Source organism: Ranitomeya variabilis, chromosome 1 (assembly GCF_051348905.1).
Source record: "Ranitomeya variabilis isolate aRanVar5 chromosome 1, aRanVar5.hap1, whole genome shotgun sequence".
Taxonomy (NCBI): Eukaryota; Metazoa; Chordata; class Amphibia; order Anura; family Dendrobatidae; genus Ranitomeya; species Ranitomeya variabilis.
In genome coordinates, this window is record NC_135232.1 from 7248423 (window position 1) to 7536780 (window position 288358).

The following is a 288358-nucleotide window of genomic DNA, read 5'->3' on the forward strand; positions in this document are numbered from 1 at the left end:
ATATGTCCCTTCTCCAAAGCCTCCTTTATATAACTCCGCATCGCGGCATGCTCTGGCATAGACAAATTAAAAAGTCGTCCCTTAGGGAATTTACTACCAGGAATTAAATTTATAGCACAGTCACAATCCCTATGAGGGGGCAGGGCACTGGACCTGGGCTCATCAAATACATCCTGGTAGTCAGACAAAAACTCAGGGACCTCAGAAGGAATGGAAGAAGCAATAGACACCAACGGAGTATCGCCATGAATTCCCTGACAACCCCAACTTGACACAGGCATAGCTTTCCAATCTAAAACTGGATTATGAGCCTGCAGCCATGGCAGACCCAAAACGACAACATCCTGCAAATTATGCAGAAGAAGAAAGCGAATCACCTCCTGATGTACGGGAGTCATGCACATGGTCATTTGCGTCCAATAGTGAGGCTTATTCTCAGCCAATGGAGTAGCATCAATTCCCCTCAGAGGAATAGGAAATTCCAAAGGCTCCAGGACAAAACCACAGCGCCTGGCAAACGACAAATCCATCAGATTCAGGGCAGCACCCGAATCCACAAAGGCCATAACCGAGTAGGACGACAAAGAACAAATCAAAGTAACAGACAAAATAAATTTAGGCTGTACAGTACCAATGGTGACAGGTTTAGCGACCTTTTTTAAGCGTTTAGAGCATGCTGAGATAACATGAGCAGAATCACCACAGTAAAAGCACAACCCATTTTGACGTCTATGACTTTGTCGCTCAATTCTGGTCAGAGTTCGATCACATTGCATAGACTCAGGTCTCTGTTCAGAAAATACCGCCAAAGGATGAGCAGATTTGCGCTCCCGCAAACGCCGATCAACCTGAATGGCTAAAGCCATAGAATCACTCAGACTTGTAGGGGTGGGAAACCCCACCATAACATTCTTAATGGCTTCAGAAAGACCTTCTCTGAAATTTGCAGCCAGGGCACACTCATTCCATTGAGTAAGCACTGACCATTTCTGAAATTTTTGACAATACACCTCTGCTTCATCCTGACCTTGAAAGAGGACCAGCAACGCCTTTTCTGCCTGATTCTCAAGATTAGGCTCCTCATAAATCAGTCCAAGAGCCAGAAAAAATGGATCTACATTAAGCAATGCAGGATCTCCTGGCGCCAGAGAGAAATCCCAATCCTGAGGGTCGCCACGCAACAAGGAGATAACAATTTTAACTTGCTGAGCGGAATCACCAGAGGAACGAGGTCTCAGAGATAGAAATAACTTACAATTATTCTTAAAATTTAGAAACCTAGATCTATCTCCAGAAAACAACTGAGGAATGGGTATCTTTGGTTCTGACATAGGGCTATGAATAACAAAATCCTGAATACTTTGCACCCGTGCAGTAAGATGATCCACACTAGAAGTCAGAGTCTGAATATCCATGTCTGCAGCTGAGCTCAAAACCACCCAGAGTTCAAGGGGATGAAAGAAGCTAAACAGACTGCAGCAAAGGAAAAGCGGGAGGAGAAAAAAAAAAAAAAAGTACTCAGGTCTTCTTTTAATCCCACTTCTGCGATGCATAAAACACTTCTAGGCCTGCTCTACTGTTATGATCCTTAGTGGTTGAGGATCACAAATTGCTCCAGCAAGGTGACTAAACATAGGACAAGCTCTAGGGAGGTGGTAAACTGGACTGACCGCAAATCTGAACCTATCCAACCACACTAGAGGTAGCCGGTGAACGTGCCTAAAATTCCTAGACGTCTCGAGCCAGCCTGAGGAACTAACTACACCTAGAGAGAAAGAAAGACCTCTCTTGCCCCCAGAGAAATAATCCCCAAAGATATAGAAGCCCACAACAGATAATAACGGTTAGGTAAGAGGAAGGCACATACACAGGGGTGAAAGCAGATTCAGCAAATGAGGCCCACTAATACTAGATAGCAGAAAATAGAAAAGGGATCTTTGCGGTCAGTAAAAAACCCTTACAAAATATCCACACTGAGATTTCAAGAACCCCCGCACCAACTAACGGTGAGGGGGGAGAAACTCAGTCCCCTAGAGCAACCAGCAAGCGAGAAATCACATTTTAGCAAGCTGGACAAAAAAACATGATGAACGCTGATAATCAGAAAATGAACAAACAAGAACTTAGCTTGTCTTGGAGAGACTGGGAGCAAGGTAGTCACAAGGAATCTGAAGAGCACTGAATACATTGATAGCAGGCAAGGAACTGAGTATCCAGGTGAGTTAAATAGGAAACCAACCAAGGATAACGAACCAGCTGATGCAGCCAACCTGCAGAAAGACAACACTACACAGTACCGCTTGTGACCACTAGAGGGAGCCTAAAAATAGAGTTCACAACACCTGCCCATTGCCCAGCCAGTGCTAGATGAGTCTTGTGGTACATTGACCCAGACCACTACATTCCCCTTGCACTCTACACAGCCACAATCTGACCGTGCTGAAAGTCAGGTTCCCCTTCCCGCATACTATACCACCTTACACAGGGACAAAGAGGAAGGTGCAGATGAAAGTGCAGGTTCCTTCATCAGGTGGGGGGGCATACTCATTGGCGACGTCACAGGCACAGGGCCCCTCAGAGTAAGCAGAAGTGTCGCTGCCGGTGGGAGGCGCCCCCGCCGTGCATACACACCACCGTACTTTAAGGGGCCCTGTGCCAGTGCCAATGCGAACGAGTGGGCCCCCCCTGCTTGCTCAGGATCACAGCACTTGCAAAGTGGAAATACTTACCTCTTCCTGCTCCACCACCGTGATGTAGTCCACGTTTCCTGGGCCCACTAAAAACTTGAACCAGCCCTACCCCCCACAACTTTAGCCAAATGACCCCCAATTTCCAATGCCTAACTATTATTATAAAGTTAATTAAGATTGACAAGCTTCAGAAACAAGAATGGATGTTTTTGCCATTAAAATGGGCACTGTAGGTGTTTTCCTGTCCTCCACTCACTGCCGACTATGCTTCCCCATTGACTTGAATTGGGTTTCGTGTTTCGGTCGATCCCCCACTTTTCGCGATAATCGGCTGATTGCACTCGACTCGACTTTTGAGATAGTCGGGTTTCGCAAAACCCGACTCGACTCCAAAAAAGTAAAAGTCGCTCAACCCTAGTGGTCTCTATAGATAACACTGGTCCAGTATATCCACTGTACACCAGTAGGACTATCATACAGCAGTCACACATGGTGGGGGCAGCAGCCATCTTTAGGACCAAGTGGTCATTACTGAGGGACCATGATGTACATTGGACACATGTGTCACTTACTCGATGCTCTCATCGTCCCATTTTCCCGTCCATTCTCCATTGTGGTTAGTGCCACGACTTATTAGCCCAATCCAGAATTCCTGTTTTGTGGTCTTCACCAGCTTCTGTATAATACAATAGTGAGGAGACCGGTGTTATATAGGGCTATACTTATATAGTGCACACATAGTCTGCAGCGCTGCACAATAAGACCCAGCATACACTGATGGCTACAACCAGATACAATCTTAACTAGATATCGTATTTTAGTGGCACCACCTATATCAGTGGGGGATCAACTGCTGCACATCAATTATAGCATAAGGACAGAAAAGAAAAAAAGAGACATGTAGACAACATATTATATAAATATATATACTGTATATATATACTCTTCCTGCCCCTGATGAAGCCGCATTGTTGGCGGCGATACGAGTGGGGGAATATTCCTATGTGGCATTTCTCATGGCTTTCTAATATGATATCTTTTTGAAAAATACATTGGTCATGCCGGTCTAGTATATTTATCTGGAAATTACCGTACATGAAATGAGTATAGTTCTTTTTAATGAATAACATACAGATGCTTCTCACAAAATTAGAATGTCATCAAAAAGTGAATTTATTTCAGTTCTTCAATACAAAAAGTGAATCTCCATTATTATAGAGTCATTACACACAGAGTGATCTATTCCAAGTGTTTATTTCTGTTAATGTTGATGATTATGGCTTACAGCCAATGAAAACCCAAAAGTCATTATCTCAGTAAATTAGAATACTTTATAACACCAGCTTGAGAAATGATTGTAAAATCTGAAATGTTGTCCTACTGAAATGTCTGTTCAGTAAATGCACTCAATACTTGGTCGGGATCCTTGGGCATCAATTACTGCACCAATGCGGCGTGGCATGGAGGCGATCAGCCTGTGGCACTGCTGAGGGGTTATGGAAGCCCAGGTTGCTTTGATAGCAGCCTTCAGCTCGTCTGCATTGTTGGGTCTGGTGTCTCATCTTCCTCTTGACAATATTCCATAGATTCTCTATGGGGTTAAGGTCAGGCGAGTTTGCTGCCAATCAAGCTCAGTTATACTGTTGTTTTTACACCAGGTATTGGTACTTTTGGCAGTGTGGACAGGGGCCAAGTCCTGCTGGAGAATGACATTTCCATCTCCAAAAATCTTGTCGGCAGAAGAAAAGCATGAAGTGCTCTAAAATGTCCTGGTAGACGGCTGCGCTGACTTTGGTCTTGATAAAACACAGTGGACCTACACCAGCAGATGACATGGCTCCCCAAACCATCACTGATTGTGGAGACTTCACACTAGACCTCCAGCAGCTTGGATTGTGGCCTCTCCACTCTTCCTCCAGACTCTGGGACTTTGATTTCCACAATAAATGCAAAATTTACTTTCATCTGAAAACAACACCTTGGACCACTGACAACAGTCCAGTTCTTCTTCTCCTTGGCCCAGGTAAGACACTTCTGTCGTTGTCTATTGGTCATTAGTGGCCGGACACAAGGAATGTGACACTTGTAGCCCATGTCCTGGAGACGTCTGTGTGTGGAGGCTCTTGGAACAATGACTCCAGCAGCAGTCCACTTCTTGTCAATCTCCCCCATATTATTGAATGATTTTTTCTTAACAATCCTTTCAAGGCTGCGGTTATCCCGGTTGCTTGTGCACCTTTTTCTACAACACTTTTTCCTTCCACTCCTCTTTTCATTAATGTTCTTGGATACAGCACTGTGCGAACAGCCAGCTTCTTTACCAATGACCTTTTGTGGCTTCCCATCCTTGTGGAGTGTGTCAATGACGCCTTCTGAACATCTGTCAGGTCAGCAGTCTTCCCCATGATTGTGGAGCTACTGAAACAGACTGATGGACCTTTATAAACACTTAGGAAGCTTTTACAGGTGATTATTGTTAATTATTCTAATTTACTGAGATAATGACTTTTGGTTTTCATTGACTGCAAGCCATAATCATCAACATTAACAGAAATAAACACATGAAATAGATCACTCTGTTTGTAATGACTCTATACTTCAAATTTTTGTCATTTTTTAAAGCTTTTAGCATGCAATCATACAAAGTGTTTATAGCAATAATGTCACTAGTAGTCTAAGCTAGATTAGAACATCTCTACTTAGAAAAAAATGTTACACCCCCCCCCCCCCCCCGAGAAAGCATTTACAGTGAAACGCGCGTCGGGGCTTCTCTCCTACACCTGGTTCCTAGGTCAGTATTATGGCTATGATTTAATTATTGTCCTCCATATTCCATTCCATTCTTATGCACATATGATTTAGTGCTGTTGTTTTTTTAGCTAGGGATAATGGTCTTTGTACAGGATTTGGCTCAAACTGGCTTACATTATATCATACTGATTTGATAATTTCTTTTTGCACTGGCATTTCTGTATGTGCCACGTTTCTGCCTTTTAAACCTCATTATTATTATTGTTAGCCCTGCTATTTGCATCTATATACTTGATTTACATTGGATGGGCATTCTCTGCTCATCTATACTTGTATTCTAACCTTACTAAGCGTGGCACTTAGGTGTCACTACCCTTGTTATTACTATTCATTGTATGTATTTTAAGGATCATCTATATCTATATATATAATTGTCTAAGGGTTTTTCCGTCTGTCTGTCTGTCTGTCTGTCTGTCTTTCTGTCTGTCTTTCTGTCTGTCTGTCCTGGAAATCCTGGCCTGGCGGCCTCGACCAATCAGAGACGGGCACAGCATGGCGACGATGATGTCATAATGGAAATCCCACGTCTCTGATTGGTCGAGGCCGCCAGGCCTCGACCAATCAGCGACGAGCACAGTATCGACGTAGATGTCATAATGGTTGCCATGGCAACGATGATGTCATAAAGGTTGCCTCGACCAATCAGCGACGGGCACAGTCTGTCGCAAATTATGGAATCATCATTGTCCATATACTACGGGGACATGCATATTCTAGAATACCCGATGCGTTAGAATCGGGCCGCAGTCTAGTATATATATAATTGTCTAAGGGGTACTTCCGTCTTTCTGTCCTCAACTTCTGTCACAGAAATCCTGCGTCGCTGCCTGTCATGGCTGCCACAACCAATCAGCGATGGGCACAGTCTGACTAGCCCCTCCCCTGCAGTCAGTGCCCGGCACCCGCTCCATACTCCCCTCCAGTCACCGCTCACACAGGGTTAATGGCAGCGGTAACAGGCCGCGGTGTAACGCACTCCGTTACCGCTGCTATTAACCCTGTGTGTCCCCAACTATTTACTATTGTTGCTGCCTATGCGGCATCAATAGTAAAAATATGTCATATTAAAAATAATAAAAAAACAAAAAACCTGCTATACTCACCATCCGCCGCCTTTCACGCTCCTCACGACGCTCCGGTGACCGCTCTATGCAAGCTGCAGGTTCCGGTGGCAAGGATGATATGCGAGAAGGACCTGCCATGACGTCACGGTCATGTGACCGCGACATCATCACAGGTCCTGCGCTCATACCAACCCTGGGACCGGAAGCTGCCGTGTGCACTGCACACAGGGACAGGACTTCAATGGGCCTTCGGAAGGTGAGTATATATTTATTTTTTATTTTAAGTCTGTATACTACGTGGCTCTGTGCTGTATACTCCGTCGCTGTGCAATATACTACGTGACTGGGCAATATACTACGTGACTAGGCAATATACTACGTGGCTGGGCAATAAACTACGTGGCTGGGCAATATACTACGTGACTGGGCAATATACTACGTGACTGGGCAATATACTCCGTCACTGTGCAATATACTGCGTGGCTGCATCTTTTTAAAGAGAATATAGTAAAAGTTATGTTTTAACTAGTTTATTATTTCCAAAAACTCGCTGACACTCGTACTACATGGCTGGGCAATATACTACGTGACTGGGCAATATACTACGTGGCTGGCCAATATACTACGTGGCTGGCCAATATACTACGTGACTGGGCAATATACTACGTGGCTGGGCAATATACTACGTGGCTGGGCAATATACTACGTGGCTGGCCAATATACTACGTGGCTGGGCAATATACTACATGACTGGGCAATATACTATGTGGCTGGGCAATATACTACGTGGCTGACCAATATACTACGTGGCTGGGCAATATACTACGTGGCTGGCCAATATACTACGTGGCTGGGCAATATACTACATGACTGGGCAATATACTACGTGGCTGGCCAATATACTACGTGGCTGGGCAATATACTACATGACTGGGCAATATACTACGTGGCTGGGCAATGTACTATGTGGCTGGGCAATGTACTACGTGGCTGGGCAATATACTACATGGCTGGGCAATATACTACATGGCTGGACAATGTACTACGTGGCTGGGAAATGTACTACGTGGCTGTGCAATATAATACGTGGGCTGTGCAATATAATATGTGGGCTGTGCAATATACAATGTGGGCTGTGCAATATACAATGTGGGCTGTGCAATATACTACGTGGGCTGTGCAATGTACTGCGTGGGCTGTGCAATATACTACGTGGGCTGTTCAATATACTACGTGGGCTGTGCAATGTACTATGTGGGCTGTGCAATATACTACGTGGCTGGGCAATATACTACGTGGGCTGTGCAATATATTATGTGGCTGTGCAATATAGTACATGGGCTGTGCAATATACTACGTGGGCTGTGCAATATAATACGTGGGCTGTGCAATATACCGGTACTACGTGGGCTGCTATATACTACGTGGGCTGTGCAATATACTGCGTGGCTGTGCAATGTACTACGTGGGCTGTGCAATATAATACGTGGGCTGTGCAATATAATACGTGGGCTGTGCAATATACTATGTGGGCTGCTATATACTACGTGGGCTGTGCAATATACTACGTGGGCTGAGCAATGTACTGCGTGGGCTGAGCAATATACTACGTGGGCTGTGCAATGTACTACGTGGGCTGTGCAATGTGCTACGTGGGCTGTGCAATATACTACGTGGGCTGTGCAATATACCACGTGGGCTGTGCAATGTACTACGTGGGCTGTGCAATATACTATGTGGGCTGTGCAATATACTACGTGGGCTGTGCAATATTCTACGTGGCCTGTGTTATACACTACGTGGCCTGTGTTATACAGTACGTGGGCTGTGTTATACACTATGTGAGCTGTGTTATATACTGTGTGCGTGGACTGTTATATACTACGTGAGCTGTGTTATATGCTACGTGGTCTGTTATAAACTACGTGTCTGTGTTATATGCTATGTGGGCTGTTATACACTCTGTGGGCTGCGTGGCTGAGCTATATACTCCGTGGGCTGTGTTATATACTACGTGGCTGTGCTATATACTCCATGGGCTGTGCTATATACTATGTGGCTGTGCTATATACTACGTGGCTGGGCAATATACTACGTGACTGGGCAATATACTACGTGGCTGGGCAATATACTACGTGGCTGGCCAATATACTACGTGACTGGGCAATATACTATGTGGCTGGGCAATGTACTGCGTGGCTGGGCAATATACTACGTGGCTGGGCAAAATACTACGTGGCTGGGCAATGTACTACGTGGCTGGGCAATATACTACGTGGCTGGGCAATGTACTACGTGGCTGGGCAATATACTACGTGGCTGGGCAATATAATACGTGGGCTGTGCAATATACTACATGGGCTGCTATATGCTACGTGGGCTGTGCAATATACTGCGTGGTTGTGCAATGTACTACGTGGGTTGTGCAATATAATACGTGGGCTGTTGTTGTGAACTCTGTTCTCGGGCTCCCTCTTGTGGTCACAAGTGGTACTGTGTGAGTTGTATCTTTGGGCTCCCTCTGGTGGCTCTTTTGTCATTCTGCGGGTCTGTGGCTGGGATCAGCTGCCTCGTCACCTGCTAGTTAGGTTTCCTATTTAACTCACCTGGACCTTCATTTGTTGCCTGCTGTCGATGTATTCAGTGCTGTTCTGATCTCTTCTGACTACATTCATTATCAGTCTCTCCAAGAGAAGCTAAGTTTCTGTTTGTTCATTTTTTGCTCATCAGTGTTCAATATGTTTCTTAGTATATGATGAGTTCTGTCCAGCTTGCTAATATGTGATTTCCTCGCTTGCTGGTAGCTCTGGGGTCCAGAGTTTCTACCCTCACATCGTTAGTTGGTGTGGGGGTTCTTGCATTCTCTGCGTGGATATTTTTGTATAGGGTTTTGTACTGACCGCACAGCTTCCTCGCTATCTTCTGCTATCTAGTGTTAGCGGGCCTCATTTTGCTAAACCTGTTTCATTTCTACGTTTGTATTTTCCCCTTACCTCACCGTTATTATTTGTGGGGGGCTTTCTATATCTTTGGGGTTATTTCTCTGAGGCAAGTGAGGTCTTTGCTTTCTCTCTAGGGGTAGATAGTTTCTCAGGCTGTGATGAGACATCTAGGATTTTTCTAGGCACGTTCCACGGCTACCTTTAGTGTGTGTTGGATAGGATCAGGATTGCGGTCAGTCCAGTTACCACATCCCCAGAGCTCGTCCTATGTTCGTCCACTTAGCTGGTCAGATTTGTGATCCTAAGCCACTAAGGATCATAACAGTACAGCACGCCCTAAAGTGTTAAATGCATCGCAGAAGCGGGATAAGAGAAGTCCTGAGTGTTTTTTTTTTCCTCTGCTGCAGTTTGTCTAGCTTCTCTCCTCCCCTTGATCTCAGGGTGGCTCAGAATTCAGCTGCAGACATGGATATTCAGAGTTTGACTTCTAGTGTGGATCAGCTTACTGCAAGAGTGCAAAGCATTCAGGATTATGTTATTCACAGTCCTATGTCAGAGCCTAAATTACCTATTCCTGAGATGTTTTCTGGAGATAGATCTAGGTTTTTGAATTTTAAGAATAATTGCAAGTTATTCCTTTCTTTGAGACCTCGTTCCTCTGGTAATCCTGCTATGCAAGTTAAAATTATTATTTCTTTGTTACGTGTTGACCCTCAGGATTGGGCATTCTCCCTGGCGCCAGGAGATCCTGCATTGCTGAATGTGGATGCATTTTTTCTGGTGCTTGGATTGCTTTATGAGGAACCTAATCTTGAGGACCAGGCAGAAAAGGCTTTGCTGACCCTTTCTCAGGGTCAGGATGAAGCAGAGGTTTATTGTCAGAAATTTAGGAAATGGTCAGTGCTTACTCAATGGAATGAGTGTGCCCTGGCAGCAATTTTCAGAAAGGGTCTTTCCGAAGCCCTTAAGAATGTTATGGTGGGGTTCCCCACGCCTGCGGGTCTGAATGAGTCAATGGCTTTGGCCATTCAAATTGATCGGCGTTTGCGGGAGCGAAAACCTGCGCACCATCTGGCGGTGTTTTCTGAACAGAAACCTGAGTCTATGCAATGTGACAGGATTCTGACCAGAATTGAACGGCAAAACCATAGACGTCAGAATGGGTTGTGCTTTTACTGTGGTGATTCTGCTCATGTTATCTCAGCATGCTCTAAGCGCACAAAAAAGATCGCTAAATCTGTCACCATTGGTACTGTACAGCCTAAATTCATTTTGTCTGTTACTTTGATTTGCTCTCTGTCATCCTACTCTGTTATGGCTTTTGTAGACTCAGGTGCCGCCCTGAATCTGATGGATGTATCATTTGCCAGGCGCTGTGGTTTTGTTTTAGAGCCTTTGCAGTTCCCTATTCCATTGAAGGGAATTGACACTACACCATTGGCTAAAAATAAACCTCAATACTGGACTCCGGTGACCATGTGTATGACTCCTGCACATCAGGAGGTGATTCGCTTTCTTGTGCTACATAATTTACATGATGTGGTCGTGTTGGGTCTGCCATGGCTGCAGGCTCATAATCCAGTCCTGGATTGGAAAGCAATGTCTGTGTCAAGTTGGGGTTGCCAGGGAAGTCATGGCGATGCTCCTTTGGTATCAATTGCTTCCTCTACGCCCTCTGAAGTCCCTGAGTTTTTGTCGGACTACCAGGATGTATTTGATGAGCCCAGGTCCAGTGCCCTACCTCCTGATAGGGATTGTGTTTGTGCTATAAATTTGATTCCTGGTAGTAAGTTCCCTAAGGGACGACTGTTTAACTTGTCTGTGCCAGAACATGCTGCTATGCGGAGTTATGTAAAGGAGTCTTTGGAGAAGGGACATATTCGCCCGTCCTTGTCCCCTCTTGGTGCGGGGTTCTTTTTTGTGGCCAAGAAGGATGGTTCTTTGAGACCCTGTATAGATTATCGCCTTCTAAATAAAATCACGGTCAAATTTCAGTACCCTTTGCCATTGTTGTCTGATCTGTTTGCTCGGATTAGGGGGTCTAGTTGGTTCACCAAGATAGATCTTCGTGGTGCGTATAATCTTGTGCGTATAAAGCAGGGCGATGAATGGAAAACAGCATTTAATACGCCCGAAGGCCATTTTGAGTACTTGGTGATGCCTTTTGGACTTTCTAACGCTCCTTCTGTCTTTCAGTCCTTTATGCACAACATCTTCCGAGAATATCTGGATAAATTTATGATTGTGTATCTGGATGATATTTTGGTCTTTTCTGATGATTGGCAGTCCCATGTAAAACAGGTTAGGATGGTATTTCAAGTACTGCGTGCCAATGCCTTATTTGTGAAGGGTTCTAAATGTCTCTTCGGAGTCCTGAAGGTTTCCTTTTTCGGCTTTATTTTTTCTCCTTCTAATATTGAGATGGACCCAGTCAAGGTCCAGGCTATTCATGATTGATAACCTACATCGGTTAAGAGTCTTCAGAAGTTCTTGGGTTTTGCTAATTTTTATCGTCGCTTCATCGCTAATTTTTCTGGTGTGGTTAAGCCTTTGACGGATTTTACCAAAAAGGGTTCTGATGTGACTAACTGGTCTCCTGCGGCCGTGGAGGCCTTTCAGGAGCTGAAGCGCCGGTTTTCTTCGGCTCCAGTCTTGCGTCAGCCAGATGTCTCTCTTCCCTTCCAGGTCGAGGTTGATGCTTCTGAGATTGGAGCAGGGGCTGTTTTGTCACAGAGAAGCTCGGATGGCTCTGTGATGAAGCCATGTGCTTTCTTTTCAAGAAAATTTTCGCCTGCCGAGCGGAATTATGATGTTGGTAATCGGGAGTTGTTGGCTATGAAGTGGGCATTTGAGGAGTGGCGACATTGGCTAGAGGGAGCTAAGCATCGTGTGGTGGTCTTGACTGATCACAAAAATTTGATTTATCTCGAGTCGGCCAAACGGTTGAATCCTAGACAGGCTCGTTGGTCGTTGTTTTTCTCCCGTTTCGATTTCGTGGTCTCGTACCTTCCTGGTTCGAAGAACGTGAAGGCTGATGCTCTTTCTAGGAGTTTTGTGCCTGACTCTCCGGGAGTTTCAGAGCCGGCTGGTGTCCTTAGAGAGGGGGTGATTTTGTCTGCCATTTCCCCAGATTTGCGATGGGTGTTACAGGAATTTCAGGTGGATAGACCTGACCGTTGTCCACCAGAGAGACTGTTTGTCCCAGATAGATGGACCAGCAGAGTTATTTCCAAGGTTCATTCTTCGGTGTTGGCGGGTCATCCTGGGATTTTTGGCACCAGAGATTTGGTGGCTAGGTCCTTCTGGTGGCCTTCCTTGTCGCGGGATGTGCGTTCCTTTGTGCAGTCCTGTGGGATTTGTGCTCGGGCTAAGCCTTGCTGTTCTCGTGCCAGTGGATTGCTTTTGCCTTTGCCAGTTCCGAAGAGGCCTTGGACGCATATTTCCATGGATTTTATTTCGGATCTTCCAGTCTCTCAGAGAATGTCTGTCATCTGGGTGGTGTGTGATCGTTTTTCTAAGATGGTCCATTTGGTGCCCTTGCCTAAGTTGCCTTCCTACTCCGTTTTGGTTCCGCTCTTTTTTCAGAATGTGGTTCGTTTGCACGGCATCTCTGAAAACATTGTGTCTGACAGAGGATCCCAGTTTGTGTCCAGATTTTGGCGGTCCTTTTGTGCTAAGAAGGGCATTGATTTGTCTTTTTCGTCAGCCTTCCATCCTCAGACGAATGGCCAAACCGAGCGAACTAATCAGACTTTGGAAACTTATTTAAGATGTTTTGTTTCTGCTGATCAGGATGACTGGGTGACTTTTTTACCATTGGCCGAGTTTGCCCTTAATAATCGGGCTAGTTCTGCTACTTTGGTTTCGCCTTTTTTTTGTAATTCTGGTTTTCATCCTCATTTTTCCTCGGGTCAGGTGGAGCCTCCTGACTGTCCTGGGGTGGATTCTGTGGTGGATAGGTTGCAGCAGATTTGGAACCATGTGGTGGACAATTTGAAGTTGTCACAAGAGAAGGCTCAGCGCTTTGCCAACCACCGTCGCTGTGTGGGTCCCCGACTCTGTGTTGGGGATTTGGTATGGTTGTCTTCTCGTTATGTTCCTATGAAGGTCTCCTCTCCTAAGTTCAAGCCTCGTTTCATCGGTCCTTATAAGATTTTGGAAATCCTCAACCCTGTGTCATTTCGTTTGGACCTCCCAGCATCGTTTGTCATTCATAATGTGTTCCATCGGTCATTGTTGCGGAGGTATGTGGTGCCTGTGGTTCCTTCTGTGGATCCTCCTGCTCCGGTGTTGGTTGACGGAGAATTGGAGTACGTGGTGGAGAAGATCTTGGATTCTCGTATTTCAAGACGGAGGCTTCAGTACTTGGTTAAGTGGAAGGGCTATGGTCAGGAGGACAATTCCTGGGTTGTCGCCTCCGATGTCCATGCGGCCGATTTGGTTCGTGCCTTCCATGTGGCTCGTCCTGACCGCCCTGGGGGCTCTGATGAGGGTTCGGTGACCCCTCCTCAAGGGGGGGGGTACTGTTGTGAACTCTGTTCTCCGGCTCCCTCTTGTGGTCACAAGTGGTACTGTGTGAGTTGTATCTTTGGGCTCCCTCTGGTGGCTCTTTTGTCTTTCTGCGGGTCTGTGGCTGGGATCAGCTGCCTCGTCACCTGCTAGTTAGGTTTCCTATTTAACTCACCTGGACCTTCATTTGTTGCCTGCTGTCGATGTACTCAGTGCTGTTCTGATCTCTTCTGACTACATTCGTTATCAGTCTCTCCAAGAGAAGCTAAGTTTCTGTTTGTTCATTTTTTGCTCATCAGTGTTCAATATGTTTCTTAGTATATGATGAGTTCTGTCCAGCTTGCTAATATGTGATTTCCTTGCTTGCTGGTAGCTCTGGGGTCCAGAGTTTCTACCCTCACATCGTTAGTTGGTGTGGGGGTTCTTGCATTCTCTGCGTGGATATTTTTGTATAGGGTTTTGTACTGACCGCACAGCTTCCTCGCTATCTTCTGCTATCTAGTGTTAGCGGGCCTCATTTTGCTAAACCTGTTTCATTTCTACGTTTGTATTTTCCCCTTACCTCACGGTTATTATTTGTGGGGGGCTTTCTATATCTTTGGGGTTATTTCTCTGAGGCAAGTGAGGTCTTTGCTTTCTCTCTAGGGGTAGATAGTTTCTCAGGCTGTGAAGAGACGTCTAGGATTTTTCTAGGCACGTTCCACGGCTACCTTTAGTGTGTGTTGGATAGGATCAGGATTGCGGTCAGTCCAGTTACCACATCCCCAGAGCTCGTCCTATGTTCATCTACTTAGCTGGTCAGATTTGTGATCCTAAGCCACTTAGGATCATAACAGGCTGTGCAATATAATATGTGGGCTGTGCAATATACTGTGTGGGCTGCTATATGCTATGTGGGCTGTGCAATATACTACGTGGGCTGTGCAATGTACTGCATGGGCTGTGCAATATACTACGTGGGCTGTGCAATGTACTACGTGGGCTGTGCAATGTACTACGTGGTCTGTGCAATATACTACGTGGCCTGTGTTATACACTATGTGGCCTATGTTATACACTACGTGGCCTGGGTTATACACTACGTGGGCTGTGTTATATACTGCGTGCGTGGGCTGTTATATACTATGTGAGCTGTGTTATATGCTACGTGGGCTGTGCTATATACTACGTGGCTGTGCTGTATACTCCGTGGGCTGTGTTATATATTCCGTGAGCTGTGCTATATACTATGTGGCTGTGCTATATACTACGTGGCCTGTTATCATACTGCATGGCCGGCCGCGAACAATCAGCGATTGGTGCAGTCCAGCCACGAATTGGCACGGGATTTGAACCACGCTTCGCTAATTGGTGGCGGCCGGCCGAATCCGCTGTATTCAATGCATTATTCTAAAATCTTCTTAAATAAACTACATACATATTCTAGAATACCGATGAGTTCGAATCGGGCTACCATCTAGTGTTATTTAAAATATTTATTATTAAAGTTATCATATTTGATGAAATTTTTGCTCAGTGATTCACGCTGTTCGTTTTGGGGTAAAATTGTATTGATGTTGTGATAGAGCAGTATACTTTTTTTGGCCGCTTTTTTGGTTAAACATAATTCAAAATATCTCATTACTTCTATAAGAACAGTGGAATGGCTGAAATTTCTAATCTGTTAATTTCCTGCTATCCCTATGTGTTCTTTCTTTAGTAGTGTGTCGGGTATCCTTTAGCATCGATAACCACTTTGCACCTGCTTGACATTTATTCAACAAGACTTCTCAGGATCTCTGTGGTTATAACCTGGCACCAGGAACTGATAACAGCTGCAATCACTGCCTGTTTGTTGCTCGGTCGGTTAGTAGAAACCAATCGCTTTAATTTTGACCACAGATGTTCGATAGGGTTCAGATCAGGACTGTTTCCTGGCCATGAGAGCCCAGAAATTTGTTAGCTTTCAAACCATTTTAGACTTTGCCTTGCAGTGTGACATGGTGCTCCATCCTGTTGAAAAATAATTTCGGCTTGTTCCTCACCAAGGTCACAAATTGATTGGATGAGCTTTGGTTCAAGGACATCATGAATGTAGTTTGGAGCATTTACAGTTCCCTCAAGTACCTGCATTCTCCCAATTCCCTGCCAGAACATACAGCCCCATATCATAACAATCTCAGGATGTTCCCTTGCCGCCGTCATACACTCTGGAAGACATTTCAAAAAACTGACCATCACATCCAAACATAGACTAAGTGTGAACAGGTGCTGAACCTAGAGTCACCAACTCATACACAGTCAAGTAAATAAGGCAGCACACTGCAGCGCTGAAACATGCAAACATGAAACATGAAAACTGAACTGCATTACTGCACTAAAAATATGAAAAATGAGAGCGTTTAGCGCATAAAAATGGCCAATTTTATGTGTCCCTGGTAGCCACTTTACGGCATCTCTCGTTTACCAGGTCCTACGCTTTCCTTTCCTCGCTGAGAATAAACGTCTCCATGTGAATGGGTACCTGTGAAACCTCTTCTTAGACTAACATTCTCTCTCTCTGTGGAGGGGTAATGGACCTGTTGCGATTAAAACACCTGTGACTAGGAGGCGGAGTGCTCAGTCAGAAGGCTAAAGAATACATTTCAAAAAACTGACCATCACATCCAAACATAGACTAAGTGTGAACAGGTGCTGAACCTAGAGTCACCAACTCATACACAGTCAAGTAAATAAGGCAGCACACTGCAGCGCTGAAACATGCAAACATGAAACATGAAAACTGAACTGTATTACTGCACTAGAAATATGAAAAATTAGAGCGTTTAGCGCATAAAAATGGCCAATTTTATGGGTTCCTGGTAGCCACTTTACGGCATCTGTCGTATACCAGGTCCTACGCTTTCCTCGCTGAGAATAAACGTCTCCATGTGAATGGGTACCTGTGAAACCTCTTCTTAGACTAACATTCTGTCACGATCCAATTTTGGATTTGTGGCAGATCTGGTTTGCCTCAGTTTAAAACCTTTTTTCCTTTCTGGTCATCGAGGGTTAATGCAGTTTTCTCCCCCGGTGGCCGCTGGTGTTATTGCATTGCTGCTGGGTCAGCTGATACTTGTGGTGACCACTCCCTCCATCCTTTAAATAGTCACCTGGTTCATCAGCTGACTGTCGGTGTTAGTTCATTCTAAAGCGACCAAGCTGGGAGAAGGAGCTTGCTGGGAACTGTTGCTCTACTGCTGTGTCCAGTGAATCTGGTGTTTCTTCCTGCTGTGCTGTGCCTTGCAGCATTAGGCTAAGTGTTGTTTACCTTTACCTTGTCTGTATTTCCTTACCCCGTGTTGTATTAGTGCAGCGGTGGGACCAGTGCTCTCATCTGCCAGTTCCCTACTTAGGGATAGGTGCAGGGCAAGTGAGGGACTAGGTATCCTGGTCGGCGATGGGTTGAAAGAACCCATATAGGGACGGTAGCAAGATCAGGGCACATCTGCAGGCCAGTGCAGGAGGTGCCCATTCCCCCAGTCCCTACCGTCAGGGCCCACCGTTGTAATTGTGTACCTGGTGTTCCCTTGTGTGTTGTGCTGTTGGTGACAGACCTACTGTTGGGTCGTGTTATACCGGGTTAGTCACTTCGTAACACATTCTCTCTCTCTGTTGAGGGGTAATGGACCTGTTGCGATTAAAACACCTGTGGCTAAGAGGCGGAGTGCTCAGTCAGAAGGCTAAAGAATACATTTAAAAAAACTGACCGTCACATCCAAACATAGACTAAGTGTGAACAGGTGCTGAACCTAGAGTCACCAACTTATACACAGTCAAGTAAATAAGGCAGCACACTGCAGAGCTGAAACATGCAAACATGAAACATGGAAACTGAACTGCATTACTGCATTACTGCACTAGAAATATGAGAAATGAGAGCGTTTAGCGCATAAAAATGGCCAATTTTATGTGTCCCTGGTAGCCACTTTACGGCATCTCTCGTATACCAGGTCCTACGCTTTCCTTTCCTCGCTGAGAATAAACGTCTCCATGTGAATGGGTACCTGTGAAACCTCTTCTTAGACTAAGATTCTCTCTCTCTGTGGAGGGGTACTGGACCTGCTGCAATTAAAACACCTGTGGCTAAGAGGCGGAGTGCTCAGTCAGAAGGATAAAGAATACTTTTCAAAAAACTGACCATCACATCCAAACATAGACTAAGTGTGAACAGGTGCTGAACCTAGAGTCACCAACTCATACACAGTCAAGTAAATAAGGCAGCACACTGCAGCGCTGAAACATGCAAACATGAAACATGAAAACTGAACTGCATTACTGCACTAGAAATATGAAAAATGAGAGCGTTTAGCGCATAAAAATGGCCAATTTTATGTGTACCTGGTAGCCACTTTACGGCATCTCTCGTATACCAGGTCCTACGCTTTCCTTTCCTCGTTGAGAATAAACGTCTCCATGTGAATGGGTACCTGTGAAACCTCTTCTTAGACTAACATTCTCTCTCTCTGTGCCCTACCGGCACACTTTGCAGCTGCTAGACACACGGTAGCGCAACTAAAGTTCCAAGTAATAGAACAGGTACCCAGACCGCGACGGGGGGGTGACCACATCAAACTACTCCGATCCAGAGAGACATACTGGATTTACACGCTCGACACGCTAGCACCTAAGGGCCTAAATAGGGAAATTGACTGGTTGCCATAATGATGATACTGATATGTCTTCTTTTCTCTTTCTATAGACCCGCTGACCGTTGTCGTTTGTCTATTCACAATTGGTATGACTACCCTCTTTCCCCCTAAGGAAGCTATTTTCCTCATTCCTAACCTCTTGTCTTTACTTTTTCTTTCATTTTTTATACCGTATTCTCTTATTTTTATTCCTTATTTTTACTTTTATTTTTTCATTTTTCCATTTATTGTTTACTTTTTATTTTAGTTTTGACTCTTTTTCCCTATGGGTGTATATTTTATTCCTATCGTGGTGTTCTATTTTTGTTCCATTTTATTTATTGCTCACTCATTTTTTATGTCATTTTTTTATGTTATTTATTTCATTCATAATTTATTTCAATTTCAATTTTTTCCCCTTTTTCTTTTTTCTTTTTTCTCTTTTCCGTTCTCTTAATTGTTTCTATTTTATTTTTATCTTTATTTTTATTTTTATTATTTTTTCTCATATACCATTATTGATTGCCATTTTTCCATATCTATAGTAATTCTCCCTAGCTTTGGACCTGCCTTTAGTCTATTCCCCTTCCATTTATCTAAATGTTCTAATCCAAACCAAGTCACCATACATTTAGAGGGAACAGTCCCTTGTAGCTGCACCAATTATCCAGGACCGCACTTGTAGTTTGTTTGGGCACTTCACTAATACTTTATTCTGCTGGCCTTTTAGCAGCGCAGGCGCAGGCGCAGCGGCTAAATACACACTGCTAGATCCCCTTAACAACGCCCGCGCATGCGCACATGACCGCTACTACCAGACGGCGGGACTTCCGGTGCCGGATGACGCACTTCCGGTACCGCGGGTCCCGCCGCTCTTAAATACAGGGACAGAGACGTCACACGGCACCGGCCGTCACAGCAAGGCGCAGGAGCGCCGCTTACAACACAGCACCTCAAGGTAATGCCCTGACCCACCAATGCAAGGACAGCCCTCGGTTCCATGTCACACATGACCGGGGCATTCTATATCATGTATATTACTGGCTCACATAATGCATTTCCCCTTAGAGGTCTCCTACCCACGGTTCTTTTTGCCGTCTATGCAATTACCGCATACAGCCAGTGTGGAACCTCACCTATGCAGGTATTATTTTCTAACGCCTCTTTCGAAGCACTAGTGCTTTATACATATTTCACCTGACCCATACCTTTATGCCTGCACAGGTCCCCTGTTTCCACTTTTGTGTAGCTGCTGTCACCCACCTACTGATATAACCAGTGGAATTCCATAAACAGCCTTATACCACCAGCGGTTCTAGGTAATATCCCACATGGCCGTTCTCTGTCCAACACTTCTTTATTATTCGTATACATTCTAACCTGGTACATATATGACAGGCAATACCAACGATACGTTGGACCTACCTGCGATCCATACACCACACGAGGCTAAGTTTCTCATAGAGCCTACCAGGTAATACTATATAGTACTGTTTATCACACTTGCTACAAGCTATGGTCACTCATATATATCCTAATTATGTACATCCTGTACAGGACTTGCTTCATGGCACAACAGATATACTGCATTTCTTGAGCTACAAACGTACTTCTCACCAACTTTATAAGGTAAAAACGAGTTGTAGGTTACCATCACTCTAATATGCCCTCCCATGTGTCTGGCTCCACTACACATTCCTATTTCATGTATCCCTAACAGACTACACCTGCGGTACCAATAGGAAAGGCCACCTGCCTATTATTTATATCATTTTGTAAGGTAAAATCCTCTCTATATTCTAGAACAGTTCTGCTTCTCATGTACGGTCCTTACTAACACCTTTTATCCTTTATAGATATTCTTTATACCACGAGGATACTAGTTTTGCTATACTACTATTCACCTTGCTAAGGTAAACGTCACTTCGGTCTCTTCTCGAACTCTCCGTCCTCTGAACTATATGAAATCACTTCCAAACCACGCAGATTGACACCCTCACCTCTAGGATGGGGATCTTTCTTACCGAAGACAGGATTAAATACCTGTGTTATGCTATGTCTTATGTGTATATTTGTATATATTGTTCTCCCTTTTCTCTCTTCTGGGTTGTTATGTGCTATTATTATGTATGCAAAATATGTATATATTTTATGTATGGTTACTTACACTGGTTCTGTTCTTTCCAGCGACCTTTTTGATAAAGACTCGGGACGAGTCGAAACGTTGTCAGTTTGACTTCTGGTCGCATTTCGCATTGTTGAATGATATGTCTATAGCACCTCAATAAATCTCAAATTTTTCACAAGTTAAATACTTAGAGTGTGCGGTGTATTATATTTAGTCGTCGTGTTTTGAGACCGGCATCAAGTAATCAGAGGCGTACTCTTCTCTCCGACACCAAAACTCCTCCATCGTGCAAGAACTGGTTGAGTTCCTTGGCTGATGCTCTTCTGTTTTGCAAGGCTAACCTAACAATTCTTATGTCTGGTTTTGGACTTGTTGCCTTTTTCCTTCCTCTTCCACTCTTCGTTTTGATACTGATACTATCAGCAAATCGTGAACACAGCTTTTGCCCTCCAGAAGCAGTGACTCCACCACCCATCTTTCCAGCAATTTCTCTGAAAGTGTATCCTTCCTTCCTCAAAACAATAGCCATAGCTCTCTTTTTAGGAGACCAATCAAACCTCTTTGTGGCTGGCATGAATAAAATCTTAAAAAACCCACAATTATTCAGGAGTTCGTGAGCTCAAAATAGACATTTATAATAATTCAGTTAAAAAAAATTAATTTAAATATTAATAAAATACAAGAGATAAAAATTCTCAATAGTTTGTAAAGAAATTAAAGCCTGTAGGACCTATACTGAACGGATCAAGTGATGACTGGAGCTTTAAAAAACTATTTTTAATTTAATGCGGACATAAAGAAAAGTTCACATATAACTAAACATTTATGAATTTTACTCACAGAGAACGAAGTCCAGTATTTCTTGTCAAAATGATAAAAATGTCCGACAAAATATCAAAACCAAGTCTCCCGATATCTTTAGTAACAGATTGTGTGCTTTGGCTGTAAATATAATTACATAATCAAGCAAGTAAGATGGCCGAAAGTTCCAGAAGCCTTGAAAATTATTAAACACGTCAAGTGTATCCACTATTTTGGCCACTAGTGTATATAATGTAGGAGTTTTACTTTTTGTATTGAAGAACTGAAATTCACTTTTTGATGATATTCTAATTTTGTGAGAAGCTCCTGTATGTGTGATGATACTCGTACACTACACTTTATGGTGAAATGATGGCATTTTCCAGTACTATTGATGGCGCGTTCTGTGCAGATGGGTCTGTCCCACGTATATATAACATATGTTCTACCAGAGAAGGTCATGTACTGGGATCACTGTATACTGTATGGGGAGATAACTGCACTATGCCCTTTGTATAATATCTACTGCGCTTCTGGCGTTGTAATTTACCGTTATATCATGGATGTATACTACAGCATTGCCAGTTGGGAATCACAGGATGGGTACACCAGGTCTTTACATAGACCAGGCTGGTTGTTGTATTATAGCCAATATTATGCTTCTTAAATGTTATTAATCTCCTTTTGTGGCAAGTTATTGTTTTTGTTTAAATAAACAAAAATCATGTGAGGTGATGACTGCTGTCTACATATCTCTTTTATCTTTTTTGCACTGAATCAGATACAATGTTAAAATATAAACAGGAGGACAGAAAAAGCTTGAGAACAAGGCAGATCCTTCCAAAAAGGAAACGCAGCACAGAAGGCTCAGAGGTGGTCACCACAGATGAGGATAAGGAGGAAGAGCAGCACAAGAGAAGGACCAGAGGTGGTCACCACAGATTGAGGACAAAGAAAAGGAGCAGCACAAGAGAAGGACCAGAGGTGGTCACCACAGATGAGGACAAGGAGGAAGAGCAGCACAAGAGAAGGACCAGAGGTGGTCACCACAGATGAGGATAAGGAGGAAGAGCAGCACAAGAGAAGGACCAGAGGTGGTCACCACAGATGAGGATAAGGAGGAAGAGCAGCACAAGAGAAGGACCAGAGGTGGTCACCACAGATGAGGATAAGGAGGAAGAGCAGCACAAGAGAAGGCCCAGAGGTGGTCACCACAGATGAGGATAAGGAGGAAGAGCAGCACAAGAGAAGGACCAGAGGTGGTCACCACAGATGAGGATAAGGAGGAAGAGCAGCACAAGAGAAGGACCAGAGGTGGTCACCACAGATGAGGATAAGGAGGAAGAGCAGCACAAGAGAAGGACCAGAGGTGGTCACCACAGATGAGGATAAGGAGGAAGAGCAGTGCAGGAGAAGACCCAGAGGTAGTCACCACAGATGAGGATAAGGAGGAAGAGCAGCACAAGAGAAGGACCAGAGGTGGTCACCACAGATGAGGATAAGGAGGAAGAGCAGCACAAGAGAAGGACCAGAGGTGGTCAGCACAGATGAGGATAAGGAGGAAGAGCAGCACAAGAGAAGGACCAGAGGTGGTCACCACAGATGAGGATAAGGAGGAAGAGCAGCACAAGAGAAGGACCAGAGGTGGTCACCACAGATGAGGATAAGGAGGAAGAGCAGCACAAGGGAAGGACCAGAGGTGGTCACCACATATGAGGATAAGGAGGAAGAGCAGCACAAGAGAAGGACCAGAGGTGGTCACCACAGATGAGGATAAGGAGGAAGAGCAGCACAAGAGAAGGACCAGAGGTGGTCACCCCAGATGAGGATAAGGAGGAAGAGCAGCACAAGAGAAGGACCAGAGGTGGTCACCACAGATGAGGATAAGGAGGAAGAGCAGCACAAGAGAAGGCCCAGAGGTGGTCACCACAGATGAGGATAAGGAGGAAGAGCAGCACAAGAGAAGGACCAGAGGTGGTCACCACAGATGAGGATAAGGAGGAAGAGCAGCACAAGAGAAGGACCAGAGGTGGTCACCACAGATGAGGACAAGGAGGAAGAGCAGCACAAGAGAAGGACCAGAGGTGGTCACCACAGATGAGGATAAGGAGGAAGAGCAGCACAAGAGAAGGACCAGAGGTGGTCACCACAGATGAGGATAAGGAGGAAGAGCAGCACAAGAGAAGGACCAGAGGTGGTCACCACAGATGAGGATAAGGAGGAAGAGCAGCACAAGAGAAGGACCAGAGGTGGTCACCACAGATGAGGATAAGGAGGAAGAGCAGCACAAGAGAAGGACCAGAGGTGGTCACCACAGATGAGGATAAGGAGGAAGAGCAGCACAAGAGAAGGACCAGAGGTGGTCACCACAGATGAGGATAAGGAGGAAGAGCAGCACAAGAGAAGGACCAGAGGTGGTCACCACAGATGAGGATAAGGAGGAAGAGCAGTGCAGGAGAAGACCCAGAGGTAGTCACCACAGATGAGGATAAGGAGGAAGAGCAGCACAAGAGAAGGACCAGAGGTGGTCACCACAGATGAGGATAAGGAGGAAGAGCAGCACAAGAGAAGGACCAGAGGTGGTCAGCACAGATGAGGATAAGGAGGAAGAGCAGCACAAGAGAAGGACCAGAGGTGGTCACCACAGATGAGGATAAGGAGGAAGAGCAGCACAAGAGAAGGACCAGAGGTGGTCACCACAGATGAGGATAAGGAGGAAGAGCAGCACAAGGGAAGGACCAGAGGTGGTCACCACATATGAGGATAAGGAGGAAGAGCAGCACAAGAGAAGGACCAGAGGTGGTCACCACAGATGAGGATAAGGAGGAAGAGCAGCACAAGAGAAGGACCAGAGGTGGTCACCCCAGATGAGGATAAGGAGGAAGAGCAGCACAAGAGAAGGACCAGAGGTGGTCACCACAGATGAGGATAAGGAGGAAGAGCAGCACAAGAGAAGGCCCAGAGGTGGTCACCACAGATGAGGATAAGGAGGAAGAGCAGCACAAGAGAAGGACCAGAGGTGGTCACCACAGATGAGGATAAGGAGGAAGAGCAGCACAAGAGAAGGACCAGAGGTGGTCACCACAGATGAGGACAAGGAGGAAGAGCAGCACAAGAGAAGGACCAGAGGTGGTCACCACAGATGAGGATAAGGAGGAAGAGCAGCACAAGAGAAGGACCAGAGGTGGTCACCACAGATGAGGATAAGAAGGAAGAGCAGCACAAGAGAAGGACCAGAGGTGGTCACCACAGATGAGGATAAGGAGGAAGAGCAGCACAAGAGAAGGACCAGAGGTGGTCACCACAGATGAGGATAAGGAGGAAGAGCAGCACAAGAGAAGGACCAGAGGTGGTCACCACAGATGAGGATAAGGAGGAAGAGCAGCACAAGAGAAGGACCAGAGGTGGTCACCACAGATGAGGATAAGGAGGAAGAGCAGCACAAGAGAAGGACCAGAGGTGGTCACCACAGATGAGGATAAGGAGGAAGAGCAGCGCAAGAGAAGGACCAGAGGTGGTCACCACAGATGAGGATAAGGAGGAAGAGCAGTGCAGGAGAAGACCCAGAGGTAGTCACCACAGATGAGGATAAGGAGGAAGAGCAGCACAAGAGAAGGCCCAGAGGTGGTCACCACAGATTAGGATCAGGAGGAAGAGCAGCACAAGAGAAGGACCAGAGGTGGTCACCACAGATGAGGATAAGGAGGAAGAGCAGCACAAGAGAAGGACCAGAGGTGGTCACCACAGAAGAGGATAAGGAGGAAGAGCAGCACAAGAGAAGGACCAGAGGTGGTCACCACAGATGAGGATAAGGAGGAAGAGGAGTGCAGGAGAAGGACCAGAGGTGGTCACCACAGATTGAGGACAAAGTAAAGGAACAGCACAAGAGAAGTGTTATGACCCCAATGGCGAGGGTCTCAGAGAAACAAGTAAGTCTGCGACGTACAAAAATCCAGCTCATAGGGCAGTGGTAACTGGGTTGACCATATATCTACTCCTAACGCCAACACTAGCAGTAGCCGGGGAACATGCCTACGTTGGTCGCTAGATGTCTCGCGCCAGCCGGAGGACTAACTACCCCTAGAAGAGGAAAACAAAGACCTCTCTTGCCTCCAGAGAATAGACCCCAAAAGTAGGATAGTAGCCCCCCACAAATAATAACGGTGAGGTAAGAGGAAATGACAAACACAGAGATGAACTAGATTTTAGCAAAGAGAGGCCCACTTTACTAATAGCAGAATGTAGTAAGATAACTTATATGGTCAACAAAAACCCTATCAAAATCCACGCTGGAGATTCAAGAACCCCCGAACCGTCTAACGGCCCGGGGGAAGAACACCAGCCACCCTAGAGCTTCCAGCAAGGTCAGGAAACAGATAATATGCAAGCTGGACAAAAATGCAAACAAAAACAAATAGCAAAAAGCAAGAAAGCAGACTTAGCTTAATCAAGCAGGAACCAGGATCAGTAGACAAGAGCACTACAGATTAGCTCTGATATCAACGTTGCCAGGCATTGAACTGAAGGTCCAGGGAGCTTATATAGCAACACCCCTGACCTAACGACCCAGGTGAGCATACAAGGGATGAATGACATACCCAGAGTCAAATCACTAGTAGCCACTAGAGGGAGCCAAAAGGTAAATTCACAACAGTACCCCCCCCTTAGTGAGGGGTCACCGAACCCTCACCAAGACCACCAGGGCGATCAGGATGAGCGGCGTGAAAGGCACGAACTAAATAGGCCGCATGCACATCAGAGGCGACCACCCAGGAATTATCCTCCTGACCATATCCCTTCCACTTGACCAGGTACTGAAGCCTCCGCCTGGAGAGACGAGAATCTAAGATCTTCTCCACCACGTACTCCAACTCGCCCTCAACCAACACCGGAGCAGGAGGCTCAGCAGAAGGAACCACAGGCACAACGTACCGCCGCAACAAGGACCTATGAAATACGTTGTGGATGGCAAACGACACCGGAAGATCCAAGCGAAAGGATACAGGATTAATGATTTCCAATATCTTGTAAGGACCAATGAAGCGAGGCTTAAATTTGGGAGAGGAGACCTTCATAGGAACAAATCGAGAAGACAGCCATACCAAATCCCCAACGCGAAGTCGGGGACCCACACCACGGCGGCGGTTGGCAAAACGCTGAGCCTTCTCCTGTGACAACTTCAAGTTGTCCACCACATGCCCCCAGATCCGCTGCAACCTATCCACCACGGAATCCACCCCAGGACAGTCAGAAGGCTCCACATGTCCCGAGGAAAAACGAGGATGGAAACCAGAGTTGCAGAAAAATGGCGAAACCAAGGTGGCGGAACTAGCCCGATTATTAAGGGCAAATTCAGCCAACGGCAAGAAGGTCACCCAATCATCCTGATCAGAAGAGACAAAACACCTCAAATAAGCCTCCAGAGTCTGATTAGTTTGCTCCGTTTGTCCGTTAGTCTGGGGATGGAAAGCGGATGAAAACGACAACTCAATGCCCATCCTACCACAAAAGGATCACCAGAACCTGGAAACAAACTGGGATCCTCTGTCCGACACAATATTCTCAGGAATGCCGTGCAAACGAACCACGTTCTGGAAGAACACAGGAACCAGATCAGAAGAAGAGGGCAGCTTAGGCAAAGGAACCAAATGGACCATCTTGGAGAAACGATCACATATCACCCAGATGACAGACATGCCCTGAGACACCGGAAGATCAGAAATGAAATCCATAGAGATGTGTGTCCAAGGTCTCTTCGGGACAGGCAAGGGCAAGAGCAACCCGCTGGCACGAGAGCAGCAAGGCTTAGCTCCAGCACAAGTACCACAGGACTGTACAAATAACCGCACATCCCTTGACAAGGAAGGCCACCAAAAGGACCTGGCCACCAGATCTCTGGTGCCAAAAATTCCCGGGTGCCCTGCCAACACCGAGGAATGAACCTCGGAAATGACTCTGCTGGTCCATCTAGCAGGCACAAACAATCTGTCAGGTGGACAAGAGTCAGGCCTACCAGCCTGAAATCTCTGCAACACACGTCGCAGATCTGGAGAAATAGCAGACACGATAACTCCTTCCTTAAGAATACCCACAGGTTCAGCGACTCCAGGAGCATCAGGCACAAAGCTCCTAGACAGAGCGTCGGCCTTCACATTCTTAGACCCTGGCAAATACGAGACCACAAAGTCAAAACGGGAGAAAAACAATGACCAGCGGGCCTGTCTAGGATTCAGGCGTTTAGCAGACTCGAGATACATCAGATTTTTGTGATCAGTCAAGACCACCACACGATGCTTAGCACCCTCGAGCCAATGACGCCACTCCTCAAATGCCCACTTCATGGCCAACAACTCCCGATTGCCCACATCATAATTTCGCTCTGCCGGCGAAAACTTCCTAGAGAAAAAGGCACAAGGTCTCATAGTAGAACAACCAGGGCCTCTCTGTGACAAAACGGCCCCTGCCCCAATCTCCGAAGCATCCACCTCAACCTGAAAAGGAAGTGAGATGTCAGGCTGGCACAAAACAGGCGCCGAAGTAAACCGGCGTTTTAACTCCTGGAAAGCCTCCATGGCAGCAGGAGCCCAGTTAGCTACATCAGAGCCTTTCTTGGTCATATCCGTCAGCGGTTTAACAACGCTAGAGAAATTTGCGATAAAACGACGGTAGAAGTTAGCAAAACCCAAGAACTTCTGAAGACTCTTAACTGACAAGGGTTGAGTCCAATCATGAATAGCTCGGACCTTGACTGGATCCATCTCCACAGCAGAAGGGGAAAAAATGAACCCCAAAAAGGGAACCTTCTGTACACCAAAGAGACAATTTGAGCCTTTTACAAACAAAGAATTTTCACGCAGAATCTCAAAAACCATCCTGACCTGCTCCACATGCGAGTCCCAATCATCAGAAAAAACCAGAATATCATCCAGATAAACAATCAAAAATGTATCCAGATACTTCCGGAAAATGTCATGCATGAAGGACTGAAAAACTGAAGGTGCATTAGAGAGACCGAATGGCATCACCAAGTACTCAAAATGACCTTCGGGCGTATTGAATGCGGTTTTCCATTCATCGCCCTGCCTAATGCGCACAAGGTTGTACGCACCACGAAGGTCTATCTTGGTGAACCACTTGGCACCTTTAATCCGGGCAAACAAATCTGACAACAGCGGCAAAGGATACTGAAATTTGACAGTGATCTTATTTAAAAGCCGATAGTCAATACAAGGCCTCAAAGATCCGTCCTTTTTGGCCACAAAAAAGAATCCCGCACCAAGAGGGGAAGAAGAAGGACGGATATGCCCCTTCTCAAGAGACTCCTTGATATATGAACGCATCGCGGTATGTTCAGGTACCGACAGATTAAACAGTCTTCCCTTAGGAAACTTACTGCCTGGAATCAAATCTATAGCACAGTCACATTCCCTATGAGGAGGTAATGCACTGGACCTGGACTCGCTAAAGACATCCTGATAATCAGACAAATACGCCGGAACTTCCGAAGGCGTAGAAGAAGCAATAGACACAGGCAGGGAATCCTCATGAATTCCCTGACAGCCCCAACTAGACACTGACATAGCCTTCCAGTCAAGGACTGGATTATGGGTCTGTAACCATGGCAGCCCCAAAACAACCAAATCATGCATTTTATGTAGAACGAGAAAACGTATCACCTCGCGGTGTTCAGGAGTCATGCACATGGTAACCTGTGTCCAATACTGCGGCTTATTTTTTGCCAATGGCGTATAATAATAATAATAATAATAATTTTATTTATATAGCGCCAACATATTCCGCAGCGCTTTACAACTTATAGAGGGGACTTATACAGACAACAGACATTACAGCATAACAGAAATCACAGTTCAAAACAGATACCAGGAGGAATGAGGGCCCTGCTCGCAAGCTTACAAACTATGAGGAAAAGGGGAGACACGAGAGGTGGATGGTAACAATTGCTTTAGTTATTTGGACCAGCCATAGTGTAAGGCTCGGGTGTTCATGTAAAGCTGCATGAACCAGTTAACTGCCTAAGTATGTAACAGTACAGACACAGAGGCTATTAACTGCATAAAGTGTATGAGAACATGATGGAGGAACGTGATTATGTTGTTGTTTTTTATTAATAGGCCACACAGGGATAATTAGGTTAATGCGTTGAGGCGGTAGGCCAATCTGAACAAATGAGTTTTTAGTGCACGCTTAAAACTGTGGGGATTGGGGATTAATTGTATTAACCTAGGTAGTGCGTAGAATCAATACCCCTAAGAGGGATAGGATTTTCTAATGGCTCAAGAACAAAACCGCAGCGCTTGGCAAATGACAGATCCATAAGGCTCAGGGCAGCACCCGAGTCCACAAACGCCATGACAGGATACGATGACAGTGAGCAAATCAAAGTTACAGATACAATAAATTTAGGTTGCAAATTACCAATGGCGACCGGACTAACAACCTTAGTAAGACGTTTAGAGCATGCTGAGATAACATGTGTAGAATCACCACAGTAGTAACACAAGCCATTCTGGCGTCTATGAATTTTCCGCTCATTTCTAGTCAGGATTCTATCACATTGCATTAAATCAGGTGTCTGTTCAGACAACACCATGAGGGAATTAGCGGTTTTGCGCTCCCGCAACCGCCGGTCGATTTGAATAGCCAGGGCCATAGAATCATTCAGACCTGTGGGAATGGGAAAACCCACCATCACATTCTTAATGGCTTCAGAAAGGCCATTTCTAAAATTAGCAGCCAATGCACACTCGTTCCACTGGGTCAGCACGGACCATTTCCGAAATTTTTGGCAATACACTTCAGCCTCGTCCTGGCCCTGAGACATAGCCAGCAAGGCCTGCCTGAATCTCAAGATTAGGTTCCTCATAAAGCAAACCGAGCGCCAGAAAAAAACGCATCAATGTCAGCCAATGCCGGATCTCCTGGCGCCAGCGAGAAGGCCCAATCCTGAGGGTCGCCCCGTAAAAAAGAAATAACAATTTTTACTTGCTGAGCGGAGTCTCCAGATGAACAGGGTTTCAGGGACAAAAACAATTTACAATTATTCCTGAAATTTCTAAATTTAAATCGGTCTCCGGAAAACGGTTCAGGAATCGGTATCTTAGGTTCTGACATAGGATTTCTGGTAACATAATCTTGTATGCCCTGCACACGAGTAGCCAGCTGGTCCACACTTGTAATCAAGGTCTGGACATTCATGTCTGCAGCAAACACAAGCCACTCAGAGGTAAAGGGGAAAAGAAAAAAAAAAAAATGAGAGAGAGAAAAAAAAACTCAGAACTTTCTTTCTTATAATCCCGCTTCTGCAATGCATTTAACATTTAATACAGGCCTGGCATACTGTTATGACCCCAATGGCGAGGGTCTCAGAGAAACAAGTAAGTCTGCGACGTACAAAAATCCAGCTCATAGGGCAGTGGTAACTGGGTTGACCATATAGCCACTCCTCACTAATAATAACGGTGAGGTAAGAGGAAATGACAAACACAGAGATGAACTAGGTTTAGCAAAGAGAGGCCCACTTTACTAATAGCAGAATGTAGTAAGATAACTTATATGGTCAACAAAAACCCTATCAAAATCCACGCTGGAGATTCAAGAACCCCCGAATCGTCTAACGGCCCGGGGGGAGAACACCAGCCACCCTAGAGCTTCCAGCAAGGTCAGGAAACAGATAATATGCAAGCTGCACAAAAATGCAAACTGTGATATATGTGATGCAGTGACCCCTGTAACAGGTAGGGGGCGCTGCATGGTCTCCCCGGGATGTGCACGGAGTTGACCTGCAGTGATGTCAGGATCACGTGACCAGCCCATGTGATCCATTACTGTGGGTGTGGTTACAGGTACATAACGTGACCAGGGTGTGGGTCACATGTTCCTGTGTGGTTCCAGTGTTGGACCTGGAGGGTCCAAGGGCAAAATCCCTGAGGGAGTTCCTGAGGGCTCGGTGTGTTCCTGTGTTGGAAGCCTGAGAGGAGGCTTCCTGGAAAGCACCTGCTGGCGTGGGAGGTCCTAGTAGGAGGACCGGATCCCGGAGCAGTGCACAGTGGAACTGGGGAAGCTGGAGTCCTTCGGTGAGGTCTGGACTGACTACTGCGTGCCGGCCAGGCAAGTTGTTGATCCCTGTAAGGCAGCTTACCCGGAGGTGCGGACTGGCAAGGAGTCAGCAGGTGGAGCCGGAGCTCCCGTCAGGTATCGTACAGGCCGGTAGTGCTTGTGAAGTTCTATGAACTGTGTGGTCTCCCTTGGGAACTGGTTAAGGGAGGACCAGCGTGTTAGTGGCCGTGAGGCAAAGCCGTACACTGAAGTGTTAGAAGCTGCAAGTAAATATCACCAGTTGGTGCCTGTTGTGTTTCATGTTATGAACTGTGCGTACCCCGGTTTATGAAGCTTAATAAACCGCATGGACTGCTTTGTTTTATACACCCATGCCCGTGTGCTTGAATATCGCGGCCAAGTGAGTGTCCCCCAACACTCTCAAAACAACCTTACAAAACAAAAACAAATAGCAAAAAGCAAGAAAGCAGACTTAGCTTAATCAAGCAGGAACCAGGATCAGTAGACAAGAGCACTACAGATTAGCTCTGATATCAACGTTGCCAGGCATTGAACTGAAGGTCCAGGGAGCTTATATAGCAACACCCCTGACCTAACGACCCAGGTGAGCATACAAGGGATGAATGACATACCCAGAGTCAAATCACTAGTAGCCACTAGAGGGAGCCAAAAGGTAAATTCACAACAGAGAAGGCTCAGAGGTGGTCACTACAGATGAGGATAAGGAGGAAGAGCAGTGCAGGAGAAGACCCAGAGGTAGTCACCACAGATGAGGATAAGGAGGAAGAGCAGCACAAGAGAAGGACCAGAGGTGGTCACCACAGATTGAGGACAAAGTAAAGGAACAGCACAGGAGAAAGCCCAGAGGTGGTCACCACAGATGAGATTAAGGAGGAAGAGCAGCACAGGAGAAGGCTCAGAGGTGGTCACCACAGATTGAGGACAAAGAAAAGGAGCAGCACAGGAAAAGGCTCAGAGGTGGTCACCACAGATGAGGATAAGGAGGAAGAGCAGTGCAGGAGAAGACCCAGAGGTAGTCACCACAGATGAGGATAAGGAGGAAGAGTAGCACAGGAGAAGGGCCAAAGGTGGTCACCACAGATGTGAATAAGGAGTTAGAGCAGCGCAGGAGAAGGCCCAGAGGTGGTCACCACAGGTGAGGATAAGGAGGAAGATCAGCGTAAGAGAAGGCCCAGAGGTGGTCACCACAGATGAGAATAAGGAGGAAAAGCAGCACAGGAGAAGGCCCAGAGGTGGTCACTACAGGTGAGGATAAGGAGGAAGAGCAGCACAGGAGAAGTCCCAGAGGTGGTCACCACAGATTGAGGACAAAGAAAAAGAGCAGCACAAGAGAAGGACCAGAGGTGGTCACCACAGATGAGGATAAGGAGGAAGAGGAGTGCAGGAGAAGGACCAGAGGTGGTCACCACAGATTGAGGACAAAGTAAAGGAACAGCACAAGAAAAGGCTCAGAGGTGGTCACCACAGATGAGGATAAGGAGGAAGAGCAGTGCAAGAGAAGACCCAGAGGTAGTCACCACAGATGAGGATAAGGAGGAAGAGCAGCACAAGAGAAGGACCAGAGGTGGTCACCACAGATTGAGGACAAAGTAAAGGAACAGCACAGGAGAAAGCCCAGAGGTGGTCACCACAGATGAGATTAAGGAGGAAGAGCAGCACAGGAGAAGGCTCAGAGGTGGTCACCACAGATTGAGGACAAAGAAAAGGAGCAGCACAGGAGAAGGCTCAGAGGTGGTCACCACAGATGAGGATAAGGAGGAAGAGCAGTGCAGGAGAAGACCCAGAGGTAGTCACCACAGATGAGGATAAGGAGGAAGAGTAGCACAGGAGAAGGGCCAAAGGTGGTCACCACAGATGTGAATAAGGAGGAAGATCAGCGTAAGAGAAGGCCCAGAGGTGGTCACCACAGATGAGAATAAGGAGGAAAAGCAGCACAGGAGAAGGCCCAGAGGTGGTCACTACAGGTGAGGATAAGGAGGAAGAGCAGCACAGGAGAAGGACCAGAGGTGGTCACCACAGATTGAGGACAAAGTAAAGGAACAGCACAGGAGAAAGGCCAGAGGTGGTCACCATAGATGAGATTAAGGAGGAAGAGCAGCACAGGAGAAGGCTCAGAGGTGGTCACCACAGATTGAGGACAAAGAAAAGGAGCAGCACAGGAGAAGGCTTGGAGGTGGTCACTACAGATGAGGATAAGGAGGAAGAGCAGTGCAGGAGAAGACCCAGAGGTAGTCACCACAGATGAGGATAAGGAGGAAGAGTAGCACAGGAGAAGGGCCAAAGGTGGTCACCACCGATGAGGATAAGGAGGAAGAGCAGCGCAGGAGAAGGCTCAGAGGTGGTCACCACAGATGAGGACAAAGAAAAAGAGCAGCACAGGAGAAGGCCCAGAGGTGGTCACTACAGGTGAGGATAAGGAGGAAGAGCAGCACAGGAGAAGGCCCAGAGGTGGTCACCACAGATGAGGACAAAGAAAAAGAGCAGCACAGGAGAAGGCCTAGAGGTGGTCACCACAGTTGAGGAGACTTCTTAGTGTAGCAGAGAGTGAGCATGAGGAGATATTTCAGGTTATCAAAAGCTATTCCTCTTAACCCCTTAACATCCAAAGACGTATATATCTGTTTGGTGCGGGTTCCGACGATGACCTTATCTGATCAGCTTTCAGGTGCCCCTAACAGTTGTGGGTGGAATTGCGATTCACCCGCGGCTTTTAATATGTTAACTGCCGCTGTCAAACTCTGACAGCGGCACTTAACAAGCATGCGCAGGAAGCATGTCATTAACCCTGCCCATTGGCGATTGTGTCACATGAGCGCAGGTCAATGATGTGTTGGCATGACAACACAGGGTCTGTAGGAGACCCCTGCGATTGTCATAGCCGGATAGCTATGAGCGCCCCCCAGCGGTCGGCGTTCATAGCAAGTGAGCATTTCTGCTACATAGAGCAGGACTGCAGCCCTAAGTGTAGCAGAGGAGATTGCAGCTTCTAGTCTATTAAAAAATTTTTTTTTATATATATATATAAAAGTTCAAATTCAAATCACCCCCCTTTCACACCATTCAAAATAAAACAATTAAAAAAAACCCTACACATATTTGATATCGCCGCGTTCAGAATCGCCCGATCAATAAATAAAAAGAATTAATCCGTTCGGTAAATGAGAAAAAAATCAATACACCAGAATTACGTATCTGCAGCAAAATGGCATCAATAAAAACATCAGATCGGCATGCAAAAAATATGCCCTCACCCGACACCAGATCCCGAAAAATGGAGACACTACAGGTCTCAGAAAATGGCGACATTTTTTTTTTTTTTTTTTACAAACTTTGGATTTTGTTTTTCACCACTTAAATAAAAAGAACCTAGACGTGTTTGGTGTCTGTGAACTCGTAATTACCTGGAGAATCATACTGGCAGCTCAGTTTTAGCATTTAGTGAACATGGTAAAAAAAATACAAGAAACAATTGAGCAATTGCACTTTTTTTGCAATTTCACCGTACTTCGAATTATTTTCCCCGTTTTACAGTACATGAGTGGTGCCATTCAAATGTATAACTCGTCCTGCAAAAAAAAGTCCTCACTTGGCCATATTGCCGGAAAAATAAAAAAGGATATGGCTCTGGGAAGACCGTGAGCAAAAAATGAAACCGCAAAGAAGGGTTAACTCCCTTATACATATGTACAGTCAACTCAGCTGAGCGTGCATGTTTTTTTTTATGAGGAAAAATTAATACATTACTGACAGACACCTCAGGCAGCAGTTCATCAGGAAAAAATTGTAAAGCCTCTACACACTTTGTATAGTCAGCCAGTCGTAACAAAATTGGAAAGTTTCATCTATCTTTCATACTAAATGTTCTCCATGTTCACTGTCCTCCATGCCTAGTGTCCAACATGTCTAATTTCTCAACAAGTCCTCTGTCCACACTGTCCTCATCGTCTACTCTCCCCCATATTCACTGTCCTCCTCGTCTACTCTCCCCCATATTCACTGTCCTCCTCGTCTACTCTCCCCCATATTCACTGTCCTCCTCGTCTACTCTCCCCCATATTCACTGTCCTCCTCGTCTACTGTCCCCCATATTCACTGTCCTCCTCGTCTACTGTCCCCCATATTCACTGTCCTCCTCGTCTACTCTCCCCCGTATTCACTGTCCTCCTCGTCTACTCTCCTCATATTCACTGTCCTCCTCGTCTACTCTCCCCCATATTCACTGTCCTCCTCGTCTACTCTCCCCCTTATTCACTGTCCTCCTCATCTACTCTCCCCCATATTCACTGTCCATCTCGTCTACTCTCCCCATAATCACTGTCCTCTCTGTCCTCAGTACTCAGCTCATTCTCCACCACTGACCAGTATCGTTCCGTTCTTCACCATTGCCAGTTTGGCCTTCTGCCTCTCGCAGTCGTCCTCGCTGTCTCTCTGGTTCTTCAGATTTTCAGAGAAGAGATAACACTTGTTGGTAATAAGAATCCAGGGATCAAGACATGAAGAGAACGAGTCTGCGAAACAAGAGAATGGCATCATTCATTATTACCATGATATAAAGAAGTATGTGCCCCCTCTGGTGCCTCCCAGTTCTGAATATTTGTTAGTTACTTCAGTAGAATTATATCGGGCTGTGATCGTACAGCCAGTGCCTGGCAAATGCCGCACACGGATCATACCACTGGTGTCTGATACATGCCGCCTGTGGATTGTGCAGCCAGTGGTGGATATAGGCTGCCCATGGATCATACCACCGGTGTCTGATAAAATGCTGCCCATGGATCGTACCACCGATGCCGGATGTGGAGACACAGCATTGTATCTTAATTAACCAGATGTCTCTTTTCAGCAAACCAAGAAGAATAGACTTATCTGTATGTTGGCTTTTGAATGTAAGCATTTATTTCTGGCTGGTCAAGCAAACAGATTTTTGTTTGTGTAAGCCTGTAATATTAACTTGTAAGCTGATATATTATATAACAGTGTGCTCTTATCCTTGATGACTAGTGATGTTTGCTGACATGCTAATTATGCATTGTTCAGGCCAGATAGTTTGTTGATTTTTAAAACAGAGGAGGAAAATCTATGCAAATAGATTACATAATCAGGCAAGGCGACTTAGTCATCACCATTCTTCACCTTATCTGTGATGCTAGACTGAAGGATGCTAGGTAAATCTAAAAATAGGATACATGTCTCTGTACAGAGAGACAGAGAGACTGACCAACACAGAGACAGAGAGAGAGACAGATTCTGCCAAGACATCCAAACATCCTGGGGTTCCTATAGGGTGCTGCCAAATCATCATGGCTCCATCACGAGGGACATGGATCTATCATTCTACAAGAAACAATGTAGGGGTTTTTGGCTCCGATTGCAAGAATACAGATCTGCTACAATTAACCAATGCTGAACCATGGATGCATTTGGAGAAAGCCAGGATAGGGACCCGCCGGCCGCCTGGCTCCATGGAGATGTTTGGAGAAGCCAGGTTGTGACCCTCAGGTCAGCTGGCCTTGTACCTCAAGGGACTTTTTTCTTCCTAAGCTTGTCGCTACCTCCTGTCTGTGTGCGTGGCACAGGTGGGGTAGCTGACCATGAGTGCTGTGAAGTAACAGCTGCCATTATCCTGATGAAGGGTGGGACTCTGTAATGTGCACCATCTCTGGGTACTGTGCTTGGTCTGTTCTATGTGTTATCTGCCTGTTTTGTGGTTCAATAAAGTATTGACACACTGTTTTACCCTCACCCTTTGTTGTCTGAGTATCGTTATGCCCATGTTAAAAGGAGAACAGGTGTTTGGTGGGATGATCCCTGGTCCATGTGGTTCTGGCTAGTGGACCGGGGCACCCACCGACTCCTGTGTTTTCACACTGGATACATGCTGCCCAGTGATCGTGCAGCCAGTGCCTGATACATGCTGCTCACGGATCATACAGCCGGTGCCTGACACATGCCACCCACTGATCGTTCAGCTGGTGTGGAATACATGCCGCCCACAGATTGTGCAGCCAGTGCCCGATATATGTCACCCTCTGATTGTGCAGCCGGTGCCAGATATATGCCGCCTCACGGATCTTGCAGCTGGTGCCTGATACATGCTGTCCAAGGATCGTGCAGCCAGTGCCTGATACATAATGCTCATGGATCATGCAGCCGGTGCCTGACACATGCCGCCCACGGATTGTGCAACTGATGCCTGATTCATGCTGCCTACGGATTATGCAGTTGGTGCCTGATACATGCCGCCCACGGATTGTTCAGCCGGTGCCTGATATATGCCGCCCATGGATTGTCCAGCCAGTGCCTGATACATGCCACCCATGGATCGTGCAGCCGATGCCGGATATATTCCGCCCACGCATCATGCAGCCGGTGCTAGATACATGCCGCCCACTGATCGTGCAGCCAGTGCCGAACATATGCTGCCCACGAATCGGGCACCTGGTACCTGATACATGCCACCCTTGAATCGTGTAGCCGGTGCCGGATACATACTGCCTACGGATCGTGCAGCATTTCAGCTGTCAGGTTCACTTTAACATTTACATTTCAAGTACAGAACTCAAACCAGAAAAAGATGGAAAAATCACGTCCCATGGAATATGCAAATAACGGGAGGGATGATATATCATGGGGACAAAGTAACCGCCCTCATCCAAAGCTCTGGTGCACATTATGCAGTAATGGAGGCCACTGCCTATGATGGGATTTCACTATTCTATGCCTTAGTTTGAACACTTTGGGTGTAGTCTTACATGAATGGAACATATTCAGATATTGGTCTGTCAGGACCATGACTCTTGTTGCATCTCCACCACCATTCATAGACAGACTTATATTTTTCAGTATAACTCGGCTCAGTTTATATGACTGCACGTTCTCTGCTGATGGTCCAACAATAATGTCCAGCTTGCTGTGCAGCAGAGACCCTAACATGAGACTGCTGTACCCTGGTGTCACTGCTGACCCTCCATAAAACATAAATGGCATGGTGGGTCAGTGGTTAGCACTGTTGCTTTGTGGTCCTAGGTTCAAATCCCACCAAGGACAACATCTGCAAGGAGTTTGTATATTCTCCCGCAGATTGCGTGGGTTTCCTCTGGGTTCTCTGTTTTCCTTCCTTTCCTTAATTAACCAGATGTCTATTTTCAGCAAGCTAGGAGGAATAGACTGCTATCAATGTATTGGCTTTTGAATTTATGCGTTGGTCAAGAAAACACAGACTTTTATTCATATAAGCCTGCAATATTGAGTTTTAGGTTGACGTAAAAGAAACAGAGGGCATCAGATTATCTAAAGCTGATAATGCAAGAGATGTCAAAAGTAATAAGAAAGGATTTTGGGGGTATGTCAAAAGCAAAAGAAACGAAAAAGAAGCTATAGGATTTTTACAGGATAAAAATTATGAAGTGGTCAGAAATGTTGTTGAGAAGCCGAACTTTTACATTCCTATTTTGCATCTGTGCTCACTAAGAAAGCGAATGTAACATGAACTGATCTTCGCAGGGCCATCAAAGGAACAAAAGAATCCGCACTATCCATAAACAGAGAGATGGTGAGGGGACACTTAGCTAATTTACATGAATTTATATATCCTGGTCCAGATGAATTATGTACTAGGGTATTGAAAGAGATAGACAAAATTATTGAACCACTCTCCATAATCTTTGAAACTTTTTGGAGAACAGAAGAAGCCTCAGAAGATTGGAGAAGGACAAATATTATCCCTATCTTTAAAAAAGGAATGATGATGGAGCCAGGAAATCACAGGCCCGTGAGCCTTACCTTTATACCAGAAAAGATCTTTGAACAAATTATAAAACATGTATGTAGATACCTGGATGAGAATAAAGTGATTAACCAGAGCCATCATGGGTTTGTAGCAAACAAGTCATGACAGACGAATCTAATTTCCTGCTAAGATGGAATCACTGACTGGATGGATCAGGGAAATGTGGTAGATATAGTGTATCTCAACTTCAGCAAAGGAGTTGATAAAGTATCTCATACTATTCTTATTGAAAAAATTACCAAGTATGGGACTGACAAGGCTACTGTCAGGTGGATTTATAATTGGCTCAGTGATTGTACCCAAAGAGTGGACATAAATGGCTGCACATCCAGTTGGAGGAATGTCTCAAGTGGAGTACCACAGGGCTCTGTCCTGGCGCCAATGTTGTTAAAAATCTTTATAAATGATTTAGACGAAGGAATTGAGGATAAATTTATTAAATTCGCTGATTACACAAAGCTAGGAGGGATAGTTAATACTAGAGAAGACCGAGGGAGGACTCAAAAAGATCTAAACAAACTGGAACTGTGGGAATCAACTAATAGAATGGTTTTCAGAGAAAGAAATGCAAAGTCCTACATCTGGGCAAGAAAAATGAAAAACACATATAAAGAATGGGAGGAATAGGGCTAAGCAACAGCACGTGTGAAAAACACTTGGCTATACTAATAGATCACAGACTGCACAGTGTGATGCAGCAGCAAAAGGCAAACACAGTTCTAGGATGTATTAAGAGAAGCACAGAGTCTAGATCACATTGAATAATTATCCCCCTCTGCTCCTCCTTGGTCAGGCCTCATCTGGATACTGGGTCCAGTCCTGGGCACCACATTATAAAAATGACATTGAAAAACTGGAGCAAGTTCAGAAAAGAGCGACCAGGATGGTGAGTGGACTGCAAACCATGTCCTACAAGGAATGTGTAAAGGATCTGGGAATGTTTAGCTGCAAAAAAGAAGACTAAGAGGAGACTTAATAGCCGTCTACAAATATCTGAAGGGCCGTCACAGTGTAGAGGGATCATCATTATTCTCATTTGCACATGGAAATATGAGAAGCAATGGAATGAAACTGAAAGGGAGAAGATACAGATTAAATCTTAGAAAAAAGTTTTTGACAGTGAGTGATCAATGAGTGGAGCAGGCGGCCACGAGAGGCGGTGAGTTCTCCTTCAATGGAAGTCTTCAAACAGAGGCTGGACAGACATCTGTCTGAGATGGTTTAGTGACTCCTGTAGGAGGTTGGACACTAGGACCCTGGAGGTCCCTTCCGACTCTACCATTCTCTGATTCTAAGTTACATGTGCACATGTTTGGATTAAACTGCGTGGCATATGCCTACCTGAGAGCAAGATTCCCTACAATATTTATAAATGTACTGTAATCTCTTATGTTCTGCAGGACATGGTCATCATATGGCGGTAATATCAGTGTTGGTCTTTGTATAGAGATGTGTTTTCAGTAACACCGTGGTCATCTGCTGAGGTTCCCCTATACCTACTGTTAGGGTCCACCGGCATAGCTCTGTAATCAGGATTACTGGTTAGGGGCCCACTCCGATGTTTTGCTCCCCCTGTGCTGAAGCTTTAGCTACGCCTCTGGCTGTGGAATATGTTGGAGCTATGTAAGTGAGTAAATTACATAAACAAGTCTCATTGTTTGGGGACCGTAACTCCCATCATCCTGGAGTTTTGTCCTCAGCTGAGGCTGGAGAGGCTGCTGCCCCCTCAATGATCTTTTTGGAGGTACTGTCCTCTCTGATTTATTAAGGTAATTTCAGCTTCGGGGCATATTCCTCACAGCTCCGAGAGATCTATGGAGTTATCCAGGAAGGTTGTGAGGCAGACAAGCTGAGGTATTGCATCTTCAGTTCTCCTTCCATGTTCTGTTGTCTTATAATTATGGTGCACATTTATACATTTGGTGGTCTACAACTTGCAATACAAATCAATACACAAGATTGTTGCTTAATTTAAAAAAGACGTAAGCTCCTCTCCAGAAGATGTCTAGGGTGGAGTCCTTGGCTTAGCAAAGTCAGAAAATGCCCCCAGATTCATTACTGGAGTGTGACAACAGTGATTGTGGAAATTACAGCAACAAAGAGTTGGTGTAAGAGAAAGGGTTGTAACAAGACACTCCGGGATCGCCTTTGCTGGGGTCAAAGGTCACGTGGCTTGTGCATTAAACTCTGAGGCGACAGCAGGTTTCCAGGTAGACTGACCTCAGGTCAGGTTTATTAAAGTGAAAGCAAATACAGAAAACAAATCATAAAAATAAATCCTTGCCTGTCCGGCACTTACTAGACAAACACGTTCCTATCTAACAACTGGGGGGGCTACTCCCACCCAGCAAACATAACACAGGTCATGAGCACAACTCTTACTCACATGTGTCTCACACAGACAGACATTCTGTGTGCCCCAGGCTGACGCCTGATTCCTCCAGCTGGTCATCTTTTGAACCTGCACTAATTAACCCATGAGTATGCTGAAGACACAGAGCAGCCTAACACACATAGGACAGGTATCTAGGCGAGATATACCTGCCCCCGACTACCAGACCGACATGACTCTTACATATCCCCCCCTCCTGCTCAGACCACTCTGGTCGAGCAAGGACACTCCCGAAACAGTGCACTCGGGATAGGGCATCGGCGTTTCCCATCTGCGCCCCTGGGCGATGCTCTACTGTGAAAGAGTAGGCCTGCAGGGCAAGGAACCAGCGAGTTACCCTACTATTACGGTCCTTGTGGAGGTGCATCCACTTGAGAGGGGCATGGTCTGTGACCAGCTTAAACTTCCTACCTGCCAGGTAATACTTGAGGGAGTCGAGAGCCCATTTAATGGCTAGGCACTCTTTTTCAACCACGGCATACCTCTGCTCATGTACATTTAATTTCCGGCTGAGGTAGAGGACCGGGTGTTCCACTCCGTCCTTCACCTGGGAAAGTACAGCTCCGATACCAGTATCAGAGGCATCAGTTTGCACCACAAACTCGCTGCTGAAATCGGGAGTCACTAGTACGGGCTGAGAGCACAAAGCCCGTTTCAGGCTGTGGAAGGCCTCTTCGGCCACTGAAGTCCACTTTACCATGACGGAATCCTTCCCTTTGGTAAGATCCGTCAAGGGGGTGGCAATGGCTGCAAAGTTGGGTATGAACCGGCGATAATAGCCGGCAATCCCCAGGAACGCTTGAACTTGTTTTTTGTTCACTGGTTGCGGCCAGCGCTGAATTGCCTGTATTTTGTCGATCTGGGGTTTAACCACTCCTCTGCCAATCACGTAGCCCAAGTATCGGGCTTCTTCAAGGCCGATGTGACATTTCTTGGGATTCGCCGTTAAGCCTGCGTCTCTCAGGTCATCAATCACCGCTTGTACTTTCTGGAGGTGAGTCCCCCAGTCCATGCTGTAAATTACAATGTCATCGAGGTAGGCAGAAGCGTACTGCCTGTGGGGCCTCAAGACTCGATCCATCAGTCTCTGGAACGTTGCTGGGGCTCCGTGAAGTCCAAACGGCATGTAGATATACTGGAACAGCCCTTCCGGTGTAGCAAATGCCGTCTTCTCTCTGGCCGCTTCGGCCAGAGGGATCTGCCAGTACCCCTTTGTTAGATCCAGGGTCGTAATATATCGGGCTTTACCCAGCCGATTGATCAACTCATCGACCCGGGGCATAGGGTAGGCATCAAATTTAGAAACCGCATTCAGTTTCCTAAAATCATTGCAAAATCGTATAGAGCCATCCGGCTTAGGTATCAACACGATTGGACTGGACCAGGCGCTGTGCGATTCTTCAATGACTCCTAAGTCCAACATTGCCTTCACCTCCCGGGAGACGGCTTCACGGCGTGCTTCCGGAATCCGGTATGGCTTCACATGAACTGTGACACCAGGCTCTGTGACAATCTCATGTTTCACTAGCCTAGTCTGGCCAGGTTTTTCCGAGAAAAACTGTTGGTTCTGTAACAAAAACTGCTTAACCTCAGATTTTTGTCGTTCAGAGAGAGTCTCGGCAATCTGCACCTCCGGTATGGTAGGTGAACAAACCGGACGGGGCAGATCCGCTGTTAGGGCAGCGCGGTCTTTCCAGGGTTTTATCAGATTTACATGATAAATCTGTTCTGGTTTTCTCTTACCAGGCTGGTGCACTTTATAGTTCACCTCTCCAACTCGTTCCATGACCTCAAAGGGGCCCTGCCATTTTGCCAGAAATTTACTATCCACCGTAGGGATTAGGATCAACACCCTATCCCCGGGTGCAAACGTACGGACCTTGGCGCCTCTATCATAACTTTGCCTCTGGGCTCCCTGGGCCTGTAACATATGTTCCCTAACAAGGGGCATGACAGCAGCAATACGGTCCTGCATTTGCGTTACATGATCTATCACCGTTTTAAAGGGAGTGACTTGACCTTCCCAGGTTTCTTTTGCGACGTCCAACAGTCCACGGGGACGACGGGCATATAATAGCTCGAAAGGCGAGAATCCTGTGGAAGACTGGGGAACTTCCCTAATGGCAAACAGCAAATAGGGTAACAAGTAATCCCAGTTCTTCCCATCTTTGTCTATCGCCTTCCGGAGCATCTGTTTTAAGGTTTTATTGAACCGCTCAACCAGGCCATCTGTTTGAGGGTGATAGACAGACGTACGCACCTGGTCTATTTGTAAGAGCCTGCAGAGCTCCTTCATCACCCTTGACATAAAGGGAGTCCCCTGGTCGGTGAGTATCTGTTTTGGAATTCCCACCCGACTAAACACTTGTACCAACTCTTTGGCGATCGTTTTGGTAGCAGTGTTACGCAAAGGGATGGCTTCGGGGTAACGAGTGGCATAGTCCATGATGACGAGGATATGTTGATGCCCACGTGCGGACCGGGGAAGGGGCCCAACCAAATCCATCCCAATTCTCTCAAATGGGACCCCAATAATAGGGAGGGGTACCAAAGGGCTACAGAACCGAGGTTTAGGCGCAGAGATTTGGCACTCTGGACAGGACTCACAATAGTTACGCACATCATTGTGTATTCCAGGCCACACAAAACAATGCAATATCCTTTCTGTGGTTTTTTGTACCCCCAGATGCCCCCCCATTATATGTCCGTGGGCCAGGTCCAGTACCTTCCGCCGATAAGGTTTGGGTACCACTAACTGTTGCACAGTGTCTTCCCCCTTTTTCTCTACCTGGTAGAGTAAATCATTCTCAAGAACCATGTACGGGTACGCTAGCCTAGTGTCAGGTTCTACGGGTACGCCATCTATCACTTTTACATTTTTTCTAGCCTGAGTCAGGGTAGGATCTTTCATTTGTTCGCTGTGGAAGTCATCCAACTGAACTCCCAAATCGGGTAGGCAGGGTGCTGGATGACTGTCTGCCTCCGCCTCTCGCTGGGTTTCCTCAGTTTCCCCCGCCATAACTGAGAAGGGGAAATGAAGGTTAGATTCAATAACCTCCCCAGCAACATCTTCCGGTGGGGTCTCGTTTAGGAACTCAGGACCTCCAGATGGCATGGGGGAAGGTTCACAGCTACCGTGAAGGAGCAACTGATTCTCCCATAACTGCCAGAAATGGGGAAAATCCCTACCCAGGATTATATCGTGTAACAACGCGGGAATGAGTCCCACTTTGTGTTGCACAGACCCATATGACGTGGAAATACATATGACCGCTGTAGGATACGAGCAGGTGTCACCATGCACACATGTTACAGAAAACTTGACAGACGGGCCAGACGGGAGTGCTACCAGACTGGCATTCACTAGAGTCACCACACTTCCAGAGTCTAGCAATGCCACAACATTTTTCCCATCAACAGACAATTCACACAGATGTTTCGCTGCATCATTTTGACCCGCATTCACACTCACTAGCCGTGTAACCAAAGACATGCGTTTTTTAGAGTCTGTAACATCGCATTGCATGGGTTCAGCGGTAACAGGACAGTTCGCAGAAACATGGCCCTTCTCATGGCAGCGGAAACACCTAACAGGCCCCCTATTGAGACCATAGTCCGACACTCTCGGTCTCGGAGCGCGAGCAGTCCCGGGTACCTCCCCCACAGTTTTAGGTAATTTTCCTTCACCCGCAGTCCCTGGAACAGTCTTACCGGTTCCACGAGGAGGAGGCACAGACCGGGTGGTGGAGGTATCGTCAGGAAGTCCTTCTGCCACGGAATAACGCTCCACCAATTCCACAAGTTGATCCGCTGTCGCGGGATTTCCTTGGCTCACCCACTTTTTCAGCGCCGGTGGTAATACTCTCAGGTACTTGTCCAGAACGATCCGCTGGATTATCTCTGGAGTTGTCAGTACCTCGGGTTGCAGCCATTTCTTTATCAAGTAGATCAGGTCAAACATCTGCGATCGCGGCGGTTTATCAGGCTGATAGGTCCACTGATGTACCCTCTGTGCACGGACAGCCGTCGTCACACCCAGCCGGGCCAGGACCTCAGCTTTCAGCCTCTCAAAGTCCTGAGCGACTTCCGGGTCCAAGTCATGGTAAGCTTTTTGGGCCTCGCCGGAAAGAAATGGAGCAATTAGATCGGCCCATCGTTCCTTCGGCCACTTCTCTCTCAACGCTGTCCGCTCAAACGTTGTCAGGTACGCCTCGACGTCATCTTCTGCGGTCAGCTTTTGCCAGTACCGACTCACATGGATTCTCCTGGACTCTGCTTCCGGGTTAGCCTCAGGCATGCTCACCAAGCGCTGCGCCACCTGTTGGAGAAGCTGGCGGTCTGCAGTCGTCACGTCCACCAACTCCTTCAGCTGTGCGGCCATCAAGCGGTTAGCTTCCTGCTGTGCGGCAGTGGCCTGCTGCTGTATGGCAGTGGACTGCACTAGTGCTTTCACCACGTCTTCCATACTGTCGCCTGTGCCACGGAGTGCCCGCGTTCTCCACCACAATGTAACAAAACACTCCGGGATCGCCTTTGCTGGGGTCAAAGGTCACGTGGCTTGTGCATTAAACTCTGAGGCGACAGCAGGTTTCCAGGTAGACTGACCTCAGGTCAGGTTTATTAAAGTGAAAGCAAATACAGAAAACAAATCATAAAAATAAATCCTTGCCTGTCCGGCACTTACTAGACAAACACGTTCCTATCTAACAACTGGGGGGGCTTCTCCCTCCCAGCAAACATAACACAGGTCATGAGCACAGCTCTTACTCACATGTGTCTCACACAGACAGACATTCTGTGTGCCCCAGGCTGACGCCTGATTCCTCCAGCTGGTCATCTTTTGAACCTGCACTAATTAACCCATGAGTATGCTGAAGACACAGAGCAGCCTAACACACATAGGACAGGTATCTAGGCGAGATATACCTGCCCCCGACTACCAGACCGACATGACTCTTACAGGGTCCATATTCCAAGAAGATTCCCCAACCTCGCAGCTGCAGCACTGAGTTGCATCTCCTGACGGTGGCACCACGTTTCCACCATCACAAAGCATTAGTAAATGTTATTTACAGTTTGTCCTTTTAGAGAAAAGATATGAAACTTCTACCAACCAATGGATTTATTAAATAAAACTTTTATCCCCGACCAACAATAAAACAGCGAATGCAGAGGGCAAACAATGTGAATTAGCCGCCTGTATTATATCTGGTAGGGGGATAGGCGTTACTCCTCGCGGAGTCTTTGGAATCCATAGGGTGAGGAACATACGAGTGTGGAGGAGAGAAGGAGATCTTGGGTGGACCAGAGGTTGCATGTTGGAAGACATCAGGAGATTAGTTCGGAGTTATATGTAGGAGATGGGTTATGGACTGTTTTGATGACAAACAAGAATCCAGACACTTTATGAATCTAGAGAGCTACATTGTGTCACTGTAACTAAATATTTTTGCGTTCAGAGGATAACCAAAAGTCTTAGGGTGAACCTTAGACCAACCGTCTTTTAGGAGCACTCGGAATACTATAATACTTTCGAACAGATCTTACATACAGTAAGTGCTCCTATGACTTATTAACATTGATCTTATACCTTTTACACAAAGCCATTAACTCTAAACGAGAAACGATAAAGTCTATAGAAACACAACTTCCATCTCCTCATTTACAGAAGAATTTGAAGCCAGAACGCAAGAAACACTTTGGATTCGACACCAAGAGTCAGAGAAGAAGGTAAGACAGAAATTTCTAACCTCTCACCTAGCCAAATCAGTTCTCGTTACCCCTTAAATTTCTAATTGACACTGAGAATTACTTACGAAAAAGTTTATAAATGGCAGGACTGCTCCTTTCAACTATGATCTTTTCGCACACATCAAAGTTCAATAGACTCATCTTTTTCAGACATCAAGGATGGTGGAAGGGAACGATGCAGGTGATGAGATTGGAGTTTAGGCCAACAGCGTTGACCATCAAGAAGAGGAAAACGAGATGCAGGGGCCAATGTTACAGAAACTGGGAGATCCACGAGATCCCAGGAACCCTTGAATCCTTTGTCATTAATATCTCATCTAAATGTCTCACCCCAGTCCAGCTCATATCATTTTGCCCTTCATACAAATTTAATGTTTTCCAATTGTAGATTGACCTACCGACATTCTATCATAATCTCAGATTAAAGGCATTATTTGCCTCCCAGGGAGTAAGAATGGTAGAACCTCCATCTTCCACCACTCCGATCAATTTTCACGACCTAGGTCTTAAAACAAAAAGTTATTTTAAGCCATCTAAAAACAGTCATCCGATTGAGACATTTATTTCTCACCTGGACAAAGATATGGCAGAACTAAGAAGGAACATAGATAGGAATCTTCTCCACTGTCCCTCTAATCTTAAAGAATCAGATAAACAGGCATCGTGGTCCATTACTGATAAACTGGCAGATGAGGGTGGGGCAACAGTGATAATAGGTAGAACCATGTATATTTCAGTATTGACTGCTAACCCTTGTTCTAAAAGAGAACATTTCTGTTTTTCAGGATTCTTAGGGCCCTATGGAGAAACTGGTCTATTCTAAGAAAAAGCTGCCCCCAGACAGTAGAGGTCCAGAAACCATTTATACCCAGCTTTTGTTGACCTCCTAATCTAAAAAAATAAGTTGACTTGGGCGAATATTGGGTCTCAGAACAGAACCATCTCACAATCCTCTTCAGGGACACCCAAAAAGGTCACGTTCCCCTGTCTCACCTGCCTTCAGTGCAGCAATGTACTTAAAGGTGACATGTTCATCACCCGCACACAGGGAAGGGCATTCAGCCTACGGGAGACTTCACGTGTTAATCTACCTATGTGGTATGTGCAATTAAGTGTCCCTGTGGACTATTATATGTAGGTGAGACAACCCAACCGGTGAGGGATAGAACACCTCAACGCAAATCCACCACCCGACGTGAAAGGTTATCCGAAGTCCTTTCCAAAAAATGTCACAACCGACGCAGCAGAGGATTGAGCAGATTCCAACCAGTAGACGAGGTTGGGGACAGGGAACCAAAATGAAAACGTGTCCATTATCTGCAGACTCTGGAACCAGAAGGCTTAAATAGTGAATTTGATGTAAGCGTCTTTTCGTAGGCTTTCCTTGACCACAAAAGATATATTTTTCAAGATATATATATATATACATATTTAATATTCTTTAGGTAAACTAAGGGGTGGGCAGTGAGGGATAAGTGACCTGACAGAAGCCATATTGGTCAGAGCACCACATGGAGACTCCCACAGCCCCGCCCAGGAGCACGAGCATATCATTAACTGAAACTAAAGATTAAACAGCAACCACAAGACAGATGGCTAAGAGTGGTGTCTGGATCTCTGGGGAAACCTGTTAACCATCCTAAAGAGACTCTTCACAGGATGACTTCAATGGGCAGCGATAGTCTCCATCCACAGCAGTGGTTACATACAACTGGGGCTGCGTTCACATGTCCAGTAATCGTCAGGTAGAACGGTTCCAGCAGCGATCAGTGACTTGTGCAGACACAGCGCTTGTGTCCTATTAAAATAAACTAATTTCAACTGGATCCGTTTTTTAGCATTGAAGTTTATGGAGAACGGATCTGTTAAATATCCATCTGTTTTCTGCGATTCAAACTGATCCATGAAGAAAAAATGGATTCTTTACAAATAAAAGAAAAACTGATAACTATTTACCAGATCCGTTTTCCATAGACTTCAGAGTTAAAAACGGTTCCAGTGGAAATCAAGTTATTTTAGTAGGACAAATAAAAGCTGTGTCTGCACAAGTCACTGATCGCTGCTGGATCCGTCCTACCTGACGATTACTGGCCATGTGAACGCAGCCTAAAGTCACGGACCCGCCGACTGTCGCCAAGAGACTGCATGTTCTTTGTTGGTGAGCCCGGTGGGCTATCGTCTTCGGTACCCGGTAACGGCGGACCTTTAGGGGGTGATAAGCCTATCATTCAGTTCTCAGCTCGCTCAGCGTGCGGTTACAGGGAGGACTATTAATGGGAATAGCTGGGGACAGGTGGATTAGTCGGGCAGCAGAGTTTAGAATAGATTGGAGAAGTGCGAGAGTGTTAGAGGGGAGGCCACAGAGCAGGAGGTTGCAGTAGTCAAGGTGGGAGATGATGTGGGCATGGACTAGGGTTTTTGCAGATTCTTGGTTGAGGAATGTGAGAATCCAGGAAATATTTTTGATTTAGGGCCCTCTGAGGCAGCGAGACTATTTGCACGTGAAACGCGCGCCGGAGTTTATGGCTGAGGTCTCAACGGGAATTGGCTACACTTATGGGTAATTATTGCCTTTATTTATCTATATAAATGCAGGGATGATGGGCGTATTGAGTTAAGGATGTTGTGATGGTGTTGTGATTTAAACAGAGTACTTGCAGTTATATTCTGCCACACATTACTGATCGTAAACACCATTATTTGGTTAATGTTGTTGGGCTGATTACAGATCCTCATCGTTCCTTTCTCTTTTTCCCGATCTTTCCCTCGGTCATTATACACACTTTTGGATTCATTCACGTATTTAATGAGATCCATGTAATTAACATTGATTATATGTGTATGTAATTCTAAATAAAAATTGTGTTTAATTTTTTGGTATTTTTGACTCTATGTCCTTATTAAGATGAGAGGAGTAGTTCTGTATGATGAGTAGTTATTGATCGCCTGGGCAGCGTCATCAAAAAAATTCAATCAAGCAATGGAGCAATAATACAGGACATCTAGAGGGGGAGAAAATTGTTTTCCAAATCCCTTGTTACCACCAACGAATATAAGAGGTCTCGTCAGTACACCAGCATCATCAGGAATGCCGCTGACAACCTGTGACCATAACTTCCCTGTACACAACATCTACCTGCTCATCAGGTGTCAGGCAGCTCATGTGGACTGTACCTGATGCAAATGACACCGCTGATCCATTTCCAGGCCGGGTGTTAGATCCTGCACCTAGAAATGAGAGAGAGCACAGCCAGCATCACATAGATGTAAGTGATCTATACACATAGATGTAAGTGATCTATACACATAGATGTAAGTGATCTATACACACAGATGTAAGTGATCTATACACACAGATGTAAGTGATCTATACACATAGATGTAAGTGATCTATACACATAGATGTAAGTGATCTATACACATAGATGTAAGTGATCTATACACATAGATGTAAGTGATCTATACACATAGATGTAAGTGATCTATACACATAGATGTAAGTGCTCTATACACAGAGATGTAAGTGATCTATACACGTAGATGTAAGTGATCTATACACACAGATGTAAGTGATCTATACACATAGATGTAAGTGCTCTATACACATAGATGTAAGTGATCTACACATAGATGTAAGTGATCTATACACATAGATGTAAGTGATCTATACACATAGATGTAAGTGATCTATACACACAGATGTAAGTGATCTATACACACAGATGTAAGTGATCTATACACATAGATGTAAGTGATCTATACACATAGATGTAAGTGATCTATACACATAGATGTAAGTGATCTATACACATAGATGTAAGTGATCTATACACATAGAAGTAAGTGATCTATACACATAGATGTAAGTGATCTATACACATAGGTGTAAGTGATCTATACACATAGATGTAAGTGATCTATACACACAGATGTAAGTGATCTATACACACAGATGTAAGTGATCTATACACACAGATGTAAGTGATCTATACACATAGATGTAAGTGATCTATACACATAGATGTAAGTGATCTATACACACAGATGTAAGTGATCTATACACATAGATGTAAGTGCTCTATACACAGAGATGTAAGTGATCTATACACAGATGTAAGTGATCTATACACATAGATGTAAGTGATCTATACACACAGATGTAAGTGATCTATACACATAGATGTAAGTGCTCTATACACATAGATGTAAGTGATCTACACACATAGATGTAAGTGATCTATACACATAGATGTAAGAGATCTATACACATAGATGTAAGTGCTGTATACACATAGATGTAAGTGATCTATACACATAGATGTAAGTGATCTATACACATAGATGTAAGTGATCTATACACATAGATGTAAGTGATCTATACACACAGATGTAAGTGATCTATACACACAGATGTAAGTGATCTATACACATAGATGTAAGTGATCTATACACATAGATGTAAGTGATCTATACACATAGATGTAAGTGATCTACACATAGATGTAAGTGATCTATACACATAGATGTAAGTGATCTATACACATAGATGTAAGTGATCTATACACATAGATGTAAGTGATCTATACACATAGATGTAAGTGATCTATACACAGAGATGTAAGTGATCTATACACAGAGATGTAAGTGATCTATACACATAGATGTAAGTGATCTATACACAGAGATGTAAGTGATCTATACACATAGATGTAAGTGCTCTATACACATAGATGTAAGTGATCTATACACATAGATGTAAGTGCTCTATACACATAGATGTAAGTGATCTATACACATAGATGTAAGTGCTCTATACACATAGATGTAAGTGATCTATACACATAGATGTAAGTGATCTATACACATAGATGTAAGTGATCTATACACATAGATGTAAGTGATCTACACATAGATGTAAGTGATCTATACACATAGATGTAAGTGATCTATACACATAGATGTAAGTGATCTACACACATAGATGTAAGTGATCTATACACATAGATGTAAGTGATCTATACACATAGATGTAAGTGATCTATACACACAGATGTAAGTGATCTATACACACAGATGTAAGTGATCTATACACATAGATGTAAGTGATCTATACACATAGATGTAAGTGATCTATACACATAGATGTAAGTGATCTACACATAGATGTAAGTGATCTATACACATAGATGTAAGTGATCTATACACATAGATGTAAGTGATCTATACACATAGATGTAAGTGATCTATACACATAGATGTAAGTGATCTATACACATAGATGTAAGTGATCTATACACAGAGATGTAAGTGATCTATACACATAGATGTAAGTGATCTATACACAGAGATGTAAGTGATCTATACACATAGATGTAAGTGCTCTATACACATAGATGTAAGTGATCTATACACATAGATGTAAGTGATCTACACACATAGATGTAAGTGATCTATACACATAGATGTAAGTGATCTATACACATAGATGTAAGTGATCTATACACATAGATGTAAGTGATCTACACACATAGATGTAAGTGATCTACACACATAGATGTAAGTGATCTATACACATAGATGTAAGTGATCAATACACATAGATGTAAGTGATCTATACACATAGATGTAAGTGATCTATACACATAGATGTAAGTGATCTATACACATAGATGTAAGTGATCTATACACATAGATGTAAGTGATCTATACACACAGATGTAAGTGATCTATACACATAGATGTAAGTGATCTATACACATAGATGTAAGTGATCTACACACATAGATGTAAGTGCTCTATACACATAGATGTAAGTGATCTATCTATACACATAGATGTAAGTGATCTACACACATAGATGTAAGTGATCTATACACATAGATGTAAGTGATCTATACACATAGATGTAAGTGCTCTACACACATAGATGTAAGTGATCTATACACATAGATGTAAGTGATCTATACACATAGATGTAAGTGATCTATACACATAGATGTAAGTGCTCTATACACATAGATGTAAGTGATCTATACACATAGATGTAAGTGATCTACACACATAGATGTAAGTGATCTATACACATAGATGTAAGTGATCTATACACATAGATGTAAGTGATCTATACACATAGATGTAAGTGATCTACACACATAGATGTAAGTGCTCTATACACATAGATGTAAGTGATCTATCTATACACATAGATGTAAGTGATCTACACACATAGATGTAAGTGATCTATACACATAGATGTAAGTGATCTATACACATAGATGTAAGTGATCTATACACATAGATGTAAGTGCTCTATACACATAGATGTAAGTGATCTATACACATAGATGTAAGTGATCTATACACATAGATGTAAGTGATCTATACACATAGATGTAAGTGATCTATACACATAGATGTAAGTGCTCTACACACATAGATGTAAGTGATCTATACACATAGATGTAAGTGATCTATACACATAGATGTCAGTGATCTATACACATAGATGTAAGTGATCTATACACATAGATGTAAGTGATCTACACACATAGATGTAAGTGATCTATACACATAGATGTAAGTGATCTACACACATAGATGTAAGTGATCTACACACATAGATGTAAGTGATCTATACACATAGATGTAAGTGATCTATACACATAGATGTAAGTGATCTACACACATAGATGTAAGTGATCTACACACATAGATGTAAGTGATCTACACACATAGATGTAAGTGATCTACACACATAGATGTAAGTGATCTACACACATAGATGTAAGTGATCTACACACATAGATGTAAGTGATGTATACACACAGATGTAAGTGATCTACACACACAGATGTAAGTGATCTACACACACAGATGTAAGTGATCTATACACATAGATGTAAGTGATCTATACACATAGATGTAAGTGATCTATACACATAGATGTAAGTGATCTATACACATAGATGTAAGTGCTCTATACACATAGATGTAAGTGATCTATACACATAGATGTAAGTGATCTATACACATAGATGTAAGTGATCTATACACATAGATGTAAGTGCTGTATACACATAGATGTAAGTGATCTATACACATAGATGTAAGTGATCTATACACATAGATGTAAGTGATCTATACACATAGATGTAAGTGCTCTATACACATAGATGTAAGTGATCTATACACATAGATGTAAGTGATCTATACACATAGATGTAAGTGATCTATACACAGAGATGTAAGTGATCTATACACATAGATGTAAGTGATCTATACACATAGCTGTAAGTGATCTATACACAGAGATGTAAGTGATCTATACACATAGATGTAAGTGATCTATACACATAGATGTAAGTGCTCTATACACACAGATGTAAGTGATCTATACACATAGATGTAAGTGATCTATACACATAGATGTAAGTGATCTATACACACAGATGTAAGTGATCTATACACATAGATGTAAGTGATCTATACACATAGATGTAAGTGATCTATACACATAGATGTAAGTGATCTATACACATAGATGTAAGTGATCTATACACATAGATGTAAGTGATCTATACACATAGATGTAAGTGCTGTATACACATAGATGTAAGTGATCTATACACATAGATGTAAGTGATCTATACACATAGATGTAAGTGATCTATACACATAGATGTAAGTGATCTATACACAGAGATGTAAGTGATCTATACACATAGATGTAAGTGATCTACACACATAGATGTAAGTGATCTATACACACAGATGTCAGTGATCTATACACATAGATGTAAGTGATCTATACACATAGATGTAAGTGATCTACACATAGATGTAAGTGATCTATACACATAGATGTAGAGATCTATACACATAGATGTAAGTGATCTATACACATAGATGTAAGTGATCTATACACATAGATGTAAGTGATCTATACACATAGATGTAAGTGATCTACACACATAGATGTAAGTGATCTACACACATAGATGTAAGTGCTCTATACACATAGATGTAAGTGATCTATACACATAGATGTAAGTGATCTACACACATAGATGTAAGTGATCTATACACATAGATGTAAGTGATCTATACACATAGATGTAAGTGCTCTATACACATAGATGTAAGTGATCTATCTATACACATAGATGTCAGTGATCTACACACATAGATGTAAGTGATCTATACACATAGATGTAAGTGATCTATACACATAGATGTAAGTGATCTACACACATAGATGTAAGTGATCTATACACATAGATGTAAGTGATCTATACACATAGATGTAAGTGATCTATACACATAGATGTAAGTGATCTATACACATAGATGTAAGTGATCTTTACACATAGATGTAAGTGATCTATACACATAGATGTAAGTGCTCTATACACATAGATGTAAGTGATCTATACACATAGATGTAAGTGATCTATCTATACACATAGATGTAAGTGATCTACACACATAGATGTAAGTGATCTATACACATAGATGTAAGTGATCTATACACATAGATGTAAGTGATCTATACACATAGATGTAAGTGATCTACACACATAGATGTAAGTGATCTACACACATAGATGTAAGTGATCTATACACATAGATGTAAGTGATCTATACACATAGATGTAAGTGACCTACACACATAGATGTAAGTGATCTATACACATAGATGTAAGTGATCTATACACATAGATGTAAGTGATCTATACACATAGATGTAAGTGATCTACACACATAGATGTAAGTGATCTATACACATAGATGTAAGTGATCTATACACATAGATGTAAGTGATCTATACACATAGATGTAAGTGCTCTATACACATAGATGTAAGTGATCTATACACATAGATGTAAGTGATCTATACACATAGATGTAAGTGATCTACACACATAGATGTAAGTGATCTATACACATAGATGTAAGTGATCTATACACATAGATGTAAGTGCACTATACACATAGATGTAGAGATCTATACACATAGATGTAAGTGATCTATACACATAGATGTAAGTGATCTACACACATAGATGTAAGTGATCTATACACATAGATGTAAGTGATCTATACACATAGATGTAAGTGATCTATACACATAGATGTAAGTGATCTACACACATAGATGTAAGTGCTCTATACACATAGATGTAAGTGATCTATCTATACACATAGATGTAAGTGATCTACACACATAGATGTAAGTGATCTATACACATAGATGTAAGTGATCTATACACATAGATGTAAGTGCTCTATACACATAGATGTAAGTGATCTATCTATACACATAGATGTAAGTGATCTACACACATAGATGTAAGTGATCTATACACATAGATGTAAGTGATCTATACACATAGATGTAAGCGATCTATACACATAGATGTAAGTGCTCTATACACATAGATGTAAGTGCTCTATACACATAGATGTAAGTGATCTATACACGTAGATGTAAGTGATCTATCTATACACATAGATGTAAGTGATCTACACACATAGATGTAAGTGATCTATACACATAGATGTAAGTGATCTATACATATAGATGTAAGTGATCTATACACATAGATGTAAGTGATCTATACACATAGATGTAAGTGCTCTATACATAGAGATGTAAGTGATCTATACACATAGATGTAAGCGATCTATACACATAGATGTAAGTGATCTATACACATAGATGTAAGTGATCTATACACATAGATGTAAGTGATCTACACACATAGATGTAAGTGATCTATACACATAGATGTAAGTGATCTATACACATAGATGTAAGTGATCTATACACATAGATGTAAGTGATCTATACACATAGATGTAAGTGATCTATACACATAGATGTAAGTGATCTATACACATAGATGTAAGTGATATTTACACATAGATGTAAGTGATCTATACACATAGATGTAAGTGCTCTATACACATAGATGTAAGTGATCTATACACATAGATGTAAGTGATCTATACACATAGATGTAAGTGATCTATACACATAGATGTAAGTGATCTATACACATAGATGTAAGTGATCTATACACATAGATGTAAGTGATCTATACACATAGATGTAAGTGCTCTACACACATAGATGTAAGTGATCTATACACATAGATGTAAGTGATCTATACACATAGATGTCAGTGATCTATACACATAGATGTAAGTGATCTATACACATAGATGTAAGTGATCTACACACATAGATGTAAGTGATCTATACACATAGATGTAAGTGATCTACACACATAGATGTAAGTGATCTACACACATAGATGTAAGTGATCTATACACATAGATGTAAGTGATCTATACACATAGATGTAAGTGATCTACACACATAGATGTAAGTGATCTACACACATAGATGTAAGTGATCTACACACATAGATGTAAGTGATCTATACACATAGATGTAAGTGATCTACACACATAGATGTAAGTGATCTATACACATAGATGTAAGTGATCTATACACACAGATGTAAGTGATCTATACACACAGATGTAAGTGATCTATACACATAGATGTAAGTGATCTATACACATAGCTGTAAGTGATCTATACACATAGATGTAAGTGATCTATACACATAGATGTAAGTGATCTATACACATAGATGTAAGTGCTCTATACACATAGATGTAAGTGATCTATACACATAGATGTAAGTGATCTATACACATAGATGTAAGTGATCTATACACATAGATGTAAGTGATCTATACACATAGATGTAAGTGCTGTATACACATAGATGTAAGTGATCTATACACATAGATGTAAGTGATCTATACACATAGATGTAAGTGATCTATACACATAGATGTAAGTGCTCTATACACATAGATGTAAGTGCTCTATACACATAGATGTAAGTGATCTATACACATAGATGTAAGTGATCTATACACATAGATGTAAGTGATCTACACACATAGATGTAAGTGCTGTATACACATAGATGTAAGTGATCTATACACATAGATGTAAGTGCTCTATACACATAGATGTAAGTGATCTATACACATAGATGTAAGTGATCTATACACATAGATGTAAGTGCTGTATACACATAGATGTAAGTGATCTATACACATAGATGTAAGTGATCTATACACATAGATGTAAGTGATCTATACACATAGATGTAAGTGATCTATACACATAGCTGTAAGTGATCTATACACAGAGATGTAAGTGATCTATACACATAGATGTAAGTGATCTATACACATAGATGTCAGTGATCTATACACATAGATGTAAGTGATCTATACACATAGATGTAAGTGCTCTATACACATAGATGTAAGTGATCTATACACATAGATGTAAGTGATCTACACACATAGATGTAAGTGATCTATACACATAGATGTAAGTGATCTACACACATAGATGTAAGTGATCTATACACATAGATGTAAGTGATCTATACACATAGATGTAAGTGATCTATACACATAGATGTAAGTGATCTATACACATAGATGTAAGTGATCTACACACATAGATGTAAGTGCTCTATACACATAGATGTAAGTGATCTACACACATAGATGTAAGTGATCTATACACATAGATGTAAGTGATCTATACACATAGATGTAAGTGATCTATCTATACACATAGATGTAAGTGATCTACACACATAGATGTGTTGTGAATTTGCTTTTTGCTCCCTCTAGTGGTTACTAGTTTTTTGACTCTGGTTTTTCTGTCATTCCTTTTATCCGCACCTGGGTCGTTAGTTAGGGGTGTTGCTATTTAAGCTCCCTGGACCTTCAGTTCAATGCCTGGCAACGTAGTTATCAGAGCTAGTCTGCTGTGCTCTTGTCTACTGATCCTGGTTCCAGTTATATCAGCTAAGTCTGCCTTTTGCTTTTTGCTATTTGTTTTGGTTTTGTATTTTTGTCCAGCTTGTTCCTAATCTATATCCTGACCTTTGCTGGAAGCTCTAGGGAGCTGGTGTTCTCCCCCCGGACCGTTAGACGGTTCGGGGGTTCTTGAATTTCCAGTGTGGATTTTGATAGGGTTTTTGTTGACCATATAAGTTACCTTTCTTTATTCTGCTATCAGTAAGCGGGCCTCTCTGTGCTAAACCTGGTTAATTTCTGTGTTTGTCATTTCCTCTTACCTCACCGTCATTATTTGTGGGGGGCTTCTATCCAGCTTTGGGGTCCCCTTCTCTGGAGGCAAGAAAGGTCTTTGTTTTCCTCTACTAGGGGTAGCTAGATTCTCCGGCTGGCGCGTGTCATCTAGAATCAACGTAGGAATGATCCCCGGCTACTTCTAGTGTTGGCGTTAGGAGTAGATATATGGTCAACCCAGTTACCACTGCCCTATGAGCTGGATTTTTGTATTCTGCAGACTTCCACGTTCCTCTGAGACCCTCGCCATTGGGGTCATAACAGTTTGCCAGGCCAGTATTAAATGTTTAATGCATTGCAGAAGAGGGATTATAAGAAAGAAGATTCTGAGTTTTTTTTTTCTTCTTCCCCTTTACCTCAGAGTGGCTATGCTTGCTGCAGACATGAATGTCCAGACCTTGATTACAAGTGTGGACCAGCTGGCTACTCGTGTGCAGGGCATACAAGACTATGTTATCAGAAATCCTAGGTCAGAACCTAAAATACCGATTCCTGAACTGTTTTCCGGAGACAGGTTTAAGTTTAGGAATTTCGTGAATAATTGTAAATTGTTTTTGTCCCTGAGACCCTGTTCATCTGGAGATTCTGCTCAGCAAGTAAAAATTGTGATTTCGTTCTTACGGGGCGACCCTCAGGATTGGGCTTTTTTGCTGGCGCCAGGAGATCCGGCATTGGCTGATCTTGATGCGTTTTTTCTGGCGCTCGGTTTACTTTATGAGGAACCCAATCTTGAGATTCAGGCAGAAAAGGCCTTGCTGGCTATGTCTCAGGGGCAGGACGAGGCTGAAGTGTATTGCCAAAAATTTCGGAAATGGTCCGTGCTGACACATTGGAACGAGTGTGCACTGGCCGCTAATTTTAGAAATGGCCTTTCTGAAGCCATTAAGAATGTTATGGTGGGTTTTCCCATTCCCACAGGTCTGAATGACACTATGGCACTGGCTATTCAAATTGACCGGCGGTTGCGGGAGCGCAAAACCGCAAATTCCCTCATGGTGTTGTCTGAACAGACACCTAATTCGGTGCAATGTGATAGAAAAACCGCAAATTCCCTCATGGTGTTGTCTGAACAGACACCTAATTCGGTGCAATGTGATAGAAAAACCGCAAATTCCCTCATGGTGTTGTCTGAACAGACACCTGATTTAATGCAATGTGATAGAATCCTGACTAGAAATGAGCGGAAAATTCATAGACGCCGGAATGGCTTCTGCTACTACTGTGGTGATTCTACACATGTTATCTCAGCATGCTCTAAACGTGTAGCTAAGGTTGTTAGTCCTGTCACCGTTGGTAATTTGCAACCTAAATTTATTCTGTCTGTAACTTTGATTTGCTCACTGTCATCTTATCCTGTCATGGCGTTTGTAGATTCAGGTGCTGCCCTGAGTCTCATGGATCTCTCATTCGCTAAGCGCTGTGGTTTTACTCTTGAACCATTAGAAAATCCTATTCCTCTTAGGGGTATTGATGCTACACCATTGGCAGCAAATAAACCGCAGTATTGGACACAGGTTACCATGTGCATGACTCCTGAACACCGCGAGGTGATACGTTTCCTGGTTTTACATAAAATGCATGATTTGGTTGTTTTAGGGCTGCCATGGTTACAGACCCATAATCCAGTCCTGGACTGGAAGGCTATGTCAGTCTCAAGTTGGGGCTGTCGTGGTATTCATGGGGATTCCCTGCCTGTGTCTATTGCTTCTTCTACGCCTTCGGAAGTTCCGGAGTATTTGTCTGATTATCAGGATGTCTTCAGTGAGTCTGAGTCCAGTGCACTGCCTCCTCATAGGGACTGTGACTGTGCTATAGATTTGATCCCAGGCAGTAAATTTCCTAAGGGAAGACTGTTTAATCTGTCGGTACCTGAACATACCGCTATGCGTTCATATATCAAGGAGTCTCTGGAGAAAGGACATATTCGTCCGTCTTCTTCCCCTCTTGGTGCGGGATTCTTTTTTTGTGGCAAAAAAGGACGGATCTTTGAGACCTTGTATTGATTATCGGCTTTTAAATAAGATCACTGTCAAATTTCAGTATCCTTTACCGCTGTTGTCTGACCTGTTTGCCCGGATTAAGGGTGCCAAGTGGTTCACCAAGATAGACCTTCGTGGTGCGTACAACCTTGTGCGCATTAAGCAAGGTGATGAATGGAAAACCGCATTCAATACGCCCGAAGGTCATTTTGAGTACTTGGTGATGCCTTTTGGGCTCTCCAATGCGCCTTCAGTTTTTCAGTCCTTTATGCATGACATTTTCCGGAAGTATCTGGATAAATTTTTGATTGTTTATCTGGATGATATTTTGGTTTTTTCTGATAATTGGGATTCGCATGTGGAGCAGGTCAGGTTGGTCTTTAAAATTTTGCGTGAAAATTCTTTGTTTGTCAAGGGCTCAAAGTGTCTCTTTGGTGTGCAGAAGGTTCCCTTTTTGGGGTTCATTTTTTCCCCTTCTGCTGTGGAGATGGACCCAGTCAAGGTCCGAGCTATTCTTGATTGGACTCAGCCCTCGTCGGTTAAGAGTCTTCAGAAGTTCTTGGGCTTCGCTAACTTCTACCGTCGTTTTATCGCTAATTTTTCTAGCATTGTGAAACCTTTGACGGATATGACCAAGAAGGGCTCCGATGTAGCTAACTGGGCTCCTGCTGCCGTGGAGGCTTTCCAGGAGTTGAAACGCCGGTTTACTTCGGCGCCTGTTTTGTGCCAGCCTGACATCTCACTTCCCTTTCAGGTTGAGGTGGATGCTTCGGAGATTGGGGCAGGGGCCGTTTTGTCGCAGAGAGGCCCTGGTTGCTCTGTTATGAAACCTTGTGCCTTTTTCTCTAGGAAGTTTTCGCCTGCCGAGCGAAATTATGATGTGGGCAATCGGGAGTTGTTGGCCATGAAATGGGCATTTGAGGAGTGGCGTCATTGGCTCGAGGGTGCTAAGCATCGTGTGGTGGTCTTGACTGATCACAAAAATCTGATGTATCTCGAGTCTGCTAAACGCCTTAATCCGAGACAGGCCCGCTGGTCATTGTTTTTCTCCCGTTTTGATTTTGTTGTCTCGTATTTACCAGGTTCAAAGAATATGAAGGTCTCCTCTCCCAAATTTAAACCTCGTTTTATTGGGCCTTACAAGATATTGGAAATCCTTAATCCTGTATCTTTTCGTCTGGATCTTCCTGTGTCGTTTGCTATTCACAATGTATTTCATAGGTCTTTGTTGCGGCGGTACATTGTGCCTGTAGTTCCTTCTGCTGAGCCTCCTGCTCCTGTGTTGGTTGAGGGCGAGTTGGAATACGTGGTGGAGAAGATCTTGGATTCTCGCCTCTCCAGGCGGAGGCTTCAGTACCTGGTCAAGTGGAAGGGCTATGGTCAGGAGGATAATTCCTGGGTGGTCGCCTCTGATGTTCATGCGGCCGATTTAGTTCGTGCCTTTCATGCCGCTCATCCTGATCGCCCTGGTGGTCGTGGTGAGGGTTCGGTGACCCCTCACTAAGGGGGGGGTACTGTTGTGAATTTGCTTTTTGCTCCCTCTAGTGGTTACTAGTTTTTTGACTCTGGTTTTTCTGTCATTCCTTTTATCCGCACCTGGGTCGTTAGTTAGGGGTGTTGCTATTTAAGCTCCCTGGACCTTCAGTTCAATGCCTGGCAACGTAGTTATCAGAGCTAGTCTGCTGTGCTCTTGTCTACTGATCCTGGTTCCAGTTATATCAGCTAAGTCTGCCTTTTGCTTTTTGCTATTTGTTTTGGTTTTGTATTTTTGTCCAGGTTGTTCCTAATCTATATCCTGACCTTTGCTGGAAGCTCTAGGGAGCTGGTGTTCTCCCCCCGGACCGTTAGACGGTTCGGGGGTTCTTGAATTTCCAGTGTGGATTTTGATAGGGTTTTTGTTGACCATATAAGTTTCCTTTCTTTATTCTGCTATCAGTAAGCGGGCCTCTCTGTGCTAAACCTGGTTAATTTCTGTGTTTGTCATTTCCTCTTACCTCACCGTCATTATTTGTGGGGGGCTTCTATCCAGCTTTGGGGTCCCCTTCTCTGGAGGCAAGAAAGGTCTTTGTTTTCCTCTACTAGGGGTAGCTAGATTCTCCGGCTGGCGCGTGTCATCTAGAATCAACGTAGGAATGATCCCCGGCTACTTCTAGTGTTGGCGTTAGGAGTAGATATATGGTCAACCCAGTTACCACTGCCCTATGAGCTGGATTTTTGTATTCTGCAGACTTCCACGTTCCTCTGAGACCCTCGCCATTGGGGTCATAACATAGATGTAAGTGATCTATACACATAGATGTAAGTGATCTATACACATAGATGTAAGTGATCTACACACATAGATGTAAGTGATCTATACACATAGATGTAAGTGATCTATACACATAGATGTAAGTGATCTATACACATAGATGTAAGTGATCTATACACATAGATGTAAGTGATCTTTACACATAGATGTAAGTGATCTATACACATAGATGTAAGTGCTCTATACACATAGATGTAAGTGATCTATACACATAGATGTAAGTGATCTATACACATAGATGTAAGTGATCTATACACATAGATGTAAGTGATCTATACACATAGATGTAAGTGATCTATACACATAGATGTAAGTGATCTACACACATAGATGTAAATGATCTATACACATAGATGTAAGTGATCTATACACATAGATGTAAGTGATCTATACACATAGATGTAAGTGCTCTATACACATAGATGTAAGTGATCTATACACATAGATGTAAGTGATCTACACACATAGATGTAAGTGCTCTATACACATAGATGTAAGTGATCTATCTATACACATAGATGTAAGTGATCTACACACATAGATGTAAGTGATCTATACACATAGATGTAAGTGATCTATACACATAGATGTAAGTGCTCTATACACATAGATGTAAGTGATCTATACACATAGATGTAAGTGATCTATACACATAGATGTCAGTGATCTATACACATAGATGTAAGTGATCTATACACATAGATGTAAGTGATCTACACACATAGATGTAAGTGATCTATACACATAGATGTAAGTGATCTACACACATAGATGTAAGTGATCTACACACATAGATGTAAGTGATCTATACACATAGATGTAAGTGATCTATACACATAGATGTAAGTGATCTACACACATAGATGTAAGTGATCTACACACATAGATGTAAGTGATCTATACACATAGATGTAAGTGATCTATACACATAGATGTAAGTGATCTACACACATAGATGTAAGTGCTCTATACACATAGATGTAAGTGATCTATCTATACACATAGATGTAAGTGATCTACACACATAGATGTAAGTGATCTACACACATAGATGTAAGTGATCTACACACATAGATGTAAGTGATCTATACACATAGATGTAAGTGATCTATACACATAGATGTAAGTGATCTACACACATAGATGTAAGTGATCTATACACATAGATGTAAGTGATCTATACACACAGATGTAAGTGATCTATACACATAGATGTAAGTGCTCTATACACATAGATGTAAGTGATCTATACACATAGATGTAAGTGATCTATACACATAGATGTAAGTGATCTATACACATAGATGTAAGTGCTGTATACACATAGATGTAAGTGATCTATACACATAGATGTAAGTGATCTATACACATAGATGTAAGTGATCTATACACATAGATGTAAGTGCTCTATACACATAGATGTAAGTGCTCTATACACATAGATGTAAGTGATCTATACACATAGATGTAAGTGATCTATACACATAGATGTAAGTGCTGTATACACATAGATGTAAGTGATCTATACACATAGATGTAAGTGATCTATACACATAGATGTAAGTGATCTATACACATAGATGTAAGTGATCTATACACATAGCTGTAAGTGATCTATACACAGAGATGTAAGTGATCTATACACATAGATGTAAGTGATCTATACACATAGATGTCAGTGATCTATACACATAGATGTAAGTGCTCTATACACATAGATGTAAGTGCTCTATACACATAGATGTAAGTGATCTATACACATAGATGTAAGTGATCTACACACATAGATGTAAGTGATCTATACACATAGATGTAAGTGATCTATACACATAGATGTAAGTGATCTATACACATAGATGTAAGTGCTCTATACACATAGATGTAAGTGATCTATACACATAGATGTAAGTGATCTATACACATAGATGTAAGTGATCTACACACATAGATGTAAGTGATCTATACACATAGATGTCAGTGATCTATACACATAGATGTAAGTGATCTATACACATAGATGTAAGTGATCTATACACATAGATGTAAGTGCTCTATACACATAGATGTAAGTGCTCTATACACATAGATGTAAGTGATCTATACACATAGATGTAAGTGATCTACACACAGATGTAAGTGATCTATACACATAGATGTCAGTGATCTATACACATAGATGTAAGTGATCTATACACATAGATGTAAGTGATCTACACATAGATGTAAGTGATCTATACACATAGATGTAGAGATCTATACACATAGATGTAAGTGATCTATACACATAGATGTAAGTGATCTATACACATAGATGTAAGTGATCTATACACATAGATGTAAGTGATCTATACACATAGATGTAAGTGATCTATACACAGAGATGTAAGTGATCTATACACAGATGTAGGTGATCTATACACATAGATGTAAGTGATCTATACACATAGATGTAAGTGATCTATACACATAGATGTAAGTGATCTATACACATAGATGTAAGTGATCTATACACATAGATGTAAGTGATCTATACACATAGATGTAAGTGATCTATACACAGAGATGTAAGTGATCTACACACATAGATGGAAGTGATCTACACACATAGATGGAAGTGATCTACACACATAGATGTAAGTGCTCTACACACATAGATGTAAGTGATCTACACACATAGATGTAAGTGATCTATACACATAGATGTAAGTGATCTATACACATACATCTAAGTGATCTATACACATAGATGTAAGTGCTCTATACACATAGATGTAAGTGCTCTACACACATAGATGTAAGTGATCTATACACATAGATGTAAGTGATCTATACACACATAGATGTAAGTGATCTATACTCATAGATGTAAGTGATCTATACACATAGATGTAAGTGATCTATACACATAGATGTAAGTGCTCTATACACATAGATGTAAGTGATCTACACACATAGATGTAAGTGATCTATACACATACATCTAAGTGATCTATACACATAGATGTAAGTGATCTATACACATAGATGGAAGTGATCTATACACATAGATGGAAGTGATCTACACACATAGATGTAAGTGATCTATACACAGAGATGTAAGTGATCTATACACATAGATGTAAGTGATCTATACACATAGATGTAAGTGATCTACACACATATATGTAAGTGATCTATACACATAGATGTAAGTGATCTATACACATAGATGTAAGTGATCTATACACACAGATGTAAGTGCTCTATACACATAGATGTAAGTGATCTATACACATAGATGTAGAGATCTATACACATAGATGTAAGTGATCTATACACATAGATGTAAGTGATCTACACACATAAATGTAAGTGATCTATACACATAGATGTAAGTGATCTATACTGTCACGATTCACACCGTGACTGTCAAGATCCCTTAGCCGCTGCTCACAATATGTCACGGATCAGGGTGACTTTAGACCAGCAGACGGCTGTCACATGTGCAGGGGCTTATCCTAGTTATCCCTCCACTGCCACAATGTGATGAAAAAACACACACGAGGCTATTGCCCTCTTGTTTACAGCAGGGGCTTATTTTAGGTATCCCACTGCTCTTCAGTATACCAGGAACTGCAGGGATTTGTGTCTATCCCGCTTACAGTTCCACTTAACACTTGCAGCTCTCTGGCGCCCCCCTTACTCTCAGGTCAGATTAGGTACTGCACCTGGGGTAATTAGTCACCAGAAAGGCTGCCTGCTATGTACTGGCTATTGGGCGCGCTGCAGCGACGCGATAACTACTCCCACGCAGGCAGGAACAATAATTATCAAGCCGCAGTCGCTACAGTGACCCCCCAACAGCTGGCACACGGTAAGCTGCCACCAGCGCCGATTAAACGGGTCCGGCTGCTAACCCAAAACAGTAGCGTAAATTCCCTTCAAAGACAGGGTACGTTTTTAGAGCATGGAGAACGAACTAGTAATAAATATTATACCCCATAAATGATTTTTAGGCAGTGTTTATAAAATATTTTACAAAGATGTTACAAATGAGACAATTGCAAATATGTACAAGGTAATTATGAAAATAAAAGGATTAAAGGAAGAAAAGATAACACTCACATGTTCTTAGATCATTGCATTGCAGGCAACCACACGTCCCAGCTCATTGGGCGTGCTCAGGTCTGTCCAGGAAAAACTCCAAATCTGCCTCCTGAAAGTCTCCCAGCAACTTAAAACCTGCAGGCTGTGACCTCACAGAAAGGGCTGGCTTTTCCAACCCCTCCTACTTCTTCAGTATTACTCACTGGGCATTAAATATATCTGATGCCCGTAACTTCGCTGCAGAACATAAAATAATCGCACCATACCCATCATTCATCTCGTAGTATCGTGGGCATTCCGATGAGATCAAATATGTCCTATTTGTCACGCACACTGACAGAGAAATCCCTACCTCTGTACCAGATGGAGCTAGAAACCTGTGTTTCGAGTGAGGGGTAGATCCATCGAGGAAAAATAAGAATATATATTTTCGTGTCCATAACTTAAACGGTTTGCATAATATCTTCCAAAAACAGAACAAAGAACTCCCATGCGTTCTAGAAGTTTCTCTACCAGTTCCTGCTAACACAAATTTCTCTTGCAGCTATGCCAGTCGTAAATACCTTTCGTCAATAAAACTCCCCCACAAGGCAAGCTCTTCTACACAGTTAGAAACACAGGGAAGGAAAGAGAACCAGAGAGAGGGGGGTTTAGCCCCCGCATGCTAGCAAGAAAACTAACTTATGATATTTCATACCATATCGTGACACCTCCCCCTTTTAGCGTGCGCTACGGCGGCAGAACCTCTCGGTATGCCTCCATGCGCACCTCCGTGGGTTCACCCTGGCGGGAGAGTCCATCTGCATTCCCATGCTCTTTGCCCGCTTTGTGTTTAATGGTGAAGTCAAATTGCTGAAGGGCAAGGCTCCAGCGTAGCAACCTGCCATTGGTTCCACACATGGTGCTTAGCCAGCGCAGAGGGTCGTGGTCGGTCACCACAGTGAAGGTGCGCCCGTACAAGTAGGGCTGCAAGCGCTGCAGGGCCCAGACTATGGCCAGGCACTCCTTCTCAATGGTGGAGTAGGCCACTTCCCTCGGCAAAAGTTTCCGGCTCAGGTACAACACGGGGTGCTCTTGGTCCTCCGAGTCAACCTGGCTGAGCACAGCACCAAGGCCAAACTCGCTGGCGTCGGTCTGTACCAAGAACGGTCGACTGCTGTCGACTGCTTTCAACACAGGGGCGTTGCACAGTGCTGTCTTCAACGCCTGGAAGGCCCCCTCACAGCCATCTGTCCAGTTGACGATGTGGGGTAGCTTCTTCCTGGTGAGGTCCGTCAAAGGTTTTGCCAGGCTACTATAGTGCTGCACGAAGCGCCTATAGTACCCTGCAGTGCCCAGGAAGGACATCACCTGTTTCTTGTTCCTGGGAGTGGGCCAGTTCACGATCACGCCCACTTTGTCAGGCTCTGGCTTTAGGGTGTTACCACCTACCTGGTGCCCCAGGTAGTGAACCTCCCTCATGCCCATCTGGCACTTTCCCGGCTTGATAGTCAGTCCTGCTCGGTGAATTCGCCCGAGCACCTCCTCGAGATGCTGCAGGTGTTCATCCCAGGAAGGACTGAAGATGGCAATGTCATCTAAGTACGCCACGGCGTACTTCTCCAGTCCCTGAAGCCAACTAATAAACACTGAGTTCTTTCTCCAAACCTATTTGCGCAGAGTTCTCGCAAGAACTTTCTGCAAGTTTTTAGTGAGAGGAATGATTGCTCAAACCAAATCACTAATGCTCTAATATCCCACCGCCTTGCCACCACTATGTCACGATTCACACCGTGACTGTCGAGATCCCTTAGCCGCTGCCCACAATATGTCACGGATCGGGGTGACTTTAGACCAGCAGACGGCTGTCACATGTGCAGGGGCTTATCCTAGTTATCCCTCCACTGCCACAATGTGATGAAAAAACACACACGAGGCTATTGCCCTCTTGTTTACAGCAGGGGCTTATTTTAGGTATCCCACTGCTCTTCAGTATACCAGGAACTGCAGGGATTTGTGTCTATCCCGCTTACAGTTCCACTTAACACTTGCAGCTCTCTGGCGCCCCCCTTACTCTCAGGTCAGATTAGGTACTGCACCTGGGGTAATTAGTCACCAGAAAGGCTGCCTGCTATGTACTGGCTATTGGGCGCGCTGCAGCGACGCGATAACTACTCCCACGCAGGCAGGAACAATAATTATCAAGCCGCAGTCGCTACAGTGACCCCCCAACAGCTGGCACACGGTAAGCTGCCACCAGCGCCGATTAAACGGGTCCGGCTGCTAACCCAAAACAGTAGCGTAAATTCCCTTCAAAGACAGGGTACGTTTTTAGAGCATGGAGAACGAACTAGTAATAAATATTATACCCCATAAATTATTTTTAGGCAGTGTTTATAAAATATTTTACAAAGATGTTACAAATGAGACAATTGCAAATATGTACAAGGTAATTATGAAAATAAAAGGATTAAAGGAAGAAAAGATAACACTCACATGTTCTTAGATCATTGCATTGCAGGCAACCACACGTCCCAGCTCATTGGGCGTGCTCAGGTCTGTCCAGGAAAAACTCCAAATCTGCCTCCTGAAAGTCTCCCAGCAACTTAAAACCTGCAGGCTGTGACCTCACAGAAAGGGCTGGCTTTTCCAACCCCTCCTACTTCTTCAGTATTACTCACTGGGCAATAAATATATCTGATGCCCGTAACTTCGCTACAGAACATAAAATAATCGCACCATACCCATCATTCATCTCGTAGTATCGTGGGCATTACGATGAGATCAAATATGTCCTATTTGTCACGCACACTGACAGAGAAATCCCTACCTCTGTACCAGATGGAGCTAGAAACCTGTGTTTCGAGTGAGGGGTAGATCCATCGAGGAAAAAAAAGAATATATATTTTCGTGTCCATAACTTAAACGGTTTGCATAATATCTTCCAAAAACAGAACAAAGAACTCCCATGCGTTCTAGAAGTTTCTCTACCAGTTCCTGCTAACACAAATTTCTCTTGCAGCTATGCCAATCGTAAATACCTTTCGTCAATAAAACTCCCCCACAAGGCAAGCTCTTCTACACAGTTAGAAACACAGGGAAGGAAAGAGAACCAGAGAGAGGGGGGTTTAGCCCCGCATGCTAGCAAGAAAACTAACTTATGATATTTCATACCATATCGTGACATATACACAGAGATGTAGAGATCTATACACATAGATGTAAGTGATCTATACACATAGATGTAAGTGCTCTATACACACAGATGTAAGTGATCTATACACATAGATGTAAGTGATCTGTACACACAGATGTAAGTGCTCTATACACATATATGTAAGTGATCTATACACATAGATGTAGAGATCTATACACATAGATGTAAGTGATCTACACACATAGATGTAAGTGATCTATACACATAGATGTAAGTGATCTATACACATAGATGTCAGTGATCTATACACATAGATGTAAGTGATCTATACACATAGATGTAAGTGCTCTATACACATAGATGTAAGTGATCTACACACATAGATGTGAGTGATCTATACACATAGATGTAAGTGATCTATACACATACATCTAAGTGATCTATACACATAGATGTAAGTGCTCTATGCACACATAGATGTAAGTGATCTACACACATAGATGTAAGTGATCTATACACATAGATGTAAGTGATCTATACACATAGATGGAAGTGATCTATACACATAGATGTAGAGATCTATACACATAGATGTACGTGCTCTATACACATAGATGGAAGTGATCTACACACATAGATGTAAGTGATCTATACACATAGATGTAAGTGCTCTTTACACATAGATGTAAGTGATCTACACACATAGATGTAAGTGATCTATACACATAGATGTAAGTGATCTATACACATAGATGTAAGTGATCTATACACATAGATGTAAGTGATCTATACATATAGATGTAAGTGCTCTATACACATAGATGTAAGTGATCTACACACATAGATGTGAGTGATCTATACACATAGATGTAAGTGATCTATACTCATAGATGTAAGTGATCTATACACATAGATGTAAGTGATCTATACACATAGATGTAAGTGATCTACACACATAGATGTAAGTGATCTACTCACATAGATGTAAGTGCTCTATACACATAGATGTAAGTGATCTACACACATAGATGTGAGTGATCTATACACATAGATGTAAGTGATCTATACACATACATCTAAGTGATCTATACACATAGATGTAAGTGCTCTACACACATAGATGTAAGTGATCTACACACATAGATGTAAGTGATCTATACACATAGATGTAAGTGATCTATACACATATATGGAAGTGATCTACACACATAGATGTAAGTGATCTATACACAGAGATGTAAGTGATCTATACACATAGATGTAAGTGATCTATACACATAGATGTAAGTGATCTATACACAGAGATGTAAGTGATCTATACACATAGATGTAAGTGATCTATACACATAGATGTAAGTGATCTATACACATAGATGTAAGTGATCTACACACATAGATGTAAGTGATCTACACACATAGATGTAAGTGCTCTATACACATAGATGAAAGTGATCTATACACATAGATGTAAGTGATCTATACACATAGATGTAAGTGATCTATACACATAGATGTAAGTGATCTATACACACAGATGTAAGTGCTCTATACACATAGATGTAAGTGATCTATACACATAGATGTAAGTGATCTATACACATAGATGTAAGTGATCTACACACATAGATGTAAGTGATCTACACACATAGATGTAAGTGCTCTATACACATAGATGTAAGTGATCTATACACATAGATGTAGAGATCTATACACATAGATGTAAATGATCTATACACATACATCTAACTGATCTATACACATAGATGTAAGTGCTCTATACACATAGATGTAAGTGATCTACACACATAGATGTGAGTGATCTATACACATAGATGTAAGTGATCTATACACATAGATGTAAGTGATCTATACACATAGATGTAAGTGATCTATACACATAGATGTAGAGATCTATACACATAGATGTAAGTGCTCTATACACATAGATGTAAGTGATCTACACACATAGATGTAAGTGATCTATACACATAGATGTTAAGGCCCCGTCTCACTAAGCGATTTACCAACGATCACGACCAGCGATACGACCTGGCCGTGATCGTTGGTAAGTCGCTGTGTGGTCGCTGGGGAGCTGTCACACAGACCGCTCTCCCCAGCGGCCAACGATCAGGGGAACGACTTCGGCATCGTTGAAACTGTCTTCAACGATGCCGAAGTCCCCCTGCAGCACCCGGGTAACCAGGGTAAACATCGGGTTACTAAGCGCAGGGCCGCGCTTAGTAACCCGATGTTTACCCTGGTTACCAAAAAAAACAAACACTACATACTCGCCTTTCGGTGTCCAGGTCCCTTGCCGTCTGCTTCCTGCTCTGACTGAGATCCGGCCGTACACTGAGAGCAGAGCGCAGCGGTGACGTCACTGCTGTGCTCTCACTTCTCACTGTACGGCCGGCAGTCAGTGAGAGCAGGAAGCAGACGGCAAGGGACCTGACGGACATCAGAAGGCGAGTATGTACTGTTTGTTTTTTTTTACATTTACGCTGGTAACCAGGGTAAACATCGGGTTACTAAGCGCGGCCCTGCGCTTAGTAACCCGATGTTTACCCTGGTTACCAGTGAAGACATCGCTGGATCGGTGTCACACACACCGATTCAGCAATGTCAGCGGGGCCTCAACGACCAAAAAAAGGTCCAGGCCATTCCGACACGACCAGCGATCTCGCAGCAGGGGCCTGATCGCTGGTACGTGTCACACATAGCGAGATCGCTATGGAGGTCGCTGTTGCGTCACAAAACTTGTGACTCAGCAGCGATCTCGCTAGCGATCTCGCTATGTGAGACGGGGCCTTAAGTGATCTACACACATAGATGTAAGTGATCTATACACATAGATGTAAGTGCTCTATACACATACGTGTAAGTGATCTACACACATAGATGTGAGTGATCTATACACATAGATGTAAGTGATCTATACACAGAGATGTAAGTGATCTATACACATAGATGTAAGTGATCTATACACATAGATGTAAGTGATCTATACACAGAGATGTAAGTGATCTATACACATAGATGTAAGTGATCTATACACATAGATGTAAGTGATCTATACACATAGATGTAAGTGATCTACACACATAGATGTAATTGATCTACACACATAGATGTAAGTGCTCTATACACATAGATGAAAGTGATCTATACACATAGATGTAAGTGATCTATACACATAGATGTAAGTGATCTATACACATAGATGTAAGTGATCTATACACACAGATGTAAGTGCTCTATACACATAGATGTAAGTGATCTATACACATAGATGTAAGTGATCTATACACATAGATGTAGAGATCTATACACATAGATGTAAGTGATCTATACACATAGATGTAAGTGATCTACACACATAAATGTAAGTGATCTATACACATAGATGTAAGTGATCTATACACAGAGATGTAGAGATCTATACACATAGATGTAAGTGATCTATACACATAGATGTAAGTGCTCTATACACATAGATGTAAGTGATCTATACACACAGATGTAAGTGATCTATACACATAGATGTAAGTGATCTATACACATAGATGTAAGTGATCTATACACATAGATGTAAGTGATCTACACACATAGATGTAAGTGATCTATACACATAGATGTAAGTGATCTATACACATAGATGTAAGTGATCTATACACATAGATGTAAGTGATCTATACACATAGATGTAAGTGATCTATACACACAGATGTAAGTGATCTATACACTTAGATGTAAGTGATCTATACACATAGATGTCAGTGATCTATACACATAGATGTAAGTGCTCTATACACATAGATGTAAGTGATCTATACACAGAGATGTAAGTGATCTATACACATAGATGTAAGTGATCTATACACATAGATGTAAGTGATCTATACACATAGATGTAAGTGATCTATACACATAGATGTAAGTGATCTATACACATAGATGTAAGTGATCTATACACACAGATGTAAGTGCTCTATACACATAGATGTAAGTGATCTATACACATAGATGTAAGTGATCTATACACACAGATGTAAGTGATCTATACACATAGATGTAAGTGATCTATACACATAGATGTAAGTGATCTATACACATAGATGTAGAGATCTATACACATAGATGTAAGTGCTCTATACACATAGATGTAAGTGATCTACACACATAGATGTAAGTGATCTATACACATAGATGTAAGTGATCTATACACATACATCTAAGTGATCTATACACATAGATGTAAGTGCTCTATACACATAGATGTAAGTGATCTACACACATAGATGTGAGTGATCTATACACATAGATGTAAGTGATCTATACACATACATCTAAGTGATCTATACACATAGATGTAAGTGCTCTACACACATAGATGTAAGTGATCTACACACATAGATGTAAGTGATTTATACACATAGATGTAAGTGATCTATACACATATATGGAAGTGATCTACACACATAGATGTAAGTGATCTATACACAGAGATGTAAGTGATCTATACACATAGATGTAAGTGATCTATACACATAGATGTAAGTGATCTATACACAGAGAGGTAAGTGATCTATACACATAGATGTAAGTGATCTATACACATAGATGTAAGTGATCTATACACATAGATGTAAGTGATCTACACACATAGATGTAAGTGATCTACACACATAGATGTAAGTGCTCTATACACATAGATGAAAGTGATCTATACACATAGATGTAAGTGATCTATACACATAGATGTAAGTGATCTATACACATAGATGTAAGTGATCTATACACACAGATGTAAGTGCTCTATACACACAGATGTAAGTGATCTATACACATAGATGTAAGTGGTCTATACACATAGATGTAGAGATCTATACACATAGATGTAAGTGATCTATACACATAGATGTAAGTGATCTACACACATAAATGTAAGTGATCTATACACATAGATGTAAGTGATCTATACACAGAGATGTAGAGATCTATACACATAGATGTAAGTGATCTATACACATAGATGTAAGTGCTCTATACACATAGATGTAAGTGATCTATACACATAGATGTAAGTGATCTATACACATAGATGTAAGTGATCTATACACATAGATGTAAGTGATCTATACACATAGATGTAAGTGATCTACACACATAGATGTAAGTGATCTATACACATAGATGTAAGTGATCTATACACATAGATGTAAGTGATCTATACACACAGATGTAAGTGATCTATACACATAGATGTAAGTGATCTATACACATAGATGTAAGTGATCTACACACATAGATGGAAGTGATCTATACACAGAGATGTCAGTGATCTATACACATAGATGTAAGTGATCTGTACACATAGATGTAAGTGATCTACACACATCGATGTCAGTGATCTATACACATAGATGTAAGTGATCTATACACATAGATGTAAGTGATCTATACACATAGATGTAAGTGCTCTATACACATAGATGTAAGTGATCTATACACATAGATGTAAGTGATCTATACACATAGATGTAAGTGATCTATACACATAGATGTAAGTGATCTATACACATAGATGTAAGTGATCTATACACATAGATGTAAGTGATCTATACACACAGATGTAAGTGCTCTATACACATAGATGTAAGTGATCTATACACATAGATGTAAGTGATCTATACACACAGATGTAAGTGATCTATACACATAGATGTAAGTGATCTATACACATAGATGTAAGTGATCTATACACATAGATGTAGAGATCTATACACATAGATGTAAGTGCTCTATACACATAGATGTAAGTGATCTACACACATAGATGTAAGTGATCTATACACATAGATGTAAGTGATCTATACACATACATCTAAGTGATCTATACACATAGATGTAAGTGCTCTATACACATAGATGTAAGTGATCTACACACATAGATGTGAGTGATCTATACACATAGATGTAAGTGATCTATACACATACATCTAAGTGATCTATACACATAGATGTAAGTGCTCTACACACATAGATGTAAGTGATCTACACACATAGATGTAAGTGATTTATACACATAGATGTAAGTGATCTATACACATATATGGAAGTGATCTACACACATAGATGTAAGTGATCTATACACAGAGATGTAAGTGATCTATACACATAGATGTAAGTGATCTATACACATAGATGTAAGTGATCTATACACAGAGAGGTAAGTGATCTATACACATAGATGTAAGTGATCTATACACATAGATGTAAGTGATCTATACACATAGATGTAAGTGATCTACACACATAGATGTAAGTGATCTACACACATAGATGTAAGTGCTCTATACACATAGATGAAAGTGATCTATACACATAGATGTAAGTGATCTATACACATAGATGTAAGTGATCTATACACATAGATGTAAGTGATCTATACACACAGATGTAAGTGCTCTATACACACAGATGTAAGTGATCTATACACATAGATGTAAGTGGTCTATACACATAGATGTAGAGATCTATACACATAGATGTAAGTGATCTATACACATAGATGTAAGTGATCTACACACATAAATGTAAGTGATCTATACACATAGATGTAAGTGATCTATACACAGAGATGTAGAGATCTATACACATAGATGTAAGTGATCTATACACATAGATGTAAGTGCTCTATACACATAGATGTAAGTGATCTATACACATAGATGTAAGTGATCTATACACATAGATGTAAGTGATCTATACACATAGATGTAAGTGATCTATACACATAGATGTAAGTGATCTACACACATAGATGTAAGTGATCTATACACATAGATGTAAGTGATCTATACACATAGATGTAAGTGATCTATACACACAGATGTAAGTGATCTATACACATAGATGTAAGTGATCTATACACATAGATGTAAGTGATCTACACACATAGATGGAAGTGATCTATACACAGAGATGTCAGTGATCTATACACATAGATGTAAGTGATCTGTACACATAGATGTAAGTGATCTACACACATCGATGTCAGTGATCTATACACATAGATGTAAGTGATCTATACACATAGATGTAAGTGATCTATACACATAGATGTAAGTGCTCTATACACATAGATGTAAGTGATCTATACACATAGATGTAAGTGATCTATACACATAGATGTAAGTGATCTATACACATAGATGTAAGTGATCTATACACATAGATGTCACGATTCACACCGTGACTGTCAAGATCCCTTAGCCGCTGCCCACAATATGTCACGGATTGGGGTGACTTTAGACCAACAGACGGCTCTCACATGTGCAGGGGGGCTTATCCTAGTTATCCCTCCACTGCCACAATGTGATGAAAAAAAACACACACGAGGCTATTGACCTCTTGTTTCCAGCAGGGGCTTATTTTAGGTATCCCACTGCTCTTCAGTATACCATGAACTGCAGGTATTTGTGTATATCCCGCTTACAGTTCCACTTAAACCTTGCAGCTCTCTGGCGCCCCCCTTACTGTCAGGTCAGATTAGGTACTGCACCTAGGGTAATTATTCGCCAGAAAGGCTGCCTGCTATGTACTGGCTATTGGGCGCGCTGCAGCGACGCGATAACTACTCCCGCTCAGGCAGGAACAATAATTATCAAGCCGCAGTCGCTGCAATGTCACCCAAAGGCCTGCACACGGTAGTGCCACCACCAGCTCAGATTAAACGGGTTCGGAGCTAACCCCAAAACAGTAGCGTAATTCCCTTCAGAGACAGGGTACGGTTTAGGGCAGGAAGAACGAACTAGTATTAAATATTATACCCCATAAATGATTTTTAGGCAGTGTTTATAAAATATTTTACAAAGATGTTACAAATGAGACAATTGCAAATATGTACAAGGTAATTATGAAAATAAAAGGATTAAAGGAAGAAAAGATAACTCACATGTTCTTAGTTCATATCAGTTCAGGCAAACACCATGCTAGGGGGAGGGGCTCCCAAAAATCCCAATGCATGAGGTACAGCTCTTCAGGTCAGACCCACATGTTCTTCCAGCGACAGACTCACTGCTGGAGTCCGGCCAAAACAGTTATAGCTTAGGTCGGTGACATCACCAAAAAGGCTGGCTATCCCAGACCCTCCTCTCTCTACATTCTGACTAAGTATAAGCTAAATCTTTCTAAGACTTGTAATTCCGCTGCTGAACCTATCATAATCGCACCATACCCCTCATTCATCTCGTATCATCGCCGGCATTCCAGTGAGACCAAACATGTCCCACCTGTCACGCACACTGACAGAGAAATCCCTACCTCTGTACCAGATGGAGCTAGAAACCTGTGTTTCGAGGGATGGGTAGATCCTCCGAGTGTGATTATGACGATATATTTTTGTGTTCGTATTTTAAATCGTTTGCCTAATATCTTACAAAAACAGAACAAAGGACTTTCATGATTCTAGAATCTTCTCTAACAGTTAAAGCTGGGCACTTTCTACTACAGGAAATGCAGGTCGTAAATGCCTTTCGCCAATAAAACTCTCTTCCCCCATGCACAGTGGAAAGGCAAGCTCAACTCTGAAGTAAAAGAGAAGGGGGGGTTTCTTAGCCCACATCCTGGGCTGACAAGAGAAACTAAACCTATATGATATTTCATACCATATCGTGACACCTCCCCCTTTTAGCGTGCGCTACGGCGGCAGAACCTCTCGGTATGCCTCCATGCGCACCTCCGTGGGTTCACCCTGGCGGGAGAGTCCATCTGCATTACCATGCTCTTTGCCCGCTTTGTGTTTAATGGTGAAGTCAAATTGCTGAAGGGCAAGGCTCCAGCGTAGTAACCTGCCATTGGTTCCACACATGGTGCTTAGCCAGTGCAGAGGGTCGTGGTCGGTCACCACAGTGAAGGTGCGACCGTACAAGTAGGGCTGCAAGCGCTGCAGGGCCCAGACTATGGCCAGGCACTCCTTCTCAATGGTGGAGTAGGCCACTTCCCTCAGCAAAAGTTTCCGGCTCAGGTACAACACTGGGTGCTCTTGGTCCTCCGAGTCAACCTGGCTGAGCACAGCACCAAGGCCAAACTCGCTGGCGTCGGTCTGTACCAAGAACGGTCGACTGCTGTCGACTGCTTTCAACACAGGGGCGTTGCACAGTGCTGTCTTCAACGCCTGGAAGGCCCCCTCACATCCATCTGTCCAGTTCACGATGTGGGGTAGCTTCTTCCTGGTGAGGTCCGTCAAAGGTTTTGCCAGGCTACTATAGTGCTGTACAAAGCGCCTATAGTACCCTGCAGTGCCCAGGAAGGACATCACCTGTTTCTTGTTCCTGGCAGTGGGCCAGTTCACGATCACGCCCACTTTGTCAGGCTCTGGCTTTAGGGTGTTTCCACCTACCCGGTGCCCCAGGTAGTGAACCTCCCTCATGCCCATCTGGCACTTTCCCGGCTTGATAGTCAGTCCTGCTCGGTGAATTCGCCCGAGCACCTCCTCGAGATGCTGCAGGTGTTCATCCCAGGAGGGACTGAAGATGGCAATATCATCTAAGTACGCCACAGCGTACTTCTCCAGTCCCTGAAGCAGGAGATTGACCATCCGCTGGAAAGTGGCAGGGGCATTCTTCATGCCGAAGGGCATGACCGTGGACTCGTACAGTCCAAAGGGTGTGATAAAGGCGGACTTCTCCTGCGCCTCGGGGCTCAGGGGAATCTGCCAGTATCCGCGACTCAGATCCATTATTGTCAGGTATTTTGCGCCAGCTAACTTCTCAAGCAGCTCCTCGATGCGCGGCATTGGGTGCGCGTCAGAGGCTGTAATGGCGTTGAGCCCCCTGTAGTCCACGCAGAACCGGGTGGTCCGGTCCTTCTTTGGCACAAGAACTACCGGTGAGGCCCACGCGCTCTTTGACCGTCGAATCACCCCCAGCTGTAACATCTCATCGATCTCCTGGCGCATAATCTGCTGCACCTGGTCAGAGATTCAATAGGGTGTTCGCCGTAGTGGGGCGTGATTCCCGGTGTCCACCTCGTGGACGGCTAACTCAGTCCTTCCAGGCCGGTTGGAGAACACGACCCGGAAGGGTTCCAGTGTGGTTTGCAACTGCAACCGCTGTGGTTCATCTAGCGAGGCGCTTACCTCCACGTCCTCAATGGACCCACGGGCCTTGGCTTGGGCCAGCATGTCCAGGAGGGTGTCTTCCTCCCCTTCTTCGGGTGCGCTGCAGACCGGTAGGACGAAAGGTTCACGTTCGTGATGAGCCTTCATCATGTTGACGTGAAAGGCCTTTCGCCTACCCCGAGTGTGGTCAAGCGTGACCACGTAGGTGACCGGGTTGAGCTGTTGGTGGACGACGTACGGGCCCTCCCAGGCTGCCTGAAGCTTATCCGTTGGTACAGGAACCAGCACCCACACCTTTTGACCCACGTGGTAGGTCCGCTCTCGGGCGTTCTGGTCGTACCAGTGCTTCTGATCAGCCTGAGCCTGCGTCATGTTGTCATGCACCAACTGCGTCAAGGTCTGCATCTTGTCACGGAAGCGCATGACATACTCCACTATGGACACTTCAGAAGGGTTCGGCTCCCCTTCCCAGGATTCTCTTACCAACCCAAGGGGTCCCCGGACTCGCCTGCCGTACAGGAGCTCGAAGGGGGAGAACCCCGTCGAGGCCTGCGGAACCTCTCGGTAAGCAAATAACAGGTGTGGGAGGTACCGCTCCCAGTCGCGCCCTTGTGTCTCAACCAGCATGCGTAGCATTTGTTTGAGGGTACCATTGAAGCGTTCACACAAGCCATTGGTCTGTGGGTGATACGCACTCGATACCAGGTGCTTCACCTGCATTTTCTTACAGAGAGCCTCCATTAGGTGAGACATAAATTGGGTCCCTCGATCAGTAAGCATTTCCCTGGGAAATCCTACCCGTGAAAAGATGGCCAACAGGGCATCCGCCACCTTATCTGCCCTAGTTGACGACAGAGCTACTGCCTCTGGGTACCCGGTAGCGTAGTCTACCACAGTAAGAATATATTGCTTTCCAGAGCTGCTGGGGACGGCCAGCGGGCCCACAATGTCCACCGCAATCCTCTGGAAAGGCTCCTCTATCACTGGCAAAGGGATCAGGGGAGCCTTAAGAGCAGGCCCCGCCTTCCCCACTCTTTGACAGGTGACACAGGAGCGGCAGTAGTTTGACACATCTGTCCCCATCTTAGGCCAATAGAAGTGTTGAGACAGCCGGGCCTTAGTTTTGCTGATCCCCAAGTGTCCAGCTAGCGGGATCTCATGGGCAATCCGCAACTCACCCCGGAATTGCTGTGGGACGACCAGCTGTCTTTCCCTCAACCACTCCTTTTGTGATTCTCCGGGTACTGTCTCCCGGTACAACCTTCCTCCTTCCCAGAACACCTTCTCCTTATCAGTCTCGGAGAATGACGTCCTGGCGAGTTGTCTCAAACTCTCTAGGCTCGCATCTGTGTGCAGAGCGGCCTGAAACTCCTGGCTAGGGGAAGCCAGAAGCGATGTCAGGGTCCCTTCCCCACGGGAGCCCTCTGGGACCTGCTCTGGGTCCACCTCTGGTTCAGTCACACTGATGACTGAGGAGGGTCCGGAAGGCAGACAGGCATCTGCGTTCCGGGCACTCTGACTGCGGGTGACAGCAGCTACGTAGGCTGTCTCCCCGGGGATTTCTACAGACCCATCAGCCGACGCTGCTATGGGCTCTACCTCCCCATCCACCCCCATTACCTCAGGAGCATTGCTACTTATGGGCCAGTTACCTTCCTCGGTGGCACTGGTCAATTGCATGGCATCACCTTGCTCACGGTTCCCATGTATCTCCCCATTTCTTGTAGCACCGACACTTGCCCCTGCTAGGGGTTCCTCAGCCGTCTCACTCCGCAGAGCAACGTGGCTGAGCTCTCCTGTACCTATGGACACATCAACTTTCACAGAAACATCATTATCAGATACAGTTGGCACAGGTACAACATTTTCACCATTAATCCTAGGGAACAAATGGTTAGCAGATGCATCACTACAAGATAAAGCATGGTCAGGTAACACATGCGATTTCCCATCATCATCATCATCATCACCAGGGTTAACTTTACCCTCATTAGTAGATTGGGGAGGGGTGTCAATGACGTAGTATGCAAACAACCTCCCCAAATCAGTCCCCAACAAAACATCAGTGGGCAAATTATCAGACAGCCCCACTTCCTTCACCCCGCTCCCGGCACCCCAATCAATAAAAACCCGGGCCATTGGCAAGGGACAGCTGATGCCCCCAATCCCAGTGACAGTTAGGGTTTTCCCCGGAATGATTTCTTCAGGGGCCGCCAGTTCGGGTCGGATGAGGGTTCGTTCAACCCCGGTGTCCTTGAGGCCTGTAGCAACACGACCTCCCACAATGACATGCTGTACGTTATCACACCCCCTCCCAGCCACACCACCCACCAAAAGAACTGCTGCATTAGGCCCTGGGGCCTGGGATGAGGGGTTCTTCTGCTTGGCTGGACATCGGGGACTGATGTGACCAGTCTGCCTGCAGTGGTAACACTGGCGAAGTTCGGTGGCAGGTCTGGTGCTGTTGGCCACGGGGACAGGACCTCTGGTAGGTTGGCTGGCAGGGGTACTGGCGTTGGATGCAGGCTTACCCCCTCTCCAGCTGGAGGTGACTGGCTTCCGCACTTCCGATCTACGGTTGGCCTCATAGGCATCGGCAATCTGCGCTGCTTTTGTCACGTCTTTGGGTTCTCTGTCCATCACGAACTGTCGCACCTCAGTTGGGCAAAGATGGAAGAACTGGTCTTTGATCATCAGGTCTCGCAGCTGTGCAAAGGTGGTCACTGACAGTCCTTGGGTCCACTGGTCAAAGTGGGTCCCCAGTCCATGCACCACATCACTGTAACTGTCGTGTGGACCACGTTGGAGGGTCCGAAACTTTTTACGGTACACCTCGGGTGTAAGTTGGTACTTGGCTATGAGGGCCTGGTTGATGGCCTCATAGTCACCATCTTGTTCTTGAGGGAGTGCAGCAAACGCCTCCAGAGCTTTTCCTCTCAGCCCTGGTGTCAGGTATCGTGCCCATTCTTGTGTAGGCAGCTGGTACTGCCTGCAGGCTTTCTCAAAGGCCCGCAGAAAAGGGTCCAAGTCCCCATCCTTTTCCATAACAGGAAAGTGGTCGGGCCGGGGCTTTGGTGTCTGAGCGCTGCTGGGCTCACGGCTCTGGGTGGTGGAAGGCGTCCCCCCCTGCCGGAGCATCTCCAGTGCATGTTCTCGCTGGGCTTGGCGCTCGGCTCGCTGGGCTCGGGCCTCAGCCTCCTGCCGGTATTGCTGAATCAGCTGTCGACGTCCCTCATGGTCGTCAGTGGGGAATTCTTTCAAGGCCGCCTGCAGGTGGGGGTCCAATTCGCCCGGATTGCTAACGGGGCGGGCATTCAGTGGTTGGACCTCTGCTGCAGCACCATGTTCGCTGGTGCTGGCATCTGCGGCCTCTGGGCTCTGTGAGTGGTCTAGAGCGGCTTCCCATTGCACCAGTTCAGCGACCATTTGAGTCTTGGTCTTGTTCTGGGGGTTCAGGCCATGGTACATGCATATCCCAGCAAGAGTGTCTTTCTTCTGCTGGGTGTACCAGGCTTCTCCTTTCGCAGCCATGGTTGCCAAATAAAAGATAGAATAGAAAAACGAAGAGAAAGGGAAGGGATAATTAACAGTACACAATTGTCTCACAACTAATAAACACTGAGTTCGTTCTCCAAACTTATTTGCACAGAGTCCTCGCAAGAACTTTCTGCAAGTTTTTAGTGAGAGGAGTGATTGCTCAAACCAAATCACTAATGCTCTAATATCCCACCGCCTTGCCACCAATATGTCACCGTGACTGTCAAGATCCCTTAGCCGCTGCCCACAATATGTCACGGATTGGGGTGACTTTAGACCAACAGACGGCTATCACATGTGCAGGGGGCTTATCGTAGTTATCCCTCCACTGCCACAATGTGATGAAAAAAAACACACACGAGGCTATTGACCTCTTGTTTACAGCAGGGGCTTATTTTAGGTATCCCACTGCTCTTCAGTATACCATGAACTGCAGGGATTTGTGTATATCCCGCTTACAGTTCCACTTAAACCTTGCAGCTCTCTGGCGCCCCCCTTACTGTCAGGTCAGATTAGGTACTGCACCTAGGGTAATTATTCGCCAGAAACGCTGCCTGCTATGTACTGGCTATTGGGCGCGCTGCAGCGACGCGATAACTACTCCCGCTCAGGCAGGAACAATAATTATCAAGCCGCAGTCGCTGCAATGTCACCCAAAGGCCTGCACACGGTAGTGCCGCCACCAGCTCCGATTAAACGGGTCCGGAGCTAACCCCAAAACAGTAGCGTAATTCCCTTCAGAGACAGGGTACGGTTTAGGGCAGGAAGAACGAACTAGTATTAAATATTATACCCCATAAATGATTTTTAGGCAGTGTTTATAAAATATTTTACAAAGATGTTACAAATGAGACAATTGCAAATATGTACAAGGTAATTATGAAAATAAAAGGATTAAAGGAAGAAAAGATAACTCACATGTTCTTAGTTCATATCAGTTCAGGCAAACACCATGCTAGGGGGAGGGGCTCCCAAAAATCCCAATGCATGAGGTACAGCTCTTCAGGTCAGACCCACATGTTCTTCCAGCAACAGACTCACTGCTGGAGTCCGGCCAAAACAGTTATAGCTTAGGTCGGTGACATCACCAAAAAGGCTGGCTATCCCAGACCCTCCTCTCTCTACATTCTAAGTATAAGCTAAATCTTTCTAAGACTTGTAATTCCGCTGCTGAACCTATCATAATCGCACTATACCCCTCATTCATCTCATATCATCGCCGGCATTCCAGTGAGACCAAACATGTCCCACCTGTCACGCACACTGACAGAGAAATCCTTACCTCTGTACCAGATGGAGCTAGAAACCTGTGTTTCGAGGGATGGGTAGATCCTCCGAGTGTGATTATGACGATATATTTTTGTGTTCGTATTTTAAATCGTTTGCCTAATATCTTACAAAAACAGAACAAAGGACTTTCATGATTCTAGAATCTTCTCTAACAGTTAAAGCTGAGCACTTTCTACTACAGGAAATGCCGGTCGTAAATGCCTTTCGCCAATAAAACTCTCTTCCCCCATGCACAGTGGAAAGGCAAGCTCAACTCTGAAGTAAAAGAGAAGGGGGGGTTTCTTACCCACAGCATGCTAGCAACAGAACTAAACTTATATGATATTTCATACCATATCGTGACAATAGATGTAAGTGATCTATACACATAGATGTAAGTGCTCTATACACATAGATGTAAGTGATCTACACACGTAGATGTAAGTGATCTATACACATAGATGTAAGTGATCTACACACATAGATGTCAGTGATCTATACACATAGATGTAAGTGATCTATACACATAGATGTAAGTGCTCTATACACATAGATGTAAGTGATCTATACACGTAGATGTAAGTGATCTATACACATAGATGTAAGTGATCTATACACATAGATGTAAGTGATCTATACACATAGATGTAAGTGATCCATACACATAGATGTAAGTGCTCTATACACATAGATGTAAGTGATCTACACACATAGATGTAAGTGATCTACACACATAGATGTAAGTGATCTACACACATAGATGTAAGTGATCTATACACATAGATGTAAGTGATCTATACACATAGATGTAAGTGATCTATACACAGATGTAAGTGATCTATACACACAGATGTAAGTGATCTATACACACAGATGTAAGTGATCTATACACATAGATGTAAGTGATCTATACACATAGATGTAAGTGATCTATACACAGAGATGTAAGTGATCTATACACACAGATGTAAGTGATCTATACACATAGATGTAAGTGATCTATACACAGAGATGTAAGTGATCTATACACACAGATGTAAGTGATCTATACACATAGATGTAAGTGATCTATACACAGAGATGTAAGTGATCTATACACATATTGGCCTACCGCCTCAACGCATTAACCTAATTATCCCTGTGTGGCCTATTAATAAAAAACAACAACATAATCACGTTCCTCCATCATGTTCTCATACACTTTATGCAGTTAATAGCCTCTGTGTCTGTACTGTTACATACTTAGGCAGTTAACTGGTTCATGCAGCTTTACATGAACACCCGAGCCTTACACTATGGCTGGTCCAAATAACTAAAGCAATTGTCACCATCCACCTCTCGTGTCTCCCCTTTTCCTCATAGGTTGTAAGCTTGCGAGCAGCAAGGCCCTCATTCCTCCTGGTATCTGTTTTGAACTGTGATTTCTGTTATGCTGTAATGTCTGTTGTCTGTACAAGTCCCCTCTATAAGTTGTAAAGCACTGCGGAATATGTTGGCGCTATATAAATAAAATTATTATTATTATTATTAAGTGATCTATACACATAGATGTAAGTGATCTATACACATAGATGTAAGTGATCTATACACATAGATGTAAGTGCTCTATACACATAGATGTAAGTGATCTATACACATAGGTGTAAGTGATCTATACACATAGATGTAAGTGATCTATACACACAGATGTAAGTGATCTATACACATAGATGTAAGTGATCTACACATAGATGTAAGTGATCTATACACATAGATGTAAGTGCTCTATACACATAGATGTAAGTGATCTATACACATAGATGTAAGTGATCTATACACATAGATGTAAGTGATCTATACACAGAGATGTAAGTAATCTATACACAGAGATGTAAGTGATCTATACTCATAGATGTAAGTGATCTATACACATAGATGTAAGTGATCTACACATAGATGTAAGTGATCTATACACATAGATGTAAGTGATCTACACATAGATGTAAGTGATCTATACACATAGATGTAAGTGATCTACACATAGATGTAAGTGATCTATACACATAGATGTAAGTGATCTATACACATAGATGTAAGTGATCTATACACATAGATGTAAGTGATCTACACATAGATGTAAGTGATCTATACACATAGATGTAAGCAGGGCCGGACTGGGATTAAAATTCAGCCCTGGCATTTGAAGTTACACAGGCCCACTTGTCACATGGTGACTGTATAATATCTTTGTACACTTGTAGGCAGGGCCGGTTTTAGGCAAAGTGGGGCCCTAGGCAAAGTTTATAATGGGGCCCCAAATGCTAACATATTGCACATCACACAGAAGCCTTTCTGTTGTATTTACGTGCGCTGATCTCAGGCCGCTAAATGAGTTTGATCAACAATACGGAAGTTGTTTAACGCTTGTTTCCCGGCCTCTTTCCACCAGCTGAGGAATAATGATGGGACAGAACGATCACTAATAGATCACCATACAGTATCATGTTTTCAGCAGCACATCTACAGTTTACACTGGCAATGTGCTGCTGACAACAAGGCTTTTTGTTCCAGCAAAAACAATCCGAATATGCAGCATTTTACTTGTTTAGTAAAATACACCCCATAGTCCTCCATATATTATAATGTGCTCCATAGTCCTCCATATACTATAATACACTCCCTATAGTCCTCCATATATTAAAATACACTGCTCAGTCCTCCACATAGTATAATACACTCCTCATAGTCCTCCATATAGCATAATACAATCCTCATAGTCCTCCATATAGCATAATACAATCCTCATAGTGCTCCATATAGTATAATGCACCGCCACAGTCATCCATGTAGTACAATTCACTTCCCATAGTATAATGCACCCCATAGTTCTTCATATAGTATAACGTATTCCCCATTATCCTCGATACAGTATAATGCAGCCCACATATAGTATAATGCAGCCACCCCAGAGTATAATGCAGCCACCCCAGAGTATAATGCAGCCACCCCACAGAGTATAATGCAGCCACCCCAGAGTATGTAACCCCCATAGAATATAATACAGCCCACCTCCCCATAATATATAATGTAGCCCCCCATAGAATATAATGCAGCCCCCCATAGTATATAACGCAGCCTCCCCCAGAGAATATAATATACCCCCACAATAGTATATAACACAGCCACATAGTACATAACATGGCCTCCCCCATAGAATATAATATACTCCCCATAGTATATAGCAAAGCCCGCATATTATATAGCACAAACCGCATAGTATACAGCACAGCCTGCATACTATAGCACAGCTCGCGTAGTAGATAACACAGCCCACACAGCAGTATTCAGCACAGACCACACAGTAGTATACAGCACAGACCACACAGTAGTATACAGCACAGCCCACGTAGAAGTATACAGCACAGTCCACACAGTAGTATACAGCACAGCCCACAGAGTAATATATACAGCACAGCCCACAAAGTAATATATACAGCACAGCCCACAGAGAACTATATACAGCACAGCCCACAGAGAACTATATAAAGCACAGCCCAGAGTACTATATACAGCACAGCCCAGAGTACTATATAAAGCACAGCCCAGAGAGTACTATATACAGCACAGCCCAGAGAGTACTATATACAGCACAGCCCAGTGAGTACTATATACAGCACAGCCCACAGAGTACTATATACAGCACAGCCCAGAGTACTATATACAGCACAGCCCACAGAGTACTATACACAGCACAGCCCACAGAGTACTATATACAGCACAGCCCAGAGTACTATATACAGCACAGCCCACAGAGTACTATATACAGCACAGCCCACAGAGTACTATATACAGCACAGCCCACAGAGTACTATATACAGCACAGCCCACAGAGAACTATATACAGCACAGCCCACAGAGTACTATATACAGCACAGCCCACAGAGTACTATACACAGCACAGCCCACAGAGTACTATATACAGCACAGCCCACAGAGTACTATATACAGCACAGCCCACAGAGTACTATATACAGCACAGCCCACAGAGTACTATATACAGCACAGCCCACAGAGTACTATATACAGCACAGCCCACAGAGTACTATATACAGCACAGCCCACAGAGTACTATATACAGCACAGCCCACAGAGTACTATATACAGCACAGCCCACAGAGTACTATATACAGCACAGCCCACAGAGTACTATATACAGCACAGCCCACAGAGTACTATATACAGCACAGCCCACAGAGTACTCCACCCCTCTTTTTTTGAGCTGTGCGCACAGGAGCCGTTCTGTCCAACGTGTCCACATGGACATTCCTTTTCTGAATCCTGCTCATACAGGTATTGTACATATGACCAGGTTTTAAATACATCAGATAGGGATTACATTCATTAGTTAGGACTGCTGTGATATGGGTATACCTTGGCGATTGGTACAGCGGCTTAATATACATTTTTTGCAAAAAACGTATCAACCAAATACCCTGTTTTTTCCATCTTTTTACTAGCACTTGCTGTCCACTGTGATTTTTTTGCAACAGAGTGGTTTTGGTTTTACTGTGCTTTGTGTTTTCAAGCACAGTCCACACAGTAGTATACAGCACAGCCCACAGAGTAATATATACAGCACAGCCCACAAAGTAATATATACAGCACAGCCCACAAAGTAATATATACAGCACAGCCCACAGAGAACTATATACAGCACAGCCCACAGAGAACTATATACAGCACAGCCCACAGAGAACTATATACAGCACAGCCCACAGAGTACTATATAAAGCACAGCCCACAGAGTACTATATACAGCACAGCCCAGAGAGTACTATATACAGCACAGCCCAGAGAGTACTATATACAGCACAGCCCACAGAGTACTATATACAGCACAGCCCACAGAGTACTATATACAGCACAGCCCACAGAGTACTATATACAGCACAGCCCAGAGAGTACTATATACAGCACAGCCCAGAGAGTACTATATACAGCACAGCCCACAGAGTACTATACACAGCACAGCCCACAGAGTACTATATACAGCACAGCCCACAGAGTACTATACACAGCACAGCCCACAGAGTACTATATACAGCACAGCCCAGAGAGTACTATATACAGCACAGCCCAGAGAGTACTATATACAGCACAGCCCACAGAGTACTATATACAGCACAGCCCACAGAGTACTATATACAGCACAGCCCACAGAGAACTATATACAGCACACAGTAGTATACAGCACAGAGCACAGCCCACAGAGAACTATATACAGCCCACAGTAGTATACAGCACAGAGCACAGCCCACAGAGAACTATATACAGCCCACAGTAGTATACAGCACAGAGCAAAGCCCACAGAGAACTATATACAGCACAGAGCACAGCCCACAGAGAACTATATACAGCCCACAGTAGCATACAGCACAGAGCACAGCCCACAGATAACTATATACAGCCCACAGTAGTATACAGCACAGAGCACAGCCCACAGAGAACTATATACAGCACAGAGCACAGCCCACAGAGAACTATATACAGCACACAGTAGCATACAGCACAGAGCACAGCCCACAGATAACTATATACAGCCCACAGTAGTATACAGCACAGAGCACAGCCCACAGAGAACTATATACAGCACAGAGCACAGCCCACAGAGAACTATATACAGCCCACAGTAGCATACAGCACAGAGCACAGCCCACAGATAACTATATACAGCCCACAGTAGTATACAGCACAGAGCACAGCCCACAGAGAGCTATATACAGCCCACAGTAGTATACAGCACAGAGCACAGCCCACAGAGAGCTATATACAGCCCACAGTAGTATACAGCACAGAGCACAGCCCACAGAGAGCTATATACAGCCCACAGCAGTATACAGCACAGAGCACAGCCCACAGAGAACTATATACAGCCCACAGCAGTATACAGCACAGAGCACAGCCCACAGAGAACTATATATAGCACAGAGCACACAGTAGTATACAGCACAGAGCACAGCCCACAGAGAGCTATATACAGCCCACAGCAGTATACAGCACAGAGCACAGCCCACAGAGAACTATATACAGCCCACAGTAGTATACAGCACAGAGCACAGCCCACAGAGAGCTATATACAGCCCACAGTAGTATACAGCACAGAGCACAGCCCACAGAGAACTATATACAGCCCACAGCAGTATACAGCACAGAGCACAGCCCACAGAGAACTATATACAGCCCACAGCAGTATACAGCACAGAGCACAGCCCACAGAGAACTATATATAGCACAGAGCACACAGTAGTATACAGCACAGAGCACAGCCCACAGAGAGCTATATACAGCCCACAGCAGTATACAGCACAGAGCACAGCCCACAGAGAACTATATACAGCCCACAGCAGTATACAGCACAGAGCACAGCCCAGAGAACTATATACAGCCCACAGCAGTATACAGCACAGAGCACAGCCCACAGAGAACTATATACAGCCCACAGTAGTATACAGCACAGAGCACAGCCCACAGAGAACTATATACAGCCCACAGCAGTATACAGCACAGAGCACAGCCCACAGAGAACTATATACAGCCCACAGTAGTATACAGCACAGAGCACAGCCCAGAGAACTATATACAGCCCACAGCAGTATACAGCACAGAGCACAGCCCACAGAGAACTATATACAGCCCACAGCAGTATACAGCACAGAGCACAGCCCACATAGAACTATATACAGCCCACAGCAGTATACAGCACAGAGCACAGCCCACAGAGAACTATATATAGCACAGAGCACACAGTAGTATACAGCACAGAGCACAGCCCACAGAGAGCTATATACAGCCCACAGCAGTATACAGCACAGAGCACAGCCCACAGAGAACTATATACAGCCCACAGCAGTATACAGCACAGAGCACAGCCCACAGAGAACTATATACAGCCCACAGCAGTATACAGCACAGAGCACAGCCCACAGAGAACTATATACAGCCCACAGCAGTATACAGCACAGAGCACAGCCCACAGAGAACTATATACAGCCCACAGCAGTATACAGCACAGAGCACAGCCCACAGAGAACTATATACAGCCCACAGCAGTATACAGCACAGAGCACAGCCCACAGAGAGCTATATACAGCCCTCAGTAGTATACAGCACAGAGCACAGCCCACAGAGAACTATATACAGCCCACAGCAGTATACAGCACAGAGCACAGCCCACAGAGAACTATATACAGCCCACAGCAGTATACAGCACAGAGCACAGCCCACAGAGAACTATATACAGCCCACAGCAGTATACAGCACAGAGCACAGCCCACAGAGAACTATATACAGCCCACAGCAGTATACAGCACAGAGCACAGCCCACAGAGAACTATATACAGCCCACAGCAGTATACAGCACAGAGCACAGCCCACAGAGAACTATATACAGCCCACAGCAGTATACAGCACAGAGCACAGCCCACAGAGAACTATATACAGCCCACAGCAGTATACAGCACATAGCACAGCCCAGAGAACTATATACAGCCCACAGCAGTATACAGCACAGAGCACAGCCCACAGAGAACTATATACAGCCCACAGTAGTATACAGCACAGAGCACAGCCCACAGAGAGCTATATACAGCCCACAGCAGTATACAGCACAGAGCACAGCCCACAGAGAACTATATACAGCCCACAGCAGTATACAGCACAGAGCACAGCCCACAGAGAACTATATACAGCCCACAGCAGTATACAGCACAGAGCACAGCCCACAGAGAACTATATACAGCCCACAGCAGTATACAGCACAGAGCACAGCCCACAGAGAACTATATACAGCCCACAGCAGTATACAGCACAGAGCACAGCCCACAGAGAACTATATACAGCCCACAGCAGTATACAGCACAGAGCACAGCCCACAGAGAACTATATACAGCCCACAGCAGTATACAGCACAGAGCACAGCCCACAGAGAACTATATACAGCCCACAGCAGTATACAGCACAGAGCACAGCCCACAGAGAACTATATACAGCCCACAGCAGTATACAGCACAGAGCACAGCCCACAGAGAACTATATACAGCCCACAGCAGTATACAGCACATAGCACAGCCCAGAGAACTATATACAGCCCACAGCAGTATACAGCACAGAGCACAGCCCACAGAGAACTATATACAGCCCACAGTAGTATACAGCACAGAGCACAGCCCACAGAGAGCTATATACAGCCCACAGCAGTATACAGCACAGAGCACAGCCCACAGAGAACTATATACAGCCCACAGTAGTATACAGCACAGAGCACAGCCCACAGAGAACTATATACAGCCCACAGCAGTATACAGCACAGAGCACAGCCCACAGAGAACTATATACAGCCCACAGCAGTATACAGCACAGAGCACAGCCCACAGAGAGCTATATACAGCCCACAGTAGTATACAGCACAGAGCACAGCCCACAGAGAACTATATACAGCCCACAGTAGTATACAGCACAGAGCACAGCCCACAGAGAACTATATACAGCCCACAGTAGTATACAGCACAGAGCACAGCCCACAGAGCACTATATACAGCCCACAGCAGTATACAGCACAGAGCACAGCCCACAGAGAACTATATACAGCCCACAGCAGTATACAGCACAGAGCACAGCCCACAGAGAGCTATATACAGCCCACAGTAGTATACAGCACAGAGCACAGCCCACAGAGAACTATATACAGCCCACAGTAGTATACAGCACAGAGCACAGCCCACAGAGAACTATATACAGCCCACAGTAGTATACAGCACAGAGCACAGCCCACAGAGAGCTATATACAGCCCACAGTAGTATACAGCACAGAGTACAGCCCACAGAGAACTATATACAGCACAGAGCACAGCCCACAGAGAACTATATACAGCCCACAGTAGCATACAGCACAGAGCACAGCCCACAGATAACTATATACAGCCCACAGTAGTATACAGCACAGAGCACAGCCCACAGAGAACTATATACAGCCCACAGCAGTATACAGCACAGAGCACAGCCCACAGAGAACTATATACAGCCCACAGCAGTATACAGCACAGAGCACAGCCCACAGAGAACTATATACAGCCCACAGCAGTATACAGCACATAGCACAGCCCAGAGAACTATATACAGCCCACAGCAGTATACAGCACAGAGCACAGCCCACAGAGAACTATATACAGCCCACAGTAGTATACAGCACAGAGCACAGCCCACAGAGAGCTATATACAGCCCACAGCAGTATACAGCACAGAGCACAGCCCACAGAGAACTATATACAGCCCACAGCAGTATACAGCACAGAGCACAGCCCACAGAGAACTATATACAGCCCACAGCAGTATACAGCACAGAGCACAGCCCGCAGAGAACTATATACAGCCCACAGCAGTATACAGCACAGAGCACAGCCCACAGAGAACTATATACAGCCCACAGCAGTATACAGCACATAGCACAGCCCACAGAGAGCTATATACAGCCCACAGCAGTATACAGCACAGAGCACAGCCCACAGAGTACTATATACAGCCCACAGCAGTATACAGCACAGAGCACAGCCCACAGAGAACTATATACAGCCCACAGTAGTATACAGCACAGAGCACAGCCCACAGAGAGCTATATACAGCCCACAGCAGTATACAGCACAGAGCACAGCCCACAGAGAACTATATACAGCCCACAGCAGTATACAGCACAGAGCACAGCCCACAGAGAACTATATACAGCCCACAGTAGTATACAGCACAGAGCACAGCCCACAGAGAACTATATACAGCCCACAGCAGTATACAGCACAGAGCACAGCCCACAGAGAACTATATACAGCCCACAGCAGTATACAGCACAGAGCACAGCCCACAGAGAACTATATACAGCCCACAGCAGTATACAGCACAGAGCACAGCCCACAGAGAACTATATACAGCCCACAGCAGTATACAGCACAGAGCACAGCCCACAGAGAACTATATACAGCCCACAGCAGTATACAGCACAGAGCACAGCCCACAGAGAACTATATACAGCCCACAGCAGTATACAGCACAGAGCACAGCCCACAGAGAACTATATACAGCCCACAGCAGTATACAGCACAGAGCACAGCCCACAGAGAACTATATACAGCCCACAGCAGTATACAGCACAGAGCACAGCCCACAGAGAACTATATACAGCCCACAGCAGTATACAGCACAGAGCACAGCCCACAGAGAACTATATACAGCCCACAGCAGTATACAGCACATAGCACAGCCCAGAGAACTATATACAGCCCACAGCAGTATACAGCACAGAGCACAGCCCACAGAGAACTATATACAGCCCACAGTAGTATACAGCACAGAGCACAGCCCACAGAGAGCTATATACAGCCCACAGCAGTATACAGCACAGAGCACAGCCCACAGAGAACTATATACAGCCCACAGTAGTATACAGCACAGAGCACAGCCCACAGAGAACTATATACAGCCCACAGCAGTATACAGCACAGAGCACAGCCCACAGAGAACTATATACAGCCCACAGCAGTATACAGCACAGAGCACAGCCCACAGAGAGCTATATACAGCCCACAGTAGTATACAGCACAGAGCACAGCCCACAGAGAACTATATACAGCCCACAGTAGTATACAGCACAGAGCACAGCCCACAGAGAACTATATACAGCCCACAGTAGTATACAGCACAGAGCACAGCCCACAGAGAACTATATACAGCCCACAGCAGTATACAGCACAGAGCACAGCCCACAGAGAACTATATACAGCCCACAGCAGTATACAGCACAGAGCACAGCCCACAGAGAGCTATATACAGCCCACAGTAGTATACAGCACAGAGCACAGCCCACAGAGAACTATATACAGCCCACAGTAGTATACAGCACAGAGCACAGCCCACAGAGAACTATATACAGCCCACAGTAGTATACAGCACAGAGCACAGCCCACAGAGAGCTATATACAGCCCACAGTAGTATACAGCACAGAGTACAGCCCACAGAGAACTATATATAGCACAGAGCACACAGTAGTATACAGCAGAGCACAGCCCACAGAGAACTATATACAGCCCACAGTAGTATACAGCACAGAGCACAGCCCACAGAGAACTATATACAGCCCACAGCAGTATACAGCACAGAGCACAGCCCACAGAGAACTATATATAGCACAGAGCACACAGTAGTATACAGCACAGAGCACAGCCCACAGAGAACTATATACAGCCCACAGTATACAGCACAGAGCACAGCCCACAGAGAGCTATATACAGCCCACAGCAGTATACAGCACAGAGCACAGCCCACAGAGAACTATATACAGCCCACAGCAGTATACAGCACAGAGCACAGCCCACAGAGAACTATATACAGCCCACAGCAGTATACAGCACAAAGCACAGCCCACAGAGAACTATATACAGCCCACAGCAGTATACAGCACAGAGCACAGCCCACAGAGTACTATATACAGCCCACAGTAGTATACAGCACAGAGCACAGCCCACAGAGAACTATATACAGCCCACAGCAGTATACAGCACAGAGCACAGCCCACAGAGAACTATATACAGCCCACAGCAGTATACAGCACAGAGCACAGCCCACAGAGAGCTATATACAGCCCACATCTCTTCTCTTCCTCCCCTCCCCTCCTCCGAGAATGGCCCCACAGTCCAGAAAAAAAAAAAACTCTCCTCACCTCTCCTCGTGCCCAGCGTTGCTTCCTGGTTCCTGCTCCTGTCTCAGCAGCTGCAGTCTGCCCGGGACACAGCAGGTGCGCGATGATATGACATCATCGCGCACCCGCAGTGTCAGAGGCAGAGCGGGGAATGATGGGAGAGGAGCGTCTGTAGACGATCTCTCCTCCATCATTGCATTCAACTGTACCGGCGTCTATACGCCGGTATAGTTGAATGCGACGGCGGCGGATTGAGCGGCCCACCACTGGCACCGGCCCTTCTGGCATTTGCCAGAAGTGCCCTATGGCCAGTCCGGCCCTGGATGTAAGTGATCTATACACATAGATGTAAGTGATCTATACACATAGATGTAAGCAGGGCCGGACTGGCCATAGGGCACTTCTGGCAAATGCCAGAAGGGCCGGTGCCAGTGGTGGGCCGCTCAATCCGCCGCCCCTGCCGTCGCATTCAACTATACCGGCGTATAGACGCCGGTACAGTTGAATGCAATGATGGAGGAGAGAGCGTCTACAGACGCTCCTCTCCCATCATTCCCCGCTCTGCCTCTGACACTGCGGGTGCGCGATGACGTCATATCATCGCGCACCTGCTGTGTCCCGGGCAGACTGCAGCTGCTGAGACAGGAGCAGGAACCAGGAAGCAACGCTGGGCACGAGGAGAGGTGAGGAGAGTTTTTTTTTTTCTGGACTGTGGGGCCATTCTCGGAGGAGGTGAGGGGAGGAAGAGAAGAGATGTGGGCTGTATATAGTTCTCTGTGGGCTGTGCTGTATACTGCTGTGGGCTGTATATAGTTCTCTGTGGGCTGTGCTCTGTGCTGTATACTGCTGTGGGCTGTATATAGTTCTCTGTGGGCTGTGCTCTGTGCTGTATACTACTGTGGGCTGTATATAGCTCTCTGTGGGCTGTGCTCTGTGCTGTATACTACTGTGGGCTGTATATAGCTCTCTGTGGGCTGTGCTCTGTGCTGTATACTACTGTGGGCTGTATATAGCTCTCTGTGGGCTGTGCTCTGTGCTGTATACTACTGTGGGCTGTATATAGTTCTCTGTGGGCTGTGCTCTGTGCTGTATACTACTGTGTGCTCTGTGCTATATATAGTTCTCTGTGGGCTGTGCTCTGTGCTGTATACTGCTGTGGGCTGTATATAGTTCTCTGTGGGCTGTGCTCTGTGCTGTATACTACTGTGTGCTCTGTGCTATATATAGTTCTCTGTGGGCTGTGCTCTGTGCTGTATACTACCGTGGGCTGTGTGCTATATATAGTACTCTGTGGGCTGTGCTCTGTGCTGTATACTACTGTGGGCTGTATATAGCTCTCTGTGGGCTGTGCTCTGTGCTGTATACTACTGTGTGCTCTGTGCTATATATAGTACTCTGTGGGCTGTGCTCTGTGCTGTATACTACTGTGGGCTGTATATAGTTCTCTGTGGGCTGTGCTCTGTGCTGTATACTGCTGTGGGCTGTATATAGTTCTCTGTGGGCTGTGCTCTGCTGTATACTACTGTGTGCTCTGTGCTATATATAGTACTCTGTGGGCTGTGCTCTGTGCTGTATACTACTGTGGGCTGTATATAGTACTCTGTGGGCTGTGCTCTGTGCTGTATACTGCTGTGGGCTGTATATAGTTCTCTGTGGGCTGTGCTCTGTGCTGTATACTGCTGTGGGCTGTATATAGTTCTCTGTGGGCTGTGCTCTGTGCTGTATACTACTGTGGGCTGTATATAGTACTCTGTGGGCTGTGCTCTGTGCTGTATACTGCTGTGGGCTGTATATAGTTCTCTGTGGGCTGTGCTCTGTGCTGTATACTACTGTGGGCTGTATATAGTTCTCTGTGGGCTGTGCTCTGTGCTGTATACTGCTGTGGGCTGTATATAGTTCTCTGTGGGCTGTGCTCTGTGCTGTATACTGCTGTGGGCTGTATATAGTACTCTGTGGGCTGTGCTCTGTGCTGTATACTGCTGTGGGCTGTATATAGTTCTCTGTGGGCTGTGCTCTGTGCTGTATACTACTGTGGGCTGTATATAGTTCTCTGTGGGCTGTGCTCTGTGCTGTATACTACTGTGGGCTGTATATAGTTCTTTGTGGGCTGTGCTCTGTGCTGTATACTGCTGTGGGCTGTATATAGTTCTCTGTGGGCTGTGCTCTGTGCTGTATACTACTGTGGGCTGTATATAGTTCTCTGTGGGCTGTGCTCTGTGCTGTATACTACTGTGGGCTGTATATAGCTCTCTGTGGGCTGTGCTCTGTGCTGTATACTACTGTGTGCTCTGTGCTATATATAGTACTCTGTGGGCTGTGCTCTGTGCTGTATACTACCGTGGGCTGTGTGCTATATATAGTACTCTGTGGGCTGTGCTCTGTGCTGTATACTACTGTGGGCTGTATATAGTACTCTGTGGGCTGTGCTCTGTGCTGTATACTACTGTGGGCTGTATATAGTACTCTGTGGGCTGTGCTCTGTGCTGTATACTACTGTGGGCTGTATATAGTACTCTGTGGGCTGTGCTCTGTGCTGTATACTACTGTGGGCTGTATATAGTACTCTGTTGGCTGTGCTCTGTGCTGTATACTACTGTGGGCTGTATATAGTACTCTGTGGGCTGTGCTCTGTGCTGTATACTACTGTGGGCTGTATATAGTACTCTGTGGGCTGTGCTCTGCTGTATACTGCTGTGGGCTGTATATAGCTCTCTGTGGGCTGTGCTCTGTGCTGTATACTACTGTGGGCTGTATATAGCTCTCTGTGGGCTGTGCTCTGTGCTGTATACTACTGTGTGCTCTGTGCTATATATAGTACTCTGTGGGCTGTGCTCTGTGCTGTATACTACTGTGTGCTATATATAGTTCTCTGGGCTGTGCTCTGTGCTGTATATTACTGTGGGCTGTATATAGTACTCTGTGGGCTGTGCTCTGTGCTGTATACTACTGTGGGCTGTATATAGTTATCTGTGGGCTGTGCTCTGTGCTGTATGCTACTGTGGGCTGTATATAGTTCTCTGTGGGCTGTGCTCTGTGCTGTATATAGTTCTCTGTGGGCTGTGCTCTGTGCTGTATACTACTGTGGGCTGTATATAGTTCTCTGTGGGCTGTGCTCTGTGCTGTATACCACTGTGGGCTGTATATAGTTCTCTGTGGGCTGTGCTCTGTGCTGTATACTACTGTGTGCTGTATATAGTTCTCTGTGGGCTGTGCTGTATATAGTACTCTGTGGGCTGTGCTGTATATAGTACTCTGTGGGCTGTGCTGTATATAGTACTCTGTGGGCTGTGCTGTATATAGTACTCTGTGGGCTGTGCTGTGTATAGTACTCTGTGGGCTGTGCTGTATATAGTACTCTGTGGGCTGTGCTGTGTATAGTTCTCTGTGGGCTGTGCTGTATATATTACTTTGTGGGCTGTGCTGTATATAGTACTCTCTGGGCTGGGCTGTATATAGTACTCTGTGGGCTGTGCTGTATATAGTACTCTGTGGGCTGTGCTGTGTATAGTACTCTGTGGGCTGTGCTGTGTATAGTTCTCTGTGGGCTGTGCTGTATATAGTACTCTCTGGGCTGTGCTGTATATAGTACTCTCTGGGCTGTGCTTTATATAGTACTCTGGGCTGTGCTGTATATAGTACTCTGGGCTGTGCTTTATATAGTTCTCTGTGGGCTGTGCTGTATATAGTTCTCTGTGGGCTGTGCTGTATATAGTTCTCTGTGGGCTGTGCTGTATATATTACTTTGTGGGCTGTGCTGTATATATTACTCTGTGGGCTGTGCTGTATACTACTGTGTGGACTGTGCTGTATACTTCTACGTGGGCTGTGCTGTATACTACTGTGTGGTCTGTGCTGTATACTACTGTGTGGTCTGTGCTGAATACTGCTGTGTGGGCTGTGTTATCTACTACGCGAGCTGTGCTATAGTATGCAGGCTGTGCTGTATACTATGCGGTTTGTGCTATATAATATGCGGGCTTTGCTATATACTATGGGGAGTATATTATATTCTATGGGGGAGGCCATGTTATGTACTATGTGGCTGTGTTATATACTATTGTGGGGGTATATTATATTCTATGGGGGAGGCTGCGTTATATACTATGGGGGGCTGCATTATATTCTATGGGGGGCTACATTATATATTATGGGGAGGTGGGCTGTATTATATTCTATGGGGGTTACATACTCTGGGGTGGCTGCATTATACTCTGTGGGGTGGCTGCATTATACTCTGGGGTGGCTGCATTATACTCTGGGGTGGCTGCATTATACTCTGGGGTGGCTGCATTATACTCTGGGGTGGCTGCATTATACTATATGTGGGCTGCATTATACTGTATCGAGGACTATGGGGAATACGTTATACTATATGAAGAACTATGGGGTGCATTATACTATGGGAAGTGAATTGTACTACATGGATGACTGTGGCGGTGCATTATACTATATGGAGCACTATGAGGATTGTATTATGCTATATGGAGGACTATGAGGATTGTATTATACTATGTGGAGGACTGAGCAGTGTATTTTAATATATGGAGGACTATAGGGAGTGTATTATACTATATGGAGGACTATGGAGCACATTATAATATATGGAGGACTATGGGGTGTATTTTACTAAACAAGTAAAATGCTGCATATTCGGATTGTTTTTGCTGGAACAAAAAGCCTTGTTGTCAGCAGCACATTGCCAGTGTAAACTGTAGATGTGCTGCTGAAAACATGATACTGTATGGTGATCTGTTAGTGATCTATTAGTGATCGTTCTGTCTCATCATTATTCCTCAGCTGGTGGAAAGAGGCCGGGAAACAAGCGTTGAACAACTTCTGTATTGTCGATCAAACTCGTTTAGCGGCCTGAACTCAGCGCACGTAAATACAACAGAAAGGCTTCTGTGTGATGTGCAATATGTTAGCATTTGGGGACCCATTTTAAACTTTGCCTAGGGCCCCACTTTGCCTAAAACCGGCCCTGCCTACAAGTGTACAAAGATATTATACAGTCACCATGTGACAAGTGGGCCTGTGTAACTTCAAATGCCAGGGCTGAATTTTAGTCCCAGTCCGGCCCTGGATGTAAGTGATCTATACACATAGATGTAAGTGATCTATACACATAGATGTAAAGGCCCCCGTCTCACATAGCGAGATCGCTGCTGAGTCACAAGTTTTGTGACGCAACAGCGACCTCAGTAGCGATCTCGCTATGTGTGACACGTACCAGCGATCAGGCCCCTGCTGCGAGATCGCTGGTCGTGTCGGAATGGCCTGGACCTTTTTTCGGTCGTTGAGGACCCACTGACATCGCTGAATCGGTGTGTGTGACACCGATCCAGCGATGTCTTCACTGGTAACCAGGGTAAACATCGGGTTACTAAGCGCAGGGCCGCGCTTAGTAACCCGATGTTTACCCTGGTTACCAGCGTAAATGTAAAAAAAAAAAAACACTACATACTCGCCTTCTGATGTCCGTCAGGTCCCTTGCCGTCTGCTTCCTGCTCTCACTGACTGCCGGCCGTACAGTGAGAAGTGAGAGCACAGCGGTGACGTCACTGCTGCGCTCTGCTCTCACTGTACGGCCGGATCTCAGTCAGAGCAGGAAGCAGACGGCAAGGGACCTGACGGACATCAGAAGGCGAGTATGTAGTGTTTGTTTTTTTTGGTAACCAGGGTAAACATCGGGTTACTAAGCGCGGCCCTGCGCTTAGTAACTCGATGTTTACCCTGGTTACCCGGGTGCTGCAGGGGGACTTCGGCATCGTTGAAGACAGTTTCAACGATGCCGAAGTCGTTCCCCTGATCGTTGGTCGCTGGAGAGAGCGGTCTGTGTGACAGCGACCACACAGCGACCACACAGCGACTTACCAACGATCACGGCCAGGTCGTATCGCTGGTCGTGATCGTTGGTAAATCGCTTAGTGAGACGGGGCCTTTAGTGCTGTATGCACATAGATGTAAGTGATCTATACACATAGATGTAAGTGATCTATACACACAGATGTAAGTGATCTATACACATAGATGTAAGTGATCTATACACATAGATGTAAGTGATCTATACACATAGATGTAAGTGATCTATACACACAGATGTAAGTGATCTATACACATAGATGTAAGTGCTCTATACACATAGATGTAAGTGATCTATACACATAGATGTAAGAGATCTATACACATAGATGTAAGTGCTCTATACACATAGATGTAAGTGATCTATACACATAGATGTAAGTGATCTATACACATAGATGTAAGTGATCTATACACATAGATGTAAGTGATCTATACACATAGATATAAGTGCTCTATACACATAGATGTAAGTGATCTATACACATAGATGTAAGTGATCTATACACATAGATGTAAGTGATCTATACACATAGATGTAAGTGATCTATACACATAGATGTAAGTGATCTATACACATAGATGTAAGTGATCTATACACATAGATGTAAGTGATCTATACACATAGATGTAAGTGATCTATACACATAGATGTACGTGATCTACACACATAGATGTAAGTGCTCTATACACAGAGATGTAAGTGATCTATACACATAGATGTAAGTGATCTATACACATAGATGTAAGTGCTCTATACACATAGATGTAAGTGATCTATACACATAGATGTAAGTGATCTATACACATAGATGTAAGTGATCTATACACATAGATGTAAGTGATCTATACACATAGATGTAAGTGATCTATACACATAGATGTAAGTGATCTATACACATAGATGTAAGTGCTCTACACACATAGATGTAAGTGATCTACACATAGATGTAAGTGATCTATACACATAGATGTAAGTGATCTATACACATAGATGTAAGTGATCTATACACATAGATGTAAGTGATCTATACACATAGATGTAAGTGATCTATACACATAGATGTAAGTGATCTATACACATAGATGTAAGTGATCTATACACATAGATGTAAGTGCTCTACACACATAGATGTAAGTGATCTATACACATAGATGTAAGTGATCTATACACATAGATGTAAGTGATCTATACACATAGATGTAAGTGATCTATACACATAGATGTATGTGATCTATACACATAGATGTAAGTGATCTATACACATAGATGTAAGTGATCTATACACATAGATGTAAGTGATCTATACACATAGATGTAAGTGCTCTATACACATAGATGTAAGTGATCTATACACATAGATGTAAGTGATCTATACACATAGATGTAAGTGATCTATACACATAGATGTAAGTGATCTATACACGTAGATGTAAGTGATCTACACACGTAGATGTAAGTGATCTATACACAGAGATGTAAGTGATCTATACACGTAGATGTAAGTGCTCTATACACAGAGATGTAAGTAATCTATACACGTAGATGTAAGTGATCTATACATGTAGATGTAAGTGATCTATACACGTAGATGTAAGTGATCTATACACGTAGATGTAAGTGTTCTATACACGTAGATGTAAGTGATCTATACACGTAGATGTAAGTGATCTATACACAGAGATGTAAGTGATCTATACACGTAGATGTAAGTGCTCTATACACAGAGATGTAAGTAATCTATACACGTAGATGTAAGTGATCTATACACACAGATGTAAGTGATCTATACACACAGATGTAAGTGATCTATACACACAGATGTAAGTGCTCTATACACAGAGATGTAAGTGATCTATACACATAGATGTAAGTGATCTATACACACAGATGTAAGTGATCTATACACATAGATGTAAGTGATCTATACACAGAGATGTAAGTGATCTATACACAGAGATGTAAGTGATCTATACACATAGATGTAAGTGATCTATACACACAGATGTAAGTGATCTATACACATAGATGTAAGTGATCTATACACATAGATGTAAGTGATCTATACACATAGATGTAAGTGATCTATACACATAGATGTAAGTGCTCTATACACATAGATGTAAGTGATCTATACACGTAGATGTAAGTGATCTATACACGTAGATGTAAGTGCTCTATACACGTAGATGTAAGTGATCTATACACGTAGATGTAAGTGATCTATACACGTAGATGTAAGTGATCTATACACGTAGATGTAAGTGCTCTATACACGTAGATGTAAGTGATCTATACACACAGATGTAAGTGATCTATACACATAGATGTAAGTGATCTATACACATAGATGTAAGTGATCTATACACACAGATGTAAGTGATCTACACACATAGATGTAAGTGATCTATACACATAGATGTAAGTGATCTATACACATAGATGTAAGTGATCTATACACATAGATGTAAGTGATCTATACACAGAGATGTAAGTGATCTATACACAGAGATGTAAGTGATCTATACACACAGATGTAAGTGATCTATACACACAGATGTAAGTGATCTATACACATAGATGTAAGTGATCTATACACATAGATGTAAGTGATCTATACACATAGATGTAAGTGATCTATACACATAGATGTAAGTGCTCTATACACATAGATGTAAGTGATCTATACACATAGATGTAAGTGATCTATACACGTAGATGTAAGTGATCTATACACGTAGATGTAAGTGATCTATACACATAGATGTAAGTGATCTATACACGTAGATGTAAGTGATCTATACACGTAGATGTAAGTGATCTATACACAGAGATGTAAGTGATCTATACACGTAGATGTAAGTGCTCTATACACAGAGATGTAAGTAATCTATACACGTAGATGTAAGTGATCTATACACGTAGATGTAAGTGATCTATACACGTAGATGTAAGTGATCTATACACGTAGATGTAAGTGATCTATACACGTAGATGTAAGTGCTCTATACACGTAGATGTAAGTGATCTATACACGTAGATGTAAGTGATCTATACACGTAGATGTAAGTGATCTATACACGTAGATGTAAGTGCTCTATACACGTAGATGTAAGTGATCTATACACACAGATGTAAGTGATCTATACACATAGATGTAAGTGATCTATACACATAGATGTAAGTGATCTATACACACAGATGTAAGTGATCTACACACATAGATGTAAGTGATCTATACACATAGATGTAAGTGATCTATACACATAGATGTAAGTGATCTATACACATAGATGTAAGTGATCTATACACATAGATGTAAGTGATCTATACACACAGATGTAAGTGATCTATACACATAGATGTAAGTGATCTATACACATAGATGTAAGTGATCTATACACACAGATGTAAGTGATCTATACACACAGATGTAAGTGATCTATACACATAGATGTAAGTGATCTATACACACAGATGTAAGTGATCTATACACACAGATGTAAGTGATCTATACACATAGATGTAAGTGCTCTATACACATAGATGTAAGTGATCTATACACACAGATGTAAGTGATCTATACACATAGATGTAAGTGATCTATACACATAGATGTAAGTGCTCTATACACATAGATGTAAGTGATCTATACACATAGATGTAAGTGATCTATACACATAGATGTAAGTGATCTATACACATAGATGTAAGTGATCTATACACATAGATGTAAGTGATCTATACACATAGATGTAAGTGATCTATACACATAGATGTAAGTGATCTATACACACAGATGTAAGTGATCTATACACATAGATGTAAGTGCTCTATACACACAGATGTAAGTGATCTATACACACAGATGTAAGTGATCTATACACACAGATGTAAGTGATCTATACACACAGATGTAAGTGCTCTATACACACAGATGTAAGTGATCTATACACACAGATGTAAGTGATCTATACACACAGATGTAAGTGCTCTATACACAGAGATGTAAGTGATCTATACACATAGATGTAAGTGATCTATACACACAGATGTAAGTGATCTATACACATAGATGTAAGTGATCTATACACAGAGATGTAAGTGATCTATACACAGAGATGTAAGTGATCTATACACATAGATGTAAGTGATCTATACACAGAGATGTAAGTGATCTATACACATAGATGTAAGTGATCTATACACATAGATGTAAGTGATCTATACACATAGATGTAAGTGATCTATACACATAGATGTAAGTGATCTATACACATAGATGTAAGTGATCTATACACATAGATGTAAGTGATCTATACACAGAGATGTAAGTGATCTATACACATAGATGTAAGTGATCTATACACAGAGATGTAAGTGATCTATACACAGAGATGTAAGTGATCTATACACACATAGATGTAAGTGATCTATACACAGAGATGTAAGTGATCTATACACATAGATGTAAGTGATCTATACACATAGTTGTAAGTGATCTACACACATAGATGTAAGTGATCTATACACACAGATGTAAGTGATCTATACACATAGATGTAAGTGCTCTATACACATAGATGTAAGTGATCTATACACACAGATGTAAGTGATCTATACACATAGATGTAAGTGATCTATACACATAGATGTAAGTGATCTATACACACAGATGTAAGTGATCTATACACATAGATGTAAGTGATCTATACACATAGATGTAAGTGATCTATACACATAGATGTAAGTGGAATAGGAATAGACTAGGGAAGATAGATAGTGCCTTACCCTATATGTATGTCCCTTCCTTGCAGCGGAGGTTGGCACCCTGGGAAGCGATATGGCGCCCCCGCTCCACGTCGACTGACCCTTTATGACCTGTATAGGGTCATAAAGGGTCAATCAACATGGAGTGGGGGCGCCATATCGCTTCCCAGCATACATAAGGAAGGGACATACATATAGGGTAAGGCACTATCTATCTTCCCTGGTCAATCACAGTCATAACCTTTTTTGCACTGTGACGCCACTGACACTACTAGGATTTGACCCTTCATTCCTTTTTACACGTAAATAGAATTTTTTGGTCTTTTTCATATACTTTTAATATTCATTAGTAAAAGTTATTTTAGGGTTCTTTTTTGTTTCTATGGTTTTTTGACTATTTGTGTTACCATCAATATAACATGACACGAAGATCAAACATAAGGGGACAACAGAGAAGAAAATAGAACATGAAGAAGGTAGAAGTCAGAAGAAAGAAGAACTGGACAAACAAGGAAGGAGAAAAAATTAGAACAATGAAAAAAACAACAAATGTAGCCTAGAGTATGAGTATTGACCTATGTGAGAAGTAGGGGAGATGCGTACAGATTGGTGGCGCTCATAACACAGGACGGGTTTTTACCATGACCAGTGGTCTCATGAAGGAGTCTTACATGAAGTGCATTAGATTTTATATCAAGAACTCACAGGAGACGAAACCAGTGATGGTGGAGATGAGAAGAACCAGACACATGGCGGCCAACGAGGGGACCAGGATCACAGAGCAGCGCCTTCCTGCTGGATCAATAAAAAGTACATTGCCCGATAATCACAAAAACCATCAGCAGGACAACAAAGATTACAGCAAGAGATATTTACATTTCAAGAAATATCACTACGAAGCATGAAATCTCATAAAGTTAATTACACGTAAAGCTGCAGCACAAGAGAAGTCCATGGGATATGAAAGAATGCTTATCGTCACATTCTAAGCCTTATCTGAAATGTTTCCAGCCTCTTACCTACCCTCAGTCCTGAAACTGGTGAATACAAGGCCTGAAGAAATGATACGTCAACTCCTCCGACTGCTCTATGTCCTCCATTACACTGATCACCTTCACATCTCTCACATCAGCTCCTGTGACTGCTCTACGTCCTCCATTACACTGATCACCTTCACATCTCTCACATCAGCTCCTGTGACTGCTCTATGTCCTCCATTACACTGATCACCATCACATCTCTCACATCAGCTCCTGTGACTGCTCTATGTCCTCCATTACACTGATCACCTTCACATCTCTCACATCAGCTCCTGTGACTGCTCTATGTCCTCCATTACACTGATCACCATCACATCTCTCACATCAGCTCCTGTGACTGCTCTATGTCCTCCATTACACTGGCCACCTTCACATCTCTCACATCAGCTCCTGTGACTGCTCTATGTCCTCCATTACACTGATCACCTTCACATCTCTCACATCAGCTCCTGTGACTGCTCTATGTCCTCCATTACACTGATCACCATCACATCTCTCACATCAGCTCCTGTGACTGCTCTATGTCCTCCATTACACTGATCACCTTCACATCTCTCACATCAGCTCCTGTGACTGCTCTATGTCCTCCATTACACTGATCACCTTCACATCTCTCACATCAGCTCCTGTGACTGCTCTATGTCCTCCATTACACTGATCACCATCACATCTCTCACATCAGCTCCTGTGACTGCTCTATGTCCTCCATTACACTGGCCACCTTCACATCTCTCACATCAGCTCCTGTGACTGCTCTATGTCCTCCATTACACTGATCACCATCACATCTCTCACATCAGCTCCTGTGACTGCTCTATGTCCTCCATTACACTGATCACCTTCACATCTCTCACATCAGCTCCTGTGACTGCACTATGTCCTCCATTACACTGATCACCGTCACATCTCTCACATCAGCTCCTGTGACTGCTCTACGTCCTCCATTACACTGATCACCGTCACATCTCTCACATCAGCTCCTGTGACTGCTCTACGTCCTCCATTACACTGATCACCGTCACATCTCTCACATCAGCTCCTGTGACTGCTCTACGTCCTCCATTACACTGATCACCATCAAATCTCTCACATCAGCTCCTGTGACTGCTCTACGTCCTCCATTACACTGTCCACCTTCACATCTCTCACATCAGCTCCTGTGACTGCACTATGTCCTCCATTACACTGATCACCATCACATCTCTCACATCAGCTCCTGAGACTGCTCTACGTCCTCCATTACACTGATCACCATCACATCTCTCACATCAGCTCCTGTGACTGCTCTACGTCCTCCATTACACTGATCACCATCACATCTCTCGCATCAGCTCCTGTGACTGCTCTTTGTCCTCCATTACACTAATCACCTTCACATCTCTCACATCAGCTCCTGTGACTGCTCTATGTCCTCCATTACACTGATCACCGTCACATCTCTCACATCAGCTCCTGTGACTGCTCTACGTCCTCCATTACACTGATCACCTTCACATCTCTCACATCAGCTCCTGTGACTGCTCTACGTCCTCCATTACACTGATCACCTTCACATCTCTCACATCAGCTCCTGTGACTGCTCTACGTCCTCCATTACACTGATCACCATCATATCTCTCACATCAGCTCCTGTGACTGCTCTATATCCTCCATTACACTGATCACCGTCACATCTCTCACATCAGCTCCTGTGACTGCTCTACGTCCTCCATTACACTGATCACCATCACATCTCTCACATCAGCTCCTGTGACTGCTCTACATCCTCCATTACACTGATCACCGTCACATCTCTCACATCACCTCCTGTGACTGCTCTATGTCCTCCATTACACTGATCACCATCACATCTCTCACATCCGCTCCTGTGACTGCTCTACATCCTCCATTACACTGATCACCATCACATCTCTCACATCAGCTCCTGTGACTGCTCTACGTCCTCCATTACACTGATCACCATCACATCTCTCACATCAGCTCCTGTGACTGCTCTACGTCCTCCATTACACTGATCACCTTCACATCTCTCACATCAGCTCCTGTGACTGCTCTACGTCCTCCATTACACAGATCACCGTCACATCTCTCACATCAGCTCCTGTGACTGCTCTATGTCCTCCATTACACTGATCACCTTCACATCTCTCACATCAGCTCCTGTGACTGCTCTACGTCCTCCATTACACTGATAACCATCACATCTCTCACATCAGCTCCTGTGACTGCTCTACGTCCTCCATTACACTGATCACCATCACATCTCTCACATCAGCTCCTGTGACTGCTCTATGTCCTCCATTATACTGATCACCGTCACATCTCTCACATCAGCTCCTGTGACTGCTCTACGTCCTCCATTACACTGATCACCGTCACATCTCTCACATCAGCTCCTGTGACTACTCTATGTCCTCCATTACACTGATCACCGTCACATCTCTCACATCAGCTCCTGTGACTGCTCTACGTCCTCCATTACACTGATCACCGTCACATCTCTCACATCAGCTCCTGTGACTACTCTATGTCCTCCATTACACTGATCACCATCACATCTCTAACATCAGCTCCTGTGACTGCTCTATGTCCTCCATTACACTGATCACCATCACATCTCTCACATCAGCTCCTGTGACTGCTCTACGTCCTCCATTACACTGATCACCGTCACATCTCTCACATCAGCTCCTGTGACTGCTCTACGTCCTCCATTACACTGATCACCATCACATCTCTCACATCAGCTCCTGTGACTGCTCTATGTCCTCCATTACAGTGATCACCGTCACATCTCTCACATCAGCTCCTGTGACTGCTCTATGTCCTCCATTACACTGATCGCCATCACATCTCTCACATCAGCTCCTGTGACTGCTCTATGTCCTCCATTACACTGATCACCGTCACATCTCTCACATCAGCTCCTGTGACTGCTCTACGTCCTCCATTACACTGATCACCATCACATCTCTCACATCAGCTCCTGTGACTGCTCTATGTCCTCCATTACACTGATCACCATCACATCTCTCACATCAGCTCCTGTGACTGCTCTATGTCCTCCATTACAGTGATCACCGTCACATCTCTCACATCAGCTCCTGTGACTGCTCTATGTCCTCCATTACACTGATCACCATCACATCTCTCACATCAGCTCCTGTGACTGCTCTATGTCCTCCATTACACTGATCACCTTCACATCTCTCACATCAGCTCCTGTGACTGCTCTATGTCCTCCATTACACTGATCACCATCACATCTCTCACATCAGCTCCTGTGACTGCTCTACGTCCTCCATTACAGTGATCACCGTCACATCTCTCACATCAGCTCCTGTGACTGCTCTACATCCTCCATTACACTGATCGCCATCACATCTCTCACATCAGCTCCTGTGACTGCTCTATGTCCTCCATTACACTGATCGCCATCACATCTCTCACATCAGCTCCTGTGACTGCTCTATGTCCTCCATTACACTGATCACCGTCACATCTCTCACATCAGCTCCTGTGACTGCTCTACGTCCTCCATTACACTGATCACCGTCACATCTCTCACATCAGCTCCTGTGACTGCTCTATGTCCTCCATTACACTGATCACCATCACATCTCTCACATCAGCTCCTGTGACTGCTCTACATCCTCCATTACACTGATCACCATCACATCTCTCACATCAGCTCCTGTGACTGCTCTACGTCCTCCATTACACTGATCACCATCACATCTCTCACATCAGCTCCTGTGACTGCTCTATGTCCTCCATTACACTGATCACCTTCACATCACTCACATCAGCTCCTGTGACTGCTCTATGTCCTCCATTATACTGATCACCATCACATCTCTCACATCAGCTCCTGTGACTGCTCTACGTCCTCCATTACACTGATCACCGTCACATCTCTCACATCAGCTCCTGTGACTGCTCTATGTCCTCCATTACACTGATCACCATCACATCTCTCACATCAGCTCCTGTGACTGCTCTACGTCCTCCATTACACTGATTACCGTCACATCTCTCACATCAGCTCCTGTGACTGCTCTACGTCCTCCATTACACTGATTACCGTCACATCTCTCACATCAGCTCCTGTGACTGCTCTATGTCCTCCATTACACTGATCACCGTCACATCTCTCACATCAGCTCCTGTGACTGCTCTACGTCCTCCATTACACTGATCACCGTCACATCTCTCACATCAGCTCCTGTGACTGCTCTATGTCCTCCATTACACTGATCACCATCACATCTCTCACATCAGCTCCTGTGACTGCTCTATGTCCTCCATTACACTGATCACCGTCACATCTCTCACATCAGCTCCTGTGACTGCTCTATGTCCTCCATTACACTGATCACCGTCACATCTCTCACATCAGCTCCTGTGACTGCTCTATGTCCTCCATTACACTGATCACCTTCACATCTCTCACATCAGCTTCTGTGACTGCTCTATGTCCTCCATTACACTGATCACCTTCACATCTCTCACATCAGCTCCTGTGACTGCTCTACGTCCTCCATTACACTGATCACCTTCACATCTCTCACATCAGCTCCTGTGACTGCTCTATGTCCTCCATTACACTGATCACCGTCACTTCTCTCACATCTGCTCCTGTGACTGCTCTATGTCCTCCATTACACTGATCACCTTCACATCTCTCACATCAGCTCCTGTGACTGCTCTACGTCCTCCATTACACTGATCACCTTCACATCTCTCACATCAGCTCCTGTGACTGCTCTATGTCCTCCATTACACTGATCACCGTCACATCTCTCACATCAGCTCCTGTGACTGCTCTATGTCCTCCATTACACTGATCACCGTCACATCTCTCACATCAGCTCCTGTGACTGCTCTACGTCCTCCATTACACTGATCACCTTCACATCTCTCACATCAGCTCCTGTGACTGCTCTATGTCCTCCATTACACTGATCACCATCACATCTCTCACATCAGCTCCTGTGACTGCTCTATGTCCTCCATTACACTGATCACCGTCACATCTCTCACATCAGCTCCTGTGACTGCTCTATGTCCTCCATTACACTGATCACCATCACATCTCTCACATCAGCTCCTGTGACTGCTCTATGTCCTCCATTATACTGATCACCTTCACATCTCTCACATCAGCTCCTGTGACTGCTCTATGTCCTTCATTACACTGATCACCATCACATCTCTCACATCAGCTCCTGTGACTGCTCTATGTCCTCCATTATACTGATCACCTTCACATCTCTCACATCAGCTCCTGTGACTGCTCTATGTCCTCCATTACACTGATCACCATCACATCTCTCACATCAGCTCCTGTGACTGCTCTATGTCCTCCATTACACTGATCACCATCACATCTCTCACATCTGCTCCTGTGACTGCTCTATGTCCTCCATTACACTGATCACCGTCACATCTCTCACATCAGCTCCTGTAACTGCTCTATGTCCTCCATTACACTGATCACCATCACATCTCTCACATCAGCTCCTGTGACTGCTCTATGTCCTCCATTACACTGATCACCATCACATCTCTCACATCAGCTCCTGTGACTGCTCTACGTCCTCCATTACACTGATCACCATCACATCTCTCACATCAGCTCCTGTGACTACTCTATGTCCTCCATTACACTGATCACCATCACATCTCTCACATCAGCTCCTGTGACTGCTCTACGTCCTCCATTACACTGATCACCTTCACATCTCTCACATCAGCTCCTGTGACTGCTCTACATCCTCCATTACACTGATCACCATCACATCTCTCACATCAGCTCCTGTGACTGCTCTATGTCCTCCATTACACTGATCACCGTCACATCTCTCACATCAGCTCCTGTGACTGCTCTATGTCCTCCATTACACTGATCACCTTCACATCACTCACATCAGCTCCTGTGACTGCTCTACATCCTCCATTACACTGATCACCATCACATCTCTCACATCAGCTCCTGTGACTGCTCTATGTCCTCCATTACACTGATCACCGTCACATCTCTCACATCAGCTCCTGTGACTGCTCTACATCCTCCATTACACTGATCACCATCACATCTCTCACATCAGCTCCTGTGACTGCTCTACGTCCTCCATTACACTGATCACCATCACATCTCTCACATCAGCTCCTGTTACTGCTCTATGTCCTCCATTACACTGATCACCGTCACATCTCTCACATCAGCTCCTGTGACTGCTCTACGTCCTCCATTACACTGATCACCATCACATCTCTCACATCAGCTCCTGTGACTGCTCTATATCCTCCATTACACTGTCCACCTTCACATCTCTCACATCAGCTCCTGTGACCGCTCTATGTCCTCCATTATACTGGCCACCTTCACATCTCTCACATCAGCTCCTGTTACTGCTCTACGTCCTCCATTACACTGATCACCTTCACATCTCTCACATCAGCTCCTGTGACTGCTCTATGTCCTCCATTACACTGATCACCGTCACATCTCTCACATCAGCTCCTGTGACTGCTCTATGTCCTCCATTACACTGATCACCTTCACATCTCTCACATCAGCTCCTGTGACTGCTCTACGTCCTCCATTACACTGATCACCTTCACATCACTCACATCAGCTCCTGTGACTGCTCTACATCCTCCATTACACTGATCACCATCACATCTCTCACATCAGCTCCTGTGACTGCTCTATGTCCTCCATTACACTGATCACCATCACATCTCTCACATCAGCTCCTGTGACTGCTCTATGTCCTCCATTACACTGATCACCATCACATCTCTCACATCAGCTCCTGTGACTGCTCTATGTCCTCCATTACACTGATCACCGTCACATCTCTCACATCAGCTCCTGTGACTGCTCTACATCCTCCATTACACTGATCACCATCACATCTCTCACATCAGCTCCTGTGACTGCTCTACGTCCTCCATTACACTGATCACCATCACATCTCTCACATCAGCTCCTGTTACTGCTCTATGTCCTCCATTACACTGATCACCGTCACATCTCTCACATCAGCTCCTGTGACTGCTCTACGTCCTCCATTACACTGATCACCATCACATCTCTCACATCAGCTCCTGTGACTGCTCTATATCCTCCATTACACTGTCCACCTTCACATCTCTCACATCAGCTCCTGTGACCGCTCTATGTCCTCCATTATACTGGCCACCTTCACATCTCTCACATCAGCTCCTGTTACTGCTCTACGTCCTCCATTACACTGATCACCTTCACATCTCTCACATCAGCTCCTGTGACTGCTCTATGTCCTCCATTACACTGATCACCGTCACATCTCTCACATCAGCTCCTGTGACTGCTCTATGTCCTCCATTACACTGATCACCTTCACATCTCTCACATCAGCTCCTGTGACTGCTCTACGTCCTCCATTACACTGATCACCTTCACATCACTCACATCAGCTCCTGTGACTGCTCTACATCCTCCATTACACTGATCACCATCACATCTCTCACATCAGCTCCTGTGACTGCTCTATGTCCTCCATTACACTGATCACCATCACATCTCTCACATCAGCTCCTGTGACTGCTCTATGTCCTCCATTACACTGATCACCATCACATCTCTCGCATCAGCTCCTGTGACTGCTCTATGTCCTCCATTACACTGATCACCATCACATCTCTAACATCGGCTCCTGTGACTGCTCTACATCCTCCATTACACTGATCACCATCACATCTCTCACATCAGCTCCTGTGACTGCTCTACGTCCTCCATTACACTGATCACCGTCACATCTCTCACATCAGCTCCTGTGACTGCTCTATGTCCTCCATTACACTGATCACCGTCACATCTCTCACATCAGCTCCTGTGACTGCTCTATGTCCTCCATTACACTGATTACATCACATCTCTCACATCAGCTCCTGTGACTGCTCTATGTCCTCCATTACACTGGCCACCATCACATCTCTCACATCAGCTCCTGTGTCTGCTCTACGTCCTCCATTACACTGGCCACCGTCACATCTCTCACATCAGCTCCTGTGACTGCTCTATGTCCTCCATTACATTGATCACCTTCACATCTCTCACATCAGCTCCTGTGACTGCTCTATGTCCTCCATTACATTGATCACCTTCACATCTCTCACATCAGCTCCTGTGACTGCACTATGTCCTCCATTACACTGATCACCGTCACATCTCTCACATCAGCTCCTGTGACTGCTCTACATCCTCCATTACACTGATCACCATCACATCTCTCACATCAGCTCCTGTGACTGCTCTACGTCCTCCATTACACTGATCACCTTCACATCTCTCACATCAGCTCCTGTGACTGCTCTACGTCCTCCATTACACTGATCACCATCACATCTCTCACATCAGCTCCTGTGACTGCTCTATGTCCTCCATTACACTGATCACCGTCACATCTCTCACATAAGCTCCTGTGACTGCTCTACGTCCTCCATTACACTGATCACCATCACATCTCTCACATCAGCTCCTGTGACTGCTCTTTGTCCTCCATTACACTGATCACCGTCACATCTCTCACATCAGCTCCTGTGACTGCTCTATGTCCTCCATTACACTGATCACCGTCACATCTCTCACATCAGCTCCTGTGACTGCTCTATGTCCTCCATTACACTGATCACCGTCACATCTCTCACATCAGCTCCTGTGACTGCTCTATGTCCTCCATTACACTGATCACCGTCACATCTCTCACATCAGCTCCTGTGACTGCTCTATGTCCTCCATTACACTGATCACCATCACATCTCTCACATCAGCTCCTGTGACTGCTCTACGTCCTCCATTACACTGATCACCATCACATCTCTCACATCAGCTCCTGTGACGGCTCTACGTCCTCCATTACACTGATCACCTTCACATCTCTCACATCAGCTCCTGTGACTGCTCTTTGTCCTCCATTACACTGATCACCATCACATCTCTCACATCAGCTCCTGTGACTGCTCTACGTCCTCCATTACACTGATCACCTTCACATCTCACATCAGCTCCTGTGACTGCTCTACGTCCTCCATTACACTGATCACCGTCACATCTCTCACATCAGCTCCTGTGACTGCTCTACGTCCTCCATTACACTGATCACCGTCACATCTCTCACATCAGCTCCTGTGACTACTCTATGTCCTCCATTACACTGATCACCGTCACATCTCTCACATCAGCTCCTGTGACTGCTCTTTGTCCTCCATTACACTGATCACCATCACATCTCTCACATCAGCTCCTGTGACTGCTCTACGTCCTCCATTACACTGATCACCTTCACATCTCTCACATCAGCTCCTGTGACTGCTCTACGTCCTCCATTACACTGATCACCATCACATCTCTCACATCAGCTCCTGTGACTGCTCTATGTCCTCCATTACACTGATCACCTTCACATCTCTCACATCAGCTCCTGTGACTGCTCTATGTCCTCCATTACACTGATCACCATCACATCTCCCACATCAGCTCCTGTGACTGCTCTACGTCCTCCATTACACTGATCACCATCACATCTCTCACATCAGCTCCTGTGACTGCTCTATGTCCTCCATTACATTGATCACCGTCACATCTCTCACATCAGCTCCTGTGACTGCTCTATGTCCTCCATTACACTGATCACCATCACATCTCTCACATCAGCTCCTGTGACTGCTCTATGTCCTCCATTACACTGATCACCATCACATCTCTCACATCAGCTCCTGTGACGGCTCTACGTCCTCCATTACACTGATCACCGTCACATCTCTCACATCAGCTCCTGTGACTGCTCTACGTCCTCCATTACACTGATCACCGTCACATCACTCACATCAGCTCCTGTGACTGCTCTATGTCCTCCATTACACTGATCACCGTCACATCTCTCACATCAGCTCCTGTGACTGCTCTATGTCCTCCATTACACTGATCACCGTCACATCTCTCACATCAGCTCCTGTGACTGCTCTATGTCCTCCATTACACTGATCACCATCACATCTCTCACATCAGCTCCTGTGACTGCTCTACATCCTCCATTACACTGATCACCATCACATCTCTCACATCAGCTCCTGTGACTGCTCTATGTCCTCCATTACACTGATCACCATCACATCTCTAACATCAGCTCCTGTGACTGCTCTACATCCTCCATTACACTGATCACCATCACATCTCTCACATCAGCTCCTGTGACTGCTCTACGTCCTCCATTACACTGATCACCATCACATCTCTCACATCAGCTCCTGTGACTGCTCTACGTCCTCCATTACACTGATCACCATCACATCTCTCACATCAGCTCCTGTGACTGCTCTACGTCCTCCATTACACTGATCAACGTCACATCTCTCACATCAGCTCCTGTGACTGCTCTACGTCCTCCATTACACTGATCACCATCACATCTCTCACATCAGCTCCTGTGACTGCTCTATGTCCTCCATTACACTGATCACCGTCACATCTCTCACATCAGCTCCTGTGACTGCTCTATGTCCTCCATTACACTGATCACCATCACATCTCTAACATCAGCTCCTGTGACTGCTCTATGACCTCCATTACACTGATCACCGTCACATCTCTCACATCAGCTCCTGTGACTGCTCTACGTCCTCCATTACACTGATCACCGTCACATCTCTCACATCAGCTCCTGTGACTGCTCTATGTCCTCCATTACACTGATCACCTTCACATCTCTCACATCAGCTCCTGTGACTGCTCTATGTCCTCCATTACACTGATCACCTTCACATCTCTCACATCAGCTCCTGTGACTGCTCTACATCCTCCATTACACTGATCACCTTCACATCTCTCACATCAGCTCCTGTGACTGCTCTATGTCCTCCATTACACTGATCACCATCACATCTCTCACATCAGCTCCTGTGACTGCTCTATGTCCTCCATTACACTGATCACCGTCACATCTCTCACATCAGCTCCTGTGACTGCTCTATGTCCTCCATTACACTGATCACCATCACATCTCTCACATCAGCTCCTGTGACTGCTCTATGTCCTCCATTACACTGATCACCTTCACATCTCTCACATCAGCTCCTGTGACTGCTCTATGTCCTCCATTACACTGATCACCATCACATCTCTCACATCAGCTCCTGTGACTGCTCTACGTCCTCCATTACACTGATCACCATCACATCTCTCACATCAGCTCCTGTGACTGCTCTACGTCCTCCATTACACTGATCACCGTCACATCTCTCACATCAGCTCCTGTGACTGCTCTACGTCCTCCATTACACTGATCACCATCACATCTCTCACATCAGCTCCTGTGACTGCTCTACGTCCTCCATTACACTGATCACCGTCACATCTCTCACATCAGCTCCTGTGACTGCTCTACGTCCTCCATTACACTGGTCACCTTCACATCTCTCACATCAGCTCCTGTGACTGCTCTATGTCCTCCATTACACTGATCACCTTCACATCTCTCACATTAGCTCCTGTGACTGCTCTACGTCCTCCATTACACTGATCACCATCACATCTCTCACATCAGCTGCTGTGACTGCTCTACGTCCTCCATTACACTGATCACCTTCACATCTCTCACATCAGCTCCTGTGACTGCTCTACATCCTCCATTATACTGATCACCGTCACATCTCTCACATCAGCTCCTGTGACTGCTCTACATCCTCCATTACACTGATCACCGTCACATCTCTCACATCAGCTCCTGTGACTGCTCTACGTCCTCCATTACACTGATCACCGTCACATCTCTCACATCAGCTCCTGTGACTGCTCTATGTCCTCCATTACACTGATCACCGTCACATCTCTCACATCAGCTCCTGTGACTGCTCTATGTCCTCCATTACACTGATCACCTTCACATCTCTCACATCAGCTCCTGTGACTGCTCTACGTCCTCCATTACACTGATCACCGTCACATCTCTCACATCAGCTCCTGTGACTGCTCTACGTCCTCCATTACACTGATCACCTTCACATCTCCCACATCAGCTCCTGTGACTGCTCTACGTCCTCCATTACACTGATCACCTTCACATCTCTCACATCAGCTCCTGTGACTGCTCTATGTCCTCCATTACACTGATCACCATCACATCTCTCACATCAGCTCCTGTGACTGCTCTATGTCCTCCATTACACTGATCACCGTCACATCTCTCACATCAGCTCCTGTGACTGCTCTATGTCCTCCATTACACTGATCACCATCACATCTCTCACATCAGCTCCTGTGACTGCTCTATGTCCTCCATTATACTGATCACCTTCACATCTCTCACATCAGCTCCTGTGACTGCTCTATGTCCTTCATTACACTGATCACCATCACATCTCTCACATCAGCTCCTGTGACTGCTCTATGTCCTCCATTATACTGATCACCTTCACATCTCTCACATCAGCTCCTGTGACTGCTCTATGTCCTCCATTACACTGATCACCATCACATCTCTCACATCAGCTCCTGTGACTGCTCTATGTCCTCCATTACACTGATCACCATCACATCTCTCACATCTGCTCCTGTGACTGCTCTATGTCCTCCATTACACTGATCACCGTCACATCTCTCACATCAGCTCCTGTAACTGCTCTATGTCCTCCATTACACTGATCACCATCACATCTCTCACATCAGCTCCTGTGACTGCTCTATGTCCTCCATTACACTGATCACCATCACATCTCTCACATCAGCTCCTGTGACTGCTCTACGTCCTCCATTACACTGATCACCATCACATCTCTCACATCAGCTCCTGTGACTACTCTATGTCCTCCATTACACTGATCACCATCACATCTCTCACATCAGCTCCTGTGACTGCTCTACGTCCTCCATTACACTGATCACCTTCACATCTCTCACATCAGCTCCTGTGACTGCTCTACATCCTCCATTACACTGATCACCATCACATCTCTCACATCAGCTCCTGTGACTGCTCTATGTCCTCCATTACACTGATCACCGTCACATCTCTCACATCAGCTCCTGTGACTGCTCTATGTCCTCCATTACACTGATCACCTTCACATCACTCACATCAGCTCCTGTGACTGCTCTACATCCTCCATTACACTGATCACCATCACATCTCTCACATCAGCTCCTGTGACTGCTCTATGTCCTCCATTACACTGATCACCGTCACATCTCTCACATCAGCTCCTGTGACTGCTCTACATCCTCCATTACACTGATCACCATCACATCTCTCACATCAGCTCCTGTGACTGCTCTACGTCCTCCATTACACTGATCACCATCACATCTCTCACATCAGCTCCTGTTACTGCTCTATGTCCTCCATTACACTGATCACCGTCACATCTCTCACATCAGCTCCTGTGACTGCTCTACGTCCTCCATTACACTGATCACCATCACATCTCTCACATCAGCTCCTGTGACTGCTCTATATCCTCCATTACACTGTCCACCTTCACATCTCTCACATCAGCTCCTGTGACCGCTCTATGTCCTCCATTATACTGGCCACCTTCACATCTCTCACATCAGCTCCTGTTACTGCTCTACGTCCTCCATTACACTGATCACCTTCACATCTCTCACATCAGCTCCTGTGACTGCTCTATGTCCTCCATTACACTGATCACCGTCACATCTCTCACATCAGCTCCTGTGACTGCTCTATGTCCTCCATTACACTGATCACCTTCACATCTCTCACATCAGCTCCTGTGACTGCTCTACGTCCTCCATTACACTGATCACCTTCACATCACTCACATCAGCTCCTGTGACTGCTCTACATCCTCCATTACACTGATCACCATCACATCTCTCACATCAGCTCCTGTGACTGCTCTATGTCCTCCATTACACTGATCACCATCACATCTCTCACATCAGCTCCTGTGACTGCTCTATGTCCTCCATTACACTGATCACCATCACATCTCTCGCATCAGCTCCTGTGACTGCTCTATGTCCTCCATTACACTGATCACCATCACATCTCTAACATCGGCTCCTGTGACTGCTCTACATCCTCCATTACACTGATCACCATCACATCTCTCACATCAGCTCCTGTGACTGCTCTACGTCCTCCATTACACTGATCACCGTCACATCTCTCACATCAGCTCCTGTGACTGCTCTATGTCCTCCATTACACTGATCACCGTCACATCTCTCACATCAGCTCCTGTGACTGCTCTATGTCCTCCATTACACTGATTACATCACATCTCTCACATCAGCTCCTGTGACTGCTCTATGTCCTCCATTACACTGGCCACCATCACATCTCTCACATCAGCTCCTGTGTCTGCTCTACGTCCTCCATTACACTGGCCACCGTCACATCTCTCACATCAGCTCCTGTGACTGCTCTATGTCCTCCATTACATTGATCACCTTCACATCTCTCACATCAGCTCCTGTGACTGCTCTATGTCCTCCATTACATTGATCACCTTCACATCTCTCACATCAGCTCCTGTGACTGCACTATGTCCTCCATTACACTGATCACCGTCACATCTCTCACATCAGCTCCTGTGACTGCTCTACATCCTCCATTACACTGATCACCATCACATCTCTCACATCAGCTCCTGTGACTGCTCTACGTCCTCCATTACACTGATCACCTTCACATCTCTCACATCAGCTCCTGTGACTGCTCTACGTCCTCCATTACACTGATCACCATCACATCTCTCACATCAGCTCCTGTGACTGCTCTATGTCCTCCATTACACTGATCACCGTCACATCTCTCACATAAGCTCCTGTGACTGCTCTACGTCCTCCATTACACTGATCACCATCACATCTCTCACATCAGCTCCTGTGACTGCTCTACGTCCTCCATTACACTGATCACAGTCACATCTCTCACATCAGCTCCTGTGACTGCTCTTTGTCCTCCATTACACTGATCACCGTCACATCTCTCACATCAGCTCCTGTGACTGCTCTATGTCCTCCATTACACTGATCACCGTCACATCTCTCACATCAGCTCCTGTGACTGCTCTATGTCCTCCATTACACTGATCACCGTCACATCTCTCACATCAGCTCCTGTGACTGCTCTATGTCCTCCATTACACTGATCACCGTCACATCTCTCACATCAGCTCCTGTGACTGCTCTATGTCCTCCATTACACTGATCACCATCACATCTCTCACATCAGCTCCTGTGACTGCTCTACGTCCTCCATTACACTGATCACCATCACATCTCTCACATCAGCTCCTGTGACGGCTCTACGTCCTCCATTACACTGATCACCTTCACATCTCTCACATCAGCTCCTGTGACTGCTCTTTGTCCTCCATTACACTGATCACCATCACATCTCTCACATCAGCTCCTGTGACTGCTCTACGTCCTCCATTACACTGATCACCTTCACATCTCACATCAGCTCCTGTGACTGCTCTACGTCCTCCATTACACTGATCACCGTCACATCTCTCACATCAGCTCCTGTGACTGCTCTACGTCCTCCATTACACTGATCACCGTCACATCTCTCACATCAGCTCCTGTGACTACTCTATGTCCTCCATTACACTGATCACCGTCACATCTCTCACATCAGCTCCTGTGACTGCTCTTTGTCCTCCATTACACTGATCACCATCACATCTCTCACATCAGCTCCTGTGACTGCTCTACGTCCTCCATTACACTGATCACCTTCACATCTCTCACATCAGCTCCTGTGACTGCTCTACGTCCTCCATTACACTGATCACCATCACATCTCTCACATCAGCTCCTGTGACTGCTCTACGTCCTCCATTACACTGATCACCATCACATCTCTCACATCAGCTCCTGTGACTGCTCTATGTCCTCCATTACATTGATCACCGTCACATCTCTCAGATCAGCTCCTGTGACTGCTCTATGTCCTCCATTACACTGATCACCATCACATCTCTCACATCAGCTCCTGTGACTGCTCTATGTCCTCCATTACACTGATCACCATCACATCTCTCACATCAGCTCCTGTGACGGCTCTACGTCCTCCATTACACTGATCACCGTCACATCTCTCACATCAGCTCCTGTGACTGCTCTACGTCCTCCATTACACTGATCACCGTCACATCACTCACATCAGCTCCTGTGACTGCTCTATGTCCTCCATTACACTGATCACCGTCACATCTCTCACATCAGCTCCTGTGACTGCTCTATGTCCTCCATTACACTGATCACCGTCACATCTCTCACATCAGCTCCTGTGACTGCTCTATGTCCTCCATTACACTGATCACCATCACATCTCTAACATCAGCTCCTGTGACTGCTCTATGACCTCCATTACACTGATCACCGTCACATCTCTCACATCAGCTCCTGTGACTGCTCTACGTCCTCCATTACACTGATCACCGTCACATCTCTCACATCAGCTCCTGTGACTGCTCTATGTCCTCCATTACACTGATCACCTTCACATCTCTCACATCAGCTCCTGTGACTGCTCTATGTCCTCCATTACACTGATCACCTTCACATCTCTCACATCAGCTCCTGTGACTGCTCTACATCCTCCATTACACTGATCACCTTCACATCTCTCACATCAGCTCCTGTGACTGCTCTATGTCCTCCATTACACTGATCACCATCACATCTCTCACATCAGCTCCTGTGACTGCTCTATGTCCTCCATTACACTGATCACCGTCACATCTCTCACATCAGCTCCTGTGACTGCTCTATGTCCTCCATTACACTGATCACCATCACATCTCTCACATCAGCTCCTGTGACTGCTCTATGTCCTCCATTACACTGATCACCTTCACATCTCTCACATCAGCTCCTGTGACTGCTCTATGTCCTCCATTACACTGATCACCATCACATCTCTCACATCAGCTCCTGTGACTGCTCTACGTCCTCCATTACACTGATCACCATCACATCTCTCACATCAGCTCCTGTGACTGCTCTACGTCCTCCATTACACTGATCACCGTCACATCTCTCACATCAGCTCCTGTGACTGCTCTACGTCCTCCATTACACTGATCACCATCACATCTCTCACATCAGCTCCTGTGACTGCTCTACGTCCTCCATTACACTGATCACCATCACATCTCTCACATCAGCTCCTGTGACTGCTCTACGTCCTCCATTACACTGATCACCATCACATCTCTCACATCAGCTGCTGTGACTGCTCTACGTCCTCCATTACACTGATCACCTTCACATCTCTCACATCAGCTCCTGTGACTGCTCTACATCCTCCATTATACTGATCACCGTCACATCTCTCACATCAGCTCCTGTGACTGCTCTACATCCTCCATTACACTGATCACCGTCACATCTCTCACATCAGCTCCTGTGACTGCTCTACGTCCTCCATTACACTGATCACCGTCACATCTCTCACATCAGCTCCTGTGACTGCTCTACGTCCTCCATTACACTGATCACCGTCACATCTCTCACATCAGCTCCTGTGACTGCTCTATGTCCTCCATTACACTGATCACCGTCACATCTCTCACATCAGCTCCTGTGACTGCTCTATGTCCTCCATTACACTGATCACCTTCACATCTCTCACATCAGCTCCTGTGACTGCTCTACGTCCTCCATTACACTGATCACCGTCACATCTCTCACATCAGCTCCTGTGACTGCTCTACGTCCTCCATTACACTGATCACCTTCACATCTCCCACATCAGCTCCTGTGACTGCTCTACGTCCTCCATTACACTGATCACCGTCACATCTCTCACATCAGCTCCTGTGACTGCTCTATGTCCTCCATTACACTGGCCACCTTCACATCTCTCACATCAGCTCCTGTGACTGCTCTACGTCCTCCATTACACTGGCCACCTTCACATCTCTCACATCAGCTCCTGTGACTGCTCTACGTCCTCCATTACACTGATCACCTTCACATCTCTCACATCAGCTCCTGTGACTGCTCTATGTCCTCCATTACACTGATCACCGTCACATCTCTCACATCAGCTCCTGTGACTGCTCTACATCCTCCATTATACTGATCACCATCACATCTCTCACATCAGCTCCTGTGACTGCTCTACGTCCTCCATTACACTGATCACCGTCACATCTCTCACATCAGCTCCTGTGACTGCTCTACGTCCTCCATTACACTGATCACCATCACATCACTCACATCAGCTCCTGTGACTGCTCTTTGTCCTCCATTACACTGATCACCATCACATCTCTCACATCAGCTCCTGTGACTGCTCTATGTCCTCCATTACACTGATCACCTTCACATCTCTCACATCAGCTCCTGTGACTGCTCTATGTCCTCCATTACACTGATCACCTTCACATCTCTCACATCAGCTCCTGTGACTGCTCTTTGTCCTCCATTACACTGGCCACCGTCACATCTCTCACATCAGCTCCTGTGACAGCTCTATGTCCTCCATTACACTGATCACCGTCACATCTCTCACATCAGCTCCTGTGACTGCTCTATGTCCTCCATTACACTGATCACCTTCACATCTCTCACATCAGCTCCTGTGACTGCTCTACGTCCTCCATTACACTGATCACTGTCACATCTCTCACATCAGCTCCTGTGACTGCTCTATGTCCTCCATTACACTGATCACCATCACATCTCTCACATCAGCTCCTGTGACTGCTCTATGTCCTCCATTACACTGATCACCATCACATCTCTCACATCAGCTCCTGTGACTGCTCTATGTCCTCCATTACACTGATCACCATCACATCTCTCACATCAGCTCCTGTGACTGCTCTATGTCCTCCATTACACTGATCACCGTCACATCTCTCACATCAGCTCCTGTGACTGCTCTATGTCCTTCATTACACTGATCACCATCACATCTCTCGCATCAGCTCCTGTGACTGCTCTACGTCCTCCATTACACTGATCACCTTCACATCTCCCACATCAGCTCCTGTGACTGCTCTACGTCCTCCATTACACTGATCACCGTCACATCTCTCACATCAGCTCCTGTGACTGCTCTACGTCCTCCATTACACTGGCCACCTTCACATCTCTCACATCAGCTCCTGTGACTGCTCTATGTCCTCCATTACACTGATCACCTTCACATCTCTCACATCAGCTCCTGTGACTGCTCTATGTCCTCCATTACACTGATCACCTTCACATCTCTCACATCAGCTCCTGTGACTGCTCTTTGTCCTCCATTACACTGATCACCGTCACATCTCTCACATCAGCTCCTGTGACTGCTCTATGTCCTCCATTACACTGGCCACCTTCACATCTCTCACATCAGCTCCTGTGACTGCTCTATGTCCTCCATTACACTGATCACCTTCACATCTCTCACATCAGCTCCTGTGACTGCTCTATGTCCTCCATTACACTGATCACCTTCACATCTCTCACATCAGCTCCTGTGACTGCTCTATGCCCTCCATTACACTGATCACCATCACATCTCTCACATCAGCTCCTGTGACTGCTCTATGTCCTCCATTACACTGATCACCGTCACATCTCTCACATCAGCTCCTGTGACTGCTCTATGTCCTCCATTACACTGATCACCGTCACATCTCTCACATCAGCTCCTGTGACTGCTCTATGTCCTCCATTACACTGATCACCGTCACATCACTCACATCAGCTCCTGTGACTGCTCTTTGTCCTCCATTACACTGATCACCTTCACATCTCTCACATCAGCTCCTGAGACTGCTCTATGTCCTCCATTACACTGATCACCATCACATCTCTCACATCAGCTCCTGTGACTGCTCTATGTCCTCCATTACACTGATCACCGTCACATCTCTCACATCAGCTCCTGTGACTGCTCTTTGTCCTCCATTACACTGGCCACCGTCACATCTCTCACATTAGCTCCTGTGACTGCTCTTTGTCCTCCATTACACTGATCACCTTCACATCTCTCACATCAGCTCCTGTGACTGCTCTATGTCCTCCATTACACTGATCACCTTCACATCACTCACATCAGCTCCTGTGACTGCTCTACGTCCTCCATTACACTGATCACCTTCACATCTCTCACATCAGCTCCTGTGACTGCTCTATGTCCTCCATTACACTGATCACCTTCACATCTCTCACATCAGCTCCTGTGACTGCTCTATGTCCTCCATTACACTGATCACCATCACATCTCTCACATCAGCTCCTGTGACTGCTCTACGTCCTCCATTACACTGATCACCGTCACATCTCTCACATCAGCTCCTGTGACTGCTCTACGTCCTCCATTACACTGGTCACCTTCACATCTCTCACATCAGCTCCTGTGACTGCTCTATGTCCTCCATTACACTGATTACTGTCACATCTCTCACATCAGCTCCTATGACTGCTCTATGTCCTCCATTACACTGATCACCATCAAATCTCTCACATCAGCTCCTGTGACTGCTCTATGTCCTCCATTACACTGATCACCATCACATCTCTCACATCAGCTCCTGTGACTGCTCTATGTCCTCCATTACACTGATCACCGTCACATCTCTCACATCAGCTCCTGTGACTGCTCTATGTCCTCCATTACATTGATCACCTTCACATCTCTCACATCAGCTCCTGTGACTGCTCTATGTCCTCCATTACACTGATCACCTTCACATCTCTCACATCAGCTCCTGTGACTGCTCTACGTCCCCAATTATACTGATCACCTTCACATTTCTCACATCAGCTCCTGTGACTGCTGTTGTGAACTCTGTTTCCGGGCTCCCTCCTGTGGTCATGAGTGGTACTGTGTGAGTTCTCTCTTTGGGCTCCCCCTGGTGGCTCTTTTTGTTGTTTTGCAGGTTCTGGCTGGGATCAGCTGTCTCGTCATCTGCTAGTCAGGTTTCCTATTTAATCCCCCTGGTCCTTCATTCCTTGCCTGTTGTCGTTGTATTCAATGCTATTCTGATTGCTCCTGTCTACATCCGTTATCAGTCTCTCAAGAGAAGCTAAGTTTTGTTTGCTTATTTTTGCTCATCTGTGTTCAAGATGTCTCCTAGTATATGATGAGTTTTGTCCAGCTTGCTAATATGTGATTTCCTTGCTTGCTGGTGCTCTGGGGTACTGAGTTGCTCCCCCCACATCGTTAGTTGGTGTGGGGGTTCTCGCATTCTCTGCGTGGATATTTTTGCATAGGGTTTTTTACTGACCGCACAGATCCCTTGCTATTTTCTGCTATCTAGTGTTAGCGGGCCTCATTTGCTCAACCTGTTTCATCTCTGCGTTTGTCTTTTCCTCGTAACTCACCGTTATTGTTTGTGGGGGGCTTCTATATCTCTGGGGTTATTTCTCTGAGGCAAGTGAGGTCTTTACTTTCTCTTTAGGGGTAGTCAGTTTCTCAGGCCGTGAAGAGACGTCTAGGATTTCAGGAAACGTTCCACGGCTGCCTATAGTGTTTGCGGTTAGGATCAGGTTTGCGGTCAGTCCAGTTACCACATCCCCAGAGCTCGTCCTATTATCTTCTACTTGCTGGTTAGATTTGTGATCCTAAGCCTCTAGGAGGTTTTCTTCGGCTCCAGTTTTATGTCAGCCAGATGTCTCTCTTCCCTTCCAGGTCGAGGTTGATGCTTCTGAAATTGGAGCAGGGGCTGTTTTGTCACAGAGAAGCTCTGATTGCTCTGTGAAGAAGCCATGTGCCTTCTTTTCAAGAAAATTTTCGCCGGCTGAACGAAATTATGATGTTGGTAATCGGGAGTTGTTGGCAATGAAGTGGGCATTTGAGGAGTGGCGACACTGGCTAGAGGGAGCTAAGCATCTTGTGGTGGTCTTGACTGATCATAAAAATTTGATTTATCTTGAGTCGGCCAAGCGGTTGAATCCTAGACAGGCTCGTTGGTCATTGTTTTTCTCACGTTTCGATTTCGTGGTCTCGTACCTTCCTGGTTCGAAGAACGTGAAGGCTGATGCTCTTTCTAGGAGTTTTGTGCCTGACTCCCCTGGAGTTTCTGAGCCAGTTGGTATCCTCAAAGAGGGGGTAATTTTGTCTTCCATTTCCCCAGATTTGCGACGGGTGTTACAGGAATTTCAGGCGGATAGACCTGACCGTTGTCCATCAGAGAGACTGTTTGTCCCAGATAGATGGACCAGCAGAGTTATTTCCGAGGTCCATTCGTCAGTGTTGGCGGGTCATCCTGGGATTTTTGGTACCAGAGATTTGGTGGCTAGATCCTTCTGGTGGCCTTCCTTGTCGCGGGATGTGCGTTCCTTTGTGCAGTCCTGTGGGATTTGTGCTCGGGCTAAGCCTTGCTGTTCTCGTGCCAGTGGTTTGCTTTTGCCTTTGCCTGTTCCTAAGAGGCCTTGGACGCATATTTCCATGGATTTTATTTCGGATCTTCCGGTCTCTCAGAGAATGTCTGTCATCTGGGTGGTTTGTGATCGTTTTTCTAAAATGGTCCATTTGGTGCCCTTGCCTAAGTTGCCTTCTTCCTCCGATTTGGTTCCGTTATTTTTTCAGAATGTGGTTCGTCTGCACGTCATCCCTGAAAACATTGTGTCTGACAGAGGATCCCAGTTTGTGTCCAGATTTTGGCGGTCCTTTTGTGCTAAGATGGGCATTGATTTGTCTTTTTCGTCGGCCTTCCATCCTCAGACGAATGGCCAAACTGAGCGAACTAACCAGACCTTGGAAACTTATTTGAGATGTTTTGTTTCTGCTGACCAGGATGATTGGGTGGCTTTTTTGCCATTGGCCGAGTTTGCCCTTAATAATCGGGCTAGTTCGGCTACTTTGGTTTCGCCTTTTTTTTGTAATTCTGGTTTTCATCCTCGTTTTTCCTCGGGTCAGGTTGAGTCTTCTGACTGTCCTGGGGTGGATTCTGTGGTGGATAGGTTGCAGCAGATTTGGAACCATGTGGTGGACAATTTGATGTTGTCACAAGAGAAGGCTCAGCGCTTTGCTGACCGTCGTCGCTGTGTGGGTCCCCGACTTCGTGTGGGGGATTTGGTGTGGTTGTCTTCTCGTTATGTTCCTATGAAGGTTTCTTCTCCTAAGTTTAAACCTCGTTTTATCGGTCCTTATAAAATTTTGGAAATCCTCAACCCTGTGTCATTTCGCTTGGACCTCCCGGCATCGTTTACCATCCATAATGTGTTCCATAGGTCTTTGTTGCAGAGGTATGTGGTGCCTGTGGTTCCTTCTGTTGAGCCTCCTGCTCCGGTGCTGGTTGAGGGAGAATTGGAATACGTGGTGGAGAAGATCTTGGATTCTCGTATTTCAAGACGGAGGCTTCAGTATTTGGTTAAGTGGAAGGTCTATGGTCAGGAGGATAATTCCTGGGTTGTCGCCTCTGATGTTCATGCTGCCGATTTGGTTCGTGCCTTCCATGTGGCTCACCCTGATCGCCCTGGGGGTTCTAGTGAGGGTTCGGTGACCCCTCCTCAAGGGGGAGGTACTGTTGTGAACTCTGTTTCCGGGTTCCCTCCTGTGGTCATGAGTGGTACTGTGTGAGTTCTCTCTTTGGGCTCCTCCTGGTGGCTCTTTTTGTTATTTTGCAGGTTTCTGGCAGGATCAGCTGTCTCGTCATCTGCTAGTTAGGTTTCCTATTTAATCCACCTGGTCCTTCATTCCTTGCCTGTTGCCGTTGTATTCAGTGCTATTCTGATTGCTCCTGTCTACATCCGTTATCAGTCTCTCCAAGAGAAGCTAAGTTCTGTTTGCTTATTTTTGCTCATCTGTGTTCAAGATGTTTCCTAGTATATGATGAGTTTTTGTCCAGCTTGCTAATATGTGATTTCCCTGCTTGCTGGTGCTCTGGGGTGCTGAGTTGCTCCCCCCACATCGTTAGTTGGTGTGGGGGTTCTCGCATTCTCTGCGTGGATATTTTTGCATAGGGTTTTTTACTGACCGCACAGATCCCTTGCTATTTTCTGCTATCTAGCGTTCGCGGGCCTCATTTGCTTAACCTGTTTCATCTCTGCGTTTGTCTTTTCCTCTTAACGCACCGTTATTATTTGTGGGGGGCATCTATATCTCTGGGGGATTTCTCTGAGGCAAGTGAGGTCTTTACTTTCTCTTTAGGGGTAGTCAGTTTCTCAGGCCGTGAAGAGACGTCTAGGATTTCAGGAAATGTTCCACGGCTGCCTATAGTGTGTGCGGTTAGGATCAGGTTTGCGGTTAGTCCAATTACCACATCCCCAGAGCTCGTCCTATTATTTTCTACTTAGCTGGTTAGATTTGTGATCCTAAGCCACTAGGATCATAACACTCGGGGTAACTCTTGACTCTGCCCTGTCCTTCGAACCTCACGTCCAAGCTCTTGCCACCTCCTGTCGCCTCCAACTCAGAAATATTGCCATAATCCGTTCCTTCCTCAGCCCACAATCTACCAAAACTCTTGTGCATGCTCTCATCATCTCCCGCCTAGATTACTGCAACACCCTCCTCTGTGCCCCCCCGCTAACTCTCTCTTGCACAGATCAAGTCTGTCCTCAACTCTGCTGCCCGGCTAATCCACCTCTCTCCTCGCTACTCCCCTGCTTCTCCCCTCTGCAAATCCCTCCACTGGCTCCCAATTCCCCAACGAATCCAGTTAAAACTACTAACACTGATCTACAAAGCCATCCACAACCTGTCCCCTCCCTATATCTCTGAACTAATCTCCCAATATCTTCCCTCACGTAATCTTCGTTCATCCCAAGACCTCCTACTCTCCTCCACACTTATTCGTTCCTCACACAATCGCCTCCAAGATTTCTCCCGAATATCCCCCAACCTCTGGAATTCCATGCCTCACCACGTCCGATTATCCACCACCCTCGGATTCTTCAGACGGAACCTGAAAACCCATCTCTTCAGGAAAGCCTACAGCCTACAATAACCGAGCCGCCGCCTCACCACCGCCAGAGCAGCCGCCTCACCAACCGCCCGAGCTGCCGCCTCACCAACCGCCCGAGCCGCCGCCTCACCACCGCCAGAGCCGCCGCCGCCTCACCCCTACCTTCTGTCTCTTCCCCACTATCCCATAGAATGTAAGTCCGCAAGGACAGGGTCCTCTCCCCTCTGTACCAGTCTGTCACTGTAAACCTGTTTACTGTAAATGATATCTATAACCCTGTATGTAACCCCTTTCTCATGTACAGCACCATGGAATTAATTGTGCTATATAAATAAATAATAATAATAATAAACCACAATTTATAGGAAGTCCACCGCCACTAATATGCTTCTTCATGCTTCCTCCTCCCATCCAGCCCATATGGTATGTTCAGTCCCAATTGGGCAATTTTTACGTATACGCTGCATTTGCTCTACCGACGTTGAATTTGAAGCACAAGCCAGGGACCTTAAGTCTTGCTTCAAGGAACGAGGATACAGCAATCGTGCTATCAAAAGGGCATATTTGCGTGCTAAACATAGTGACAGGGACACACTGCTCTATGGGAGTCAAGAAAGGGGTGACAGATCTGATGTTATCAGGTTTGTGACCAATTTCAATTCATGGGCAGGAGCAATACGTAATGTACTGGAGCGTGCTTGGCCCATTCTAAGAACCGATCCGACGTTAGCCAAACTTGTACCTAATCGGCCTTTAATCACGTATCGTAGGGCTAGAAATATACGTGACCACTTGGTACGTAGCCACTACATAGGGAACCCATCTAGGACATTTTTAAATGATCCCAACCATAGACCGAGAGGTGGCTGCCGTGCCTGTGGCAAGTGCATAGCCTGTAAAAACATTGTGAGGGAAGACACTTTTGTGGACTCCACTGGACACAAAAGTTTCAAAATAAAGAAATGCATTACATGCACATCCAGGAACGTTATATACTATGCATCTTGCCCATGTCCCTTGATTTATGTGGGGTTAACAACGCGGCAACTAAAAACGAGAGTGAAAGAACACGTTCGGGGGATCGAGGCAGCCGCACAAGAAACGGACATTCAGTTACTCAAAACGATACCCAGACATTTTAAATCGCATCACAATTGTGATAGCAGTGCTTTGTATGTCAAGGGAACAGACATGATTGAGACTGGCATAAGAGGAGGTAACATCTCGCAACGGTTGGCATAGCTCGAGACTCGGTGGATGTGGGCGCTTAATAGTGTCCACCCTCATGGACTTAATGAGACCATTAGCTTTGCGTCGTTTCTGTGATTTTGGTAGAGGCCCATGAGGTGGGTGGGCACATGATCGGATGCACCCGTGCTTGTTTTTAACCTTGTTTTTAACCATTTTAGATTCATTCAACTTTTCGGATATGTCAGATGACACTTTGATTGGACCCAAGCTGTGCCCTGTCAACCCCGTGAAGTTCCATACAAGACGACATTTGGAAGACAGTTACTCAATCCCACTATGTGGGCCCTCATCCTGTCGGTGGTCATATTCTTTTTTCTTTTTTTCTTTTTATGAGTTATGATTGTGCTACACTGTATACTGTACGTTATATTGTATTTTTAATTGTTGTGATATGTGTTTGTTTTTTGTACATGTTATGGGTATCATTTATGTACTGGTTGCTGGTGGTTTATGTCTAGTACTTGTGAGGTGAGGAGGAGGTTAATTACGGTATTCCAGGAGTATTATACATGCTTCATTTAGTGACACAGTTGTGCCCATGATATTAGTGATAACAAACCAGCATGCTATATGGCACTATAATTAGTGCCTTATTTCTTTCCCTGTTTCTCTTGTTTCCTCCCCTTGGGTTTTCCCTCTTGTGTTCCTTGTTATTTTGTTCTCATTTGTAATGCACTTCGGCCATAATAGTCTTAGCCGTAGTCCGTTACCTGCTGTGGCGCCGCCTGTACGCATGCGTGCCAGGCACCTTCACTCCTGGCGTCTTGCGGCGTCTCTATGGTCGGGCGGTTGCCATGACTTTGGCGGCGCCCTTGCATGACGTCGCTGCCGCTGGGAATCATTGGTTGTCCTGGCAGCGCTTGCGTCACATCCGGTGAGCGCCGCAGCTGGTATCGGCGGCATTGCATTTAAACCCCGGCACACTTGTCTTCTGACACGCCCCCTGACGAAGGAGTTCAGCTCCGAAATGCGCGTCAAGGGGCAGACGTGCGGGCCGTGTATCTGGCATATACCCGTGAACCGCCCGGACCAGGTAATATAAACTGAGACAGCGCGGTCTGCCTGATATGTTGGTTGTGCCTGTGCCACCCTAATGTTTCCAGGATAAGCGGCTCCAGTGATGGCTGATATCTATGATAGCACAGTTAGTTCAGTGCTCCACTAGTAGTTACCCTGGTGGTTACCCTGGACATTTACATAAAAACTCTTTTTGTGTTTTTTTTCCACACACACTTGTGCAATATTCGAATCCATGGTGAGGTCTAGATAGTCTAATTACGTGTCCTCAGGTATAATACATACCAGCCAATCTGGCATACTAACATCTGATATGTATAATAGGGAGCCAGTCCTTGGCCCGCACGTTTTGTGTTTGCACGATAGCATTTGTGTTATGACCTGTACCACTTCCCCATTGTGTTCCATCTTTGTCCTAGTATTTTAATGCATTTTTGTATCTAATAAAGAATTTTCATTAATTATAGTTATTCCTTTTTGGTCGTTTCTTTGTGGTTTCCACATCCCTCTTGTATCATACAGTAACGACTGGTGTGGTAAAAGTCCGGCAAGTGAGCAGCAGTGAGTGCTTATATCCATCTTACTCACGTTATGTTGCCATATAATACCGCCATCTGGATATCCCCTAACACTTATGTGTAGATAGCCATGATGAAGATCGTGTAGATCGAAACGCATCGCTCTTTGCCGCATGTTCCCATTCCCTGTGTGCAGGGATCGTTTTTTATACTATATGGATCAATAAAGGACTTTTAATCGGAAGGAGCTGGAACAATTTTCTACATTTTCTCACGTCTTCAGCTTATGCTACGTCTGGGTCAGGACGAGTTCACGTGCTCCTGTGGTCTGTCGGTGAGCTGACTGGGCTCTTGTAGCCCCTACATTCTGCTTATATATCCTCCCCGGGATCCCTGACATATTGTTGGGATCCGTGATATATTGTTGGCAGCACGGTGTGAACTGTGACAGTTACCATTCACTATTCTTACTTTCTCCCAGACTCTTCTGCAAGGCTTCATTGGTGGAGGTGCCACAATAAAGAAGGCACTACCTTACTCATCCTCCTCTATATGAGATGGGAACCCAAATTCTACAACTGAATAGATCCATGTAATCTTTAGGAACACCATGACATAAGGGGTATTTGTGACTCATGTGAGCTTCAATTCTTAACCTTTTAATCACCTAATCCCCTCCAGATCTTTTATACTAAACGCCATATAAACACATCACACTTAAGGTACCGTCACACTCAGCGACGCTGCAGCGATATAGACAACGAGCCGATCGCTGGAGCGTCGCTGTTTAGGTCGCTGTAGAGACGTCAAACACAGCAGCTCCAGAACGATGCAGGAGCGATCCAGTGACGTAACGGTGACTCATTTATCGTTCTCACAGGTCGTTAGCTCCATGTAAAACATCGCTGACATCGTTGCTTTTGCTGTCAAACACGACGATACACGCCGACCTGACGACCAAATAAAGTTCTGGACTTCTAGCTCCGACCAGCGATATCACAGCGGGATCCAGATCGCTGCTGCGTGTCAAACACAACGAGATCGCTATCCAGGATGCTGCAACGTCACGGATCGTTGTCGTTCTCGTTGTAAAGTTGCTGAGTGTGAAGGTACCTTTAGATTGGATTACTTGGCTACAGCAGCCTTTTATTAACATTTAATACAAACAATAACCTCCTAGAAGTGGTGGTCCTTGAAGCCCCAAAACTGTAAACTGTAATAATTCCACCTTGGCCCCAGGTTAATTCTTACTTCTAGTCACTATGCACCAGCTCAGAGGCAGCTATTAACCAACATGGCCAATATCCAAAACCATTAATCCTTTCGCAGGATAATTTAAACACCTGTCCACTTGAATCCACCCAGGGGGAGTTCAGGACCTCTTGAGATCCCCCTCCAATCCGCCATTAACCAATCCCACCTACTTCGAGGACATCCATCCATGCCACTAACATAAATGTTCTGACCCCTTAAACATTTATGTCCCTCCACACCTCTAGACCTTTCTCAATACCTTTCTGTATTGCCAAAACACCACATGTCCGTGCCGACAGCGTTCAAATGAATTCCATCCTTCCTCCAAAATTCCCCTTCACCAGGCTCCAATTCCACATGGCGCACCACCACACCATTCCTTACCATAAAGCGAGACACTGCTCTATTTACTTTAAATCTTGCTTTTTTCACCCCCTCATTAGATTGAGCTCCCCGCCAAACCTTCATGGGAATGATATCTGACCAGATTGCTAAAACCCTAGGGAACATTGCCCAAAGATGCAATATATAAAACTTGATATTGTTAATCAATTCCCTACAGGGCCTCTTACCCAAATTATTCCTCTCCAAAAAGTATTAGCTGCACATCTGTAGCACAGTCTAGACACATAAAATGGTGAAACTCTGGTAGTAACTGCTTCCAGACCATCCCCCGATTACCAATCCAATGTAGAATTGCTGCATTCTGTGGGAAACCCAGCTGCCGCCCATCGGGACGAACCACTGCCCTCAAAGCCGCCCAGAACACGAACGAATGTCCCATGATCCACATGAGCAGCTGTCTATGCTCTGAAACAAAAGAACAACAACAACACTTCCAACCTCATAAAAATCACACTCGCTTCAAACTTAAACCAAATCTGGAAGAACATAAGACCAAAACCTTGTAGACTCCCAATGCCTAATTCTCTTCACCACTTCCTTGCCCAAACCCAACCTGCCACCTCCGTAGCCGCTCCAATCCAAAATAAATGTCCACTGTAATCTTTTGAAGAAATGCCACCTAGTTCCAAACAACGCTTAAATATAGTTACGGACTGAAAATGCAATAGAAAGCATTCAGCACGCCATCCCGACTCTTACCTTAAAACCAAAAGCCAGTCCCGCCATCAGCTTATTCAATTTTGCCACTGACCAAACCGACTCCCAACAATGCCCCACCAGCAACAATAATCTACTCTCATCCTCCATTTCCGACCCCAGCGATGCCCTCCAATCCTCCCACATTCCCCAAACCTGGCCGTAATGCGCCCAAGTCCTATCTGATAACAACCTAGAAAATAAATCCCTTACGGCCCACAAGGAAGGTTCCACAACTCTGCTGGACACACCAGGCCTGACAGCTCCCGAAAGCGATCCCACTGTGAATGAGAGAGAGCATCAGTGATGGGACTAATCAAGCCCGACCTAACCTCAGCCATGATCCACAAAGTAAATGTCAAGCCCAGTAAGACTAAGTGCTGTAAAACTTTAACCACTGACGGTGTTGCTGATAATAACAAATTTATTGCCACAGCCACCCCCTTGAACTCACAACAAAAACGTATCTTTCTATTTTGAACCCTTTCCCCCCAAAATGACAACGCCACAACAATGGAAAATAAATGACGCAATATCCAGTTTACCGACAAACCCTTTTCTAGCCAAACACAAGGCCATTCCTCCGCCAGCCAACTCTCTCGAAAATACAAGCCAAAACTGTGCTGTCCGTCAGTACTGATGAAAAAAAACAATGTTTGCGCGTTCATCACTGGTTGAATCCAAATAGATCTATCATTATACGACTCCAAGAAGAGCAGCCACACCTTCAAATCCTCTCGCAATTCTCTCTTCAGTCTGATAAAATGTGTAGGGGATTTCACCCCCAACTCCGACAAAAGGTTGTCATGATCCATTTTTGGATTGGTGGCAGCTCTGGTTCCACTCAGTTTAAAACTTTTTTCCTTTTGGACCATCTGGGGTTAAGTCAGTTTCTTTCCTGCAGTGCTGCTGACTGTTGGTGATACAGTTTCTTTCTGGAGACCAGCCTAGCAGGAGCAGCGATCTGGTGTCAGCCACGTCTAGTTATTAGAGTCCAGTTGCTGTTGTTGTCTGCGGTGTGGAGCTTAGCAGCGGTGATCATAAGCTAAGTGTGGTGTTTTTGTTGCCTTTTCCCTTTGGTGTTTGTCACTTCCCCCTGGGTGTATTATCTGCATAGGAAACAGTGGGAGAGAAGAGAGCAAATACGGCCTTATCTGATGGAGATTTCAGGGTGTATAATCAGATGGCACTCACCTGATGTATCTTTTCATTAGAGCATAAATCCACCGGTCAAACCGGTGGCCAACACGTGTTGAGGAGAGCCATAAGATCAAATACTTAATTAACCTCAACACATAAGGTAATTGAGAGAAGCAACCCATAACATGTATTGTTTAACCTTACATAAGTTTTCCTCAGACAAAGTGAGACACTGAAGATGGCCGCCATCTCCTGTATCAGATCCATGTGCTCTGGTATCCAAGATGAACAATGAAGACACTAAAGATGGCCGCCATTTCCTGTATCAGATCCATGTGCTCTGGTATCCAAGATGAACAATGAAGACACTAAAGATGGCCGCCATTTCCTGTACCAGCAGACCGTGTGCTCTGGTATCCAAGATGACACCCACCCTGATGACCTCATGGATCCACCCACAGTGACGTCCACCCTGATGACCTCACGGACCAACCCACCCTGATGACCTCATGGATCCACCCATGGACTTGCTCATGCCCAACCCACTAACCAATGGAATACATCCGATCACTCCCATTTTAGAGCTAACCGAGTCTCCTTACAGGAGATATATAACATTGTGTTTCACTAATAAATTTCTTCATGGAGCTGAGCCACACATTGATCAAGGAGAGTTACAGCTGACTGTGTCTGGTGTATTTCTTTAGTGCACATGATCAATATCCATTAGGCCAGGAGTAGGCAACTAGCGAATTGAACATTATATTAATTGTTCAACCCTAATAATTGGCCGCCCAACCTGGGGCCAGCAGAGGAGAGCCCTGAACCCTGAGGACCGGCAACTGGAACGGCTGGATGCACTGAGTACCCCGAACCTGGAGACTGATCACCTCCTTAACAGAACACGGTAAGTCTGCTGATTTTTATAATCTGTAGTCTTTACCTTGTGTCCTTCGGGGTATCCTGTGCAGATTGCCTGACCGTGTCCGGTTTTCTTGGTACCTGTAAGACGGCAGAAAGGGTATCTCCGCTGCTGGTCATTTAATTGCAAGAACCGTCACGTTTTAGTTGCCTACTGCCTGTTACATGTTGTGAAGAGGGGAGATGACTAGTAGTTAAAAAGAAGCAATGTTTTTTGTTTTTTTTTCACTTACAGAGGGATAGGCAAGTGATAAAACATGAAAAACAGGTTTTTACAGAAGGAGATGACTGGTAGTTAGGAAAAGCATTGTGTTTGGAACAGGATTAGCAGGTTTCTAGGAAAGAATAAGCAAGTGTTTACAGAAGGAAAAGCATGTGGTAGGACGGGAAAAACAAGTTTGTTTTTAGAGAAGGAAAGCAAGCAAGTAAAAAAAAAAATAAATAAATAAATAATTTTTGTCTGTGGTATACGGTTGTCGCCTGTGATAAGATTTTCAGTTCTGTACAAGAGAGACTAGGACCTGGAGTGAAATGACTCGGCCTAGGGGGGCCCGGTAAAGCTTGGAGCGAATTGGCTCAGTTCGGGCATAATAAATTGTGTAGCGGCTCATTGAAACTTGGAGCGAATTGGCTCAGTTCGAGCCAATTAAATTGATAGTTTTTCTTTTTTTTTTTGCCCCGTGACATCGAGTGAGTTGACTCTGCACGGGGACCGGTAAGTTAGGGAGCAATTTGACAAAGTAGGGAATAATTGGTTTGTAAAGTACGGAGCACGGAAGTCAGACAGGGACCACGTGACAAGAAGCAATAGGAACTGAGTACTGCAGACTCAGTTCCCTTTAGAATCTCAGGTTTGAGTCATCTCCCCCATCTTATTGTTTGTTTGGTGTTTGTTATCTTGATAGATAGATATATATATATACTGTATATCTATAGAAAGATGGAGAAATTAATGCAGTTCTGCCGTATAGGCACTAAGCCAAATTCAGATGGCAAGTTAGACTCATGCACATTAGTAGCGACTCGTGAAGGGAGGAGTCATATTAAGCAATGTAAAAAGCTTATGAAGTTGTGTGGAATGCCAGAAGGGGGAAGGTTGCAGCCCCTGGACTGGAAGCTTGTCTTGAAAGAAAGAAAAGGTATCCTAGAAGATAATGGATTGTTGTCTACTGCTAGGGCATGGGAAAGAGTCTCTGAAAGTCTGTATAGAGAAAATTGGGTAGAGGAGGAAAGGAAAAAAAGAGGTAGAGTTTTGACTTATGTGTATTACAAAAATATATCCTGTGAGCGGCCACCACCGTATAATGGTGGCCCAGAGCCATGTGCTAAATGTAATGGCGGCCATTTTGTTGATGGCGAATGTGTTAAATGTAAGAGCAGCCAAAATGGTGGCCCAGAGCCATGTGCTAAATGTAATGGCGGCCATTTTGTTGATGGCGAATGTGTTAAATGTAAGAGCAGCCAAAATGGTGGCCCAGAGCCAGGAGCTAAATATAATTCTGACGGCGGCCATTTTGTTGGTGGCAAAGGTGCTAATTCTGACGGCGGCCATTTTGTTGGAGGTAAATATAATTCTGACGGCGGCCATTTTGTTGGTGGCAAATGTAATTCTGACGGCAGCCATGTTGTGGATGGCGAATGTGCTGCTCCTGGTGGTGAACATCTCAGATTAAGGCTACACACCACATCACCAAATCCTTGTTACCCAGTAATGACCACTAACGGCCAATACTATATTCCTTCGGGAAGTGAACAGGCTTTACCCATGTTTCCTATCTCAGTTGTTTCCAATGGGGCACCAACCCTTTCCTCTATCACTCCTGTTGTGAATCCAGCAATCCTCCCACCTGGATCGTCCCCGGCACCTACCCTTTCTACTGTCACTTCCACTGCCAATTTAGCCGCACACCCACATGAGATGCTCCAAGCAGCGGCCTCTCCTCCCAATGCTTCCACAACAGCACTCTCACGCAGCCTACATAACCCTATGCCCAGTACCTCACAGGCTGTCTTGCAGCCAAGCGCACACCTGTATGGGACGGTGGCGACTGTATCAAGGGGGGGCTCAATGTGGGAGGGGGATACCAATAGCACAGGAAGAACAAAGGGGAGGGAATGTTGGCAACCTATTTTTGAAAAAGAACTTCCTGAGGGACCCTTGTTAGTGGTGGGAAAGGGTGACATAACAACAATGGAGACAGACGCTATTGTTAATGCTGCCAATTCTCGGTTAGAGCACAACGGAGGTGTAGCTAGAGCTATAGTGGAAGCAGGAGGGGCGACTATTCAAGCTGACAGTCGAATCATTGTCGAGTCACGTGGTCAGATAGCTGTTGGGGATATAGCGGTGACTAAAGCTGGCAATCTTCAATGTAGAATGATCATACATACTGTGACCCCTACTTATGACCCTATTCATCCAGACGTTAGTGCTCAACAACTTCGTGCAGCAATAACTCGCATTTTAGAGTATGCAAATATTAGTGAGCACATTGAGACCTTGACAATTCCCGCCATTGGTGTTGGCATCTTCGGTTTCCCTGTTCATGCATGTATAAGGGAAATCGTTGAAATTATAATAAACAAGTGCAGCCCCCCAAGCATTTGCTGCCTTTCTGAAATCAGGTTAATTAGTAATGAGGACAGGACTGTTAAAGCTTTTAAGACTGCCTGCATCACCTGGACCCCACACCATGATACTGGAGCTGCCCAAATAGAGCCCCTCATTCCAGGACTGTTACCTCCTCCTGCTCCTCATAAACAAGGGATTACATCTGTACTTGCGGTGCCATCTCTACTCCCGCCTCAGGTGCCACCACCAACAGTGCCGATGCTCATGTCTGAAGAGCCCACCCTCTATGTCAAGTTTACACCCCAGCAAGCTGCTACTCTGTTGAACCAGCTTCCAGATCCAGAAAAACAGCCGATGCCTTTCTACAGGAGCATGCTTCAAATACAAAGGAATTACTCAGCCACGTGGCAAGATCTCATTTCCCTGGCAAATCTTAAAACGGGCGATGCATATTGGCCTGTTATGGAGGCCGCATTCAATGATGCCTCACTTGCCAGTGACACCACATGGGACTCTGGTATTTTGTTTTGCCAACAACTTAAGACATGGGCCTCGGATAAGTTGGCGGATCAGTCAACATCTTTCAAGGATGTCACGCAGGAACCAGGGGAATCAGTGGAGAGATATCATGCTCGTTTAGCCCAAATGTTTAATGACCTCGGCTTCAGTAACCAAATAAAAGTTCAACGGACACTGCTCGTCTCCTCTTTTGTTGAAGGCCTACGAGAAGCCCTGAGGAAGCAATTTCAAGCAATCAGACCTGAATATGCTACATTGGATCCTAAGGATGTTTTAACAATAGCTAAGGGATTCGAAAAAACACTCCCTGAGAAATTGATACCCTCAAGCAAAAAGACCCATATTCTATGGACTGATGTACAATATCAAAACCAACAATTTCTATCACCTCGTAGCAAAGACGTCTGCTTCAATTGTGGCAACCCAGGTCACCGAAAACGAGATTGTAGGGTCCCTTTCCCAAGACGCAGATTCAGGAATCACAACGATGATAATCGCAGATTCAACTATCCTCGTTACAATGACCAATACTACGAACGACCACTACAAGCTCAGATGCATCCCGATGTCAATCACACCGCAGCTCTGATGGATCTAAGTACCCGATAGGACAAGGGCAAGCCCGTGTCCACTACTTTGGCTTCCATGTCTGGTCCTATAGCCAAAGTAACTATCAACGTTCAAGGCAAACCCTTACCGTTTCTTGTGGATACAGGTGCAGCCAGAAGTGTTATCAGATTACAGGACCTGCCTTTTCCCGATCTGATATCCTCTGAAGCCGTGACATGCGTGGGAGTGGATGGCAAGCCTACTTCTAACAAGCTCACCCGTAAGATACAGGTTGGACCATACGAAGATGTGTTTATGCGTCTAGTAGTGTCCCCCACTTGTCCTACCAACCTTCTGGGAGCAGACCTTCTCCAAAAGCTGAGAGCAACTATAGCTTATTCATCAGATGGTCTCACCATCACTGACCCGCTCGATCCGAGCGAAGAGTGTCAACTTCAAGCTGCACCTCTGCTTATGATGATGGATGAAGCTGCTAAAACAGTCTCGAGTGTTCCGCCAGAAGTGATGTCACAAGTTCCATCTACTCTATGGTCTACTGGCCCTGAAGATATTGGACGTCTTGCTGTGCCCCCGGTGCGGGTCATTCTTAAACCTGGAGCTCAGCTTCCAAGGGTGCCCCAATATCCACTCAAATCTGTCCAAGAAGAGTCTTTAGCCACTCAAATCAAGACTCTCTTGGAGAACGGGGCACTGGTCAAATGTAACTCTCCCTGTAACACACCTTTGTTTCCAGTAAAGAAGAGGACATTAAAAGGAGAAGCTCCAAAGTATCGTATGGTTCAAGATCTCCGGGCTGTTAACGCAGCAACTGTACTAGAAAGTCCAATTGTGCCCAATCCACATACATTGCTGTCGGAAATACCATCAGATGCAGAACGTTTCACTGTCATAGACCTGGCCAATGCTTTCTTCAGCATACCACTGCATTCAGAAGATTGGTACCTGTTTGCTTTCACTTACAGAGGATCACAATATACCTGGACGGTCTTACCACAAGGAGCACAGAACTCACCAAGTCATTTCTCTCAGGCCCTTGCCACTTGTCTACAGCCATGGAGAGAGATTAACCATCAAGTTGTCCTCCTTCAATATGTGGATGATCTCCTACTATGCTGTCCTAATCAGGCGACCGCTGAAGAGTCAAGTCTCAGTCTTCTTCTTCATCTTGCACAACAAAACTGTAAGGTGTCCCTCAACAAAGTCCAGTGGTGTCAGCCTAAAGTCATGTTTTTAGGCCACTGTCTCTCTCCGAAATTGAAACACCTAACGGATGAAAGGAAGCTTGCTATTAAAACCGTTCCTCTACCAAAAGGACCTAAGCAGTTACAAGCTTTTTTAGGACTTATCACATATTGTCGCCAATGGATTCCAGACGCCTCCAAGCTGATGCAACCGTTGTACGATGACCTTAAGACGTCAGCATTTCCACTATGTCCCAAATCTGTTGAAGCCTTCTATGCTCTTAAACAGGCCATACAGTCTGCACCAGCTCTTGGAATCCCAAATTATCAACTACCTTTTTACTTGTTTGTCAGTGAAGTAGCAGGACATGCTTCCGGAGTCCTAGCACAAAAACATGGGGGAAGAACAAGACCAATCGGCTACTACTCTGCCCGCCTGGACTCTGTGTCTCAAGCTTCCCCGACTTGCCTCAGAGCTGTTCATGCTGCACATATGCTTCTGGACAAAACTTCTGATATCATCTTAGGACATCCGGTTCTCTTAATGGCTCCACACAACATAAAAGCTATTCTAGGCCAGACTCAACCTAAACACCTGTCGCTACAGCGTCATATGAGACTCCAATGTTCCCTCTTGATTCCGGATAATGTCACTCTTGTCCGCTGCACCATCCTCAACCCGTCCACGCTGCTTCCTCTTTCCAGGGGGGATGTGGATGATGATTCTGATGCTCTCGGAGAAGATGCCTCTACACACTCAGAGGATCATGACTGTCTCGAACAAATGCAGGAAGAAGCAGCCTCCAAGAAAAACGTGTCTGAAGACCCACTCCCACATGCTGACCTGACGTTCTTCACTGATGGTTCCAGATTTGCAGATGAAACAGGAAGATTCCATACGGGATATGCCGTGGTTACACATGACCAGGTCATCTCAGCTGGATCGCTACCACCGCACATGTCTGCACAAGAAGCGGAACTTAAAGCTTTGACGTTGGCTTGTCAGGAAGCGACGGAGAAGGTGGTCAACATCTACACGGATTCAAGATACGCTTTTGGAGTGGCTCATGACTTCGGCAGTATCTGGGCAGCCAGAGGATACCTAACGTCCAGTGGAACTCCTGTAAAACATGCTGCTATCATACAAGAACTTGTGGCCGCTCTAGATCTACCTTTGGAGGTTGCAGTGATCAAGATCAAAGCTCACGGGAGATTGAATTCTCCAGAAGCAAGGGGGAACTTCTTTGCTGACAAAACAGCAAAAACCTATGCTGTGGATCCATTTGGGAAAGAAAAAGCAGCGGTGTACGTGTCACAAAACACTGAAGAAGGGACTAAAGGCTCTCTTATGAGGATCATCCATCTACATCAAGACAAGACATCGGATGATGAAAAGAAGTCATGGCAAGAAGGAGGAGCTAAAAAGGATGAAGATGGAGTCTGGAGGATGAACAAAAAGGTCTGTCTACCCCGTAATCTGTAACCTTCAGTGACAGAATGGGCACACGGTATCACCCACAGAGGCAAGAATCAGATGAATGACCTAATTTGGAAGACTTATATGGCACCTGGAATCTCTACTGTTACCCAAAAATATTGCAAGTCCTGCCTTGTGTGTGCAACATGCAATCCAGCACCGCCTCAGAAAGTTACTCAGAAACATTTGGCTAAACCACTTTATCCCTTTCAGAGAATTCAGATTGATCACATTCAAATGCCAAAAGTAGGGAAGTACGAGTATGTACTGGTAGTGACTGACATGTTCTCAGGATGGCCCGAAGCCTATCCAGTAACAAACATGACTGCCAGAGTGACTGTTAAGAGACTGATGACTGAAGTAGTCTGCAGATATGGGGTCCCAGAGGTAATTGAGAGTGACCAAGGACCTGCGTTCACTGCAGCACTGACTAAGGAACTATGGACACTGGTGGGAGCGGATTTGGGTTTACATACTCCATATCACCCTCAGAGCAGTGGGAAAGTAGAAAGATTGAATGGCACCTTGAAAAATAAAATACTGAAAGCCAGTCAGGAGGTCAGACTTCCTTGGACAGACATTTTGCCCATTGCCTTATACTCAGTCAGAAACACTCCAAGGGGTCCCACTAAACTCACACCATACGAGATTCTTTTTTGGGGGCCTCCAAGGTTGGGTCAATATTTTCCACAACAGCTAGCCTTAGGAAGTGATACTTTGGTAAAATATGTCATTGCCCTTACTAAAGAACTGTCAGTAACACATGTGTTGTGAATTTGCTTTTTGCTCCCTCTAGTGGTTACTAGTTTTTTGACTCTGGTTTTTCTGTCTTTCCTTTTATCCGCACCTGGGTCGTTAGTTAGGGGTGTTGCTATATAAGCTCCCTGGACCTTCAGTTCAATGCCTGGCAACGTAGTTATCAGAGCTAGTCTGCTGTGCTCTTGTCTACTGATCCTGGTTCCAGTTATATCAGCTAAGTCTGCCTTTTGCTTTTTGCTATTTGTTTTGGTTTTGTATTTTTGTCCAGCTTGTTCCAAATCTATATCCTGACCTTTGCTGGAAGCTCTAGGGGGCTGGTGTTCTCCCCCCGGACCGTTAGACGGTTCGGGGGTTCTTGAATTTCCAGTGTGGATTTTGATAGGGTTTTTGTTGACCATATAAGTTACCTTTCTTTATTCTGCTATCAGTAAGCGGGCCTCTCTGTGCTAAACCTGGTTCATTTCTGTGTTTGTCATTTCCCCTTACCTCACCGTCATTATTTGTGGGGGGCTTCTATCCAGCTTTGGGGTCCCCTTCTCTGGAGGCAAGAAAGGTCTTTGTTTTCCTCTACTAGGGGTAGCTAGATTCTCCGGCTGGCGCGTGTCATCTAGAATCAACGTAGGAATGATCCCCGGCTACTTCTAGTGTTGGCGTTAGGAGTAGATATATGGTCAACCCAGTTACCACTGCCCTATGAGCTGGATTTTTGTATTCTGCAGACTTCCACGTTCCTCTGAGACCCTCGCCATTGGGGTCATAACAGTTTGCCAGGCCAGTATTAAATGTTTAATGCATTGCAGAAGAGGGATTATAAGAAAGAAGATTCTGAGTTTTTTTTTTTCTCCTTCCCCTTTACCTCAGAGTGGCTATGCTTGCTGCAGACATGAATGTCCAGACCTTGATTACAAGTGTGGACCAGCTGGCTACTCGTGTGCAGGGCATACAAGACTATGTTATCAGAAATCCTAGGTCAGAACCTAAAATACCGATTCCTGAACTGTTTTCCGGAGACAGGTTTAAGTTTAGGAATTTCGTGAATAATTGTAAATTGTTTTTGTCCCTGAGACCCTGTTCATCTGGAGACTCTGCTCAGCAAGTAAAAATAGTTATTTCGTTCTTACGGGGCGACCCTCAGGATTGGGCTTTTTCGCTGGCGCCAGGAGATCCGGCATTGGCTGATCTTGATGCGTTTTTTCTGGCGCTCGGTTTACTTTATGAGGAACCCAATCTTGAGATTCAGGCAGAAAAGGCCTTGCTGTCTATGTCTCAGGGGCAGGACGAGGCTGAAGTGTATTGCCAAAAATTTCGGAAATGGTCCGTGCTGACACATTGGAACGAGTGTGCACTGGCCGCTAATTTTAGAAATGGCCTTTCTGAAGCCATTAAGAATGTTATGGTGGGTTTTCCCATTCCCACAGGTCTGAATGATACTATGGCACTGGCTATTCAAATTGACCGGCGGTTGCGGGAGCGCAAAACCGCAAATTCCCTCATGGTGTTGTCTGAACAGACACCTAATTCGGTGCAATGTGATAGAAAAACCGTAAATTCCCTCATGGTGTTGTCTGAACAGACACCTGATTTAATGCAATGTGATAGAATCCTGACTAGAAATGAGCGGAAAATTCATAGACGCCGGATTGGCTTGTGCTACTACTGTGGTGATTCTACACATGTTATCTCAGCATGCTCTAAACGTATAGCTAAGGTTGTTAGTCCTGTCACCGTTGGTAATTTGCAACCTAAATTTATTCTGTCTGTAACTTTGATTTGCTCACTGTCATCTTATCCTGTCATGGCGTTTGTAGATTCAGGTGCTGCCCTGAGTCTCATGGATCTCTCATTTGCTAAGCGCTGTGGATTTACTCTTGAACCATTAGAAAATCCTATTCCTCTTAGGGGTATTGATGCTACACCATTGGCAGCAAATAAACCGCAGTATTGGACTCAGGTTACCATGTGCATGACTCCTGAACACCGCGAGGTGATACGTTTCCTGGTTTTACATAAAATGCATGATTTGGTCGTTTTAGGGCTGCCATGGTTACAGACCCATAATCCAGTCCTGGACTGGAAGGCTATGTCAGTCTCAAGTTGGGGCTGTCGTGGTATTCATGAGGATTCCCTGCCTGTGTCTATTGCTTCTTCTACGCCTTCGGAAGTTCCGGAGTATTTGTCTGATTATCAGGATGTCTTCAGTGAGTCTGAGTCCAGTGCACTGCCTCCTCATAGGGACTGTGACTGTGCTATAGATTTGATCCCAGGCAGTAAATTTCCTAAGGGAAGACTGTTTAATCTGTCGGTACCTGAACATACCGCTATGCGTTCATATATCAAGGAGTCTCTGGAAAAAGGTCATATTCGTCCGTCTTCTTCCCCTCTTGGTGCGGGATTCTTTTTTGTGGCAAAAAAGGACGGATCTTTGAGACCTTGTATTGATTATCGGCTTTTAAATAAGATCACTGTCAAATTTCAGTATCCTTTACCGCTGTTGTCTGACTTGTTTGCCCGGATTAAGGGTGCCAAGTGGTTCACCAAGATAGACCTTCGTGGTGCGTACAACCTTGTGCGCATTAAGCAAGGTGATGAATGGAAAACCGCATTCAATACGCCCGAAGGTCATTTTGAGTACTTGGTGATGCCTTTTGGGCTCTCCAATGCGCCTTCAGTTTTTCAGTCCTTTATGCATGACATTTTCCGGAAGTATCTGGATAAATTTTTGATTGTTTATCTGGATGATATTTTGGTTTTTTCTGATAATTGGGATTCGCATGTGGAGCAGGTCAGGTTGGTCTTTAAAATTTTGCGTGAAAATTCTTTGTTTGTCAAGGGCTCAAAGTGTCTCTTTGGTGTACAGAAGGTTCCCTTTTTGGGGTTCATTTTTTCCCCTTCTGCTGTGGAGATGGACCCAGTCAAGGTCCGAGCTATTCTTGATTGGACTCAGCCCTCGTCAGTTAAGAGTCTTCAGAAGTTCTTGGGCTTCGCTAACTTCTACCGTCGTTTTATCGCTAATTTTTCTAGCATTGTGAAACCTTTGACGGATATGACCAAGAAGGGCTCCGATGTAGCTAACTGGGCTCCTGCTGCCGTGGAGGCTTTCCAGGAGTTGAAACGCCGGTTTACTTCGGCGCCTGTTTTGTGCCAGCCTGACGTCTCACTTCCCTTTCAGGTTGAGGTGGATGCTTCGGAGATTGGGGCAGGGGCCGTTTTGTCGCAGAGAGGCCCTGGTTGCTCTGTTATGAAACCTTGTGCCTTTTTCTCTAGGAAGTTTTCGCCTGCCGAGCGAAATTATGATGTGGGCAATCGGGAGTTGTTGGCCATGAAATGGGCATTTGAGGAGTGGCGTCATTGGCTCGAGGGTGCTAAGCATCGTGTGGTGGTCTTGACTGATCACAAAAATCTGATGTATCTCGAGTCTGCTAAACGCCTTAATCCGAGACAGGCCCGCTGGTCATTGTTTTTCTCCCGCTTTGATTTTGTTGTCTCGTATTTACCAGGTTCAAAGAATGTGAAGGCCGATGCTCTTTCTAGGAGCTTTGTGCCTGATGCTCCTGGAGTCGCTGATCCTGTTGGTATTCTTAAAGATGGAGTTATCTTGTCAGCTATTTCTCCGGATCTGCGACGTGTGTTGCAGAGATTTCAGGCTGATAGGCCTGAGTCTTGTCCACCTGACAGACTGTTTGTTCCGGATAAGTGGACCAGCAGAGTCATTTCCGAGGTTCATTCCTCGGCGTTGGCAGGTCACCCGGGAATTTTTGGCACCAGAGATCTGGTGGCCAGGTCCTTTTGGTGGCCTTCCTTGTCAAGAGATGTGCGGTCATTTGTGCAGTCCTGTGGGACTTGTGCTCGAGCTAAGCCTTGCTGTTCTCGTGCCAGCGGTTTGCTCTTGCCCTTGCCTGTCCCGAAGAGACCTTGGACACATATCTCCATGGATTTCATTTCTGATCTTCCGCTATCTCAGGGCATGTCCGTTATCTGGGTGATATGTGATCGCTTCTCCAAGATGGTCCATTTGGTTCCTTTGCCTAAGCTGCCTTCCTCTTCCGATCTGGTTCCTGTGTTTTTCCAGAACGTGGTTCGTTTGCACGGCATCCCTGAGAATATTGTGTCAGACAGAGGATCCCAGTTCGTTTCCAGGTTCTGGCGATCCTTTTGTAGTAGGATGGGCATTGATTTGTCGTTTTCGTCTGCTTTCCATCCTCAGACTAATGGACAGACGGAGCGAACCAATCAGACTTTGGAGGCTTATTTGAGGTGTTTTGTCTCTGCTGATCAGGACGATTGGGTGACATTCTTGCCGTTGGCTGAGTTTGCCCTTAATAATCGGGCTAGTTCCGCCACCTTGGTTTCGCCTTTTTTCTGCAACTCTGGTTTCCATCCTCGCTTTTCTTCGGGTCATGTGGAGCCTTCTGACTGTCCTGGGGTGGATTCTGTGGTGGATAGGTTGCAGCAGATCTGGAATCATGTGGTGGACAACTTGAAGTTGTCACAGGAGAAGGCTCAGCGCTTTGCCAACCGCCGCCGCGGTGTGGGTCCCCGACTACGCGTTGGGGATTTGGTGTGGCTTTCTTCCCGCTTTGTTCCTATGAAGGTCTCCTCTCCCAAATTTAAACCTCGTTTTATTGGGCCTTACAAGATATTGGAAATCCTTAATCCTGTATCTTTTCGTCTGGATCTTCCTGTGTCGTTTGCTATTCACAATGTATTTCATAGGTCCTTGTTGCGGCGGTACATTGTGCCTGTAGTTCCTTCTGCTGAGCCTCCTGCTCCGGTGTTGGTTGAGGGCGAGTTGGAGTACGTGGTGGAGAAGATCTTGGATTCTCGCCTCTCCAGGCGGAGGCTTCAGTACCTGGTCAAGTGGAAGGGCTATGGTCAGGAGGATAATTCCTGGGTGGTCGCCTCTGATGTTCATGCGGCCGATTTAGTTCGTGCCTTTCATGCCGCTCATCCTGATCGCCCTGGTGGTCGTGGTGAGGGTTCGGTGACCCCTCACTAAGGGGGGGGTACTGTTGTGAATTTGCTTTTTGCTCCCTCTAGTGGTTACTAGTTTTTTGACTCTGGTTTTTCTGTCTTTCCTTTTATCCGCACCTGGGTCGTTAGTTAGGGGTGTTGCTATATAAGCTCCCTGGACCTTCAGTTCAATGCCTGGCAACGTAGTTATCAGAGCTAGTCTGCTGTGCTCTTGTCTACTGATCCTGGTTCCAGTTATATCAGCTAAGTCTGCCTTTTGCTTTTTGCTATTTGTTTTGGTTTTGTATTTTTGTCCAGCTTGTTCCAAATCTATATCCTGACCTTTGCTGGAAGCTCTAGGGGGCTGGTGTTCTCCCCCCGGACCGTTAGACGGTTCGGGGGTTCTTGAATTTCCAGTGTGGATTTTGATAGGGTTTTTGTTGACCATATAAGTTACCTTTCTTTATTCTGCTATCAGTAAGCGGGCCTCTCTGTGCTAAACCTGGTTCATTTCTGTGTTTGTCATTTCCCCTTACCTCACCGTCATTATTTGTGGGGGGCTTCTATCCAGCTTTGGGGTCCCCTTCTCTGGAGGCAAGAAAGGTCTTTGTTTTCCTCTACTAGGGGTAGCTAGATTCTCCGGCTGGCGCGTGTCATCTAGAATCAACGTAGGAATGATCCCCGGCTACTTCTAGTGTTGGCGTTAGGAGTAGATATATGGTCAACCCAGTTACCACTGCCCTATGAGCTGGATTTTTGTATTCTGCAGACTTCCACGTTCCTCTGAGACCCTCGCCATTGGGGTCATAACACACATGCACGAGATTTATCATCCATTCCAGATCCAGATTCCATTGAAGGTACCCATACTTTCCAACCTGGTGACTACGTGCTGGTTAAGAAGTTCGTCAGAAAGACTTCCCTGGAGTTGAGATTTGAGGGTCCCTACCAAGTGCTCCTGACTACTCCTACTTCGGTCAAACTTGAAGGAAGACCAACGTGGATACACGCCTCTCACTGCAAGAAGTTTGTGCCTCCATCAGAACCCTCTACATAATGTTGCATATCCTTTACTTTGTGTGTTGTGCCATTCTATACTCCTTTGTAGGAGCACAACAGTTCGCAATCACCCAAACTGGGGGGGTGATCACATTCTGGTACAATACTACTGCACACGTAGCTTCTTTTAAATTTGATTATTGTGATGTAGTACAGTGCGACACTAAGTGGGTTTCCTCACCTTCCACAATGAGTCAACCGGCACAGCTGAGATCAGGACAACAATATATATGTGTTACAGGTGATGGATGGGGACGAACATGTAGTTCATGGAGGGCGGTCGGGTGGAACACTGGTGAAGATTGGGGGTATAGACCAAACACAGCCTCAAGAAAACAGGACTCACAGGGCAAATCCCTACTCGCTAGGATGACACTCTCCCGTACAAAAGTCCTCAAACCCTGTGATACCATTGGCCAATGCAACCCTTTAGTCCTCAACCTGGAGAACCCTCAACCTGGCGATAATGGCACCTATCTGCTGGGTACATATGTAAATGGTGTGTGTGTGCCAGTTGTGCCCATCTAGGTCAATTCATATTAGCAGATATAAAAGAAATGTCCCCAAAAGATAAAAATAAGCATTCAAACCCTCTTAACAAGGTGACGGCCATTGCAAACCCCACATTTGAAGACATTCTTGCCATTGAAACAGGATACACTGAGACCAACTTATGGTTGAAGTGGATGAAATATACAGCCAATCAATATAATAAATCTAATTGCTTTGTCTGTGCAGGAGCGAGACCCCACTTGGGATCTGTCCCTCTAGACTTACCCCCAGATGTGGAAAAATGTTTCCTGAGTCTGTTTACTAACAAATCCCTTGATGAAACAAATTGCGAAAATTGGAAAAAGAAGTATCCCATAGTCACAAAAACACCTAATCCAGGTGAAGGCATCACCATATACCCAGGAAAGTACACCTGTTACACTAATACTGAAGGGAGCATATTTTTGGGTAATTTCACAAAGGGATATTGCAGCAGATATAGTAATGCAAGCAGGGGGGACCTGATTAACCAAACCCAGTCTATTTCTGATGTTTTCTGGATATGTGGAGACATGAAGATCAGAACTCATTTAGAAGGAGAGTGGATAGGAGAATGTACACTAGCCAAAGCCATAATGCCCTTCTACATAGCAGCAGAAGGTGAGGAAGCCCTAACTTCAGAAAATCTCCACAGAACAAAACGGGAAACAAATTTAGAACCAAAAGGCAGTTTTGACCCCCACATTTATATCGATGCTATAGGAGTCCCAAGGGGGGTACCAGATGAATTTAAAGCCAGGGATCAAGTCAAAGCAGGTTTTGAATCGTTTATCTTACCCCTAGTGACTATAAATAAAAATGTAGACTGGATCAATTACATCTATTATAATCAACAGAGATTTGTCAATTACACTAGAGAAGCTCTTCAAGGTTTGGCAGACCAACTAGGCCCTACATCAATAATGGCTTTTCAAAACAGAATGGCCCTTGACATGATATTGGCAGAAAAAGGAGGTGTTTGCAAAATGGTGAAATCTGCATGCTGTACCTATATTCCAGATAATACAGGTCCCACAGGGAAGGTTACAGTAGCCATAAAAAAGCTGAATTCCCTACAAAAAGAATTAAAGAAAAATTCAGGTGTAGAAGATCCCTGGGACCAATACTTTTCATGGATGAAGGGATGGCAGAGATGGCTAGCTCAGATAGGCGTAGTTATCCTCGTCGTCCTAATCATTGCAGCTATTATTGTTTGTTGTGTTCTTCCCTGTGTAAGGAAAATGATCGAGAGAGGAGTAAAAACATCAGTGCCCATTTTCATAGCTCAGGAGGTGAGTTATTCTGCAGACATAGAACAGCTAGGCCCTCTTCGGTCTTTTACAGTCCACAACTAGGCAGTCAGAGCGGCTGTATGCAAGTTTGTGCCTCCTGGATCCATCTCTCACATTGTAAACTTCTTAGACAGGTAGGGACAGAGTAGGATCTGACCTGCTTGTCAAAGTCCAGCTACAAAGGGAGGTTTTCCACAAGGGAAAACTTGTCTCAAACTGGTGAAAACTCCAATTCCCCCTCCCGGGCAAGACGGTCAGATCTAGGATGTGTACAACAGGGTTAGTCGCACATGTGTATTTTATGTAACCATGAAGATGGGAGATTGGAGAGTAATAGATCCAGCAGGTAGGGAAGTCCCGAGGACATGGGTAACGCGCTCCAATATACCTCTGCAGTATACCCATAATTAGTCACACATTATCTGGTGTCAGTAGCATCCATATTGTCATGAAGCTTCTGATGTCATAATAACACTTAACATCAATGGGTTAGGGAACCACGGTGGGATCAAGATAAAAGAAAAGGTTAATAAAGTATTTAGGGGGGACTGTTGAGGAGAGCCATAAGATCAAATACTTAATTAACCTCAACACATAAGGTAATTGAGAGAAGCAACCCATAACATGTATTGTTTAACCTTACATAAGTTTTCCTCAGACAAAGTGAGACACTGAAGATGGCCGCCATCTCCTGTATCAGATCCATGTGCTCTGGTATCCAAGATGAACAATGAAGACACTAAAGATGGCCGCCATTTCCTGTACCAGCAGACCGTGTGCTCTGGTATCCAAGATGACACCCACCCTGATAACCTCATGGATCCACCCACAGTGACGCCCACCCTGATGACCTCACGGACCAACCCACCCTGATGACCTCATGGATCCACCCATGGACTTGCTCATGCCCAACCCACTAACCAATGGAATACATCCGATCACTCCCATTTTAGAGCTAACCGAGTCTCCTTACAGGACATATATAACATTGTGTTTCACTAATAAATTTCTTCTTGGAGCTGAGCCACACATTGATCAAGGAGAGTTACAGCTGACTGTGTCTGGTGTATTTCTTTAGTGCACATGATCAATATCCATTAGGCCAGGAGTAGGCAACTAGAGAATTGAACATTATATTAATTGTTCAACCCTAATACACGTAGTATAAAAAACTGGGAAATTCACAGATACCATCCGCGCTGCTGTATAAATCCATATTGTCATGAAGCTTCTGATGTCATAATAACACTTAACATCGATGGGTTAGGGAACCACGGTGGGATCAAGATAAAAGAAAAGGTTAATAAAGTATTTAGGGGGGACTGTTGAGGAGAGCCATAAGATCAAATACTTAATTAACCTCAACACATAAGGTAATTGAGAGAAGCAACCCATAACATGTATTGTTTAACCTTACATAAGTTTTCCTCAGACAAAGTGAGACACTGAAGATGGCCGCCATCTCCTGTATCAGATCCATGTGCTCTGGTATCCAAGATGAACAATGAAGACACTAAAGATGGCCGCCATTTCCTGTACCAGCAGACCGTGTGCTCTGGTATCCAAGATGACACCCACCCTGATAACCTCATGGATCCACCCACAGTGACGCCCACCCTGATGACCTCACGGACCAACCCACCCTGATGACCTCATGGATCCACCCATGGACTTGCTCATGCCCAACCCACTAACCAATGGAATACATCCGATCACTCCCATTTTAGAGCTAACCGAGTCTCCTTACAGGAGATATATAACATTGTGTTTCACTAATAAATTTCTTCTTGGAGCTGAGCCACACATTGATCAAGGAGAGTTACAGCTGACTGTGTCTGGTGTATTTCTTTAGTGCACATGATCAATATCCATTAGGCCAGGAGTAGGCAACTAGAGAATTGAACATTATATTAATTGTTCAACCCTAATACACGTAGTATAAAAAACTGGGAAATTCACAGATACCATCCGCGCTGCTGTATAAATGAAAGTCCAGGCAAGGTTGAAGATAAAGAATGGTGATTTATGATTATAAAATATCAGTATATATTTTTTCTTTTTTAAATCAAACCTCATGTTTTAGCTGTGATAGTCATGTGCTGTACCATGTGTCAGTTTTCATGAATTTTGACACAATTTCACATGTGATTCCTTTTTGGTGCCTGATTTGAATGTGGAATCTACTTAAACAGTATGTAGCAATATTGTACACTTATAGCATCTCCTGAGGAAGAAGTCCTGTTGACTTAGATGTGCATTGAGAATATATCACCATTCTTTATCTGCAACCTTGCCTGGACTTTCATTTATACAGCAGCGCGGATGGTATCCACGAATTTCCCAGCCAGTGCACTAGCCAGGGCAGTAATAAGTAACTACTAGGGATGAGGTATCCTGCCGGCAGCGGGGGGAAGGACCCGCATAGGGCGCTAGGGGAGTGCAGGTATAGGCTCAGGTTTGAGGTGGTGACCATTCCCCATTGCCTACGGGTAGGGCCTTCCTCTCACCTTTTCCATCCTGTTGTTGGTGAGTTGTGCCATCGGTTGACCGACCACCCGTTGGGTTGGGTCACACCATGACAAACGCTCTACCCATTGGCATTATTCTGTATGCAAAATTTAGCTAACCAAACAAGGATTGCAATTCACGTAACGTTATGTTCCACAAACCACTCACTCTCAAAACCTCAGGCCTAGTTCAATCACCTTTTCATCTGGCAATCTACACTCCATCGCCATGTATCGATCTCAATCTCCAAGAAACTCAAAGAAGTCACTGGCCCAACTGTCTTCTCTGCCACTAAAGGAACCCCAATTTTGTTTGCCAAACTTTCCATCGTTGCAGTAACATAGAACAATCTTATGCCTGAGCCGGAACAATGAACAAAAAATCATGTAGGTAATGGATGCAAGAATTCAGTCCCGACAGATCCTTAACCGCCCATTCCAAAAAAGTGCTAAACGTTGCAAAATTAGCACATGAAAGTGAGCATCCCATAGGAAGACATCGATCAACAAAAAATCCCCCGTTCCAAAAGCAGCCCAACAAATGCAAGCTATCAGGATGTACCAGTAACAATCTAAATGCTGCTTGAATTTCTGTTTCTGCCAACCAAGCCCCTTTACCACACAACCGTACCCAATCCATAGCCGCATCAAATGATGTGTATAACACAAAACATAACTGTTGATCAATTCCGTCATTCACCAAAGACCCTTTAGGAAAGAATAGGTGATGGATTAACCTGAATTTATTCGGCTCCTTTTTTGGAACCACAACAAGTGGTGAAACCCTCAAATTACTAAAGGGAGCCACTGCGAATGGTCCCGCCATCATACCCAAAGCCACTTCTTTTTTTAATTTATCAGCAACCATGTCAGGAAATTGCAATACCGACTTTAAATTGTTGGTGGACAACCAAACTTTTATGTCAACAAAAGGGATTCTGAAACCATCCCTAAAACCATCTCTTATAAACCAGCCACTGCTGAATCATTATACTTATTTAGAAAGCCCTCCATCGCGTCCAGACGCACCTTTTTTCAATGTTATTGCCTCTCTTCTGTCTGCCCACCTTGAAACATTACTCTGCTTTGTTCGTGCCCCCACATGCTGAACACTCATACTTAAATTTACACTTGTTCCCAAATTTGCACGTCCCTCCATTAAATGAGAAACACAGCCCTCTCTGCATTGCCACCAAGTCTCCTGACTGTCCCGAACCCCCGCTGCCCCCTGGAAATGGCTGACTATCCCGTCCCAACCTAGTAGGGCCCATCACCCTTATCCATAAAGCTATACCTTTATGGTCCCACCGAATACTGGACCGAACCGCCTTCCGCTGATGAAACTGCTCATCGTACTGTAACCAACCCTGACTGCCATACACCCTACAAGCCTCCCCAATTGCGTTTGTAGCGCCCCCACTGCCGCAGGGCCGAGGGGTACCCGGTACCGGGCCTCTGAGTCTCTGCTCTGGGGTTGTCACGGTGGCTAGACCCGGTCCGTGACCCTGCTGAGGGGTGTACAGTAATAGATATGGATGGTGGTACTGGTGGTAGTGGTGCGGTGCAGTAAATAACGAGGACACCGGGTTGCAGTCTCTTTACCTCTTTACTGAAGGCTTCTGGATCCTCAGTCCGGAATACGGTTAACCGGGCTGCGCAAGTCCGGCCGGTCCGATGGCACCTCCAGAGTTCCCGTTGCAGGTGGAAATCTGTGCCTTCCTTCTAGCGTTTGTGTGTTGTGGTCCTCCCCTGCTGTGCTTACGGGATAGTACCCCACAACTGTTGTGTCTGTTCCTCGTGTTCCCTCACAACAACTCGATTCTGATGTTCTTCTTCTTCTCGCCCCCCAGATCTTATGGTAGGACGCACCCGTATGACGGGAAGGCTCGGAGCTCTTCCGGGACCCTAGAGTCGCCCCTCTCCAAAGGTTGCCCCCTATGTCTGCGTAGGTGATGTAGGTGAGACAGCCAGCCTATAGCTCTCTGCCCTGCCGTTGGTTTGAAGTAATGCTTAGAGCTCTGTACTTCCTCGGCGTTCCGGCCACCGGTAATTTACGCCTCAGTAGGATGTTGCCTCGGTCTAACAGCACGACTCCTACTGGTATTTCTCCCTGTTGCGTTGATCTCGTTTCTCACTCAGCACAATAAATCTCGCTTCTTGTCCTTTCTTAGGGCACCGCCGCTATGAAGTGCAGGCGCGGTCCCGTAGCTTTCTCTCTGATTGCCAGGCCTCTGTCAGGATCCCACCCCTGACAGGGACCCTACCGAATCTTCCCCTACAACACCCTCTGCCACAAGGTGTTGCCTGGTTCCAACCCAGTCAGCGTTCTCTCTAACTTCCTGCCTGACCCCCAGTTTTACCAGACTGTGAGGAGTGGCCTAATGAATAGTACCCTTAGCTCCCCCTGGAGGCCAGACTGTGAAATGTATTGGTGTCTGTGATACCTGGTCAGATGAACTCCTTCAGTGCCATCAGACGTACCATAGCCCCCCTATGCGGCGGAGCCACAGTACTGCAATGACCAGGACTCTGGGGCGCTGCACTCCCCCCCCCGGTTAAATCCAGTACTCCTGGACTGGGAAGAAAACAACAATACATGCCAGCAAAAAGACATACAATTTTGAAAATGCAAGTACAAGTCAACTTTTTAACAGAGCTTCCCTTTATGGGAGGTGAGGACACTTGAACGTTACAAACATGGTTAAATACTTTTAAATAACTTGACTATAAATAACTTTTCTTACCCAACCGGGTATTCTACTAAGTGCAAAATTTTTGAACAATAATCCAACTTTGCCTTTAAGGACGTACTCGCTAAATCCACTAAAGACCTTCTTATATCACATATAAGGCTAATTAACTTTTATGCATTCTCCTTCTTTAAATCTGCAGGACCGCCTGTCCTAACTGTTCCAGACCTACTGCCTCTCCTTTCTGTTACAGGACCGCTCCTTTCCGCCCGAGCCTACTGTCCTTCCTCTACTATACACAGTATAGAACATATCATTTTTCTTTCAGTTTAAGATCACTGAGCCATCTCTATATGGCTCCTAGGAGGACTCACTACTACCCCCTACGGGTTCACTTCCTGTCCTCATTCTTCTATTAACATTATTGAACATTTCTTACAATCAACTAGTTGGTTACATTTAACTTTCACATATCAACATCATCAATACTTTCTTTTCAGGACATTATTGCCATTCAACCATCTTAAGGCAACACTGTTCATAAGTGCAGGATGTGAACATCCCCTTTAAGAGGGGACCAAGTCTCTATGAGGTAGTGCAACTTCTCAAGCTGCAAGTCCGTATGCAGCAAGGACTCCAGTGCAAGTTCCAAGAACCGTATCTTCGCAAAGAGTCCGTCTTTTATGTAAAACCAGTAGAGAGCACCTTTAAGAAGGTGCAAACTATATACAAGGAGTTCGTATCATGCATTGTTCATGATTCAGCAGTTCTGGATAACTTGTGCAAAACGTAGAAAACAAACAAAAATAAGAAACAATAGGGATCCCGGGTCAACAAAGGGATCCCTTTAAGAATAACCCTAAATGGGTTTTAGCAGCAAAACAGTGGAAACAGTTAACTATGTACATTCATTAAAGCATTTTTGCTTACTACTCAGTTTCTGGCAGCCCCCACAGAGGCTTTACCTGGCAGGTGGCTTTCTGCGGCCCGGATAGGCTGAACTCCAAGTCCACTCCCGCGGCCAGGTGTACCCCGTGGGTTCGGGTCTTCTGCACGACCAGGTCGTGCGCTGCAATGAGGGTCTGTGTGGGTCGATGGATGATGCTGGCAGCGGCGGCGGCGGCAGCAGCGGCTTCAGCGGCGAGCTCCTCCCCCTCGGTTCGGGATACCGCCAGAACGGCTGTGCAGCGCTGCATATCCCGGGCCCACCAGCTGCTCCCCTTTAGGTGCCGGCGATATGTGACCACATCCCCCGGTTTCAGTAGGGACTTGGCGCTGTCTCCACGCAGGCAGGGCTCCACCTCATCCCGGGTGATGCGGACTCTCAGGGCTGTTCCAATCTCCTGCACGAAGCCCTTTCCTGTCTGGGGCAGGTAAACAATGACGACGCCCCACTTCGGCAGGGAGCCCTCCAGCAGCTCACCACGCGCCTCCCGCTCCACTTCCCGCTGGAACTCTGCAATCAGGTGATTCCTGTACTCTCCCCAAGGGAAGGGCCCCATGTCTGGTCCTCTCGGTTCCTTGGGATCAAGCGGCAGGAATGCTGGGGCACCAGTGGCCACAGCAGCGGCCGGGTCTGGTGCAGAGGTGAGGCGGTCTCCCTGGGGGTTGCGGCACTCAGTACCCCTACCTGGGGTAACTCCTCCAGCGTCACTCCTTTCCCCTGGGGGAGGCACACGGGCTGGGGACCACGCAGGCGACGGATGCCCCATCGACAGCTCCCACGGATCCAAATCCTCCAGCGGGGGCATATCAGAGTAATCCTCTGGTGACGGGGGTCGATGCGGGGCCATCCTCTTCTGCAGGCCTTCTCTAGTCTCCAGCCCCACCTCATCTGAGTCATAGTTTCGTTTCTTCGGTCTCCGCCCGCCATAGAAGATCAGGAGGCGGATCTCCCCTTTTGACGGGCCCGCCCTTAGGATGCAACAATATTTAGACTGGGCGGCCATTGTCTTTCGCGCTCTTCAGCTTGTCTACGCCTACTTCACGCCCCTCTTCTTCTCCTGCGCTCTCCTCAGCGCTGTAGTGGCGGTGGATTTTGGCGGCAAGTGGCACAGCACAGTCTTTGCAATAAAGTACAGTCCAAGCACAGTAAATCACAGTTCCAAAGCACACATGACCTGATTCTTCAGGCTTAAGTAGATCCTGTTCGTGACGCCAAGTTGTAGCGCCGCCACTGCCGCAGGGCCGAGGGGTACCCAGTACCGGGCCTCTGAGTCTCTGCTCTGGGGTTGTCACGGTGGCTAGACCCGGTCCGTGACCCTGCTGAGGGGTGTACAGTAATAGATATGGATGGTGGTAGTGGTGCGGTGCAGTAAATAACGAGGACATCAGGTTGCAGTCTCTTTACCTCTTTACTGAAGGTCTCTGGGTCCTCAGTCCGGAATATGGTTAACCGGGCTGCGCAAGTCCGGCCGGTCCAATGGCACCTCCAGAGTTCCCTTCGCAGGTGGAAATCTGTGCCTTCCTTCTAGCGCTTGTGTGTTGCGGTCCTCCCCTGCTGTGCTTACGGGATAGTACCCCACAACTGTTGTGTCTGTTTCTCGTGTTCCCTCACAACAACTCAATTCTGATGTTCTTCTTAATCTCGTCCCCCAGATCTTATGGTAGGACACACCCGTATGACGGGAAGGCTCGGAGCTCTTCTGGGACCCTAGCGTCGCCCCTCTCCAAAGGTTGCCCCCTATGTCTGCGTAGGTGATGTAGGTGAGACAGCCAGCCTATAGCTCTCTGCCCTGCCGTTGGTTTGAAGTAATGCTTAGAGCTCTGTACTTCCTCGGCGTTCCGGCCACCGGTAATTTACGCCTCAGTAGGATGTTGCCTCGGTCTAACAGCACAACTCCTACTGGTATTTCTCCCTGTTGCGTTGATCTCGTTTCTCACTCAGCACAATAAATCTCGCTTCTTGTCCTTTCTTAGGGCACCGCCGCTATGAAGTGCAGGCGCGGTCCCGTAGCTTTCTCTCTGATTGCCAGGCCTCTGTCAGGATCCCACCCCTGACAGGGACCCTACCGAATCTTCCCCTACAACACCCTCTGCCACAAGGTGTTGCCTGGTTCCAACCCAGTCAGCTTTCTCTCTAACTTCCTGCCTGACCCCCAGTTTTACCAGACTGTGAGAAGTGGCCTAATGAATAGTACCCTTAGCTCCCCCTGGAGGCCAGACTGTGAAATGTATTGGTGTCTGTGATACCTGGTCAGATGAACTCCTTCAGTGCCATCAGACGTACCATAGCCCCCCTATGCGGCGGAGCCACAGTACTGCAACGACCAGGACTCTGGGGCGCTGCACGTTCATATATCAAAAGAGGCTTGAACAATTGTCCGGGGCCTTCTTAACGATCACGGTAGCTAAAATGGTGAATGCATGTAACCATGCAACCAATTAGAGAAGGTTCTGGGAATTAAACGATACCTCCTCTTTTCTTCATCTTGCCTCTTAGAATCATCTTTCCTTGCCCTATCCACATTAAAACGCTCCAATGGCAGCAAAGAAAATGTTTCCACGTATTCCCCTTTCCAAATCTTTTATCGTAATTCCTGCTTCAAATGAGCCCCCAACGGACCCTAAAAACATACATAAACGTCTCCCTTTGCTGCATCATCCAAATGTACCGAATCCTCCTTCTCTTTTTCCCCACCTTCCCCTGTAAATTGTCCTGAACCCGCTGCCCCCTCAGCCGTCATATTAACACCCAGTGTCCTGCCACTTCCTCCAATAGATGCTGAATCACCCACCCCTATACCGGAAGTACCATACCCTCTAAATTGCCCCAGAATACCCCAACCATGCAGCGGATGGCGTTACCCCTCCCTGAGAGCCCCCAGACCCCCATAACATAGCTAAATCTCTCAAACCGTGTAAGATTAGCCCCATACCCCCACTAACCCCCCCAGAAAGCACATCCTGACTCCTAGTTTAACAAAGGGATAATAGGAAATAAATGAGCTGTCTCCCCTAGCTGCCTGGGCGCTGTGATACCAGCAGCTGGAAATCTGTAATCCTGCAGATGTTGTCCCAAGCCCGATCGGATTCCGTGCCGGTCTGAAGCTGGTTCTGCAGCTCCTGGGTCTCCCTGCCCCACAGACTATAAAGATAAGCAATGCCAGCCATTTGTGCAGGGCCCTCTGAGCTGCTGCTGCTGTTGCGCTGAATGCAGGGCCAGCATCCTGCTGCCCCTAGTGGGATGCCTCCTGTGCTTGGTGCAGTCTCCCATGCTCTGCCAACCGAGGCAGCTACCTGCTGCCCTTACCCTCCTGTTGACCCCTGCTCTGTCGCGTCTCCAGGGTCAGCCCAACACTCTCCTGCACGGCCAACGCCGTCGCGCTGCCTGCTGAGGCGGACACTCGCAATGTTCTCCCTGCTGAGGGGCTGGAAGGTAAGGCCCTCATCTCCCCACCTCCTCCGATCGTAAGAACACCCGCCGCTCCTGCTTCCGGTATCTCCTGCGCAGCCGTAGAAGAACGGGAGGCCGACTCCTCCCCCTGCTGTAGGCCACGCCAGACTGTAGGATTCCTCCCGGTTATTGGACATTGGGCCGCCGAACTATGACCCTGGCCACTCACCGGAGGGACTCCTAGCACGGTGCTGGACCCAGGGGGGTGAACTCAGGACTGAGGCACGCTGAAGGCCTAGTCCTCCATGGCCGGCGTCCATTCTGAGGAGTCTGGAAAGCTCCAGTCATGACCCCTTGCATCAGGCCATGCACAGATGACTGCGGCCAATCTGTGCCATGCGTGCCTGCAGTGTTTCTCAGTTGCTGAAGCAGAGCCTCAACGTCCATATTTCAGGTACCCTATAAAGCTTCTTAACTCTGTCAGGGGGCACCTAAAATGTCTACCCACACTAACATGACTGGCCCTTTTATATTACTGCCCCATAACCCCACCTCAGACCCCTCCTCCCCTCCAAAACCTTACCCCAGCTCCTCCTCTAATCTAATCTGTTAACCCCCAATCTTCTAAATATCCCTCCAGCTCGCTATATTCCCACATCAACCCTGTCATGTCGGGCTCCCTTCAAGGCCAGGGGCCAAGTACAGCGTCTCTGAGGGTACATGACATCTGCATATGGAAACAGAAATATACCTTGGAAAACTCTCTGCTTCCAGAGGCTGTGCTCCTCACTTGTGTTTAAAGCCAGGTAAGTGTCCTTGGTCCGTTTGTCCTCCCACTGATCTGTAAAATAGAGAAAACTGAACTATATTTGTCTGTAATACATGTCATGTAAAATATTACACATATCTTTGACTCTACAGTGCGCTCTCCTCTCCCCTCTCATACAAATTTCCATTGAGGTGACAAACAGCTGACAGCGTGACTGAGCGTCATTGAATAGACCGGGAATTGCCTATATTGTGAAGTGAACCAGCCTCATGAACATGTGGCACCCCAGGTGGCCGTCTTCCTCAGGGGGAGGATAGTGCTATGTCTGGAGACAAGTGAGGTTTCCTTTGGTAGGTTTACACACACACAACACCTTCCACTTCCAGGCCAGGAGGAGGAGCTCCAAGCCCTGTTTTAGGGCAGCTTCCCGGAATATAGATCTTGGTTTGGAGGCGGAGTGAGCTCGGTTGGTAGTAGGAGTCTGTGTGCGAGGACAGACAGGACTGGAGCACAGAGGAAAGAGAGAGCTCCAGGAAGCCACGAGCAGGCCTCTGAAGAGCTACAGCGCAAAAATCTGGGTACTGGGAGCCCGAGGCTTTTGTGGATTACAAAACACAGAGCAGAACCAGAGGGTATTGTTCTACAAGGACCTTGCCCATAATTACCTGTGGCACAGCAGCACCTAGGAGCCTGGAGTCACCAAGAACAGACCCCAGTTCACACGGCCTGAGCTGCCTGCTATACAGGTACCTGTCCTAGGACAGCAGAACGATTAAAGACCTTGTTGAGACACTTAGTGGCAGCAGGGACTTAGGGACAGAAAGCGCAGAGTGGTAGGCTTCCACCTGACCTACCCAGGGGAACTGGCTTGTCTCTGGACTGCCCGGACTTCTCTGCCTGCCCTGTGGTCTGGTGCCCTGGACTGTGGATGCTGAAGTCTTCAGTAAAGGTAAAGAGACTGCAATCTTGTGTCCTCGTTTTTCTCTGCACCTCTCACTATATCACTATCCACACATCGGGAGCCCTGGGGACATACTTCACCTGTGGGAAGATATACCATCTAGCTGCCCTAAAATCCCCCAGTGGACCCCCTGAACCAGCGTCGGTCATCCTGACCGAATACCATTACAGTTGGACACTAGAGGGCTCTCTGTGTGATTACAGGTGGACACTAGAGGGCGCTCTGTGTGATTACAGGTGGACACTAGAGGGCGCTCTGTGTGATTACAGGTGGACACTAGTGGGCGCTCTGTGTGATTACAGGTGGACACTAGAGAGCGCTCTGTGTGATTACAGGTGGACACTAGAGGGCGCTCTGTGTGATTACAGGTGGACACTAGAGGGCGCTCTGTGTGATTACAGGGGGACACTAGAGGGCGCTCTGTGTGATTACAGGTGGACACTAGAGGGCGCTCTGTGTGATTACAGGGGGACATTAGAGGGCGCTCTGTGTGATTACAGGGGGACATTAGAGGGCGCTCTGTGTGATTACAGGTGGACACTAGAGGGCGCTCTGTGTGATTACAGGGGGACATTAGAGGGCGCTCTGTGTGATTACAGGTGGACATTAGAGGGCGCTCTGTGTGATTACAGGTGGACACTAGAGGGCGCTCTGTGATTACAGGGGGACATTAGAGGGCGCTCTGTGTGGTTACAGGGGGACAGTAGAGGGCGCTCTGTGATTACAGGTGGACACTAGAGGGTGCTCTTTATTATTACGGGTGGTCACTAGAGTGCACTCTGTGTGATTACAGGTGGACACTAGAGGGCGCTCTGTGTGATTACAGGTGGACACTAGAGGGCGCTCTGTGTGATTACAGGTGGACACTAGAGGGCGCTCTGTGTGATTACAGGTGGACACTAGAGGGTGCTCTTTATTATTACGGGTGGTCACTAGAGTGCACTCTGTGATTACAGGTGGACACTAGAGGGCGCTCTGTGTGATTACAGGTGGACACTAGAGGGCGCTCTGTGTGATTACAGGTGGACACTAGAGGGCGCTCTGTGTGATTACAGGTGGACAGTAGAGGGCGCTCTGTGTGATTACAGGTGGACATTAGAGGGCGCTCTGTGTGATTACAGGTGGACACTAGAGGGCGCTCTGTGTGATTACAGGTGGACACTAGAGGGCGCTCTGTGTGATTACAGGTGGACATTAGAGGGCGCTCTGTGTGATTACAGAGGGACACTAGAGGGCGCTCTGTGTGATTACAGGGGGACATTAGAGGGCGCTCTGTGTGATTACAGGTGGACACTAGAGGGCGCTCTGTGTGATTACAGGTGGACACTAGTGGGCGCTCTGTGTGATTACAGGTGGACACTAGAGAGCGCTCTGTGTGATTACAGGTGGACAGTAGAGGGCGCTCTGTGTGATTACAGGGGGACATTAGAGGGTGCTCTGTGTGGTTACAGGGGGACATTAGAGGGCGCTCTGTGATTACAGGTGGACATTAGAGGGCGCTCTGTGTGATTACAGGGGGACACTAGAGGGCGCTCTGTGTGATTACAGGTGGACATTAGAGGGCGCTCTGTGTGATTACAGGTGGACAGTAGAGGGCGCTCTGTGTGATTACAGGTGGACAGTAGAGGGCGCTCTGTGTGATTACAGGGGGACATTAGAGGGCGCTCTGTGTGGTTACAGGTGGACACTAGAGGGCGCTCTGTGTGATTACAGGTGGACACTAGTGGGCGCTCTGTGTGATTACAGGTGGACACTAGTGGGCGCTCTGTGTGATTACAGTTGGACATTAGAGGGCGCTCTGTGTGATTACAGGTGGACACTAGAGGGCGCTCTGTGTGATTACAGGTGGACAGTAGAGGGCGCTCTGTGTGATTACAGGGGGACATTAGAGGGCGCTCTGTGTGGTTACAGGGGGACATTAGAGGGCGCTCTGTGATTACAGGTGGACATTAGAGGGCGCTCTGTGTGATTACAGGGGGACACTAGAGGGCGCTCTGTGTGATTACAGGTGGACACTAGAGGGCGCTCTGTGTGATTACAGGTGGACATTAGAGGGCGCTCTGTGTGATTACAGGTGGACATTAGAGGGCGCTCTGTGTGATTACAGGTGGACATTAGAGGGCGCTCTGTGTGATTACAGGTGGACACTAGAGGGTGCTCTTTATTATTACGGGTGGTCACTAGAGTGCACTCTGTGTGATTACAGGTGGACACTAGAGGGCGCTCTGTGTGATTACAGGTGGACACTAGAGGGCGCTCTGTGTGATTACAGGTGGACAGTAGAGGGCGCTCTGTGGGATTACAGGGGGACATTAGAGGGCTCTCTGTGTGGTTACAGGGGGACATTAGAGGGCGCTCTGTGATTACAGGTGGACATTAGAGGGCGCTCTGTGTGATTACAGGGGGACACTAGAGGGCGCTCTGTGTGATTACAGGTGGATGCAGCGCCCCAGAGTCCTGGTCGTTGCAGTACTGTGGCTCCGCCACTATGGGGAGCCATGGTGCGTCCGATGGCACTGAAGGAGTTCATCTGATCAGGTATCACAGACACCAATACATTTCACAGCTGGGCCTCCGGGGGGAGCTAAGGGTTCTATTCATTAGGCCACTCCCCACCATAGTGGGTAAACTGGGGGTCAGGCAGGAAGTTAGATCAGAAAGCTGACTGGGTTGGAACCAGGCAACACCTTGTGGCAGAGGGTGTTGTAGGGGAAGAGACAGTAGGGTCTCTGTCAGGGGTGGGATCCTGACAGAGGCTTGGCATTGGAAAGAACGTAACGGGTCCGCGCCAGCTCCGGGAAGCGGCGGGGCCCAAGAAAGGACTAGAAGCGAGATAGATTGTGCTGAGTGAGAAACGAGATCAAGCAATAGGAGAATTCCAGTAGGGGTCGTGCTGTAAGACCGGAGCAACACCCTACTGAGGCGCACTATCGGTGGCCGGAACGCCGAGGGAGTATTATAACATTCAGCTTCAAGCAATACTCTAAACAGCGGCAGGACAGTCACTTTAAGGCGGGCTGTCTAACACATATCACCTATGAAGTCTTGGGAGGCAATTGCGGGAGAGGGGCGTCTCTAGGGTCCCGGAAGAACTCCAGGCCTATCCGACAAACGGGTGCTGTTCTAACTGTAACATCAGGAAGGGACGGAGGATTAGAAGAACATCATTTAATCGAGTTGTGAGGGAACTTAAGAAACAGACACAACAGTTGTGGGGTACTTTCCGTAAGCATAGCAGGGAAGGACTACAACACATAGCGCTAAGAAGGAAGGCACCGATTTCCACCTGTGAAGAGAACTCTGGAGGTGCCATTGGACCGGCCGGACTTGCGCAGCCTGGTGAACCGTATTCTGGACTGAGGACCCAGAGATCTTCAGTAAAGAGGTAAAGAGACTGCAACCTGGTGTCCTCGTTATTTACCGCGACCTGCACCCCACAACTGCACCGTTACAACACCACTTATTGCACCGGACGTCCCCCACTGACAGACAGGGCCACGGACCGGGTCTAGCCACCGTGACAACCCCAGAACTGATAACTCAGAGGCCCGGCTCCGGGTACCCCTCGGCCCTGCGGCGGTGTGGGGGCGCTCCAAACTTGGCGTCACGAACAGGATCTACTTAAGCCTGAGGAATCAGGTCATGTGTGCCTTGGAACTGTGATTTACTGTGCTTGGACTGTACTTTATTGAGAGACTGTGCTGCGCCATTTACCGCCAAAAGTTCCCGCCAAAACCGCCGCCATTACAGCGCTGAGGAGAGCGCAGGAGAAGAAGAAGGGCGTGGAAGTGGGCGTGAACAAGCTGAAGAGCGCGAAAGACAATGGCCGCCCAGTATAAATATCTCGGCCCCTTGAGGACGTGTCCGTCAGCAGCCGAGATCCGCCTCCTGATCCTCAATGGTGGGCAGAGACAGAGAAAACGAAACCGCCCACGAAGGAGAGAGCGGGAAAAGGACCAGGAAGAAGAAGCGATCGACATGGAGGACGCCATGGCCAGCCGTGCGGAGCCGGAGCGTGGGGTCGGAGCCGAGGACTCCCCCAGCTACCCGGAGAGGCACCGCAGCCAGACCTCCACAGTTGACGCTGATCCCCTGCAGACCGGAGCGGACGAGCTGATCCACCAACTCCTGCGGACGCAGCTGAGCACTGAGGCCGGGTGGAAGAAGACCATCATCGGGAGCCTCGCCAGACGTCTGTCGGCAGCCTCATCTGGTCCGGAGCAAGAAAGAAGTTCCAGCGCTCCAAAGCCAGAAAGCAAGGCCCTGCCGGAAAGCGAGGTGCTGCAAGCAGAGATGACAGCGTCGCAGCACAAGGCCCCGCAGCCAGCGTTCCAGACCCCAGCGGAGACGGAGCAGACCGGCACCGGGAGAACCGCATCTGAAGCAGGTAGGAAGAGCCACCCTGCCCTGACGACCGACACCACTCCAGTGACTGCTAGTGCCACAGCTGCTGACTCCGTTCCAGTGACTGATCTTGCAGCGGCCGCTACCTCTGCTGCAGCAAATGCCCATACTCAAGCTGCGCAGACCTCCATCGCTGCGCATGATTTAATCGTACATGAAAGACGGATTAACGGCGTTTGTCCAGCACTGGGTGTAGCCCTGGACCTCACTTTTCCCAGGCCAGGAAGGGTTAAGTGCCAGGTGCAGCTCTGGAAGCCGTCCCACTAAACCTCGGAAACCTGGAACTGTACATAGTTAACTGTTTGTTTCCTTGCTATTTTGCTGCTAAAACCCGTCCTGGGTTAACTCTTAAAGGGATCCCTTTGGTTACCCGGGATCCCTATTGCTTTTTATTTTTGCTTTCACTTTCATTTTTGCTTTTTTGTTCCACAATGTTATAAAAACTGCTGAATCATGAACAGTGCATGATCCGAACTCTTTTGTATATAGTTTGCACCTTATTAAAGGCACTCCCTACTGGTTTTACTTAAACAAGGACTCTTTGCGAAGATACCGTACTGGAACCTTTGATGAGTATGGACTGGTAGCTTGAGAAGATGTGCTACCTCACAGAGATTTGGTCCCCTCTTAAAGGGGATGTTCATTTGTTGCACGTAAATGGTGATATTGCTTTAAGACCGGTAGCAATAATGTCAATATAAGAAAATGCTGATAATATTTACATGTAAAAGTTATATGTATGCCATTAGTTAATTGTAAAGGAATGCTGATAATGTTCTCTGAAAGAAAAAGTAAAAGGAAGTAATGAGAAAGTTTAATGTTGTGAAAAGAAGATAGTTGATAATGTTGATAAGAAAAGGGGGGGGATAGAAGGTAAACCCTGCGTTCCCCATCGAAAGTTAGTAATGTGTTACTAAGGACAGAAAGTGAACCCGTAAGGGTTAGTGGGTGAGTCCTTATAGGAGCCAAGTAGAGCCGGCTCAGTGTTCTCAAACTGAAAGAAAAGATATGTTCTATACTGTGTATAGTAGTTGAAAAGGCAGTAGGCCCTGGCTGAACGGGGCGGTCCTGTAACAGAAAGGAGAGGCAGTAGGTCTGGTGCCGATAGGACAGGCGGTCCTGCAGATCCAAAGTAGGAGAATGAAAAAGTTAAAGTGCCTTATAATGTGATTATAGAAAGGTCTTTAGTGGATTTAGAGTGTGAGTCCTTAAAGGCAATGTTAAATTATTGTTCAACAATTTTGCACTTAAGTAGAATGCCCGGTGGGGTAACAGAAGTAAATTATAGCATGTTGCTATGATATTTTTTGCCATGTTTGTAACGTTCAAGTGTCCTTACCTCCCATAAAGGGAAGCCTGTTCAAGTATACTTATTGTCATTGCACTCAACAAAATTGTATGTCTTTTTGCTAACTTGTATTGTTGTTTTCTTCCCAGTTCCGGAGTACTGTGTTTAACCAGGGGGGAGTGCAGCGCCCCAGAGTCCTGGTCGTTGCAGTACTGTGGCTCCGCCACTAAGGGGGGCTATGGTGCGTCTGATGGCACTGAAGGAGTTCATCTGATCAGGTATCACAGACACCAATACATTTCACAGCCGGGCCTCCGGGGGGAGCTAAGGGTGCTATTCATTAGGCCACTCCCCACCATAGTGGGTAAACTGGGGGTCAGGCAGGAAGTTAGATCAGAAAGCTGACTGGGTTGGAACCAGGCAACACCTTGTGGCAGAGGGTGTTGTGGAGGAAGAGACAGTAGGGTCTCTGTCAGGGGTGGGATCCTGACAGAGGCTTGGCATTGGAAAGAACGTAACGGGTCCGCGCCAGCTCTGGGAAGCGGCAGTGCCCTAAGAAAGGACTAGAAGCGAGATAGATTGTGCTGAGTGAGAAACGAGATCAAGCGATAGGAGAATTCCAGTAGGGGTCGTGCTGTAAGACCGGAGCAACACCCTACTGAGGCGCATTACCGGTGGCCGGAACGCCGAGGGAGTATTATAACATTCAGCTTCAAGCAATACTCTAAACAGCGGCAGGACAGTCAGTTTAAGGCGGGCTGTCTAACACATATCACCTATGAAGTCTTGGGAGGCAATTGCGGGAGAGGGGCGTCTCTAGGGTCCCGGAAGAACTCCAGGCCTATCCGACAAACGGGTGCCGTTCTAACTGTAACATCTGGAAGGGACGGAAGATTAGAAGAACATCATTTAATCGAGTTGTGAGGGAACTTAAGAAACAGACACAACAGTTGTGGGGTACTTTCCGTAAGCACAGCAGGGAAGGACTACAACACATAGCGCTAAGAAGGTAGGCACAGATTTCCACCTGTGAAGAGAACTCTGGAGGTGCCATTGGACCGGTCGGACTTGCGCAGCCTGGTGAACTGTATTCTGGACTGAGGACCCAGAGATCTTCAGTAAAGAGGTAAAGAGACTGCAACCTGGTGTCCTCGTTATTTACCGCGACCTGCACCCCACAACCGCACCATTATCACCACTTATTACACTGGACGTTCCCCACTGACAGACAGGGCCACGGACCGGGTCTAGCCACCGTGACAACCCCAGGACTGAGACTCAGAGGCCCGGCTCCGGGTACCCCTCGGCCCTGCGGCGGTGTGGGGGCGCTCCATGGACATTAGAGGGCGCTCTGTGTGATTACAGGTGGACATTAGAGGGCGCTCTGTGTGATTACAGGTGGACAGTAGAGGGCGCTCTGTGTGATTACAGGGGGACATTAGAGGGCGCTCTGTGTGATTACAGGTGGACAGTAGAGGGCGCTCTGTGTGATTACAGGTGGACATTAGAGGGCGCTCTGTGTGATTACAGGTGGACAGTAGAGGGCGCTCTGTGTGATTACAGGGGGACATTAGAGGGCGCTCTGTGTGATTACAGGTGGACAGTAGAGGGCGCTCTGTGTGATTACAGGGGGACATTAGAGGGCGCTCTGTGTGATTACAGGTGGACAGTAGAGGGCGCTCTGTGTGATTACAGGTGGACATTAGAGGGCGCTCTGTGTGATTACAGGTGGACACTAGAGGGCGCTCTGTGTGATTACAGGTGGACATTAGAGGGCGCTCTGTGTGATTACAGGTGGACATTAGAGGGCGCTCTGTGTGATTACAGGTGGACATTAGAGGGCGCTCTGTGTGATTACAGGTGGACACTAGAGGGCGCTCTGTGTGATTACAGGTGGACAGTAGAGGGCGCTCTGTGTGATTACAGGGGGACATTAGAGGGCGCTCTGTGTGGTTACAGGGGGACATTAGAGGGCGCTCTGTGATTACAGGTGGACATTAGAGGGCGCTCTGTGTGATTACAGGGGGACACTAGAGGGCGCTCTGTGTGATTACAGGGGGACATTAGAGGGTGCTCTGTGTGATTACAGGTGGACACTAGAGGGCGCTCTGTGTGATTACAGGGGGACATTAGAGGGCGCTCTGTGTGATTACAGGTGGACACTAGAGGGCGCTCTGTGTGATTACAGGTGGACATTAGAGGGCGCTCTGTGTGATTACAGGGGGACATTAGAGGGCGCTCTGTGTGATTACAGGTGGACAGTAGAGGGCGCTCTGTGTGATTACAGGGGGACATTAGAGGGCGCTCTGTGTGATTACAGGTGGACAGTAGAGGGCGCTCTGTGTGATTACAGGTGGACATTAGAGGGCGCTCTGTGTGATTACAGTTGGACACTAGAGGGCGCTCTGTGTGATTACAGGTGGACAGTAGAGGGCGCTCTGTGTGATTACAGGGGGACATTAGAGGGCGCTCTGTGTGATTACAGGTGGACAGTAGAGGGCGCTCTGTGTGATTACAGGTGGACATTAGAGGGCGCTCTGTGTGGTTACAGGTGGACACTAGAGGGCGCTCTGTGTGGTTACAGGTGGACACTAGAGGGCGCTCTGTGTGATTACAGGTGGACATTAGAGGGCGCTCTGTGTGATTACAGGTGGACACTAGTGGGCGCTCTGTGTGATTACAGTTGGACACTAGAGGGCGCTCTGTGTGATTACAGGTGGACATTAGAGGGCGCTCTGTGTGATTACAGGTGGACATTAGAGGGCGCTCTGTGTGATTACAGGTGGACATTAGAGGGCGCTCTGTGTGATTACAGTTGGACACTAGAGGGCGCTCTGTGTGATTACAGGTGGACAGTAGAGGGCGCTCTGTGATTACAGGTGGACACTAGAGGGCGCTCTGTGTGGTTACAGGTGGACACTAGAGGGCGCTCTGTGTGATTGCAGGTGGACATTAGAGGGCGCTCTGTGTGATTACAGGGGGACATTAGAGGGCGCTCTGTGTGATTACAGGTGGACAGTAGAGGGCGCTCTGTGATTACAGGTGGACACTAGAGGGCGCTCTGTGTGGTTACAGGTGGACACTAGAGGGCGCTCTGTGTGATTGCAGGTGGACATTAGAGGGCGCTCTGTGTGATTACAGGGGGACAGTAGAGGGCGCTCTGTGTGATTACAGGTGGACTCTAGGGGGCGCTCTGTGTGATTACAGGGGGACATTAGAGGGCGCTCTTTGTGATTACAGGTGGACATTAGAGGGCGCTCTGTGTGATTACAGGTGGACATTAGAGGGCGCTCTGTGTGATTACAGGTGGATATTAGAGGGCGCTCTGTGTGATTACAGGGGGACATTAGAGGGCGCTCTGTGTGATTGCAGGTGGACATTAGAGGGCGCTCTGTGTGATTACAGGGGGACATTAGAGGGCGCTCTGTGTGATTACAGGTGGACAGTAGAGGGCGCTCTGTGTGATTACAGGGGGACATTAGAGGGCGCTCTGTGTGGTTACAGGGGGACACTAGAGGGCGCTCTGTGTGATTACAGGTGGACAGTAGAGGGCGCTCTGTGTGATTACAGGTGGACACTAGAGGGCGCTCTGTGTGATTACAGGGGGACACTAGAGGGCGCTCTGTGTGATTGCAGGTGGACATTAGAGGGCGCTCTGTGTGATTACAGGGGGACATTAGAGGGCGCTCTGTGTGGTTACAGGGGGACAGTAGAGGGCGCTCTGTGTGATTACAGGGGGACATTAGAGGGCGCTCTGTGTGATTACAGGTGGACACTAGAGGGCGCTCTGTGTGGTTACAGGGGGACACTAGAGGGCGCTCTGTGTGATTGCAGGTGGACATTAGAGGGCGCTCTGTGTGATTACAGGGGGACACTAGAGGGCGCTCTGTGTGATTGCAGGTGGACATTAGAGGGCGCTCTGTGTGATTGCAGGTGGACATTAGAGGGCGCTCTGTGTGATTACAGGGGGACAGTAGAGGGCGCTCTGTGTGATTACAGGGGGACATTAGAGGGCGCTCTGTGTGGTTACAGGGGGACACTAGAGGGCGCTCTGTGTGGTTACAGGGGGACACTAGAGGGCGCTCTGTGTGATTGCAGGTGGACTCTAGGGGGCGCTCTGTGTGATTACAGGTGGACATTAGAGGGCGCTCTGTGTGATTGCAGGTGGACATTAGAGGGCGCTCTGTGTGATTACAGGTGGACACTAGAGGGCGCTCTGTGTGATTGCAGGTGGACATTAGAGGGCGCTCTGTGTGATTACAGGGGGACATTAGAGGGCGCTCTGTGTGGTTACAGGGGGACAGTAGAGGGCGCTCTGTGTGATTACAGGTGGACACTAGAGGGCGCTCTGTGTGGTTACAGGGGGACACTAGAGGGCGCTCTGTGTGATTACAGGGGGACACTAGAGGGCGCTCTGTGTGATTACAGGTGGACATTAGAGGGCGCTCTGTGTGATTGCAGGTGGACATTAGAGGGCGCTCTGTGTGATTACAGGGGGACAGTAGAGGGCGCTCTGTGTGATTACAGGGGGACATTAGAGGGCGCTCTGTGTGGTTACAGGGGGACACTAGAGGGCGCTCTGTGTGGTTACAGGGGGACACTAGAGGGCGCTCTGTGTGATTGCAGGTGGACTCTAGGGGGCGCTCTGTGTGATTACAGGTGGACATTAGAGGGCGCTCTGTGTGATTGCAGGTGGACATTAGAGGGCGCTCTGTGTGATTACAGGGGGACACTAGAGGGCGCTCTGTGTTATAAAACATTCACATTGGAAATGAGGAGATAGTCCCACCACATGATGACAGAATAATATCTGGTTGTGGTGTACATGTACTATTTCATGCCTATACCCCATTATTAATAATTAACCATGAAATATCAGCACTCTGTCTTCTAAAGATACTTTATTGGAAGCCCCTTTGCAAAAATGACCTTGAAGTCATGAAACTTTCGGACACATTTCATAGTTACATAGTTATTAAGGTTGAAGGAAGACTGTAAGTCCATCTAGTTCAACCCATAGCCTAACATGCCCTAACATGTTGATCCAGGGGAAGGCAAAAAAAACCCATGTGGTAAGAGTAAGCTCCACCATGGGGAAAAAAATTCCTTCCCGACTCCACATACGGCAATCAGACTAGTTCCCTGGATCAACGCCTTATCAAGGAATCTAGTGTATATACCCTGTAACATTATACTTTTCCAGAAAGGTATCCAGTCCCCTCTTAAATTTAATTAATGAATCACTCATTACAACATCATACGGCAGAGAGTTCCATAGTCTCACTGCTCTTACAGTAAAGAATCCGCGTCTGTTATTATGCTTAAACCTTCTTTCCTCCAGACGTAGAGGATGCCCCCTTGTCCCTGTCTCAGGTCTATGATTAAAAAGATCATCAGAAAGGTCTTTGTACTGTCCCCTCATATATTTATACATTAACATAAGATCACCCCTTAGTCTTCGTTTTTCCAAACTAAACAGCCCCAAGTGTAATAACCTATCTTGGTATTGCAGACCCCCCAGTCCTCTAATAACCTTGGTCGCTCTTCTCTGCACCCGCTCCAGTTCAGCTACGTCTTTCTTATACACCGGAGACCAGAACTGTGCACAGTATTCTAAGTGTGGTCGCACTAGTGACTTGTATAGAGGCAAAATTATGTTCTCCTCATGAGCATCTATGCCTCTTTTAATGCATCCCATTATTTTATTTGCCTTTGTAGCAGCTGCCTGACACTGGCCACTGAATATGAGTTTGTCATCCACCCATACACCCAGGTCTTTTTCATTGACGGTTTTGCCCAGAGATTTAGAATTAGGCCGGGGTCACACTAGACCGTAATACGGACGAGTGCTATGCGATAAAAAATCGCATAGCACTCGGCACAATGTTAATCTATGGTGCAGCTCCCATCATCCGATATTTTCTCCACCGTATTTCGGATCCGAGGGAACTCGCAGCCTGCTGCGATTGTCAGCGTATCTCGGCCGAGACTCGCCAATGCAAGTCTATGGGTGCGAGAAAAAATCGGATTACACACGGACCATGCGTGTGCATTGCGAGAAATACGGAAGACTTCTCCAGGTGACAGGAAATTGAATCATCCATCATCAGGAAGCTTTGGAATGCTAATTTATGCCCCACGCTGGATTGCAAACCAGGAAGCACGCCTCCACGGAGTGTACTGTGTAGCAGCATGGCCAGACATATAAATGTGGAGATGCTGATTGCTCTGGTCCATGATAGACCAGAGTTATGGGACCAACGCGATGCACATTATGCTGACCGCGCACGAAAAGACGCAGCATGGAGGGCAATCTGTCGCCACATGTTCCCCGATTTTGATCAGCGACCTCAAGAGGTTCAGCAAGAAATTTGTAAGTACCATTCTTTACACAAAAAATGTGCTTTAACATTTTTGGAACGATAAAAATAGGCGTGAACACATCATATGTGGTGTGTTTTGGAGTGATGTAAATGTTCCAAGCTCTTGGTTGAGGCTACAAAAACATTAACAAGACACACCAATATGGTTCCAATATATTAGCTACAGTCCTTTCAGATCTTACCAAGGGAGTTTTAGGTCCCCTTAGGCTCCTGGGCCTGTGTGTGCTTGCAAACCCTGGACCTGTTGTAGTTATGTGATTGTGCAGCATGGTGGCTCACTGGATATGAGTCCTGGGTTAAAATTCCACCAAGGCCAAAAGATGCAGAGTTTGGATGTTCTCTCCGTGTTTGCGTGGGTTTCTTCTGGCCACTCCGCTTTCCTCACACAATCCAAAGACATACTCATAGGGAATTTATATTGTGAGCCACATTGGTGACAGCAATGATAATGTTTGTTCCAAACTGCCGAATATGTTATCGTTATGTAAAAATACAGATTCTTTCTTATTATTTGTTATTCCCCAAACAACTTTTTCTTCTTTGCAGTGAATGATGTCACTAGACGCTGGCGGAGTTGCCGGGATCAATACCGGCGGGAACGTCAAGTTTCGGGGCGGAGTGGTGATGCAGCACCCAAAAAAAGAAAATATCTTTATTTTGATAGGCTGAATTTTCTTGCCCCGGTGATGGAGCTCAGACCGTAAGTGGATGCATGTCCAAAAAACTTAGACACATCTTCTAATCGAATCTGTTTATAATTTTTGCCTCTCAAATCATTTTTGAAATACAGAACAGAGTCCAATCTGACAGAAAGAGAGACTGCATCTGACTCGGAGTTGGTGATTGACCCCATTGGTGAGGATTCCGAAAGGGCTGGACCCTCAGAGCAAGCACAAAGCAGCAACCAACCACAACCAGCAGCAGCGTCTTCTGCCACACAGGAGGCCAATCCAGAGGTTGAGGAAGGAGGCCAGAGCAGCAGTCCAACCTTGGCTCTGGATACATCACCACAGCCTACTACCAGACCAAACCGTGGTCGGCGCAGAAGGGTGGCTTCTAACACTGGCACCAGGAGGCAAGTGGATACAGGGGTGTTGGACTATTTGGCAAGGGCTGCACATGACGATGGGGAGGAAGCGTACTTCCGCAGTCTTGCCCGCTATTTACGCCCCATTCCACGTTCGCTCAGGCTGCGTACCAGAGGTTGTATACAAATTGTTATTGATGCGGCAACACCCCCAAACAACCCCATTCGTTTGTTCAACTACCTAGAACAGTGGCAAATGTCACCTACAAATGTTCTGGCGGTGCAAGACCTTCCAGAGGAACCCAACCAAACAGTTGCAGCACCCTCCTTGCCACGTATAGCTCCACCACACCAGCCTGCCCAAAACACCCACCAACAAACAAACAGGGCAATGAATGAATATCCATCCACTGCCCAATCTGACCACTTGAACAGACACATGTTTGGAGGCTGGTCCCACCATGTGTCTGCTCGACATGGCCAGATTGGGGGTTATGACCAAATGGGTCAATACAGTACACAGGACTTTATGCCCTTCTACCCTCAACATCCAGTTTTACCTCACACTCAGGAACGAAACGTGCAACAACACCCTTCATATATATCTGCCATACCACAGGTTGACAGTCTGGTTGGTCCACCACCTAGGCCAAGTTCAGCACATGCTGGACACCCGCCATCATCATCATCGCCACCCCCAACCTACCAGAACCTGTAAGTTCGGGCCCAAAAGTTTCAGCATGTCATTTAGTTTTGTTAATTTTATTATTGTGCGCCATTGGCCTGTTATTTTTTCATTTTGACTCTGGTTACTAGGCCTAAAATTACATATGATGTGAATATGTTTAGGCCAAATATATATATATGCTTGGAGCATTAAAATTGTTGCCCAAAATATGAGTGTTGTGTATTCTTAGGACTACAAAGGTGATGTTGCAACTTTCTCTTTTTTTTGGAAAGTAAAAGAAGATACATACTACACAATTCAAACATGAACATTAAGCTATTTATTACCTAACAATATAAAGAAAATTTAAATCACAACAGCATTGTCTTGCCAATCAGTCGCTCCCTCTGGTGACACAAAATAATTTGTTAACACATCTCGAACTTTTAGGCCTGAGGGCTGACGACGAGAAGGAAGAACACGTGGAGTAGGCAATACAGTATTAGCATAATCAATTTCATCAGCAGCAGATGATGGGCAATCATGTTTTCTAGTAAAGTTGTGAAGAACAACACATGCTTTGATTACACCATTTACATTGCCTTCACTCAGTTGTATTGCGGACTGAAGGACCCGCCATTTAGCAGTGAGAATGCCAAATGAGCACTCTACCAGACGGCGGGCACGTGAAAGGCGCAAATTAAAAATTCGACGCCGGTAGTCCAGGCCTCTCCGTGGATATGGCCTCATGACGTTCCGGGATAATTGAAACGCCTCATCTGCTACCATCATGTAAGGCACCACATCTAAATTTGCCCCTGGTAAGTTACTTGGGGGTGGGAGATCCAAATCATTGTTGCGCAGCCGCCGACCCATTAAGGAAGAACTGAAGACTCTAGAGTCTCCAGTTCTCCCATAGGCCCCAGTATCTACAATTATAAACCTGTAGTTGCTGTCAACCAGGGCCAACAGCACTACAGAGAAAAACTGTTTATAATTATAGAATTGTGTCCCTGAGCCCGGCGGCTTACGCACACGGATGTGCTTTCCGTCAAGAGCACCAATACAGTGCGGAAACTGGCAGGTGTCCTGAAATCCTTGGGCAATCCGTAACCAATCGGACATTTTCGGCTCAGGCATCACCTCTTGATGGAGTCTTCGCCATATTTCCGTGCATGTATCCCGCACAATTCCTGAAATTGTAGATTTTCCAAGTAAAAACTCTAAATGCAGTGCCGCATATGATAGTCCAGTGGCAAGGAAGCTAAAAGAAACAAGATAATTTGTTTACCCGACAAAATTCAAACATTCCAGTGTTCTCTGTGGAAAAAATACAATTGTCAAAATAATATGCCAGGATTCCACAAACATTAAGGACATGCGATGGCTTTGATGTTCGATTTGCTCAAATATTCCAAATTTAGCCCAAATTACGTTGTTTTATGGCTGATATGACTAATTTTTAACCCCAGAAAAACTCATAGAAAGTCGGGGGTCGTCTTATATGACGGAAACTACGGGTATGTTGAAGTTTAGGAAACATTTAAGTAGCTATTTTTCACAATGGGCAATACCCTTAAACACAAATCTTTGTTGGGAAACAGAGGATTGATACATACCGTAAAGTAAGGATAAGGCGCTCCTCTGCACAAATTGATTTTCGCATCCTGGTGTCCTTCTTGGTAATCCCTGGTCGCAAAATCTCCAACAAAATATCAAAGGTTTGGATCCGCATCCGACAATAGTTGAAGAACTTGTCTGGATTGGTCCTCAGAGCAGCATACAGACGTTGGAAATGTCCTTTCTTGATCCGTTGCTTCATAAGTGGATGTACCCACATCCGTCTCCGCCTCCTCGGATCAACAATTACTGGGTATGGCTCTCCAAAACGTTGTGAAAGTACCCAGTTGTAAAGCACACGCTCTGTGGTGTTAAAAGTCAGTAGATCCGACATGTTGCTCATCAAGCAGAAGTGCACCAACACAAGCAGGGACTCTGCTGCCTTCATTGGTGGCTGCCACCTGTTTTAGGGCCCTTAAATCATGGTCTGGGTGATGATTTAAATTTCTTCAGGTGCCAAAACCGTTATATGTCCATTTTGCAAGCTTGCGTGAAAATCTCGGCATACGGATGCCATACGGATGTCACACGGATGTCACACGGATCATTTGATGCGAGGAAAACGCATCCTCGCACGGCACACGGATCACTGTTTTTGAAACATTTGTGCGATTCTCGGCCGTGAAAAACGGACCGTTTTTTTATACGTTAAGTGTGTCCCCGGCCTTAAGCACATAGTTATACATCTTATTACTTCTACCAAAGTGCATGATCTTACATTTATCCCCATTAAAGCTCATTTGCCATTTATCAGCCCAAGCTTCTAGTTTACACAAATCATCCTGTAATATAAAATTGTCCTCCTCTGTATTGATTACCCTGCAGAGTTTAGTGTCATCTGCAAATATTGAAATTCTACTCTGAATGCCCCCTACAAGGTCATTAATAAATATGTTAAAATATGTAAAATGTATTTCGGAATACAATTTCTCAGTTCTAGTCGACGTTTCTGGATTTATTCCCATGCTTTCTGAAGCTTCTGTGCCCCCGGGATCTGGTGAGCTGTTGCTTGTTTATTCAGGTTTGTTCATTATTGTTGTTTTGGAGCAGAGGATATAAAATCTAGACGGCTGGCACATTTATATCCTACATTTTACCTTTTCGGCTTTTTGGTGATTTCTCCTTTTTGATTTCTGGAAGCCTCTTGACCTCTGCATATGTGACTCCAAGGTTTTCATCCTGCAGATGGACTAAAGAGCAGAGATCAGTCAGGATGACTCTAACACACGTCTACATGAAATCCTGTAGTCACAGACAAACGGATACATCAGTAGTAACATATCGACAGGTACTTCTCAGCAATTCCTGACCAGGACAGCAGGGACACCGAGATACCCCGTGTATCTGATTCACGCAGTACGTGTGCTTACACCTCAGCATTACAGGAGTTTGGAAAACGTTTGCCAATCTCAAATTCAGCATGAACCTAGCACATTCGGACTCGTGTTCGCTTTCACAAACATTTTTCCTCAAAGTCGGCAAAAAGTTTGGACACAGTTGGGTAAATCATCGCATTTCCACTAATGCCTTTGTTATTACTTTGGCTAGGATAGTGGTGCTGTATGATGAGCGGAAGGGATGGAGTGATATGTTTCATGATGGGAGGTGGTGCAGAGAGGTTAGAGGGGCGTGCAGAGAGGTTAGAGGAGCGTATAGAGAGGTTAGAGGAGAGGTGCACTCTTTTTCTTCCCCCTTAACTTCATGGCTGCTGATTCCTGCAACCAATCAGGGCGCAGAAACCATCCACAAAGTCATGACACAAAGTCTTCTGTGATTGGATGCCGAAGTCACATGTCTCTGGCCATATAAAAAGGGACATGTTACTTTTCTGCCATTTTCTCAGTGTCACATTGCAGAGAAGGTGCTTCTGCTAGTGCTGCAAATTAAATTGTCAGTTAGCTAGATAGGATCATGTCCTGTGTGAAATTGATCTTCCAGCATCAAGCTAGATTGTTCTAAAACTGTGTGTCAGTCTCCGGAGGCCCCATTAGCTACTCAAAATCGTTTGTGATAAAACTGTTTTTCAGTGATAAAACATAAGGCCAGATTTCCACTTAAAAATTATTAGGTATAACAGTGTTGTTCAGTCACACTATCTAAGAAAATAAATAGAGATTGTTCATTTAGTGACAGGTGACTGACAGCTGTGGGCCTAAGGGTGTAAAGCAGCAGGGTACAAGAGGGTAAGGCTACTTACAACATGAGTGGGGAAAAGCGAGGTCATGGTGGAAGGGGGAATAGGCTTGGTGTTCGACGTGTACGTGGGTTAGGTGTTAATGTTAATGTTCGCTTTTTCGCTTTCACAAACATTTTTCCTCAAAGTCGGCAAAAAATTTAGACGTAAATCATCGCATTTCCACTAATGCTTTTGTTATTACTTTGGCTAGGATAGGCACAAGCACCACCTCCTCCTATCGAAAAACCACTGACAACCTCTGTTATTATTGGATGGGCTACTCCACTCCCTTTCTTTTTGCAGCCTCACAATCTTGTAGATGAGGGCCAGAAAGAACATGTGCTCCAGTAGATGGCAATCATGTTTCATGTTGGATCTGGGGCTAGAGGAAGTAGGGTCCAAGCAGAATCCAGACCCTCATCAGACTCAAATACCAGAAGCATACGCAGACACGTGGTGTCAGGACAGGAAGAGGAGGAGGGTGACTCTCAGGGTGAGGAGTATGAGAACAGAGAAGATAAGGTTGTAGATCGCACTTGGTGTGAGCTCAGAAGTACGCAGATGAGTAGCCCAGCGGTGGAGGTGGGGGAGGAAGAAGACGAGGAGGTTACGTTGTAGCTTCCTGCAAGGACACAAAGTGATGCAAACCCGACAAGCACTGCATCCTCAACCCCAACTCTGGCTGTGGCCAGGACCGGTCATGAGTGTGCAGTTCGCAGGGGTGGCAAGGGTTGAATAGCCTGGGCGTTTTTTGAGACTGCAAAGGATGACCCAAGTCATGTTATCTGCCAAATTTGAAAAAAATAGGCACTAAAGGCAAAAATTGCAATAATTTGACTACTACATGCATGAACTGACACATGCACGATCAACATACCTGAGTCTGGGAATCTCACTACAATTAAATGCCGACTAGAGGGCTTAGCCAATCAGTGGCTATCCCATCAACACATCTGCAGATTCTTCCTCTGCCACCACCATGCCAAGTATTCTCACACGGGTTTTCATCCGCAGAAACTCCACTTGTTTACCCCCTTCAGTCTAGGTGAGTGAGAGCCCGTGAGCTGTTATGGAAGTAGACATGACTGCTGCTTTTGTGTCACTTAGCACAACACATTTTTCTCATTCCACCTTAACATATCTGCCTACACCTCACTCATAGTCCGGTGGATTTTCCTGTTCTCAGTACTCCACCATCTCTCAGCACATCAGCCAGCCCTCAAATCCACAGTTGTGGTCATGTAAAAGAATGTTTCCTCCTACACATGCCAAAGCTAAGAGCTTGAAATCAACCAGTTCCAATCTGTTGGCCATGGAAATGCTGCCATTACGCCTGGTGGATACAGACGGTTTCCAAATTTGATGACCATGGCAGTGCCCCAGTACCATTTACCCATTACTTCTCTAAGAAAGCTGTGCACTACACCAGCATGTCACAGACAACATCACCTTTTCTCTGAAAAAATCTATGTCTGCCAGAGTGCATTTCACCACTGACACCTGGAAGAGCAAACATGGCCAAGGGCGTTACATCTGGCTGACTGCGGACTGGGTGCCAATGGGGGCTGTAGGGGCAGTAGGTCAAGGGGCTGCTCCACAAGTCTTTGAATCCCCAAGACTTGAGGCACAAACCTCTGTATCTAACACGTCCTCCACCTTCACCTGTGCCCTCAACCACTCTCTTAATGAGAAACTCTGTAATGGGCTGACATGAGTTGGAGTAGTGATATTGCAACCACTAGGGGCAGAAGCAACAGGTAGCATAGTCAGCTAATCACCAGACATCATTACATGGAGCAGCAGTGTAGTTGGTATGATTAGCCGGAATTGTAGTCAGTAGATAGCAAGTGGTCGGTACACGGTAGCAGCAGTAGAAACTTGAGGATAAGTAGCAGGTGGAAAGAAACAAGACTGTAAAGTCTGTGAGTTGAATAATCTAACAAGGAAGGAAATGTTCAATCTCAGGGTGGAGATTATCAGGAACAACACAAGTACTAGTATCTGATTCAGCAAGGAACAGTGCAGCGAGCTGAATAGCTCAGAGGTAAAACTTGCCACTTGGTACACAAAAGCTGCTGGGTTTGAATCCTGACACACGCATTCCAACAGTGCAGATAGAATCCCCCCACCTCTATACTGCGCAGCCAGGGCTCACCGCAATCAGCCAGTGATAAAATAAATATACCTTGAAGAACACAGTCACACAGCTCAAGAGTTGTGGACAGCTATCCAGGCCAAGTTAGAGCAACGGCTGTTTCCACTAAACCTGGAGCCAGGGAAGGCCCTGTGCGATGACTGTGAGAACCTGGTGGCGGCCCTACGCCAGTGTATCCTCACACACGTGACTTGCATAGCTCACATCCTCAACCTGGGGGTACAGCAATTTCTCTGTCACTATCTCGGGCTGGATGTGCTGCTGCCGAAAGCACGGTCAGTATGTGATCACTTCCGATGATCGCATCCAAAGGTCATGGACTTGCATTGGTACCGAGGTTTTTAGTTTGATGGGAGGATGGATTACAGCGATTGCGGGGGCTCACATTACCTGAACTGTTAGTTAAAGAGAACCTGTCACCTCCCAGGCGTTTGTAACTAAAAGAGCCACCTTGTGCAGCACTAATGCTGCATTCTGACAAGGTGGCTCTTTTAGTTCTGGGGGCTGTAACTGCAGAAATAATCGATTTTGCAATTTGTCCAAAATACCTTGAAACAGTCCTCGGGGCAGATCTTTCTCCTCCTAATGCAGGCGCAGCACCGCCATCACTCATGCCCTCTTGGCGCCTGGCGCCGCCTCCTCATTTGTTTTCAACTGTCTCGGCACCTGCGCTGTTATCTTATGCCTTGGGCATGTGCAGTTAGCGCTGCCCGTCTTCTGACATCATTTGATGTCTTGCTGACTGTACCTGTGCGGCCGCGCTGCCCGAGATCCCGCCTCGCAGTGTCTTCTGATTTATTCACACTGCAGAGCGGGATCTCAGGCAGCGCAGCCGCACAGGTACAGTCAGCAAGACATCAAATGATGTCAGAAGATGGGCAGTTCTAACTGCACATGCCCAAGGCATAAGATAACAGCGCAGGTGCCGAGACAGTTGAAAACAATGCTGAGGAGGCGGCGCCCGGCGCCAAGAGGGCATGAGTGGCGGCCGTGCTGCATCTGCATTAGGGGGGAAAGACCTGCCCCGAGGACTGTTTCAAGGTATTTTGGACAAATTGCAAAATCGATTATTTCTGCAGTTACAGCACCAAGAACTAAAAGCCACCTTGTCAGAATGCAGCATTAGTGCTGCACAAGGTGGCTCTTTTAGTTATAAATGCCTGGGGGGGGACAGGTTCCCTTTAAGGTGCAGGAGATGTGGAATAAATGGAGGAGGAAGAGGTGATAGACACACAGCAGTCAGGAGATGAAGAGGATAATGACTCCCTCTCTGTTGTCCATGGTTGGAGGGAGGGGATGGAGGAAGCAACCTTAAGTGTTAAGTTGCCATAAACACCATGGACTTGGACCTTATGGAAGCGCCCGATACATGAGCGCCTACTTGCTGCATTATCTTCAACATGATGCCTGTATTCTTAGGGTTAGAAATAGTGTTGACTACTGGGTTGCCAGTATGTTAGATCCACCATAGAAGAATACATTTTGCCAGATGCTTTTCGCCCTGGAAAAGGACACGAGCATGTTGGAGTATTGAAACACACTTGTAGACAATCTTAGGATTGGTTTTCCCCAAGACAGCAGTGAGGCACACAGTGTGCAGCGCAGTTGTAGACGTTCAACCCCAGGAAGGTCAAGGCGTCATTGCAAAAACATTAGCAAGAGCAGCAGCAGCAGTGTAAGTGGAAGAAACAGCTTCTGTGAGTCATTTCCCACATTTTTTAGAGCAGCCCATGCACCAGCAGGACAGAGTAAAAGTCTGACACTTTGTGAATGACTGGAGAAGATGGTGCAGGAGTATCTCAAGCTCAATATCAATGCAATCGGGTGGTTTGGACACTTTTGCATTTTGGTCTTCACAAATGGAAGAATGGCTTGAGCTTGCCTGTCATGCCTGGCATTTAGCGTTCTCTCAGAACGTGTCTTGAGCGCTGCAGGTAGTGTCCTGATGGATAAGTGCATGTGGCTATCTCCTGACTGTGTAGTCCACCTAACTTTCATCAAAATGAACAAGTCATGGATCTCCCATGATGTTTCCACCCCAGTGGCAGACTGGGCAGTCTAGGTGATGGTGTTGTTTTTACTGTCATGCATTGATCTTGCGTTATTGCAGTCTGTGCCATCTTTGTGGTGTCTTCTGCGCCTGCTGTTACTACTGCTGCTGATGTTACAAACAATTGAAACGTGGAGACTTGAAGTTGGGTCTCCATGTGGTGGGTTACATGTGGTGGAAGGTGTGTCAGAGGCCTATTATACTGGTTATACTCTGTGGAAATTGAGGTCATTTTAGTGGAGTGTGACAATAATTTTTGGAAATGTGGAGACTCCAAGTTGAGTCTCCATCTGGTGGGTTTCCTGTGTAAGTAGGTCTCCCAGACAGACAGGCTGCACTTACTTTCAGTCAACTACCTGGTACTTTCCTTACATTTTTCTACCATTATTACTGTTTGAAACTGATGCTTGTGCCATCTGAGTGTGGCTGGAATAAAAAATGGAGGTGTTGCATAAGGTATCAGGTGTCCCAGCTGAGAAGGCTTACAGCGCTCCCTTAACCACCAGGACCACATTGAAACTTCAATTCCAAGCTGTAAATGCTGGGCCCGACCCTGATACCTCATGCATGGCCCACGGCTGACTGCTGCTGTGCAAATTTCTACTGTGGGTTAATTGATGTCACTTTTCATGGTGTCTGCCCCTAATTTTAGCTGTTTGCGAAGCATTTTGTCACCCCTTAAGGTGTTGTGTATATGTTTGGTTTGGCCTCCCATTGAATTTAATAGGGTTCGGGTACATTTGACAAACATGTTCGGCAAACGTCTAAACGTCCAGCGAATTGAACCGAACCTTAAAAAGTTTGCTCATCTCTATATAGGATCTGTATCTGATCAGACAGAAAAAATGAGAGTGAATATCTAAAATGTAAGTGGAATCTGTGACAATTACACACATTCAGGACGCTGCTAGACCTGTCATATTTCCCATAAAGATAGAAGAGTTCAAGAAACAGGTTCCCAAATCCCAGCATCCTACTATATAGATTACAGGTCCATGCCTATGACTTGTAGATACAGGCTATAGTCATCACAGGATGGCAGCACACAGTACAGATGATGTACCGTATTTTCCGGCGTATAAGATGACTTTTTAACCCCTAAAAATTGTCCCAAAAGTCGGGGGTCGTCTTATACGCCGGGTACGGCGTGTGCAGGGAGCGATCCTGGATGTTCCCAGGGTCTGAAGGAGAGGAAACTCTCCTTCAGTCCCTGGGATCCATATTCATGTAAAAAATAAATAAAAATAAAAAATATGGATATACTCACCCCTCCGAGAAGCCTGGCTGTCACCGCTGCAAGCGTCTGCCTCCGTTCCTAAGAATTGCAGAGCGTGAAGGACCTTCGATGACGTCGCGGTCAGGTGACCGGTCACATGAGCGGTCACGGACCAATCACAAGACCGCAACATCATCGAAGGTCCTTCACGCTCTGCAATTCTTAGGAACGGAGGCAGACGCTTGCAGCGGTGACAGCCAGGCTTCTCGGAGGGGTGAGTATATCCATATTTTTTATTTTTATTCTTTATTTTTTACATGAATATGGATCCCAGGGCCTCTCCTTCAGACCCTGGGAACCACACGCCGTATAAGATGACTGGGCATATAAGATGACCTCTGTCTTATACAGCGGGCATATCCCAAATTCCATATTTTATATGGAGAAGTTGGGGGTCGTCTTATACACCAGAAAATACGGTACATGTCCAGGCTAGACTTATATGTTAAAAACGTATATCTCCACAGAGATCGAAGCTTCAGAGTCTGGCAGTTGTGCAGATACTGTTTGGGTAAGAAGAACAGAAAGGACACTATTGTTGGTGTTTACCATAGGCCACCTGGACAGACTGAAGATATGGATGAACTCTTTTTACAGCAGACATCTTTGTTCTCAAAAACGTATGACATAGTGGTCATGAGAAATTTCAACTATGAGATATTTGTTGAGAATCTCTCAGGCAAAAGTAACTCCTCAGAAAATTCTTATCTTCTCTTATTAACAACTTTATGTTTCAAAAGGTAGAAGATAAAACAAGGGGATTTGAAATCTTGGATCTAATCCTTACCAACAGGGTGGAAATGGTTGAAGAAGTAAAGGTGACTGGGAATTTAGGAGGCCGCGACCATGTTATCCTCAAAGTTTGGTTTGGATTACAAGAGGAGGAAAACCAGCGAGGACTCAGACTTAAAGGTTAGACTTCAGAAATGCAGATTTTAATGGACTCAGAAAGAGGGTAGGAAAGGTCCAATAGCCAGATGGTCTAAAGGACAGAAAATGAAAGATGGGAGATTTTGCTAAATGAAATTCTCACTGCACAGTCAGTAGCAATCTCGAAAACAAGGAAGAATTGGAAGCATTTAAAGAGCAGGATGCATGAACAGAGAACTTATCACTTGTTAAAAAGAAAAAAAGATATGTATAGTATATCAAATGGAAAGAGGGGGGCATATCTAAAGAAGAATATCATGCTGTCTGCAGGGAATGGAGGGCAAGAGTTAGAAGAGCTAAAGCCAGTAATGAAGTGAGGCTCACAAGGGAGACCAAAAGCAATAAAAAAGGATTTGGGGGATATGTGAAAAGCAAAGAAAAGTCAAAGATGATATAGGATCTTTACAGGATGAAAAGGTTGAGGTGGTCAAAAATGATGTTGAGAAGCCGAACTTATAAATTCCTATTTTCCATCTGTGTTCCCTAACAAAACAAATGTAACATGAACTGATCTTCACGGGGCCTTTGAAAGAATAAAAGAATCCACACAATCAATCTATATACAGAGAGATGGGGAGGGAGCACTTAGCTAATTTACATGAATTTCCATTCCTTGGTAAAGATGACTTACAACCTAAGGTACTGCAAATTGTCTCTTCAGAGAGGTAGAGAACTAGAACTCTAGTGCCATCTATCGGAAGTAGCAATCCTAACAGTCAATGTCGACTCTTTAACGAGCCTTGTCACATGACTTAGGATAAAAGCCAAATCTAGAATCTCAATTCGCAGACACTGTGTTTCAGGGTACTGCCCCTCATCAGTGCAAAGTGTGAGATCTGGTTTCGCTATGAGAGGCATCGGTCTGGATCGGATCCTAAGGTACTGAAAGAGTTAGCAGAGGAAATTGCAGAACCACTAGCCAGAATCTTTGAAAAATCCTGTAGAACAGGAGAATTCGAGGAGATTGGAGAAGGACAAATGTCTTTATCTTCAACAAAGGAAAGAAGATGGAGCGAGGAAATTACAGGCCAGTGAGCCTTACTTCTATATCAGGAAAGATCTTTGAACAAATTATTAAACAGAATGTATGAAAGTACTTGGATAAGAATAGAGTAATTAACCAGAACCAGCATGGGTTTGTAGCAAACAGACTCATCTAATTTATTTCTATGATGGAATCATTGACTGGTTGGATCAGGGAAATGTGGTAGATATAGTATACGTCGACTTCAGCAAAGCATTTGATAAAGTATCTCAAACTATCTTTATTGAGAAAATTACCAAGTATGGGATTGACATGGCTATGGTTAGGTGGATTGTTACTTGTGTCGAGCAGATTGGATACTCGGGCACTCAGACAGAACAACGAGCCCAATGTAAGTCTATGGGAGACCGGAGTATTTTTACCGCCATCCCCCTGGGGGTCCTTTTAAGGTCTAAAAACATCTGAAAATGATGGAAACACTGCTCAAATGACACAGAGACATCATGGGGATCGCCCCTGGAAGTATTTCTGACTCCTAGGTCACAGCTGTAAGCAATGTTGTCAGATTTTCACGCCATTTTTACAGGTGCACCAAAAAAAAAAAAACGAAACCAAAATGGATTTTCCTGGGAAATATGTCAAGGTCCATCCTTTCCAGGGTGATGACTTGTATATAAGGCAAAATAATTAACCCCAGACCAAAATGTTCCTCCACCACTTGGGCTATGCTCACACGCAGCGTTTTTGATGCGTTTTTCTACTTTGACATTGCTTTCAACCAATACAAATGCATTCACTGGGAAATGTCATTGTAACGTGTAACCCCCCTAGCTGGCCATGTGGTGTGTGACACATACGCAGACCCATCTTGTTTCATTTATGAAGGCGGGACTCTTAGTCACAGAGCCTATTGTTACTGGTGCATCAGGCGGCATTAATCTTCTTAAAGGGCCATTATTACACAGTGGGTCTCCTATGCTGTTATTGCCTATGCAGTGAGTGGCTGGGCTGCCAAGAATTACGATGCACCCCAATACCTCTTTCATGAAAGGTACAGGGGGACTCCTGAATAAATGTTGCATTGAATGCAAGGCCTGCCCTGCTATCAAGTAATATGCACCCCAATAAGCCTTTGAACCCAGGAACTGGAGGCCACAGGAAAATACACTTCACAGTCTTCAGTTGGTCCTGCCATACTGTTTTCTTATGAATTGAATGCAAGGGCCGCCTTGACCCAAATTTGCATGCACCCCAATCCCATTTGGAAGAATCATGGAGGAGAATCTCATAAAAAAACTGTCCCATTACAAAGGAGCGGGTCTCCTAGACTCGTAATGCCCATACACTAAGTGTATGGGCTGACAAACATTTTCTCCTGGGGGGTACACATCAACATACTCGGTAAATATTTTTATTATGGGCATCACAAACACCCTTGCAAAAAACTATAGTCGCTGTAGCATCACGGAACACGTTAACCCTTGTGATCTAGTGGCGGTGGATGATGAGACGCGGAGGAAGGTCTCATAAATAATAGGTGCAATTTAAAGGAGCGGGTCTCCTAGACTTGTAATTCCCATACACTAAGTGCATAGGCTGAAAAACATTTTCCTCTGGGGGGGACACATCAACCTTCTGAGTAAATAGTTGATGTTACGGACATCCTAAAGACCCTTGCAAAACAATGTAGTGGCTGTTTCATCACGGAACACGGTCACCCTGGTGTTCTAGGGGTGGTGAAGGAAGAGACGTGGAATATGGCCTGTGAAAAAGGTCTTCCCAGTTTAAAGGAGCGGGTCTCCTATACTTGTAATGCCCATACACTAAGGGCTGACAAACATTTCCCCATGGGGAGTACATTTAAAAAAAAATTTATATGGGGATCATAGACATCCTTGAAAAAAATAGACTGGCTGTAGTGCAGCGCCCCAGAGTCCTGGTCGTTGCAGTAATGTTGTTCTTTCACCAGGGGGAGCAATATTACGTCTGAGGGCAATAAAGGAGATCTTCTGTCCAGGTATCACAACCACACACAACACACTTCACACTCCAGGCCACCAGGGGGAGCTATGCTTCTATCTATTAGGGCACTCCTCACAGTTAGGTAAAATTGGTGGTTTGGACAGGAAGTAAGTCAGAATCAGAAGTCAGCAGCAGAGAGAAGCTGGCTGGAGTGGGTTCCAGCCAGATCCAGACTGCGGTCTGAGGAGGACGAGTGTCCACGGAGCTGCGCCTGCCCCATGTGCGGCAGCATCCAAAGAAGGAGACATTGAAAGAAAGTGTATTGCAGTGAGTGAGAAACAAAGTCATAGGAAAGGAGAGGAAACCAGAAGAAGCTCTGTCCTGTGAGAGGCTGCCTCCTTCTGAAGCGCAGGAATCCCGGTGGCCAGAATACCGAGGGAGTAAGGATCTCTATGCTTTACTTCAGAGACTGGCAGGACAGTTAATTCCACGTTAGCTGCCCAACCTTATACCCAGGAGGCACGGTGGCAACTTGTGGGGGCCGGGGCGTCGTAGGGTCCCTGTAAAAAGCTGTAAAAAGCCTCAGGCCACCAGTCATATGGGTTTGTCCTATCAATCAGGGGACAGAAAGAAAGAGACTTAACATCTCCAATAGTTGTGAGGACTTCACCGAGTTGCTCAGCAGGGAGGTACTACAACACACAGGTGCTAGAGGAAGGCTACTGATTTCCACCTGGATAAGGGGACTCTGGATTTGCCTTCAGACCGGCTGGACTCTGCCTGCCCTGTGATCTGTACCCTGGACTGTGGATGCTGAAGTCTTCAGTAAAGGTAAAGAGACTGCAACCTTGTGTCCTCGTTATTCACTGCGCCTCACATCAACCACCATCACCATCTACACATCTGGGAAGCCCTGGGGACACACTTCACCTGTGGGAAGGTATACCATCTAGCTGCCATAACATCACCCCAGCGGACCCCGAAGCAGCGTCGGTCACCCTGACCGAATACCACAGGTGGAGTCACGAACATTATCCCTTTAAAGACCTTTCCCCCATTTATCAACGAACACCCCTAGGGCCACGGACCGGGTCAGCCACCGTGACATCCCCCGAGAACCGAAAGGCCTGGCTCCGAGTACCCCATTGCCCTACTGGGGCGATCCAGTAGCATCACAGAACATGTGCACTCTGGCGTTCTAGTGGTGGTGGATGATGAGGATTAGGAGAAGGAGGAGGAGGACACAAAATATGGGGTAGTTGTGCGACCCACTTAAGCAGTGATCCATTTCTTGCATTCAGTTGGAGCTTAGAAAACACACTGTGCCTGTAGCTCTACCCTTGCAGATCCCAAAAATGTGAGCATCACTGTCATATCACAACTTGTGGTCGAGCTATCTCACCTTGAATAACTCTATCATACAACAAAGAAAGCACATGGCTAGTAGGACTGCATTCAACCGGTTTCACCGCTGCACAGGAGGGAGGGGGATGAGTGGTTTAGAATTACAGAGGCAGGCTGAGGGGGCTATGCAGCTGTGCATTTGGACCAGCTAACCTAAAAGATGTAGCAGAGCTCTGTATGTGTCATGGCACAATGAGGCTTACATCATATTTCATGACAAACCCCACTTCCTTCACCGCCGCTCCTGGCACCCCAATCTATAAAAACCCTGGCCATCGGCAAGGGACAGCGGATGCCCCCAATTCCGGTGACAGTCAGGGTTTTCACCAGAATAATCTCTTCAGGGGCCGCCAGTTCGGGTCGGATGAGGGTTCGTTCAGCCCCGGTGTCCTTGAGGCCACCAGCAACATGGCTCCCCATGGTGACGTGCTGCACATTGTCACAGACCCTCCCAACCACCCCACCCTCAAAAAGAACTGCTGCATTAGGGCCTGAGGCCTTTGCTGGGGGGTCTTCTGCTTGTTCAGACACGGGGTGCTGATATGACCAGTCCGATTGCAGGAAAAACACTTGTGTCACGTTAATGTTAACATGGCGTATGATTTTTCATGTTCCCCTGTTAGCACACATGCTGTGGGCTCCAACCCCCCTTCCTTTTCCCACTGCCTTTGCTTTGCCTAGGCACAATCCCTGTGTAACTGAAACCCAGCGGGGAGCCTTGAAACTCCTCTCTGCTCTTTCCCCCTCCCATCGGAATGTTAATTAACCCAGAGCTGGCTCTGGCCACAAGAAGCATGAGACCTTGAAACTCTTCTCTGCTCCTTCCCCCCTCCCGTAGGAATTTCTTTGTCTAACTCCATTTGATTGCTTTGTATGGGAGAGATATTCAATAAGCCTTACTGCGCCGCCAGTGTATGACAGGAATATTCTGGATACATATTCAGAATGTGATTTAATAGAGCTTCGCAACCGGGCCTCTTGCGGGAGTCTGGCTCCAAGAGAACCAGAGAAACATATTTCTCCTGAACCATGTGGGATAGTTAGATCACGTTTGGATTCAATAGAAAGCTAATTTCGATATAAGATTAAGGATGTGTGTGCGCCGCGATTCTGCTAGATTCGCAAGCACATCTAGGAGGTTTATAAGTTTGCGTACCAAAATGTGCACCCTGGCAGCTAGGGGAGGGTGCAGGCAAACCAGTCCCTTTAGTGATGTCACAAGCCTGCAGGTATAAGTTACTGCACTCAACCCAGCCTTCATTCTTGCCTGGGATTTCACTACAGAAAGACCCCCTGATGCACTGGGATATTTGGCACTGCCTGCCAGCATGGTTAGCTGAAATGATCTAAGCAAATGTGAGTTTTATCTTTCTTTAATCCATTTTTTTAATTGCTGTACATACTTTAAATTGTCTCATATTGTAAAATCTTTACATACCTTTTATAAACACTGCCTAGTCTTTTATGGAGTAAAATATAAAATCTACTAGCTTCTTTTTCCTTGTTCTAAAACCCTAAGTCCTCCGAAGTTAAATATGCTACTAAATTCGGTTGGCTCTGAACCCCTCTGTGTGAGAAATCTGAGCTGGTGGCAGCGAAGTGTGTTCTGGGCTATGTGGGTACCGCTGGCAGCGACGGAACGGGGTTTTATAAGCTATTGTCTAGCTGTGGCTTGAGCATTTATAATTCCCTCGCTGCAGCGTGCCTGCTAGCCAGTACACAGTGAAGTGGCCCGTTCGGTGCCAAATTATCCCAGGTGTAGTTCCCTGACTGATCTGAGGGTAAGGGGGGCACCGGAGAGCTGCAATTTCCGAAGCGGAACTGGAAAGCGGGAAATACATAAATCCTTGCAGTTCATGATATTGTAGCAGCAGTGGGATAACTAAAATAAGCCCCTGCGGTAAGTTGATAGATCAATAGCCTTGTTTGTGTTTTCATCACATTTTAGAATGTGATAGCTGTATGCTGGCCAAAGGTCACCCCCGATCCGTGACATATTGCTGGCAGCACGGTGGGAATCGTGACATTTTGGAGGCAGAGCGGTGGGATCATAGAGCATTAGTGATCTGGTTTGAGCAATCATTCCTCTCATTAAAACTGGCACGGTTCTCCCGAGAACCCAGCCATAATAGTTTGGAGAACGAACTCAGTGTTTATTAGTCCTGAAACAATTGTATGTACTGGTGATTATCCCCTACCCTTCTCTTCATTTTTCTATCCTATCTTTTATTTGGCAACCATGGCTGCAAAAGGAGAAGCCTTGTACACCCAGCAGAAAAAGGACACTCTTGTTGGAGTATGCATGTACCATGGCCTGGACCCCCTGGCAAATCCAAGGCTGAAATGGTCATTGAACTGGTGCAATTCAAAGCAGACCAAGCCTTGCCACAGAGCCCAGAGGCTGCAGAAGCCAGCACACGCAGGGGTGGTGCTGCAGCAGGGGTCCAACCACCAATTCGCCATACTAGCAACCAGGGCGAATTGGACCCCCACCTGCTGATAGCCTTGGAGCATCTCCCCGCTGACGACTGTGAGGGACATCTGCAGCTGATCCAGCAGTACCGGCAGGAAGCAAGAGCAGAGCGAGAGGCTGAGAGAGCCGAGCAGGAGGCTGAGAGAGCCGAGCACTAAGCCCAGCGAGAATATGAGCTGTTGATGGTCTGGTGGGGGGGATGCCCTCCACTGCCCGGAGCCGTGAGCCCAACAGCGCTCAGATACCGAAGCCCCAGCCCGAGAACTTTCCTGTGATGGAAACGGATGGGGACTTGGACACTTTTCTGCGTACCAGATGCCTACGGAAGAATGGGCCCAATACCTGACCCCAGGACTAAAAGGCAAAGCTTTGGAGGCGTTTACTGCTCTCCCTCAAGAGCAAGATGGCGACTATGAGGCCATCAAGCAGGCCCTGATAACCAAGTACCAGCTTACACCTGAGCGAACGTCGTCCAAAATAGCCGGATAACCGAGATAAGAGAGTATAAGCAGAGCACTGACAGAGAACTTCAGAAACAGAAGCACATGCTGACAGGAACCGGAAGAGGCAACAGTGGATACTTTTTGCTCCAGCACACTCCCTATGGTGGAGGAGCTAGAAATAGCAATGAACAACACGCCATAGGCCAGAAACATCTTTTAAAAAATGAGCGCTGTCTCTGTCGTGACCTAAGCACTCTGCTTGGGATCCTGCTGGCAGCACGCCAGGAGAGGAAGTGGAGGCAGAGACTGCATCCTGGCAGCGTGGAGCCCTGGGAACGAGGGATGTTGTACCGGGAGACAGTATCCAGAAAATCGCAAAAGGAGTGGTTGAGGGAAAGACAGCTTGTTGTCCCGCAGCCATTCCGTAATGAGTTGTTGCGGATTGCCCATGAGATCCCGCTCGCTGGACACTTGGGGATCAGCAAAACTAAGGCCTGGCTATCTCAACACTTCTATTGGCCCAAGATGGGACTTACTACTGCCGCTCCTGCATCACCTGCCAAAGAGTGGAGAAGGCGGGGCCTGCTCTTAAGGCTCCCCAGATTTCTTTACCAGTGATAGAGGAGCCTTTCCAGAGGATCGTGGTGGACATTGTGGGCCCGCTGGCCATCCCCAGCAGCACTGGAAAGCAATACATCCTTACTGTGGTAGACTACGCTACCCGGTACCCAGAGGCAGTAGCTCTGTCCTCCACTAGGGCAGATAAGGTGGCGGATGCACTGTTGGCTTGCTTTTCACATGTAGAATTTCCCAGGGAGATGGTTACCGATCAAGGGACCCAATTCATGTCTCACCTAATGGAGGCTCTCTGTAAGAGAATGCAGGTGAAGCACCTGGTATCGAGTGCGTATCACCCACAGACCAATGGCTTGTGTGAACGCTTCAATTGTACCCTCAAACAGATGCTACGCATGCTGGTTGAGACCCAAAGACGTGACTGGGAGCGGTACCTCCCACACCTGCTATTCACTTACCGAGAGGTTCCGCAGGCCTCGACGGGGTCTCCCTATTCGAGCTCCTGTACGGTAGGCGAGTCTGGGGACCCCTCGGGTTGGTAAGAGAATCCTGGGAGGAGAAGCCGAACCCTTCTGACGTGTCCATATTGGAGTATGTCATGCACTTCCGTGACAAGATGCAGACCTTGACGCAGTTGGTGCAACTTGACGCAGGCTCAGGCTGATCAGAAGCACTGGTACGACCAGAACGCCTGGGAGCGGACCTACCACGTGGGTCAAAAAGTGTGGGTGCTGGTCTCCGTACCCGTTCAGGCAGCCTGGGAAGGCCCATACGTCATCCACCAACAGCTCAACCCGGTCACCTACGTGGTCACGCTTGACCATGCTCGGGGTAGGCGAAAGGCCTTACACGTCAATATGATGAAGGCACATCATGAACGTGAACCTTTCATCCTACTGGTCTGCAGCCTGCCCGAAGACGGGGAGAAGGACATGCTGGCCCAAGGCAAGGCCGGTGGGTCTATTGAGGACGTGGAGGTAAACGCCTCACTAACCGAACCCAAGCGGTTGCAGTTGCGAACCAAGCTGGAACCCTTCCGGCCGTGTTCTCCAACTGACATGGAAGGACTGAGTTAGCAGTCCACGAGGTGGACACCGGCAGGGAAACTCATCAAAGCTAAGGCGAAACGCTCGTCGGGCTGTGCGGGTCCAACACCTGGGTATGTGTTCTCCTGGCAAGTGATGATGTTCATGGCACTTTGTTTGCGCAAGGATTGTATATTGCACATTGACACTTTTTATATTTAAATGGTTAACCTTTTTCCATACTGGCTAACATTATAATTACTTACTATTGCTCTCAGTATTTGATCTTTTGATCACTATCACTGCTATTATTTATTGATTTACAACATATGATCGTTTATTATGCACTGGGAATAATTGGATCTTAGTGGAACTTTTATCTATTGAGATACTTATTTTTAATTATTGCAGTAAATATTTATTATAATAATTTGCTTGCCCTACAAGATATCACAAAACATTCAATCACTATTGGACAGTGCTATATGTAATTTCTTAAATGTTCTTCTACACTAATATTTAATAGTCACTGTTCCAATTGTACTTGCTATTTATCACTGATTTATTGTATGTAATCTATCATGTTTACTTAATTATTCATACCCTCGTGTTGATTCCAGCACTTTTATTGCCACTTTGTGGCCTTTTCCTTGTTATGTTTATAAATATTATGTGATGATCTTATGAAATAATAAAATATATATTTTCTTCAAGAAATGAAGTGTGTATCTTATGTTTAGGTTTATAGTGATTGGCGGATACACGTCAATTTTGATTATATCTCTTGTATGATAACCAATATGTCATGTACCGTGGGTGTTTGGTTGCCCCAGTTCATCAGCAGAGAATTATTTATATCCAACTTCCCAGTTCCAGGAAGGAACTTGAAGCTCTCTGGCACCCCCCCTTACCCTCAGCTTAGTCAGGGAACTGCACCTTGGATAATTAGTCACCAGAAAGGCTGCTTTGCTTTGTACTGGCTATGGGGCACATTGCAGTGAGGGTGATATAACTACTCCCGCTCAGGCGGGAATTATAATTATCAAACGCCATCCATCACTGCCAGTTTTACCAAAAGCTCAGGACACTTCGCTGACACCAGCTCCTATTACTTATGATTAATAACGGGTCAGGAGCCAACCCAATCAGTAGCGATGACTTAGTTCAGAGGACGTTGGGGTGTATTTTAGAGCAAGGAAAACGAAACTAGGAAGTATTATAGCTTTTACTCCAAAAAAAGATTAGGCAGTTGTTTACAAAAGTATATAAAAGATGTTACAAAAATGAGACAATTATAGTATGTACAGACAATTACAAAATAAAAGGGATTAAAGGTGAAAAAACACCTACAGTCATCTCCGAGAATGGCAAGCCATGTGGTGGGGGGAAGGGAGCAACATCGCAATGCATCAGGCTGGTTGCAGAGTTTCCCGTAGCTGACTTCCTGGGCAAAGACAACTTCTAAAATGACGTTCCATATTTTATACCCTCTTATTCATGACCTCACCGAGTGGGCGGAGCTATGGTTGCCCTCCCCTTTTCCAAAGAGTCTCAGAATTTTATTACAAACTCATAATCGTCATAACTTGAGCTGGAAACCTTGTAGAGCGACGACGAAAGTATTATATGCCTTCTCACGTGGTTAGCTTACATTTAAGTCTAAACATGGGGTAGCTATGTGACCTGGTAAAGTAGGAATCCATTTCTTGGATTCTGCTGAAGCTGGAGTCTAGAAAACTAAAGAGTGGGTAGCTCTGATGAAGCAAATGCCAAAAATGTAAGATTCACACCTATATTAATAATCGGTGCCAGGATATTTATGTTTTCAAGGACAAAGAAATGTTTTTCTGCAGTCCGGATTTAACTGGTCACACTGGTGGGTCTCCGGTTAAACAGCTGCATAGCAGGAGACAGGGAGAAGTATTTTCACACACCGACATTCCCGAGGGAGGGGGAAGAGAGTGAGGTGAATTACACAGGCAGACTGAGGGGGCTGTACGGGGTGGATGCAGCTGCATCGTGTGTACTTTACACAGACCGAATGGGGGGTAGAGGGAGATAGGATTACACGCAGGCTTGGACCTGGAAAAACGCTTTGGGCTTGTACCAGTGAATGCAGTGGAAAGTTCAAGAAGTGTAATTGGGATAACCAGACATTCTTCTTATTTCCTGACAAGTGATATCCACAGTGCCCTCATAATAATTGTGATATCTACAGTGCCCCACATAATAATTGTGATATCCACAGTGCCCCCATAATAACAGTGATTCCAAAGTGCCCCCATAATAACAGTAGGCAAAACACGTGAGCACTGCTACAGTGGTGCACAGGTAGGTTCCCAAACCATATACATGTGATATATAAAGAACCTGGCACTCAACTTGAATTTAAGGAATTTATTCTGTAGTACGATCAAAACGTTTCGGCCTGGTGTGGCCTTCGTCAGTTACGTACAGTAGAATGACTGAGTGTCCACTGAGTGCGGGTCTTGACACCATCAGCACTCAGACGTGCTTTCTGCTCGTTACAAAAAGCAGACTACAGATAAATTATAGAACCATCGGATCTACTGAGTGGACACTCAGTCATTCTACTGTACGTAACTGACGAAGGCCACACCAGGCCGAAACGTTTTGATCGTACTACAGAATAAATTCCTTAAATTCAAGTTGAGTGCCAGGTTCTTTATAAACCCCCATAATAACAGTGATATCCACAGTGCCCCCATAATAACAGTGATATCCACAGTGCCCCCATAATAACAGTGATATCCAGTGTTCCATAATAACAGTGATATCCACAGTGCCCCCATAATAACAGTGATATCCACAGTGCCCCCATAATAACAGTGATATCCACAGTGCCCCATAATAACAGTGATATCCACAGTGCCCCCATAATAACAGCGATATCCACAGTGACCCCATAATAACAGTGATATCCACAGTGACCTGTTACTTATATACTGTATCTGGGGGCAAACCACCAGCTATGATGCAGAGATGTTGCCCACACGGCAGGCTCTTTCTGGCTCACACTTGCACTTTCAGTCCATGTCCTCTGAACCCTTTGTTCCTTTTAGACATGAAACTGGAAGTTCTGAGATCTTTCACAACGTCTGAGACTTTATAAGTGAAGTTCGGCCCTGTCGATCACCACATTGCTCTTGCCCTTTCTACACATCCAGGACTGGGTGTGGTGGAGTTTATTGGCGGCCAACAGAACAGGATGTTGCCTCCATAACTGATCATACTTAGTGTATTGGGACCCGTGTGCCGGTTAGAGGATCAGGCAGGGATGTGATTTTAGTGGCTGCAGGCATTGCCTTCACACTCACCCTGGAGCCTACGGTGGCCGACAATGTCCATTTGCCCTTAGGAGAAGGCCAATAATAATAAAGACCCATGATAGTGTAACACCCCAGTGTCCTGGTTGTTACAGTGGCATTGCTTTCCTCACGGGGAGAGTGAGGTAACGCTTGTAAGCGAGCGAGGACCTTCTTTATTAGGTACCACAAGCATACAACATGTTCACACTCCAGGCCAGAAGGGAGAACTCTGATCCAGCTTATGGGTGACTCCCCTATATATATATATATATATATTGTAGGGATTTCACTCACTCAGGTGCGACGGCTGACACTCAGGAGGCACGTTCCTTTAAAGTTCACAGGGTTTATTACGTCATAAACCACATGGAAAAATAACAGCAAACAAATAGCCTTAAGTTCAGGAAAAGCAAAACAAAGTGTCCAGTCCACCAGGATCAGTCCTCTAGCCTTAACACACTCAGGAGGGTTTCACCTCCACACAGATCCACTGTGTTAAGCATTTACCTGTCTTATATAGAGCTAACCACACCCAGTAACCCATCACATGATTAGCCATGTGGTCTGACATCACCACAGGTCCTGGAACACACATATATACATGGTTATATACAACAAAGAAATACTCCGGGCTACATTACAGCAACAAGGCACTTATGTAGCACATACCTCCCGTCGACTACACACCCTTTAGCTATGCTACATACCTCCCCCCTCTGCCTAAAGCCGTGGGGCTTGGCACTTTTCCCCACTAAACAAGGGATTCTTGATAGGGCATCCGCATTACCGTGCAGCTTTCCGGCCCTATGTTCCACATGGAAACTGAAGTCCTGCAGGGCTAAGAACCAATGGGTGACCCTAGCATTTCTACCCTTTGTTTCCCTCATCCATCTTAGTGGGGCATGGTCAGATATCAATCTGAATTTACGACCCAGCAGATAGTACCGTAACGTGTCCACTGCCCACTTTATGGCCAAACACTCTTTTTCCACGACTGAGTAGTTCTTCTCAGATGAGGACAGCTTTCTACTCAGATTGAGGACAGGATGCTCCTCCCCATGTAGCTCTTGGGAAAGGACTGCTCCTACCCCAACATCTGAGGCATCTGTCTGAAGAATAAATTCTTTATTAAAGTCTCGGCCATCAGAACGGGCTGCTTACATAGAGCCCCTTTCAACTCTTGGAAGGCTGACTCTGTCTCTTCGGACCATTTAACCATCACTGATTTTGTCCCCTTTAGCAGATCAGAGGCGCAGCCACTGTGGCGAAGTTCGGGATGAACCTCCTGTAATATCCCACGATTCCCAGAAAGGCTTTAACTTGCTTTTTGGAGAGTGGTTTTGGCCAAGTTTGGATTGCCTCCACTTTCCTGATTTGGGGCTTTATTTCTCCACGACCCACTATATAGCCTAAGTATTTAGCTTCTTCCTTACCCAAGGCACACTTCTTCGGGTTTATTGTAAACCCCGCCTCTCTTAGAGCATCAAACACCGCTTGGACTTTCTCCAGATGACTCTCCCAGTCTGGGCTAAAGATGACGATATCATCTAGGTACGCAGCAGCGTAGGCCTTATGGGGTGCAAGGACTCTATCCATAGCCCTCTGGAAGGTCGCCGGAGCTCCCTGTAGGCCAAACGGCATCCGGACATACTGGAAGCATCCATCAGGTGTCGAAAAGGCCGTCTTCTCCTTGGCTTCCTGTGCCATGGGGATCTGCCAATACCCCTTTGTCAAATCCAAGGTGGATATATATCTGGCGTGCCCAAGCCTTTCGATGAGCTCATCAACGCGGGGCATGGGATAAGCGTCAAACTTGGAGACCTCATTCAACTTCCGATAGTCGTTGCAAAACCTCCACTCTCCATCAGGTTTTGGGACCAGGACAATTGGGCTCGACCAACCGCTCTTGGATTCCTCAATGACTCCAAGCTTCAACATACGCTCCACTTCCTTGGAGATAACTTCTCGACGAGCCTCAGGAATACGATAGGGCTTCACGTTCACCTGCACATGTGGCTCTGTTAGGACCTCGTGCTCTATGACCTTCGTGTGTCCTGGCAACTCTGAAAACAGGTCCCTGTTTTTCTGGAGTAACTCCCGGCACTGCTGTTTCTGGGACTTCGATAGCGTCTCCGCTATAGTAACCGCTCCAACCTCACCTTCTGGGTTGCTTAACATCGATGGAGTTACTGTCGGCTCTCTATCTTGCCACGGCTTGATGAGGTTGACATGGTATACTTGGAATGGTTTCCGTCTTCCTGGTTGGTGAATTTTATAATTTACTTCACCAAGTTTCTCGACAACCTCATATGGCCCTTGCCATTTGGCCAAGAACTTGCTCTCCACCGTCGGAACTAACACAAGAACTCGGTCTCCCGGATTGAACCGCCTCACTCTTGCAGACCGGTTGTAGACTCTGGCCTGAGCTTCTTGTGCCTGGAGGAGGTGTTCTTTCACAATAGGCATCACCTTTGCAATCCTCTGCTGCATCAGGGCCACATGCTCAATGACGCTTCTGTGGGGCGTGACTTCGGCTTCCCAGGTTTCCTTGGCTATATCCAGGAGTCCTCGCAGATGTCGGCCATATAGGAGCTAAAACGGTGAGAATCCTGTGGAGGCCTGTGGAACTTCACGAATAGAAAACATCAGGTAGGGTAAGAGACAATCCCAGTCTCTACCATCTTTCTCTATAGCTTTTCTCAGCATGCTCTTCAGTGTCTTGTTAAATCTCTCAACAAGGCCATCTGACTGGGGACGGTACACCGAGGTCCTCAACTGGGAGATTTTCAGGGCTTTGCATAATTCCCTCATCACCTTGCTCATGAAAGGTGTCCCCTGGTCAGTCAGGATCTCCTTCGGCAGACCTGTCCGGGAAAAGACATGGACCAACTCGCGGGCTATACTCTTCGAGGAAGAATTTCTCAGGGGAATTGCCTCAGGATAGCGTGTGGCATAGTCCAGGATGACTAATATATAGTGATGGCCCCGGGCTGATTTAACTAAGGGACCAACCAAGTCCATGGCAATTCTCTCAAACGGCACCTCAATAATGGGCAGTGGCACAAGGGGGTTCCGGAAATGAGAAGTGGGAGCAGTTAGCTGACATGTAGGGTAGGACCTGCAATAGTTCACTATTTCCCGGTGACACCCAGGCCAATAGAACCTCTGCACAACCCGTTCCTGCGTTTTTTCCACCCCTAGGTGTCTACCCAAGATGTGTGAATGGGCCATGTCCAACACCTTCCATCTATATGGACCCGGCACTAGCAACTGCTCTACCAACTCCTCCCTTATTTTCGTGACCCGGTACAACAACTCCCCACTCATCAGAAAATGGGGAAATCTTTTGTCTGCCCCCGGCTCCTGTACCACCCCGTCAATAACTGTGACATTATTAAAGGCTTCCCTCAGAGTGGGGTCCCTATGTTGGGCAGTCCCAAAATTTTTACCGGTTACCTCTAACTCCATAATGTCAGATGCAGGGGATGCTTCCTCCTCATCCCCAACCAGAACACAAAAAGGAAACCTGTCTGTCTCTGGGTGTGGCGACACCCTTCCAGGGTTCATTGGTTCCCTACTCTTGCTATGGAGCTCAGAACCTTTTCCCCACAAATCCCAAAACAAACAGAAATCCCGGCCAATAATTATATGGTGCAACAAGTCCTGCACGACGCCGACTATGTGGGACTCAGTTGTTGTGAACTATACTTCTTGGCTCCCTCTTGTGGTCACTAGTGGTTTGGCACTTGGATTGTCCTTTCCCAGGTTGGTACTCACCTGCTTCGTTAGGCCTGGGGTGTTGCTATTTAAACTTCCTGGATTCTCAGTCCAGTGCCTGGCATCGTTGTAATCAGTTCACTTCTGTTTGCTCCTGTCTTCAGATCCTGGTTCTTTGCAAGATAAGCTAAGTCCTGCTTTCGTACTTTTGATCATTTGCATTGTTCTTATTTTTTGTCCAGCTTGTACAAAATGTGATTCCTGATATCGCTGGAAGCTCTAGGGGGCTGATATTCTCCCCCCACACCGTCAGTCGGTTTGGGGGTTCTTGGATATTCAGCGTGGATATTTTGCAGGGTTTTTTTGCTGACCATATAAGTCATCTTACTATATTCTGCTATTAGTCAGTGGGCCTCTCTTTGCTAAAATCTAGTTCATTCTTACGTTTGTCTTTTCTTCTTACCTCACCGTTATTATTTGTTGGGGGCTTGTATTACTTTGGGGTCTTTTCTCTGGAGGCAAGAGAGGTCTTATTTTCCCTGATACGGTTAGTTCTCCGGCTGGCGCGAGACGTCTAGGATCAACGTAGGCACGTTCCCCGGCTACTGTTAGTGTTTGCGCTAGGATCAGGTATATGGTCGGCCTAGTTACCACTTCCCTATGAGCTGGTATTTATGTTTGCAGACCTGCTTTAATCTCTGAGATCCCCTGCCATTGGGATTCATAACAGTATGCCAGGCCAATAAATAGTTAATGCATTGCTGAAGTTGGATTAAAAGAAAAGAAGTTCTGAGTTTTTTTTTTTTTTCTTCCTCCCCTTTATCTCTGAGTGGCTTGAAGCTTTGCTGCAGACATGAATGTTCAGACCTTGATTACTAGTGTGGATCAGCTTGCTGCACGTGTGCAGGGCATTCAGGATTTTGCTGTTAGCAGTCCTATGTCAGAGCCTAAGATACCTATTCCTGAGCTGTTCTCTGGAGATCGATTTAAATTTAGGAATTTTAGGAATAATTGTAAATTGTTTCTGTCCTTGAAACCTCGTTCGTCTGGAGATTCAGCTCAGCAAGTTAAAATTGTTATCTCCTTCTTGCGTGGCGACCCTCAGGATTGGGCTTTCTCGTTAGCGCCAGGAGATCCGGCATTGGCGGATGTTGATGCATTTTTTCTGGCGCTCGGATTGCTTTATGAGGAGCCTAATCTTGAAATTCAGGCAGAAAAAGCACTACTGGCCATCTCTCAGGGCCAGGATGAAGCTGAGGTGTACTGCCCAAAATTTCTGAAATGGTCCGTGCTTACTCAATGGAATGAATGTGCTCTGGCCGCAAATTTCAGAAATGGTCTTTCTGAGGCCATTAAGAATGTGATGGTGGGTTTTACAATTCCTACAAGTCTGAATGATTCTATGGCGCTGGCTATTCAGATTGATCGGCGTTTGCGGGAGCGCAAATCCGCTAAACCTCTGGCGGTGTTGTCTGAACAGACACCTGTCTCAATGCAATGTGATAGAATCCTGACTAGAACCGAACGACAAAATCATAGACGTCAGAATGGGCTGTGTTTTTACTGTGGTGATTCTACACATGTTATATCAGCATGCTCTAAACGCCTAACCAAGGTTGTCAGTCCTGTCACCATTGGTAATTTACAGCCTAAATTTATTTTGTCTGTGACTTTAATTTGTTCATTGTCTTCCTACCCTGTTATGGTATTTGTGGATTCAGGTGCTGCCCTGAGTCTTATGGACTTGTCGTTTGCCAAGCGCTGCGGTTTTGTCCTGGAGCCTTTAAAAGTTCCGATTCCTCTCAGAGGAATTGATGCTACGCCACTGGCAGAAAATAAACCGCAGTATTGGACACAAGTGACCATGTGCATGACTCCTGAACATCGGGAGGTGATTCGTTTTCTTGTTCTGCATAAAATGAATGATTTGGTCGTTTTGGGTCTGCCATGGTTACAGACCCATAATCCTGTTTTGGATTGGAAGGCTATGTCTGTGTCAAGTTGGGGTTGTCAGGGAATTCATTGCGATTCTCCGCCGGTGTCTATTGCTACTTCTACTCCTTCAGAAGTTCCTGAGTATTTGTGTGACTATCAGGATGTATTCAGTGAGTCCAGGTCCAGTGCTCTTCCTCCTCATAGGGACTGTGACTGCGCTATAGATTTGATTCCTGGTAGTAAATTTCCTAAGGGACGATTATTTAATTTGTCTGTACCCGAGCATGCCGCGATGCGTTCTTATGTCAAGGAGTCTTTGGAGAAGGGGCATATTCGTCCATCCTCTTCCCCTCTTGGTGCGGGATTCTTTTTTGTGGCCAAGAAAGACGGGTCTTTGAGACCTTGTATAGACTATCGGCTTCTGAATAAAATCACTGTTAAGTTTCAGTATCCTTTGCCACTATTGTCAGACTTGTTTGCTCGGATTAAGGGTGCCAAGTTGTTCACCAAGATAGATCTTCGTGGTGCGTACAACCTTGTGCGCATTAGGCAGGGAGATGAATGGAAAACTGCATTCAATACGCCCGAAGGTCATTTTGAATACCTTGTGATGCCCTTTGGGCTTTCTAATGCCGCTTCAGTGTTTCAGTCCTTTATGCATGATATCTTCCGGAAGTATCTGGATAAATTTTTGATTGTGTATCTGGATGATATTCTGGTTTTCTCGGATGATTGGGATTCTCATGTAAAGCAGGTCAGGATGGTGTTTCAGGTTTTGCGTGATAATGCTTTGTTTGTGAAGGGCTCAAAGTGTCTCTTTGGAGTGCAGAAGGTTTCCTTTTTGGGTTTTATTTTCTCCCCTTCTGCTGTGGAGATGGACCCAGTCAAGGTCCGAGCTATTCATGATTGGACTCAGCCCACGTCTGTTAAGAGTCTTCAGAAGTTCTTGGGGTTTGCTAATTTCTACCGTCGCTTTATCGCTAATTTTTCTAGCGTTGTTAAACCTTTGACGGATATGACCAAGAAAGGTTCTGATGTGGCTAATTGGGCTCCTGCAGCCGTAGAGGCCTTCCAGGAGCTGAAGCGCCGGTTTACTTCGGCGCCTGTTTTGTGCCAGCCTGATGTCTCACTTCCCTTTCAGGTTGAAGTGGATGCTTCTGAGATCGGTGCTGGGGCTGTTTTGTCGCAGAGAGGCTCTGGTTGTTCTGTGATGAGACCATGTGCCTTTTTCTCTAGGAAGTTTTCACCTGCTGAGCGGAACTATGATGTTGGTAATCGGGAGTTGTTGGCCATGAAGTGGGCATTTGAGGAGTGGCGTCATTGGCTCGAGGGTGCTAAGCATCGTGTGGTGGTCTTGACTGATCACAAAAATCTGATGTATCTCGAGTCTGCTAAGCGCCTGAATCCTAGACAGGCTCATTGGTCATTGTTTTTCTCTCGTTTTGACTTTGTGGTCTCATACCTGTCTGGTTCGAAGAATGTTAAGGCTGATGCTCTCTCTAGGAGCTTTGTGCCTGACTCTCCTGGAGTCTCGGAGCCAGCTGGTATTCTTAAAGAGGGAGTAATCGTGTCAGCCATATCTCCTGATTTGCGACGTGTGTTGCAGAGATTTCAGGCTGGTAGACCTGACTCGTGTCCACCCGACAGACTGTTTGTTCCTGATAAATGGACCAGCAGAGTCATTTCCGAGGTTCATTCCTCGGTGTTGGCAGGGCATCCGGGAATTTTTGGTACCCGAGATTTGGTGGTTAGGTCCTTTTGGTGGCCTTCCTTGTCACGGGATGTGCGGTCATTTGTGCAGTCCTGTGGGACTTGTGCTCGGGCTAAGCCTTGTTGTTCTCGTGCTAGCTGGCTGTTTTTGCCCTTGCCCGTCCCGAAGAGGCCTTGGACACACATTTCCATGGATTTCATTTCTGATCTTCCGGTGTCTCAAGGAATGTCTGTCATCTGGGTGGTGTGTGATCGTTTTTCCAAGATGGTTCATTTGGTACCCTTGCCTAAGTTGCCTTCCTCTTCCGATCTGGTTCCTTTGTTTTTTCAGAATGTGGTTCGTTTACACGGCATTCCGGAGAATATCGTGTCCGACAGAGGATCCCAGTTTGTGTCCAGATTCTGGCGATCTTTTTGTGCTAAAATGGGCATTGATTTGTCGTTTTCATCTGCCTTCCATCCTCAGACTAATGGTCAAACGGAGCGAACTAATCAGACACTGGAGGCTTATTTGAGATGTTTTGTTTCTGCGGACCAGGATGATTGGGTGACCTTCTTGCCATTGGCTGAGTTTGCCCTTAATAATCGGGCTAGTTCCGCTACCTTGGTTTCGCCATTCTTCTGCAACTCTGGTTTTCATCCTCGTTTCTCCTTGGGTCATGTTTAGTCTTCTGACTGTCCTGGGGTGGATTCTGTGGTGGATAGGTTGCAGCGGATTTGGAATCATGTGGTGGACAACTTGAAGTTGTCACAGGAGAAGGCTCAGCGTTTTGCCAACCGCCGCCGCGGTGTGGGCCCCCGACTTCGTGTTGGGGAATTGGTTTGGTTGTCTTCTCGGTATGTTCCTCTGAAGGTTTCCTCTCCTAAGTTTAAGCCTCGTTTTATTGGTCCTTATAAAATTTTGGAAGTTCTTAACCCGGTTTCTTTTCGTTTGGATCTTCCTGTGTCGTTTGCCATTCACAACGTGTTCCATAGGTCTTTGTTGCGGCGGTACGTTGTGCCTGTGGTTCCTGCTGTTGAGCCTCCTGCTCCGGTGTTGGTTGAGGGCGAGTTGGAGTACGTGGTGGAGAAGATCTTGGATTCTCGTCTCTCTAGACGGAGGCTTCAGTATTTGGTCAAATGGAAGGGCTATGGTCAGGAGGATAATTCCTGGGTGGTCGCCTCGGATGTTCATGCGGCCGATTTGGTTCGTGCCTTCCACGCTGCTCATCCTGATCGCCCTGGTGGTCTTGGTGAGGCTTCGGTGACCCCTCCTTAAAGGGGGGGTACTGTTGTGAACTATACTTCTTGGCTCCCTCTTGTGGTCACTAGTGGTTTGGCACTTGGATTGTCCTTTCCCAGGTTGGTACTCACCTGCTTCGTTAGGCCTGGGGTGTTGCTATTTAAACTTCCTGGATTCTCAGTCCAGTGCCTGGCATCGTTGTAATCAGTTCACTTCTGTTTGCTCCTGTCTTCAGGTCCTGGTTCTTTGCAAGATAAGCTAAGTCCTGCTTTCGTACTTTTGATCATTTGCATTGTTCTTATTTTTTGTCCAGCTTGTACTGTTGTGAATTTGGATTCTGGGCTCCCCCGGTGGCTACTGGTGGAATTGAACTGGTGTCTTCATCTTCTCTGTTCACCTGTTCCCATCAAGATGTGGGAGTCGCTATATAACCTTGCTGCTCTGTTAGTTGCTTGCCGGTCAACAATGTTATCAGAAGCCTCTCTGTGCTTGTTCCTGCTCCTAGACAACTACTAGATAAGTTGGACTCTTGTCCATGTTTGTTTTTGCATTTTTGTTCCAGTTCACAGCTGTAGTTTCGTTACTGTGTCTGGAAAGCTCTTGTGAACAGGAATTGCCACTCTGGTGTTATGAGTTAATGCCAGAGTTTTAAAGTAATTTCTGGATGGTGTTTTTGGATAGGGTTTTCAGCTGACCATGAAAGTGTCCTTTCTGTCTTCTGCTATGTAGTAAGTGGACCTCAAATTTGCTAAACCTATTTTCATACTACGTTTGTTATTTCTTCTCAACTCACCGCCAATACATGTGGGGGGCCTCTGTCTCCTTTCGGGGTATTTCTCTAGAGGTGAGCTAGGACTAATATTTTCCTCTGCTAGTTTTATTTAGTCCTCCGGCTGGTGCTGGGCATCTAGAATCAACGTAGGCATGCTACCCGGCCACTGCTAGTTGTGCGTTAGGTTTAGTTCATGGTCAGCTCAGTTCCCATCTTCCAAGAGCTAGTTCCTATATATGCTTATGCTATGTTCTCTTGCCATTGAGATCATGACATTGTACAAAATGTGATTCCTGATATCGCTGGAAGCTCTAGGGGGCTGATATTCTCCCCCCACACTGTCAGTCGGTTTGGGGGTTCTTGGATATTCAGCGTGGATATTTTGCAGGGTTTTTTTGCTGACCATATAAGTCATCTTACTATATTCTGCTATTAGTCAGTGGGCCTCTCTTTGCTAAAATCTAGTTCATTCTTACGTTTGTCTTTTCTTCTTACCTCACCGTTATTATTTGTTGGGGGCTTGTATTACTTTGGGGTCTTTTCTCTGGAGGCAAGAGAGGTCTTATTTTCCCTGATACGGTTAGTTCTCCGGCTGGCGCGAGACGTCTAGGATCAACGTAGGCACGTTCCCCGGCTACTGTTAGTGTTTGCGCTAGGATCAGGTATATGGTCGGCCTAGTTACCACTTCCCTATGAGCTGGTATTTATGTTTGCAGACCTGCTTTAATCTCTGAGATCCCCTGCCATTGGGATTCATAACACTCAGTGCCACATGCCGTTTCAATGTCCACCCTGGCACTCCGAGCTTCTTTCCCGGGAGGAGGTGGAGAGGGAAAGTGGCCCTCACCAGGGTCACTAGGCTCCCCGAGTCTAACAGTGCCGTGACTGCTCGACCGTTCACCCTTACAGGACACGCTTGAGGTCCCTCGTTGGGCGGAGAGTTCACACTGCAGGCTGGATACGCATAGTATGAACAACGGCGTCCCATGCTGCAGTCCATCTGCTCAGTGGTTTGGGAACAACGGGCAGCTATATGTCCTGGCCTGTGGCACGTCCAACAAATAATATCACCCGTAGGGGCCTTGGACACCACCTCCCCCGCCCTTTGTGACCTTGGACGCGCCACCCCTTTTTGGGACTCTGCTCCCTTCTGGGACCCCCAGTACGGCATGGGTTGTCTCCCGGAGGAGCCTTCCAACCCTTGGTATCTCTCGACCAGTTCGATCAGTTCGTCGGCATTCTGGGGATCACCCTGGGCAACCCAAGTCTGTATGGACCTCGGGAGGGAATGCACAAACCGATCCATCATCACTCGTTCCACCATCTGTGCAGGGGTACATGACTCTGGCTGCAGCCATTTCTGGACCAGGTGCAACAGATCAAACATTTGAGAGCGAGGCGGTTTGTCCTGGTGATAGGCCCAGCTGTGAACTCGCTGTGCCCTGACAGTCAGTGTCACCCCCAAACGTGTGAGAATCTCGACTTTCAATTTGTGATACTCTTTGGCATCCTGCAAGGTCAAATCATAGTATGCCTTCTGAGGTTCTCCCGTCAGGTATGGCGCCAGTACCTCTGCCCACTGCTCTGGCGGGAGTTTTTCCCTCTCAGCGACCCTCTCAAACACCGTCAGGAAGGCCTCAACATCATTTTCTGCAATGCGCGTCTTACCGTCTTCCGGACGTGGGTGTCATCAGCCAAACCTGGGGTTGGGGCACTCATCTTGCCCTGAATGGCGGTTGCCAGAAGCTGCATCTGCTGCCATTGCTCCTGCTGGTTCTGTTGCATCTGCTGCCGTTGCTCCTGCTGGCTCTGCCGTTGCTCCTGCTGGCTCTGTTGTATCTGCTGCTGGCTCTGTTGTATCTGCTGCATCAACAGCCTGTTGGTCTCTTGCTGCCGTTGCTCCTGCTGTGACTGCAACTGGACCAAGTGTTTCAGCAGGTCCTCCATTTTCCCTGGCAATGCTTGCTGGCTTACAGCCGACTTGACCCAGGACATCCAATAATAGACTTACGTCTCCACTGGGAACGCTGCCCGCATGTCTACCACCAATTGTAGGGATTTCACTCACTCAGGTGCGACGGCTGACACTCAGGAGGCACGTTCCTTTAAAGTTCACAGGGTTTATTACGTCATATACCACATGGAAAAATAACAGCAAACAAATAGCCTTAAGTTCAGGAAAAGCAAAACAAAGTGTCCAGTCCACCAGGCTCAGTCCTCTAGCCTTAACACACTCAGGAGGGTTTCACCTCCACAAAGATCCACTGTGTTAAGCATTTGCCTCTCTTATATAGAGCTAACCACACCCAGTAACCCATCACATGATTAGCCATGTGGTCTGACATCACCACAGGTGGTCCTGGAACACACATATATACATGGTTATATACAACAAAGAAATACTCCGGGCTACATTACAGCAACAAGGCACTTATGTGGCACATACCTCCCATCGACTACACACCCTTTAGCCATGCTACTATATATATATATATATATTCTGGCTTGGAGGGAAAGTTAGCCTGTTCCTGACAGAGGAGAAGGAAGCAGAGGGGCCATGCAGCCACGAGAAAGTGCTGCAGCTCCTGAATAGAGATAGCAAAGAAGAAAGAACAGCTTGTAGTGAGCGTGCAGGGGAGCGAAGCACAGGAGAGTGACATTTGGGGAGAATAGATGCGTCTGTGCTACCTCCTTGCAGAGCGCAGATTCCGGTAGCCGGAAGACCGTGGTTGTGTCGGATTCTAGGAGGCACAGCAGAAACCAGCAGGACAGCTGGACTACACATCGCCTGTCTGCCCTAATACCCAGGAGACAGTGGCGCCTAGGAGCCCTTGTCGTAATACAGACCCTGTAAAAATGCTCGAGCCATCTGTCATACGGGTTAGTGTCCCACCTTTATGAAGGACAGAGAGAACAGTGAAAACCTTGACAGAAGCCACAGGCAGCAAGGGACTACACCACAGCGCTGGTAGGAAGGCTTCTAACTCCACCTGGTAAAGGGGACTCTGAACTCGCTTCCAAGCTGGCCTGCCTGTACCTGTAATCCGGGACCCTGGACTGTGGCAGCCTGAAGTCTTCAGTAAACCAGGTAAAGTGACTGCAAACCTGTGTCCTCCGTTTCTTTATACACTGCCCACCATCTCCAGCTACACACCGGGAGCCCTGAGGACCCAACTTCACCTGTGGGGAAGTTATACCATCTTAGCTGCCATAACATCACCTCAGAGGACCCCTTTAAGCAGCGTCAGTCCCAACTGACCACACACCACAGGTGGCGTCACAAACTTTTATTATTCAAAATCCCATTTAGGACATTCCCTTTTACATGGACGCCCAGGGCCACGGACCGGGTTGCCGCCACCGTGACATCCCCCTTTGAGTACCAGACCCAGTACCGAGTACCCCACGGCCCTGGCGGGCGTTCCAATAGTTGTTTGACATTTTGCTTTGGATCCAACAAGTTTCATGTTTCACCACAGGGTGAAGATGCTGGGAATTTGAGGCTTTAGTCAGAAAACCTCTCCCTTGTGCTCGTAGTAGATGTGAGAAGCAGGGAAGAGACTGACCGAGTGACCACTTACTCTTCCGCTTCTTACTGGCCTTTTAGTGCTATAAGTTCAGGCTCACATCACTGTAGCTATGTGATAAGACCAATCTGAGATGAGTCCTCACTGCTCCCATAGAGGCCACCAAACCAATGACCAGGGGCGCACATAATACATTTCTTCACCCCTCAGGAATTGATTTAATAACATGCAGCATTCAGAGAGTGTGCAGCATGACCTATGTATGTCTGGGCTTGATCCCAGCATGGTCATCCTCTCACATCAATGTAGTCCCAGACCTGAGTGCATCTCCACCAGTCCTTGGAGGCCACCAGAGCTATCACTATGGGGTCACACATATTATACCTTTTCTACCCTCAGGTATTGATCAGCACTATTTAGAGAGTGTGCAGCATGATGCTGCCTTCATGAGCTTAGTCTCTCAATGGTCAACCTCTTATAGTTGCCTCTCACCTGTATTTGTCTTCTGTCCTTTCCCTATGCCAGTGGTCAGGTTCATCTCAGCATAGGTGATATTCTCTTCCATGATATCTTCACCAGCGCTGTTCAGAAGTGAGACTAAGAGAGGGGAACCTTCTCCAATGCAGAGCGATGCGGATGTGAAAGCCGAACATGGGCATAAAAGTTACATTCTGTGGTATGAGCACCATAAATATTAAGGGCCCCACTCAAAGCAGAAGCAAAAGCATCTTCACCTTCAGCTCCAGGGGAATCAGCTGCACCAAAAGGTTGTAGACATTCTGTGTGATTTGTAGTCATTGCAACAATTTTTACAAAAAATATTGCACAAAATATTGTTTCAGTGCAGGAGGAAAATTGTCTTAACTAGCAATGTGTTTCAGCTCTGAGTAAACATCTGAGTTCCAGACAGGAAGGTCCCTCCAGATCAGGAGGTCCAGCATTGCCTCTGTAAAATCCACGTTGCTGACAAATAACGGACAATTACAAACATCCCCATAGCTTGTTGCATTTTTATTAACAAATCTGTGAAGTTTCTGTGATGCCTAAATATTCCCACCGCTGCCCTTTATTCTCCAGACTCCTGCCCCTTATTCTCCGCACTCCGGCCCCTTATTCTCCGCACTCCGGCCCCTTATTCTCCACACTCCTGCCCCTTATTCTCCACACTCCTGCCCCTTATTCTCCACACTCCTGCCCTTTATTCTCCACACTCCTGCCCCTTATTCTCCAGACTCCGGCCCCTTATTCTCCACACTCCGGCCCCTTATTCTCCACACTCCGGCCCCTTATTCTCTACATTCCTGCCCCTTATTCTCCACAGTTCGGACCCTTATTCTCCACACTCCCTCCCCTTATTCTCCACACTTCGGCCCCTTATTCTCCAAACTCCTGCCCCTTATTCTTCACACTCCTGCCCCTTAGTCTCCACACTCCTGCCCCTTATTCTCCACACTCCCGCCCCTTATTCTTCACACTCCTGCCCCTTATTCTCCACACTCCTGCCCCTTATTCTCCACACTCCTGCCCCTTATTCTCTACATTCCTGCCTCTTATTCTCTAGACTTCTGCCCTTTATTCTCCACACTCCGGCCCCTTATTCTCCGCACTCCTGCCCCTTATTCTCCACACTCGTGCCCCTTATTCTCCACACTCCTGCCCCTTATTCTCCACACTCCTGCCCTTTATTCTCCACACTTCGGGCCCTTATTCTCCACACTCCTGCCCCTTATTCTCCACACTCCCTCCCCTTATTCTCCACACTCCTGCCCCTTATTCTTCACACTCCTGCCCCTTATTCTCTGCACTCCTGCCCCTTATTCTCTGCACTCCTGCCCCTTATTCTCTGCACTCCGGCCCCTTATTCTCCACACTCCTGCCCCTTATTCTCTACATTCCTGCCCCTTATTCTCCACACTCCTGCCCCTTATTCTCCACACTCTGGCCCCTTATTCTCCACACTCCTGCCCCTTATTCTCCACACTCCGGCCCCTTATTCTCCACACTCCGGCCCCTTATTCTCCACACTCCAGCCCCTTATTCTCCACACCCCTGCCCCTTATTCTCCACACCCCTGCCCCTTATTCTCCACACTCCTGCCCCTTATTCTCTACATTCCTGCCCCTTATTCTCCACACTTCTGCCCCTTATTCTCCACACTCCGGCCCCTTATTCTCCACACTCCGGCCCCTTATTCTCCACACTCCTGCCCCTTATTCTCTACATTCCTGCCCCTTATTCTCCACATTTCTGCCCCTTATTCTCCACACTCCGGCCCCTTATTCTCCACACTCCTGCCCCTTATTCTCTACATTCCTGCCCCTTATTCTCCACACTCCTGCCCCTTATTCTCCACACTCTGGCCCCTTATTCTCCACACTCCTTCCCCTTATTCTCCACACTCCGGCCCCTTATTCTCCACACTCCGGCCCCTTATTCTCCACACTCCTGCCCCTTATTCTCTACATTCCTACCCCTTATTCTCCACACTCCGGCCCCTTATTCTCCACACTCCTGCCACTTATTCTCCACATTCCTGCCCCTTATTCTCCACACTCCGGCCCCTTATTCTCCACACTCCTGCCCTTTATTCTCCAAACTCCTGCCCCTTATTCTCCGCACTCCTGCCCCTTATTCTCCACACTCCTGCCCCTTATTCTCCACACTTCGGCCCCTTATTCTCCACACTCCCTCCCCTTATTCTCCACACTCCTGCCCCTTATTCTTCACACTCCCTCCCCTTATTCTCCACACTCCTGCCCCTTATTCTTCACACTCCTGCCCCTTATTCTCTACATTCCTACCCCTTATTCTCCACACTCCGGCCCCTTATTCTCCACACTCCTGCCACTTATTCTCCACATTCCTACCCCTTATTCTCCACACTCCTGCCCCTTATTCTCCACACTCCTGCCCTTTATTCTCCAAACTCCTGCCCCTTATTCTCCGCACTCCTGCCCCTTATTCTCCACACTCCTGCCCCTTATTCTCCACACTTCGGCCCCTTATTCTCCACACTCCCTCCCCTTATTCTCCACACTCCTGCCCCTTATTCTTCACACTCCTGCCCCTTATTCTCCACACTCCTGCCCCTTATTCTCCGCACTCCTGCCCCTTATTCTCTGCACTCCGGCTCCTTATTCTCCACACTCCTGCCCCTTATTCTCTACATTCCTGCCCCTTATTCTCCACACTCCTGCCCCTTATTCTCCACACTCTGGCCCCTTATTCTCCACACTCTGGCCCCTTATTCTCTACATTCCTGCACCTTATTCTCCACACTTCTGCCCCTTATTCTCCACACTCCTGCCCCTTATTCTCTACATTCCTGCCCCTTATTCTCCACACTTCTGCCCCTTATTCTCCACACTCCGGCCCCTTATTCTCCACACTCCTTCCCCTTATTCTCTACATTCCTGCCCCTTATTCTCCACATTTCTGCCCCTTATTCTCCACACTCCGGCCCCTTATTCTCCACACTCCTGCCCCTTATTCTCTACATTCCTGCCCCTTATTCTCCACACTCCTGCCCCTTATTCTCCACACTCTGGCCCCTTATTCTCCACACTCCTTCCCCTTATTCTCCACACTCCTGCCCCTTATTCTCCACACTCCGGCCCCTTATTCTCCACACTCCGGCCCCTTATTCTCCACACTCCGGCCCCTTATTCTCCACACTCCGGCCCCTTATTCTCCACACTCCGGCCCCTTATTCTCCGCACTCCTGCCCCTTATTCTCCACACTCCTGCCCCTTATTCTCCACACTCCGGCCCCTTATTCTCCGCACTCCTGCCCCTTATTCTCCACACTCCTGCCCCTTATTCTCCACACTCCGGCCCCTTATTCTCCACACTCCGGCCCCTTATTCTCCACACTCCGGCCCCTTATTCTCCACACTCCGGCCCCTTATTCTCCACACTCCGGCCCCTTATTCTCCACACTCCTGCCCCTTATTCTCTACATTCCTGCCCCTTATTCTCCACACTCCGGCCCCTTATTCTCCACACTCCTGCCACTTATTCTCCACATTCCTGCCCCTTATTCTCCACACTCCTGCCCTTTATTCTCCAAACTCCTGCCCCTTATTCTCCGCACTCCTGCCCCTTATTCTCCGCACTCCTGCCCCTTATTCTCCACACTTCGGCCCCTTATTCTCCACACTCCCTCCCCTTATTCTCCACACTCCTGCCCCTTTTTCTTCACACTCCTGCCCCTTATTCTCCACACTCTTGCCCCTTATTCTCCGCACTCCTGCCCCTTATTCTCTGCACTCCGGCCCCTTATTCTCCACACTCCTGCCCCTTATTCTCTACATTCCTGCCCCTTATTCTCCACACTCCTGCCCCTTATTCTCCACACTCTGGCCCCTTATTCTCCACACTCTGGCCCCTTATTCTCTACATTCCTGCACCTTATTCTCCACACTTCTGCCCCTTATTCTCCACACTCCGGCCCCTTATTCTCCACACTCCGGCCCCTTATTCTCCACACTCCTGCCCCTTATTCTCTACATTCCTGCCCCTTATTCTCCAAACTTCTGCCCCTTATTCTCCACACTCCGGCCCCTTATTCTCCACACTCCTGCCCCTTATTCTCTGCACTCCGGCCCCTTATTCTCCACACTCCTGCCCCTTATTCTCTACATTCCTGCCCCTTATTCTCCACACTCCTGCCCCTTATTCTCTACATTCCTGCCCCTTATTCTCCACACTTCTGCCCCTTATTCTCCACACTCCGGCCCCTTATTCTCCACACTCCGGCCCCTTATTCTCCACACTCCTGCCCCTTATTCTCTACATTCCTGCCCCTTATTCTCCACATTTCTGCCCCTTATTCTCCACACTCCGGCCCCTTATTCTCCACACTCCTGCCCCTTATTCTCTACATTCCTGCCCCCTATTCTCCACACTCCTGCCCCTTATTCTCCACACTCTGGCCCCTTATTCTCCACACTCCTTCCCCTTATTCTCCACACTCCGGCCCCTTATTCTCCACACTCCGGCCCCTTATTCTCCACACTCCTGCCCCTTATTCTCTACATTCCTACCCCTTATTCTCCACACTCCGGCCCCTTATTCTCCACACTCCTGCCACTTATTCTCCACATTCCTGCCCCTTATTCTCCACACTCCTGCCCTTTATTCTCCAAACTCCTGCCCCTTATTCTCCGCACTCCTGCCCCTTATTCTCCACACTCCTGCCCCTTATTCTCCACACTTCGGCCCCTTATTCTCCACACTCCCTCCCCTTATTCTCCACACTCCTGCCCCTTATTCTTCACACTCCTGCCCCTTATTCTCCACACTCCTGCCCCTTATTCTCCGCACTCCTGCCCCTTATTCTCTGCACTCCGGCTCCTTATTCTCCACACTCCTGCCCCTTATTCTCTACATTCCTGCCCCTTATTCTCCACACTCCTGCCCCTTATTCTCCACACTCTGGCCCCTTATTCTCCACACTCTGGCCCCTTATTCTCTACATTCCTGCACCTTATTCTCCACACTTCTGCCCCTTATTCTCCACACTCCTGCCCCTTATTCTCTACATTCCTGCCCCTTATTCTCCACACTTCTGCCCCTTATTCTCCACACTCCGGCCCCTTATTCTCCACACTCCTTCCCCTTATTCTCTACATTCCTGCCCCTTATTCTCCACATTTCTGCCCCTTATTCTCCACACTCCGGCCCCTTATTCTCCACACTCCTGCCCCTTATTCTCTACATTCCTGCCCCTTATTCTCCACACTCCTGCCCCTTATTCTCCACACTCTGGCCCCTTATTCTCCACACTCCTTCCCCTTATTCTCCACACTCCGGCCCCTTATTCTCCACACTCCGGCCCCTTATTCTCCACACTCCTGCCCCTTATTCTCTACATTCCTGCCCCTTATTCTCCACACTCCGGCCCCTTATTCTCCACACTCCTGCCACTTATTCTCCACATTCCTGCCCCTTATTCTCCACACTCCTGCCCTTTATTCTCCAAACTCCTGCCCCTTATTCTCCGCACTCCTGCCCCTTATTCTCCACACTCCTGCCCCTTATTCTCCACACTTCGGCCCCTTATTCTCCACACTCCCTCCCCTTATTCTCCACACTCCTGCCCCTTATTCTCCACATTCCTGCCCCTTATTCTCCACACTCCTGCCCCTTATTCTCCGCACTCCTGCCCCTTATTCTCTGCACTCCGGCCCCTTATTCTCCACACTCCTGCCCCTTATTCTCTACATTCCTGCCCCTTATTCTCCACACTCCTGCCCCTTATTCTCCACACTCTGGCCCCTTATTCTCCACACTCTGGCCCCTTATTCTCTACATTCCTGCACCTTATTCTCCACACTTCTGCCCCTTATTCTCCACACTCCGGCCCCTTATTCTCCACACTCCTGCCACTTATTCTCCACATTCCTGCCCCTTATTCTACACACTCCTGCCCCTTATTCTCCACACTCCTGCCCCTTATTCTCCACACTCCGGCCCCTTATTCTCCACACTCCCTCTCCTTATTCTCCACACTCCTGCCCCTTATTCTTCACACTCCCTCCCCTTATTCTCCACACTCCTGCCCCTTATTCTCTACATTCATATCCCTTATTCCCTAGACTCTGGCCCCTTATTCTCCAGAATCCTGCAACTTATTCTCCACACTCCTGCCCCTTTTTCTTTACACTCCCTCCCCTTATTCTCCACACTCCTGCCCCTTATTCTCTACATTCATGTCCCTTATTCCCTACACTCTGGCCCCTTATTCTCCACACTCCTGCCCCTTATTCTCCACGCTCCTGCCCCTTATTCTCCACACTCCTGCCCCTTATTCTCCACAATCCTGCCCCTTATTCTCCACACACCTGCCCCTTATTCTCCACACTCCTGGCCCTTATTCTCCAGACTCCTGCCCCTTATCCTCCACACTCCTGCCCCTTATCCTCCACACTTCTGCCCCTTATTCTCCACACTCCTGCCCCTTATTATCCACATTCCAGGCCCTTATTCTCCACATTCCAGGCTCTTATTGTCCACACTCCTGCCCCTTATCCTCCACACTCCTGCCCTTTATTCTCCACACTCCTGCCCCTTATTCTCCACACTCCTGCCCCTTATTCTCCACATTCCTGCCCCTTATTCTCCACACTCCTGCCCCTTATTCTCCACACTCCTGCCCCTTATTCTCCACACTCCTGCCCCTTATTCTCTACATTCCTGCCCCTTATTCTCCACACTTCTGCCCCTTATTCTCCACACTCCGGCCCCTTATTCTCCACACTCTTGCCCCTTATTCTCTACATTCCTGCCCCTTATTCTCTACACTCTGGCCCCTTATTCTCCACTCTCTGGCTCCTTATTCTCCACACTCCCTCCCCTTATTCTCCACACTCCTGCCCCCTTATTCTCCACACTCCTGCCACTTATTCTCCACATTCCTGCCCCTTATTCTCCACACTCCTGCCCCTTATTCTCCACACTCCTGCTCCTTATTCTCCACACTCCTGCCCCTTATTCTCCACACTCCTGATCCTTATTCTCCACACTCCGGTCCCTTATTCTCCTGACTTCTGCCTCTTATTCTCCAAACTACTGACCCTTATTCTCCACACTCCTGACCCTTATTCTCCACACTCCTGACCCTTATTCTCCACACTCTGGCTCCTTATTCTCCACACTCCAGCCCCTTATTCTCCACACTCCGGCCCCTAATTCTCCACACTCCTGCCCCTTATTCTCCAAACTACTGACCCTTATTCTCCACACTCCTGACCCTTATTCTCCACACTCCTGACCCTTATTCTCCACACTCCTGCCCCTTATTCTCCACACTCTTGCCCCTTATTCTCTACATTCCTGCCCCTTATTCTCCACACTCTGGCCCCTTATTCTCCACACTCTGGCTCCTTATTCTCCACACTCCAGCCCCTTATTCTCCACACTCCGGCCCCTAATTCTTCACACTCCTGCCACTTATTCTCCACACTCCTGACCCTTATTCTCCACACTCCTGCCCCTTATTCTCCAGACTCAGGCCCCTCATTCTCCACACTCCCGCCTCTTATTTTTTTGACTCCGACCCCATATTCTCCACACTCCAGCCCCTTATTCTCCACACTCCGCCCCTTATTCTCTGCACTTCTGTCCCTCATTCTCCAGACTCCTGCCCCTTATTCTCCACACTTCTGCCTCTTATTCTCCACTTCTGCCTCTTATTCTCTACATTTATGCCCCTCATTCTCCAGACTTCTGCCCCTTATTCTCCAGACTCCTGCCCCTTATTCCCCGCACTTCTGCCCCTTATTCCCCACACTCCTGACTCTTATTCTCCACACTCCTTACCCTTATTCTCCACACTCCTGACCCTTATTCTCCACACTCCCTCCCCTTAGTCTCCACACTCCTGCCCCTTATTCTCCACACTCCTGACCCTTATTCTCCACACTGCTGACTCTTATTCCCCAGACTTCTGCCCCTTATTGCCCAGACGTCTGCCTCCTATTCTCTAGACTTCAGCCCCTTATTCTCCACACTTCAGGCCCTTATTCTACACACTCCAGGCCTGTATATATACACTGTACAGTACCACTCCTTCTGTCCTCTATGTATACACTGCATGGTACAACTTCTCCTGTCCTGTATATATAACCTGCACAGTACCACTCCTCCTGTCCTGTATATATACACTGCACAGTACCACTCCTCCTGTCCTTTATATATACACTGCACAGTACCACTCCTCCTGTCCTGTATATATACTATAGTGCAGAGCTTACTGAATATGCTGGTGGACATTCGCTTGGCAACGGAGTTTAGATACACAGGAATGATTTCTCATAGAAACAGTCTATTTGGTTTATTTAGACATTATAAACCGCACCATGAATAGTCCATTACTTAACATCAGCGGAACATAATAAGGCACCACCTGTCTGTTCCAATAACAGATACTTGTCTGCCCTTACTACAACCGCCTTGTTTGAGGTTACCTTCCTGGAGCTCCACTCCACACACTGACTCCTTGTCAGTCCTTGCTTCTAGGGAAGCAGCGTTACTGGGATCACTGTTCCATAAAATGCCTTGCGACAAGGGCACTCCCGACAGTTCCAGGCCCTCAGAAGGTTGGTAGCTTCCCCAACACAGTGCCGTCACAAATTCTGCAGGTTCATGGTCTCACCCTGTGCTCTTCAGGAATCCGGTCCACTCACAGGACCTTCCAACACAAAGACCATCCTCTTTCAGGACCTTACAACACAGCCTATGTGACCAAAACAGTCACATTATGTAGATGAAACCAACACCATAGGTGGGAGGTGAGTGTGGTTAGCCAGTGCCACCCAGCTCTCTGACTAACCCTGTAAGCACAGCCCCTTATGAACTATACAAAGTTCCTTGAACTACAGGTCCCAGAGCAACATTTGAGGCTTACTGCGTCGATGACCTACTCCTCTGCGACACATACGGCCATTTACAACAATGCCGGACACTGTTTCACATACCCCCCTGTTCAAACTTGTTGGGTTGAACACTTGTCATAAACCAGGGGCCCCGAAACCAGGCACCCATGTCACCAGTCGACAGGGCCTTCTCAGTCGGTTTTGAGCATCAGTCCCTGAAACATAGTCCATCACTGTCACTATATTCCTGTCTGTGAACAATGCAGACTTTTAAAGTCAACAATTTGTCAGGCCTTCCCCGCCCCCAGCAGTCCGTATGTAGGTCTTGAGCTTCAGCCCTTGAGTCACAGCCTGTCTGTGTCACCAGACACTTTTCAGTCTCCACATTTCTCAAGTACGCCCCTTCACCGGACTTTTCTCTCCATGACCGCCTCCAACGGTTGGTGCAGCCACGAGACTCACTTTCGGTCGAGCCTACTGTCTTGTCTGAGTCTGACGCATCTAGTACATTACAGGGGCTACTGTCCAGGTCCCTCTGCTTTGTACTGAGAGTAGAACTGCCACTTTCAGATTCTCGGCATCCTTGCCTTGCTGAACTACCAGGGCCGCTACTTGCTGGACGTCTTTGGCTGTCAGCAATTCCATTATTTGGAGGGACCCTTCTATTCCCTTTTCTTTGGGTTGAAGGTGGCCGCCATCTTCCACCGATGTGGCAAAGCAGTCCTGTAAGGCACAATCTTTCATGCTGTAACTGCTCTAACTCCTTTAGATACGCCACACGATACTCTAACAAAGTCCGTATATCTCTGAGACTCTCCATTGTACCTAGGATGAAGAATGGAACCATACCCTTTTCTTTGGGTGTCTGGTCTTCACGGTCAACTGGAATTCTTAGTCTCACCACTCCAGACTTATACACCATCTCTTGCATGGCTCGACCATTTCTTCCAATGACTTTTTCCACCATAGGAACAGGCACATGTATCACATCTTCCAGGAGACTCTGAGCTTTCCTCATATGCTCCAGCTGCCTAGCAGCATTTTCATTCCTCAATCGAATCATCCATGTCGTACGCACACTTCTCCAGTGCACGTAACTCAGGATAGATACTCTCTTCGCTGTGACATCCAATGTGGACAGTGTCACTAACTGTTTAGTTTCCAGGGTCCAGAACACCTTACATGCCACCACAGCCTTCTTGAATTCTTTGCGCACAGACTGCCTGGCACACGCCTCTTTCAGGTCTTCGGGTACCTCTACCACACACCTGAAGAGTGAAGTCCCATCCTCTTCATGGAAGGATGGCTCCTGTTTTGCCTTGGACGTTTCCCTCAAGACATCTGCCACAACTGGGAGATTGCCTTGTCCAGCTCTTAGTACAAACTCTCACTGAGCTTTACATTCTTCAAGACCCTTCGCCAAGATGGCCCTTTGCAGCTCTGCCTCGTTATCACTCTGGCACTGCCCCTGTAGGTCTGCAAGCACCAACTCTTTCTCTGGTAGAAGTCTACCTAAAGTCCCTTTCACACATCAGTTTTTTGCCATCAGTCACAATCCGTTGGGGAACTCCTGAAGCGGGTTAGTCTGAGCAGTCAGAAGCTCCGGCACTGGCGGATTCGGTGGATATTCCTGGAGGAGTGAAGGACAGTACAGGGAACGGAATGGTGATATTCTGCAAAGAATTTTGTGCTGTTTCGGTGACTAAACTGGACAAGCTAAGTAAAATTGTTATATTGAAGATAACCCTGGACTCTGACTGTCATTGTGTGGTGTTGAAAGAAAAGGAACCCTGGCAGTGTAGAATGGACCCTGACTTACAAGTGAGTGGACTGCAATGTGTTGATGCGATGGAGGGCCAGGGTGTACCAGTACTGCCACCCTCAGCCACGACTACCCTCCTGGCCTCCGTTTCACCATCTTCTTGGCTAGTTACATCATCCTGACTTCACCTTGTGCAGCGTTTTTGATAAATAAGTCAGTAGTCAAAAGGCTGTTGTCATTTTTCATAACTAGAGTGTCAAGAAAATTAAGCTTATGCAAATCGTGTGACATAGTGAACGTCAGTCCTTGCAGCTTGCTATACGTGGGTGAGAACACACAACCAGTGAAAGACCGCATTTCTAAGCACAAATCCACCATCAGGTGTAAGAACCTGCTTCTACCAATCCCCCAACATTTTGTCACAGACAACCACAGGATTTCCCAACTTAAGTTACAAGTGATAGAACATATATCACATCTTAGACGAGATGAGGACCGCACCAAAAGGTTAAAACAACGTGCAGCCTTTTGGATTCACACTTTAGGTAGCCTTTACCCTATGTAAACCCTACAGTATATTAAGGGTCACCAATCTAACCCAAGAAGATTAAGATAAATAAATCTCCGGGTCCGGATGGCATACACCCACGAGTACTAAGAGAACTAAGTAATGTAATAGACAAACCATTATTTCTTACATTTAGGGACTATATAGCGACGGGGTCTGTTCCACAATTCTGGCGCATAGCAAATGTGGTATTGTGACACCCCAGGAGTCCGGATTCCACAATGGTGTTGCCTTCCTCCTGGGGAGGGTGATGCCATGCCTGGAAGCGAGAAGGATCCCCTTAACAGGTAGAACTAACATACAACACTTTTCTGACTCCAGGTCAGAAGGGGGAGCTCTAAACCTGGTTTCAGGGTAGCTTCCCTATAAGTTCTGGTCCGGAGGTGGCGTTAGAGGTCAGTCTGAGTGAGACAGTGAAGGGAGAGGAAGCACAGGAGGAGAGAGAAACTGGAGTTGAGCTGTGATTGGGCTTACTCCAGGTTTGAGTGCAGAAACCGGACACCGGAGTCCGAGGTTGTGTGGGAACTGTATGCCCCACAGCAGAAACCAGAGGGCAGGAGATTGCAGGTCTCCTGGCCACCACTGACACCTTTAGGCACAGCAGCAGATTAGAGCCCAGAGTCACCACAAGAGAGGGACACCTGTAAAAAGGCTCGAGCTGTCTGCCATGCGGGTAGTGTCCAACTGAAAGGACAGATTGAGAAAGGACCTTTTGTGAAGCCTCAGGCAGCAAGGGACAGAGAATTCAGAGCAGGAAGGAAGGCTTCCAACCCCACCGGGCTAGGGGTATTCCAAATCGCTTCCAGGCTGCCGGGATTCCAAAGACCACCTGTCATCTGTGTACCTGAACTTCACCACTAAAAGGTAAAAAGACTGCAACCCTGTGTCCTTCAATTCTTTCCTGCATCTCAACACCTACCATCCCTTATCAATTGCACTGGCAGCCCTAGGGACCAAGCTCTACCTGTGGGGAGCTATACCAACTCTGCTGCGATACCATCAGCCCCAGTGGACTCCTTTAAGCAGCATCTGCCATCCTTGGCTGAGTACCACAGGTGGCGTCACCAACACTCCTTTATTTCCACTTCCATTCATCCCCTTTATCTGGATTCCCAGGGCCATGGACCGGGTCACTGCCACTGTGACCACCCCTTTAAATCCCGCAGGACCCGGCCCGAGTACTTCATGGCCCTAGCGGGCGCTCCAGTATCAGTATTCAAAAAGGGCTCTAAAAGTGAACCTCCTGTCAAACCAATCTAATCAGTTTTTATGAAGAGGTAAGCTATAGACTGGACCAAGCGAGTCATTGGATGCGGTATATCTGGATTTTTCCAAAGCACTTGATACCGTGCCACACAAGAGGTTGGTACACAAAATGCGAATGCTTGATCTGGGGGAAATGTGTGTAAATGGGTTAGTAACTGGCTTAGTGATAGAAAGCAGAGGGTGGTTATAAATGGTATAGTCTCTAACTGGGTCGCTGTGACCAGTGGGGACCGCAGGGGTCGGTATTGGGACCTCTTCTCTTCAACATATTTATTAACGATCTGGTAGAAGGTTTACACAGTAAAATATCAATATTTGCAAATGATACAAAACTATGTAAAGCAGTCAATACAAGATATGATAGTATTCTGCTACAGATGGATCTGGATAAGTTGGAAACTTGGGCCGAAAGGTGACAGATGCGGTTTAACAATGATAAATGTAAGGTTATACACATGGGAAGAAGGAATCAATATCACCATTACACACTGAACGGGAAACCACTGGGTAAATCTGACATGGAGAAGGACTTGTTAATGATCCTAGTTAATGATAAACTTACCTGGATCAGCCAGTGCCAGGCAGTGTCTGCCAAGGCAAACAGGATCATGGGGTGCATTAAAAGAAGTCTGGATACACAAGATGAGAGCATTATACTGCCTCTGTACAAATCCCTGGTTAGACCGCACGTGGAGTACTGTGTACAGTTTTGGGCACCGGTGCTCAGGAAGGATATAATGGAACTAGAGAGAGTACAAAGGAGGGCAACAAAATTAATAAAGGGGATGGGGAACTACAATACCCAGAGAGATTAACAAAATTAGGATTATTTAGTCTAGAAACCAGACGACTGAGGGGTGATCTAATAACCATATATAAGTATATAAGGGGACAATACAAATATGTCTCTGAGGATCTGTTCATACCAAGGAAGGTGATGGTCACAAGGGGGCATTCTCTGCGTCTGGAGGAGAGAAGGTTTCTCCACCAACATAGAAGAGGAGTCTTTACTGTTAGGGCAGTGAGAATCTGGAATTCCTTGCCTGAGGAGGTGGTGATGGCGAACTCAGTCGAGGGGTTCAAGAGAGGCCTGGATGTCTTCCTGGAGCAGAACAATATTGTATCATACAATTATTAGGTTCTTTAGAAGGACATAGATCTGGGGATTTATTCTGATGGAATATAGGCTGAACTGGATGGACAAATGTCTTTTTTTCAGCCTTACTAACTATGTTACTATGTTACTATGTTACTACACCCAAGAGGTCTCAACAGGGATTATGACTTGATGTCTTTTATTTAGAGTTACCTAGGTTCCAGAGGACATTTCCATTTTACTGTATCTTAGCTTCCTTAGGTTGTGATTGTACATGTGCATAAGAATCCTCTTAACTATGTATTCTCTTTTTGCTGAGCCATTTGTATTGACTGTTATTGACCATCTTCTTCTATCTGGATGCTCCTCCAGTCCTACAGCCATCACGCTCACCATCAGCTTCTTCTTTGTGTATCATTGGCGCTGCCATCAGCTTCTCTTGACTCTTCCTGCCACTGGAACGCACTCTCCGTCCTGTGGAACGCATGTTATGGCCGCTGGAACGCATATGCTCTAGGCGTGGACTTCCAGTTCACGTCACATCTGCTCCTCACCCCACTCATTTCTGGTTAGCGGCCCAGCCAGCTACTCTGCCTTCCCCTTATTTTAACCCCGGCGCACAGCGCACACTGAGAGCTGACAAGCGGTGGACACCACGTCATTGCTGCACACGGGGACACTCCGTTTCACACTGGAATGTTATGGACATCCTTTAGCCATACCATCTAGGGGCATTTTTATTATTATTATTATTATTTATTATTATAGCACCATTTATTCCATGGCGCTTTACATGTGAGGAGGGGTATGCACAATAAAAACAAGTACAATAATCTTGAACAATACAAGTCACAACTGGAACAGGAGGAGAGAGGACCCTGCCCGCGAAGGCTCACAATCTACAAGGGATGGGTGAGGATACAGTAGGTGAGGATAGAGCTGGTCATGTAGTGGTTTGGTCGATCGGTGGTTACTGCAGGTTGTAGGCTTTTCGGAAGAATTCTAGAATTCTATATTCTATAGAATATCTAGAATTTAATATTGCATCATTTCCCTCAGGCTTCTTAAAGGCACCGATTGCTCGTGGCCTGAAATCCATTTCTCCACAGGGACTATTCTACCGGTATGCACCAGTAAACTTGTTCCACTATTTCCACAGCGAGCCATAGGGCATAGATCATCACCAATATGTGGTTTGTGTCTTTTGCATATAGATTTATACGTGCGGCACAGCGAGTATATCCGTATACTACCACTACATATCCATTCCCTAATTGGCAGTGAGGTATGTCTCTTTTCCTATTGGGTCTCAACTCTCTAGTATCCCCCTTCTTTCACCTCGCTTAGGAGCAATGTCCGTTCCGTCTCCTGCTTAAACTTATAAATGCTGCAGATCTTTCATCACGTTAATGATTTATTGCATATACAGTACGTTGTTTCATGTTTTCAGCTTGCTTTTGCTGTACAATCTCATGTTATAATTTTGGTATTTTTGTTTTGTTGTGTGGTAACTGAAGAAGGCCATCTGTGGCCGAAACGTTGTGATGCATTTACGACATTAAACTTCATTCTCACTATAAGTTGAGTGCCAGGTTTATTTCTCTATTGATATATGGAGTTGTACGCCAGGCAGAGAGTGTCAGGGGCTGACATCTGGGCAACAGGGATTGTAGATTTAATTCCAGAATTAAACAGGCACAGAAGGGGAAATGATTCTGCCTGATGAGAAAACACATGGAGAATTATATGTGCTGTAGGGCTCCTCAGCTGACTGTTACACCATAAGGTCAAGGAATAAATGTGATGACAAGAATGTGGGGAGATCGCCCTGCTCCTGCCTGAAAAATGTAAGTACAGGCAACCACTTTAAAAATTTACCTCCAGATTATCAAGATTTTCTTACTGCATCTGATAAAACAATATTCACAATGAATTTCTGTAAAGAGAAAAGGGAACTGAATATACTACAAGCGACAGAGATGGAGTCCCTCCCTGAAGAAATTCACACCAGCTAAGGAAAGCCCCTGATGCAGTATTATAAGCAGCACATGGTGGGAAAGTTACATCTCTGCATCCAATGTCATAGTTCAGTCAATGGGAAGAGAAGAAAATCACAATGTATTTACCTCTTTAAAAAGGAACAACAAGCTCACCCCAACAAGACCAGAGCAGGACCCTCACCCCAACAACAAGACCAGAAGCAGCACCCTCACCTCAACCACAAGACCAGAGCAGCACCCTCACCTCAACAACAAGACAAGAAGCAGCACCCTCACCTCAACCACAAGACCAGAGCAGCACCCTCACCTCAACCACAAGACCAGAGCAGCACCCTCACCCCAACAACAAGACAAGAAGCAGCACCCTCACCTCAACAACAAGACCAGAAGCAGCACCCTCACCTCAACAACAAGACCAGAAGCAGCACCCCCACCTCAACAACAAGACCAGAGCAGCACCCTCACCTCAACCACAAGACCAGAGCAGCACCCTAACCCCAACAACAAGACCAGAAGCAGCACCCTCACCTCAACAACAAGACCAGAAGCAGCACCCTCACCTCAACAACAAGACCAGAAGCAGCACCCTAACCCCAACAACAAGACCAGAAGCAGCACCCTCACCTCAACAACAAGACCAGAAGCAGCACCCTCACCTCAACAACAAGACCAGAAGCAGCACCCTCACCTCAACAACAAGACCAGAAGCAGCACCCTCACCTCAACAACAAGACCAGAGCAGCACCCTCACCTCAACCACAAGACCAGAACAGCACCCTAACCGCAACAACAAGACCAGAAGCAGCACCCTAACCTCAACAAGACAAGAGCAGCACCCTCACCCCAACAACAAGACCAGAAGCAGCACCCTCACCTCAACAACAAGACCAGAGCAGGACCCTCATCCCAAAAACAAGACCAGAAGCAGCACCCTCACCTCAACAACAAGACCAGAGCAGCACCCTCAATTCAACAAATAGACCAGAGCAGGACCCTCACGCCAACCACAAGACCAGAAGCAGCACCCTCACCTCAACAAATAGACCAGAGCAGCACCCTCGTCCCAACAAAAAGACCAGAGCAGTGCCATCACCTCAACAACAAGGCCAGAGTAGCACCCTCACCCCAACAACAAGATCAGAGCTGCACCCTCACTGAAATAACAAGATCAGAGCAGCATCCTCACCTCAACAGCAACACCAGAACCAGTACCCTCACCTCAACAACAAGACCAGAGCAGCACCCTCACCTTAGCACTGATTAATGACAGAAGTGGGAAAAATACATTTTCGACATGGGCTTCCGTCGAACTATCAGCTAGTGAGTTTTCTAGGTTCCAGAACCAGCACAATTGAGAAACGGGTTACTACGGAACTAGGTCACCCAGCTGCCCCATGCCTATACTTAAATGAATCCCTATGTCACACTGAGCATAACGACACGGGTGTCGTCTTTATGCGAGGATCACACAGCAAGTTATGCGTAAAAATGGCATTTCATCCTCTAAGTAAAGGGGAGGTTTCAGCTTCTAAGTGATATCACCACAGGGGGAGTGCCTGGGCTTGAGGCTAGGAAATATCTATGTGAAGCAGGAAGCTGCGGTGTCTTTGAGTCTGGGGTCCTGCTGCTATATAGATGTGACATGCATCTAGATGTGTGCATCCTCCATAGCTCATGGTTTCTCATGATATGAAATGATTAGAGAAATGTAAGTGTTCTTTTCCAACTTTAATCCTTTTTTTATTTGTAATTGCATTGTACATATAATTTGTCTTCCTTATAATATCTTTTTTATACCTTGCAAACACTGCCTACCTTTTTTGGAGTAAAATATAAAAATTACTAGCTTTTCTCTCCACTCTCCATGCTCTAAATGAACTGTCGCGTCCTCTGAAGTGAATTACACTACTGATTTGGGTTGGCAAGCCTTCCCGCTCCATGGAGCTGAGCTGGAGGGTTAGAGGCCTAACACATCTGGGCCTTCCTTCTCTAGCCAGCTAATCTAACGGGTGAGAGGTGGTTAAGCCTTCCCATTACATCCTTTAGGTCTACCGGGTGAGAGGCAGAAAGCCTTACCGCTAAATCTTGACACTTGCTCTGACTTGTCACGTGTGGCCGCATGTAGAAGGTAAGGCACACTAAAAAGGGCATTTGCAGAATAAAGGTGAGCTGTCTGAAGAATAAGTTGAAGCCATGGGCAACTTGTTCTGTGTGCAGTCAGGGCCCCAATGGGATCTAGACTCGCTATGCAGATTGTAAAAGACGGAGAAGGAAAGGAAGCAGTGAAAGATGTGGGACCAATATTGAAAAAGGCAAAAATGCCAGTGTGTGGATGTAGAAAAAAGGCACAGACAAGGGAGGAAAATAGCAAGTGAATAAATGGCGTCTGAGAGAGTGCAGCAGGATGGAAGTAAGGAGTATTATGAATGTTTTGATGAAGTCCGACTATGACTGACACATTACTGCTACTGTCATACCTTTGTATAACCAGAGACCCAGACAAGACAGATGGACTTGTAAACACTGTGGTCAGACAAACCCAGACTGGAGAAATACTTGTATGATCTGTGCTGCAACCCGACCTAAGTGAATTGCACTGAATCCTGTCCAGACAAGATCACATGTAGATCTGTTGTGAATTCCGTTCTCGGGCTCCCTCCTGTGGTCATGAGCGGTACTGTGTGAGTTTGTTCTTGGGCTCCCTCTGGTGGCCTTTAGCGATATGGCTGGGCTCAGCTGCTTCATTTCCTTCTATGCTGGGCCTATTTAGCTCACCTGGACCTTCATTTGTTGCCTGCTGTCGGTGTATTCAGTCCTGATTCTGAGCTCTCCTGAATAGTCCTTGTGACCAGTCTCCTGCTTGAGAAGCTAAGTTTGCTTGTTCATTTTGCTCATTATTTCCTTGAAAACGTTTCTCAGTATATGATGAGTTCAGTCCAGCTCGCTTTTATGTGATTTTTTGCTTGCTGGTTAGTTCTGGGGTGCAGAGTGCGCCCCTCACATCGTGAGTCAGTGTGGGGGTTCTTGTATTCTCTGTGTGGTTTACTTTTGATAGTTTTTGTACTGACCACACAGACACCTATCTATTTTCTGCCTATCTAGTATTAGCGGGCCTCATTTTCTAAACCTGTTTCATTTCTACGTTTGTATTTTCCCCTTAACTCACCGTTATTATTTGTGGGGGGCTGTCTATAACTTTGGGGTTATTTCTCTGAGGCAAGTGAGGTCTTTGCTTTCTCTCTAGGGGCAGTCAGTTTCTCAGGCTGTGAAGAGGCGTCTAGGTTTTTAGGTAACGCTCCACGGCTGCCTTTAGTGTGTTGGATAGGATCAGGATTGCGGTCAGTATAGCTTCCACATCCCCAGAACTTGTCCTATCATTCTGGTTATATGTGTCAGGTCAGTTTTGAGATCCTACCACCGGATCATAACAGTACAGCAGGCTTCAAAGTGTTAATGCAGCAGAAGAGGGAGAAGAGAAATCCTGAAGTCATTTTTTTTCTTCTCTGCACTGTGTTTAGCCTCTCTCCTCCCCTTAATCTCTGGGTGGTTCTGAACTCAGCTGCAGATATGGACATTCAGAGTCTGTCTTCTAGTGTGGATCATCTCACTGCAAGGGTACAGGGCATTCAGGATTCCTGTAGTCCGCAGTCCTATGTCAGAGCCTAAAATACCAATTCCTGAGCTGTTCTCCGGAGATAGATCTAGGATTTTTAACTTTAAGAATAATTGTAAGTTATTCCTTTCTCTGAGACCTTGCTCCTCTGGTGATTCTGTTCAGCAAGTTAAAATTGTTATTTCTTTGTTACGTGGTGACCCTCAAGATTGGGCATTCTCTCTGGCGCCAGGAGATCCTGCATTGCTAAATGTTGATGCGTTTTTTCTGGCGCTTGGAGTGCTTTATGAGGAACCTAATCTGGTAGACCAAGCAGAGAAGGTTTTGCTGGCACTCTCTCAGGGTCAAGATGAAGCAGAGATTTACTGTCAGAAGTTTAGGAAGTGGTCTGTGCTCACTCAATGGAATGAGTGCGCCCTGGCGGCGATTTTCAGAAAGGGTCTTTCTGAAGCCCTTAAAGATGTTATGGTGGGGTTCCCCACGCCTGTGGGTCTGAATGAGTCTATGTCTTTGGCCATTCAGATAGATCGGCGTCTGCGGGAGCGCAAACCTGTGCACCATCTGGCGGTATTTTCTGAGCAGAAACCTGAGCCTATGCAATGCGACAGGATTCTGACCAGAGTTGAACGCCAAAACCACAGACGTCAGAATGGGTTGTGCTTTTACTGTGGTGACTCCACTCATGTTATCTCAGAGTGTTCTAAGCGCACAAAAAGGTTCGCCAAGTCTGTCACCATTGGTACTGTACAACCTAAATTCATTTTGTCTGTTACTTTGATTTGCTCTCTGTCATCCTACTCAGTTATGGCTTTTGTGGATTCAGGTGCCGCCCTGAATTTGATGGATTTGTCATTTGCCAGGCGCTGTGGTTTTATCTTGGAGCCTTTACAGTTCCCTATCCCATTAAAGGGAATTGATGCTACGCCATTGGCCAAGAATAAACCTCAGTACTGGACCCAAGTGACCATGTGCATGGCTCCTGCACATCAGGAGGTGATTCGCTTTCTTGTGCTACATAATTCGCATGATGTTGTCGTGTTGGGTCTGCCATGGCTGCAGGCTCATAATCCAGTCCTGGATTGGAAAGCAATGTCTGTGTCAAGTTGGGGTTGCCAGGGAATTCATGACGATGCTCCTTTGGTGTCAATTGCTTCTTCTACTCCTTCTGAAGTCCCTGAATTTTTGTCGGACTACCAGGATGTATTTGATGAGCCCAAATCTAGTGCTCTACCTCCTCATAGGGATTGTGATTGTGCTATAAATTTGATTCCTGGTAGTAAGTTCACTAAGGGACGACTTTTTAATTTATCTGTACCAGAACATGCCGCTATGCGGAGTTATATAAAGGAGTCCTTGGAGAAGGGGCATATTCGCCCGTCCTCGTCCCCTTTAGGTGCGGGGTTCTTTTTTGTGGCCAAGAAGGATGGTTCTCTGAGACCCTGTATAGATTATCGCCTTCTAAATAACATCACGGTCAAATTTCAGTACCCCTTGCCACTGTTGTCCGATCTGTTTGCCCGGATTAGGGGGGCCAGTTGGTTCACCAAGATAGATCTTCGAGGAGCGTATAATCTTGTGCGCATAAAGCAGGGCGATGAATGGAAAACAGCATTTAATACGCCCGAAGGCCATTTTGAGTACTTGGTGATGCCTTTTGGGCTTTCTAATGCCCCCTCTGTGTTTCAGTCCTTCATGCATGACATCTTCCGAGAGTATCTGGATAGATTTATGATTGTGTACCTGGATGATATTTTGGTCTTTTCTGATGATTGGGAGTCTCATGTGAAGCAGGTCAGGATGGTATTTCAGGTCCTGCGTGCCAATGCCTTGTTTGTGAAGGGCTCTAAATGTCTCTTCGGAGTCCAGAATGTTTCCTTTTTGGGCTTTATTTTTTCTCCTTCTACTATTGAGATGGATCCAGTCAAGGTCCAGGCTATTTATGACTGGACTCAACCTACATCTGTGAAGAGTCTTCAGAAGTTCTTGGGTTTTGCTAATTTCTACCGTCGCTTCATCACTAATTTTTCTAGTGTGGTTAAGCCTTTGACGGATTTGACCAAGAAGGGTTCTGATGTGACGAATTGGTCTCCTGCGGCCGTGGAGGCCTTTCAGGAGCTGAAACATCAATTTTCTTCGGCTCCTGTCTTGCACCAGCCCGATGTCTCTCTTCCCTTTCAGGTCGAGGTTGATGCTTCTGAGATTGGAGCAGGGGCTGTCTTGTCGCAGAGAAGCTCTGATGGCTCTGTGATGAGACCATGTGCTTTCTTTTCAAGAAAGTTTTCGCCTGCCGAGCGGAATTATGATGTTGGTAATCGTGAGTTGTTGGCAATGAAGTGGGCATTTGAGGAGTGGCGACATTGGCTTGAGGGAGCCAAGCATCGTGTGGTGGTCTTGACGGATCACAAGAATTTGACTTATCTCGAGTCTGCCAAACGGTTGAATCCGAGACAGGCTCGATGGTCGCTGTTTTTCTCTCGTTTCAATTTCGTGGTTTCATATCTTCCGGGTTCGAAAAACGTGAAGGCTGATGCCCTTTCTAGGAGTTTTGTACCTGACTCCCCGGAAGTTTCTGAACCGACTGGTGTCCTCAAGGAGGGGGTGATTTTGTCTGCCATCTCTCCTGATCTGCGACGGGTGTTGCAGGAGTTTCAGGCCAATAGACCTGACCATTGTCCACCAGAGAGACTGTTTGTCCCGGACAGATGGACCAGTAGAGTTATTTCCGAGGTTCATTCTTCGGTGTTGGCAGGTCATCCTGGGATTTTTGGTACCAGGGATTTGGTGGCGAGGTCATTTTGGTGGCCTTCCTTGTCGCGGGATGTGCGTTCCTTTGTGCAGTCCTGTGGGATTTGTGCTCGGGCCAAGCCTTGCTGTTCTCGTGCCAGTGGATTGCTTTTGCCTTTGCCTGTCCCGAAGAGGCCTTGGACGCATATTTCCATGGATTTTATTTCGGATCTTCCTGTCTCTCAGAGGATGTCTGTCATCTGGGTGGTTTGTGATCGTTTTTCTAAAATGGTCCATTTGGTACCTTTGCCTAAGCTGCCTTCCTCCTCCGATTTGGTGCCACTGTTTTTTCAGAATGTGGTTCGTTTACATGGTATTCCGGAGAACATTGTGTCTGACAGAGGATCCCAGTTTGTGTCCAGATTTTGGCGGTCCTTTTGTGCTAAGATGGGCATTGAATTGTCTTTTTCGTCGGCCTTCCATCCTCAGACGAATGGCCAAACCGAACGAACTAATCAGACCTTGGAAACTTATTTGAGATGTTTTGTTTCTGCTGATCAGGATGATTGGGTGACTTTTTTGCCATTGGCTGAGTTCGCCCTCAATAATCTGGCTAGTTCTGCTACTTTGGTTTCACATTTCTTTTGCAATTCTGGTTTTCATCCTCGTTTTTCCTCGGGTCAGGTTGAACCCTCTGACTGTCCTGGGGTGGATTCTGTGGTGGATAGGTTGCAGCAGATTTGGAACCATGTGGTGGACAATTTGATGTTGTCCCAAGAGAAGGCTCAGCGCTTTGCTAACCGCCGTCGCTTTGTGGGTCCCCGACTTCATGTGGGGGATTTGGTGTGGTTGTCTTCTCGTTATGTCCCGATGAAGGTTTCCTCTCCTAAGTTCAAGCCTCGTTTCATCGGTCCTTATAAGATTTTGGAAATCCTCAACCCTGTGTCATTTCGTTTGGACCTCCCAACATCGTTTGCCATTCATAATGTATTCCATAGGTCATTGTTGCGGAGATATGTGATGCCTGTGGTCCCTTCTGTTGATCCTCCTGCTCCTGTCTTGGTCGAGGGGGAGTTGGAGTATGTGGTGGAGAAGATCTTGGATTCTCGTATTTCGAGACGGAAGCTTCAGTACTTAGTTAAATGGAAGGGCTATGGTCAGGAGGATAATTCCTGGGTTGTCGCCTCCGATGTCCATGCGGCCGATTTGGTTCGAGCCTTTCATTCGGCTCGTCCTGATCGGCCTGGGAGCTCTGGTGAGGGTTCGGTGACCCCTCCTCAAGGGGGGGTACTGTTGTGAATTCCGTTCTCGGGCTCCCTCCTGTGGTCATGACTGGTACTGTGTGAGTTTGTTCTTGGGCTCCCTCTGGTGGCCTTTAGCGATATGGCTGGGCTCAGCTGCTTCATTTCCTTCTATGCTGGGCCTATTTAACTCACCTGGACCTTCATTTGTTGCCTGCTGTCGGTGTATTCAGTCCTGATTCTGAGCTCTCCTGAATATTCCTTGTGACCAGTCTCCTGCTGGAGAAGCTAAGTTTGCTTGTTCATTTTGCTCATTATATCCTTGAAAACGTTTCTCAGTATATGATGAGTTCAGTCCAGCTCGCTTTTATGTGATTTTTTGCTTGCTGGTTAGTTCTGGGGTGCAGAGGGCGCCCCTCACATCGTGAGCCGGTGTGGGGGTTCTTGTATCCTCTGCGTGGTTTATCTTTGATAGTTTTTGTACTGACCGCACAGATTCCTATCTATTTTCTGTCTATCTAGTGTTAGCGGGCCTCATTTGCTAAACCTGTTTCATTTCTACGTTTGTATTTTCCCCTTAACTCACCGTTATTATTTGTGGGGGGCTATCTATAACTTTGGGGTTATTTCTCTGAGGCAAGTGAGGTTTTTGCTTTCTCTCTAGGGGCAGTCAGTTTCTCAGGCTGTGAAGAGGCGTCTAGGTTTTTAGGTAACGCTCCACGGCTGCCTTTAGTGTCTTGGATAGGATCAGGATTGCGGTCAGTATAGCTTCCACATCCCCAGAACTTGTCCTATCATTCTGGTTATATGTGTCAGGTCAGTTTTGAGATCCTACCACCGGATCATAACATAGATCATAAGAAGCTGACACAGGAGAGTGGTTGGTGGATAGTGGGGACATTGACTTTTTTGGGAGTAGGCTGACAGTAATCCTTTTGGGAAGGAAGCTGTAGAACAGCATGTCACCCCCACTGATCATCCAGTCACCTCCACCACCAGACCCACTACGAAAGAACCAACCACATCAGGTGGGTAAGACAGATACAGGAGTATTATCCCTGGAGGCCCTCTGACTAGCTAGCTACGCTAAAACAGTTGGCTGACCCTGAGAATCAACCTTTCCCATTTTACAGACAAAGACAATATGATGGACGTATAAGTACACCTGGGCAGACCTAAAGAGTTGGTGAGCACAAAAGCAGGTGATGTACTAGGATGCAAATTAAGACTTTTACAGATGTGACAAAAGGAGAGAGTGTAGAGATGTACTTTGGACGGTTACAGCTGAAATGGGCAGACATGGGGTACAGTCCCATAAACACACTCAATGTTAAAGTATTGGTAAATACATTCATTGACGGTATGACCAAAGGCTTACGAGACACAGTACAGACAGCCAGACCTGAATGGAGAAATGTAAATCCAAAAGATCTCCTTAAGGTCGCTAAAGGAGTTGAACAAACTAGGACAATAAGGCGACGTGTCATGTATGCTGGAGCACAAGGAAAACAGTAGAGACGTAGTAAGGGACCTAAGGACTTAGAAACAGTGAAGTGCTGGAATTGTGGAGAAAATGGACACTCAGACCAATCTTCCACCTCCTTCAGACTAGGAAACTGACAACCCAGTGACAAATGTGTGCCCTGTTCTTGTCCCCTCCGGACCTGGTCCTGCCTTGATGACCACCATACCAATGCCGGGAGGGAAAGAGACAGAATTCTTGATTGACACTGGGGCAGCTGGAACTGTGGCACACAAAGACTTGATAATGCCAGACATGATTACTGACGAGACTGTGGAATGCGTGAGGGTAGAGGGATAAGCGACTGAAGCCCCTATGACTAAACAAATAAGACTAGAATCACGAGACAGCCAAGAGGTGCTTACAAACTTATGGTTAGTGACAATACCCCTATGAATTTGCAGGGAGCAGAGTTGAGTGCTGGCTAGACCACCATACAGTACTCTCCTGAGGGTATTACAGTCACAAGTCCCCTTTCATATAAACACTTGGGGCAGAGGGACACCAGGGTCTTCCACGTGCACATTATACCACAGGTAAATCATGCCCTATTATAGTTACACTTAATTCCATTCATTTGCCAGTTTAGTAGTTTCCTTACACAAGATGGTATAGTTACCATGTATTTCTAGGTTGTCTTCATATGATATATAGTTTTTAGCCATTCATTATATTGGCTCAAACCATAATCACTGTTTATTTGTCTTTTCCACTTCTTATACCTTATCGCAAGCAACTGGTATTGATATTTGGTATTTTTCAAATCCCTTCTTTTTGTATTTGAAACTGTTAGTTATGGATTAATATAGGGCTGCTACTTTCTTAGAATAAGCTTGTGCTTTGCTGTGCCCTATGGCATTGTGCTCTCCCATTTTATGACTCAGTACTAGTGTTGAGCATTCCGATACCGCAAGTATCGGGTATCGGCCGATACTTGCGGTATCGGAATTCCGATACCGAGATCCGATACTTTTGTAGTATCGGGAATCGGAATCGGAAGTTCCCAGTGTATGGTTCCCAGGGTCTGAAGGAGAGGAAACTCTCCTTCAGTCCCTGGGATCCATATCCATGTAAAAAATAAAGACTTAAAATAAAAATTAGGGATATACTCACCCTTGGACACGCCCTGGTAGTAACCGGCAGCCTGCTTTGCTTAAAATGAGCGCGTTCAGCACCTTCCATGACGTCACGGCTTCTGATTGGTCGCGTGCTGCTCATGTGACCGCCACGCGACCAATCACAAGCCGCGACGTCATCGCTCAGGTCCTAAATTCCCTTCTAGGAATTTAGGACCTGAGGGATGACGTCACGGCTTCTGATTGGTCGCGTGGCGGTAACATGAGAGGCACGCGACCAATCAGAAGCCGTGACGTCATGGAAGGTACTGAACGCACTCATTTTAAGCAAAGAAGGCTGCCGGTTCACAGCGGTAAGGACCAGGCTGCATCGGAGAGGTGAGTATATCAATATTTTTTATTTTAATTTTTTATTTTACACATTCATATGGATCCCAGGGACTGAAGGAGAGTTTCCAGATACTTGAGTCCCATTGACTTGTATTGGTATCGGGTATCGGTATCGGCGAGATCCGATACTTTGCCGGTATCGGCCGATACTTTCCGATACCGATACTTTCAAGTATCGGACGGTATCGCTCAACACTACTCAGTACCTTTCGTAATTATATATTTTAATATATATAATTTTCTTTTGGTAACATACTTTGTGAATCAAATTTAGTTCTTTAAAGGGCCACTGTCACCCCCCCCCCCAGCCGTTATAAACTAAAAGAGCCACCTTGTGTAGCAGTAATGCCGCAGTCTAACAAGGTGGCTCTTTTAGTTTTTGATTCATTTATTACCTCAAAAAAGCGTTTTAAAAATTGGCCACACATACCAGATATTATACCTGGAGGCGGTCCGAAGCGTCCTGTATGAATCCCCCAACTGTCGTCACTCATCTCTTCAGGGCCGATGGTCCCCGCCCCCTGAGCGCTGTTATCGTCTGAAATCCGGCGCCTGCGCTGTGCGTGCCTACCTGGGGCCTGCACAGTGTTCATTGTCAGTGCGGCCACACTGTTACTGAATCCCCGCCCCGCACTGTGTTATTCATTATGCACAAAAAAAAAAAAAATGTTTTCATTAATGTTTCTCTTTTTTCTGATTGTATATTTTTTAGCTCTAATTCATTGATGTCTGAGCGTTCATTCCACCAACTCACATCTATATATCGTTGGCCGTACTGGAATCCCTTCCATCATACTGCAACTTCCATTATTTTTTTCTCAATAAAATGGACTTGATTCTTCAGTTTTTTTAACTATGACATCTCTTGTTGCTACTATATATACTTTGTCTGTGGTGGGTATGCATGGGTTTGTATATTAATGACCGTGGCTTGTTTTACCACATTGTTACCAACTGCCGTTTATGAACCATATCTACTGGTGTAACTGATTATCGTTGCTGGTTGTGAGTTTACAATGTGTTTCTATTTCTCTTCAAGTCTGTTTCATTGTATACTTACCGGAGTGCGCGTGCGCCGCCTCTCTCCCTGCCCCCTGCCGTGGTGGCGTCTCTCCTGCCTCGCGCGTGCGCTCTGGGCCTTTGGTCCCAGGCGCGCCTGTGATGCATGACGCCCTCTACTGCATGGGGCTCGGCGTGCGGCGTGCGCACGCGCCGACATACCCGGTGTCCATTGGCTGTTGCTTCACATGTGACCGGTCACATGTTTCTCTGCCGGCCACATTTAAAGATGGTGGATACGCTCAGGGGCATCTCCCCTTGATAAAGCTATCAAAATCGTGGGCGAAACGCGCGTCGGGGACTGTGCCTGAGGATCTACCCGGGGGTGCGCCGCCTTGGTGCCTAGCAGCGGTAAGAGCAACCTTTATTACCGGTCTTTTTCATGCCAGTTTGGCACATAGATATATATGCTACTATAGCAGTAGGCCTCTTACCAATAATGGTATGCATGCTGGCCCCATAGGCGGTGCACACCGGGCGACCCCCACTCATCTCTTTTACCATCCTGGTTTTATTACATCTTGTGTTATTATTTTTGTGCACTGACTAATTATTATGTATATGTATTAATAAAGTATTTGATACCTTTATACTCCGTATTTTTCTCCTATTTTTCATTATGCACAGTGCGGGGCTGGGGTTCCTGGGCATGCGCACTGCGCTGTTTAGACGCTCCCCAGCTCCGACGCTCCCCAGCTCCCCCGCCTTCCCAGGGCTGGGGGGGGTGACAGTGGCCCTTTAAGAGGTACTCTACCCAATCTAATACGGGTATAAATAATATTAAACACTTGTGTAATATTGCAGAACTGGTGTATATGGCAAGATTAGTGAAAGTCACACCTGACACCAGAATGTTTGAGGACGGGGAAAAGAGTCAGGTACCAGACACCGTTTGGGCAAGGGGGAAAATCTGATGTGGGTCGGCTGCCCATTCCCCCTGTCGTGATTAAATTAAAAGAAGGAACCACTCCTCTTTGGTTAAAGCAATACCCCTTTGAGCCTAGTCAAATCAATGGCCCTGAGCAGGGATATTAACCCCTTCCCGACATGCGCCGTACTAGTACTGCGCTGCCGTCACTGCATTAGTGCCAGCCGCAGTACTAGTACGGCGCCCCGATCACCGCGGTCTCAGCAATGCCCACGATCGGCGCTATCGCTGATCGCGGGCATTTAACCCCTCTGATGCCGCTGTCAATAGTGACAGCGGCATAGAGGGGGATCGCGCAGGGACGGGGGATCCCTGCGCTCTCCCACCGGAGCAGCGCGATGAGATCACGCTGCTCCGGTGACCTGGAAGGAGTCCCCGGATCCAAGATGGCCGCGGAACTCCTTCCGGGTCATGAGATGCCCTAGCTTGCCGGCGCCTGCAGAGAGTTCCTAATAGCAGGCGCCGGCAAGCCTCTGCCCTTGTCTGTCAGATCGGTGATCTGACAGAGTGCTGTGCACACTGTCAGATCACCGATCTGTGATGTCCCCCCCCTGGGACAAAGTAAAAAAGTAAAAAAAAAAATTTCCACATGTGTAAAAAAAAAAGAAAAAAAAAATTCCTAAATAAAGAAAAAAAAAAAAAATATTCCCATAAATACATTTCTTTATCTAAATTAAAAAAAAATCACACAATAAAAGTACACATATTTGGTATCTCTGCGTCCGTAACGACCCCACCTATAAAACTATATCACTAGTTAACCCCTTCAGTGAACACCGTAAAAAAAAAAAAAACGAGGCAAAAAACAACGCTTTATTCTCATACCGCCAAACAAAAAGTAGAATAACACGCGATCAAAAAGACAGATATAAATAACCATGGTACCGCTGAAAACGTCATCTTGTCCCGCAAAAAAAAAGCCGCCATACAGCATCATCAGCAGAAAAATAAAAAAGTTATAGCTCTCAGAATAAAGCGATGCAAAAACAATTATTTTTTTTATATAAAATAGTGTTTATCGTATAAAAGCGCCAAAACATAAAAAAATTACATAAATGAGGTATCGCTGTAATCGTACTGACCCGAAGAATAAAACTGCTTTATCCTTTTTACCAAACGCGGAACGGTATAAACGCCCCCCTAAAAGAATTTGAGGAATTGCTGGTTTTTGTTCATTCCTCCCCCCAAAAATCAGAATAAAAAGCGATCAAAAAATGTCATGTGCCCGAAAATGGTATCAATAAAAACGTCAACTTGTCCCGCAAAAAACAAGATCTCACATGACTCTGTGGACCAAAATATGGAAAAATTATAGCTCTCAAAATGTGGTGATGCAAAAACTATTTTTTGCAATAAAAAGCGTCTTTTAGTGTGTGACGGCTGCCAACCATAAAAATCCGCTAAAAAACGCTATAAAAGTAAATCAAATCCCCCTTCATCACCCCCTAGTTAGGGAAAAATAAAAAAATTTAAAAAATTGATTTATTTCCATTTTCCCGTTAGGCTACTTTGACACTAGCGTCGGCCCGACGTACCGACGCATACTGTGCAAGCGCCGCACAACGGGGGCAGCGGATGCTGTTTTTCCACGCATCCGCTGCCCCATGTTGAGGTGCGGGGAGGTGGGGGCGGAGTTCCAGCCATGCATGCGCGGTCGGAAATGGTGGACCGTTGGCACAAAAAAAGTTACATGTAACGTTTTTTGCTGCCGGCGGTCCGCCACAACACGACGCAACTGTCGCACAACGGTTGCGACGTGTGTCAATACGTCGCTAATGTTAGTCTATGGGGAAAAAACGCATCCTGCAGATGACTTTGCAGGATGCGTTTTTTCGCCAAAACGACGCATTGAGACGTATGCAAAAAAACGCTAGTGTGAAAGTAGCGCTAGGGTTAGGACTAGGGTTAGGGCTAGGGTTGGGGTTAGGGCTAGGGTTAGGGCTGGGGTTAGGGTTGGGGTTAGGGTTTCAGTTAGAATTGGGGAGTTTTCACTGTTTAGGCACATCAGGGGCTCTCCAAACGCGACATGGCGTCCGATCTCAATTCCAGCCAATTCTGCTTTGAAAAACTAAAACAGTGCTCCTTCCCTTCCGAGTTGTCCTGTGCGCCCAAACAGTGGTTCCCCCCAACATGTGGGGTATCAGCGTTCTCAGGACAAGTTGGACAACAACTTTTGGGGTCCAATTTGTCCTGTTACCCTTGGGAAAATAAAAACGTGGGGGCTAAAATATCATTTTCGTGAAAAAAAAAATATTTTTTATTTTCGCGGCTCTGCGTGATAAACTGTTGTGAAACACTTGTTGGTTCAAAGTTCTCACAACACATCTAGATAAGTTCCCTGGGGGGTCTAGTTTCCAATATAGGGTCACTTGTGTGGGGTTTCTACTGTTTGGGTACATCAGAGGCTTTGCAAATGCAACATGACACCTGCAGACCAATCCATCTAAGTCTGCAATTCAAACGGCGCTCCTTCCCTTCCGAGCTTTGCCGTGCGCCCAAGCAGTGGTTCCCCCCCATATATGCGGTATCAGCGTACTCAGGACAAATTGGACAACAACTTTTGTTGTCCAATTTCTCCTGTTACCCTTGGGAAAATAAAAGCGTGGGGGCTAAAATATCATTTTCGTGGAAAAAAAAATATTTTTTATTTTCACGGCTCTGCGTGATAAACTGTAGTGAAACACTAGTTGGTTCAAAGTTCTCACAACACATCTAGATAAGTTCCTCGGGGGGTCTAGTTTCCAATATGGGGTCACTTGTGGGGGGTTTCTACTGTTTAGGTACATCAGGGGCTCTGCAAATGCAACATGACACCTGCAGACCAATCCATCTAAGTCTGCAATTCAAACGGTGCTCCTTCCCTTCCGAGCTCTGCCGTGCGCCCAAACAGTGGTTCCCCCCAATGTATGGGGTATCAGCGTACTCAGCACAAATTGGACAATAACTTTTGTGGTCCAATTTCTCCTGTTACCCTTGGGAAAAAAAAACTTGCGGGCTAAAACATCATTTTGTGGAAAGAAAAAATGATTTTTTAATTTTCACAGCGCTACATTCTAAACTTTAGTGAAACAATAGGGGGTTAAAAGTGCTCACCACACATCTAGATAAGTTCCTTAGGGGGTCTTCTTTCCAAAATGGTGTCACTTGTGGGGGTTTCCACTGTTTAGGCACGTCAGGGGCTCTCCAAACACGACATGGGTTCCGATCTCAATTCCAGCCAATTTTGCATTGAAAAGTCAAATTGCGCTCCTTCCCTTCCGAGCTCTTCCATGCGCCCAAACAGTGGTTTATCCCCATATATGAAGTATCAGCGTACTCAGGACAAATTGCACAACAACTTTTGGGGTCCAATTTATCCTGTTACCCTTGGGAAAATAAAAAATTGGGGGCAAAAAGATCATTTTTTGTGAAAATTAATATGAATTTTTTTTTACGACTCTACATTATAAACTTCTGTGAAGCACTTGGAGGTTCAAAGTGCTCACCACACATCTAGATTAGTTCCTTAGAGGGTCTACTTTCCAAAATGGTGTCACTTGTGGGGGTTTCCACTGTTTAGGCACGTCAGGGGCTCTCCAAACACGACATGGGTTCCGATCTCAATTCCAGCCAATTTTGCATTGAAAAGTCAAATGGCGCTCTTTCCCTTCCGAGCTCTGCCATGCGCCCAAACAGTGGTTTATCCCCATATATGAAATATCAGCGTACTCAGGACAAATTGCACAACAACTTTTGGGGTCCAATTTATCCTGTTACCCTTGGGAAAATAAAAAATTTGGGGCAAAAAGATCATTTTTTATGAAAATTAATATGAATTTTTTTTATGGCTCTACATTATAAACTTCTGTGAAGCACTTGGAGGTTCAAAGTGCTCACCACACATCTAGATTAGTTCCTTAGAGGGTCTACTTTCCAAAATGGTGTCACTTGTGGGGGTTTCCACTGTTTAGGCACATCAGGGGCTCTCCAATTGCGACATGGGTTCCGATCTCAATTCCAGCAAATCTTGCATTGAAAAGTCAAATGGCGCTCCTTCCCTTCCGAGCTCTGCCATGTGCCCAATCAATGGTTTACCCCAACATGTGGGGTATCGGCGTACTCAGGACAAATTGTACAACGACTTTTTTGGTCCAATTTCTCCTGTTACCCTTGGTAAAATAAAACAAATTGGATCTGAAGTAAAAATTTTGTAAAAAAAAAGTTGAATGTTCAATTTTTTTAAACATTCCAAAAATTCCTGTGAAGCACCTGAAGGGTTAATAAACTTTTTGAATATGGTTTTGAGTACCTTGAGGGGTGCAGTTTTTAGAATGGTGTCACTTTTGGGCATTTTCTGTCATATAGACCCCTCAAAGTCACTTCAAGTGTGAGGTGGTCTGTAAAAAAAATGGTTTTGCAAATTTTCTTGCAAAAATGAGAAATCGCTGGTCAACTTTTAACCCTTATAACTCCCTAACAAAAAAAAATTATGTTTCCAAAATTGTGCTGATGTAAAGCAGACATGTGGGAAATGTTGTTTATTAACTATATTATGAGATATAACTCTCTAATTTAAGGGCATAAAAACTAAAAGTTTGAAAATTGATAAATTTTCATAATTTTCGAGAAATTTTTGTTTTTTTCACAAATAAATGCAAGTCATATCGAAGAAGTTTTACCACTATCATGAAGTACAATATGTCACGAGAAAACAATGTCAGAATCACCAGGATCCGTTGAAGCGTTTTAGAGTTATGACCTCATAAAGTGACAGTGGTCAGAATTCTAAAAATTGGCCGTGTCACTTAGGTGAAAACAGGCTTTGGGGTGAAGGGGTTAAAGAGTGTGTTAAGGCAGGGGTTCTAGTGCAGAGATCTTCCCCCTGCAACACCCCTTTATATCCCATTAAGAAGGAAAAGGACCCAAGGGTTCCCCTGACACTTACAGAATAGTTCATGACTTACAGGCTATTAATGATGTTACAGTGAGTGTGACCTCAACTGTCCCTAATACACTCACCGTACGGTCACAGATCCCAGCTACATCAAAATGTTTCACAATCACTGATTTGGCAAATGTATTCCTCACCTCATCCACAGATTGTACTATTACAGTACGTAGATGACCTCCTGCTCTGCTGCCCGGACCAGATGTCCTTGCTGTGGTTTTTGGCAGGAAAGGGTTGCAAAGTCTCACGTGACAACCTACAGTATTGCAAACAAAAGGTGACATTTTTAGGCCACAATATTGCTAAAGGTATGACTCCTGATTAAGAAAAAAAAAACAGGCAGTGCTGACACAACAGCATGGAGGAAAACAGAGACCGATAGCTTACTACTCCGCACAGTTAGACCCAGTGAATAGAGGGTCTCCTACGTGTGTCCGTGCTGTAAGAGCTGCTGTATTACTGCTAGGCATATGAGCTCACACTGACTTTTCCTTTGACAATTTGTTCCCCACATGACATTAATGCCATATTCACACAAGTTCAACCAATAAACCTGTCTATGGCTAGACAGATCAGACTTGAATGTGCTCTAATACTAATTCCTGAATACGTCACCCTCAAAAGATATAATGTTCTGAATCCAGCCACTCATCTGCCTGTGGATTCAGAAAAGGGGGAATTGGTGTCAGTGTTGGTAAGTGAAAAAGAGTACTCTGGTACTTTGACATGACGCACGAACATGACTGCATAGGAACTGATGAGTCAGGAGGGTTTTACATATGTTCATGGAAAAAACCTGTTCCTAATGCATATTTTGAGGTTTTTATTTTTGTAGATGGCTCCAGATACCACCAGGATGGGCTGGGCGATTCTACACTGGATATGCAGTAGTATCCTCACATGAGGTAATCCGAGCTGCCCCACTCCCTCCTCACATGAGGTAATCCGAGCTGCACCACTCCCTCCTCATGTGAGGTAATCCGAGCTGCACCACTCCCTCCTCACATGAGGTAATCTGAGCTGAACCACTCCCTCCTCACATGAGGCAATCCGAGCTGAACCACTCCCTCCTCACATGAGGTAATCCGAGCTGAACCACTCCCTCCTGACATGAGGTAATCTGAGCTGAACCACTCCCTCCTCACATGAGGTAATCCGAGCTGAACCACTCCCTCCTCACATGAGGTAATCCGAGCTGAACCACTCCCTCCTCACATGAGGTAATCCGAGCTGAACCACTCCCTCCTCACATGAGGTAATCCGAGCTGAACCACTCCCTCCTCACATGAGGTAATCCGAGCTGAACCACTCCCTCCTCACATGAGGTAATCTGAGCTGAACCACTCCCTCCTCACATGAGGTAGTCCGAGCTGAACCACTCCCTCCTCACATGAGGTAATCTGAGCTGAACCACTCCCTCCTCACATGAGGTAATCCGAGCTGAACCACTCCCTCCTCACATGAGGTAATCCGAGCTGAACCACTCCCTCCTCACATGAGGTAATCCGAGCTGAACCACTCCCTCCTCACATGAGGTAATCCGAGCTGAACCACTCCCTCCTCACATGAGGTAATCCGAGCTGAACCACTCCCTCCTCACATGAGGTAATCCGAGCTGAACCACTCCCTCCTCACATGAGGTAATACGAGCTGAACCACTCCCTCCTCACATGAGGTAATCCGAGCTGAACCACTCCCTCCTCACATGAGGTAATCTGAGCTGAACCACTCCCTCCTCACATGAGGTAGTCCGAGCTGAACCACTCCCTCCTCACATGAGGTAATCTGAGCTGAACCACTCCCTCCTCACATGAGGTAATCCGAGCTAACCACTCCCTCCTCACATGAGGTAATCCGAGCTGAACCACTCTCTCCTCACATGAGGTAATCCAAGCTGAACCACTCCCTCCTCACATGAGGTAATCCGAACGGCACCACTCCCTTCTCACATGAGGTAATCTGAGCTGAACCACTCCCTCCTCACATGAGGTAATCCGAGCTGAACCACTCTCTCCTCACATGAGGTAATCCGAGCTGAACCACTCCCTCCTCACATGAGGTAATCCGAGCTGAACCACTCCCTCCTCACATGAGGTAATCCAAGCTGCACCACTCCCTCCTCACATGAGGTAATCCAAGCTGAACCACTCTCTCCTCACATGAGGTAATCCGAGCTGCACCACTCCCTCCTCACATGAAGTAATCCAAGCTGCACCACTCCCTCCTCACATGAGGTAATCCGAGCTGAACCACTCTCTCCTCACATGAGGTAATCCGAGCTGAACCACTCCCTCCTCACATGAGGTAATCCGAACGGAACCGCTCCCTCTTCACATGAGGTAATCCGAGCTGCACCACTCCCACCCCACATGAGGTAATCTGAGCTGAACCACTCCCACCTCACATGAGGTAATCAGATGTGAACCTCTCTCTCCTCACATGAGGTAGTCCGAGCTGAACCACTCCCTCCTCACATGAGGTAATCCGAGCTGAACCACTCTCTCCTCACATGAGGTAATCCGAGCTGAACCACTCCCTCCTCACATGAGGTAATCCGAACGCAACCGCTCCCTCCTCACATGAGGTAATCCGAGCTGCACCACTCCCTCCTCACATGAGGTAATCCAAGCTGCACCACTCCCTCCTCACATGAGGTAATCTGAGCTGAACCACTCCCTCCTCACATGAGGTAATCCGAGCTGCACCACTCCCTCCTCACATGAGGTAATCCGAGCTGAACCACTCCCGCCTCACATGAGGTAATCCGAGCTGAACCACTCCCTCCTCACATGAGGTAATCCAAGCTGCACCACTCCTTCCTCACATGAGGTAATCCGAGCTGAACCACTCTCTCCTCACATGAGGTAATCCGAGCTGCACCACTCCCTCCTCACATGAGGTAATCCAAGCTGCACCACTCCCTCCTCACATGAGGTAATCCGATCTGAACCACTCTCTCCTCACATGAGGTAATCCGAGCTGAACCACTCCCTGCTCACATGAGGTAATCTGAACGGAACCGCTCCCTCCTCACATGAGGTAATCCGAGCTGCACCACTCTCTCCTCACATGAGGTAATCCGAGCTGCACCACTCCCTCCTCACATGAGGTAATCTGAGCTGAACCACTCCCTCCTCACATGAGGTAATCCGAACGGAACCACTCCCTCCTCACATGAGGTAATCCGAGCTGCACCACTCCCTCCTCACATGAGGTAATCTGAGCTGCACCACTCCCTCCTCACATGAGGTAATCCGAGCTGAACCACTCCCTCCTCACATGTTGGTGTAGGAGGCAGAGGTGAAGGCACTCACTGAGGCGTGTAGAGCTTTTGCAGGTAAAGTCGCTAATATTTACACAGACTCGAATTATGTATGGGGAATAGCCCATGATTATGGCCCTATCTGGAGAAGCAGAGCGTTTCTTACATCAGCGGGTAAGCCTATTAAAAATGCAGAGCTGGTGAAACAATTAATGGAGGCATTGACGTTACCAGTCCAGGTTGGCATCGTCAAGGTGAAAGCACACACGAACGGTGACTCTGTGGAGGTAGAGGGCAACAGAAGGGTGGACGAGGCTGCTAAAGTAGCAGCAAGGCGGCCTAGGGAGCAGTGGACAGTGGCGGAGAGTCAGCGTATTCCCGCCACACTGAGCCTAGATGTCCTGAAATCCCTCCAGCTGCCCAGAGAAGGAACACGGGGGAGAATGGGAGCTGAGCTGAACTCAGAAGGAGTATGGGAGAATAAGGATAAATTGTATATACCAAGGTCCCTGTTCCTAATTATGGCGCAAGCAACACATGGCCCCACTCACACCTCAAAATGTCACATGTGTCCATGGTAGATGCCTTCCGGATCGCTCCTGGTTTCAGTTACGCAGCCGCAAAGCTCGTACAGTCATGCCTCATCTGTGCACAGCACAACCCAGGTAAAACAGTAAAAGTCCCTAAGCGACACCCAGGCCTCTCTACCCGTTACAGAGACTGCAGACTGGCTACATGCAGCTACCCAAGGTAGGAGTGTGTGGAAAATGTCCTAGTATGTGTAGATCTCTTCTCTGGTTGGCCGGAAGCCTATCTGGTAAAATGTGCAAATACTAAAGCGACTGAAGACAAAGTGATGAAAGAACTGATCTCCAGGTATGATGTCCCAGAAACCATAGAGAGCGATAGGGGCACACACTTCACGGGAGAAATAATGAGGGAAGTCATGCAGGCCCTGGAAGTACAGCAAGCATATCATGCACCATATAGACCACAAAGTAGTGGGAAAGTGGAGAGACTAAACGGGACACGTAAACTGAAAATTCAAAGGCCATGGCAGACACAGGATAGAACTGGGTAGAGTGCTTGTCTCTTGCACTCTTGTCAGTCAGACACACTCCAAATAGAAAGACAGGCTTGTCCCCTTTTGAAGTCCTGTTTGGTAGGTTGCCAAAGACTGGTCTGTACTTCCCACAAGTGCTACAAACACAACACGGTGCTATGACAGCCCATGTCCAGGCCTTGCAGAAAAAGGCTTAATTTGGTGCATAAACATGTGTTCTCATCCATTCCAGATCCTAATGCCAGTGCAGACGTACATCAGCTGAATCCAGGTGATTGGTGGTCATACACAGACATGTGAGAAGGAGCCTAGATCCATGGTTTGACGCCCAGTTTAAAGTCCAGCTGACCACATTCACCTCAGTGAAGCTTGAGGGAAAGCCCACCTGGATCCATGCCAGTCACTGCAAAAAGATCTTTTCACTAGCAGAATGACTGTTCTCCTAATCACTGTGCTGGCAGTGGCAGGATTTTTGCACCCTACAGAGACACTGGATAAACTTTTAAATGTTGACAGGGACAACAAACTTATTCAACATCATGCTTTCCTTATAAAAGACGCAGAAGGACAAAAACTGCTGGACTGTTGGGTCTGTACACACAGCCCAGTATCTGCAAGGACTATGCTGTACTTAGAACAAACTTGAGTGAATGGCACCAGGACGCACAATACTATAATGGAGCGGATGTATGTAACCCTTTTCAGACCCACAGCATGCAGTGTAAATTGTAACTGCAAAGTGGTGCTCAGCTTTCAAAAATACAAAAGCATGCAACACAAACACAGAGCCGAGAACAGAAAAAAGCGGCACTCACCAATGTCAGCGCAGTGATGTTCTTTAATGTGTCATATTTGTTAAAATACAACAGCAGGTTGTAGGCGAAGAGGGTGCGGGGAGGGTGAACTGGACGACTGCCGTTTCACGCAATCAGCGCTTCCACGGGTACAAATGCCACATGGGAATATGGCTAAAAATAGTACCAAAATTTGTCACACAATTTCTGCTGAACAGAGAACCCATACAATGGGATCCCTGCCTCTACGCCACACTCCAACCACTAGAACCCGTACAATGGGGATCCCTGCCTCTATGACACACTCCAACCTCTAGAACCTGTACAATGGGATCCCTGCCTCTACGACACACTCCAACCACTAGAACCTGTACAATGGGGATCCCTGCCTCTACGACATACTCCAACCACTAGAACCCGTACAATGGGGATCCCTGCCTCTGTGACACACTCCAACCACTAGAACCTGTACAATGGGGATCCCTGCCTCTACAACACACTCCAACCACTAGAACCTGTACAATGGGGATCCCTGCCTCTGCGACACACTCCAACCACTAGAACCTGTACAATGGGGATCCCTGCTTCTACGACACACTCCAACCACTAGAACCTGTACAATGGGGATCCTTGCCTCTGCGACACACTCCAACAACTAGAACCTGTACAATGGGGATCCCTGCCTCTATGACACACTTCAACCACTAGAACCTGTACAATGGGGATCCTTGCCTCTGCGACACACTCCAACCACTAGAACCTGTACAATGGGGATCCTTGCCTCTACGACACACTCCAACCACTAGAACCTGTACAATGGGGATCCCTGCCTCTACGACACATTCCAACCACTAGAACCCGTACAATGGGGATCCCTGCCTCTGTGACACACTCCTACCACTAGAACCCATACAATGGGGATCCCTGCCTCTACGACACACTCCAACCACTAGAACCTGTACAATGGGGATCCTTGCCTCTGCGACACACTCCAACCACTAGAACCTGTACAATGGGGATCCCTGCCTCTACGACACACTCCAACCACTAGAACCTGTACAATGGGGATCCTTGCCTCTGCGACACACTCCAACCACTAGAACCTGTACAATGGGGATCCCTGCCTCTACGACACACTCCAACCACTAGAACCTGTACAATGGGGATCCTTGCCTCTACGACACACTCCAACCACTAGAACCTGTACAATGGGGATCCCTGCCTCTACGACACACTCCAACCACCAGAGCCTGTACAATGGGGATCCCTGCCTCTACGACACACTCCAACCACCAGAGCCTGTACAATGGGGATCCTTGCCTCTACGACACACTCCAACCACTAGAACCTGTACAATGGGGATCCCTGCCTCTACGACACACTCCAACCACCAGAGCCTGTACACCAATTCTCATGTCTGAAGTCTGGCAGACACATTAGGTGCTGCAGATTATATTTGCGGTTATTATACCTTCCATGTGCAACTGAGCTTTATATAGAGTGTAATAATGAAGGGAGTAGTAAGGAGAGAAGCAGGCGGTCAACAGTGGCATTTTATGTGTAAGTCTTGAAGATATGAGTGAATCATATCCAGTGCTGAAAATCCAGCTGTAAAAGTATATGCTAATGATGATGCCAGTGCACTGGGGAGGTCAATGCTGGGTGAGGATACCAGTCTTTTCCATTTCTTTGACTGGTGCATCTCTCCTCTACATGGTTGACAGCTCTGCTCTCCACTGGCCAAAAGCAGAAAGTAAAAAAATGCAGAACTGTCGATGAAGAAGAGGAGAGAAATATAGATCCCTGACGCACTCTTCTTTCATCTCCCCTTCCCCAGTAGACGTTCAGAACAAGATTTCTCAGCACTTTGTGGCCACAGGTTTAAGGCCTCATTCAGACATGTGTTTTTCACATTCATGTTCTACCTATGCTTTTCCACGATAGAGCACATAACTATTATATTCTTGGATTTATTATATTCTATGACGATTTTCTGAGTTTTTTTTGCAGACCAGGTGTTTGATTTTTTATCACCATCATGGATGAAAGTCAACCATACAAGTCTTCAACAATCACCGAGAACACACAGGCGGCATCAGTGCATGATCTGTGTTCTGTCTGATTAACTTTGCAATGTGCAGGAGAAGCTTTGTAACATATTTATTAATCCATAAGTGGAAATCACCGATTAAACTGATGGTAAAAACGGAATAAACACTGATGCAAGTTGGAACCAAAAGGCATAAAGTTGCTGATATAACGTTGCTCCGCTTTACAGGGACGCTTTTTTTCAGCTGAAACATTGAGCACCGTGATTTCCTTACTGGTCTGAAAACTTCATGCTGGTTTCATGACACATTAGACTTGCTTGTCGCCCTGGGCCAATCAAAGTCTCGGGTGCCAAAGTCCAGAGCCAAGTTCTTTTTTTTTTACAGATGTAGAGAAGAAATCTGCCAGGATTCTGTTCTTGTTTTGTGTGTCATTTTCAGATGACTCTTAGTTTCTCAGAGGAAGCATATGGTACACCGCATATCCACATGCCTCATCCACTGCCAGCTGATGTGTCCCCCTCTTATACCACATGCTCCTCTTGGCTGGCACTTTCTACCTGTAGTGTGAGCATAGAAATGGATATATTTAATCCAAATTGAAATATACAGAATGCATTCAGACCAGGACAGAGCAGCATTGCTGGTCATACATTTACAGACAGACAATGCTCCTAGTGACACAATCCTGAGAGCTGTTTACTTCATTGTCTGAAGGTTTTTACCTCACAAATAGTCCTGTGTATAATGTTTGTTATTGTAAAACATGGAGGTTTATATAACCTCTGTGTACTGTGCACGTATTTTATCTTAGGAGCTTTTATATTTTGTGGGTTTATTGCCCATTGTCTGATGTTTGCCTGTATCTCTGATTCATCTTATCCCAAAAGCTAACCACTAGAGGTCGAGGTTGAACCAGAGTTACACCATGTAAATCACTATATAAGGCCAGAGAAACATGACTAGGAGAGAAGCCGAAAGTTTTGTACCTGTACTTATACATGTACAGTGTTGTGATTCCTGCATAAGTGGGGATGCCCATGCAGTGTTGTGAATTTCCCAGGAGTTCTCTGTCTTGGTGCATGCTTCTCTGATATTCCAGACAGACGATTTTTAACATGCTCCTTGGTGATGATGTGAGTATATGTACAGTTGTGCTCAAAAGTTTACATACCCTGACAGAATTTTTGCTTTCTTGGCCTTTTTTTCAGAGAATATGAATGATAACACCAAAACTTTTTCTCCACTCATGATTAGAGGTTGGGTGAAGCCATTTACAGTCAAACTATTGTGTTTTCTCTTTTTAAATTATTATGACAACCCAAAACATTAAAATGACCCTGGTGATTATGGCCCAATAACATGCACGAAAGTTGATACAAATGGGTTTGAATGGTTACTAAAGGTAACTGTCATGGAGAGACTAGGTGAGCAAGAGCTAATGACCGGGGCCCCTGTAGTTTCCCTCAGACTAGGGAAATCCTGACTGACCTTCTACCTGGAGTTTACACTGAAGGTGTGCATGTCCAGGCCTCGAACCTCACCCTGTCTCCTGAGCTCAGCCCTAGGCTGAAACCTCCGCCCACCACCCAGTGAAGATGTTATTCCCCAATACCCACAGTTAGCACAGACAAGGATAAAGGAAAATATACACCACGCCGCAGTCACTCAGGAATACACTATAAATGTGCAGGGCAAAATAAATACAAATATAGGAAGGAGTAAATAAGACAAAGGAAAATACACCACCAGCAACGAATCTCCAACCACCAGCTCTCCTCACCAGACCGAGATAACAACGCACAAGACAGAAGCTATAATCGGTGACGCCCAAAGATCAGGAGAACTATTTAAAGGCAGTGGGCATGGCCCGGCTTCCAACCCAAGGTTTAGGTAAATGTTGTGAATTCTGCTCTTGGGCTCCCTCCGGTGGTTGTAAGTGGTAGCTCTGCTGTCTCTGAATCACAGCAGTTATCAGGTGTGTTCACTTTTTGCAATTTTGACTGGGCTATTTAGTCTTGCTTGACCCTTTAGTCTGTGCCAGTTGTCCATTGTTCCTGGAGGATTCATATCCCTGCCTGGTCTCTTCTGCTTTGCAGTTCATTTCATCAAAGATAAGTTCTGGCCTTGATTTTTGCTGTCCACATGCTGTGGCCTTATTGATCAGTTATTTTCCATGTTTTTGTCTTGTCCAGCTTTGTCTGTATTAGGATTTGTTTAGCCAACCTGGTATCTCTGGAGATGCAGATATACCCTCCATATCTTTAGTTAGCTGTGGAGATTTTGTATTTTCTGTGGTGGATATTTTCTAGTGTTTTAATACTGACCGCATAGTACTCTGTCCTTTCCTTTCTATTTAGCTAGAAGTGGCCTCCTTTGCTAAATTCTCATTTCAGTCTGTGTATATTTTTTCCCTCTCCTCTTACAGTCAATATTTGTGGGGGGCTGCCTATCTTTTGGGGATTTTCTCTGAGGCAAGATAGTTTTCCCTTTTCTATCTCTAGGGGTAATTAGTCCTCCGGCTGTGTCGAGATGTCTAGGGAGCGCTAGGTACATTCCATGGCTACTTCTAGTTGCGGTGTTAAGTTCAGGGTCTGCGGTCAGTACAGGTACCACCTTCTCCAGAGTACATCTCATGCTGCTCTTAGGCCACCAGATCATAACAGGTAAATTAACCCCGGAACAGCTAGATAAAATTTAGCAGACGCCAATGAGCAAATAGTGGTCAAAAGCGGAATTACCGCTGTCTGTCGGACGACCTGGTCTGAACAGCGTCTGACATGACAGTACCCCGCCTTCTACGAGGGACCCCAGGGCCCTCACGGCTAATAGGACCCGGCTTGTCCGGATGACGGCGGTGAAACAACCTGACCAGCCGGTCAGCATGAACGTCCGAGGCTGGTACCCAGGACCTCTCCTCAGGCCCATAACCACGCCAATGTACCAAGTATTGTAAAGTGTGACACACTACACGAGAGTCAACCACCTTGGAGACTTCAAACTCCAAATTACCATCCACCAAGACTGGAGGTGGCATAGGCGCCGCGTCCACAGAACCCACCACCTTCTTTAGAAGAGACCTGTGGAACACGTTGTGTATCTTATACACCGTAGGGAGCTCCAATCGGTACTCTACTGGGTTAATGATGGCGGTGACCCTAAATGGACCAATAAACCGTGGACCCAATTTAAGGGATGGTATCTTGAGTCTTACGTTTTTTGTGGATAACCACACCCAGTCATCCACACTCAGGTCCGGACCTGGCACACGCCTACTGTCAGCCACACGTTTGTACCTAGCACCCACACTCAACAGGCGCTGTTTAACTCTCCTCCAGACTGATGACAATTGTGTTCCTAACTGGTCCTCCTCCGGAATGCCGGAAGAGCCCCTCTGACTCAAGGTACAAAATTGAGGATGTAGCCCGTAAACACAAAAAAACGGAGACTCCCCAGACGACTTCTGGCAGTGATTATTGATGGCAAACTCAGCCAAAGGAAGAAAGGTAGACCACTCCTCCTGGTTATCAGAGACAAAGCAGCGTAAGTACTGTTCCAAATTTTGGTTCATACTCTCAGTCTGACCATTTGACTGAGGATGAAACGCCGAAGAATGAGATAGCTTGATTCCTAGCCGTGAGCAAAACGCTCTCCAAAATTTTGCCACAAACTGAGACCCCCTATCAGACACGATGTCAGATGGAACCCCATGAAGTCTGACCACCTCCTGCACAAATACTTGGGCCAGAGTCTTAGCGTTAGGCAACGCAGGCAAAGACACAAAGTGCGACATTTTAGAAAACCGATCAACAATCACCAAGATGACCGTGTTTCCAGCTGATGAGGGCAAATCAGTGATGAAATCCATGGAGATTTCCGTCCATGGCTTACTAGGTACCTCAAGAGGAAGTAGTGTGCCAACAGGACGGGAGCGAGGCGTCTTAGCCCTAGCGCACGTGGTACAAGCTGACACGTATGAGACCACGTCCTGTCGGATCTTGGGCCACCAAAACCGACGTGACACCAACTCCAAGGTACCTCTAACCCCTGGGAGACCAGCCAGGACAGCATCATGATGCTCCGCCAAAACCTTTAGGCGGAGATAAAGCGGTACAAAAGATTTGTTGACGGGAAGCTCAGATGGTACCTCCTCCTGAGCCTCGGCAATCTCAGCCTCAACTTCGGTAGTGAGAGCCGAAACCACAACACCCTTTTGGAGGATGGGTACTGGATCTTCCCGAGGATCTCCCCCCGGAAAACACCTAGACAGAGCATCCACCTTAGTGTTTTTAGACCCCGGTCTGTAAGTGACCACAAAATTGAACCGCGTGAAAAACAATGCCCAGCGAGCCTGCCTGGGAGACAGACGCTTGGCAGACTCCAAATACAGCAGATTCTTATGATCGGTAATAAGTTACCTGATGTACCGACCCCTCCAAGAAGTGTCGCCATTCCTCAAAGGCCAACTTAATTGCCAACAACTCCCTGTTGCCGATATCGTAGTTACGTTCGGCGGACGACAGTTTCTTGGAGAAATAGGCGCATGGACGCAAACTACTCAAAGATGAGCCTTGAGATAGTACCGCCCCCACACCAAGGTCAGACGCATCGACTTCCACAACAAAGGTTTTGATACGTCTGGCTGCACAAGAATGGGGGCTGAAACAAAACTGTTCTTAAGAAATTCAAATGCGCGCACAGCAGCCTCAGGCCAAAAGGAGAAATTGGTACCCTTTTTAGTCATGTCAGTTAGCGGTTTAGCAATGATGGAAAAATCCTTGATAAATTTCCTATAGTAGTTAGAAAACCCAAGGAACCGCTGAAGTGCTTTCAGGTTATCAGGACGTTCCCAGCGCAGCACCGCTTGCACCTTAGCGGCGTCCATTTTAAAACCAGAAGCAGACACAATATAACCGAAGAAAGGCAACTCTTGAACAGAAAATACACATTTTTCAAGTTTAGCATACAGCTTATTCTCTCTAAGAAGCTGTAACACCTGCCTGACATGATCTAAATGATTATCACGGTCGCAAGAATATATGAGAATGTCATCTAGGTACACGATAACGAATTTCCCCAAGACATGCGAGAACACATCATTGATGAAATGTTGGAACACTGCAGGTGCGTTAGTCAACCCAAATGGCATCACCAAATTTTCAAAATGACCCTCAGGGGTATTAAAAGCCATCTTCCACTCATCACTTTGATGGACTCTTATGAGGTTGTACGCCCCCCTGAGGTCAAGCTCAAGCTTGGTAAACCACTTAGCACCTGCCACCTGGTTGAACAAATCTGGTATCAGAGGCATAGGGTATGGATCACGAACCGTAATCTGGTTCAACTCCCTGAAATCCAAACACGGGCGTAATCCGCCATCTTTCTTCTTCACAAAGAAGAACCCTGCTGCCACCGGCGAGGATGACGGCCTGATGTGCCCTTTGCTCAAGCTTTCAGCAATGTAATCTTTTAACGCTTGTCTCTCCGGACCGGAGATGTTAAACATCCTTCCTTTAGGCAACTTGGCCCCTGGTTTAAACCTGATGGAACAGTCATAGGGGCGATGTGGCGGCAACTCTGAACAACCCTTCTCAGAGAACACATCCACAAAATCCTGAAGTGACTCTGGAACGCTTGAAGTCACCGCAGCCACACATGTGGCCAGGCAATTCTCCTGGCAGAACTCGCTCCACCGAATTATGTCCTGAGTTTTCCAGTCAATTACCGGGTTGTGCATAGACAACCAAGGAAAACCCAAAACCACCTGAGCAGGAAGATTCCTGAGCACCTTACATGTAACCCGCTCTGAATGTAGAACTCCAATGTGGAGTTTCACCTCAGCCACAAATTCAGTAATCTCCCCCTGAGAGAGAGGAGCAGCATTGATGGTGACCACACGGATAGGATGAGACAGTTTTTCAATCCTAAAACCTGCTGTGCGCGCCAACTCCTCATCATTGAGGTTTGTGGCTGAACCACTATCCACAAAAACAGTAATTGGCAGCTCACTGCCAGCAACAAAAACATTAGCAGGGAGCATGCACTGAGAAACCACCATGGAGGATATACATAAGCTCAGACTGGTCTCCTCCACACCCTCTGAGCTTAGAAGTTTTCCGCTGTTGCATTTTTCTTAGGCAGCAGAGGATAGATGTTAATAAAATGACCCGTTTTACCACAGAAAAAACAGGCTCCCTGCTTCCTGAGCTCAGGGACTGGATGCTTCACATGTGACACCCCTGCGATTTGCATAGGCTTCGTGGGCTCACCTGCAGCAACCTCACGTGAACCTAAACCCTCTCCTATAGGCGGTGTCTCATGCTCCCCCTGACGCAAACGGCGATCAATGCGGACAACCAGACTCATGGCGGAATCTAGAGAAGCAGGAGTCTCGTACATCAGAAGGGCTTTTTTAACCCTTCCAGAAATCCCATGTATAAACTGACTCCGCAATGCTGGATCATTCCATTGTGTATCGATCACCCAGCGACGAAATTCAGAACAGTAATCCTCTGCAAATCGCTTCCCCTGGCGAATAGAGCGTATCTTAGATTCTGCTAGAGCCATTTTGTCAGGTTCATCGTAGATTTTCCCAAGACAGGAAAAAAAACTCTCCACAGAGTCAAATGCAGCAGAATCAGATGACAAAGAAAACGCCCATGCTTGGGGATCCCCACTCAACAATGACAACACCAGGCCCACACGCTGATCCTCATTACCTGAAGATATCGGGCGCATACGGAAATATAGTTTGCAAGCGTCATGAAAAGAAAAAATTTACTGCGTTCCCCAGCAAATTTTTCAGGCAAAGGAAATTTAGGCTCAGCAACTCTTCCTGTCGCTCCAGCTTGCACATTAGACACTGCCAGTCCCTGTTGCTGTACTGCCCCCCTCAACTCCGTGACCTGTAGGGACAGCGTCTCCAACTGGCGGGTTATGGAAGTCATGGGATCCATGACAAAACACAAAAAAAATAAACCCCTTTTTTTTTTTTGTGTTGTTGGGCCGATTATAATGTCATGGAGAGACTAGGTGAGCGAGAGCTAATAACCCGGGCCCCTGCAATTTCCCTCAGACTAGGGAAATCCTGACTGACCCTCTACCTGAAGTTTACACTGAAGGTGTGCATGTCCAGGCCTCGAACCTCACCCTAACTCCTGTTACAACCCTAAGCTGATACCTTCGCCCTCCACCCAGTGAAGATGTTATTCCCCAATACCCACAGTTAGCACAGACAAGGATAAAGGAAAATATACACCATGCCGCAGTCACTCAGGAATAGTGTTGAGCATTCCGATACCGCAAGTATCGGGTATCGGCCGATACTTGCGGTATCGGAATTCCGATACCGGGATTCCGATACTTGGCGCGTATCGGATACCGGAATCGGAAGTTCCATGATTCAAAATTCAGAAATTCAGCCAATGAGAAAGATTCCAAGTGTGGGCACATCCTGTTTAGCATGGAGGGCATGAAACTACTGGCAAGGCTGTGATTGGCTGCTTAAATGATGTCATGATGCAGTTTAAAAGTCGCTGGCGCCATTTTGCGATCACTCTGCTGTGAATTCAGTTAGTGACAGGACGCTGTTTGCTGACTGAGGGACAGTTTAGAGATAGCGATTTGCTTCTTTGTGCTTTCCAAAGGCTAATTTAGCAACCGCTGTGTTCACCTACTAATCACCTTCCTTTTGCCTTGTAGCGCTGTTTTCACAGCGATCTGCAAGGTCTCTCTGTGTGTGTGTGTGAGTGCAGCCCACTCTCTAGTCTGAGTGCAGCCACATAGGCCATCCATAGCTGGTTGTATTCAGTTCAGGGAGGGTGGTTCATTGCCTCATACTGTCCTTTTTTTTTTTTTTTTTGAAGTAGTGCAGGCTGCTGCACATTTTTTCCAAAAATTCCTATTAGTGTCTTTCCACCCGTCTCCAGCTAATTTGTGGAAAAACACTACATAGGATAAAGTAGAGGAGGGTTTTTGGGCCTTGCAGCGCCGTTTACGGCTGTCTGCACGGTCTCCGTGTGACTGCAGCTCGCCCTGTAGTCTGTGAGCAGCCGTAGCTTGGTTGTCTCCAGCTCAGGGTTGTTCACTGCGTCATACCGCCAAATCAATTTTCATTTTGTTTTCAAGTAGTGTAGTCTGCTGCTAATTAATTTAAAAAAATCCTATTAGTGTCTTTCCACCCGTCTCCAGCTAATTTGTGGAAAAACACTACATAGGATAAAGTAGAGGAGGGTTTTTGGGCCTTGCAGCGCCGTTTACGGCTGTCTGCACGGTCTCCGTGTGACTGCAGCTCGCCCTGTAGTCTGTGAGCAGCCGTAGCTTGGTTGTCTCCAGCTCAGGGTTGTTCACTGCGTCATACCGCCAAATCAATTTTCATTTTGTTTTCAAGTAGTGTAGTCTGCTGCTAATTAATTTAAAAAAATCCTATTAGTGTCTTTCCACCCGTCTCCAGCTAATTTGTGGAAAAACACTACATAGGATAAAGTAGAGGAGGGTTTTTGGGCCTTGCAGCGCCGTTTACGGCTGTCTGCACGGTCTCCGTGTGACTGCAGCTCGCCCTGTAGCCTGTGAGCAGCCGTAGCTTGGTTGTCTCCAGCTCAGGGTTGTTCACTGCGTCATACCGCCAAATCAATTTTCATTTTGTTTTCAAGTAGTGTAGTCTGCTGCTAATTAATTTAAAAAAATCCTATTAGTGTCTTTCCACCCGTCTCCAGCTAATTTGTGGAAAAACACTACATAGGATAAAGTAGAGGAGGGTTTTTGGGCCTTGCAGCGCCGTTTACGTCTGTCTGCACGGTCTCCGTGTGACTGCAGCTCTATCCGTTGTCAGTTCAGCCCCAAAAAAATAAATAAATAATAAAGTTCACCAAACACACCAGTTACACCACTTTACATTTGTGTAGGCCACATTAGCTCATATTCAAGTCTAGTCCACACTTTAGAAAATTAGTGTGTCTTATACCTGTTAGGAGGAGTTGCTCAGGAATAAGCACACAAAGCCGTTAGTACTTTTCTGCTTATCTTTATCAGTCAACCAAGATGAAGAAGGCAGTGAGTAAGGCACGTGGGCGTGGGCGTGGGCGCGGAGCAGGGAGGGGACGTGGGGATTCTGTGCCTGCTGCGGGCACCGGTGAGTCATCAGCACCCACTTTCACAAGGGAACAGTCGTTCATGCGCAGCTTTGTCGCCGAGCGCCGTACACCGCTGCTGCGTCAAGACCAAATTGAAGCCGTTGTGGGATGGATGGCAGCTAATGCATCAACTTCCATTAGTGCCACATCCTCTCAGACACAGAGCACTGGAGAGCAGCCATCTGTCTCTTCACCACCTGCAAAATTGCCCAGGCAGACAGAGATCCCAGGACAGGAGCAGTCTCTACTTCTGTTCTCTGAATCATCTCTTGGCTTGGAAACAGGGGGCCAGCCAAGCAGCATTGGAGAAATGGAAGAAGAGGCAGGGTGCAGTGATGCCCAACCGCTTTTTCTGTCTTCCTCTGAAGAGGCGGGTGGGCCAGTGGCTCCGGTCACCACCTCGCAGGCCGCATCAGCTGATGATGACACTCAGGTGCCACTTACTGGTGCGTGCTCTGCTGCTGAGACTACCCAGGAGGAGCAGTTGGGGGCAGAGGGTAGTGTAGATGATGAGGTCCTTGACCCATCTTGGCATCAGGGACAGGAAGGTGGTGGGAGCAGCTCTGAGGAAGAGATTCCCCGTACGGCCCAAAGAGGGAGAGGGAGGGGGAAGACTGCGGATCCTGCAGCCTCCGCTTTGGCACCCGTAAGGAGCATGTCTCTTCCAAAAGTCAAAAGGGGGGCTCCCAAGACTTGCAGTGCCTGGTCCTTTTTTGACACAGTTGCAGATGACATTTGCTATGTCAGATGCAAGGTGTGTCATCAAAAAATCAAAAGAGGTCAAAAAGTCGCCAACCTCAATACCTCCAACATGTGGAAACATGTGCGCAACAGGCACCCGGCGGAGTTAGACAAACACACTGAAGAGCTAGGCCAACCAACAGCGGCAGCTACCACCTCTTCAGCTCGTGTTGCCTCTTCCTCTAGCTCACACGCAGCTGGTTCGGCTTCCTCCCAGGATCGCCGTGGAAGAACCTCTGGCCCTGTTGTCCAGAGACCCGCTGTCATTCCACCCGCAGCACCACTTTCCCAGTCAACCACACACTCCCAGCCCAGTCTACAGCCATCGGTAGTACAGGCATGGGAGAAAAGGCGGCCTTTCTCGTCAAACCACCCACGAGCACAGGCTCTGACTGCAGGCATTGCCAAACTTCTGTCACTGGAAATGCTGTCATTCAGGCTGGTGGAGACTGACAGCTTCCGTGACTTGATGTCATTGGCAGTCCCACAGTACAGTGTGCCCAGCCGCTTTTACTTCAGCAGGCAAGCCGTCCCTGCCCTGCACAAGCATGTTGAGGGACACATAAAACACGCGCTACTGAACGCCGTCAGTAGCAAGGTCCACCTCACCACCGATGCGTGGACCAGTCAACATGGACAGGGGCGATACCTTTCCCTCACTGCCCATTGGGTTAATGTAGTTGAGCCGGGTACAGACCGTGCGAGTGGCGCAGGACGTGTCCTGCCCACTCCAAGGATTGCAGGAATCCATTCTGTACGCATTGACTCCTCCTCTTACACCAGTTCCTCAGAATCATCGCTGCAGGAGCCGTCACAGTCCACCTCCACATGGACCCGTGATGAACGTGTACCTGTTACGACCGACATGAGCACAGCCGTGGCCAAACGTCAACAGGCCGTCTTGAAATTAATTTTTTTGGGGAATCGTAGCCACACAGCGCAGGAGCTCTGGAATGCCATCAAGCAGGAGAGCGATGTGTGGTTTGAGCCAGCGAATCTCCAGCCAGGCATGGTAGTGTGTGATAATGGCCGAAATCTGGTGGCAGCCCTGGGCCTCGGCAACCTCACTCACATCCCATGTCTGGCACATGTGCTCAATTTGGTCGTGCAGAGTTTTTTGAGGGACTATCCGGATCTTGATGCACTGCTGCACAAGGTCCGCCTAGAGTGTGCTCACTTGCGGCGTTCCAGCACGGCAAAAGCGCGCATTGCGGCTCTGCAGCGCCGACACCGCCTGCCGGAACATCGCATCATATGTGACCTACCTACCAGGTGGAATTCCACGTTACATATGTTGGAGCGGTTGTGTGAGCAGCAGCAAGCTGTAATGGAGTACCAGCTGTATCAGGCGCAAAAAAGTCGCAGTCAGCGCCGTACAGACTTCACAACCACAGAGTGGGCCACTATGAAGGATGTCTGCCAGGTTTTGCGTCCCTTTGATTATTCCACGCGGATGGCGAGTGCAGATGATGCACTAGTCAGCATGACTGTCCCCCTTATCTGCCTGCTTGAAAAATCACTGCAAGCGCTAAGGGATGATGTTGTGGAAGAGGTGGAGGATGAGGATTCACCACTTCCATCATCTTCTGGACAGTCAGCGCCACGTGGTTCCTCACAAACGCGTAGGCAGGGGACAGTTTGTGAGGAGGATGAGGAGGAGTCAATGGAGGAGGAAGACATCCGTCCAGAGGAGGGAGTTCCCGAATTGTCCAGTACTCAGTGTGTACAGCGAGGGTGGGGTGATGACGAGCGGGCAGAGATCACGCCTCCAGCTGGGGACAGCGTTTCTTGGGCAGTTGGCAGTCTGCAGCACATGGTGGATTACATGCTGCAGTGCCTGAGAAACGACCGCCGCATCGACCACATTCTCAACATGTCTGATTATTGGGTGTTCACCCTCCTCGATCCTCGCTACCGGGACAACGTAGAAAGCCTCATCACACCGTTGAACCGGGAGCGAAAAATGCGGGAGTACCAAGACACACTGGTCAGTTCCATCATCTTCTCCATTCCAACTGAGAGAAGTGCTGCTACTGCATTCCAAAGCAGCTCAGTGCGTCCAGGCAGTGGTGGAGGCTCTGCACAAAGAGGGAGCAGAAGCAGTGCCTCTGCCCAAGGCAAGACCAGTATGGCCCAACTGTGGCACAGTTTTGTGTGCCCCCCACAAAAGTCTACACCATCACAGACGGCTCCAGTCAGCAGGAGGCAACGGTTCCGTCAGATGGTGACAGACTACATGTCTTGCCCTCTTGCTGTACTCCCAGACGGCTCTTCCCCTTTCAAGTTTTGGGTCTCAAAGCTGGATACATGGCCAGAGCTAAGCCAGTATGCATTGGAGGTGCTGTCTTGCCCTGCGGCCAGTGTATTATCGGAACGTGTCTTTAGTGCTGCAGGTGGTGTACTAACTGACCGTCGCATGCGACTATCCTCCGATAACGTTGACCGGCTTACTTTCCTGAAAATGAACAAGGCCTGGATCTCGCAGGAATTTGCCACTCCTCCTCCTGATTAAATAATTAGGTCACTGTATACGTTATCCAGGTCTCCTGTTGTGTTCATCTTTCTACCACCTGAACTTAAATTCCTGGGCTCCAACACCGCCAGTTGAGGCTCAGACGTGCCGTCTGCACAGTCAAAACATACGACCCAGTGTTATTGGGTTTCAGTAACGTCAGCTGATCCCCAGCTGTGTAGCCGGCAATGTGTCATGCGACCGCCACGCTGACACAACAACTGAAATGTAAGGGAATCTGTCCCCCCCCCCCAAGGCGTTTGTTACTGAAAGAGCCACCTTGTGCAGCAGTAATGCTGCACAAGGAAAAAGGTAGCTATTTTGGTTTTGCTCCTTGCACACGCAAAACTTAACACTTATAAAATGTGTCCACTGATACCGTAAAACCGTCCCGGAGGTGGGACTTTCCTTCGTAATATGACGCAGCACAGCCGTCATTCCTACCCCCCCGGCGCCGCGCCCCGGCTCCTCAGCGTTGTTTGATTCCGTCCCGGAGCCTGCGCTGTTATGTTATCCCGTGGCCAGGCACACTTAGCGCTGCCCGTCTTCTGGCATCATTTGGTGTCAGGCTGGCTGCGCCTGTGCGGCCACGCTGGCCGAGAGCCCGCCTCGCAGTGTCTTCTGATTTAATCCCACTGGGGGCCTGGGATCTATGCACATGCGCAGTGCATATCTGAACCTCCACCTCTCACTCATCTCCCTATGGCTTCTTCAGACTGTTCGGTGTCAGCTGGTCCCTAATAGCATGCCACGGCCGTGACACCGCACAGTCTGAAAAAGAAGCCGTAGGGAGGGGAGTGAGAGGCGAGGATATGCACTGTGCATGGCCATGGATCCCAGGCCCCCAGTGGGATTACATCAGAAGACACTGCGAGGCGGGCTCTCGGCCAGCGCGGCCGCACAGGCGCAGCCAGCCTGACACCAAATGATGTCAGAAGATGGGCAGCGCTAAGTGTGCCTGGCCACGGGATAACATAACAGCGCAGGCTCCGGGACAGAATCAAACAACGCTGAGGAGCCGGGGCACGGCGGCGGGGGGGTAGTAATGATGGCTGTGCTGCGTCATATTACGAAGGAAAGTCCCACCTCCGGGACGGTTTCACGGCTTCAGGGGACACATTTTATAAGTGTTTAGTTCTGTGTTTGCAAGGAGCATGATGAAAAGAGCCACCTTTTCCTTTTGCATCTTTTGTGCTGCACAAGCTGGCTCTTTCAGCTACAAACGCCTTGGGGGGGGGGGTTAAAGGTTCCCTTTCGACTTTCTCAGGCTTCGGCCTACATTGTGTTCCTCTGCTTTTCCACCTGCCCCTGGGCTCCAACACCGCTAGTTGCCGTCCAGAAGTGCTGTATGCACAGTCAACAGTCGCTCCTCTGTTATTGGGGTTCAGTAACGTCAGCTGTTCCCCTGCTGTGTGTGTGGCAATCCCTCCTACCTCCTCCAACCTCCTCCTCCTCCACCTGTCCCTGGGCTCCAACACCGCCAGTTGCCGTCCAGAAGTGCTGTACGCACAGTCAACAGTCCCTCCTCTGTTATTGGGGTTCAGTAACGTCAGCTGTTCCCCTGCTGTGTGTGTGGCAATCCCTCCTATCTCCTCCACCTCCTCCTCCACCTGTCCCTGGGCTCCAACACCGCTAGTTGTTGCCTGGTAGTGCTGTACGCACAGTCCCAACAGTCCCTCCTCTGTTATTGGGGTTCAGTAACGTCAGCTGTTCCCCTGCTGTGTGTGTGGCAATCCCTCCTACCTCCTCCAACCTCCTCCAACCTCCTCCTCCTCCACCTGTCCCTGGGCTCCAACACCGCCAGTTGCCGTCCAGAAGTGCTGTACGCACAGTCAACAGTCCCTCCTCTGTTATTGGGGTTCAGTAACGTCAGCTGTTCCCCTGCTGTGTGTGTGGCAATCCCTCCTACCTCCTCCAACCTCCTCCAACCTCCTCCTCCTCCACCTGTCCCTGGGCTCCAACACCGCCAGTTGCCGTCCAGAAGTGCTGTACGCACAGTCAACAGTCCCTCCTCTGTTATTGGGGTTCAGTAACGTCAGCTGTTCCCCTGCTGTGTGTGTGGCAATCCCTCCTACCTCCTCCAACCTCCTCCAACCTCCTCCTCCTCCACCTGTCCCTGGGCTCCAACACTGCCAGTTGCCGTCCAGAAGTGCTGTACGCACAGTCAACAGTCCCTCCTCTGTTATTGGGGTTCAGTAACGTCAGCTGTTCCCCTGCTGTGTGTGTGGCAATCCCTCCTACCTCCTCCAACCTCCTCCTCCTCCACCTGTCCCTGGGCTCCAACACCGCCAGTTGCCGTCCAGAAGTGCTGTACGCACAGTCAACAGTCCCTCCTCTGTTATTGGGGTTCAGTAACGTCAGCTGTTCCCCTGCTGTGTGTGTGGCAATCCCTCCTACCTCCTCCAACCTCCTCCAACCTCCTCCTCCTCCACCTGTCCCTGGGCTCCAACACCGCCAGTTGCCGTCCAGAAGTGCTGTACGCACAGTCAACAGTCCCTCCTCTGTTATTGGGGTTCAGTAACGTCAGCTGTTCCCCTGCTGTGTGTGTGGCAATCCCTCCTACCTCCTCCAACCTCCTCCAACCTCCTCCTCCTCCACCTGTCCCTGGGCTCCAACACCGCCAGTTGCCGTCCAGAAGTGCTGTACGCACAGTCAACAGTCCCTCCTCTGTTATTGGGGTTCAGTAACGTCAGCTGTTCCCCTGCTGTGTGTGTGGCAATCCCTCCTACCTCCTCCAACCTCCTCCAACCTCCTCCTCCTCCACCTGTCCCTGGGCTCCAACACCGCCAGTTGCCATCCAGAAGTGCTGTACGCACAGTCAACAGTCCCTCCTCTGTTATTGGGGTTCAGTAACGTCAGCTGTTCCCCTGCTGTGTGTGTGGCAATCCCTCCTACCTCCTCCAACCTCCTCCTCCTCCACCTGTCCCTGGGCTCCAACACCGCCAGTTGCCGTCCAGAAGTGCTGTACGCACAGTCAACAGTCCCTCCTCTGTTATTGGGGTTCAGTAACGTCAGCTGTTCCCCTGCTGTGTGTGTGGCAATCCCTCCTACCTCCTCCAACCTCCTCCAACCTCCTCCTCCTCCACCTGTCCCTGGGCTCCAACACCGCCAGTTGCCGTCCAGAAGTGCTGTACGCACAGTCAACAGTCCCTCCTCTGTTATTGGGGTTCAGTAACGTCAGCTGTTCCCCTGCTGTGTGTGTGGCAATCCCTCCTACCTCCTCCAACCTCCTCCAACCTCCTCCTCCTCCACCTGTCCCTGGGCTCCAACACCGCCAGTTGCCGTCCAGAAGTGCTGTACGCACAGTCAACAGTCCCTCCTCTGTTATTGGGGTTCAGTAACGTCAGCTGTTCCCCTGCTGTGTGTGTGGCAATCCCTCCTACCTCCTCCAACCTCCTCCAACCTCCTCCTCCTCCACCTGTCCCTGGGCTCCAACACCGCCAGTTGCCGTCCAGAAGTGCTGTACGCACAGTCAACAGTCCCTCCTCTGTTATTGGGGTTCAGTAACGTCAGCTGTTCCCCTGCTGTGTGTGTGGCAATCCCTCCTACCTCCTCCAACCTCCTCCAACCTCCTCCTCCTCCACCTGTCCCTGGGCTCCAACACCGCCAGTTGCCGTCCAGAAGTGCTGTATGCACAGTCAACAGTCGCTCCTCTGTTATTGGGGTTCAGTAACGTCAGCTGTTCCCCTGCTGTGTGTGTGGCAATCCCTCCTACCTCCTCCAACCTCCTCCTCCTCCACCTGTCCCTGGGCTCCAACACCGCCAGTTGCCGTCCAGAAGTGCTGTACGCACAGTCAACAGTCCCTCCTCTGTTATTGGGGTTCAGTAACGTCAGCTGTTCCCCTGCTGTGTGTGTGGCAATCCCTCCTATCTCCTCCACCTCCTCCTCCACCTGTCCCTGGGCTCCAACACCGCTAGTTGTTGCCTGGTAGTGCTGTACGCACAGTCCCAACAGTCCCTCCTCTGTTATTGGGGTTCAGTAACGTCAGCTGTTCCCCTGCTGTGTGTGTGGCAATCCCTCCTACCTCCTCCAACCTCCTCCAACCTCCTCCTCCTCCACCTGTCCCTGGGCTCCAACACCGCCAGTTGCCGTCCAGAAGTGCTGTACGCACAGTCAACAGTCCCTCCTCTGTTATTGGGGTTCAGTAACGTCAGCTGTTCCCCTGCTGTGTGTGTGGCAATCCCTCCTACCTCCTCCAACCTCCTCCAACCTCCTCCTCCTCCACCTGTCCCTGGGCTCCAACACCGCCAGTTGCCGTCCAGAAGTGCTGTACGCACAGTCAACAGTCCCTCCTCTGTTATTGGGGTTCAGTAACGTCAGCTGTTCCCCTGCTGTGTGTGTGGCAATCCCTCCTACCTCCTCCAACCTCCTCCAACCTCCTCCTCCTCCACCTGTCCCTGGGCTCCAACACCGCCAGTTGCCGTCCAGAAGTGCTGTACGCACAGTCAACAGTCCCTCCTCTGTTATTGGGGTTCAGTAACGTCAGCTGTTCCCCTGCTGTGTGTGTGGCAATCCCTCCTACCTCCTCCAACCTCCTCCTCCTCCACCTGTCCCTGGGCTCCAACACCGCCAGTTGCCGTCCAGAAGTGCTGTACGCACAGTCAACAGTCCCTCCTCTGTTATTGGGGTTCAGTAACGTCAGCTGTTCCCCTGCTGTGTGTGTGGCAATCCCTCCTACCTCCTCCAACCTCCTCCAACCTCCTCCTCCTCCACCTGTCCCTGGGCTCCAACACCGCCAGTTGCCGTCCAGAAGTGCTGTACGCACAGTCAACAGTCCCTCCTCTGTTATTGGGGTTCAGTAACGTCAGCTGTTCCCCTGCTGTGTGTGTGGCAATCCCTCCTACCTCCTCCAACCTCCTCCAACCTCCTCCTCCTCCACCTGTCCCTGGGCTCCAACACCGCCAGTTGCCGTCCAGAAGTGCTGTACGCACAGTCAACAGTCCCTCCTCTGTTATTGGGGTTCAGTAACGTCAGCTGTTCCCCTGCTGTGTGTGTGGCAATCCCTCCTACCTCCTCCAACCTCCTCCAACCTCCTCCTCCTCCACCTGTCCCTGGGCTCCAACACCGCCAGTTGCCGTCCAGAAGTGCTGTACGCACAGTCAACAGTCCCTCCTCTGTTATTGGGGTTCAGTAACGTCAGCTGTTCCCCTGCTGTGTGTGTGGCAATCCCTCCTACCTCCTCCAACCTCCTCCTCCTCCACCTGTCCCTGGGCTCCAACACCGCCAGTTGCCGTCCAGAAGTGCTGTACGCACAGTCAACAGTCCCTCCTCTGTTATTGGGGTTCAGTAACGTCAGCTGTTCCCCTGCTGTGTGTGTGGCAATCCCTCCTACCTCCTCCAACCTCCTCCAACCTCCTCCTCCTCCACCTGTCCCTGGGCTCCAACACCGCCAGTTGCCGTCCAGAAGTGCTGTACGCACAGTCAACAGTCCCTCCTCTGTTATTGGGGTTCAGTAACGTCAGCTGTTCCCCTGCTGTGTGTGTGGCAATCCCTCCTACCTCCTCCAACCTCCTCCAACCTCCTCCTCCTCCACCTGTCCCTGGGCTCCAACACCGCCAGTTGCCGTCCAGAAGTGCTGTACGCACAGTCAACAGTCCCTCCTCTGTTATTGGGGTTCAGTAACGTCAGCTGTTCCCCTGCTGTGTGTGTGGCAATCCCTCCTACCTCCTCCAACCTCCTCCAACCTCCTCCTCCTCCACCTGTCCCTGGGCTCCAACACCGCCAGTTGCCGTCCAGAAGTGCTGTACGCACAGTCAACAGTCCCTCCTCTGTTATTGGGGTTCAGTAACGTCAGCTGTTCCCCTGCTGTGTGTGTGGCAATCCCTCCTACCTCCTCCAACCTCCTCCAACCTCCTCCTCCTCCACCTGTCCCTGGGCTCCAACACCGCCAGTTGCCGTCCAGAAGTGCTGTACGCACAGTCAACAGTCCCTCCTCTGTTATTGGGGTTCAGTAACGTCAGCTGTTCCCCTGCTGTGTGTGTGGCAATCCCTCCTACCTCCTCCAACCTCCTCCTCCTCCACCTGTCCCTGGGCTCCAACACCGCCAGTTGCCGTCCAGAAGTGCTGTACGCACAGTCAACAGTCCCTCCTCTGTTATTGGGGTTCAGTAACGTCAGCTGTTCCCCTGCTGTGTGTGTGGCAATCCCTCCTACCTCCTCCAACCTCCTCCAACCTCCTCCTCCTCCACCTGTCCCTGGGCTCCAACACCGCCAGTTGCCGTCCAGAAGTGCTGTACGCACAGTCAACAGTCCCTCCTCTGTTATTGGGGTTCAGTAACGTCAGCTGTTCCCCTGCTGTGTGTGTGGCAATCCCTCCTACCTCCTCCAACCTCCTCCAACCTCCTCCTCCTCCACCTGTCCCTGGGCTCCAACACCGCCAGTTGCCGTCCAGAAGTGCTGTACGCACAGTCAACAGTCCCTCCTCTGTTATTGGGGTTCAGTAACGTCAGCTGTTCCCCTGCTGTGTGTGTGGCAATCCCTCCTACCTCCTCCAACCTCCTCCAACCTCCTCCTCCTCCACCTGTCCCTGGGCTCCAACACCGCTAGTTGCCGTCCAGAAGTGCTGTACGCACAGAGCCAAACACCTCGCCAATGTGTTAGTGGGGTTCAGCACCGCCAGCTGTTCCCCTGCTGTGTATACGGCAACGTGTACTGCGACCGCCACGCAGACACAACAAGTTAAATGTAAGGGAACCTGACCCCCCCCCCCCCCCAGGCGTTTGTTACTGAAGGAGCCACCTTGTGCAGCAGTAATGATGCAAAGGGAAAAAGTGCCTCTTTTCGTGATGCTCCTTGCACATGCTGAACCTAACACTTATGAAATGTGTCTCCTCACAGCGTTAAACCGTCCGGTAGGTGGAACTTTCCTTTGTCGTGTGACGCAGCACAGCCATCATTTTTACCCCCTTGGCGCCGTGCGCCCCCTCCTCAGCGTTGTTTGAATCTGTCCCGGAGCCTGCGCTGTTAGGTTAGCCCTTGGCCATGCACACATGTTGCGCTGCCCGTCTTCTGACCTCATTTGGTGTCAGGCTGGCTGCGCCTGTGCGGGTGCGCTGGCCGAGATCCCGCCTCGCAGTGTCGTCTAATGTAATCCCACCGCGGGCCTGTGATCCGTGCCCGTGCGCAGTGCATATCCTCTCCTCTCACTCCCCTCCCTACGGCTTCTTCAGACTGTGCGATGTCAGCTGGTCCCTAATAGCATGCCACGGCCGTGACACCGCACAGTCTGAAAAAGCCGTAGGGAGGGGAGTGAGAGGATAGGATATGCACTGCGCACGGGCACGGATCACAGGCCCGCGGTGGGATTACATTAGACGACACTGCGAGGCGGGATCTCGGCCAGCGCACCCGCACAGGCGCAGCCAGCCTGACACCAAATGAGGTCAGAAGACGGGCAGCGCAACATGTGTGCATGGCCAAGGGCTAACCTAACAGCGCAGGCTCCGGGACAGATTCAAACAACGCTGAGGAGGCGGCGCACGGCGCCAAGGGGGTAAAAATGATGGCTGTGCTGCGTCACACGACAAAGGAAAGTTCCACCTACCGGACGGTTTAACGCTGTGAGGAGACACATTTCATAAATGTTAGGTTCCGCATGTACAAGGACCATAATTAAAAGAGCTAAGTTTACCTTTTCCAGCATTAGTGCTGTACACAATGGCTCTTTCAGCTACAAACGCCTGGGGGGGGGGGGGGGGGTTAAAGGTTTCCTTTCAACTTGCTCGAGTGCAGGCTTCGGCCTACACTCCGCTCCCCCTGCTCCTCCTGCTGACCCTGGGCTCTAACACCGCCAGTTTTTGCCCAGATGTGCTAGCTGCACAGAGAAAAACACCAGCCAATGTGTCAGTGGGGTTCAGCACCGCCAGCTGTTCCCCTGCTGTGTAGCCGGCAACGTGTCCTGCGACCGCCACGCAGACACAAGAACTGAAATTGAAGGGAACCTGTCCCCCCTCCCCCAGGCGTTTTTACGTTATCCAGCCACCTTGTACAGCGGTAATGCTGCATGTGTGCAAGGTGGCTCAGAAACGTATTCTCCTCGCACATGTGGAACTGAAAACACGTCTGAAATGTGTCCTCTGTGTGACCATTTAACCGTCCCGGTGGTGTGACTTTCCTTTGTAATGACACGCTGCAACCCCCTTGGTAGCGCTGCCCGTCTTCTGGCATCATTGTTTGGCTGCCTGCGCCTCTGCGGCCGCCCTGACCCACACAACGCCCCTCGGTGTCTTATTTATTGGGACTGCGAGGGTGTGATTCATGGGCAGGATCAGTGCATCAGTTCGCCTGTCCCTCCTCTCCTTCCGCCTTCTTCGGACTGTGCGGCTTCATGGCCGTGGCATGCGATAAGGGATCAGATGACGCCGCACAGTCTGAAGCGGGTGTAAGGACCCGAGTGTGAGAGGCCAACATATGTGCTGCGCCAGGCCCTGAATCCCAGCCCCGCAGTGTTTTAACAATGTTAAGACACTGCGGGGCTGGGATTCATGGGCATCGCGAACCGCACCGGCCGACATTACATGATGCCAGAAGATGGGCAGCGCTAACGGCGCTAGGCCAGGGGATAACACGACAGCGCAGACTCCTGTACAGCAAATAACAACGCTCGGGAGGCTGCACCCAGCACCAAGGTGGGATTCTTGACATCTGTGCTGCGTCTCACTACAAAGGGAACTCGCGCCTCCAACACAGTTTGACTGTATAAAGGGCTAAATGTTATACGTGTTTCATTCAGCGTGTGCAAGGAGAAAAATTAAAAGAGCAACCTTTGACTTGTGCAGCACTACTGCTGCATAAGCTGTGGCTCTTCTACTTTGTAACCCCTGAGGGGGGGTTAAAGGTGACTTTTGAAATCGGTTCAATTAGGCTTCGGCCTACACTCTGCTCCACCTGCAGAGCCCGGGCTCCAACAACGCTAGTTGCTGTCCGGAAGTGCTGGCTGCACAGAGCCAAACACCTCGCCAATGTGTCAGTGGGGTCCAGCACCGCCAGCTGTTCCCCTGCTGTGTAGCCGGCAACGTGTCCTGCAAAAGCCACGCAGACACAACAGACCCAAAGCTGCCGCCAGTGCAGGCTTCGGCCTACACTCCCCTCCCCCTGCTCCTCCTCCTCCTGCTCCTCCTCCTGCTGACCCTGGGCTCTAACACACCGCCAGTTGGGGCCCAGATGTGCTAGCTGCACAGAGAAAAACACCAGCCAATGTGTCAGTGGGGTCCAGCACCGCCAGCTGTTCCCCTGCTGTGCAGCCGGCAACGTGTCCTGCAAAAGCCACGCAGACACAAGAACTGAAATTGAAGGGAACCTGTCCCCCCTCCCCCAGGCGTTTTTACGTTATCCAGCCACCTTGTACAGCGGTAATGCTGCATGTGTGCAAGGTGGCTCAGAAACGTATTCTCCTCGCACATGTGGAACTGAAAACACGTCTGAAATGTGTCCTCTGTGTGACCATTTAACCGTCCCGGTGGTGTGACTTTCCTTTGTAATGACACGCTGCAACCCCCTTGGTAGCGCTGCCCGTCTTCTGGCATCATTGTTTGGCTGCCTGCGCCTCTGCGGCCGCCCTGACCCACACAACGCCCCTCGGTGTCTTATTTATTGGGACTGCGAGGGTGTGATTCATGGGCAGGATCAGTGCATCAGTTCGCCTGTCCCTCCTCTCCTTCCGCCTTCTTCGGACTGTGCGGCTTCATGGCCGTGGCATGCGATAAGGGATCAGATGACGCCGCACAGTCTGAAGCGGGTGTAAGGACCCGAGTGTGAGAGGCCAACATATGTGCTGCGCCAGGCCCTGAATCCCAGCCCCGCAGTGTTTTAACAATGTTAAGACACTGCGGGGCTGGGATTCATGGGCATCGCGAACCGCACCGGCCGACATTACATGATGCCAGAAGATGGGCAGCGCTAACGGCGCTAGGCCAGGGGATAACACGACAGCGCAGACTCCTGTACAGCAAATAACAACGCTCGGGAGGCTGCACCCAGCACCAAGGTGGGATTCTTGACATCTGTGCTGCGTCTCATTACAAAGGGAACTCTCGCCTCCATTACACAGTTTGACTGTATAAAGGGCTGAATGTTATACGTGTTCCATTCAGCGTGTGCAAGGAGAAAAATTACAAGAGCAACCTTTGACTTGTGCAGCACTACTGCTGCATAAGCTGTGGCTCTTCTACTTTGTAACCCCTGAGGGGGGGTTAAAGGTGACTTTTGAAATCGGTTCAATTAGGCTTCGGCCTACACTCTGCTCCACCTGCAGAGCCCGGGCTCCAACAACACTAGTTGCTGTCCGGAAGTGCTGGCTGCACAGAGCCAAACACCTCGCCAATGTGTCAGTGGGGTCCAGCACCGCCAGCTGTTCCCCTGCTGTGTAGCCGGCAACGTGTCCTGCAAAAGCCACGCAGACACAACAGACCCAAAGCTGCCGCCAGTGCAGGCTTCGGCCTACACTCCCCTCCCCCTGCTCCTCCTCCTCCTGCTCCTCCTCCTGCTGTCCCTGGGCTCTAACACACCGCCAGTTGGGGCCCAGATGTGCTAGCTGCACAGAGAAAAACACCAGCCAATGTGTCAGTGGGGTCCAGCACCGCCAGCTGTTCCCCTGCTGTGCAGCCGGCAACGTGTCCTGCAAAAGCCACGCAGACACAAGAACTGAAATTGAAGGGAACCTGTCCCCCCTCCCCCAGGCGTTTTTACGTTATCCAGCCACCTTGTACAGCGGTAATGCTGCATGTGTGCAAGGTGGCTCAGAAACGTATTCTCCTCGCACATGTGGAACTGAAAACACGTCTGAAATGTGTCCTCTGTGTGACCATTTAACCGTCCCGGTGGTGTGACTTTCCTTTGTAATGACACGCTGCAACCCCCTTGGTAGCGCTGCCCGTCTTCTGGCATCATTGTTTGGCTGCCTGCGCCTCTGCGGCCGCCCTGACCCACACAACGCCCCTCGGTGTCTTATTTATTGGGACTGCGAGGGTGTGATTCATGGGCAGGATCAGTGCATCAGTTCGCCTGTCCCTCCTCTCCTTCCGCCTTCTTCGGACTGTGCGGCTTCATGGCCGTGGCATGCGATAAGGGATCAGATGACGCCGCACAGTCTGAAGCGGGTGTAAGGACCCGAGTGTGAGAGGCGAACATATGTGCTGCGCCAGGCCCTGAATCCCAGCCCCGCAGTGTTTTAACAATGTTAAGACACTGCGGGGCTGGGATTCATGGGCATCGCGAACCGCACCGGCCGACATTACATGATGCCAGAAGATGGGCAGCGCTAACGGCGCTAGGCCAGGGGATAACACGACAGCGCAGACTCCTGTACAGCAAATAACAATGCTCGGGAGGCTGCACCCAGCACCAAGGTGGGATTCTTGACATCTGTGCTGCGTCTCACTACAAAGGGAACTCGCGCCTCCAACACAGTTTGACTGTATAAAGGGCTAAATGTTATACGTGTTTCATTCAGCGTGTGCAAGGAGAAAAATTAAAAGAGCAACCTTTGACTTGTGCAGCACTACTGCTGCATAAGCTGTGGCTCTTCTACTTTGTAACCCCTGAGGGGGGGTTAAAGGTGACTTTTGAAATCGGTTCAATTAGGCTTCGGCCTACACTCTGCTCCACCTGCAGAGCCCGGGCTCCAACAACGCTAGTTGCTGTCCGGAAGTGCTGGCTGCACAGAGCCAAACACCTCGCCAATGTGTCAGTGGGGTCCAGCACCGCCAGCTGTTCCCCTGCTGTGTAGCCGGCAACGTGTCCTGCAAAAGCCACGCAGACACAACAGACCCAAAGCTGCCGCCAGTGCAGGCTTCGGCCTACACTCCCCTCCCCCTGCTCCTCCTCCTCCTGCTCCTCCTCCTGCTGACCCTGGGCTCTAACAAACCGCCAGTTGGGGCCCAGATGTGCTAGCTGCACAGAGAAAAACACCTCGCCAATGTGTCAGTGGGGTCCAGCACCGCCAGCTGTTCCCCTGCTGTGCAGCCGGCATCGTGTCCTGCAAAAGCCACGCAGACACTTGCTCTTGTACCTTCTGCTCCCCATCCTGGTTCCAGTACCGTCAGCTGGTTCCGGGCAGAGCCTTTGGCTTAGGTGCCTCCCTTTGGTATCCGAGTTCCACCAACGTCAGGTGGTCCTTGGTAGTGCTTTCAGGCACGGGTACCTCCTGCTTAGTAACCGGGTTCCAGTAACGTCAGCTGGTCCTCGGTAGTTCCATTGGCTCTTGGACCTTCGGCTACCCATCCGGGTTCCAGCACCGTCAGCTGGTTCTCGGCAGTGTCTTTTGCTCTTGTACCTTCTGCTCCCCATCCTGGTTCCAGTACCGTCAGCTGGTTCCGGGCAGAGCCTTTGGCTTAGGTGCCTCCCTCTGGGTATCCGAGTTCCACCAACGTCAGGTGGTCCTTGGTAGTGCTTTCAGCACAGGTACCTCCTGCTTAGTAACCGGGTTCCAGTAACGTCAGCTGGTCCTCGGTAGTTCCATTGGCTCTTGGACCTTCGGGTAGCCATCCGAGTTCCAGTTCCATCAGCTGGTTCTCGGCATTTTCTCAGCCTTCTTGTACCTTCTGCTACATTTCCAAGTTCAAGAGACTAAACACAATGACCCAGAAGACCACCCCTAAGATGACGACGACACCAGAGACGACAACCACCGTGATGACGACGACCCTGGAGACGATGACCCCGAAGACCACCCCGATGACGACGACCCCGGAGACGACGACCCTGAAGACCACCCCGATGACGACGACCCCGGAGACGACGACCCTGGAGACGACGACGACCTGGAAGACCGAGAAGCAGAAGAACAAGAGGCTGCAGAACAAAGAGCAGAAGGACATTAAGCATAACACAAAATATCAGAGCAAAAAATATTATGTAAATTATAAGCAGAAGAAGACTAAGCAGTGTATGGGGGTGAGTCCGTTCCTCCTCGTGGTGCCCCTGGATAAAGCCTGATGCTGCAGGCCAAACTGAACGCGGACAAATGTAACTGTTTTGTGACAGGCAGAACGGAAGGTGTAATCTTCAAACTTTTATAGATAACAACTACGGGAATGCCTGTCACAAATAAGAATATGATGAAGAAGTTGAATATGATGAAGATAATAGTAAAATAAAAAGAATATGAACAATGTAACCCAAAAAATAATAGGTAGAAGATGAAGAAGAAGATGAATAAGGTGAAGAAGTTGATGTCAAAGAAGCTGATGATGAGGATAATTAAGAAGAAAGCGTGGGAGAAGTAAAAAAGAAGGTGAAGGGCGTGGAAGTAGTGAAACATCAATATCTGACATAAAAAAAAAAAAAAAAACATAGTCAAATTCTTTCTAACGCCGAACTTCATAAAAAAAAATAAAAAATCCTGCTATTCTATTACATTGGGCTAAACCTCTGTCCCTTTAATATCTCCGCCACGTCCCCCAATACATCCTACAATATTCTTAGTTGTTTTCCTTCATGTAGAATGAACCTACAAGTGTATAAAGGGTTTATTTTAATTCCGATATTTTCGTCCCATTGACTTGCATTGGGATCGGGTATCGGTATCGGATTGGATTCCGATACTGTGACGGTATCGGCCGATACTTTCCGATACCGATACTTTCCGATATCGGAAAGTATCGCTCAACACTACTCAGGAATACACTATAAATGTGCAGGGCAAAATAAATACAAATATAGGAAGGAGTAAATAAGACAAAGGAATATACACCACCAGCAACGAATCTCCAACCACCAGCTCTCCTCACCAGACCGAGATAACAACGCACAAGACAGAGGCTATAATCGGCGACGCCCAATGATCAGGAGAACTATTTAAAGGCAATGAGCATGGCCCAGCTTCCAATCCGAGGATCAGGTAAATTAACCCCGGACCAGCTAGATAAAATCTAGCAGACGCCAATGAGCACATAGTGGTCAAAAGCAGAATTACCGCTGTCTGTCGGACGACCTGGTCTGAACAGCGTCCGACATGACAGTAACATCCTCACCTGTGACCTGTTTGCTTGTAATCAGTGCGTGTGTGTATAAAACACAAATGGAAAAATCAGGGGCTCTGTAAAAACGAAACCACGGTAAGGTAGACCAACAAAAATGTCATCCACAACTGCCAGGAAAATTGTTTGGAATGCAAAGAAAAACCCACAAATATCAGCTGAAATACTGGACTCTCTGAAAACTAGTGTTGTGGCTGTTTCAAGATGCACAACAAGGAGGCACTTGAAGAAAAATGGGCTGCATGGTCGAGTCACCAGAAGAAAGCCATTACTGCGCAAATGCCACAAAGTATCTTGCCTACATTATGCAAAACAGCACAGAGACAAGCCTCAAAACTTCTGGAACAAGGTAATTTGGAGTGATGAGACCAAAACTGAACTTTTTGACCACAACCATAAATGTTACATTTGGAGAGAGGTCAACAAGGTCTATGATGAAAGGAACACCATTCCTACTGTAAAGCACAGAGGTGGATAGCTGATGGTGGATAGCTGATGGTGGAAGCTGCGCATGGGACGTACTTGGACATTCCAACATGACAATGATCCAAAGCACAAGGCCAAGTCGACCTGTCATTATCTACAGATGAGCAAAGTGAAGTTTCTGGAGTGGCCATCTCAGTCTCCTGACTGCAATATCATTGAGCCACTCTGGGGAGATATATACTTTATTGAATAACAAAAACAAACAAAAATATACCCTCAAAAAGGAATAGCCTAGATGGTAGGTGAGTCAAAAACTGACGGGAGATCTCCTCCCAGATGGGACTAGACTGATATTGACGGGAGATCTCCTCCCAGATAGGACTAGACTGACATTAATCCAGTCACTAACAACCTCTATTAGCAAATAAAGAGGTATACCCACTTACAAATAGTAGTGCCAGTGATACATCAGTGCTGCCGTTCACATAATTCCATAGATGTGCAGAATCCAGATATAAGTGAAATTTCCCTAGACACTACAAAAAACCTGTATATGTGTGCTTACCTAGATACGGAGGTTGGCACCCTAAGGAATGCGAGAATGGTGCCCCCGCTCGTATGTTGGCTGTCCATAATCTCCTGGCTATGCCCTATAAGGTAACAGTCAGAAATAGAAGGCCAGATGGCTTGTCACATCATGTAATGGCATATTGTGTTATATAGCAAACTTGGGGCCCTGTTGTGAATTCTGCTTTTGGGTTCCCTCCGGTGGTAGCAGGTGGTAATGCAGTTGTCCCTGGGTTGCAGTCCTGGTCAGGTGTGTCTGCTGATTGCAGTTCTGACTGGGGTATTTAGGTGTGCAGGATTCATTAGTCCTTGCCAGTTGTCAATTGTTGTTGGGAGGTGTTTGACCTCTGCTTGGTTCCTCCTGCCTTTCTGCCAAATCAGCAAAGATAAGTGTCTGTTTTTTTTTTCTGTGGCACACATGCTGTGTGCTTCATAATTCAGTGCTATTCTTTTGTGTTTTCTTGTCCAGCTTAGATTGTGTCAGTATTTTCTCAGTCTAGTTGGATTCTCTGGGGATGCAGATATTCATTCCACGTCTTTAGTTAGATTGTGGAATTTTTTGTATTATCTGCGGTGGATATTTTTGGAAGGGTTTTATTACTGACCGCCTAGTATTCTGTCCTATCCTTTCCTATTTAGCTAGAGTGGCCTCTTTTGCTAAATCCTGTTTTCTACCTGCGTGTGTCTTTTCTTCTCCTACTCACAGTCATTATTCGTGGGGGGCTGCCTATGCTTTGGGGTTCTGCTCTGAGGCAAGGTAGTATTCCTATTTCCATCTATAGGGGTATTTAGTCCTCCGGCTGTGTCGAGGTGTCTAGGTTTTGTTAGGCACACCCCACGGCTACTTCTAGTTGCAGTGTTAGTTCAGGATTTGCGGTCAGTACAGGTTCCACCGACTCCAGAGAAAGTTTCATGCGGCTCCAAGGTCACCGGATCATAACGGTACAACTGGCCAATAATGAGTTAAATGCATCTCAGAAGAAGGGAAGAAAGGTGTCGAGTAGTGTTGAGCGATACCGTCCGATACTTGAAAGTATCGGTATCGGAAAGTATCGGCCGATACCGGCAAAGTATCGGATCTAATCCGATACCGATACCCGATACCAATACAAGTCAATGGGACTCAAGTATCGGACGGTATCCCTGATGGTTCCCAGGGTCTGAAGGAGAGGAAACTCTCCTTCAGGCCCTGGGATCCATATTAATGTGTAAAATAAAGAATTAAAATTAGGCATTCAGGACCTGAAAATTACATCAAGGCTTGTTGTGATTGGTCGCGTCGCGGTCACATGGGCGGCACGCGACCAATCAGAAGCCGTGACGTCACGGAAGGCAGTAAACGCGCGCATTTTAAGCAAACAAGGCTGCCGGTTTCCTCGGTAAGGTGTAGGCTGCATCGGAGAGGTGAGTATAGCAATATTTTTTATTTTAATTCTTTATTTTACACATTATATCGATCCTGATACCGATTCCCGATACAACAAAAGTATCGGATCTCGGTATCGGAATTCCGATACCGCTAAGTATCGGCCGATACCCGATACTTGCGGTATCGGAATGCTCAACACTAGTGTTGAGCCATTTTTTTTTCTGCAGTCTGCTTTGTCTTTTCTTCCCTCTTTATCTATGGGTGGCTGAGGAGTCTTGTGCCAGCATGGATGTTCAGGAATTAGCTTCTCGTGTGGACCAGCTTGCTGCTAGAGTACAGGATATTTCCGATTATATCGTTCAGACTCCGCTTTTAGAGCCTAAGATTCCTACTCCTGATTTGTTTTTTGGGGACAGGTCCAAATTTTTGAGCTTTAAAAATAACTGTAAACTGTTTTAGCTCTGAAACCCCGTTCCTCTAGTGATCCCATCCAGCAGGTTAAAATAGTCATTTCTCTGTTGCGCGGTGACCCTCAGGATTGGGCGTTCTCCCTGGAAGCTGGAAATCCTGCTTTGCTTAATGTAGACACCTTTAGTCAAGCGCTAGGGTTATTGTATGATGAACCTAATTCAGTGGATCATGCTGAGAAGACCTTGTTGGCCCTGTCTCAGGGTCAAGAAGCGGCAGAATTATATTGCCAGAAATTTAGAAAATGGTCTGTGCTTACTAAGTGGAATGAGGATGCCTTGGCTGCAATTTTCAGAAAGGGTCTTTCGGAATCTGTTAAAGATGTAATGGTGGGGTTTCCCACGGCTGCTGGTCTGAGTGATTCTATGTCTCTGGCCATTCAGATTGATCGGCGCTTACGCGAGCGCAGAGTTGTGCGCGCTGTGGCGTTGTCTTCCGAGCGGAGTACTGAGCCTATGCAGTGTGATAGGATTGTGACTAGAGCTGAACAACAAGGATTCAGACATCAGAATAGGTTGTGTTTTTACTGCGGCGATTCTGCTCATGTTATTTCTGATTGCCCTAAGCGTACTAAGAGAATCGCTAGTTCTGTTACCATCGGTACTGTACAACCTAAGTTTCTGTTATCTGTGACCCTGATCTGCTCATTATCGTCATTTTCTGTCATGGCATTTGTGGATTCAGGCGCCGCTTTAAACTTAATGGACTTAGAATTTGCCAGACGTTGTGGGTTCCCTCTGCAGCCTTTGCAGAGTCCTATTCCTTTGAGGGGCATTGATGCTACACCGCTGGCAAAAAATAAACCTCAGTTTTGGACACAGCTGACCATGTGTATGGCGCCAGCTCATCAGGAAGATTGTCGTTTTCTGGTGTTGCATAATTTGCATGATGCTATTGTGCTGGGTTTCCCATGGTTACAGGTGCATAATCCGGTATTAGATTGGAAATCTATGTCTGTGACTAGTTGGGGTTGTCAGGGGGTTCATGGTGATGTCCCTTTGATATCAATTACCTCCTCCCCCTCTTCTGAAATTCCTGCGTTTTTGTCAGATTTCCAGGATGTATTTGATGAGCCCAAGTCCAGTTCCCTTCCACCGCATAGGGACTGTGATTGTGCTATCGACTTGATTCCAGGTTGTAAGTTCCCTAAGGGCTGACTTTTTAACCTGTCTGTGCCAGAACATACCGCCATGCGGAGCTATGTTAAGGAATCTTTGGAGAAGGGACATATTCGGCCATCTTCTTCACCATTGGGAGCAGGTTTTTTTTTTGTTGCCAAGAAGGATGGCTCCTTGAGACCCTGTATTGATTATCGCCTCTTAAATAAGATCACGGTCAAATTCCAATACCCTTTGCCTTTGCTTTCTGATTTGTTTGCTAGGATTAAGGGGGCTAGTTGGTTTACTAAGATTGACCTTCGAGGGGCATATAATCTTGTTCGTATTAAGCAGGGTGACGAATGGAAAACTGCGTTTAATACGACCGA

General features: G+C 46.6%; 2 protein-coding genes across 2 annotated transcripts; one reads left to right on the plus strand and one right to left on the minus strand.

Annotated features, from left to right (window-relative positions):
- Positions 1-3258: 3258 nt before the first annotated feature.
- Positions 3259-217552, minus strand: LOC143781443 (C-type lectin domain family 2 member D-like). Its single transcript, XM_077268088.1, has 7 exons — positions 217459-217552; positions 184397-184489; positions 166932-167021; positions 109319-109405; positions 50799-50852; positions 36052-36200; positions 3259-3366 (listed from the first exon to the last, which is right to left on the minus strand). Exons 1-7 carry the CDS (start codon positions 217529-217531, stop codon positions 3259-3261), a joined length of 654 nt encoding a protein of 217 aa, XP_077124203.1. The 5' UTR covers positions 217532-217552.
- On the plus strand, positions 180561-181816 carry LOC143793643 (uncharacterized). The gene is made up of 2 exons (XM_077280703.1): positions 180561-180685; positions 180776-181816. The coding sequence occupies exons 1-2, from the start codon at positions 180672-180674 to the stop codon at positions 181728-181730; spliced, it is 969 nt and encodes a 322-aa protein (XP_077136818.1). The 5' UTR covers positions 180561-180671; the 3' UTR covers positions 181731-181816.
- Positions 217553-288358: the final 70806 nt, after the last annotated feature.

Bases quoted from the DNA above. Each gene is read 5' to 3' on its own strand.
- LOC143781443 (XM_077268088.1), bottom strand. From the start codon at position 217,531: ATGGAAGAGAATATCACCTATGCTGAGATGAACCTGACCACTGGCATA. The intron at 184,490-217,458 runs GTGAGAGGCAAC...TCTGCTCTTTAG, and splicing joins AGGACAGAAGACAAATACAG to TCCATCTGCAGGATGAAAAC. The intron at 3,367-36,051 runs GTCAGTGGTGGA...TGTATTATACAG, and splicing joins TGAAGAACGGAACGATACTG to AAGCTGGTGAAGACCACAAA.